Raw genomic sequence first — 243527 nt, forward strand, 5'->3', positions numbered from 1 at the left:
TGGCACTTTTCACTTTTTGTTAACTTCTGACCATGATTTTTCCCTAATGAAGTGGCCTGTGATTAGGTACACCTGAAAATGGCGGTGTACCTAATGGAGTGTCCGTGTGACGTCACAGATCAACCAGCCAATCAGAAAGTGGGGGGTTGTTTGGGTGTGGCACTTTTCACTTTTTGTTAACTTTTGACCATGATTTTTCCCTAATGAAGTGGCCTGTGATTAGGTACACCTGAAAATGGCGGTGTACCTAATGGAGTGTCCGTGTGACGTCACAGATCAACCAGCCAATCAGAAAGTGGGGGGTTGTTTGGGTGTGGCACTTTTCACTTTTTGTTAACTTCTGACCATGATTTTTCCCTAATGAAGTGGCCTGTGATTAGGTACACCTGAAAATGGCGGTGTACCTAATGGAGTGTCCGTGTGACGTCACAGATCAACCAGCCAATCAGAAAGTGGGGGGTTGTTTGGGTGTGGCACTTTTCACTTTTTGTTAACTTCTGACCATGATTTTTCCCTAATGAAGTGGCCTGTGATTAGGTACACCTGAAAATGGCGGTGTACCTAATGGAGTGTCCGTGTGACGTCACAGATCAACCAGCCAATCAGAAAGTGGGGGGTTGTTTGGGTGTGGCACTTTTCACTTTTTGTTAACTTCTGACCATGATTTTTCCCTAATGAAGTGGCCTGTGATTAGGTACACCTGAAAATGGCGGTGTACCTAATGGAGTGTCCGTGTGACGTCACAGATCAACCAGCCAATCAGAAAGTGGGGGGTTGTTTGGGTGTGGCACTTTTCACTTTTTGTTAACTTCTGACCATGATTTTTCCCTAATGAAGTGGCCTGTGATTAGGTACACCTGAAAATGGCGGTGTACCTAATGGAGTGTCCGTGTGACGTCACAGATCAACCAGCCAATCAGAAAGTGGGGGGTTGTTTGGGTGTGGCACTTTTCACTTTTTGTTAACTTCTGACCATGATTTTTCCCTAATGAAGTGGCCTGTGATTAGGTACACCTGAAAATGGCGGTGTACCTAATGGAGTGTCCGTGTGACGTCACAGATCAACCAGCCAATCAGAAAGTGGGGGGTTGTTTGGGTGTGGCACTTTTCACTTTTTGTTAACTTCTGACCATGATTTTTCCCTAATGAAGTGGCCTGTGATTAGGTACACCTGAAAATGGCGGTGTACCTAATGGAGTGTCCGTGTGACGTCACAGATCAACCAGCCAATCAGAAAGTGGGGGGTTGTTTGGGTGTGGCACTTTTCACTTTTTGTTAACTTCTGACCATGATTTTTCCCTAATGAAGTGGCCTGTGATTAGGTACACCTGAAAATGGCGGTGTACCTAATGGAGTGTCCGTGTGACGTCACAGATCAACCAGCCAATCAGAAAGTGGGGGGTTGTTTGGGTGTGGCACTTTTCACTTTTTGTTAACTTCTGACCATGATTTTTCCCTAATGAAGTGGCCTGTGATTAGGTACACCTGAAAATGGCGGTGTACCTAATGGAGTGTCCGTGTGACGTCACAGATCAACCAGCCAATCAGAAAGTGGGGGGTTGTTTGGGTGTGGCACTTTTCACTTTTTGTTAACTTCTGACCATGATTTTTCCCTAATGAAGTGGCCTGTGATTAGGTACACCTGAAAATGGCGGTGTACCTAATGGAGTGTCCGTGTGACGTCACAGATCAACCAGCCAATCAGAAAGTGGGGGGTTGTTTGGGTGTGGCACTTTTCACTTTTTGTTAACTTCTGACCATGATTTTTCCCTAATGAAGTGGCCTGTGATTAGGTACACCTGAAAATGGCGGTGTACCTAATGGAGTGTCCGTGTGACGTCACAGATCAACCAGCCAATCAGAAAGTGGGGGGTTGTTTGGGTGTGGCACTTTTCACTTTTTGTTAACTTCTGACCATGATTTTTCCCTAATGAAGTGGCCTGTGATTAGGTACACCTGAAAATGGCGGTGTACCTAATGGAGTGTCCGTGTGACGTCACAGATCAACCAGCCAATCAGAAAGTGGGGGGTTGTTTGGGTGTGGCACTTTTCACTTTCATTTAAATTTTGACCATGATTTTTCCCTAATGAAGTGGCCTGTGATTAGGTACACATGAAAATGGCGGTGTACCTAATGGAGTGTCTGAGTGACGTCACAGATCCAACTGCCAATCAGAAAGTGGGGGTGAGGATGGGTGTGGCTACGATTTTGGATTTTATTAAAAAAATTAAAAAAAGGATCAGTGTGGGGGGGGTTGGACGATTCGTTGAACGATTCGTTTGAACGACTTTTGAGTGAACTGATTCTAAAGATTCAGTTCACTTAAACGAACTGGAATGCACATCACTACCGCTAATCCTCAAATTGGAGGATTTTGGTTCAGTGCTTACGTGGATGTGTATTTTTGCCCCGCAGCATGGCTATATGATATGATATATTAGAGCGAGAGAGAGATACTTGGATGGAACCACTCTCCCACTCTTTTGTAACAGACCCTCAGACAAGGTGACACAATGTTTCAGACTTTATTGTGATCATTTGAAAAAAGGTTTTACAAAAAAAGGTAACATTCAATTTTTACACCAACTCTTAATAGAAAGAAAATCATTTTAAAATAAGGTTTCGATATATTGAAACAAATTGTGTCGACTAAGTGATGGCTTCTATAAACAAGATAATACACTTAAATGAGTGCTACAAACATGCGGACAAACATGAGAATTATACATGGAGGAAACAATAATACAACAAAATTCGCATGATTGTTTTGTTTTTGTTTTGTTAACTTTCAAGCTCACGTGGCCACACATGTTTTATTGCAAGAATTGAATCTCACCTCATATCTGGACTGGAATGTTTGCCGCTAAGATTTGTTGCATTTGTTTGCCCCAATTTTCACCAAACAAATGTGAATTTACCACAAGTGTTACTGTACGCACAAATAAAAACCCCTCATCCAACTCCACATCCTCATGATTTTTTTCCTTTCATCTAAAAAGTTTGGCTGTTTTCCATATTAAAATGAAGGTTTGGAGATGCATGTTTTTCATTGGACTGATGAAACACAAAAAAAAGCTCGAAAACACAAAAGCCAAAAACAAAAAAACAAAACAGTGATGACAAATCTTCAGAGAAACAAAGCAAAAGCATTGTGAGAAACATTCGGTTCTGGGCGCTCAAAGAAGCTGCATATTTTTCAGCCATTTTTGGAAGCTCACTTAGTGTTAGCCCAGCATTCACAAAACCACGCCCTCGCCGAAACGATCTTGTCCAGGAAACAGCATAACGTGGTGTCATGACATTACCCTCTCTGAAAAACCTTTTTAATTTAGTGCATAACTGAAAGGTGAGAAAAACAAGTGAGCTGTTGTGTCTTTACAACCTAAACCGTTCCGAGATGAGCGCAAGTGCCGATTTTGTTCAGGGACCGACCTTTGGTCTTGTGACGTTGTGATTATCGAAAAACTAAAACGGTGATGGAAAAGAAACGAGTGAACTTCTGCATCGGACGTTTTGTCTGGAAATATGGCTGCTGACCACTGTTACTGTAAGCGCACTTCCCAAACTTGTCGGGGAATCTTTCCACGGCGAATCTTTGTATTCAATAAACCCAAAAATAAAAAACACACACATGCACCTCCAGCATTTTATACACGACTATGATACAAAATAAGGCATTTCATTGTGTAGAACGTGTTTGCGCGCGCGCGCGCGTGTGTGTGTACATAGCAACCATTTTGAATGCTTCCGCTGGCCTATAAAAAGACTGCAAAAACAAAGTCTGAATAACTCTTACTTAAAATATATATATTTGTCATATATATTTATATTCATATGTAAAAAAACAATAAAACAAAAGAACCCAAATCAGATAGGAGATTGGAGAGGCTGTCCTTGCGATAGAGCAGTTCTCTCTCTCTCTTTCTCTCTCTCTCTCACCTCACCTGTCTGTCTCGACCTCATTCCATCACCTCGCCGGGCGCCACCGTGACCAACTGCAGCGGGATCTCCTGATTGGCCACCAGGTTGTGGGCGCCGGTCGACTGCAGGATGAGCGTGGTGCCGTCGGCCGTGATGAGGGTGTCCGCGGGCAAGGGCGATGACGACGAGGCGGGCGCGCCGCCTTTCTTATTCTGGTGAGTCTTTATGTGCTTGGCCAGGTGGTCGCTGCGCATGAACCGCTTGGAGCACTCGCCGCACACAAACTTCTTCTCGCCTGGGACGGACGGACACGCAGTTGGCAATGTTAGCTTAGTTGGATTTAAATGTACAGTTGTGGGTGGTACAATGAATAGCTACAAGTTTCAATCTAGAAAATAAATAAATAAAAGCTCAGTCACCCGTGTGCGTCCTTCTGTGTCTCTGCAGCTCGTCACTCCTGGTGAACCTCTTGCCGCAGTACATCCAGTTGCACACGAAGGGCCGCTCGCCGCTGTGCCAACGCAGGTGGGCGCGCAGGTGCGACGTCTTGCCGTACACTTTGCTGCAGCCCACGATGTGGCAGATGTGCAGCTTCTTCTTGCCCAGCCCGGAGCCTCTGCGTGAGCGAGAGACACCTTTAAGTGACATTCCATCTCAAATCGTCGTCCTCAAGTCGTTCCAGACGACGGCGGCCGTTGCTCACCTTCCTCCCGACTCTTTACAGTTGGGGCAGGTGCAGGCCACCCGCCGCAGACGCTTGCCCTCGCCGCTGGCGGCATCGGCGTCGTCGTCGATGGTCATCTGCACGCGCAGGTTGTTCAGGTCGCTGGGGTTGAGCGTGGAGTCGCCGCTCAGGTGCCAATCCTCGGAGTCGGGCTCCTCCTTGATTTGGATGCCTGCCTCGACACAAAGGGAGGAGACACGCACTGAGCTCTGGAGAAGGCAAGCCAGAAGCACGTGCAAACTCAAACGCCCGACTTCTGACCTCCGAGCCTTCAAACAAACATTCAGACTTAGTAATTGATCATGCAAAAGTAACGAGGCGCGCGTCGTACCAGCCGGGCTGTTGGTGTCGTCGCCCTGCTGCGGGAACTGAACGCCGCTTTGCGTCAGCGAGTTGACGGTCACCGTCTGGAGATTGGGCAAGCTGACCTGGCCCGCCTGGCCCAGCGGGAAGGTCTGCACGGGGGCCAAGGTCAGCTGCTGCGCCTGACCCTGCCCCTGCGGCAGCTGGAGCCCCTGAAGCGACTGAACACCCTGTACCTAAAAAAAAAACAGCACACGCCTCCATATCTTCTCCCGACAACTTTGTCTTGACGTCCCCGTCACAGCGCCCCACCCCACCTGGAAGGTCTGCCACTGGATCTGCCCGGTGGGGCTGACCGTCTGGGCCTGGATGAGGAAGGTCCCCGGGTTGACCAGCTGGACGCTCTGAAGGGTCTGATTGGCCGCTGCGTTCAGGTCCTGGCCCGCTGTCACCTGGGCCTGACCGTCGCCCGACAGTTGGAGGATGGGCTGCGAGAGAGTGGCGGCGCTGGACGACGACACCTGAGCAACATCGGTCAGAGGGAGGAAGATGAAGAAGCTTTAGGCTGCTTTCGGGAGGAAGGTGGAATGATTGCTCTGTCAAAATTAGATTGTTCAAACAAAAATATCTGCACGCTGACCTGGATCTGCTGCAGGTGGGAATTAAAGTTCTCCGAAGTGGACGTATGGTCCGACACGCCGGCGGACACGGCCGTGGCTTGGGTCAGCACGCCCGTCCCGTCGATGGTGGCGGGGAGCTGCGAGGGGGCGTCCGAGGCGGGCGCGTAGAGCTGCTGGTGTCCGTCGCCCGCCAGTTTGCCGTCCTGCCCGGCGCTCTCCAGGGTCTGTCCGCTCATGATCAGCTGGCCCTCCGGCGTCACGCCCGTGGCAATGGGCACCGTCTGCGCTGCCGTCAGGCCCAGCGATTCCAGGTCCACGCTGTTGATGGGCACGAAGGTGATGTTGCCGGGCAGCCCCACTGGGTACGCCGAGCCCCCGGCCAGCGGAAGACCCTGGATGGACTGCGCTTGCCCCGCCTGCGTCAGGAGGTCCGTGGTGGCCGATGTCGCGCAGCTGATTCCGATGCCGCCTTGGCTGCCGTCTTGGAGGAGCTGGATTTGCCCCGTGCCGTCATCCAAGCCTTGCGTCTGGAAGCTCGTCAGCGTCCCGTCCGCATTTTGGATCTGGGGGATGACCTGAAAAGTACATTTTCCATTCAGCAGACTTGGCCACACTTTGACAATCACTGACTGATAACACCCAAATTGCTTTCAATCGGAAAAGCAAAAACATACAATCGAAATATGAAAGCGACAACTCGGGTGACAACTTCATCTTACTTGATATTGAATGCCCGACACGCCATTGGCCGCCGCCTCGCCCCCTGGCGCAGTGACATAGATAGGCTGGCTCGGGAGACCCCCGAGGGGAAGCACGTACTGCCCGTTGGATGTAGGGATCCCGCCGTTGGGATCATCCTTGGCGGACGAGACGGGCGTTAACACCTCCCAGCGATCTGATCCCGACAACTGAATGGCAGACATGTCTGTCGTCGTCTGTGGAGGTGGAAAATGCGCCCATTAAGCTTTAGCAGATTAGCAAGAGGTAAGCAGATCATCACATTTCGAATCACACACACGTTGGTGTATTAAGGCCCGTCCATCTCAATATATTTTGCCACTGCACGCTGGTCTTCTTTTACAAAGTCATTGAATCAACATGCATATTCTGGGAATGAGCCAAGAAGCCAGAGGGGCAGGAGAAAACACATTGTGTTGCACTAGGGGCCTAACGAATAAGTCACATAACATGCTTCACTTCCAACTAATAGCACATCACTGTTTGGTTTCCTTTTGCGATTGTGCAATGTCACTGGCCTAAATGCTTGAAGAATGTTTAGGGGTCTACAGAAACCCTGAACAAAGGATCACACTTCAAAACTCAAACACTATTCTCTTTGCATTAAGACATTGTCCAGAAAATGATGCAATTTAAAGGAATCATTACATAGTATTTACTTTAACGTTTGTGTTTTTATTAGTATTTGGGGAAATAATAATCACTGGAATTGTTTTCGAAAGATCTGTCTGATAATGCTGTTCTCATGCATATCAGTTCATCTTTCTTTGACATTGTACACATACCTATGAAGGCCTACTGGTAGCTAGCTGGGCCAGCGTAGATTCGAACCCACTGAGCTGCGAGGCACGGGTGCAAACCACTAGTGCACCATGCTGTCATAAAGACATGGGTCAAACTGACCACTAATAGGAGTGGATGACAGCATTGCAAGAGTTTTCAAGGAGGAAAAATATGCAATAGCGCCGCTAGCTCACATCATGGAAGCTAGCAGGCGAGTGGGGGATGGGCGAGAAATGAACGCTACTGTTTTTGATTATGGACGCCGAAGCGGAGCGACATTACGCCGTCGGTGGCGCGCTTCCACCCGCCCTTTGCGTCGCCGAGAGCGCACCGAGCGACTGTCCCCGTACGGAGCGACGGTCTCGCAACGTCCTCCCCACTATGGGCGGGTTTTAACGGGCTTAAGAAGTGGGTGGCCGCTGTAGAGAGTGGGGGGAACACAGGAAGTGTACTACGGCGTTTCACCCTCCTCCACCCTTCCCCACCCCCCAATGGCATCAAAATTTCAAAACGTGTGAACTTCCACGCTCGCTAAACACAACGCAGAAAACCACTCGAGAGGAAGGAAAACAAGGGGGACCAAATGTGGCGAGTTTACCTGCGGTTCCTGAAGAAAGTCGCTTTGACTGCTGTCCACGTCCGCGGACGCCATTTCTCCCTTGTTTCACTCGGTAATCTTCAACTCCCGTCGGGCCTTGAAAGCCCCGCAAAGCATCCCCCCCTCGCTACTCTTCCTCGGTCCTACCCCCGCAAAAAACAACAACTTTCCCCTCTCCCCCACCAAGCCGAAATTCCCGTCAACTTTGCAGGGACGCGACAGGCCACCGGGACAAGGAGAGCGGCTGTTTACAACTCCGTCGCTAGCCTGCTAGCTTGGCTGCTAGCTCACCATAGCCGAGCTAGTTAGCCGCCGAGCAAAAAAAAAAAAAAAAAGGGTTAAAAGAGACGTAGCTTCCGTCAATAAAACTCACCACCCGGGTAGCACGTCGATGCGCTAACTGTTTTTATAGTTTACATCCCGAGTGGGGACGTAATTAAAAGCTGCTAAACTCCAAACATGATCATTTTATCATAGACGAGCTAGTTGGGTTGATCGGTGAATAAGGGGCGATTTTTTTTTTTTTTTTCTATTTTGATTGACGGTGCGGGAAACACAAAGGGGCGGGACTTAGCGAGGTCGCCTATGCAATTTGCATCGCATTACAGGACGTCCCACCTTTCTTCTTTGTAGCCATTGGCTGAAGATGCCAGTAGTTCGTAGCCTGATTGGCTGACCCTGGATGTCAATCGTTTTTAAAGTACGTGTGTTTCCTGTTTGGAGATAGACGGGAACTTTTGCCGAGTTTTTAACTTTTAACTATATTTTAAAAACTTGTATTATATACGTGTATATTATTATGGTCACCTTTCAAAAATCAACTTGCAGAATTAGATTACATTTTCAATTAATCATTTTTTGCACCTTAAATATGATAGCTGAACTGAAAATCACATGCCAAGAGCCAAAGAAATAGGGATAAGTATGTGCACGGCACAAAAATTACCTGGACACACTCAGCTGCTCAAAGTTCTTGGATATATTAAGAAAATTCTGTAATTTGTCATATTTGTATTGTTAAATAAAACCCTTACTGTAGTTCCCTCAGATTGACCTGCAAAAGAATCTTCAGAAAGTTAAAAACTATATAATAAATAATAATAAAAGTATACTTTTACTAATTATAAGATAATAAACTTCCGAGTGGGTTTTGTCACATTTTATTGATGACCAGGCTGACATTTTTGTGGGCAACATATGATTGCGTAGCGGATTGAAGGCATTCTTTGTGTGGTCAAATAAAAAGTGTGGATGGCATTCTCTTCTTTAAAATTATTATTGACATTCCTATTTCTTCTTGGGTGCGTTGGGTGTGTTGAACTTAAAGAAGATGATGTCACCATCCTCCACCACGTAGTTTCGACCCTGTTGTCTGTATTTGCCTGCAGCCTACATTGGGCAAATGAAAATGCAATATACAAGATCAAAATGACTTATTTGATCAAATAACTTATTGTGGACATTTCCTGACATGCCGTACCTTGACTGCATTTTCGCTGCCCTCCTCTTTGAAGTCGGTATATTTCATCACCTCAGCCATGATGAAACCCTTCTCGAAGTCCGTGTGGATCTTTCCGGCCGCCTGTGGAGCTTTGCTGCCTTTCTGTTGGGTTGCAATGATAAAAACAATAAGCTTGATTTTCATAATAACCTGCCCGACTGCACTTAACTGTTTTTCCAGATAAATTGTCTCCATGGTTTTACCAGGACCAGAATGACTGACTTTGTGGTGACAACGCTGAAGAACACACTTACCCGGACGGTCCAAGCTCGCACCTCGTCCGGTCCCGCGGTGAAGAAGTACTCCAGCTGTAACGCTGCGTAGCCTGTCTTAATTATTTTGGTCAGGACACTAGAAGAAGACCAAGACAACGACATTATGTGTCAAGACCAAGGTTAAAATAGTTTGGGGATTTTTCATGATAGCACAAATGTTTTTAGAAAGCTTATGTATAAAATTGACAGACAAAACGAAGGACATTTTTACTACAGTTTGGACCACCTCTGCGTCTTTTGCTCTTCGCAGTATTTTGTCTGGTCCTCTGGTTCCATATCAAACAGTTTGGACTCCAACGCTCCGCTGAGGGGGATCACCATGGAGCCCGGGTCGTGAGCATCCACCCATTCCTTGATTTTAGCCAACCTCAGAGAAGAGAATACTTTCAACATGACAACACACACCTGAACCAAAACAACCCAAAACATTTGACAAAAACAAACAAACAGACAAATACACCGAGACACATACCACTTGTTCTTTTTGCGGATGTAATCCTTCTCGGAGAGGTTGACCAGGTAGATCATGGGTTTGGATGTGAGGAACAAGTACTTGTTCAAAACCTCAATCTGCAACACGAGCACATTTCCACTCAGGAGAGCTCCACAAGAATGCAGAGCCACTAAATGAGCTGAAGGGGGACCTCTTTGTCATTCCAGTCTCGGCAGAATCGCACGTGTTTCTTCTCGTCCACCACCCAGTTCTTCACCTTCACCATGATGTCCTGAATAAAGAGGAAGCGCTCGTTCGTTACCTCGCTTCCATCCGTAAGGCCGATGACGACACAAGTCATACGTATTCGGGTTTAAGCTTCTTATCGTTGCCTCGGACAGCCGTCTTCTCCAGCTTGTCCAGAATGGGCTCGATCATCTCCTCATCTTTGAGCCGCAGCTCCTCGTGGATGATCTCCATGTCTCGCACTGGGTCCACGTTGCCCTCTACGTGGACGATGTCCTCATCGTCAAAGGCACCTGGCGAGACGGTGAAGTTAACCCAAGAGTGAATGCTTTTAAATCCGGCTTAAAAACTAATTTTTGTGATAATTTAGTTCAGTCAGTCATTTCTCTTCCTGGTTTCTAATACTCAGAACATTATGGCTCTCGGACTTGTTTGGGTTCAGCACTCTGGGCTGCACCTGTGCGCCTCACTCAAGTTCTTGGCTCAGGCACTGACACACAGAGTAGACAAGTAACTCACGTGTCATGTGGAAGATGCCATCACATGCGCTAATGTGGGAGAGGAAAGCGTTCCCCAACCCTTGTCCCGAGTGTGCGCCCTTCACCAGGCCGGCGATGTCCACCACATTAAGAAAAGCAGGAACTTTACTGGGGAGGAGACGGCAGAAGCGTGGTCAAACTTCACTTACTCACTAGAACATAACTAAAACTATAGCTCAGTCACTATCCTTGCTGTATACAATCACATAAACACACCTGGCCGGTTTATGATATTGGCAGAGAAAATCGAAGCGTTCATCGGGTACTGGCACTCTGCTCTCATTGGGGTCAATAGTGCAGAAGGGGAAGTTCTCCGCTGCTGCTTGGCTCTTGGTCAACACGTTGAAAAACGTGGATTTCCTGCAAACACTTCATCTCAAAATGTGTCTTGACAAAAAATACGCATCATGTGTATTCAATTGTACCAACCCGACGTTTGGCAGTCCCACGATTCCGATTTTAAGCGACGTCCCGAAGCGTCCAATCAACGGGGGCGGCTTAGGTGCGTCTCCCTTCTTTGGAGGCATCTGCAAGAGCGGCGTCAAGTTACCATTCGGCCACGATACATTCCCCTGAGGAATATCACTACTTTTAGAGCTCCTACAACACTTTGGAGGCTCTGTAGCTTTAGGCTAGCTGGAGGTGAAAACGTGGAGTTTCATTCAAACCCGATTTATGCTAGCGTTAGCAGGCGGCTAATATGAACCACACCTGAATATGTCCAAGCAAGTCGCTAACCGACTCTCCACGGAGACACTTAACTTAGACTTTAGGTTTTGAGTTTAAGTGTAAAAACGATTTTCATGTGTACCTTTATTTCGCTTTCTACGTGCCGTACACTTCAGCGATTGCCGAACACACGGACCACTGGGCTGGGAAAGACAGCACGGTCTGCAGCGAGAGCTGAGCGGAAGTGTTTTGGCAAGCAAGTCTTCCAATAGGTCAGTGCGAGAGCATACGTCACAGCGACGTGTAACATTTTCATCCCGGAGTAAATATAAAATACCAAAGTAAAAAAATACTGTAAAAGCACTTTCACTGTCCCCCTTTTTTTCTGGATTGTATAAACACGAAATTTAGATTTACATTATTCAAAAATGAATTGTCTTAACAGGCGAACGCCTCGATTGGTTGGTGCCAGAGTTGTGTGCCTACGTCAGAGCTGCGCGACCATCCCACTCCATTTTAATAACAATCCTATGTAAACGTCACAAATAATTCACAGGGATGGGATTTTTGCATTTAAATTTCTTTAACTGGCCTCATCCATGTCCTTAGGGAATTTAATTTGCATTACTGTACTGTCAAGGCACCATTTTGAAGAAACATGCAAATAAAAACTGCTGACAATGGTTTCAGCTTTTATTTGAAAATCCACATGACAAATTCAACCTCCTGTATACCGTGTAATATAACAAACTGCAGAAGGGACACAAGCCATTTATACACTGTGGTGCGTATTTCTATTTTTGAACATTGAGAAAACCTAATGAAAGCTTACCATGTCTAACATTCTCATTAAGAACTTGCTCTACAAATTGTGTCTTTAAAATGAAAAAAAAAAAAAAAAAAAGACTACAATGGATGTCATACTAAGAGTAACATGGACAGGTATTATGACAGAAAATGAACTGAACATTAGCAGATGCATTCAAAGTGGACAAAGTTGCTTTGTGTATTGTTAAAAAAAATAAAATCCACACTCCAAACATACGTTTCCACTACAAAACAAAAAAGCCATTCTTTTAAACGTCACCTTTTTGGTTCTGTGTCCAAAATCAAACAAAACAGTGTCCAGATTTCAGCAAACAAAACAACTTTCAACATCAGGAACGTTGTGCACGTTATCCTCAAAATTTGTCGGGTAAACCTTTATCCCCCGTGCATTTCTGTGAACAAGCTGTGGTCTGGTCAAAACATCAAAAAACAAAAAATGGACGACTTCACTGCTCAGTAGTGACCTGTAGAAAAGAAAGGGAGAAATACATTTATTTTGTTAAATAGTCCATACATTGATATCACTTTCCCTCAAATAGTGGCTTCATTTATAAATTATTTGCGTCAATAAATACCATAACCCTTATTTAGTAAGCATCTAAGAAAAGACAGTAATCCTGTGTGCCAGTGTCAAACATACGTGGGGAGTAGGATCGTGATCTGGATCGAGAGCGGTACCCTCTGCTGTAGTACGGCGATGGTGATCTTCGTCTATCGGACAAATAATAACAATTCAATGTCAACCACCAATCCCACAAGATAACCAGACGCAAAGCGCCTTACCTGTATGATCGGTACTCCCGGTCGTCATAGCGATCGTAATCCCGATCGTAACCACGATCATAACCTCGATCGTAGCCTCGGTCGTAGTCCCTTGACATGCGCCTTGAGCCGCCTCCCCCTCCTCCGCCGCCGCCGCCGCCACCACCACCACCTCCGCCTCCACCGCTGGACACGGAACATAGAAGCTCGAGGAAACATTTTCGAACCTATGGCGCGGCCGGGACGCCACTCACTACGTGGGCCGTCCCATGTAGATGCCAGGGGTGGGGGTGTGCGCTCGTTTGGTAATGGAGAAATCCACGCGGATTCGTCGGCCGTCCAGTTCCATTCCGTTAGCGTGCTCCTTGGCCTGAAGGAACATGTGGGCGTTAGTCAACCAAATCGCCATGTTGGTGGGAAACCTGTACCGCAGAAGCTTCACAAGTCAATTAATTCCTGGGTAACTGATACTCGCCTCCTTGGAGTCCTCGTAGTTCTCAAAGTAGACAAAAGCGAAGCCCCTGGAGCGCCGCGACTGCTGGTCGTACACGATGTTGACGTCCGCCAGGGGGCCATACTTCGAGAAAACCTCCCGCAGGTCCCGCTCGGTGGTGTACAGGCTCAGGCCAAACACACCCAGGCAGGTGTTTGGATCAGGGTTGGCCTTTGGGAGGCAGAAGGAGTTTGGCAATAAGCACAACATGATCTTTTTTGCCTATTGAAAAAAAATAAACAGCTGGTTTGCAGCCATTTTGAGCAATGTAATCGTTACCCTATTGCCAATGTGCCTGCGGCGGTTGGACATGGGCGAGCGGCTGTGGCTCCTTCGCCGGCTGCCGGAGCGGCTTCGGGATCGGCGACGGCGAGAGCGGGAACGAGAGCGGGAATAGTTCCTACGTGAGCTCCGGTGGGAACGGGACCTAAGAAGATGATGCAGCGCTCATATGAAGAGGCAGTTAACTCAAGATGCTCCCGATTGTTACCAAAATAGGGTCTTACCTAGATTTGGATTTGGATCTGGAGCGTGAGCGAGACCTGGACCTGGAATGCTGGGAACCATCCTTGGAGCGTGCCGGCGAGCGGCTGGCAGATTTTGCCGATCGCTGAGGGGAGGAACTCCCCGAGCCAGGCTGTGGCTCCTGGACAAACCAGACAGCGACGTTAAGACAAAACAAGTCGCGCTGGTGTTAAGAAAGAATGATACAAAATGTGTGACTCCACTCGCCCTTAAAACCTTTAGAAGGACTTTTTTTCTTTTTTAGGTTAGCGTATTTTTATGGATGAAATACACATGAAATACATTAATGTACTTATTTAGCTGAAAAGCAGATTTGAGATAAATAATAATGAAGGTGGGGCGCTAGCGAGTGAGTTAGAGAGGGACATTTAACATGCATGATTTAGAGAAAGAAAAGAGAATAGCAACATAATAGTCTGTTAAGAAATTACTCCTACCCGGCCAAACCTCTGATCATAACTTCATAACTTCTTTTACTTCATTACTTCAAAACAACCCGTCATTTCTTCTTTCTTCTCTTTGACATTACGACGTCTTTTTTCCTCCTCTTCCCCAATTTTACCATCTGCCATTACAACACTAGTCGAGGGATAGGATCTTGTGCGCTTCTTTTTTTCTGCTCCCAATACATTAGCATGCATCAACGGCATTGGCTTCAAACATTAACAACTTCGCATCAGAAACGTCTTCCGCCTTTTTTTCTTTCTTCCAACCTCAACCTTGACAAAGAACAAACAAGGGGGTGATAAGGCAAGTTGGTTGGTTTGGTTGCATTTAAACACCAAAAGGCACAAAGAAATAATACCAGTATAACCAGATAACAGTAAGAGTGCACAAAGGAGTATATTGAAAGCCACACTGAAAGTTTTACATATGGTGAAGAGCCAACGACTCAAATTCATTGTGATAAAAAATAAATACATAATAATAGTATGACGTTAAGCAGAATTGGGAAAAAAAAAATCCGCACGATAATGAACGCAACACTACGACCGCCATTTTCCCCAAATGGTTTTATTTTACTCAATTTTATTCAGTGTCGCCCCAACTACTCCTTTGTCACAAAAAATTCAATACTCAACACAGCATTGATTAAAATTCACATTTACAAAATACAATTTAGACGCTAGTTTTACAACCGTAGGCAACATATGTCGGATGAATAAAAGCATGGCCATGGCGGCGCGGCCTAGTCGAAGAATGACGGCTGGTAATGGGCCGCATGCTTTCATTGATTAAAAACACAACTAAAAAATCAAGGGAAAGAACTAACACAATACATAAAAAAACATATCCAATAAAAAAAAATTGGTTCACGGTTCAGAAGACACGTTGCCATAACCACGTCGGTTCAACAAAGCAAGAAACATTGGAGCTAACAAGCTAACGTTAGCTTGGCGTCGTTTTCCCCGCTCGATATTTTCCGTTAAAAGTCAAACAAAACTCACCTTATCCCTGAACTCTTTCTCGGTGTCGCTCATGTTCGCGTCACTAGTCACTTTTAGAGCAAATACTGCTCTGATGATTGATTTTGTTATATATAGATTATAAGCCCCAAATAGCTTTAATGCTGTCGTAAACTGGATCAAGACGATTTAGGCTATCAGAGGGGACTGTAAAGATCGTTCTTTTCGCTTCCGGATTTTCGAAATAAAATACACAACTTCCGCCTGAGCCCCGAGAAAATAAAAAAAACTTCAAACACAATCCAAGTGCCGGTGTTTTGTTTTCGTAGAGCGTTAATTATTATACTACTAAACAATATAAAGTACAGCAAGCCCTAAAATTAAAAAACAAAATTTTAAATAGTCAAAAAGTAATATGAATATCTTTAACTACGGTCTCTTGCTTCACAAAAAATAATGACGTGAAGATACATAAGTTATATTATAAATGTTTATTACATGAAGGGAAACAAACAAAAACACTTGAAAGCATGAACTTAAACATGCATTTGTATACAGTAGTTTGCTATGCATTCAATACTGTACGCAATGTGCCTCACATCTCTTAGCAGTTTATTAAACTGGGGGGGGAACAAAAATATATACTCTCATTCAGTCATTTCAAAAATAATGATTTCACCACGTTTGTCAACGTCTCCGGAGTAGTGCTTGAATAAATTAGCGTCCTGCGAAAAACATGGAAGTGACCTGCACATACTGTGATAAGTGAATACGACAACATAGCTCAGTATGATGTCAACCTCTCCGGTTTCAGTGTGAGAAACCTGAAAGGCACTTGCGGCAGTACTTCCAAAACAAAAGTCTTCTTTCCCCCCCCAAAAAAGAAAAAATTAACACCAATGGTTGTTGCTTGCGTCTAAATGTCTCCAATTACAACTCGGAGGGGGGGGGGGGGCATGTGTGTGTTAGTCCTTTGCAGGTATCGGATGCTGACACGCTGAGATAGCTAAAGGAGTTTCTGATGCACAATTTCCCAAATCATCAGCTTCCGGAAAAGAGGCATGTGCCACTGCAGAGAAAGTACATGTTGCTTTTAAAGTTGATGACCAAAATAAGTTGTCCCGGCTCACTCACTCAGTCATTCATAAATACACATACCTGTCTAAAGGTGAGCGGCTTTCCTTTAGCGATATATTGAGCGTATTTACACGCAAACACGCCGCAATCGCTGCCATTCTTCTGCTGGGGAATCTCCTGCAAGGAAAAGCGACAGCATTTTCATTGCATGTCTGCATGAGCAGAGGAGCATTATTTGAGCAAATGCTACCAGCGGGCTCCTTACAGTGGGCCGCATGCAACTGACGCTCCATTTGGTGGTTTCCAGATCTCTGCCTTTTTTTGCTCTGTGCTCCTCCTTCAAGTAGAGGCTGGGAGGGGGGGGGGAGCCAAGTGTGTGTCAGTTTGGAGACCATCGCACAAAAAGATGGCGAGAGAGGGAGATGACAAAAAGGACTCACAGCAGTAGACCGCAAACAGCATCGTGTCTTTGGCCCATCGAGTCGTACGACTTCACCGTCTTTGCTTTCAAGTCTATCACCTGACAAGCAAGGAAAATTGTTTTTTTTTTTTTTTTTTTTCATTTTTCACACAGTTCCGGTGTGATGTTGTCGAGACTCACAGCTAAGGCCCAGTGGACGCCCATGTGTAGCGGGACCAGTAACAGGTCATAAAGGAAGATGTCCACGGCTTTGGTCCAGCGCTTCACGGCGGCGTGACCACCGGCCAGCCCGCCCGGACTGCCGCGGAGCTTGGGGTAGAAGAAGGTGCTGAACGAGTACACCCGTGGTCCCGGGGCCGAGTCGGAACTCTCCTCCATGACCAAGGAAAGGTAGAAGTTGATCACCTGCACACGGGAACAAGAATGTTATCGTTGGCAAAAACGACCAAAACAATTCTGAAGGAAGACCTCGTCGTTGAGCCAGCCGCCTTCCTGAAGAGTGGCCAAGTCTCTCTGTGTGATGCGCAGCTTGAAAGCCGCACTCAAAACCAAGTTGGGGTCGCTCTGGGCCAGAGCGCCGCACACCTCGGCCGCCATCTCCTACGAATCCGCAAAGACAGCAAACGGGATGATAAATCTGATCTGATAATGGCGTGAACGTCTGTAAGAGACCTTGGTGAGTCGAGGTATATCGTCGTCGGTGTGTCGGACATGCGTGGAGAGTGTGTGCGAGTCCGGTGGGCTGGCGGCGGGCGCCACTCGGTCCACAAGGTTGAGGCGAGTGGCAACTTCTGTGGAGAGGTCCCAATCGGCAAATGGTTTCTAAAAAAAAAAAAAAGACGGGGGAATATCAATGACAATGTGTGGACTTTTGCTTAGCAGAATCAGTTGAGCCGTGTAATCTTTTTACATGCAGCTTGGATCAAATGCTAGCAAAAAGGTTAGCATCTCATACGTCCTACGATAATAAGGCAAATTAACCTTTGAACATTTCATATGCTGTCTGTCGTCCGAGTTGCTGAGAGGCAGGGCACCCCATCTGGCAAAAAAATTAAATGGAATTAAGGGCCACAATTAAGACTATTGACAGGAAATTCCATAAACAAAAGCCTACAACAGACCTAAAAAAAATTATAAAAACAATTCAGCTCATCTATCTATGTTCAACCTCTAAGAAATAATGGCACCAACTTGCTCTTATTCACTGGAGTAATTCTCCGAGTTAGCGCGCTGGGGCAAGCTGTTCCAACAACAAAAAAAACAATATTCATTAACGTACAACATTGCTTAATGTTTGTATGAACAATTAGCATCATAAAATCTTTACGGGAATATGGCATCTTTTTCGTAGCTGACTCGAAAGGCTTTCTTGTCACTGCGTGTTCACCGTGGGAGAGCAACACGCTGCAAAAACAATCGGAAAATAATGAGCTGTCTGACAGAAACACTCTAGTCGTTATGTACCAGACCACTGCAAAGTCAATACTTGACCAGCCTGACAACGATAATCCGTCTTGTACTCACGCTTTTGGTTTTGTTTGATTGAAAGGTAGTGGCTGGCGTTTGCTGTATTTTTCTGTCACCATCTCCAGCAGGCGTCTATAGTGCTCTTTGTCATTTTGCTTGATGGTCTATAGAGAAATCAAACAAGAACAAAAAAACATTTGGTAAAACGTCTTCTGAGAAAGGATCGATTCAGAACGAAACGATCGGGATGAACAAGCATATCGACAGGCGTGATGGACCTCTTCCACGGTAAGACTGGGTTTGTAGCAGCGATTGTGTCCAAAGCCATTGCAACTAGTCTGGTTGGCGTTGGGCATTCCCACACTCACAGAGGGCCGTGAAGGCAGCAGCTGAAGGGAGCCCCTCATCTCAGAAGACACAGTGGTTCCACTGAACAGATGAGACAGAGAACTTTAATGCCTGAGTAAATATAATTTCTGTTCCTTTTGTCCCCATCTCAAAATTGACAACACAACTTGCCTGAATTTCCTTCTTAATGGTGGCAAGGAGCTCTGGAAGGGCCTGGTTCCAGCCCTATCATTCAATCCAATCCCTGGTTTATCTGCGGCGAAGAAACCAATTAAAATAAACTATATGGAGAGAGTATACGACATTTTTGTTGATTTATCATCTTTACACACCCATTCTCCAGTCAGGGCTCGTCACCCACGGAGTGCCCAGCTCATCGATTCCCAGAGCGACAGACTAGGAAAACAAGAAATGACACTTTTGAAAGCAATGTATTTTTCTTGATAAAAAAAAAAAAAAAACGTGTTATGTTAATGGTGATCAAAAAGATATATTGACAATTGGCTGAGTAATATGACCTTTAAATAAGTGTCCGGATACTGTACATGATTATTGGGGCATGGTTTCCGCAACCGAAGCAGGCTTGCAACCCCGGCCACAGTGTTCTTCACAAAACTTATCACCACATCTGTTTGCGGGGAAAAAAAGTGATGAATCATCAATTAGCTCATTTTTAAGTGAGTGCAAGAAAATAGCGATTTATTTTTAAGCCCAGACCTCGTCTACACCTTTTTGCTGAAACCGGCTCGCTCTGGCCCACACTGTCTTCTGCATCAACACTGGAAGGAGAAGAAAGGCTTCTAAATAAAATGCATGCAAAGACAAGGAATGAATCTGCCTATCATGCACTCGCCTATATCAAGTTGTGCTATTACTCGCTAGCTTGTTAGGATAACGTAATGTGACGACAGCCAGAAAGTTAGTCCAGTCAAATCACACTGCAGCAAGATCGACTTAATTTCGCGTTTACTAACCTCTGGTAGCTCCTCTTGATCGGTCTACCGTGGCTCTCTCGACGCCGTGCTAGCGTGCTTGTCAGCAGCTCCCCGTTATTAGCTTGGTGTTTTTGACCCGTGGTGGGCTCAAACAACGACGAGATTCCGTCAAATATCCATTCATACATCCCAGATACATATGTAAAATGGCAACCAGGTCTCTACACGGGCCAGGATGGTCTCTCTTCGTCTCGTGGTTGTATCCAAAAAGAAACGAAACGACGTACGACACTGTGGTATCAGTAGCGAAGCTAGCTTAGCTTGTAGTTTGGTTTCGCAATGCGTCTCAAGCGTATTTAGTGTTGTTTCACCGGATAGGCGGTATTCGATGTTTCTACAGAAGACCGCTTTGTGAAACTACCGGGGTTGTTCGGAGTCGTAAAACGAGCGCACCTAAACATGCTGTCACTGGATGACGTCGGGAGAAGAGGATTGGCTGAAACCGAAACAAGTGTTTAATTACGTAATTGTCAATAATAGCAGAAAAATAACCAAAAGCACGAATCAACTAATAGTTTGGATTTTTTTTTTGTAAAAGACTAGAACTGATCATTCTAAAAGTTTAAATGCAGTATTCGGGTAGGATGACAATATGCAAATATGATGTGATATCTAATAAAACAAACACCAGTCCAAAAGCACATTTAAAATATTTATTATCAGAACAATACAAACAATATAAAATGGCCAATGTACAATCATTTGTACAGCTTAAGGACTTTTCAACACACACGCACACAAAAACACGCATGACATAGCACATTTGGTGATGTACAATTCGAGTAGAAAAAAAAAAACATTCTTGAAACAAGAGCGGAAAACTCATTTGACCATCAAAATTGCAATACATAGAAAACAGATATCGTAGAAAAGCTACAAAAAATACTTTGTGCACAAAATGACATGTTATGTACATGTACAAAAACGGTACGGCTTTGACATAAGGCATAGACAGCTGCAAACTGGGGACTCGGACGGCATCCATCAATGGTCACATTTCTGGGGCTCGTGCTGGACAACTGAAGGACCTGAACGGACAAAAATACACATTTACCTTAGAGGGGAAAAAAAATAACACACATTATTGCCTTGACTATCCCAACTTTCGAAGCGTTTTCAAGTTACAACTCGTGACTTTTGCTTTGAGTTGCGAGCAAAAATTTGGGGCCACCCACAACTGAGGACAATTTAGAGTCTTCAATTAACCTACCATGCATATTTTCGCTAAGTGGAAGCAAACTGTAGTACTCGGAGTAAACCCACGCAGGCAATGGGAGGCCATGCAAACTCCAGCTCAGATTGGAGCTCATGACCTCTAAACCGCAAGGCGGGTATGCTAAGCGCTCATCCACCGCGTCGCCATCAAAGATCCACACACTGAAATAACAGGAGACAAGGAGAAAGGGTGTGCGTGTGTGTGTGTGTGGGGGGGGGTATGCTGAAGGTGACCCGAGGAGCTCCCGACAGCCATCGACCACTCGTACTCACCTGGGCTGTGCGGGAAAAGGGGTGACAAGCAGCTCAGGTTCTCTCGTAGCCAGCGCTGCCGATAGCCAATCATATTGAGGGACTGGATCACTTGTGATGTCCATCAAATGTTTCTGGGCTGGACTAAATGAGCCTGCTGCGCTAGGTTGGGGAGGGGGCACATTTGGCAACACAGCCCCAGGATCACATTGGGGTTGGGTGGTTTTTTAACTTTTAAAGTGAGTGGAGGCGTGCTTTAAGTGCTGCTAGCAGATCACAAAGCATTTGGGGTGAGGGAAATTAATTTGAAAACACGTTTTTGTTTTTTTAAGATGACAACCCCACTTCAGTGCTTCACCGGAAGAACACCAGATGTACAATACTGAGCTCCCCCTATATTCATAAAATTAGCATTTATGGAAAAAAGAAAAACCAAGCCTCGAGCTTCAAGGAACGCTCACCTGGCTTGGAACCGACCAGCCGATGCTGGACCTTCTCCAAGTGGTGGATGTAATCAGTCAGGGATTTTTCTGGGTCTTGAGACGTAGAGGCTTGAGTTGAGTTGGAGCAGGACCTACAAAAAAACCTTTTGTTTAAAAAATACTAGCTACATGTCACAGGTGGTGCAGTTTCTACGTGAGGGCAGCAGACCTGTTGTGCAACCTGAAGGACGTTTTGCTGGGCGAGACGAAAGCAGACGCCGCATCTCTGTTCGGTGGGGACTCGGGATTCAAGCGAGGCTGCTGTTGCTCTCGTAAAACTTCGGCTTTCAACCCTAAAACGGACGCACAGAGTGAAACCCTGCCGACAAACAAAATCCCAGAGTGGCTTCGAAGGTGTGCGTCAAAAAAGCCGACCTGGAGCGTGAACATGTGCGGTCGCGCACACAGGGAAGCGTCGAATGGCTTTGTGCCACTTCCTGGTCAGGAACTTCATTCTGGCGAGAGAAATGTTTAGATTCAATGCTACGAGTATTAGCGCAATCTAAATGCTTCCCCAGTTCCATCCCCACCTCGAGATGGCGATGACCACTCGCACCGCCGTCCGAAACCTTCCAAGGGGCTTCCGGCACGTGGTCGGCGGTGAGGGTTGTACCCCCATGGTGGTGATCAAACACAGGGTGGCCCGCTCACACTCCTTGAATCCTCCGAGCAGCAGCAGAAGATAACGTTTCTGGTACACCAGCGCTTTCCGGAAGCTCTCGGCGCGCAGGTAGCGCTCGTATAAACGCTGCACCTGGAAAAGGAACATTTGACAAGTTGTTTCATCTATCAAGCCTTGTTGGATATTGAGCCTCATAGTTTTGGGTGCTTTGCTGCCATCTTGCGGCGTCTACACGCAATTACAAAACCTTTTATATTTGCTCCATTGGAGATCAGCTATCCATTCAAATATGATTTTCATGAGTTTCAATTGAATGTCAACAACAGTCCTCCCACTCTTGGAGCGTTTTACCCACTGACCTTGCTGGGAGCCATTTCATTGACCGGTATGTTTTCACTCTCTGCGGCCATTTTAGCGAGCTCTTTCTCGGCACGGTGCAGTTGGCGCTCCAGGTAGGAGACTTTATGTTTGAGGGTGCTCTTGTCTTGGCCCAGAGACGTCAAGCTGCGCGTCAACTGGGCATTCTCGTTCAGGATCTTCTCCAACTGGCTGGGCGAGGTAGCGGGCGCTCTCTATAGCGAGTAAGGGAAACGGCATCGTGAGTACTTTATAAAACTTGTGCTCGTTCAAGACCAAAGCGATGCTCGGCTGTCTCGATCGTACCCGCTGACTGTGTTGTGAGGTCTGTCCGCCGACGTCGCCGTGATCCAACCGGCAGCGTTCGCCGCTCGGTCCCGACATCCTCTGAGCTGCCATGTCCCGCTCCTCTTTTTGGAGCTCGGCCAAAGTGCGTTGTAGCTCCTCCGTGTGTTTCCTGTCCTGCTGCCTGAGTAACTCCAGGTCGCGCTTCCATGAGAGCAAAACAGAAAGAAGGTCAACCTTTCGTGTACCGGTTGTGTCATAATCCATGGACGAGCCGTGGCGCACTTACCAGTTTGTTATTGGTCCTCTCCTGGCGTCTCTCCCTCTCCATCTCCTCCTGCCAGGTCTTTTGGCGCTCCTGTTCCCATTGCTCCTCACGTTCCCTCTGCTTGTCCTTCAGCAGTTGCATCCTCTCCTTCAGTTCGGCGAGCTCCGCAACCTGCGCCTCCAGAGAAAGGTCGACTTTTCTCTTCTGCTCCCTCAAGGTTTCCTCCCGGCTCTTTTCCTTGTCGAGTCTCCTCCTGCTTTCCAAGACCTCCGCTCTCAGTTTGTCCGCCGAGGACGCGAGTTCCTCCCCTCGCCTTCGCTCCTCCTCGAGCTGTGAGCGCAAGTCGGAGATGAATTTCCTGTCTCGGGCAGCGTCTGCTTCATATCTGCGGTTCACGTTGTCGATTTGTTTGGAGCAGCGGTCAAGCTCTTCGTCCAGCGTCCTTTGGGAGTCAGCCAGTTTGGAGCGGATTTCGACGAGGCGGGATTCCGATTGGCTCAGGAGGCGTTCCAGGCGGGCGTTCTCCTCGCGTTGGTCTGCCGAGTGCCGGCGTTGGTCTTCGAGCTTCTTTTGCAAGTCGTCCAAACGCTTCTCCAGCAGACCGCTGCGGGACTGCTCGATCTGGAGCTCGCGTCTCAGGTTGCTGCTTGCCACCTTCTCCTGTTCCACGAGACCCTCGAGGGCCAGCATCTCGGACCGCCGCTCCTCAGCGGATGCTTGCATAACCTGGGAGAGAACACGGGTTCTTTCGGTGAGTTTTGGAACTATGCTGTTTTTTTTCCCCCCGCAGGTTCAGTCCCTACCTCTAATTTTTGCTCCACCTCATTCTCTTGCCGCACGTTGAGAGCTCGTTCTTGTTCCAGCTGCTGCTTAAGCTCCAGGACGAGCGCCCGTTCCTTCGTCAAAGTCTGCTCGCACTCTTCTACAGTCAACCTGCGGTTACACGATGAACAACGATGAACCTCAGCAGAATGTTTTGCATTTGTCATTAGGAATGCAAGAACATTTTTTTTTTTTTTTTACCTGAGCGTCTGTATTTTGTTCTTTTGCTCCTGCTGTGTCTCGTGTGCATATTTCAGCTGCTTCTGGCTCTCGTCCAGATCTGCTCTCGTTTGGGATTCCGACTGGAGCTGCTCCTTGTCAGCATCGGCTCTGGTGTCATTCTGGAGACGGAGGGGAATAAATTTGTCAAAAACGCCGATCGTGCGACACAAACACACGCATTCCCAAACTCACATTTGTACGCCTCTGTGCCATTCGACAGAGCAGCTCACGCAGAGCGATCACCGTCTCCTGCAGGGCCCTTTTCTCCTCCTGCCAGCCCATCGGGGCGTCGGACGACGGCTGGTCCCCTTGCCCCAGTAAAGCGGGACGCTCTTGATCCTGGAGCTGCGAGAGCGAGTTGAATTCCGCCATGTATGACGGATGGAACGAGGACGAGGCCCGGCGCTGGGACAAGGTCAGTATTCTACAGCTTTCTTGGTACACTTTCCTTAACAGGGCCTGTTAAAAACAAACATATTTATATTAGAGTAGTCATCCCCAAGAAATGTAAAAAAAAGGGTAAAACTAAATAAAATTTAAAACTAACAGAATTAAATTCAAGCTGCTGCATCATAATTGTTAATAAGTGATTAAATAAGCTTTACCTGAAGTTCCGGAGACAAGAGGTCGTCGCTGTAGCTCATGCTGCCCGCAGCGCTATCGGTGTTAGCCGTAGGGTTCATGCCCCGGCAGCGGAGATACTCGACAAACTGTGCGTCCAGCCTCTCGGTCTGGTCCAGCTCCACTCGCAGCCTGGCGCCCATTTCCGAGCTCAAATCTGAATCGAGGCAGATGAAGGAAAGTCTCCGTTAATGCCGCTCTCGGCATTGCAGATATTGGGGGGGGGAGATCACAACTACTCACTGCTGCCGTAGCCGTCGCTGGCCCATTCCGGTGCCGATATGGAAGAGGCGGAGCCGAGCGGCGATGGGGGTGCTGTTACGTCAAGTCCTTCCAAATCACACACCTAAAACGGATCGATGCACAAAGAAACCGTTTAAAACAAAAGCCTTCAAAATTGAACACGATCTCGTTGCGAGCGCATACTTTGTCTTCGCCGACCGAGTCCACCATGGAGAAGTTATCCGAGACGGAGAGCGATCGAGGGGAGTGGCTGCTCTGTGTGGTCGGGTCCGGGGTGATGGTCCTGGAGAGCGGCGGCTCCATCGCCACCGCGGGGGACTTATTAACCCGAGCGTAGTCCTGATCCAGACCGCTCAGCTCAGACAGACGAGAGCCCAGAGCGGACACGTGAAAGTGTTCTTGGAAGAACTCTTCGGAGCGCTCCAGGTGCCGCAACACCTCCGGGGAACTCAGGGAGGTGTTGTCGCGATAGAGTCTCACCACGTCTTCTAAGGCCCTCTGAGAAAGATCTGAAAGGTGAATTTGAGAAGGTCAGATTGGCTAAAATCGTAATGACCACGGAGGTTCATCGAGGACTCACCCCTGTACGAGTCTCTCTTGTATTGAACAAACGTGTCCGGTTGGCTGTGCTGCCTGGTTTGCTGCAGCTCGCTTTGCTGGGGGACCAGCGTCTCCTCCTGTGCGTTCAGGTCTTCCCGTATGCGTTCGAGCTCCTCTTTCAGCAGCCGGTTGTTATTTTCCAGGTCCGCTACGGCGCGGTCTTTGCTCTAACAATGGAATTTGGAAAAAAAAAAAAAAAAAAGGGAAATTTCAGGTTGAACATTTTCAAAATTTGTGAGTCAGGTTGTTACCTGTCCTTCTTGGTGTAGTTTTTCAGCCCTTTGAGTGGTGTTGCTTAAGTCTTGTTTCACAGTGGTCAACTCTTCCCTCAGGGCCTGATGCTCTCCCACCAGTCTCGCCAGCTCCGCCTCACTCAGCCTTAAGGCGGCATCGGCTTTAGCCAGAGTCTCCTCTGCATGGGTCTAGTGGAGAGGCAACCAATGACACACATGGGATTTGTTTTTGTCTATAGCGCGGACATGGACTCAGCTGGATCCCCGGCACAAAAGTAGTCCAACGTAATCCAAATGCGCTTTTTCGGCTAACGAAAACCGCACGCAGGAGAACAGCTTGATAAACAAAAGCTACCCCCCAAATCTTTTATCTGTTTCCTCATTTCAATGTCACTTCCTCCGCGACGCTGCCGTGACGTGCCTTCCGCTATAACTAACTGCAACCAGATGTGCTCCCGCTGCAGAACATTTTTTTCCTTTTTTTTTTTTTTTAAGTAGCGGCGAGGCATCCGTTGACCCCAACCCCCCATAAAGGACTCCGTACTGGCCAATAGGAAACATGAACAATATTCTTAAACAGCTAATCTCATCAACTTTCGCTCATATTTATATTATAATTGCCTGTAGTCACCATTTTAGTCATAAAGTACAAACTATATATTGTTTTTTTTGGGTTTTTTTTTTTGGTGATGTATATGGACTCACCAGCACTTCCTTTTGGGCATCCTCTTGACGAGTCTGCTTTTCCAGAAGCTGAGCGGTGAGCTCGTCAACGCGGGCCCTCAGCGCAGCGGCTTCTTGTCCAAGCATTTCAAGTTCCTCCTGGAGCTGCTCCTCCTTCCTCCTGAGCGTCTCCCTTTCATCCAAAAGATCCGCCTCGACAGTCTCGAGCGCGTCCGCCCTCGCCCGCTCCTCGGCGACGGCCTCGTCTCGCTCCGCCACTTCGCCTCTCAGCCTCTGGACTTGTGCTTCCAGAGTCAGGGTGTCGTTCTTCATTTCCCGGTCTTTGTTTTTTAAAGCCTCGATTTCTCTCACGAGGTCTTGAGACTTCTGTTGAATTTGCGTAACCAGAGCGCTGAGGTGGTCTCTCTCTTTTTGCACGGCGTCCACTTGCTGTGCCTGTTTTCTGAAAGCGTTCCTCTCCTCCTCGATGCCTACCAGCTCGGCCTCCTTGAGAGCGAGCAGCCCTCGGATCTCGTCTGCTTTCTCCCTCTCCGCCGTCAGCCGTCTGCCAAACTCTTCGCCGTGCCCTCTGTACTCTTCCTCCTGGGTTAGCAGCAAACGTTCCAGGGCCTCCTTCTCAGCCACCGCCGTCTCCAGCTGACTCTGAAGCGCTTTCAGGCGGGTGCGGAGGGGCCGAGTTGACGCCGAGTGACTCAAGCTGAGTTCCTGCTTCAGGCTACTGGGCCCGACTCGAGGTTCGGGGCTCGGGGCCGGCGATGGGTTGATGCTGTCGCCGTCCTGCGAGTCGCTCACCTCGCACACGTTGGGCCCGAGACTGGAGAGCTCGGCCTGCAGCGTGCTGATGACCTCGTGGAGGCGCTCCTTTTCTTCACCCCTGTCCTGGCGCAACCTGGCAATTTCTGACTGGAGATGCTCCACTTGCGATCTTAGGTCGTGGAGCTCCACCTCCAGATCCTTTTGAGAAAGCAAATATATATTTTTTCTGTCATTATGTCCTGTACCAAACCTTTTGGTAGAAACCAGGCTTTATCGAGTGTCGTTCGAACCTTATTGTTGGTATTCTCCAGCTCCTGTTCCAGCTTTTGAATCTCATTATTGAGGTGGTCAATCTCCTGGTTCTTCTCATGTAGTAGAGCAGAGGAGAGGGTCTCCGCTTTCGGATCGTCCGGCGGTCTTTGTAGCTCTTTTTCCTCTGCCAGAATACTAAGGGAAGACACTTTTTCCTGGTAATAAAAAAAAAAACAAGGCACCTGTTAGATGAGCAGAATGTAAAAATACATGACGATTGAGACGAGGCTACCTTGAGGGCATCTATCTGCTTCTGCAGCTCATGAACGTGTGCTGCGTTGTCGCTAGTGATTCGCTCCAGTTGGAGCGTGAGATGTTTCAGCTCTGTTTCCTTGATGCTTAGGTCGCCCTGCACGCTGTCCAGTTGGCCCAGTAGAACGTTCACCTTCCGAAAAAGAAAAAAAAGACGTGAAAAGACTCGAAATTCTTACACGATCCACATAAGCGTGAACCCAAGACAAAATGCGCCGTACCTCTTGTTCCTTGCTCTGTAGGCTTTGCTGTGCCACGTCCAGAGCATCCCTGAGCTCCTGCGTGGGTTCTCGCGTGTTGTCATGGTAACAGTGTCTCGTCTCATCCAGTTTGGACTGCAGCGCTGATATCTGAAGCCTGTTGGACAACTGTTGCTGTTCCAGGGCCTGCTTGTCCTTACGAGGAAGAGTGGAAATTTACGGTGCAGGTCCAAGAGCGTTGAGAGCCAAAAGTTGAAGGAGCCAGCTTCTCTTACTTGCGTAAGCTCCTCTTCCCTCAACTTAGCCCGGTGGAGTTCTTGCTCCAGTTGCCCGACAGCTCTGTTACACTCGGTGCTACTGAGCAGGGCTTGCTCCAGCTCGCGGATCCTCGCGGCCAGCTTGTCGAGTTCCTCGTTGCGCTCGGCGAGCTCTCTCTGCGCCTGCTGGTTGATTGCCGCCAAGGAGGCGTGGTCCTCCAGCTTGTCCTTGATGATGGCTTGCAGACTCTCCACCTTGGAATATGTCAAAGGGGGAATGACGCGGCGTGATAAGGAAGCTTCGAGAGCGATGGAATTTGTGAGCTGTGGTGGAAACTCCAAAGTCAGAAACTCCATCCTGTTCTGCGATGCTTGATGATTTTAAAATCACAAAATTTAATCGCCTTTTTTCAGACATTGCATCTTTTATCCACAGTACGTCTTTTGACTTTGGAGATTCCACTGTATATGATTTGGAACTAAAGAAAATGAGGCATATGAGGATGAGCAACATCTGGGAGAAAATGACAAAGACATTCATTGGGGGGAGCGACATGGACGTGAAGGAGCGTTTCGGCAAGGAGCAAGGCAAATGCATGCAACATGACCGACGAAAGGAGGCCACTACACACAAACACAAAATAAAAACAAAACTCGACAAAAGCGGAATGACAACGATGCAACAACGCACACCATGCATGAGATTGAGAGAAATACGCTCCGGTTGAAGTCCATACCTGCAGAATCAAGTCCTCAAACTACAGCAGTCCATTCAGCACAGGAATAAACACATGGCAAAAGTCAAGCTTTGTTTCAACACACTTGCAAACACCAACAGGCTCGAGGTTAAGAGCTCCTGAACTAACTCCATCACTACGCACACCTTCATGCACATTCTATTTTGGAGCTATCGGGGTTTTTTTATTCTTCTTCCGTTCTTTAGTAAATTTGTTAAGACGGGCGAGTGAACTCACCTTGTGTCCTTTGATGTCGCCGCCGGCCGTCTGCCTGAGCTGACTCTCCAGCCGTCGGATCTCCTGCTGGAACTCGTCTCTCTCGTGCTCACGCTCCATGGCTTGTTCCTGTTTGACCAAAAATTAAATCCTGGTCTACTTCCATGAAAACACGCAAGCATGGAAACAGAAATTACGAGAGAAATATTTCTCCCTTTACCTCAATGAACTGCCGATTGTGCTTGAGTTGTTTCTCCAGCGCTTGCACCTGCTGGTCGAGGTCTTCGGCGCGGTTCTTGTGGTGCAATTCCTTCTCCTGGCCCTTGGTCTCCTGTTCCTCCAGCTCCCTCTCCAGAGTTCGCAGGCGCTGTGACAGAGAGCTGTGGTTCTTCTCGGCCTGCCGCTGTAGGTCCAGACGCTCCCGGGTCAAGCGCTCCGTCTCTGCCAGCAGACCTTTGGGAGTGGAAGAAGGTGAACCAGTCGAGTAGGTTTCCCAAAATATCCAAATTTCCCCAGCTTAATCTTTCCATGGATTTTTTTTCCCATAAATTAAAACGGGGGGGAAAAAAAGAACACTACACTTCAAGAGCCTCTGCCACAAACAGGCGTACTGGCAATGATGGAGTTATGAAAGCAGACAAAAAAAAACAACACAGCACACATCCTCCCCACCTCCTCATCGCAAACATACTCTGACCCACAAACCGGCAGCGGGATCTAAATTGAACCAACGGCCTGGAGGAGAGAAGACACATCTGAGCGCGCCCGTTACGTAAGCTTGCTCACTAAGCAGGACATTTGAAGATTTTTCCGGTTTGTCGCTCGAGCTACCTTTTTCCCTCTCCCCGAGGTCGGCAGAGAGATGCTCCTTCTGCCGCAAGATTGCGGCGTGCTCCTCGCTCAGCTCCTGGTGTTTGGCTCGCAGGTTTTCCAGCTCGGCGCAGAAGCCCTCCGTCTGGTGAGTTTTCCTTCGGAGGTCCTCCAGCTCCTCCGCTAAGCGCTCCTCCTGCGCTTCCTTCTGCAGCAAGGCTTCCTCCAGAGCCGCCTTGTCGGCCACATAACCCTCCAGGAGCCCTGCGTGTATCATGGGTGAGTGTATTATTTTAAAAGCTAGGCAGGCCAGTGCTTCTAAAGCTCACCCTCAGCCTTGTGGAGTTCCAGCTCCAGTTGACTCTTCAACTTCACTTCCTGCTCAACCTGCATCAACAAGAGATTGTGCTGCTCGAGGAGTTGGGCCGAATCCTCCTGGCTTTGGGCGAACCTCTCCTCCAGAGACAAGTGGACGTTATGTGTCTGCTCCAGCTGCAGATAGGGGAAGGATTGAATCTGGGTTAGTAGTATTTGTCAACCGTGGGAGCTCATCAGTGCAGCACTAATATTAGTCGTTATTCACAGAGGCTAAAGAATAAACCATTACGATTGTTAATATATATCTTATAGTAAAAGGCTTACAGCATGGATGCTATCTGGCATTAGCATTAAGCTAGCAGACTATAGTTGTAATTTTGTCAGTAGAAATCTTAAAAATACTTTTGCCACTACACAGCACAAGTAAAAAAAAAAATCCATCACTTTACACGGTACACACAATCTGTTAGCAGGTTCTAAATTAAATTTCTATCTGGAATCTTAGAAAATCAAACAAAGTGTACAGTACCTGTGTATTGGCCTGGTTGAGCAGCTCCAGGAGCATATCGACTGTATGGCGTAGTCGGTTGGAGGCATTCATGGCCGCTTCCTCTCCTCCAGGATTAATGTGCGTGTCCGAAACCAGCAGACTCTCGCAGAGTTGGTGTGTCAACTCCAACTCCTCGGCTTGAGACTCATCCGCAACCAGAATGCCTTTTCAAAGAAACGAGAGTGTTAACTGATTAGTCAAATCCGCTGAACTGCTTGCTGTCAAGTCCACATGCTGGGGCGAAAAAAAAAAAAAAAAGACTGACCTGATTCTTGTGCTTCACTATTCCCTAATGGGCTCCTCTGGTGGGCGACTTCCCCCGGCATGTTGCTTCGGGTGTTAATCTTTTTGCCAATCAGCTCTTCAGTAGCAACGGTACTACGAAGCATTTCAATCAGCGCCTTCTTCAGCTTGTCGTTGGCAAGGTGCAGTTCACGTCTACATGAGAAAAATGAAGGGAGGAAAAAATGACTGCCACACAAAAGCGGAATTTTTTTCCCCCAACATTTAAAAAAAATAAAATAAAATAAAATCAGAGAACTCAGAAGGGAAATCAGAGAAGACAATACAAACCTCTCCTCTTTGGCAGTCTGCAAGTCATGGGTGAGCATTTTGAGAAGGTTGCCTCCCTCTTGACTCTCACGTTCCCGTCTTTGGAGGAGAGTGTCCAGCGTCTCCATCTCGGCGCGCTTGCCTTCCAACTCTCCCCGCAGGCAGCCGATCTCCGCTTGCAACTGGGAAGAAAGAATGAGCTTACTTGTCAATGCTATACGATTACTCAACTTTTAAAAATCCACATCGAGTGCATTCTGCCTTTAAAAAAAAAAAAAAGTTTGTCCAACTTCAGGATTCGCTCATTAGATTTCTCTTACCTTGTTTACTTCCCTATCCGCCAGCACCACAACCAACAGAACTTCCCTCCCCCTCCTACTTCCCATTAAAAACGCTTCACGCAGCCACCTGCATCAGCCAAACAATGGAGTCACCCGGGCAACAGAACACTCGCGGCCCCGCTCTCAAGCTGCTCTTTGCTGACCTCGTGATCGAGACGCTTGAGTGCACATGTTAATATCTTACCATCAAACAACCAAGTACCAGGTGCTATGACAACAACAGAAGGGTATGCAAACACTCACTTGCCATTTGCAGCACAAATACAGAGCTCAAGCTAAATATTTGTTTCACGCTGTATTTTCTTTTTTATAGTTTGACAGGCACTGTGACTTATACTCAGGTGTGTTCCCTAATCGTGTTAACTTTGTGAATTAGCGACACCTTCTTTCCACCGATAATAATGAGTATCCGTCGACCGCCCCAAAAAAATAATAATAATAAAAAGGTAAAAGAATGAAAATAAAAAAAAAAAAACGTTCTTTCTGCTCTGAAAATATTTGCCCCCGATAATTAAAGCTGACTTCCATGAGTGTGCGTGTGAAGAGTACCTGGGCCACCACAGCGTCAAGCTGCTGCAGTTTTGCGGTGAGCTGACTCATTTTGCCGGTGTAGTTGCGCTCCTTCTCTTCCTGTTCCGCCAATGCCCGACGAAGGTCCTCAAGCTCCGCCTCCTTCTCAGCCTTGAAAGAAATAGTAATGCATGAAGTAGGGGGTAAGAAAAGAATGCCGATGGCCTTTGCTTGTTGTCGTTCGTTGGCTGCGAGCGAAATGAGCGGAAAAAAAATATTGCATTCGTCCTACAAACCTTGCGCATCAGCGGATAAAAAGCTTACATCCATCCCCCTTAGCAACTGTTCAGATGACAGCGATGCAAAAAAACACACATGTATCGAAGCACATGCAGACTGACGGACAAGTGTGCCGCCTCTCGTATAGGATGACGGGATTAAACGGAAACCGGGTTTGAATAAAGCTCAACTAGGAAAGAGTCTAATAGCGGGGAGGAAAAAAAAAACACTAAACCTTCAGATGAACTAGTGCATCTGGAGATTAGAGGAGCAATGTAGCAAACACACGAGAGCATGAAATAATCCAGAGATTACATAATGTTGGCCCAAACGAACACGGTTGGTTAGATAGAGAGACTATTAGACGTACACAATGTCTCCCTCATTTTTTCCCTTTTGGCAATTGTGGATTCTTTTTTAGCCAATCCTCATTTAAAGAAAAAAAAAAAAAAAGAGATTTGCTGTTTTTCTGATCAAACTATTGGAGTGAGTTGAGGACCTTCATGACGCCCTCTATTGTCTAGAATCACAGCCATTGCAAGCAACAAGTCACCCAAACCAGGTTTTACCTTCATGTGCTGAATCTCGTTTTGCAACCTCTCCCTGGATTGGATTTTGTGGATCTCCGCCTCCTCCAGGATGTGCTGCCGTTGCCTCGACGACGACTCTTCGAGCTCCCGACGACATGCCTCCAGTTCCCGTGCCGATGCCCCTTTAAGCTCCTGTGACGGGGCAACAATGGTTTCACAGAAATGTCAAAGCCTCTTCTCTAATGGGCTAGTGTGAGTAGAACTCACCTGAAGCTGGAGTTGGTGCTGTTGAAGAAGTTGTTCTTTCTCGGCGGCGTATGCCTGCGTGACCTCCTCAAGGGCAATGCTGTGTTGCTCCTCAAGTTCCAGAACCTGACAAAATAATTTGCTGTTCAGTATAAAGTCTAGAGAACATCCAGAAGCACTTTTAGGATAAGACAATGATATTTCTGCATGTTGATAACTATGTGATTGATATATTAATATTTGCTAGGATGACTGGATGATCATACCTGCGTCTTCAGACTGGTCAGAGCTTTGCAGTGTTCAGTGTCCAAGGACTCTTTTTGAGCCGACAGTTCAGTCTGTAAAAGGGGCGAGCAAACTTCTATTAAATCTATTATAAGAAAAATAGAAAGACTGATTCTGATTGAATATTACATGAAAAATTGTCAACAGGATAAAGCTACAAAACATTTATTTTATATTTATTTATTGAGCTGAAAAGTCATTGCTTATTTTAAAAAAGTCGGGGAAAAAATGAAATTCACAGTAAGTAATATTTCTGAAAAATAGCGATTGCATTATTGCAAATAGCGATTGCATTATTGTAATATTTCACGATTCTCATCAAATTCATTACGTTTAGGCTGCTTGTTCACCTGGTGAGCGTGGCTAAGCTCGGCCGCCATAGCCCTGAACTTGTCCACGTGCATCTGAGCCAGCTCCTTTCGCAACTGCTCTCTGAGAGCCTCCTGCTCGGCGACGTGACGCTCCATCTCGCGGTGGTGCTCCGACTTTTGACCGGTGAGCTCCTGAAGATGCCTCTGCTCCAGTTGCACCATTTCATCACGCAGTGCCTGATGTTCCCATAAAAGGATTAGAACGCATTTGGGATTTTTTTTCCCCCCATCTGAGGTCCTACAACTGTGTGTGCTCTTACGTGTACTTCCTTAAGGTACGTTGCTTCCAGGGTATCCATGTTACTGAGCATCCTCTTCTCCATTTCATCCGTCTCTTCCTGGTGTTTCCGAGCCAGCTCGGCTTCTCGAGCCTCCAACTGAGCCCGACCGGTTTCTTGAAACATGACCTCGAGGGCTTCCAGGTCCTCCTTGCGCTTGGAATTGAGCGCTGCTTCCAAAGCAACAAGCTGGGCTTTGTGGTCTGACTGCAGTTGGGAAATGACGGCGGCGAGCTGCTCCCCGTGCCTGGCGCTGAGCGAGTCCACTTGCTCTTTGTGTTTGGCGTGGAGAGTCTCTGTCTCTTTGGAGTGTTTGTCTGCGAGGGTCGCTCGCTCCTGTCCCAACTTGGCGTGATGTTTGTCGCGCAGCTCCGCCATAGAGATTTCATTTTTCTGGGCCAAACATCGCTCCAACGCCACTTTTTCTTCCTCAAATCTGAATTTAATTCAATCAAATTTCATTTTAGGGCCTGGGCCAAATTGATCAAGCAATATTATCGTAATAAATGCTAAAATGTTTCTCACCGGTCCTGGGCTTGCTTCAGTCGCTCCTCCGCCTGCTGCTGGAGAAGAAGCGTCAGCTCTTTCATTTCCTTTGCCGCGCTGTTCTTCTCATGTTGGAGCTCCACAAGAATCTGAGGGCCTACGGGTACAAGCGGCGAAATTACGAACCCAACATCACGTCACTGTAAGCAGCGCCGAGTAATCTTACACTCGCTCTTCGTGGACCTTTCCTTCTCTGAGAGCGCTTTTTCCAAGCGGATCTTCTTCTCTCCCATCTCAGTCTGGATGGCAGCCAGTTCTTCTTGGTGCAGGTGTCTCATCCTCTTCATTTCCTCCTGGCCTTGTTGCGCCAGAGCTTCTTTGAGGCTGACACGCTCCTTATCGAGATCCCTTTTCAGCTGCGGCAGACACTTCAATTTAGCTTCCGTATGATCGGTGAATGTTCAGAGTTGTCCTCGTACCTTTTCATTCATCTGATGCAACTCGTCGTTGCGTTTGTTCACGTCGGCCAGCGTGTTCTCCAAAGTGTGGATGAAGGTCAAATTGGTGTGCAGCTCCTCAAAGCAGCACCATAAACGAAGTTCAACCTCCACCTGATTGAAATGAGCCCGTCGTGTCAAACGGCGGCCGTTTGATACATGTTGAGTTTTGATCCTCTCACCTCGACTTGTCTCGCCAGCTCCATGTGGACACGAGTGATCTCTGCAAGAGACGAGTTATGGGTGAATTTTGGCCTCCCAACTGCTACATGAATATTTGGAGATAAAAAAGAAAAAGCACCTTGTAAGTGACGGTCAGAAAGTTTGGCTCGGAGCTGCTCCAGCTCCAGCGAATGGCGAGTCTTCATCTCCTGCAGCTCGCTGTAGTAGCGTTCGGCGAGATCTGAACGCACCTAAACGAGTACGCAGAAAAGTCAGATTTTCCTGTGGGGCGGGTTAAGCGTGAAAGATGGAAAAGACGTGACTTACCTGGTGCAGTTCTTCCTTAAAGGATGATTGTAGGTCACTGAGGTCCATTTTATGTTTGTCGTCCAGTTGAGTGTCAAACGTTTTCTGGATATGACAACATTGAGACAATTTCTATGCATTCAAAGACTTTTTACAGCACCATGGCAGATGCTCAATTTATTTATTTTTTTAACTTGAAAAAACACCAAATTGAGTACAATACAATAATAAATGTGCATGTGAGGTGCAGGTATTTATTTCTCCACTTGGAGGCATCATACTCACATTCTACATTGCATTCTGAGTTCCACTGCAATTTGAGTTGCCTCACCTTTTGTTTGTCCACTTCAAAGCCGGTGTCACATTGCACGTGGTCTGTTTCATCTTGAGATATGAAGCTGAAGGTAATGAGACAAATATTTGAATGTGAGTATTTTAGGAGATTCATTCAAGGTGGCTTTGCTGGTTTACCTGGAGCTCGTGGTTTTGAGCACAGACTCTTCCAAAGCACTTTCCACCAGTTTCAGCTGGAGCAGAGCAATTTCCTCGCGGTAGCCCTCCTCAGACACTCGCAACCGCTGCTCAAAATACCTGAACGTAGGGGTGAGGAGCACAGTTGTGATAACCTACCACTGCCATGAAATATTCGTTTTTGTGGATACCTCCTCAGGCTTTCCAGCTCGGTCTCATTCTGCTCTTTGATTTCACGCTTTTGTTGGTTGAATTCGGCTTTGAGGCGCTCGATGTCGTCCACGCGGGACGAGCGAGCCAGCAGCTGCTCCTTCAGCTCTGAGATGAGAAAAAACCAAAAAAGGTCGATGCTTGGAGCAAAAACCATTTTCAGGTTTGTGATGTCGCATTTCATCGGCGCATTTGTAAATCTCACCTCCGAGCTCTAGACGGCTGGCTCTCATGCTCTCCAGCTGAGTCCACAATTGACTGGCTTCCTGCTGTGAGCTCTTCTTCAGCAGATCTTTCTCCTCCTGCAGCTGCGTCACCTGCTCGACAGAGCCCAAAACATGAGTGGCCCAGCCGACTAGCACGAGAAAATCCGACACCAGAGGAATAATAGCTAAGGATAATCTGACTGATTAGAATTAAAAGGAAGGTAAAAAATCAAATGCTCAGATTTGGTCTGATGGTCACACCTCTTGCTGCAGCTGCTGCATCTCCTCTAGGTAGCGCACTTGCTGCTCTCTTTCCTGAAGCAACACATTGTGGCTGGACATCAACTCCTCCAGAGAACCTGAGAGCCATTTAGAAAAAAAAATACGTTGAAATATTCAGAAATGCATTCAGAATAGGACATGATGTGACATGACTTATTCATATGTTTTTCAGAGAAATTTAAAACAATTGCATCTACCCTTGGCTTCGATTAGAGCTTGGCTGGTGTGGGCGAGGGAGGCCTGCGTTTCAAAAAGTTCTGACTTGAGAACCTGCGAGAAGAACAGAAAATTGAATTTTCTAAATGGATAAATATGGAAAAACACATACACTGAAGTCTTTTGGACTTACATTTATCTCTTTGGTCTGCTTCTCCTCCATGGAACCTTTCTCGTCAGCAAACTGCTGCTTTAAATCCGCTGAGAAAAAAACAAAACACTTATGAAAGAATTGATTTAAAGTAAAAATAAATGAAACTGTCTGCACACAGCCACTCACCCAGGTCACGCTGATGCAACTCACTCAGTCGTCGCCGCTGTGCTTCATTCTGCTCTCTGATGCGGTCCAGTTCCAACTGGTGCTGGTCCCGGAGGGACGCTTGAAGCTTTGCGAGAGCCGTCTCCTCGGAGACCACGAGCTGGGACGACTGGTGGTGCGTCAAACTCAGGCGCAAGGCTTCCAGCTCACGGCTTTTCTTGGCCTTGGCAAAGGAAAAAAAAGACAACAATGAGGTGATGACAAACACGTCGTGCAAAAAAAAAAGTTTCACTTCTTTACCCGTTCCTGTTCTATTTCAACTTGGTGTGCAGCCTCCAGACTCTCCGTCACCTCCAATGAAACTTGCGTCTTCAACCGACTGAGCTCCTCATCGTATTTCTCCTTCAGCTCCGACACTGTCCGCTCGTGCTCGCGTTCCGTCACCTGCATCGAGAAGTGTTGAAGATGGTCGTGCAAAAGAGCTTTTAAATGTTTTTAATTTGATTAGTTTTATTTAATTTGATTATTTCTAATAAATAAAGTTCTAAAATAAATGCAGAGTAGGCAGAATGAAAGTATGAGCATTCTTTGCCTAGCGCAGCATTCAACTCAATTTGACTACCTGCTTAATGAGGGTGATCTGTCGCTTCTGCTCATGCTCCATGGCCGCTTTCTGCGCCAGTAGCTCACTTTCCATGCGGCTGTTCAACTCTGACATCTAGCAGTTAAGCAGGAGGAGGGGAAAAATATATCTATATATAGGTTTTTGAACATTACAAAGTCGAAAACAAAATCTCCTTAACAACATTGGTCGTACCTCTTGTTGATGTTGTTCCAGCAGGTTTGCCATCTCTTGCTGGTGGGACACCCGAAGCCTCTCCGTGGCCTCCTCCACAGCCAAGACTTGCCGCTCTATCAAATCCTTCACCTCGTCCTCCCGCTCCTTTCTGAGCTCCTCAAGGATTTCCCTCACATCCTGAACTTCTTTGTCCTTCTCCCGTCTCTCGTCCTCCCATTTCTCTCTCTCTTCAGAAAACTGTAGAAAGGAGGTGGGGGGATAAATTTGGCGTTTTTTTTTTTTTTTTTGATTGGTGTATGACTCACCTCTGCATCCTTGACTTGCAGCAAGTTCTCAAAGTGTTCGAGTTCTTCCATGAGAACCTGTTCCATCTTTTTCATCTGTTCAACCATCTCCTCTTCTTTGCTGTGGTCTGTGCCTTTCTCCTGCTTTGCCAGAGCTTGGACCTCCTCCAGGTTGACAATCTCAGCTTCCAGTTCACTCCTGCGCTTCTCAGCACTTTGCAAATTGCTACACTTCTTCTCCAGTTCTACCTGCAGGTTTTTGACCTCCATTTGGACATCTAGTAGGTGGGCACGTGTGCTTTGGAGCTCCTCCGCTGTTAAGTCCATCGCTGAGGTTCTTTCATCCAGCAGAGCAGATGTGGCTTGATACATTCTTTTTGTCTCTTCCAGCTCCGATATAACTTTGTTATAATTTTCCTTGGAGGTGGAAAAAGGGAACAGTTATTTGCATCATTTCAGCAGCAATCATGTTATCTTCATCTAAATCTTTTTTTCAGAGGTACCTGCAGTGTTTGCAGACGGTTGTCAGCATGTAAAGTACCATCAGCAGTCTGCTTAATCTTCTGTAGAGAAGCTTCCAGCATCTCCTGCTGGTTTTGCTGCAACAGGAACAGCGTCTCGTCCTCCTCATTTAGCTTCTGAGACGGTTCATCCTCCTCTACCGAAGAGACCAGCGGGGACGTTTCCTCCGATAAGGCAGCTGGGTTGTTCTTAAGGCCATCTTGTTTGAGACTTCTCAGGTTCAATTCCTCCTCGGCGCAAATCCTTCGCTCCTTCTCTTCCTCGAGCTCTCGGAGGGCTTCCATGAGCTCCTCCGTAGCTTGAGCCCACCTGGACAAAGATGGCGTTAGCTGTGCGCTTGCTCCAAATGGCAGAAAAGAAAAAAAGAAAAATTAATAGTTGATAACTTGAGTCTGTACCTGTTCCTAACCTCCTCCACCTCCTCTGCAGTCTTGCACACTTCATCTCGCATCACGTTTAGTTCACGGTCCTTCGTGGACAGCTCCTGACGCAGCTCCCTGCACTGCTGATTCAGCAGTTCTTTAGTGAGGTCCGTCTCGCCGCTCGTCTCCGCTGGCTCAAAAACTGAGTCGTTGAGCCATAAGGCGTTTGAACTTTCAGACGCACGAACGAAGGGGGAGTCGTCGTGAACGTCAGAGTCCTCTTTGGGAGCGCAGTTGGAGATGGACAGCAGAGGCCGCTCGCAGAAAATGTCACTGTTCAGCTCAAAGCTGTAAAGGGGAGGTGCAATTTTATAGAAAACAAAAATGGTGAGGTTGACACAGCAAAAGCACAAGAAAACAAAAGTGATCAAACCTTTGGTCTGAAGAGATGTCCAGCTGACTGCAAGGCCCGACATGAACCTGTGAAGACGATGCAAAGTAGCGTTCCATCAGAATGTCCCCAGAAGACGACACATTCAAGCTGCCCTCAACCGGTCCAATTTCGCCGTTGCTTTTGCCGGCGACTTCGGCATAACTAAAACCAGCTTTGGCCTGATTCTGGAGGTTCTTGGAAGCTTTCAGTCCCGTGACTTCTTTGGCGCTTTCCTCCAACAGCCGGTTGATCCTCTCCAGTTCTTCTCTGTGCTCCTCTTTCAACTTCCTCACAGCTTCCTCCTGTTTCAGTCGTTCGTCCTCAACGTTTTGGAGGCGGCGGGTGAACACCTCCTTCTCCTCGAGGTAGTGAGTCTGGACTTCGCTCAGCTGGCTGAGCACGTGTTGGTGATTCTCCTTCTCTTTTTCCAGCTCGGAACACAGGCGTAGGCAGTTGTCCTTCTCCTCTTGTAGCTTAGCCCTCAGCTCGGACAGGACGTTGTCTGTCTCCGTCTCGCTGTCGGTGCCGAAGCCCTCGACGCCGGTTCGGGCGCCGCTTCCCGACCGCTCACTCGACGCATCTTCCGCGCTGTGGTCCTCGTTTTGTGAGGTGAGCATCCATTGCTGCTTAGCCGCATCACAGACGTCTGCTCCGGGCTGATTTTTAAGGCGTTGAAAGCCCACGCTGGTCTGCGTCACAGAATAATTACCGATTTAAGTTTAGTTTCCAGTTCTAAACCGTCTTCCCCATCCAGACCTGTTGGAGCTGTTTCTGTAGGTCCTGGATCTGGCCGGCGAGGGACTGCACCTCCAGCTGGACCTCGTCTCGACTGGCCAGCGCCTCCTGCAGTTTAGAGCTGAGCTTGTCGATGATTTCATTGCGCTCTTCCACGGCCTGCTTTAACTGCTGCAAAGGCGAACAAAATAATGTTGAATTTGGAACCCGGTGTGACCAACGCAGAGCAGAGCCTTCATGGTGCGTACCTGCAACTGTTCTTGACTGGTGAGCGCAAGCAGCTCGTCGTCTCTCAGTTCACCGACGGGTGAAATGTTCGCCTCCGTGCTGAGAAGCTCGTCCTTCTGTCGGTGGACCTCGTGAAGCTTCGGTGTATCCTACGGACATGGACGTTGTAGATCAAAGTTCAAACATTGCTTTGCACATCTACATTTAAACTCATACAAAACACATTTGCTTGTTGTGTTGAAAAGGAAGGGGGGGGAAAGGGTCTGTAAATGTCAGTTAATCCGGGCCAGGTTGCTATGACAACACGGCTCGCAGGCAACATGATGGTTAGTGACCCATTTCTGTAATATATGTTCGCAGAGCTAGGCGGAGAGGAGGGTTACCGGGTTACTCGTTAAAGCGAGCGACGAGAATACAAATCACGCCGAAACACACTGCGCACGTTTGAGCCATCAAGTCGTCATCCACCACAAAGGCAAATTGGGATAATGGAGTGTTTCGAAAAATAGCACTGCTTCATACATAGTAATGACGACGATTTATGGAAAATGTGGTTGAAAAGTGAAATAAAAAAAATTATTATAAAATAAGACACAAGCTCAACCTTTAGATTTAAACCTCAACTTTGGTGCAACCTGAGCGAGGCTGTGGGCTGGCTCGTAATAGGGTCAAAGTTCACCATGTGCTTTAAAAGTACCCAAGTTTACGATTTTTCCCACGTGGTGTCTACCCAGTCAGTTCGACTCGGACGATGCTGCAGTTGGAAGCGTACCTCGTGTACGGAGTTTCCATCCGGCTCGTTGTGATTTGCTGGCGGCGCCGGCAGCACTATGTGGGAGTCTTGCGTCGCACCGTCATCCTGCGCGACAGGCGGGCCCGTCCTCTTCGACGCCTTTTTCGCCGCCCCCTCACCGTTGCTCTTCGCCCGCTTTTGTCGGAAGCTAGCAAGCTACGCAGGAAAGACAGCGAGAGGTAGACGGACACGTAGGTCAGCACCGCTGAGCACCACCACATCAGTAGCATGTGGACTTAAAAAAAAAAAAAAAGAGTCAAGAAAAAGACTAAGAGTCACAAAAAGTGTGCACCGTTGATCATCCCCATTCTGGTGAATCAATTTGGTACAATAAAAAGTAGAAGAAATTCCAAAGTTGAGCTTCGAGGAGGCCACCCGTGCAAAATCAGACCCTGTTCATTTGTAAACATGTACCATCCACTTGATGATGCTTCTCTCTGTCCCGTCTTTTTAAGCAGCTTAAATCAGACTAGAGTCGTTCAGATTGTGAAGCCCCTCGTGACCACCGTTTTCATAGATGCCCGGCGGCAGATTCTCCTGCCACTCCTTCATCATAATGTGAGCAGCGCACTGAGCCGAGGGACGCGCAAACTCTGAATAAGGGATGGTATGAGTCTAGACGGAGGAAAACAGGGCGGCGCATCGGGACTATTCATACGGAGAGGAGGAGACAAAGCAGAGCGTGTGTGTGTGTGTGTGTGTGTGTGTGTGTGTGTGTGTGTGTGTGTGTGTGTGTGTGTGTGTGTGTGTGTGTGTGTGTCCAACAGAGCGTTCGATTCGATTCAAGACGACATGGCCTTGGGAGAGCTACTTGTTGCTCTATGCGAGGAGTCACACGCATGCGCATGTTGGGTTCAGCGCCTTGTTACTACTGCCGTCATGTCACATACAGTAACTCAGGCTCAGCAAATGTAATTGTGGTTTAGTGCCACGAATCAAAGCAAAAGAAAAGTCCATTTATAAGCCAAGCCTCTCAATGATTTTAATTCTGCACTTTTGTTTGTGTTGTTGTTGACAGCTACAGGGTGAAGATGTAAATTGAGAGTGTTAGATTTTTTTTAAAATCTGAAAATAGCATTTTCAAGAATCTTATTAACCGCCTCTGCTTGAACGTAGCACAAATAATTACAGTGACTGTCATAGAAATGCTGAAATATAGCCCAAAGCCACTTGCATGTGACTAAACAGCAGTTGAGGAAAAGTGTCAAGCTGCAACTTTGTCATCAACAAAACCAAAGCCCGAGAAGCCTGTTGAGATTACACTGAAAACAGTGTGTGCAAATGGAATTGAAATTTTGAAAATTGCAAATCAATTGAAACGACACCAATGACTAGAAACACCATTCATGAGATTGACATGTTTCAGCGGGGAAAGGCAGAGCACCCACAAGAGTCTTGAATCCAAAAGAACAATACAAAGTTATGTCATCTAATTTCCGTCCTTACTTACCGACTGCTTTCGTGGCATGTTTGAGGAGTTCTGCATGGATAGAGAATATCCAAGATGAAATATGTATTGTACTTAAAAAGCAGCATGGAGCTGTTATAAAGGGTCAAACCTACTGTGGTCACCATACAAAAATTCTGAGTTATCCTTCAGTCATCCTATATTCATTTAAAGATCACATTTTTGCGACCCAAAACCATAAAGGCAAAAGTGCGACAGTGGTTTGATGTTGTGGCCCCAACATGTTGACCCCCAGTAACTGTTGGTATATTCTATTCCACAAGAGCAGTTATTAATGTTTTATTATTATTTGGCTACCTGCTTCTACGTAATGCAGTAGAAAGAACTGTTTATCTACATTCCTTCTTGATATGTGTAACAAAAAGTGATGATTCCGATGCCTGCAACCTTTATTTGCTAAATGCAAAAGAACTGCGCCGATTTGAAAAGTTGGGTGTTATTGTTATCACGATTGCACTAACCCGCGTTTTAAGCGCGCCAAATGAGTTTACGTCGAAATTGTATCATTGCCTCTCACACGTTGCCAGGAAAAGGTGAGACATTTAATGGTGGATAGTTGGCAAAATGGTGTGAATTCAGAGTAGCCAAGCAGTGAGCAATATAAATCTGTGACAAAAGAGTTGGCTAACGTGCTAGCATCCAAACACTAGCGTGCGCGCACTATTAGCCCAGCCACCAACCTTAGCTCTTCCCGCTTCTAGTTTCCTCTGGCGTTCATCTTCGTCCATTTCCTGGCTATGGCGAAAGTCTTAAAATGTAGGACAAACGTCCCGAGTTGACTGAAAAGCACAACTTTTATTTTTTCTGAGCATAAGTTAACATTAAGAAATCTTCAAGCTTCCTTGAGACGCAAAACTGTCAAACGCCATTCAATATGGCCGCGAAGTAAATTTGTGTTTTCTAAGCAAAAGAGCCAATCAAAATCGTCGCGTCCCGCGTCTTCGTCCAATGAGATTGTCGGTAAATATATCACAACCGAGAAAAGAAACCGCCTACTGGTGGGGACGCCAAGGCAATGTGGAAACTTGATGACCAATCAAATCGCGGCCTGATGTTCCCTTTTTGACTATTTTGCCCCGAGAGCCAATCAGGACAGAACAATGTAATGTTATTACAACATGCTCAAAAGAGAACGTATAAGGTCAACAAAATTGTGCTACAGTCGAGTGAATTCGAAAGAGGAGTTGACCATGTTACGTATATATTTTACTGCATTTATCGAAGAAATGGAAAAAAAAAATATCCGCCCGAACAGGGACTTGAACCCTGGACCCTCAGATTAAAAGTCTGATGCTCTACCGACTGAGCTATCCGGGCTCTTGCTGCAACAGAAGAACATGCGTTTATAACGAAAGAAAAACAACAACAACGAGATTCAATTACGTCCGTTTGTTTTTCCGGTTGCTTTCAGAAACCAAGGACATAAATAGATTAGATTACGTCAGTTTAATGGCTGAATTTAAATCTGTACAAATCTTTATTTTACAATAACTATGAACAACATAAAACTAATGTCTATAATACACCCATCACATTCAGTATCTCATTGGATTGACAATCATTTCTATGGCACATCCCTTTTGTGAGTCACATAATTTAAAAACAAAAATCGTAAACGTTCAGGCGACACATGCAAACACCAAGTCATTCAAGTGTATCAAGAATGGTGAATTGATGACATTTCGAGTCGTGCTGCTGCTGCTATGATGAATAACTGTTCTTCTCTTGGTTAGCATTAACGACATAAGCTGAGAATTGTTCATTATGACCTTAGTTCAAGATAGTTGCAGCGAAAACCACCTGAATCTGTTATTTTTTTCACAGCAAGTGTGCATAACTCCCCGTCTATTTTAAAATAGCGCAGACCTGGAACTATGTCATGCAAAATGTCAATTCAGGGTCCATTCTTACATTATTTTTAGTGTCAGAGTCAAAAAGAAGGTGGCGTGTTTAGGTGTCATTGAAGGGAATCCACTGGTTGATCTGATGTCGTAGCTAACAAACCTGAAATGAAACAAGCAGTTTATTTCCATGTTCATTTACAACAACAGAGTTGCTATGTGAGGTATTTTCATTCGAATGCTTTTATTTTTTTCCCAAGTATTTCAAAGAGATTTGCACCCAACCACGCCTCTTGGGCGTTTACACAAAAGTGAAACGCTAGGGTGTGTCAGAACTGGATAGAAGATTACAACTCGCTGACAACTGGTATGTAAAACAAAATGCGCAAAGAGAGAATGTAGCCTTTTGGATCCAAACATTAAGTGCAGCGTGTACCTTGTGGATGTGCGGCGGCAACTCATCCTCCGAGCTCTCCTCCGGTAGTGACTCGTGGCGGCGTGGTGCCAATTGGTGCGAGTCTTCTGCCCAGCCACCCATCGGAACACGAGCGGACCTCGTCACCTTCCCCCCTGTGCATAAAATATCTGCGTCGGAAGCAGAGTGTTAACTTTATCCACAATCAAACGTTGTCGTTCTTCTATGAGTCTGCCTGTCCTGCGACTTACCGGAGTATGGCCGCCGGTTGCCGCCGCCCTGTTGTGACGACGTGCCCTCAGGGCCCGCGGCGGCGCCGCCATCAGAAGCTGAAGTGGGGATGGCGGTGGGACTGGGTACCGTGGTAGGGAAGGTATGCGAGCGTGGTAGGTGTTTGTAGCGCGAGCCGGGCACGCTCTTCACCTCGTCCGGGATGCTGTCACTGCTCTCGTCGCTCTCCTGCCTGTGCCACGTGTGGCGGGAGAGCGCATTGCCACGGGACTGCTGTTTGTGCAACTGCGTCAAAAGAAATGTTAAAGGTTAAAAAAAAAAAAAAAAAAAAAAAGGCTCAAGAACAACTGTGGACAGTTGCACTTACCTCGTGAATGTAAAGTGCGTGAATGCTCATCTCCGTGGAGGCGTACTCGGACAAGACTAAACTGGTGAGTTGAGCTTCCCATGCACTGCTGCCTGAACTCATCGTGCGGGCGTCCGTCCTTTGGGAATTGAGTAAAAAGAGCAAAACAACAAATTCGACTGAATGCAAAAACGGAGAGTTTATCTGCTGTATTTTTTTCAGATATACTGCTCGTACCCAGAGCCTGCCATGGTCCTGCTCGTGGCGGAGGCGTTCCCGGCGGTCCTGTAGGCCCCACTGAAGCTGCCCCTCAGGTGAAGACTGCTGCTGATTGGGGAAAGCGAGCGCAAGGCCGCCACCGCGTCGCTGGCCGCCGCCACGTGACCGCTGAGTGAACCGTCCCGGCCAAAATGAACCGAGGGCGGAGCGGACGGCGCCGCCAAGAAATTAGCAATCAGGCTCCTCGGCTAAAAGGAGACGGGAACAAAAACGATAGAATCGGCGGGCGGTTTGTCAACGGAGGGATGCTCAAGTGCGTACTTGAGATTCAGAGAGCGAGGGCGGATGCATGTCTGAGGAAGTGCCGGTGGCCTCTCGCTGAACTCTTTCCTTCAGCTGGCTGATGAAGTGTGTGGTCTCCCGGGGAGGCTGCCACTGCGGGTTGGTGATGGCAAAGTGCATCAGGGACAACTCTGTCTTGCCGTCCTCGGCCTGCTGGTAGATGGATGCCTCGGTCTTGCCCTCGGACATCCACTGCGGAGGCAGAGACACATTTTTACGACGTAACAAAACAAAATTTGACATTAGATGGATTACCATGACCTCGTGAGGTTCTTACCGCAGGGTGGCCGTGTTGCCTGATGTCCATCTGAGCAAAGGAACAAGTGTCTCCCACACCCACCACCTCCACGGTGAAATTTCGGAAAAAGTCAATGATCTCCAACGACTTCCTCCTCAGGCAGAAGATGAGGATGATGGGAGTCACCACTGGACTCAGCAGCTCTTCGAGTATAAACACCTTCAAGGAAGAAAAAAATTACAAATTAGGAGTGGGTACAGCCTTCTCCATCCTTTAATCCGGTTCACCAAATTGTGTCATCAAGAATCCACATTTGCGGGTTTGCCTTTCATACTCACGGCTTTGTACTGGAAGACCTGTGAGAACTGATCCCTGGTTTCATATCGGTGGGCGTTGCCCTGCCAGTGGTCAGGCATGTAATGAATATGAGCCAGAATGACCCGCAACAACTGCTCGGGACAAAACACCATGTGTTTATCAGGGATAAACGACCTGCGGACAAAAACCATCCCCATACAGCTCCAGTCTTCACGCTGACATTTTATTGACGTGAACTCGTCCGGAACAATATCCTGACCTGCACACCGTGATGCACACACCCAGCAGCGTGATCGACGACAGGACGTGTTCAACTGCGAGCACGTCCTCGTCGTAGATGGTCAGCGCGATCAAAACGGCCAGCAGGGAGCCGGCGAAAAAAGCCACATTCTTGGCCACCACGGTCAGCAGAGGTGAGAGGAAGCAGTTCATGTACTTGGATGCGGCCTGCGTGTCAATGAGAAATGGAGGAGGTGGAGGTTAGAGAACGTTTATGATTATCGATAGATCTCAGTCAGTCACCTTGTAGCCTTTGCTAAGCCTGGACATGAGTTCATGGTCCAACTCGTTGAAGTGGCGCAGGTAGCATCGGCCGTACAGAGACCAGCATCGCGCCCCGAGAGAACCGGGCTCTCGCTTGATCACCTTGAAACACACGCCATCATCATCACGTTTGACTGAAAAGTTGAACGAGAAGCCGTACGTACTTCTGTGTAGCTAAAGAAAGCATAGAGGATCTGCCACACGAGGATGACGGGACACAAGAGGAGGTTGGCGACGCCGATCCACAGGATGCGCGACGCCAGTCTATTGGCCAGCTCCAGACGGTTTACTCCTCTCTTATACTCAGACTTCAGGCTCCACTCGTTCTCAAACAGAGAGCCTGGAGGAGAAAAACAAGGAAGAAATCAAGCCAAATAAAAAATGTGCTATCGAACACAAAGCTAGGTTTTTGTGAAAAATTGTAAACACGACAAGAAACATTTTTAAATGTGCACGCTCGACGAAGAAACCAACCTGGTCCCCAAAAGAAGATAAGCTCAAAGTTGTATTTGAGGCCGCGTGTGAAAAACACAACGTCTCCAAGTAGTGGAAGTCGAAAGCGCACAGGAAGTAGAGATTTATTCACCATGGCAACCTGCAAAAGTCAAAAGAAAAGTGGTCGACGATTACGTGATAGATGCAAAGGCGGCACGCAAACGAATACCAACCATATAATTTTTGAAGCGGAGGATGCGGTGGTAAATGTCCAGCTCCGTCAGCTCTTTCTTATGAATGCAGATCTGGTGCTCCTTCTGGATCTCCACTATCCTGGCCTGAACCTCCTGCCACGTTGCATACGGCAGCTCCGACTAGTCAAAACAAAGGAGTCAAATTGTATTTATCTTTTTAATAGTAATAATAATGGCACACCATCGTCTCACCATTGTCATCTTCAAGGCATGAATGTAGAAGGATCGGATCTCCCAGTAGCAGCACACGTTGTAGATGAATTTCACCAAGCGATGGAGCCAAAACACTCCGGATATCATCAGCACAAAGATGACAAACGCGTTGTCTCGGATGCTGCCGGGCGGAATGGAGAGCGTTATCACGTTTTTTTGCAAATCTGCTGTGAGATTGTCACATTCATAAACATTCCTGAAGGGAAGAAGCTGCCTTACCGTGCGTTGCAGACTTCCACAGGCACAAAAGCATCCGGCAGCGTGACCTTGGAGGAATCCGTGTGGTTGACAAACTTGTTGGCGAAGAGGATGTCATAGTCCACGCAGTTAGCGAGGAACACGGTGAAGCCCACCACGAACAGCAACTGACTGCGGAGGCAACGCAGCATCCGTTCAAACGCAATTGAACAGCATTGATTTAAAAACAAAAAAATGCTTTCAACAATTAAAGCGGTTATGACGTACATCAACTCAAAGATCTCTCCCAGGAGCATGCACGTGAAGCCATTTTTCTGATGCAAATTATAAACGTATAATATGTTAAGGACATTTTTAAATGGTCACAAGATAAATTCCTGCATCTCATAACTACTCGATAGAGAGATAAATCTATTTCATGTGATTCTTTTAGGAAAAATACTAAATTGGGATATGTATGTTTATCGGGATCTAAAATGATTCGTATCGGGATATTACAGTCATGAGGACCATAAGCTCAAAAGGATATTCTTTGGAAGAACAGGTCCAGGTTTTCAATGTGGTGCCATTGGGCTGCAAAACAAACAAATCCATAAATATCATTTTTAGAAGAGTCCAAGGTTTTTTCATTTTTATGCATCACTTACATTTAGCGCCCTCAGGGACGTGCATCAGCAGGTTCTCCTCGCCCGGCGGGGAGTCGCTGTACGACGCCTCCAGGCGCTGGTACTCCGTGTCAAAGTGCGCCATCGTGGGGGAGCGGCGTCAGTGATGAGTCGCCGCGGCCGCAGCTACTGACTACAGCCCAGAGAAAGACATAAATGAAATGATGGGAAGTAAATATGACAAAAGGAACATAAGCGAGAGTTTACGTTCCATCAAAGGATAACATCTTGACTAAAAAAAACTCTGGAAAAGCTGAACTTTATTCATAGTGAATCAGTCACTTAAAATGGTAGCAGGTGTATGTTGACACAAGTTTAAATGTGATTATTATTATTAGAGGGTATATTTAGTTTTATTGCCCCTCCAGAAAACCTACAAAGATGTTTTTATTCAATTAGCTTGGACAGAATGAGGGCCACGTTTGTGGTGAATCCAATTTTGATAACTATTTATGTCCACAGCACAGGCTCACCTCCATTCCAGCACAAGGCGTCCACTCCAGCTGTGGATATTCGTCATTCCTTACTAGGCAAAAAAAAGGCGAACGACATCAAAGACGACATGAACACACTGTTTACCGTAAATATCAATATGGCAAAATGGTAATATGTATATCAAATGTAGCTTACGTTTGACGACGTGCTCCTTTGATGAGGATGTAAACAAACGGCACATTGGCGAGGTGGCGCTGTGAAACTGGTTCAGATGTTGTTGCTGTGGTTGACAGCAAAAAGGCCCGCCTTGTCCACAAAAATACACCGAGTGAAGAGTCACACAGTCGGCGTTCCTCTCTCGCGGCGGATTCTCTTACGAAAGAGCGAATTAGCACATTGAGAATGATGAGTCCAATGTTTTGCTTTTGAATCAGCTCCCCCCCGTCTTCCGCGGTTAGCTTTCGGTTTTCAGACAGCGACTCGCCTGCTAGCGTCAAAGGTATGACGGACATGAAGCGTCAGCCAATTAGAAAGCGTGTTGTAGGAGGTCGTCACCCAGCGACTAATCATATTTGAGTAGAGGCGGGCTTTGTCAGGTGACGGGCTCCCTCTGTAAATATTGCGCAATGAGGAAATACTGCCACCGCCTGGTCAAATGATATTTGACAAATTATTAAATATAGAAATTGTAAAAAATAAAAACAGAATGGGCATGTTAAGTTAATTTATAAAAGACCATTGATACACAAGACAAATCTAAACAGAAATTAAATACTGTTTTACAGAGGTGAGGAAATAATGATTAAAAACAAGATTCAATGAAAAGATTAAACATTAAAGCAGAATAAATGAAAAACTCAAACAAAATAGAGATGATCAAGTTAAAATCTCATCATAACGGCATGGTTAACACGAGAAAATGCGATGGAGAATAAAAAATCTTGTCCATTTGGTTCACTGTTATGCACTCGTGAGTGTGTCATGGTTGTGCTCCCCCCCTCCTCAAAACAACAAGAGCTGACTGTGCATTACCCTGATTAAGGTTTGCGCGGTCGAGCCTACCTTCTGTCACCCTGCTTTCCGCGCTGAATATTTAAATAGTGTGCTGCTGCCTGTACGCATGTGGTGGGACAGCTGGGCCTTTTGTACACTGCTTTAGTTGCACCCTTCAACAGTCATCACACATGCACGAAAAACATCATTGTAGACACCCACAGTCAGCACATACTTGAAGATTTTAAAAGAACCTCTATTATCCGGTTAATGATACTGATCGGGGTCGTTTAAATTGGCCAGATTGGGATTAGGCCCCCTTCAGATAAGCATTGAAAGTCACTGAAGCACTAAACTAGCTTCAAACAGTACCGCCATTTTCATCCATTATGCATGAATCTGGAAAAAGGGGGAAAAAAAATACTCTTAGGAACACTGTTAACATTTTTTTTTTGTGCATTGAACAGTTTGTACAAAATTAGTGATATCTACATTGGCATGTTATTTTTCAGTGTGATATATGGAACGTGTGTGTGTGTGTGTGTGTGTGTGTGTGTGTGTGTGTGTGTGTGTGTGTGTGTGTGTGTGTGTGTGTGTGTGTGTGTGTGCATGTGTGTGTTGGAGTATACTATGTGCACTGCTCCAGGCTGTAACAAGGCCGATTAAATTACCCAATTGTCTCTCAGGAATTAGGGGTTGGGGGGTTGGGATGGGTCCTCATCGATTCATTTGAACCCAAAGAGGTGCTGTCATGCCAGCAATATACAAGCCACGGCTGGGTGGTATTGCATTAGCCAGGGGGTGTTTGCAAGTGGTGGTGGAGGGTGGAGTGGGTGTGGCCTCTCAGGATGAAGTCATCGTATCTCCAGACACAGCAATTAGTATACGCCCTTTCCTGAATTATCATATTTAGATGGATCACAGTCATCAGGTCTATTCATTGGATCCAGTTTGGATGAATTGTGCTCCAACTCTGTTGCTAACCAAAACAGCAGCATTGGTTGACTCGTATTAATAGTATGTATAGCTAATCATACATTATGCGGAGAAGTCTTCTTTTAACAAGTAGACTAATGTGTAGTCGCTTTGTGTCAATCTCTCCATAATGAGCCAAGTTGCTAACCAAAACATTAGCACCTACCAAAGCAGAAAACAACAGTCGTAAAAGTTATGTTTTCTGATGCACTTGTATTGACGCACAGTAGATTTTGCAGGTATGGTTTGGTTGGTAAGTCGACACACACACACTCACGCTACAAATTTGCAGTGTCAGGGAAAGAGGAGAAGGAGACACAAAGGAGAAAGTGAGCAAATAAAAAAAAAAGTTGACACGGTCAGATGAGTAAGCAGAGTTCTGCTCTCACAGAACAAACCTATCAATTCACCAAGGAGATGCTCACACTGTTGTCATGGTGATGCGATTTGAAGCGACGTGTGCGTGTTGTCATGCACAAGTGGCTTTCGGCCATGTAATTATCAACCGCCGCGACCCCCACCGTCTTTTTGCACTGCAGGGATTTTCCCGGGAAAATCTCCCGAGCTGTGGCATTTAAAGGAATCGACTTCCAAGTAGACCTCCAGCTGAATATGTTGATTGCGTTTGATTACATCCGGGAGTACCGGTTGGGAAAAATAGAATGAGAAAACAGTCTGGTTTGTATTGTTGTGCTTCTTTTTAGTCTATTTCGATCAATATTTGACCCGGGCTGTCTATCTTCCCCATTCCAAGCATGCCATGATGCATTTAAGGTTTCATTTTAAAGATGATCCCTTCATATCCTGAGTCTATCTTCTCTATGTGAGCAGTATGGTGAAGACATAATGAGCCTCGCAGGAGGGCCCCACTTTTACCCCCGGGGCTCCAGAGGGGAGGAGGCTGAGCTTTCACAAAGCCGCACCCCGACGAGGCCTCACGCCGCCGGGCCGACTTCGGCTCTTGCACCTGGACCCCGGCAGCCTCGGAGTTAGGGGGCTATTAAAAGTGCACATTAACCATCTGTCCGCCACTATATGAACAAAATGATGTCTTTGGGGAGATGTTAGTTTGTCCTTTTTCTGTGTTTGTACCCCCATGTCACTTTTCGTCATCATTCACCGTAATGTAAGGGGGTGTCACCATTTGGATTTGTTGTAAAAGGGGCGGGGCTGTTTCTCCTGAGCGACAATATGAAATGATTCACTTCGACAGCTCACTCCATTTGGCTAATTTCGACATATTTCATGGTTGAAGTCAGTCTGTTGCTGTCTCTTATGCTCGCTCCACAGTCTCCACTTGGCTGCAGTGTTATTGTCTGACTGCCCTCAATCTCCACTTTATTTTCTGCAGTACTGTGCTACTCTACTGTGGCTATATATCAAAAAAATACTCAAACTAATTCTTGGAAAATAAGAACTTTCACAACTTATGTTAAATATAGATTTTTTCCTTAGAAATAACCATCAGTCTTTAAAAATTCACCAAATAACTTCATGATGAAAAACTTGCAAATATATATTTTTTAAAGTTGCTTTCGTAATGTTTTTAATATTTTCAAAAACAGGTTTGAGATAAGTGCACCCCCATACAACACACACACACACGACTCGCTCTCCACCCCACGCACACACACACACACACACACACACACACACACACACACACACACACACACACACACACACACACACACACACACGCACACACGAGACCACAGAAAACAAGCAAACCCTCCAACGAATCCCAGTCAGTCGTGGACATTCTCCCATTCCCCCCCTTCCCAGCCCCTCTCCCTCCATCCGTGGATCTGTCACAAGAAGATGATGATGATGATGACGGTGAGGATGTGAATGGGACACGGAGGCATCCAGCATCCGCATTTTGGAGCGAGCACGCGGAGATTTGCGCACCGGCGAGCGGTGCCAGCGTGTGCGCTCTGCCGGGGCCCGGCGCGCGTCGTCTGGGCGAATTGACGGAGAAGGATGGAGGCGTTTTTCACGGAGGTAAGATAAATATCGCTTAACCACACGTCAGGCATCGTTGAGCCTTGATTCACTTTTGACGTGAGGATGCTGTTGCACGTTTTCCTCCATTTTTTTTCTCCCCCGGGATAATGGCAGGTGTTGCGATCCCAGAGACATGCTAAGAAAACGGGCCGCCTCCTTGCGTATCACGCAAGCCGAGCATGATGATCAATTTACGGCCACATTGCAGAACAGACCGCAGAGCTTGGATGAAAGACAAATTGGCCCATACGAGAGCTGACACTCTTTCGCCTCCATAAGGCTCTGGTCTGGATTAACAGGCAAATCTGTTAACGCGGGTTGGGCTTTGCAAAAAAAAAAAACAGCTTGGAACGCCCTCATCTCTGTGGATATTGAGGGTTTTTTTTTTTTTTTTTCTCAACGATTTTTTTGTTTGCACTTTGGGGTAGGTGCATGTATCGGGGTGGTGCACAGCTGGAAAAGGAAAGGGGGGAGGGTATGGTGTCTGCTGTGGGGAGTGGTGGAAGAATGGAATAGGAGAGATTGCATTGCAACTCAAATGGGACGTGAATGTATCTTTTTTTTTTTTTTTTGCAAAGTGTAGAGTCATTCCTGCAGTGAAGCCTGACTGAATAGCAACAATTTGCTAACAATGAATCTGCCCGCCTCCCAAAATGTTCATAGGTCACTTAAGAATTGGAGAAAATATTGTATTAATTGCACCAGTTATGTCACCTTTCAAGAAAACCAAAACAAAACAAGTAAAAGCTGTCATATAATTTGATTCATCCAGCCAAATGATCAAAGGTATAAAGTTTTTGCTCAACACTACATGCTTGCCGATATGCTATCGACTATACACAGAACAAATGAAGTTATCAAATAAATGGCACAACTTTGATATGAAGCTTTTGGAAAATATGAATAATAATTAGTTTAGGAACAGACTATTTCTTGCAGACGTAGAAGCTTTTAAACGGTGAGGTTGGTGTTTTATGCAAAGAACTTCATAACGGCATTAAAATATTCATCAGTTGGTTAAATCATGTGCAGGAAGCCAGAATAAAGAAGGACCAGCCACACTAAAAAGCATCTTGTTTGCACGCTGAACAGAACAGAACGTGCGTGTGATACATATTTCAGCGTGTTTTTTTTTTTCTGCCAGTCTCGATTGTGCTTGAAAATTATGCAGGATTTGAAGTAGCGCAGGCAAAGAGGGGAGGGAAGAGTCGCTGGAGATGTGTGACCTATATTCTGAAGCTCCCAACACATTTGTTCTGCTCAGGAAGCTGCATCATTTGACTTTTTTTTTTTTTCTCCTCGGCTCGTCTCCGTCCTCCCTTAAGCTACAGCTCAGTGCCATGAGTCCTTTGCTTTAGCCTACTTTCCTTCACCGGCGTGTAGGTGGGACACTACTACTCCTGTCGAAAGGCATCAAATCTGCGCGACTGTAAGCCAATTGCAACTAAAATAGCATCTCCCAAAATGCTTCCTTCCCTTGAACATGGCATATGGCCAAATCACATTCAATTGGTGCATTTAGTATTTTTTTTTTTCTATTTTAAAACGTTTTTTGTTTTTTTGGTTTTTTTTAGTCCAACACTCAGCAAAACTGGAACTCTATCTCCCAGCATCCATTCACGGCAACAGAAGGAGGCTGTTACCATGGCGCCCTGTTGCCGTAGAGTCCTGTTGCCATGGTGTGTGTGTGTGTGTGTGTGTGTGTGTGTGTGTGTGTGTGTGTGTGTGTGTGTGTGTGTGTGTGTGTGTGTGTGTGTGTGTGTGTGTGTGTGTGTGTGTAGACTGTAGTCTAATCCAAGATGAGGGAGAATGGAATAATTAGCAGGCTTTTTAAAACTAGCCTCTCAAAGAGGATTTAGGTTTACACAGATACACAAACGAAAATTCTGAAAATAAAATAAACATTTTTGTGCAGCTCATGAAAGGCCCCAAAACATATCGTATATTTTGTCTTCATACATGCAGTGTTCCGTTTCAACTGTAATCTTGTTTTGTGTGACTCCCACAGGACAGGTGACAAGCATACGTCCCACTCACACCGAAATACACTCGCACGGATCCAAACGCAAAAGTCAGATCTCATTTGCCGCCGCTATAATCTGCTGAAAGCTCGTCTGTCCCGATTGTGTTATCACCTTTAATGGAATATTACTGACACACTTTCATGGCCGTCATGTAGCTCAGGGAGGGATCAGAGTGCTTTATGACAGCTCTGGATGAGCCTTTTACACCAAATCAATAGAGATACAAATGTATTTCTTTTTTTGGCTTTGCAATATAGGACTGTGAGAAGTCAGAGTCCGTGGCGTTGTGGAACGCCACTCACTGTAAAAGCTTGAAAAAAAACAAAAAAAAATTACGCAAGATTATGAGGTACTACCTGAAATTATATGATTTATTAATTATGATTATTTATGATTATTTTTCTCATTGTTTGTGCATTAATTGACAAGTATCCTTCTTTGCTTTGGAATCAGAGGTTTGGCATGAGGTCACAGGGTTCATGATTTCACAATGAGGTTTAATGGAGCATTTCGACAAGATGGAGGGCTTGGTTAGGTTTGGGTTACCGGGATCATATTTCACACGAGTGTATGGATGGAGGACATTCAGTGTCTTTTCGCCCGCTAAAGGTTTGTTGTCATGCATGGCCATCTCTCCCTGTCTGGACTCGTCATTCCCAAGACACGAGAGGAGAATCGGGGGGGATGGGAGGGATATATATATCAGAGTGCTGTGCTTGGTCTTTCATAACCTACCAACTGGATCAATATGAGACTAAAGACCAATTACCGTAAAGCTACGCACACATTTGCTCATGTTGAACGTACCGATGGGATGGAGAGCCACTGAGGTCATGTGGTCATCAGGTCACGTGCCGAAATCCGATAGACGGGAAGACGAGCGGGTCGCTGACTGGGTTTGGTTGTCTGATTTCTCAGACCTGTCATTCAACAGAAGCAAACACAGGCAGATTTCAAGAGCTTGTTGCTTTCCAGAGGTGGAAGGTCCAGATGTTGCAACTTTATCTCTCATTAAACACATCTGTCTGTGCACTCGGGGGTGGGCCTGACCGGAATAATGCGTTGAAGCTGTTATTTGGTTTGATTTTTGACATTGCTTTTCCTCACAGCAAGACCAAGAGTGCCTTAACCCATATCTGCCATCTAGTGGTGAACACTGTTATTACAACTCCAAACTGATCAGCTCCAGGCCTCTATTGTTTCTTCTCACAATTCTCCTATGTGTTCCAGGGGGCCCGGGTTTGGGTCAGGGAGAAGGAGCAGTTGGTTCCGGCCACGGTCAACTCTTGCGGAGATGGAACTTTGGTGGTCACTACCGACTATGGAGAGGTAAGGACACACACAAGCATAGCAAACCTCAACCATGTCGAACGGGCAGATGTTAAGCTTGGCACTCAGCATGGAGTGTTAGCTCCTCTGGCAATATGCTCTGCATTTAAGCTTCACGTTGCCATGAAAGGCAGCTGAAGGCAGCTTCGCCACATTTGCATTCATTCTAAGAACAGCAATTAATCCCGAAAGCAGAGAGCCCGAGAGGTCTGAGACTGATTTTGAAGCACCAACGCTGAGTCATGTAGCGTTTGAAGGTGACTCGACGGTAAATTGGACTTTTGTGCTGTCCTTTCATGCTCCAGCCTAAGCATCAGCAATGTTCTGATGTTGTCAGATTGATGTTTCAACCTTTATCTATTGTAGCAGTTCTGTTAAAAAAAATACAAGAATGACCTGGATGGTTTTTAACTTTGTTAAGCCCACCAAGCATGACAAATATTCAGCACCTCCAGCAAGGGCTGATTTAAAAGCGAACTGGGGGAGGAAGGACGGCGGGGAGCTTCGTCGTGTGTGGAGCGAGCGAGGGGGTTGGGCAAATTAAGGACATTCATAATCCAGAAGAGTAATTTGTATTTGGTACGATAGGCAGATTTCAAGATTGGGAGATACAAGCAGGAAAGTACAAAGATATTGTTTGGACATATGAATGTATGAAAGAAGAAGATATATTTGAGTGTGTGTGCTGGGCTCAAAAACATTAAATCCAAATTACAATGTGTGCCCCTGCCAAAAAACGCAGATTAGATCAACATGCGCACCTTGTTAATGAGATCTCAAACCTTCAATTATATTATTTGGGCTGAGGCCCCAGCATTAAAAGGTTGCGGATACGGAGGCTTAACAAGGGGCTGAAGGCAATGTTTTGATTTTTTGGGCTTTCTGATTATTCCTTAAATGATTAAAATCCTCCCAGTAAGGGAAATAAACTAAAACTAATGAGTGGCATCCCACAAGGCTCACTATGTGAACCCCTATACTTTTAAGTAATTTGCACTCTTACTGTAGTACTTCACAAATGTAAGTAAAAAGAAGAATTCAAAATCTTGTGTCCTTAGAGATGATTGAAATGAAAAGGTGCTTCCTCGTTCTTTTGAAACAACTTCCTAACATCCCGATAGCAACTCTAAATTTAGTTCTCATATCTCATGTGGTGTTCTTCTCCTTTCCGTGCTGCCGCGGTCGCCATGGTTACCGTCACAGAATCGCTATCTTTTTTTTTTTCGTTTATTGTGACACAAGAAAGTCAACGCCAGACAAAACGCACAGACGCCACCAGCACCTGTGTGTCTAATTTCATTGCACACGCAAACATGCACGCGGATAACGTGCGCAAACGCGAACGCACACGCAGGTTACGTTAGCATCGATGCGTGTGTGACGTGACCTGGATTTCGAGCGCTACATCGTGAAAGTGATGGCGAGAGCTCACTCGAGCAGGAAACATGCTGCGGGGTTGCTTTACGAGCACACACACACACACACATGCTCGCAAATGAAACCGAAATGTGACTGTGCAAAAAAAAAAAAAAAAAGCGCTATTTTTGTGGTATAGTGCAAACTGGATGACCCACATTCCTCTTCCCCATCAGTTTAGTGTCATCGGGCGGCCACAGAGGACACTCATGCATGCGCTTACTCACTCCCCGCTTTTTTAATTAATTTGACACAAAAACACACTTATGCAAATGGAGCGCATTGCATGCTAGAAAAAAAGGGGGGGGGGCGTAAAAAAAACTACAATGCAGCAACAACTATGCAACAAATATGAAAATATAAATACAGTTTGGGCCGGATTGAAGAATGGAATATTTTCCAATGGTGAGAACGATTTAATAATCATAAAGCGGCTCCTGTGTAGCAGCCAGGATGAGATTAAACGATGAGCCATGAAGGTCATCTGATCCCAGGTCAGTGCAGCCAGCTTGCAAGTATCTGATAGTTCCTCCTGAGTTTGGTCGGAGGGGGGGGGAGTATGATTATATCGGTCACTGTGCCGAGGGGTCTTTCTCAATCGCTATTTCTATTGCTCTGTCTTCCGAATGAATATGTTAAATCACATGAGGCCTGTTATCATGCAAAGCACATTCACACATCAGAGAGCTTCAGAAGATAAATCTAGTACATATAAAAAGAGGCTTTCCTTTTACGTAACAGACACGAGAGACATGTTGGAAGCTATCGTGCAGTTTTTTGCTTCTTTGTAAAAAAAATGAAAATGTTGTAATCTGGCAGAATTTTTTTTTTAAAAATATATATAAACCAAAATTATATGATTCAATTCAGTAAATGACAAGGAATGTTTCAATAGGCCAATAGTGACCACAATAGAAAGGATCGAAAAATTTCCAAAATGTAGCCAAAAATCCCCAATTTTCATTGACACAGCTAAAATTGTCGTAAAAAGGAAGCGGACACACAAAAGGCCAGCAAATATAGCCCGGAAGGGTCACAAGCTGTGACATTAACAAAGCACTCTTTGAAAAGGCCATACTTCCAATTCTCGGACACGTTGGAAGCAATGAATGGATGACCTTAACGGCCATTATCTCTTATCGAGGTGTGTGCGTGTGCCCACATTTGACCTGACTGCACACCGGGTCACATTTACTGAAGGAGAAAGCCTTTTCATTTTGATCATATGAAGACTGCGTGTAAAAGTGAAGGTCCGTTCTGATTGACATGCGTCGCGTCACGTGTTAGGTGCTGTACCTGCAGCAGGCCGAGGTCACCAGGGAGCGAGTGTACGCTATGCACCAATCCAGCGTGGACGGCGTGGAAGACATGTCGGCGTTGGCTGAGTTGCACGAGGCGGCCATCATGCACAACCTACACCAACGCTACCAAAAGGACAACATCTATGTGAGAAATTATATTTCAGAATCAGTTTGAGGCATTTTGCTATTTTGGACTTACTCAAATAATTTGGAAGTACAAATGCTGTCACCGTGACATTCACGCTAAACGTAAAATGCTACCAGTTGCCATAGCGCTAATGAGTTAAGTCTAAGGTTAATTGGGGATGGCTGTTTTCAGACAAACATCGGAAGCATCCTGGCGGCCGTCAACCCTTACAAGCAGATCCCAGGTCTGTACGACTTGGAACGGGTGGATATCTATTCGAAGCATCAGCTGGGCGAATTGTCGCCGCACATCTTTGCCGTGGCCAACGAATGCTACCGCTGCATCTGGAAGAGACATGACAGCCAATGTGTCCTCATCAGGTGAAATTGGATTTTTATAGTCCAATTTCTCGTGTTCAATTTTTCAGTCAAAACTTTCAATACCGATTTGTGTGTGTCAGTGGCGAGTCGGGAGCAGGGAAGACGGAAAGCACTAAGCTGTTGCTCCAGTTCCTGTCGGTGATGAGCCAAAAGTCGGCTGCGACGCCACCGTCGGAGAAAAGCACGCACGTGGAGCAAGCCATTGTACAAAGCAGGTACGATTTCATATATTGTCGAGTGATCACATGACTTGCTGGAAAGAGGCAAATTGTTTTGAGGAGTTGAATTGCCTTAAAGATTTGTCCCAAGAGTTTTGAATTAACCCTCACCTCCATTTTCTTCACAGTCCCATCATGGAAGCCTTCGGGAACGCCAAGACCGTTTACAACAACAACTCCAGCCGCTTCGGGAAATTCATCCAGCTTCACTTCTCGGAGTGCGGCAACATCCAGGGAGGCTGCGTTATCGATTGTATCCTCTTCAGCCTAAAAAAAAAAAATGTTTTTGTTAATTGTTATAAAATTAAATGATCGGCATAGGACATATTAGCTCTCTCAAAATCGACAAAAAAATCTATTAATCGGTTGATTTTCCTTGATTCTTGTTGTGTCAGATTTACTGGAAAAGGTATTTGACTGTAAATAATTTGTGACAGGGTTATTTTGTTTGCGGGAATGTTGACGATTGGGTTGATTGGTCGCAGAACCGAGTGGTGCGACAGAACCCCGGCGAACGCAACTACCACATCTTCTACGCGCTGCTGGCGGGAGCCAACAAAGAGCATAAAAGCAAGTTTGCTTGCCAATCAAATTTATTGGATTTTTTTTTCCAAATTAATTTTCTTTTTTTTTTATTTGGTCAGGTCTCTACTTCCTGGAGGATCCAGCTGAATCTTTCCACTACCTCAGCCAGTCAGGTTGCTTGAAGGACAAAAGTCTGAATGATAAAGAGCTCTTCAACAGTGTTATGGTGAGTTCATCCAAAATGGAGAAAGTGTTTTAAGATAATATTTCAAAAAATAGTGTCATTTTTTTTCTTCTCCTTACATTATTGCGAGCAGGAGGCCCTGAAGGTGCTGGAGTTCTCAGAGGAGGAGATCAGGGACATGTTCAAACTCCTCTCGGGTGTCTTGCAGCTCGGCAACGTGGACTTCATGACGGCGGGAGGAGCTCAGATCACCACCAAGCAAGGTCGGCACCAAGCTCAAAAGAAGAAAAGAAATATTTTGGATTAAGTGTGTTTATGCTTTTTCCAGTGGTGACCAACGCGAGCGAGCTGCTCGGCCTCGACGCCTTCCAGCTGTCCGAAGTGCTGACTCAGCGTTCCATCATCTTGCGAGGGGAAGAAATATGCTCGCCGCTCACCATCGAGCAGGTCGTTAAACACTCGGCGATTGTTTTTTTTTTTTTAATTCCCTCACAATGCTAACCAACCTTCCATGCCGTCGTCACAGGCCGTGGATTCTCGGGACTCCGTTGCCATGGCGCTGTATTCCCAATGTTTCTCCTGGATCATCCTCAAGATCAATCAGAAGATAAAAGGGAAAGAAAATTTCAAGTCCATCGGCATCCTGGACATCTTTGGATTTGAGAACTTTGAGGTTTGTGACATAAATGCACATACGTACAGGATATGCAAATGACTTTGCGTGTCTTTAGGTGAACCGCTTTGAGCAATTCAATATCAACTACGCCAACGAGAAGCTCCAGGAGTATTTCAACAAGCACATCTTCTCACTGGAGCAGCTCGAGTACAACAGGTGCATTTTGGATTTTTTAATTTTTTTAATCTTCTCTTTAATCAAGGAGTACCTCATGTCTGATTGTTTACGTCGTCGTCTTCACAGGGAAGGTGTCCAATGGGACGCCATCGACTGGATGGACAACGCCGAGTGTCTTGATCTCATCGAGAAGGTATCGCACGTGATCCGCGGTTCTTCTCGGAGAGTTTCTCTCATCTAACGGGCTGACGATTGTGCTTGGGTCTTCAGAAACTGGGCTTGTTGGCTCTGGTGAACGAAGAGAGTCGTTTCCCCAAAGGCACGGACTTCACTCTCCTGGAGAAGCTTCACAGCAGACACTCTGTGAGTTACGTCTTTTTTTTTTTTTTCTTGGGGGTGACATAGAACCGATAATAACGTTGAGATTTTGCGCCAGACCAACCCTTACTACGTGAAGCCCAGATTGGCCGACCATCAATTCGGTATCAAACATTACGCCGGGGAGGTGAGTAGCGCTCATCATTTCTCCTTTACGCTGAACAGCCAACATGATCTCTTGCGTTTTGGGCGTCTTCAGGTCCTGTATGACGTCAAAGGAATCCTGGAGAAAAACAGAGATACCTTCAGAGACGACATCCTCAACATGCTTAAAGACAGCAGGTTGGTAGGACACGTAGGAAAAAAAAAAGTCCTTTGATTCCTCCATGAACCCAATTTTGCACTGTCTTTAGATTGGACTTCATCTACGACCTTTTCGAGAAGGTGGGCAGCAGGAACAATGAGGAGAAGATGGGAACGGCCAGACGCAAGCCCACCGTCAGCTCCCAATTCAGGGTGCGTGCACAAAACACCGGCAAATTGAAAAATGCATATTTGAACACAAACGCCGAGGCAACACATGTGGACAGACAATCACAAGGGCATATATTCTTTATCCTCTGCAAAAATAACAATCAACCAAAATCAAACTGGACACGGTTTTATTTTTCTCCCCTGCCAGGACTCCCTGCATGCTCTCATGGCCACTCTAAGTGCATCCAATCCTTTCTTCATCCGCTGCATTAAGCCCAACATGGAAAAGGTCAGGATGCTTCTACCTCATGTCTAGTAGATGAAATTATTCTTTTTCCTCAACATTGTTAGTAGTTGATGTTTTTTTTCCTGGCAGAATCCCAATGTGTTTGACCCTGAAGTGGTCCTAAACCAGCTGAGGTACTCGGGGATGCTGGAGACCGTGAAGATCCGTCGTGCCGGGTTCCCCGTCCGAAGAACTTTCAAAGACTTCTTTATGAGGTGAGTCATTCTAAAATCCGACCGTGTGTGTTGTCGACAATGGATGAGACGAAGGTGTCATTCCTTCTTCTCGCCAGATATAAGATCATTTACAAGGAGAAAGCGGCCACAGCGGGAGATGACAAGAAGAGGAGCACGGATCTTCTGACGAAATACGACAAGACCAAGAAGGAGTGGCAGTTGGGGAAGACCAAAGTACGATTTTTTTTTCAATTTCCACATTTGCAATGTAATCATTTTCTCAAGCTTTCTTCATGTGTATGTTTGAACAAAGATATAAAAAAAAATTGCTCTTTCCTGTCCAGGTGTTCATGAAAGAATCTCTGGAGCAACGCTTGGAGAAAGACCGCGACGAAGTGCGACGCCAGGCGGCCATGATCATAAGAGCCCACCTTCTCACTTTCTCGGCCAAGTAAGACCCCCGTCTCGTTTAGTTTCTGTAAATATGAGGATTGTAATAAGAAGGTGTGTCGATTAGGAAACACTTCAAACAAGTGCGCGCCAGCACCGTCGTCCTGCAGAAGCACCTGCGCAGGCACATCCAGCGAGGACGCTTCATCCGCCAGCGCAAAGCGACGCTGGTGCTCCAGAGGCACCGGCGAGGCCAGGTGGCCCGAACACGTGTCCGCAAACTTCGAGAGGAGAGGAGGAAGAAGGAGGAGGAAGAGAAGAAGCAAGGACAGGAGGACGTTGGGGAGACGGAAGGCCGTGTGGAGGAGGAAGGAGCCACTGAAGGAGCCAATAAATCCTCGGAGGCAAGTTTTTGTCATTTATCAGGATGAGCGGCAGTCAATGACCTGGAATCTTTTCAGGACGAAGTGCGTCAGATGGAGGAGATCCTTCAGCTGGAGCGTGAGATTGAGCGTCTGCAGAAGAAGCGCGAGGATGAGGTGTCGCAGCTGTGCGAGTCGTCCAAGCAGGAGCTTCAGCTGCGCCGTGACGCCGAGCTCAAGCGGATGAAGAAAGAAGCCTCGCGCAAAGCCACCAGCCTCATTGACCTGCTCAACTTCGGCGGCGTGGATCCCGCTCAGGGCGAGGCCGCGCAGGCCGAGGTCGACGGCAAGGCCGAGCCTCCCAAAGCCGCCCGGGTGAGTCTGGATGTCATAATTCATCAAAAAATGGAATGAATCATTTTTTGGGGGTCTATCTTTGAAAATCTGGCGGTTTAGGCCGCCAGCGCCACGCAGCCCGGCATGTCCAAGGACGAGGAGGTGGACGAGGGTTTCCACGCCGAGGAGGAGTTCATCCCGCTCCCTGACTTCCCCCCTCCTGCTGAGACGGACACCCCCATGGATCAGGCCATGTTCGCTCACCTCCCTCCGCCGCCGCCGGCGTTCGCTGAGGGGATGGTGCCCCCTGCCGCGCCCCCGCCGGAGGGGCAAAAAGCCGATCCAGAGAGGAAGGTCAGCATGGTCGACAGCCTGGTGGACGGCGAGGAGCCCATCTACAGCATGCCCGCGGACACCGAGTCCGACTACGATCAGGAGGAGGAAGAGGGCTCGGTGACGGCCGGCGACGACAGCTCCGTGTCGGGCAGTAACCGGGGCAGCGCCACCGTCGCTGACGAAGAGCACCCGCGCAAGTCCACTTGCACCAGCGTCAGCGCCGAGTCCTACCGGGGAAGCTCCGACTCTGTGAGGACACGCATATACATCATTTTAAATCATTAAGAAAAAAGGATTTTTTCAAAATTAAATATGATATATAAATAATAAAATAGATAAATTACATAAAAATAAAATTGATTCCTTCAAAAATGGATCCTCACCTTCATTAAGACTTTTTGGATTTCAGTATGCAGGCAGCGACGACGAGCACGACGGCATGATGGACACGGACGAGGAAGCCACAAACGGACGAGTGACCTTGTTCAATGGCAACGGGCCGCCGTATTTCCACGGATACCTCTACATGAAAGGTGAGACTTCATCTGGTCTCACCTTACGTCATTTTTTGACTCGGCCTTTTTCCACCATGCAGCCGGCCTGATGATCCCCTGGCGGAGGCGCTGGTGCGTGCTAAAGGACGAGACCTTCATGTGGTTCCGCTCCAAGCAAGAGTCCCTCAAGTCCGGCTGGCTCTACAAGAAAGGAGGAGGCCTCTCGACCCTCTCACGCAGGTTCTTGTATTTGTTCTTCTTTCGGCTGAGTACCAGAAAAAAAATGAACAGGTTTTAGTCAAGGACATGGACCTTCTGAAAACAAAACTGTTTGTCTTTGAGCAGAAACTGGAAAATGCGCTGGTTCGTTCTGAGGGACAGCAAGCTGATGTACTACGACAACGACAGCGAGGAGAAGTTGAAGGGAACCATCGACATCCGGGCTGCCAAGTAAATCATCTCGGGAGGAAGAAAAGAACCAAACCAGAATTTTTCCTCTTTTTTTTTTTAAACATGCCGCGTTTGTCCACTCAGAGAGATCGTCGACAACCACGAGAAGGAGAACGCTCTGAACATCGTGACAGACGAGAGAACCTACCAAGTTTTTGCAGAGTCGCCAGAAGACGCCAGGTCGGTTGGTCCTTGTTGACTACAAGCTTGATTATTTATTCATGACAAATATATTATTTTGTGACAAGTCATTCTCACTGCCGCTCTCTTTTTATTTTTTTACATGTAGCGGGTGGTTCAATGTGCTGAGTAAGGTGCGAGTTTGTACGCCAGAGCAGCTTCTGGAGATGTCCCACGAGCAAGCCAACCCTAAAAACGCTGTGGTCAGTCCCTAAATACAATTTTTGGTCAAATTAGTAAACACTAACTGGTCAAAAAATAATCTACAGGTGTGCATAAACCTTTCCGAATGTCATTTATGTTATGAATGTTTCGACCTCAGGGCACGCTCGATGTAGGCCTGATTGATTCGGTCTGCGCATCGGACAATCCTGATCGGTGGGTTGCATTTTTTTTTTTTTTTTTGTGACAATTGCAGTTGTGAAAACATGTTAAGTTTGAATTTTTTGTTTTTGCACTTTGGTGCTTTTTTCAGACCCAACTCCTTTGTGATCATCACAGCCAACCGCGTGATCCACTGCAACAGCGATACACCCGAGGAGATGCATCACTGGATAAGTCTGCTGCAGAAGCCTAAAGGCGACGCCAGGATCGAAGAATTCCTTGTTCGAGGTACACATAACCACGTAGCATCTACGGGTCATGTGGGGCTAGCCACCAGCTAGCTTGAGCTAGCTTGCGAGTTAGCTTGAAACAAAACAAACCTCAGAATTACTTTTCAAGGTCTCTCATTCATCTGTGCTTTTTCTTTCCCTCTTCCTTGCTCACTTTTCAAGGTTGGCTCCAGAAGGAGGTGAAGACCAACACCAAGAGCGCCTCGCTGAAGCTGAAAAAGCGCTGGTTTGTCCTCACGCACAACTCGTTGGACTACTACAAAAGCTCCGAGCGCAACTCTTCCAAAATGGGCACGCTGGTGCTTAATTCGCTATGTTCCGTCATCCAGCCGGACGACCGAGTGCACAGGGAAACGGGTGAGCAAAAAGAAACAAGAAGAACTGATTTCAAAACATCGACATAAAACTGTTCTGCTCTCAGGATACTGGAACATCATCGTGTATGGTAGGAAACATTCCTACCGCCTCTACACCAAAATGCTGAATGAGGCCATGAGATGGACAGCCGCCATACAAGGCGTCATTGACAGCAAGACCCCCATCGAGACCCCGACTCTGCAGCTCATCAGAGACATCAAGGTAAAACCCCGTTAGATAATCACGACTTCATGCTGAGGGCCGTTTCTAACCTGCTGTGATATTAGCAGGAGAACAGTGTGAATCCAGAAATAGTGGAGCAGATGTACAGGAGGAACCCCATCCTCAGATACACGCAGCATCCGCTACACTCGCCGCTACTGCCGCTGCCGTACGGCGAAGTCACCAGCGGTAAGTTTTGTTCTTCTTCACTCCACCTAGTTCTCCTCCCGTAACGATTGCCGTGTCTCCGTGTAGTGCAAAGGCAGCAGGGCTACGCTAGCCTCCAGGATGAGGCGGTACGGGTATTCAACTCGCTGCAGGAGATGGAGACGCTGGCAGATACGGTCCCCATCATCCAAGGCATCCTACAGACCTGCCAGGACTTACGTCCTCTCAGGGATGAGGTTGGTCCTTTGGCTTCCTCAACCCAGACCAAAGCAAGTCAACCAATGTAAACCGCGCATTGTTGTGTTCCTCAGGTTTATTGTCAGGTGATCAAGCAGACCAATCACGTGCCTCAGCCCAACAGCCCAGCCAATCGGGCGCACTGGCACCTCCTCACCTGCATGAGCTGCACCTTCCTCCCTAGTCGGGTTATCCTCCGATATCTCCGCTTCCACTTGAAGAGGTGCGGCGGTGGACAACCATCCACCAACTGGACTTCCTGGAAACTGCGTCTCTAACGTGTGCATCTGCATTAGGGTCCGCGAACGTTACCCCAACACGGAAATCGAGCGCTACGCCACTTTCATCGGGGAATCCTTGAAGAAGACCAAGACTCGTGAGTTTGTGCCCTCTCAGGAGGAGATCGCCGCCTTGCTGGTGAGGCAGGAGATGAGCACCACCGTTTACTGCCATGGAGGAGGATCCTGCAAGATCTCCATTAACTCGCACACCACGGCCGGAGAGGTGCGCATGCATTTGATAGTTGAGGGAGAAAAATTAAATTAATTCTAATCTTTCTGCTAAAGGTTGTAGAGAAGTTGATCCGAGGGTTGGCTATGGAGGACAGCAAGAACCTTTTCTCTCTTTTCGAGCACAATTCTGTGACGGATCGAGCTTTGGAGAGCAGAGTTATTGTGGCGGATGTTCTTGCCAAATTTGAAAGGTATGTCAGTAGAAGCCTAACAACCAAATGACTTTCCAACTCAAAGCAAACCACCTGACCAAATCTGTTTCCAGGCTTGCTGGCAGTGAAGAAGAAGAGGAAGAAGGAGAATGGAAATTGTACTTCAAGCTCTACTGCTTCTTGGATGTGGAAAGCATGCATAAAGAAGGGGTGGAGTTTGCCTTCATGTTTGAGCAGGTGAGCTTCTCGTCTTACAAAACCGACCGATCTCTACCCTAACCCTCTCTCTGCATTGCAGGCCCACGAGTCTCTCATCAGCGGACACTTCCCGGGATCTGAGGAGACTTTGCAGCATCTGGCCTCTTTACGTCTACAGTATCTCCACGGTGACGGGGCGGGTCGGGCCGGCTGGAGCTTAGGGACCGTCTATCCCATCGGACGTCTCCGCAGCCGCATCATCCACTCCACCAAGCCGGGGGTGGGCTCAGCGAGCGCGACGGCGGGAGGAGTGACGGCGGAGGGTAAAGCGGCAGCCGGAGGGACGGGTGGCGTTGGCGGTGCAGTTGAGAAACGCAAAACGCCAAGCTTCTTGGACGGCACGCTGAGGAGGAGCTTCAAGACAGGCTCACTCAAGAAACAGAAGGTTAGTGAGGAGCAGAAATTGGAATGTTCAGACCTTCACCAAGGTTTAGGTTTGTAATTTGATCAAATGGTTGCCCAACTCTGGATAAGCAGATATGGATGTGCATCCAGGTGGAGGAGGAGCAAATGTTGGAGATGTGGGTGAAGGAGGAGACGTCGGCCACACGGACCAGCGTGCTGGAGAAGTGGACCCGGCTGCAGGGAATGGCTCAACACCAGGCCATGCTCAAATACATGAGCATCATCAAGGAGTGGCCAGGATATGGATCTACTCTCTTTGACGTGGAGGTAAACATCAACAACGGGATAGGCCACATGAAGTTTTGTTTACGTTTTAGAGATCTTACTATGTGAACTTCTCTTCTGCAGTGTAAGGAAGGAGGTTTCCCTCACGACCTGTGGCTGGGCGTAAGCGCAGATAACGTATCGGTGTACAAGCGAGGAGAACCCAAACCGCTGGAGACGTTCCAGTACGAGCACATCACGTTCTTTGGTGCCTCGCAGCTCTGCACCTACAAGATCATCGTGGACGAGAGGGAAATGTTCTTTGAGACACCGCTGGTGAGTTGATTTCATTTTCTTCCTTTTAGTTGTCAATCGTCCAATATTGAAATGAGACTTTCTTCAGGTTGGCGAGATCACCAAGATCATGAGGGCTTACATTAATATGGTGGTGAAAAAACGCTGCAGCATCATGTCCGTCACCAGCGTCACCAGCTCGTGGGTCAGGTGATTGCCGTTGGCCAATCGGTTTTCCCCAGCGGCTAACGACGTCTCTCCTGGACGGAGGCAGTTGCCCCAACACCTACCAAGCGTGGAAAAATGGATACTGAACCCGCAGGGATCAATGGAACTGGGTTGAAGACATTTCACAATTTTCTTTTTTCATTCAAGCATGATATGAATCTGGATTTTGGAGGACCGTCGTCTCACATTACCCCAATGGTAGCCCTTGCATGTAGATGTTCAAGCACACTCCAAAAGCTCAGATATCCTTCTTGGTAGACCTCTAGCACAAAACATCCATCAGCTGTCCTGTCCTACTTTGACCAGGACTTCGGGGACTCCTCGGAGGACCTAGCTCTTCTCTATAAATGAGGTGTGAGCTACATTAAAATATTCGGGTATGGTCTCTAACACAGGACCTTAGAGTCCCTTCTTGGATCCAAGAGGCTACACCCCCAGAAGACTTCAAAGATCCTTCCCAAGAACCCGCCCCTGGACCATGTTTAGGCTACCTCTTAGAATGCCGGGGGTCTCTCATCCGGGTCCCCCTCCAGGAACCATTGGGCCTACCTTTGAGGCCGCAAAGTATGGCTCCCCGATAGGACTCCACCACCTTAGGACCAAGTTGAACTTGCAGGGCTCTTTCTTTCCTTCCATATTCACTCTCGTCACATATTATTAAGTTCATGTTAAAATCTTTGCTTGCTTTTGTCACTGTTTCTTTTCTATGTGACATCACTTATATCGCATCTATTGCTATTAAAGGGGGGGGGGGGTCTTCTTTTTGGACAAGGGGTTAAAAAAAAGAAGACATTCACTCACCAGTGCCACTGTGTGGCCATTAGAAGAAACTACAGCCAAAAGGAAAGCTGCTTGGAACAATATCAAGGAAGTCAACCAATGTGATGTAACGCGTTCCACTCACGAGTCAAACACAAACTGAACTGAGTTGTTCTGTTTTTGTATTGTTTACCACACATAATAAGTTATTGAGTTTTTGGCGCTCACAACGATAGAGAACCGATAGAGAATCTACGCTAAAGGTGATGAAACACCTCTTGTGTAAGATACGAGCAATTTAACGGGTGTCATTCACTGGCAGTGCCGTTCATGTGACTCACAGAGAAAATTATGAATTTATCTTTTGTTTTTTTACGCTATAAGTACTGTATATGCTTGTCGGATCATGCTGACTGTGGGTTTTTTTCTTCTTCTTTATAGCAACAATGACATAAGCGCACCAATCTGTCTGTATGCGTGTTTCCGTGTGACTTTACTTTCTGGTTCTACTATTATAACTGTACAACAACGCCTCCGCTAAAAGTACTGTGTGTGGAATGCTGCTGTGTGTATGTGTGTGTATCACGTTGTAATCCAAACCGCATTATATTGGAAAATGAAAGGAAGAGAAGTGTATTACTCGGAAATGAGATGTATTTATATGACTACGCAAATGATGTTGTGGTTGTGTGTTAAAGGCAAGGAACATTTAATGGGAGGGAGGCATGAGGTTATGTATTTATTAACATTGATGAGTATTGAGTGTGACTATTGATGAGTGTGTTAAAGGAGGAGGGCTGTGTCGTCTATTTAAAAAAAAAAAAAAACTTCTAAAGGTGCATCCCATATTTCCTCAAGTAGTGCCATCAGCAACACTTAAGTGCTGAGCCCAAGTCAACTCTGTTGCTAACCAAAACAGCAGCAAGCAAAAGTACAGAATCAGTAGATAGTCTTCCGATCTTTAGACTTCTTCCAGTCGACTGACATGTATCCACTCAGTAAAAGGTTGTTCTTTGGAGCTATGCACCCCGTCCCTTCTGCACTTGAGTAAATGAGTGGCTACTATTTGGGGAAATATGATATGCAGTCTATAAAACTGTGAAGAGACAAATATGGATTTTGCATAACATGAGAATGGTTCCATCCAGCTTGAACTGTTGGCAATAAATAAGGGCAAAACTGAAGAAGCCATACATAACATGGACCCTGGAACCAACCGCCTGTTCTTTGTGTTCGAGCTGTACGCTTCTGTCTGTCACGGCTATTTTACCCATCAGGAATTTAAGCAGTTTGCGATCTCGGGTAGGGCGACAGGAAAAAAAAAAAAAAAAAATCCTGCCATCAGCCGCAGGCGGCCAATGTGGGTCTTTTTATTTATTATAATTACATTTTCATGTTATGCTTACTATCATCTTTAAACATCGTGCTTGTTGAGAGAAAAAAAAAATAAGAGAAAGAGATGTGTGTTGTTATTTTTTATTTTCAACTGAATTTAAAAATCATGCTTTAATAAATTATAGGAATTGTCCATCGATGTAAGTGGATTTCTTATATTCAACTAACCTAACTTTGGATCCTAAAAGTCAGCTAGCATAATGTTACAAGACATAATGCTACTCTCCGGTGAATGCCACCCAGTTTCCCCCACTCTCTATGCGCCCCTGGATGACAATATAGTTTGTTTCCAAAAAGTTTTTTTAAAGGTGCAATTACCTCCTAAAAGACATTGCATTCTTTAATTCAATTGTAAATGCTACATAATTGACGTTTTAGATCAAATTTAGGATATTTTTTGTTTGATTATATAAGTAAAACAACTAAAAAAAACTAAAGAAGTGATTTTATGACGCAAAATATACAAGGAGCAATTATTAAAACAAAAATAGTCTTGTATATTTTGGATTGGATGACGCACTCAAAATGTCCCAGTATTTCCTCTCACTGGAACGTAATCGCACACGCCTTCTCTTGCGTGCGAGTTAGAATTTCGGCGTCTCGCGTTAAGAACCCGAAGCAGACCGTCGGGTTTCCTCTCACCCACTGGATGAAGTTTGCGAACTAATAAAAGAATTATCAACCAAACCGAGATGGATATTAGGAGTTTATCCGCAGTTGTCATTTTTCTTGCGATCTCTTCTGCTCAAGTTTTTGCCCAAAATGCCACACCTGGTGTAGGTAAGAAGAAACTGCTTCTTTCCTCCTTTTCCGAATATTTTACCTGCGTTAATATATGAAGTCGTTTGGCGTCAATGTCATGAGTGTTGAAGACGAAATGTTGATGTCTTGGTTGGTTTGTTAGTTTTGGCGTTTTGTCAAAAAAAAACAACCCCAAAGGTGAACCATTAAACTCACGCCATGTTTGTTCTAATCTATTTCCTCCAAACATATTTTTTCTTTTCAATTCCCATTCCCCTATTTTACAAAAGAATAACAAACAGTGTTACTTTATCTGCAATGCCATCTATATCTATTTATTTCTATTTGAAAGGGACTGGTGCAAAAGTGAATCAAATAAAAATTGTGGCGTGAAATGACACAACTAAGACTATCTGGGGGGGCCAAGCTTGTCTCCTTGAAGACAAGAAAAAAAAAAAAAAGTTACTCCACTCTTGGTCTCCATGACAAAATTCCCACTAGGATGAGGAGGACACAACAAACACCAAGGACTTCATTTAATCCTCATGGCACCAGTAGGAAATAAAGAAGGACAAATACTTGAGTACAATTGTCCTCATGTTGAATATTTTTTTTTCCTGACAACTTTTTACGCCCTCCATTTGAAACCAGATACTTGAATACAATGTGTCTTTTCACTCATTCAGCCTCAAGAGCTTTTAGCGTCATTGCTACTTTGTCTGGTAAATGGAGAAATGTCAACAGTGTATTTTCAATCCTCTCCTGACACAGCTTGCGAGTCCATGAACGGGACGAGCTGCGAGCGATGTCTGAGCAACGTGACGGTAAGCAACCTTCAAGGAAGTCTTTTATGTTTGCTTCGTATGAGGGAACTCAAAAGAGGCCAAAACTTCACCACGGCCGCACTTGTCTGACCGGTTTGAGCACTAACTGATCTCATTCTGTGCCTCCCTCCTCCCCCTCCCTTCTTTGTCAATCTTTGAAATTCCTCAGCAGATATGAATCATTTTTTAATCATTTGTTTTTTTTCTCTCCACAGTGTTTGTGGTGTATCAAAACCAAGGCGTGCGTTACATATCCAGTGAGGACCATCTTGCCACCTCATTCACTTTGTCCGCTCTATGACGCTCGCTGGGGCCTGTGTTGGAGTAAGATGATAACCTCGCACAATATGCACACACGCCGGTCACAACATTAGGCACACCAATGCAAAAAAAAAAAAAAAAGTAAATAAAATGTCTCCCCCCTTTTGGTGCTTTCTCTGCTACTCAGTGAACTTCCAGAACTTGATCATCACGCTTGCAGTGTTTGGTGGCGTTATCATCATTGCCCTACTGATCTGCATGTTCTGCTGCTGCAAGTGTGAAAACATTGGGTAAGTCTCTCGTTTCGTAACGCATCAGGAAAAGAATAACACGTTGTGACTTTTAAACAGCCACATAGCCTCCGTGGCTTGATGCTAACAGACAAGAAACATGAGTTCATCCCATTTGTGCTTTGATATCTTCAGAAACCGTTGCAAAGGATTTAATTATGTAAATTATATTTAATTGTTTTTTTATTGTCCCAGATCGTCAAGGTTTGGGTCCAAAATGGAGAGGCAGGTAAACAAGTCGAGGAACAAACAGGAGGAAAGGTAATGAAAATTATTTTTGGGGGGGGGTGGGGGGACAAAAAAACCCGCTGTATATACATTTTTTTGACACAATTTTAATTATTTTAGCGTAGTCACAATTTGTCATTGCTTTTGTCTCCGCAGGCGTGCCGAGATGAAACAGAGACACGATGACATCAGGAACAAATACGGTGAGGCCTTTTCCTGTGATTGATGGATTATTATAATTATTTTCTGCGATGCTAACGTTGAACGTTTTCTACCAGGCCTAAGTGGACCAAATCCATATTCCCGATTTGGATGAGAGGAATTAAACAGCGGGACTTTATTTAACAAAACACCTGTTTATTTTTTTGCAGTAATGAATTAATGTAAATTGCCATGTAATTATTATACAGTAGATGCCGATGATGTCATTCAGCCAACAAACAGGAATGTTGTGTGACGAGACGAGGCTATACAAGAACGATTTTGCCGTTTTTTTTTTCCCACTGCACGCGACCTAATTGCTAAAAGCGGCTACGACAAATACTATTTCTCGAGCTTGATGTTTTTTCAAATGTTTTCTGACCATACGTGATTTCTATAAATTGATATCAGTCTTAAGTTGTTTGTTTTTATATTTGATCATACTGTTTGGCTCTTGAATAAACATTTGGTGAAGGAAATCGGTTCAACCAACTTTTCAATGTATTAGAGCAGTTGTTCAATTTTGAATTGTAGCTTCTTTTTTTTTTGCACTTTTGTCCGGTTTTAAAATGTTAATTTAAAGTGAATGTGTGTCATTCACTGATAGACCTTGTAAAGATACACGTTCTGTAGAAAATAAAGTATAAAACTGACACCAAACATGTTTTGTTTGCATGGCAAAGGTGTGGCTGCTGAAAGAATGGAGACATTTTCCAATTTATAAATTTCGCAATCCCAGTGCGCGTGACCGAGGATTTTGAAAGAGGGTGGCAGCGCGCGCTCCCGCCTCCGCGCTCCCGCGACTTGGTGGTCACGTGTCCCCGGGCATCCAATTAATTTCACGATAGCGGTTCAACGCGCGCTCCCGTCACCGGAGGAAGCCAGCCGAGGACACAAGGCGGCAGGAAGACAAAATAAAATACAAACACGCAGTCAACCGGCTTTAATAAAAAATCATCTTTCTTCCTCTGCATTTTGAAAACCGGCAGCCATGTCAGAGGAAAAGCCAAAGGTGAGACTTGGCATTGTTTAAAAAGGTGATAGTTTATCTAAGCGTTTTTTTTTTTTGCCATGGGGAAATGGCCTGTATTTTGCACGTTTCTCTCAATTGGCGCAGTGTTTGTTTCGCAAAGGAACGAGTCTTCCTTTACTTGTGTTGAAATCATCCGACGTTCTTGAGCGTTAACTTCCGTCCTCTGTGATTTTTAAATATTAAAATAAAGTGGTTTGAGTATTTTTCTTTCTATTTTGGAGAGAGTGGGGGGGAGGTGTTCTCGAAACGGCAGCACGCAATGTGCGCAACTGCCGCAAAACCCTCGCCGTCACAATGGGTTAACCACTAGCACATAATACCAAATCAACGCAATGCTTCACGCTACAGAGCCCTAATTCTGTTAGTTTGATCCTCCCTGGACCTTCTTGTAGCACATTAGGATGAAACGAGCCTACTTGCGTGGCCCAAATTGCAACGTTTGTGAGCGACTGACGTCTCTGCCTGCTAGCATCGAAGCCAACGTTAGCGGAATTGGTGCTATGAGGCTGTCCGTTTGAGGCCTCGGCTATTGTGTTTTATTATTTTCTATTTTATGCTCATGTCATTTTGTGTTTCATGTTTGCCTGTTAACCCTTACATACTGTTTATTTTTATACACACGTAGCCATGAACGTTCTCCTAATGGCCATGATGAACTTACTGTTTTTCAAAATGTAATTATTACTTCTTAATAAATCTTAATTCTCTGACCTCTGAGGTCGCTTAAGTTTAGTTTGCATGATCATTGTTTTACTTTTTAATTGTTTCAAGATCCCCCCAATGACCCTTCCAGATTCAGCGACTGTTTCCACAATTCCATAAGTAATACATGCTTATGGTATCATTATTGTGTGTTTTGGGGTCATTTGCAAACAGCATGTGTGGGTTAAACTGAAATGAAATTATCAATAGCCTCGCTGCATCTCTCCTTTGCTAACTGAATAATGTTTTGACAAAATATCCACCTCACCTTGGCGCAGGAGGGCGTCAAGACCGAGAATGATCACATCAACCTCAAGGTCGCGGGGCAGGATGGCTCGGTGGTCCAGTTCAAAATCAAAAGGCACACGGCCCTCAGTAAACTCATGAAGGCGTACTGCGAACGACAGGTGAGATTTGCTCCTTTTTTTCCTTTTTTTTTTTGGTCAGGTTTTTAGATGAGGCCTTATTCTGATCTAAAGATACAACGCGGCCCACACAGTCTAATTTTATCGTATCGTTCATACAGGGACTCTCACTTAGGCAGATCAGGTTCAGGTTTGACGGGCAGCCCATCAACGAGAACGATACGCCTTCGCAGGTATGTGAGCCTGGCACTTTTTCGCTTACGGACAGGATGTCGGTTACAGTGGAATCTCAAGATTTAGCAAAAACATGCCTCTTACCTTTGGGTTTTTCCTTTTCCCCCTCCAGCTTGAGATGGAAGACGAAGACACCATAGATGTTTTCCAGCAGCAGACAGGCGGCCGCTGCTAAGCATCCTTCTACCCTTATTGACAGACCCAACTTGCTCAAGCCCACATTCATCAACTTTTTCCCCATCGCTTCTCTCAGCTATTTATATTGTTATTATTATTCACTTGAGCTACAGTACATCCGTTGTGATTTATTTTTTGTGTGTGTGTACGTGGGTGGGGTACTTAGGGGTTCTCTAACACTGGTTCGGACCAACAATGCAACAGCTTTGTCGCCAGTGAGCATTTTCGGAATCGTCTAGTTTTAAAGTGGGCACACGTTAGCCTGCCGCCATCAACATGTTATGATTTCTAGCCGCTTTCGGGAAATGACTGTTTATGTTTTTAAGCTCTGACTCTGTGCACACAGTTCAGAATGAGATGTAAGTATCATAACTTTAACATGACCAAACAAGGAACTCAAAGGAAGTCTGTATTTTTGCTTAGTTGCTACTTTTTTGGTTTCTGCATGTCCAAGAGAGAGAGAGAGAGAGAGAGAGAGACTACTTCCATACCACCAAGTATTTATTCACACAGCAAGAGGAGGACATGGATTTATGACAGTATATTATTAACACCTCCACCTCACTTCAGTTTGTGTGTGTGAGTGTTTGTTTGTGTGCGTGTGTGGCCTACGATGAAGAACATTTAGCGCAAACGCAACAATAGTTGACATGGGAAGGCATGGGGGACATCTCATTAGATCTTCAGATCTAAAGCTTCAGGTTAAGTTAGACATGCTGTAAAATAGTTAACCCTTTATTATTAGAAATAGATTGCATTGCCCCGACAGTGTTTATTGTGTGTTCAGTACATCAGCTGTTTGCATTTTTTGTTCAAATGAGAGCACACTTACCTAGCCAAGGTGGAGTAGCTCAAAAAGTTACAAGGTTGCCCAGGTCTTCTGACGTTTTGTTTCTCTACTGATTTGTATATTATTTGTGGTCTTTTACTACTGTATACAATAAATATAGTTTGGTACTCAGATTTGCTGGTGTTAACTTCCGTTTTGTGTATTATGTTTAATATCTTACATGGTAACTAGTCTCCATGGCTTATTGTGCCTATAATTGCAAAGACTATACACCGACGCGTTGTAGCTGCCTAGCTAACTTACGTGATTCGGTGTCGGTCATGTCAGAGAGGATAACGTTCACATTAAAGGCAATGTACTGAATCTTTGGGGAATTTTTACAACGTTGCGTGCAACTGTATACCGACCAATATCGTGGCCGCCTTTGTTTTTCGCTTTCTTGCTATCCACGTGTAACACGCTGAAGACTCTAGGGGGCGTTGTAACTATTTTATATACTATGGCAAGGGAGTAGTAACACAGCCGAAGAAGACCAGGACGAAGAAGACGAGGAGGCGGAAGTAGTAAGTGCTTGTTGTCATCGCACGTGTGTTCCCGAGTCACCTATCATCCTGTGTTGTTAGCAGCAACATGGCGAAAGTTTTGACGAAAAAGCGGACGATGAAGAAGAATCGCAAGAAGACCGCGAGCGTTATAGATGATAAGACAGAAGTAAGCTACGATTTTCAAGATGACTTAACAGAAGCTGATGAGACTATCGTTAGTGACTTGGAGCAAGACAGCGATGATGAACGCAAACGGCTAAAGCTAGTGGAGGCTATCAGCTCTCTCGGAGGTGGAAAACGGAAGAAAAAGCTCGGGGAGCGATCGGAGCCGGCTGTTCAAAAGTCCGAATTTAACGTCAATGCAGAGGGGGAGGGCGACAAAATAAATTTGTCGGATCTCCTGAATTCCATGAACAAAGTCTCAGCTGTCTCGAACCAGTCCAAGAAACAGCTGAAAAACCTGCAGCGAAGTAACCAAACGATTGAATGCCCTCTCAGTAGGCAGGAAAGTGAGAGGATCCAGAGAGACCTTGCCTTTCAGAAAGTAGCATCACAGGTGACCCATTGGGAAAGTGTGATTAAACAGAACCGGACTGCTGAGCAACTTATTTTCCCTTTGAATCAAGAGCCATCCGGCCCTAGGCCGATGGAGAAGGTTGTCACGGGCTGGAAAGCAGAAACTCCCCTTGAACAAGAAATATTTTCCATCCTGTCTGCCAACAACCCACCGACCACTGACTCCACTTTGACCCCTGCCGAGAAGGCTTCCATGAAGGCGATGAGCCTGATGGAGATGAAGATGCGCCGCGCTGAGCTTCAGAAGGCCAGGGCTCTGCAGACCTACTATGAAGCCAAAGCCAGGCGTACGCGGAAGATCAAGAGCAAGAAATACCACCGAGTGCTCAACAAAGAAAAACGCAAAGGATTTCTCAAGAACTTTGACGACATGTTGAAAAATGACCCGTCGGCTGCTTTAGAGGAGATCAACAAAATTGAGTTGGGCAGGATGCAAGAAAGAATGTCGTTAAAACATCAGAACAGCGGCAAGTGGGCCAAGTCCAAAGCCATCATGGCGAAATATGACCAAAATGCTCGCAAAGCCATGCAGCAGCAGCTGGAGGTCAACAAAGATTTGACGCAGAAACTCGCCGTCGCTTTGAATGATGATGATGAGGAGGAGGAAGACCAAACCCCAGAAAACGTGCCCGATTTTATAAACGAAGCGCTGCCTGGCATGGATTCAAATCCCTGGATGAAAGGAAAGCTCTCTGAAGATCCCGCCGAGAAAGGAAAAGAGAGGCGCGACGTCGACTTGACCGCAGTGTCCACCGGAACTGTTGTGAATGTCGAAGAGGAGGAGGAAAGCGAGGTGGAGGAAACTGAAGAAGAATCTCTCCTGCGCGAGTTTGAGAACCGTCGTAAAATGCGACGGGATCCTGACACCCTTGAAAAAGAGGACACCAAAAAGTCTGAGGACCTTGGAAATGTGAAGGAACCCGCAGATGCCTCCCTTCAGCTGGTGGGAGGCCAGACGGACCAAATGGAGACTTTGGAGTTCATGGACCTCCTCAATCAAGAGGAGTCAGTTCAACCCGAGAAACCTCCTGTCAAGCCGCAGCCGTCCTCCGAAGAAACGCAGAAAAATCCCAACAAAGAAATTACGTTGAAAGAAGTTCTCACTAAAGACGCCGCGACCATTCTCATGCCGCTCGCTCCGACCACCGTGGTCACGGAAGACTCGGACGAAACGCTTTCTCAGACAGACCTTATTCAAGAAGCCTTCGCTGGCGACGACGTCATCGCCGACTTCATCAAGGAGAAGAAGAAGCAGGAGAACGTGGAGAAGCCCAGCGCGGTGGACATGACTCTTCCCGGGTGGGGGGAGTGGGGCGGGGCGGGTCTCGTGCCCTCCAGCCGCAAGCGCAGGAAGTTCCTGGTGAAAACGGCCCCGCCGCCGCCAAGGAAAGACCGAAAACTGCCTGGCGTCATCCTCTCGGAGAAGAGGAACAGCTCGCTCAGCCTTCACCAGGTGAGCACGATGCCGTTTCCTTTCACCAGTTACATGCACTTTGAGAAGACCTTGAGCACTCCCGTGGGCCGCAACTGGAACACGGAACGCACCGTTAAGAAGATGACCAAGCCCGCCGTGGTCACCCAGCTGGGGACCATCATTGAGCCGATGACTCGGGAGGAACTGTTGACCAACAACCAAACACAAGCGCAAGGGAACAGAGCGGCTAGAAACTCAAGAAGAAGAAGGGAAAAAGTAGGGCGCTAAAGAGGTGGAACATTTTAGTGGGAATTTTGTCAATTAGGAGGAAAAAATATCTGAGGAAATGAATGATGTGGTTTAATGTTTTCCTTTCATTCGTCGCGTGTTCATGCAGAAACAACACATTTCATTGTGGCTTAAATTTGGAATAAATGAGAACTGATGTCAATTGGAGTGGTATTTGCTTTCCTGGTCCAGAAGAGGGCGCTCGTGTCCCTGTAATGACGTTAAAACTGTCAGGGCAGGGGAAAAATAAAGCAGCAGAACCTTTTTTTTTTTAATAATCATTTAAAATAGACTAATGATAAATTGTGCATAATTTGAAAGATGCTAAAACACACCACTGAATCTGAAATATTTTTGAGAAGTACACATATGAAGAAGTGAGTTGTACAATTACTGGCTAGTTTATTACTAAATGGTAAATATCATTAATAGTTGTTATATTGCATTCAGTTCAACAATGATTCCCTTGTTTGCAATTACTCCCAGAAAACCTCAAAATCACTTTTGAATTTGCCTTTAAAATAAATCTTTTATTCCATTGTTTCTCAAATGTTACATAGACATTAACATAAAATCTTCTGTAAGACTAAGAGTCCCCTGAAAACCTGGTAAATAAGTATGCATGTTTGTGCGTGTGTGTGTGTCTGAACAAGACAAGTTTAAAAAAAACACACAAAAAAAGCTGTAGGACGAGTGACAGCTCATTTGCATGGCGGGGGCCTCTTTAAAGGGGGCTGTGCAGGTGCACGGCTTCTCCACACTTCAGTGGATTCCTCACCAGACACACACTCACAGGTCCTCCAGAACCTCCTGTCTTCTCCCCCCCCCCCCTCCACTTTGGACTTTTTTTCTCTTCCAAGACCTTTTTGGGATGATGTCTAAGATGCTTTTACCAAAGGAACATCCCGCACGGAGACGCTTTGTCAAGGAGACCAAGTAAAGTGAAGAGCTTCATGGTGATGATGTCATCACTGCTACTCTCCCAGCTGCTTCTGCTCAGCCTCAGGGTCGCTTTCATGACGGCTGACCTCGGGGAACAATGTCCAGGTAAATAATATATTTCCTGCTCTCTCACAAATAGTCTCGTAATAACGATTATCCAAGTAAGAATATCCGGGAACCCCCCCTCCAGCCATAAATTCCTCCGGGTAGCCAAGTTTGGGATGCCAATTTTGCACTTTCAATTTAATTTCAATCCCTCCCCCGCCTCTAAACAAGTACAGACGTGGTCGGAGGTTGGGTTTCCGTTTTGCAAGCAATTCCCAGATACGGGAAAAGACTCAAAGCCACCGCTTCGCCACCCAGGGCTATTCCGCAGGCGGCAGGTATTCCGGCATGCCACGACGATTTTTGAAAATGATTTAATAGCAGGAGTTCCCACTTGGTTGGCACCTACATCGTAATCCTCAAAACTCAGTAACGCCCCTTAAAAAGTTGGAAATCATCATCTACCATGACTAATATTGGTCAATGGCCTCCAGATTTGGCTCCTGTGGATCTTCTATCTGCTGTCCTGGAGAAGGACACCTCTGCATTCACCACGGGGGTTGAAGTGAAGTCGTCCGGAGGGGTTCGCGGCGTCCATTTTACTGGGCCTCACGATCCCGTCAGCCTGCTCTTCAATTGTGAGCGATCCCCGAAAGATTTCTCCATCGTGGTTACGCTGAAAGTGGCTCACATGGCACAAAAGGTGAGCGACTTTACAATAAGGGGTCAATAACTTTTTGCTATTCCTGTGGTGGTTCTGTGCCTGGTCTCATCGGGTAGATTGTGTTGGATTTTTTTTTTTTTTTCACCTTCCAGAAAAGTGAGTATATCTTCACCATGATGGAGCCGAAAATCACGGCGCAAGGAGCGCTGGAGGAAAAGGAGGATGATGAGGGAAGTCGGCTGCAAATAGACACGAGTGGAAAAAAAGTGAGGAACAACGCAGAACACCGCCGTCTCCTCCTGGGACTGAGGCTCTCGGGGAAGCGGCTGCACTTGCTCTTCAGAGGGGAACGAGGCGTCACGGAGCAGCAGGTGTTCCGGGGCGCCCACCTCCTCGCAGACAACCGCTGGCACACCCTGGTTCTGTCCGTCGTCGGTCACCAAGGCAGGCTGACGGTGGATTGTGGCTCACTGCGTGAAATGTAAGTAACCCAGACCTGGATAAAGACCACGATAGTACTTTACTAGTTTTTATTCATTGGTATGATTGTAACCCCGTGGATGCTAACGTCGATAAAACAAAGGACCTAATTATCATGTTGAGCACTGAAACCGGGACAGGTTTTTTTTAAGTCCACATGAACCAGGATCAACAATCCCAGATTTTTCCGAACCCACCACCTGAGTCCTGTTCCGTCCCCTGGAACGCGCCCCTCGGGGATCATAGATCATTCAACACAATACATTAGCAGTTCTAGAAATATGCTCCCAGCCTCCGGCCATACAATGGCAGCAACCTGACATCATTTGATAGATGGCTCTGAGTGCCTGAAAGCCGGGAATATTGCTAGCCGTAAAGATAATATATAACGTTGACGTCAATTTATGAAACTGGTATCTTTTTCTGGTAAGCAGCCTTCCCTCCAGGCCCTTCCCGTCGGACCTCAGCTTTCACCTGTCCAGATTTCATATCGGCAGTCGAGGCAGATGGAAAGGATTGTTTACGGTAAGGCCCACATTCCTCTCTTGATGGTCCTTCTCATCTACTGACATTCTTCTAAGAGTCAGAGTAAGGTTTAGGGTTGAATCCACAGGGCCTGTTGCGACAGTTGGTTCTGGTTCCGGGTTCTGACGCCACCCATCAGATATGCCCATCTACCCAAGCTCAACTTGCAACTCTATCTGTTCCACCGTTACTGTTGTCAGATGTCGCCGAGAAGAATTCCGCAAGTCAGCTGATCCCATACGGTAAAGTCCATGCAGTATTTGTAGTGTAATACCCAAGTTTCTTCTAAATCTTTGGGAACCACCAGAATCCGAAACGAGAGTATCGGTGGGTCTTGAGCAGATGTGTTCCGAGCCACTCCGAGGCCAGTTGCGGTTTAACCCGCTCAGGAAAGCCCTTTACGTTTGCGATGGGACCTCGTGGATCACCGTTCTGGAGGGTGAGGAGCCAAAATCATCTTCAGTCTCGGTTTAGAAATGAACAAACGTCTGCATCTGCTCAGATCGTAAACGACTGGACTTTGTTGAGGAACGGCAGGTTCTCAGCACCAGCTCAGAGACGCACGACATAGAAGTAAATAAAAGCTCTTCTCAAGATCTACGTGTCAGTCCCATCACTTTAGACAAAGACCAAAACTCAAGACCATCTTTGTTTGGTGTCTTCTTCAGGTCTTCCAGGTTCAAGGCGTGGGTTTGATGGCTGCCATGGCTCACCGCTCCACAACTTCTGGTTCCGCAGTGTATCGGTGGAGCCAACAAAATGGCTTCCAGCTGTATCAGAATCTTAGCACACATGGAGCGCTGGCATTGAGACATTTCAACATGGGCAAGAAGGTATGACTGGAAGACAAATGAGATTGTTAGATATTCCACCGACAGCAAAGTTTTTCTGGACAAAATCTTCTTATTTTGTTCTAGACATTTCTGGTAGTGTCCAACTGCAATATCGGCGCCAGTGTGGGAAAGGAAGTCGATGTCTCCGTCATCTACAAGTGGAGCCGAAAAAGCAAACAATTTGTTCCCTTCCAGACTTTGGAGACACACTGCGCACGTGACTGGGAGGCCTTCAAAATCCATCGACACACATATCTCGTCGTCGCCAATCACAGGAAAGGTAACAAAAACAAAACGTGCTTGCGATCAAGATTTTGAAACTAACTTTTGTGTCTTTCCCCTAGGTCAAAACAACCACACCATTGACAGCGTAGTGTATAAATGGAACAAGCCAACCAAGTCCTTTGAGGTCCACCAGAGGTTGAGAACGTCAGGGGCTTACGACTGGGAGTCCTTTAAAGTGGGACCTTATCATTTTTTGGTCGTGGCGAACGCCTTTGACGGAGTAACCACGTCAGTAGACTCTGTTATCTACGTTTGGGTGGACGGGAGCTTTCGAGTCCTTCAAACCATTAAGGTACAATATTCTTAATTGCAAACTTAGTATGATTTCCGCAGAACAAATAAATTTACAAACCCAAATTATTTTTCAGAAAACTCACATAAAAATTAAGGATGTGTTCCTTATGGGGGACAGATGGAAATGTCAAAATAAATCCCTGGAAAAATCCCCAAAAGTCAATTATCTGGCCTTGCACCTGTGTGCATATTTCAGGGGGGGAGGCAGTGCCTCCACGCCCCCCCCCTCTAGCTGCGGCAGTGACTTTATCTGAGATTTTATTTCACGACTATATCACCCAAGCCAGACTGGTAATTTCCTTGCCGATTTATGCGATGGCGGGTTGAAACGTAGTACAAGTCTTGTTATTGCAGTCGGATGGAGGGAACAAACAAACACGGCCAAATAAAAACGAGCTAATGACAGGGACAGGGAGAGAAAAGCATCAGGCGTGTGCCCGCTTCCAAAAATAGACCATGTAGCCGACAGCGAGTGTCATATTTGCACTGTAACCGCACTTTCTGTGAAACATGTGTTGACACATTGATAGGGCCATAAGGACATGAGCGTGATTTAGGGGAATTCCACAGCTGAATTAGAAGATTAGTCAGAAAGCAGCCCCGGGGCCAGAAAAAAATTAATCACGTGAAGTCACCCAGAACACTCCGACATACACTCTTGACACTTCCATGACGGTTTCAGATTTTTTTGATTGTCTTTCTATAGATCTTTACGCCGTGATGTCGCACGTGCTTCTGGGTGGCAAAATAAAAAAAAAAGTTACAATCATTGAGTGACTGGAGGTTGCATGGAATTCAGCTCTAAAAGTTGCATTTTTTTTTTTTTTTATTAATATATAACGTGGGTGTTTGCTTGCTTCGTGCGTAAGCCGACCCAACCGCTAATTGCCTGCCTGATTTACAAGTCGTCTTAACACGATTTTGAAATAATAGTCTCCCATTAACTGGGCTGGAACTGATCCGGTTGAGTCAGCTCACTTACAGCTTTAATTAAATGTTATGCCACAGACGTCTTTAAAGTCTTTTTTTATTATTATTATTATTAATTATGTATATATTTTTTCCACAGACGTTTTGCGCCACTGACTGGGAGATGTTTCAGATAGGGACACGGGTCTTCCTGGTGGTCGCCAATGGACACCGGCTCCATGGCAACGGACCCGGTCAATATGCCATCAACTCTACTATATATGAGCTGGACATGATTGGACAGGTGTTTGTCCGTTTCCAGGACATCGTCACATACAGGTATCATTAAAACTGCCATTTGTACTTCTTTACCTCCCGCTACTGGATATGCACCATGTGGCAGGTGGTCCACAAATGACCCATTACAGTCTTTGAGATGGCCCCAAACCACTAAGAACTCAGAGCTAGTGTTATAAAAAAATATTTACAAAACCTTTGCTTTCTACCAACAGCGCAGTGGACTGGGAGTTCTTCAGTGTCGGGGAGGAATATTTTCTGGTCGTCGCCAATTCCTTCAACGGGGAGTCGTACTCTCTCAACAGTGTTCTTTACAGGTACTCGTCGTTTCCCGTTTGACATGCAGGGGTTTTGGAGGCCACCGTTTCAACTGAAGATGGATTGAAAAGTTCTCCTGTTCATTTACCCGACGCTAATGTGGGTTCTTGCATGACCCGTGTGAAGGTGGCAGGGCTACGAGGGCTTCGTTCCCGTCCACTGGCTTCCGACTATCGGCTGCAGCGATTGGGAGTTCTTCAGTGCTGGCGGAGACTCTTATCTGATCTACTCAAGTGCCAAAGCGCCTCTCGCCAAAGTGTTCAAGCTGAAAATGTACTGAGCTCATTCACTACCATATTTATGCGTGTGGATGCATGCCCTGTCCATGGGGGCCCCGCAGGAGTCAGCCCACCATGCAAAAACCTCAGAGGAACTCTTATGAAAGGAGGATTGCAAGTTGGCACACTAGTTTGTACGTTGTATATTATATGTGAATTCATTATTGCCCTCAGAGGACAATTCCGGATTTTTTTTCCTACCTTAATGTAAAAACATGCAGTGTGTGTGTATGTATGTGTGTAAAAGTGCCTGCCTGTAGCATGAGGATACATAAGAATGACAGTAAATTATTAAAAGAACAATAAGCTACTTATCAATTTCTATAAAGGTCACTTTTGTTGACTAGGATATTTTGCACACTATTAAATGTCAATTGTTCACTATCTTGGTCGTGTCAGTAAATGTTATTTAGTAAGGCTTCGACTGAAGAAACTGATTTTTTTTTTTTTTATTTGTTCCCTGACTGGGAAAAAACCCCAGGTCACAGCAGAGAGTGCTCCTAGACCACCTGGAAGATGTTATATGACTTTTAAAAAAATATATATATTATTTGTGTTCACGTTGTTATTTTAACTACAACTTCCTGCTTATTATAATTATTTTATTTATTTATAGAGACGCACAAGGCTTAAGAAGTTACAAATAAAGATTTCCCCTAATAATACGCTGTCATACTAAAAAAAAAAAATCTGAATATAGAAAATGATTGCACGCAACGGATATGACGTCACTGTGTTATGCCCCCCCCCCAAATGAAACTACAAGCCCCACAATGCTTTGCGGCGACGTTCGTGCCGAAAAACAAGATGGCTGCCCACTGTCCACCGGCGGCATTTGTAGTTACGTTCGCCACTTTAAGACCTAAAGTGGAAAAGCAGGACTGTCTAAACAGTGTCGAATAGATAAACAGTTACCTATTTTATTCCTATATCGAAACGCTTGGTCCGTTTTTTACTTGACGTCGCTCGTTAAGGACAGACGGACTTTTTCTGTTTCCTTTTACCTGTGCTGTCGAGCCAGGTGAGCCGAACTTGTTAGCTTTTCTGGACGCATTGGTCGCTATGTTCATCCCTGTCAAGTCGTCTTATTTTCGCGTCAGTCCGGCAATTGTCAACCGAGAACTGGGCAAGACCAAGATGAGATAGCGGGACGCAGCTGGCGCCTTTACCAAGCAACACAAAAGCCAACGAAACGTCATGTTTGGGAATCTTTTTGAGGAGGATGGCGATGAGGCTGAAGGGGCCTTTTCCTCTGGAGGGACGAGAGTTGCCAAGGCGGGAGACGAGCCCCCAGCTCCCCGAGGAAGAAGCAAACTGTGCGGCATTCGGAACCAGGGAGGGACGTGCTACCTCAACTCCCTGCTCCAGACCCTCCTCTTCACCCCTGAGTTCAGAGGTGAGTCTGCAGGTAGGATGACAAAGATCTTGTCATCTTAATTTCCTGTGTGCATGTGTGTGCAGAGGAGCTCTTCGCATTGGGGACTGATGAGTTAGGAAGCCTTGAGGATAAAGACAAACCTGGGGCCAAAGTAAGTGCTGAAACAGAGCTTTTAGGTACACTCAAAGCTCCAATCCAATGTCCAGTGTCAGTTGTCTAAGGTTGTACATTAAATCATTGTTTCTTGCCACAAGAGCAGCAGAATTATCTCTCCACACAGCCACTGTCCATGGTAGGTGTCACAAGGTCTCTTCCCGTAGGTCCGTGTCATCCCTCTGGAGCTTCAGAGACTTTTTGCCCGTCTTTTGCTCGTGGACCAACAGAGCGCCTCCACAGCAGACCTCACTGACAGCTTTGGCTGGAACAGCAATGAGGTGTGTGCGCATAGAGAAGACAAAAAGCAAATTGTTGAATCCTTAAATTGTGTTTTTTGTTACACTGTGAAAACTATAGAGAACAAACCAACACGACGTGCAGGAACTAAACCGGATTCTGTTCAGCGCTCTGGAGAAATCCCTCGTGGGCACCTCTGGCAGCACGCTCATCCATCGCCTGTACCACGGCATCATCGTCAACAGCATCGCTTGCGAGGAGTGCGGCAACGTTAGCCAACGACAGGTCCGCAAAACACACTGACGAGTTGTGTTTGCGACGATGATTCCTTTCTACGGGAGTCAATCAATATATTGGCGTCCTCTACACCTTAGGAGGACTTCCTGGATCTGACCACATGCGTCTGCGGCATGTCCAGTCTTGAGGAAGCTTTGTGGAGCATGTTTGTGGAGGAGGAGTTGTTCCAAGGCAATAATCTGTACAGATGTGCAATGTGTGACAAATTGGTCACTGCTGCTAAGGTAAAAACTACTTGAGTGTCAAAATAAAACAGATTTTTTTTAATTTTTTCAATTGAAATAATTGAAGTTTTTCCTCAGTCTGCCAAGTTGAAGAAGCTCCCTCCATTCATGACTATGTCCTTGCTGAGATTCAGCTTTGACTGTCATAAATGTGAGCGCTACAAAGAGACGGGCCGCTACAGCTTCCCCCTCACCATCAACCTGCGGCCATTTTGTCAACAGGTACAAATTGAAACTTTTTCGCGTGATTGACATCATTGTGTGTCAATTATGATTAAACGTCATGTCCCAGTGCTTTTGCGTCCTTGCAGACGGAGGGAGATGATGCCGACTACTCCTACGAGTTGTTCTCCGTCATTATCCACAAGGGCGGCTGCTATGGCGGCCATTACCACGTTTACATTAAGGACATCGAGTGCCTAGGTGTCTGGGAGCCGGCGGTGAGACAACAGAACTACAAAAGGCAGAACTGGATCCAAGAATGAAACTAATCTCTAACGAAAATGTTTGTCAGGAGGAGGACACCGACAAAAAAAAGGCTCCACCGAAGGCCAAGCAGCGAGTGAAGGACCTGCCTGAGAGCAAACTCAATGAAAATGACCCTCTGAGTGTCTTCATTGCTATTATTGAGCAGGTATGACCATAAAAAAAAAAAAATCCACTCTTGTGTGCAGCAGTGGTGGTGATTTCTTAATTCATTTTCTAGGAGCCATCAAAGAGCATCCGGTTAGACCAATTGGGTCAGAAACTCATGGAGAAGCTCGGTTTCTCCTGGGGCAAAGCCTTTAAGAAAGACTATGGCCCTATTGGCAAGGTGTGTGTGTGTGTGTGTTTTTATTATCTAATTAGAATGTGGAGGGTGTGAAGCAAAAGGTCTAGCATTAACTTGCATCAAATTCCATTCAGAACAATTTAAATGTTTAGCAATTTAACTAAATAAAATTAACTGCACGGCATTACGTATTTGGCAAGTCTCCTTTTTTGTCAAACAGTTGAACTGACTTGTTCCTGATTTCTTCACCCATCAAACAGTTCCTGCAGTCACACAGTGATGTTTTCATGTTGGTATCCAACGGTGCCCAAGTAGCACTGAAAACAGAAAGCCCCATGAGCGAGCCCCCTGGTCCTGCCGACCCCCCCGCCGCTGCAGGCCCACAAGGTGACACCGTTGCAGAACTGGAGCGCCAACAAGAGGTCCACTAGAACAATATTAGAATAAGTGAAGTGACCCTCCTGGTGGAGATTAAGTGATGAGGTTCCTCTTGTGGTTCTGCAGGCTAGCCACTGGTTTGACCTGAACGACTCCGCCGTGACTTCTATCCGGGAGTCGGACATTGAGAAGCAGTTCCAAGGCAAAGAGAGCGCCTACATGCTGTTCTACAGGAAGAGTCAGCTGCAGCGGCCCACAGAAGGTAGCAAACGTAAATAAAAGCTGACAAGACCACCAAAGAAACTGAAGACTCTCTTTCCTTTGCAGCTCTGAGCAGCCCTCGCTATAAAGTTCCTCATCATCTCATCCAGATGGCACAGGAAGAGAACGTCAAGCTACAGCAGATGCGGTACAGAGAATTTTACAAACCTACAAATGTTATAAAAAGACAGATTGAACAAAAAAAAAAAAAAACGATAGATGTGAAGACCTCAATGATGCGAGTGTGATGAAAGTTAATATTGTTCCCAATCACAGGGAGGAATATGAGGCCAGTAATAACAACGTGGAGCTGCGTGTCCACCTGGCCTCTTCTTATCGGCTGATCAACGGAGCCCTGCAGCCAATCAACAGCGAGCCCAATCCCGCCACTGCCCTTCTTTTCGATCGCAGAAAGACTGTGGGAGAGTTGCGATTGGCTATCTATGAGGTATTTATTCCCCCCAAAAAAACATTTGGCTCGATGTCCGGCATCTCAAATAAGCAGCGTCTTGTCATTAGCAACAAGAAGAATGGGAGGGTCACATGGTTGTGACCTTGGCCAAGATGCTTCCAGCGGGTCTTCACCTGTACAACACCCTCACAGGTGAGACACTTGAACAAAAGGCCTCGGGGTTACAATGGAGCGCATGTCTCTTTATTTTGGGAAATTTACCTGTTGCAGATGACAGCGTGTCGCTAAGCAGTGCGGGCATCAATACAAACCCTGACCTGTTTGTATGGAATGGACGCGAGGTGAGAAATTAATCCAAACTGTCCAATAAGTATTAATTTTTACATAGTGGTGCTTTGCTGCCCTCTGTTGGCGGATTGTGCTCATTACTCCTCAAAGACTCAACACCTCCCATACACAATTTTTGAGCCTAATGGAGTTATTCGTGGCATTTAATGAGTTAATAAACAAATAATCATAAATAACTGAAATTATAAACATCGTGAAAATATTAGTTCAGGAAATCTGAATAATTGAACGATTTACTTTGGACAAGCTAAAGCAACTGTGATCTTTTCAGGTATCTGGCGCAAGCGTCCTAACCGGAGTCGAATGGGAGCCGGTGCTGCTCACCGTCGTCCGACCCTCCATAGAGGCGCGAGATGAGCCGGAGGGGCCGGCGATGGACGAGACGGGCGACAATACGAACGGCGGCGAGTGTCTCAAAAAAGAGGCGAGGGCGTTCGCCGGCGGAGCCACCCTCAGCGAAGTGCGGGAAGCTCTGGGCGAGCCCGCCGACAGTCTGCTGTGTCAGGAGCAGACGGACGCCAAAGGAGGACAACGTAGGGGCGGAGGCTCCAGCGGATGGCGGATGTTTTCGCCCGACGACATGGTCCGGACCCTCAAGGAGCTATCGCTTAAAGATGGCGACGCCATGCTGGTGCTGGAGTCGCAGTCTTTTGATAACGGGTAAAAAAAAAGTAGTCATTAGTTGTATTTGCAACATGGCTCACCTTCGCTCCTGTTTTGTTCAGCATGTTCACCGTCAACGGAGACGTGATCACCGTGATGACGCCGTCCGACTGTCGCTGGCTCCAAGTGGACTTTCAACCCCAGGGTGGCGGCGATGCAGACGAGAGGCGCAGAGTTAAGGTTCCCGCCGCGGGCGATACGGTTAGCCATTATTTTTTTGGGGTACACTTTTTATTTTCACTGCATGAAATCAAACATTTGACATTGTTTGTGTGTCCGCAGCTGCTATGTGAGGTTAAACAGAGAGCCATAAAGGAGCTGCAACTCCCAGGCAAGTCGAACTTGATGTCAACAACTGATTTGGCTTTTCTGTGGAAATTCAAATATGCGGTGCAGTGACTATTCATTTGTAAGTTTCCATCTTCTCTTCACCAGGTGCAGACTACTGCTTGCGACAGATGGACATCAGTGGGAAAGTCCTTCCTCCAGGTAGTGTGTTTGATGCGTGTTGCTTCATGGCTGCACACGGGCTGGCTGGGAACTCCCCCCCCCCCCCCCCCCTGGTTTAGAAAACACCCCTCGCGCTAGCTCTGTCATTGTCGGCCCTCATTAAATTCTTAAAAGCTACGGCTGCCTTTTAATTTTCCAGCCTTTGAACTTGGCAGAGTTGTGACGCCTCCCCTTCTTCTCGAACAGTAAGTGAGGACCTGTGCGTGCGCGACGCCGGCGTGCGGCTCATGACCACCATGATGCTTTGCGTGGGACGTGCCCCCAAGGCTTCGCAGGTTCGTTTAGCTTCTTGATGGGTACCTTCGAAAAACAAGTATTGATGTTTCTTTTTGTGCGCGTTGCAGTTTTTCCTGCACTTCTCTGTGGGGTCAGCGCCACCTACTGGAATACTGGAGATGGACATAAACATTGAGAAGACCTGCACTGTTAAAGAGGTAAGAATCACCGACGGGGAAAATGAAGCTTCAGGTTTGCTTCGTGGACCACTTGTTGTATTAATTTTTGTTTTTTTAATTCGCAGTGTCTGCAGATAGCGCTTCACGCTTTTGGAATCGATGGTAAACTTCAGGTTTTTTTCTTTTACCATGTAAGTTTGACTTTCTGATTGTAAATGTTTCATGTTTGCAGGAACCTGTTGGCACTTGAGAAAGCTCGACTGGTGCGAGGAGTTGGGAGAGCCGCTAAACGACGAGGTGGGTGTCGAAAGAACCGCGTCGCTTATATATCCTCTCGAACTAATCGTCGCCTCTGTCACACTTTTGGATCCTCAGGATGCATCTCTGTCAGAGTTGAAGATAAACAACGGAGAAACACTCGTCATCTCCGAAGGACGACTTCCTCCTAAAGTAATTCCAACATCTGGTATTTATAATTAGTGCAAGTTTATCCTCCATGGTATCGTCATCTTTTTCGCCCTCCTCCAATCAGGGCTTTCTTGAGCTGTCCGTATGGCTGTATCGGGGACCCGTTTCCATAGCAACAGATACGAACCGCACTGACAACGGCCCAGCTGAGGAGGATCACGCCGCAGATCAAACCGATTCTCACCCATCCGATCTTCTGAGTGTCGGCCAGGTGGAGATATCAGTGGAAGGAAGTCTGGAGGATCTCAAGACTCAGGTTGCTCTGGAAGTCCCGGATGAAGTGGCTTTGTCAGAAACAATATGTCTCTTATTTGTTTACCAGGTGTTGACGCTTCCAGCTTTACAGAACGCGTGTGTGCCCGCCACCTTTTTGCGGGTGTGGGAGATGGAGGGACGCAGCCTGGCTCGCATCCTCAGAGGAAACCAGATCACACTCAGGCAAATTAAAAAAAAAAACAAAAAAAAACATCTGGAATGTAGTATTGTCACTTGATGCTTTGTCTCCTATCTTCTCAGGAAGCTCAAGATAACCACCGGCTCAAATATTTGTGTGCAACAGCTGTTCAAAGAGGAAGATCTCGGGTAAGAGAAATTTCCCCTTGCGTGTGATTGCTTCATTGAACTAATCTCGATTTCTCCTGCTTTGATGGAAGCCCCAAGGAAATTGTGCTGAATGTTAAGATGGGAGTACCAGGGAAGCGCTACTACCATCCGGCAGAGGAGCTGATCTGGGACGCTTCCAGGGACCCGTCGCCCGCCGGCTTGCGTAACTTGGTGGCCGAGAGCTACGGCTTGCCCGCTGCCTCTCTTCGGTTGGCCAAGCAGCGGTCGCACAAACACACTTGGGAAGAAATCTGCAGTTGGGTGAGTCATGGCTTATAATAGATTCCACCAGATGGCGACAAAGCATGACATATGAAGCTCAACTCCTTTCAACATAGTCTCTTACCATCATAAGTCCGCTAGATGGCGCCAAAGAAATCCTTTTTAAAAAGCCTTTTTATGGTTTGGCCTGTGCAATTCAGCACAGTCTATTACTGTCATCATTGTTTCTGTTAATTTGACTTTTTTTTTTTTTTTTTTTCCCCTTACAGAGCAGCCAGCTTTCCAAGAAGAAAAAGAAGAAAAAGACAGACTCACTATTAGGAGCACCGTTTCATCTCAAAGATGGCGACGTGATAGGTGTCAGGGTAAAACAAAACTCGAGAACATTTTAAAATGAATGAAAAGGATGTCTTTTTGAAATAGAATAAAACGTTTTTAATGGTTTATTTTGTGTCCTGTTTACAGAACCTTTTGATTGACAGCAAGGACTTTGACATTTGGGAGGATGAACAAGTGCAAGCAGAGCAACAACACAAAGGGTAAACATTTTTTTTAATGCAACATGGAAGTACTCCCCCCCCCCCCTCTCATTTTCTATTACAAAATACCCGTGAAGTCAGACATGTTGAATTGAATACTGATTTTGAGCTTCTTTTGTTTTAGAGATCGGGCTGGAGGCGCAAACTGCTCTGGATCCCAAACAAAGGTGCCCAAAAGGCCCGAGGTGGCGCTATCCATCAACGTCGGCGTCTTCAGCAGCAACTGCCACTAGTGCGCAACGGATGACGTCGACACGTGGCGACAATCTTCGAAAAAGAAGAACTGGAAAGCTTATTGAAAGTTGATTGAGCAGCCACTCAAGTACCAACAATACTGTAGATTGTACATAATGTGGTTGGAACCTTTTTGTTTGATTCAGGATGTAACGATGTAACGCTTCAAAAGGGAACGAGAGGGAGAAGAGGCCTTTACTTTACTGTACATTGACGAGCATCGGTGCCGTTGACCCTCCCTACCTCACTCTTGCAGTCTACCTCCGCTGACCTACCCCCCCGTGTTTTTTTTTAAGCACATCAAACTGCCAACCAATCCTGAAATATTAAAGGTCCCAGTTATTTTTTTTTTATTTAGGTTTTTAAATATCTTTTAAGATTCTTTTTTTTTTTCAGATTTGCAAGATAATTATAAATATGTGAATGAGCCTTTCTCTGATTGGGTCTCTGTTCCTGGGTCTCAACTTTTCTTTGATCGATTAATTACGAATATTTGGCCTCAGTCTCGGTCATGTCACAGACTTGCGTTGATCGAAGTTGGACATGAACTGATGCAAAAATTGGATTGTGATAGGATTTAATCATTATTTATTTTGGGGGTTTCAAGTATTGGAAAAAAAAATCTTCATTGGATAAACAGTTTAAAAAAACTTTTCAAAGCATTTTGCAGGGGCACCAATCTTATTTTTAATAACTTCTGATGATCTGCAAAAGTAAACATTTGTATATTTATCTTGGAAAATGAAATGTTCTTGCATGGGCTGTGTGAATTTGTAATTCATCAATATATCATTTTCGAATGAGAAAAGTATTATCTTTTAGTTTTGTTACTGTAAGCAGTGCCAAGAATTCTGTTGTCTTATGCCTGATGATAAATGATCACTACTTATTTTAGAGTATTTTCTTCAATAGGTTTTACTGTAAAATGTATTATCCAAATAAAAGTATCCAAAATAAACTTGTCCAATTTTAGTTGGATCTTATGAATTGGATTGACTTTTTATTTGATGATTCCGCAGCTTACGGCGGGCTGTCAAATGGGCTTCCTCGCTTCAGCTCATGCGCCCGCCTCCCAACTCAAGTCTATATAAAACGGACTTCACTGAAGAACGCTCACCCCATTGATTCGTGCGGCGTGGTCGGTTCATGTTCATCCATTTGGAGTGAAAACCTGCAAAAATGGTGGATGCTTTCTGCGCTACATGGAAACTGCTGGACAGCCAGAATTTTGATGAATACATGAAAGCGCTCGGTGAGTCATTTCATTTCAAGGATCTTCTGGTGGTTTTTTTTTTTCATCTCCAAAATCTATTCCCGTTAGGTGTGGGCTTTGCTACAAGACAAGTGGGCAACGTAACCAAACCTACAGTGATCATCAGTCAGGATGGAGACAAAGTGGTCGTGAAGACCCAGAGCACGTTCCGCAACACCGAGCTCAGCGCCAAACTGGGGGAGGAGTTTGACGAGATCACGCCCGATGATCGAAAAGTTAAAGTAATGTCACGACCAAAATGCAATTAGTAATCGATCATTTTGACTAACAATATATTGCATTATATTTTTTAACAGTCCACCTTCACCATGGAAGGGGACAAATTTGTGCAAGTGCAAAAGTGGGACGGCAAAGAAACCAAATTTGTCCGAGAGCTCAAGGATGGGAAGCTGGTGATGGTGAGATGACGTCATGCAAGTGAAACCTCACTTGCAACTTCATTTTTTTTACTTCATTTGTGTTTGTTTGTTTGTTTTCCAGACTTTGACGTTTGATGGCGTCCAGGCTGTGCGAACGTATGAGAAAGCCTAATTTTCTAACAGGACTACTTTGCTCTTTTTATTGTCTGTCTGTCCTTCTACTAATATTTTTAACCTGTTAGACAGGAGCGTGAAATATTTGCGCTTGTGTTTTTTTTAAGTTCAAGCAAATGTATAGCGTTTAACATGCAAATGTTTAATAAAGCAAAACTTTAATTGTTAAATATTTTGGGGTCATTTCATTCACATTGGTCTGAATAAAAGCCTCACTTGTGTTTGTCATTAAAAAAAAAAAAAGGGTGAGATAAAAATCAATTTGTGTGCGCGCGTGTGTGTGTGTGTGTGTGTGTGTGTGTGTGTGTGTGTGTGTGTGGCTGATTGAAAAACGCTGCACAGGGTATAGCCTGTGCCTTTTGCCAAGTGACAGCTGCAGGGTCCAACGCGACCGGGCAGCGTGAACGACCTGCAATGACCCCTGCACACACACACACACACACACACACACACACACACACACGCACACACACACACACACACACACACACACAGAAACTGGAACGGGGATAGAGGCGGTGACATCACTAATCTGATTTAGGCCATGGTGTCATGACGTGGAGGCAACATGCGATGGCGTGGACCAACCCTAGGTAAATCGCGTGACACACACACACACACACGCACACGCACACGCACGCGCACACACACACAAAAAGAAGACAACAGATTGATAGACAAGCTTAAGATGAATTCAATCCTATAATCAATCATCCTCAGCATTGGAGCTGTGTTCTTCTAGCTGCCAACTTTGCTCTAAATGCACAAACAAAGGTTGTGTGCTAACTGGAGTGGAAGTCCGCTTTCAATTGAAAACGCGTCTCTATGCAGTCTGCCAAAAGGTTGTCACAAAACCAGCCAAGAGAGCTAAGAAAGACTCAGTCTAGTCGTTCCCATAATGGAGAAAAAAAAAATTGAGAATTTCCCTTTTTGTTTGGAGTGAAGTGAACCCATGGACCTCGGTCCACATAAAATAGAAGCTTGTTTGTGATTTTTGTTCGACCGGACAGATGGGCTGAATACACGATACAAAATATATTTTGTCTTTTTTTTTCTTCTATTTTTGGCTCTGACATTACAACACAGTGATTAGAATTAGAATATAAATTGATCAAAACTAAATTCAAATCAATCAAATATCATTTTGACATCCATTTTTGTCTTATTATTGTCATATTTGGTTTGGTCAGTGTTGTTTTCTTATATTTTTCCATGTCTTGTTAGTTAAGTGTTCCCTCCCCTGTTCTTGTTAGCGTCGTCCAATCAGCTCGCTCAAGCACTTGTATCCTTGCTTCCTTGCTTCCTTCCTTCCTTCCGCTTGGCTCCTCAATCCCACGAAGCTGACCGAAAGCTTCAATCAAGACTTTGCTTCCACATGACGACACATTTGCGTGACTCTTTTATTGAATGTCAAATCCAAGCGCAATGAGCAGACACAATGGTGCTGTTGTTCTATTATTATCCTCCTCAATGGGGGATCAAACTTGTATTTACAAAAAGTCTACACACCCCGCTTCAAATGCCAGGTCTGTATCCATCCATTTTTGATTAAGTTGTACCTTTATTTAAAAAAATATATATATCAAAATATATTTTTTTTAACATAGCATTTGAAGAGGGGTGTGTAGACTTTTTATATTTACTCTTTCTTTCTCCCTGTTCTCTATTTGAAATCTCTGACATGCAGATTTCAGGTAGTATTGCACAAGTTGAACCTAACAAAAAAAATTTCATTACATTCTAAATATATTCATCTCAGCAGAAATATGGCAAAGCATTGGCAGTAGTGTTTGTTTGGAACAAAACAATACAACCCTGAGCACCATTCACTCACACAAGACGTGTCCCACTTATTATGATTACAAAAAAAAAAAGGATTTATATTTAGGATGATCCTCTCAGGCTTCGTCAATTGTCACAAAACGTGACAAACAACATCTGTTGCCGTCTGGCTGCTGACAAATGAGGCACCCCTCTGTCAAGACAGCATTGTTTTCAATTTCTTCCTGAAATATGTAAATCTCCCAATCCCCATTTTGTGCTTTTTACAATCAGTTGTTATTGTTCTGTCAACCAAAAAAAACGAGCACAAAATGGCGCACTGTGAGCCGACGTTAACATTGGCGTGCGTGCTGATTAAATAATCAGACTTTTAAAGGAGTCTTTTGTCCATCAGGATGTTTTGGGAGCTCTCATATATGTGGCATGCTCATAAGTGGCGTGCAAAGGGGGGGGGACCGACAGGGCGGTAACCCTCCTCAACCAATTGTCAAAAGAAAAGTAAATTAAAATGAAAGGGAATAATAAAAAGAATATAAAATAACTACTTAAATTACTGATCAAATAAAATAACAAAAAATAATGTAAAACAAAGAAAAAATAACTTTATAATAAATCAACAATTAAAAAAAAAAAGAAAAAAAATTCAAATAAAATGAAAAAAAATAAAAGTAAAGGAATGACATTGGCTGCACATATTTGGTAAGAGAGCTCAACCAAATGTGACCAAAATGGCTGCGTCCACAATCCCCCCGCTCCAGTCAGTCGAGTCGGGCTCTAAAATGGCGGCCGGCCGTCAGCTGCTCCGCCTCAAACCTGCAGCGGCGAGAACGCGTAGAACGGAAACTGGGCTTCGTCCTCGTCCACGAAGAAACACTGGAAGTAGGGCAGCTCGTCTGTGGGCGGAGTCAGGTGATGTCACAACACCTCATGATGTCACATCCTGTCACCTTTCCCAATTTATACTCACCTTCCGGGACAAAGTCATCAGAATCTGCTGAGGAAAATAACAATGTTAAAAACACTTTAAATGACTCCATTCAACTTTTTTTTTTTTTACCTTTCGGTTCCTCCTCCTTTGAGGATTTATCTGCAACAAAATCAACAAGTTAGTAAATAATACGAAATGATGACGTGCCCTAAAAGGACTCAACCTACTTTTCTCTTGTATCTCTTTAAGAACTCTGTCTTCTATGAATAGAAGTAGAGAATTATTAATAATAAAATCAAAATGATACACTGCATGTATTTAATCGCTTGGTACCTTTCGGCAGGTGGTCTTTCGCTGCCTTTTTCTCCACGACTTTTTCTAAACACGAGATGTTATTCATCAATAACAACTTTGGCACTGAAAATTACAGCCGCCCTCAAACGCAGCACGGTACCTTTTGTCACTGTTGTGGGCTTTTGATTTTCTTTGGCAGTCTTGTGCTCCGCTGTTCAAAAAAAAAAAAAAAGTTAATAAAACGACATAAACACTGTCAGAGAGGTCTAATAAAAAAAATACCTTTTGTCTTTAGAAGTGATGTTGTCTTTCTCTTTTTTGCTTCAGGCTTCTCGACCGAGGTAGACACTTAAAAATCAATCAATGACTTATTATTAGTTATTTATGAAAGATCCTAACGTTGGAATGCTATTACGTGAGTTAGCCTAGCATCACAAAATGATCCTGTACATCCTCCACACAATTTCAAGTGCACCTTTCTTTAGTGGAGCTGCTTTTATTTTCTCTCTGGCTAGAGTCGCATTTTTAGGAGCAATCCCCGCTTCTGCAAACAGCAAAAATAAAATTGCACACTTTTTAAAAGTTATTATTATTATAATTAGTGAAACACTTACCTTTGATGCCTACGCTGGGTTTTGTCTGAATTTGAATATCTTTAAATAAAAACAGAAAAAAATCATGAATTTTGTAGAATATCGAAACAACCACTGACCATCTTTAATAATATTAGTCTGTCAGTGCTAACTTTGTTAGCCTGTCTTAGGTGTTTTGCACTGCACGTTAGCATTAAGCTAAGAATGTTTTGTAAGTGGTGCCACCGCTTTGGATATGCGTACGTGGTTTTGCGGGTGTCTCCTGAATTTTCTTTACCGGCCTTGTGATAACTGAAAGAAATGAAATATTAATATCAATTCAGTCGATTTATAAATAGAAAGAAGGAAATGACCTTTCTTCATTGGCACGATTTTAACTCGCTCCTTCAACACCGAAGTGATGTTTTTTGCAGGACCTTCTTTTTCTGGCAACACATTAAAACAATATGAGTGCAGATGCTAATGTGGTTAGCTTCTGCTAACATGATAATAAAATGGAAATCACTTTCTACCTTTTTTGGTGGGTTCTGGTTTGGCTTTCACCTTGGGAACTTCTAGAATTGGAAAAAAAAAAAAATCATGAATTATTTGTAAACATTTTGTCGAGAGTTTTGACATACCTTTGTCTTTTGTCACGTTGATGTGTTCTTTTTTGAGGACTGGCGCTATTTGCTTTTTGGTGACTCTCAGGAACCTGAAAGGTTTCTTGGAAACATCTGCTGAAAAAAAAACAAAGACAAAAGTCAAAATCATATTGGCGCTTTTGGTTTGACCAAATTTACCTTTCGGGGCGGCTTTTTCTTTCGGAGTCTTCTTGACTTCTTTGTCCACTTTGGAAGTGTCAATTGTATCTTCTTTGGTGGTCACCTTGACAACTTTTGAGAGCTTCTCCGGTTGTTTTTCAGACGGTTTCAAAATGTCTTTGGAGGATTCCTTCGGTTTTTGCTTGGAGGGCTTCTCAGGTTCCCTGGAAATGACATCTTCAGGTTTTTCCTCCTTGGAAGGTTTCTTTTCCTTCAATGACTTCCTTCCTTCTGCTTCATCTGCCATCTTGATTTGTTTTTCTTTCCTGGCAGGTTTCTTCTCTTCAACTTCTACTTTGATGTGTGTCTTTAATTCTTCAAGAGGTTCTTTGGGTGGAAACTTTTCAGATGGTTTACGCTCCTCTGGGGCTTCCTGAGGTGTTGATTTGGGTTCCTTCTCCATTGGGGTTGGTTTCTGAGGCCTGGTCTGTCTTCTGATCAATTTTTTGACTTCCATCTGCTCTCCTAAAGATCTCCCGGTTTCTACTTTGTCCTCTTCTTTGGGAGGTTTCTTCTCCTCCTTCATCTCAGAAGGTTTACTTTCATCTTCTTGAGAAGGTTTCTGAGGCCTGGTCTGTCTTCTGATCACTTTTTTGACTTCCATCTGCTCTCCTAAGGATCTCCCGGTCACTATTTTGTCCTCTTCTTTGGGAGGTTTCTTCTCCTCTTTCATCTCAGAAGGTTTACTTTCTTCTTCTTGAGAAGGTTTCTGGATGTCTTTGTCTTCTCTTGGTTTCAGAATCTTTCTTTCCTTTCTGAGGGGTGTCGTGACGTCTTTGTCTTCTGCCACAGATTCCCTTTCTTTCTTCTGAGGGAGCTCCAACACTTCCTTGGGAGGTTTCTTTTTCTCTTTCTCCTCAGCGGGTTTAGGCTCCTCATGGACCTTCTGGGATGGTTTCATGAGGTCTTTCTGGAGTCTGGTTGGTTTCAGGTGCGCTGTCTTTTTCCTTAGAGATCTTTTGACGTCTTTCTCCTCTTCAAGTTCTTCATGTGGTTTCTTCTCCTCTGTCTTGGAATCTTGTGCTTCTTGTTTCTGGAGATCCTCTTTAAGATGTTTCCTGGCTTCCTTTTCCTCTTCAGGAGGCTTTTTGACCTCAGTTTCATTTTTTAGTTCTCTGTGTGTCTTTTTGAGAACTTCTTTGGAAGTTCTCCTGAAGAACAGCACTTTTTCAGGAGGTGTTTTGACTTCTTTCTCATCTTTGGTAGCTTTCTTTTCTTCTGTGACTTCTTTGTGGATTTTGAAAAATCTTTTTAAAGACGTCCTCTTGTCTTTGACTTCGGAACCACCTTCAAGTGGTTTCTTGGAGTCTTGAAGGATCACAGAAGACACATTTGCTTCTTTGATGGGTTTCTCAACATCTTTAGGATGTTCCTTTTTGAGAGCTTTGTCGACTTCTTCCCGAGGACGTTTTTTGTCTTCTTTGCCTTCCTTTGGTGGTTTCTCTTGCACTTCTTTGAGTAATGCACTGATGGTTCTTAGTTTTCTGGGAAGCTTCTCGCTGGTTGGTTTTTTAGCTTCTTCAAGCTTTTGTTCTTTGGGAGGTTTGCTAACGACGACCTTGTCCTCTTTGACTTTCAACTCATCCTTAGTCACTTCTTTGACCGACTTCTCTTCTTTCTTTGGTTTCCTGACTTCCTTCTTGTGGCTTGGAAGGTCTTTGAGTTCCTTTGGAGGTTTCTTGTCTTCCTTGGAAGGTTCTTTGACTTCTTTCAGAGGTTTCTTGGCTTCCTTGGAAGGTTGTTTGACCTCCTTGTCTTGTTTCTGCGGCTTCCTGACTTCCTTAGAAGTTACTTTGACCTCTGTGTCTTCTTTCTTGACTTCTTTCTCTTTTCTAGAAGGTTCTTTGTCATCTTTTTCATCTTTAAGATGTGTCTTGACTTCTTCAGAAGGTTCTTTGGCCTCCTTCTTTTCTTTGAGAGGCTTCTTGACTGCCTTCTCCTTTCTTGAAGGTTCTTTGACTTCCTTTAGAGGTTTCTTGGCTTCTTTCTCAACTTCTTTTGGAGATTTCTTGAGTTCCTCCAAAATTTCTTTGCCTTCTTTGTCTTCTTTAAGATGTTTCTTGTCTTCTTCAGCTTTTTCTTTGACCTCTTTCTCTTCTTTGAGAGGCTTCTTGACTCCCTTCTTTTTTCTCGAATGTTCTTTGACATCCTTTAGAGGTTTCTTGGCTTCTTTGGAAGGTTCCTCAACTTCTTTTGGAGGTTTCATGAGTTCCTTCAAAGTTTCTTTGCCATGCTTCTCTTCTTTCTGGAGTTTCTTGACTTCTTTTTCTTTTCTAGGGAATATTTTGGCTCCCGCCTCCTCCTTTGGAGCTTTCTTGGCTTCCTTCGATGGTTCTTTGATGTCTTTCTCTTCTTTCTGTGGTTTCTTGGCTAGCTCCATAGTTTTTTTGATCGCCTCTTCTTTTTGAGGTTTTTTATCTTCCTTCGACGTTTCCTCAACTTTCTCGACTTTGTGAGGTTTCTTTACCTCCTTCTCTTTGGCTTCTTTGAGAGGTTCCTTGACTTCTTCAGAAAGTTTCTTTACTTCTTTCAGAGTTTTTTTCACTTCCGTTTCTTTTCCAAAAGGTTCTTTAACTTCTTTTGGAGGTTTTGTGGCTTTCTTAGAAGGTTCTTTGTCTTCTTTTGGATGCTTTTTGACTTCCTTCTCTTTTCTAGAAGGCCTTTTGACTTCTTTGAGAGTTTTGGGCATCACCCTCTTGTGTAACGCCTCATCTTTTATTTCTTCTTTTATCTTCTCAGTCAGAGTCTCCTCCTTTTTCTCCTCTTTAGCAGGTTTCCTCACATCTTCTTTCTCTTTCACGGCTCTTTTTGGCATTGTGATTTTGGAGAACCTGACTATAAAGGGCTTCTTTGCATCTGTTGTGTTTTCTGGAGTCTTTGCTTCTACTCGCAGCTCCTTCAGTGGTTCTTCTAAAAGCGAGAGAAATAAATTATTAAGTACGGGGAATTGAAAAATAAAAAAATGAAATATTACAAATATGTTAATATTATAAAATATTATAAATGTAATAGTTAAATATTATAAAATATATGTAATTTCCAGATTGGTTAAGAACGTTTAACTTACCTTTTTTTGTCTTTTTCTTAAGGAGTTTTGTGATGGTTTTGAGCTTCTCTGCTGGTTTTTCCTCGCTGGTTTTGTTGGTGAGCGATTCCTCATGTTTGACGTGTGTCTTCTTCTCTTTCTTTTCTTTTAAAAGATCTGCATATAGTAATAAATATTGGAATAAAAAATAGAACATTTGTGTTGGGATGGGATAGAAAACTGGGAGATTGACAAAGGCCATCACAATATTACCTTTAACTTGAACTGCTGGTGTCTGCTGTTTTTTGGTTTCATGTTTGACAACTGAAATATAGAAAATAATCACTAAGCCACACGCACACACAGATTAAATTTTGATGATGTGAGCAGTATTTATTTATTTATTTATTTATTTATTTAATTTTTCGCTGCCGGTCCCAAAACCTGGATTTTCAACAAAAATAAATAAATAAATTGGGTGGGTGGGTTGCATCCAATGTAAAAGTGTGCCAAAGCAGTCATGCAATAACTCGCTAACGGGAGAAACCAAAAGTCACAATAACGACAAAATATGTGATTGACAGTCACCATTTTTGACCACACAGGAAAGTTTTCATGAGTGAACATGAAAAGAATGTGCAAGATGGAATGAAAAATGACTTTTTTTTTTTTTATTCGAGTACCTGTGATGGGATATTTCATGTGTGCAGGAACAGGAACTTGGTCGTCCTCGCCATGATGAAGGTCGTGCTCTTCATCATCCTCACTCTCAAAAGGTTTGTCCTCCTCCAAAGTTGCTGTCTCCTTCTCTTCATCCTCCTCATCCTCATCTGTGATGGTTGTCTCCTCCTCCTGATCCACAACTGTTGTCATCTCACCCTCATCCCCATCTAATGTGGTTTCTTCCTCCTCCTCATCTTCTGGCGTGGCCTTCTCTTTAGTCACGTCTTCCTCCTCATTATCATCAAATGTCCTCGTCTCATCTTCGCCAGCATCTTCTTCCTCCTCCTCCTCCTCATCTACTGTTATTTCGTCATCATGAACTATATCTATTACTGTTGTCTCCTCATCTAACAATAAAGTTTCCTCCTCCTGGTCATCGTGTTCATCTTGGGTTAGAATCTCCTCCTCTTCCTCTGTTAATGTTTTGTCTTCTTCGTCATCTTTTTCCTCCTCATAATCATCTTCAGTTAATTTGTTATCTTCATCTACTGTTGATATCTCCTCCTCTTTGGTCTCCTCCTGCATCTCCTCCTCTTCCTCCTCCCCCAATGTTGTGGTTTTCTCCTTTTCCTCGTCATGATCATCTACGGCTGTGTTCTCTTCTTCATCAGCTAAGGTTGTTTTCTTAACGTCTTCATCTTCCTCCTTGTCAACTTCAACAGTTTCCTCCTCATCATCAGCTACTGTTGTCTCATCTAATGTTGATGTTTCCTCCTGCTCCTCGTGATCATCTTTGGTTAGAATCTCCTCCTCTTCATCAGCTGTTGTTTTCTCTTCATCATCGTCCTCCTCCTCGTCTGAATCGTCTTTGTTGTCATCTTCTTCAACTTTATCGATTGTTGATATCTCCTCCTCCTCTTTGGTCTCCACATCTTCATCATCATCAGCACTGAGAAGAGCTTCCTCCTCTTTGTCAAATATTTTCTCATCATCTTTGCTCACATCATCATCAGTTGTTTTCTCCTCCTCATCATCCAAAATTGCTGCCATCTCCTCTTTTGTTTCCTCCTGTTCCTCATCATCTTCATCCTCATCGTCAACTGAAGTTGTTAATTCCTCCTCTTCATCATCCATGTTTGGTGTCTCCTTCTCCTGATCTCTTGTTATGTCATCGCTCTTTTCTTTCTCATCATCTCCAGTTTTTGCTTCCTCCTCATCTTCAACTGCGGCAGTCAACTCTTCATCTTCTCCAATCTGCTCTCCAGTTTGAGTCTCTTCATCCTCTTTTGCATCATCCTTAGCATCCTCATTATCTTCCTCCTCATCATCTAAAGGAACCTCCTCCTCACTGAACGCAACTCCTGCAGCTTCAATCTTCTCCACTTTCAACCCACCTTCCTCGTCATTCACCTCCTCTCCTTGTCCGTCCTCTTCATTTGCTGCTTCCTCCTCCCCCTCCCCTCGGGATGCTTTTTTGTCTTCTCGCAGGTCTTCATCCGAGCGCATCATCACCGTCACCTCTGCAACTGCACCACCAGCTCGTCACGTCACAAACACAGTCCACAAATTGACGGACGGGATGAGGTGGAATGACACAGGCGGCCATGTTTTATTCCACACATCAACGTGCTTACATTAGTGTCACATGGTTGAGACAATATGACCCAATCCCGTTTGTACAAAAGAACAACATCAAGTCAAGAGGCAAGCTGTCGTACAAAATAGATGCAGTAAAAGTACACAAGATATCGTAAAAACAAACATGACATTGTAAGAAACATAAAATCACACGTCTGGTCCACATTTCACAGAGGGGTGTGTTCACTTTTGAAACATCACCCAAAACTACTTTTGTTATGTTTGGTGTACACACATAAGCACAAACATATAACAGGACACTTTTATATGTGTTAAAGGCGAGTCAATCAATAATTTTTTTTTTTTTGCATGCTTAAAATTTAGTGAAACCTTCAAAGTTTATTTTTTTTGGTGTTCTACTTTCATGGTTTCACAGCATAAACAATGCTTTTTGTATTTGTCTGAAAAATATGGTCTTACCTTTTGCAAACGGTGGCAAAAATTCACCTGCATTTTTTAAAGATATGTTATGAAATCATAATTTCATAACACACGTAATTACACGACAAGCGAGAGTCTCACCTTTGCGTCTCACCATCGGCAGCTCGGCGTGAGGTGCTACGCTTTCATCTAAATCGAGAAAATTCCTTCATTGATTATGATTTGACATTTTATATTTAGAGAAGGGTTGTAATAAACAAAAAACCTTTTTCAGGGATGATGTCCTTAGGCGGAATAGAGACTGGTTGAGCTAAAAATCAAAATAAATGTCAATTTCCGTACAGGTAGTGGTCATTATATTAGGTACACCTGCACAGTAAATATGAATATTTAAAAACACACCTTGCTCGCCCACAATCATGGCCGACATGTAGGCCACAAATAAATCCTTCTTGCTGGTCAGCTGCAACATGGCATCTTCAACTGTTTTCGCAGGGTCAAAGGTCACGTCGGGGAGGACCCCGGTGATGGCGTCGGCAAGCATTTGGTACTGCTCCACCACGATTTCGGCGGTCCTGTTCAGGGCGGCCGAGGGGCTGAAGTAGACGGCTTCCTGGATATCTACAAATCAGAGGTAATTAGTGACGGGGGGGGGGTCAAATTCTGATTTTTAGATTATTATGTTGTAGTTTGTATAAAGTGGTGCTTCCTGGCATTTGCGCCCCCTTGTGGACACTCCTTCTGCCTGATCATAAAATTATGCACCAAACATTTTATGTCAGGATTGATGATTCTACACGGAACCTGATGATCCAGAACAGTCTCAAGTCGTGACATTTCTATCCCTTAACCTTAAACAAACAATCTTACCGTTGACGATATCAACCACGCCGTCCTTGGTGACGGACATCACTTCCTGCAGGCCGTCTGCCATTTTATGGACAGTGTCGTTTGTAACCCTGACGAGGTTCCTGCCAAACGCTACGGGGTCCAAAAAGCTGAGGTCCACGCTTCCTGAAAGTGGAAAAATAACAACAATAACAAACTTCCATGAATTCCAGAGCCATATAAATACCCTTGACTAGATCCAGAACAGAGTCCAGGATGCCACAGAAGAACTGCTGAATGGAGCCCAGCAGCCCGCAAACAAAGTCATTGGTGGAGGAGAACATTCCTCGACACCACGGAACCGGATCCATGAAGCTCAAGTCCATTGTACCCGAACACAACGCTGCGGAGTCACCAAATGTCGAGAGTTGAACGAGACATCCCAAATTCAGAATCAGCAAACAGTTGTCTAACCTTGACTGATATGTGTTATAGAAGATAACACCACATCCACAGCAGCACACAACGTGTCCCTGAGGGACGCCGCTAACCCGCTCACAAAGTCATTGGTGGAATGGAAAAGTCTTCTGCTAATCACCACCGGATCCACGTAACTCAGGTAGAAGACATCTGCATTTGGGAGGACAATCGCACACGTCAAGTGTTGCACATTCAGGAAGACGGTGTCCGGTTCCACACCTTCCTCGTCGGAGAAATATTGCACAAATTTGTCTTTGGCTTGGGCTATTTCGTCCATTGCGTACGTGGCCGCAGACATGGGGTCACTTAAGTCGGGTGTACATTCTGGGAAGGAGATGAAATGTCACAAGCCAGCCTAGCAGGTGATGGATGCTGTTAATGCTAACGCTAAGCTATGAGGTCACCTTGGAACTTGTTGACGAGATGGGATACTTCATCCGCGGCCTCATACGCAGCTTGGAGCGGGTCGGAAATGATGTGCTGGATGTCTGCACATTGCAACCGAGCATAATTTTGAAAAACATGCAAAAATGATGATTAATATTCCGTTAGCTCTGACAGATGATTGACAAGCTACCTGGTACTGCTTTGTACTCCACAAAGTCAAACATGACCACGCCCACCGTCAACCAGCATAAGAGAGCGGCCAGAGCAATGAGCAGCTCCACAGACACACGAAGCTTGTTCAGCACCATCATAGCTTTGGACTTGATCGAGCCACATGCTTCTGCTGCTGGGGGCCCACTGGCGCCATTGACCCCTTCATGTGGGGGGGAAAAAAAAAACAGTAATAGTTTGTTCCACAAAATATACTGTAGCTTCATAGATATAAAATAAAACAGCAAAATAATTAGATTATACAATAATTTGATGTGTTTAAAATTGGAAAGTTTGGGAGAAAAACGTTGCAATACTCATACAAACCACTAGACGTCGCTGTTTCCATTAATGTAACGTACAGCAGTTATAAACTCACAGTTCCCTGAGGCAAGAAAGTTCATGATCCACTGATTTATTCAACGCTTACCTGTCCTATATTAAAAATGATTAAAGAATTATAAATAATACAGATTCGAGCCCATGCGTCATAGGGCTGCTTAGCCTTTTGCTAATGTTCACGATATGTGATAGCTTGTATTTATAGCAACAACATTTGAAACTTTCTGTCACTGTTGTGTGCATGACAAGACACTTTTTAAAAACATTTCATGTGCTTGTAATACTATTTTACTACATAATGTTCCTGCCATTAATATAATATTATTACTTTCCACCCATTTAAAAAGTGAGTCAATTTAAGAGCCCATTTAATATATTTTAAATCGCAGTTTTGTAAGAGTTCTGCAGACTGGACCTCACATACAAGTCATGTCAATCAATCCTACCGTCAGCCATATTGATCACTTTCTCTTGTTACAATCCTTTTGAAATCAAGTCCGGTCCAGTCAATTATTCCATAACTGATCACTTCTTTGTAGGCAAGAAAAAGGAAAAAGATGACTAAAAAGCATGAACAAGTGCACTTTATGGGTGCATGTGGAGCTGCCAGTGCGGAGGCATTGACCGAGGGGAAGGGACGGGGTGGGCCCGGTTGATTTTGAACACAGAACACAACACTAAGATGTAACTTTACCCCCTGATGGGTTATTCTTAGCCCGGCAGCTCTCACACACCTTTTTTGGAGGTCAACAGTGGGGGTGTAGGAGAGAGGTGTGAAGTGACTTGTCAGGAAAGTGCGCCCTCTAGCGGGACAAAACTATAGTCAAACAAACTGAGATGACAAAGCAAATCAAATGTTTTATTCCTGATTTTTCTTAAAAGTATAACAAGATTATAAATCATTTTGCAAAATTATTATCTGCCTAAATTGTCCTCCATGTAGAAATACAAGACGTCGTAGGATTTAAGGTGTGGCAGCCACAGGTGTGACGATGAGTGTGAGCTCCCCATGCACCGGAGGAGGAACAAATCTTTCCTCCCTCAGCAGTCCCAATAACAGGTCGTCCGTGTCCCGCGGCCAGCGGTAGACGCGAGTGTTCTGAAGCCAGCCCGGAACGTCTTTCTGCACCGTGACACGGCATGGACAAATATTAAGCAAGCTATGTCGTCATTCAAAATAATGTGGAAGAGAACCTGGCTAACCTGGGAGGCGTTGAGGAACAGCACAGGTATGAAGCGGAAGTTCAAGCTGCCCTGTTGGATAAATTCATGCTGCATCTTGAAAGAAAGAAAAAAAGTAAATAAATAAATACACGCCCCCGATCCTGAGTATGACCAAAAAAATAGCATTTGAACAGGGGTGTGTGGACTTTTTCTATCTCATGTCATACCATGGAGTAAATGTATTTAGTGTGCAGACCGTGGGTGTGCACTACACATCCTTCAATGTCGGCCTTGTAGCGCGGACTGATGGCCACAATGATGGGCGTGGATAGCTGCAGGAAACGTAAAAAATAAAAATAAAAAATGGCAATCATGTTTAATTTTTCAATAATTGATGATTGCAAAAGGTGACGAGATCGATTGTTAAAGAGTCAGCTGGGTGCGAGCAGATAGTCTGTCTCCCTCTGGTGGACAGTTGGGGAACTTTCAACTTACATCTTTCCTAATCGTGTCCTCCCAGGTTGTGACGTCCATGTTTGTAAGGGGCCCGTCAACGGCAGCTTGGAAGCCATGTTTGGACAGAAAGTCAACAAAGGCCATCATCTCACAAGATGAGTCCGAGGAGCAGGTAATGAAGATTTTTCCTGACCGCAAAATCAATCAAAATCAAAAAGTCTTTCATTCAATGCATCGATTATTTCTGTCTCAATCAGTCCCCCCTGGTTTAAGATAAACTAACGTAACATGGAGAGAGACATTCTATAGTTCTGGGAAGCGTATGCTGTTAGTGACACAATGAAAGATGTCGCGTGCCAAACCACAACACGACTCACTCGACTCATTTGGCGAGCTTCCTCGTCTCTGCGGCGCGTGCGAGGCCGCTGACGAAGTGGCGGAGGAGGACGCCGCCGTCGGTAAGGTCACGCCGCTGACCCTTGATATGAGCTCATCGGGCGGCACAGAGAAATGCGGCACGTTCACCGAGACGCTTGGCGACACCTGACGTTGTATCCTGACACAAAACGCAAATGTTGCAGAATGTGTGGAAAGAAACTACATTCAAATCTTGCTCAAACTTCTAAGCCCCCCTATCTACTCCAGATTTGTACTTCATGACAAGTCAGAACTGCAAAATGTACAGGCTAGTATCAAATTTGTCGCCATCTCGTTACCAGTTTTGGGAGGGTAGCGCTAGGCTTTGACATCGCTGACAAAAATGTTGGGTCACATCACCCTCATCTTCAGATTTGAGCGGCAAAGGAGGTTCAAGTTGCTCCTCTAACTCCTCCTGATAGTTTCCATCCTCCAATCTGACAATGAGAACATTTATCAGCACTAATAATCAGTTAATGACTCCCAAAAGTTGCTTACCTGTCTGAAGACATCCATGAAATACGCTCGACTTTGTTCGCCTCGTACATCACCGCAAACAGACTCCAGCGGAGCTCGCTCGCCATCCGCTGCATTCCTAACGCGCATGCGCGTGTCTGTGTTGCTGCTTTATGCAAATTCTCCACGCCCAAATCCACGTCCCAGGTTTCGAAACCGCTGTCGCTAATCCAGATCGTCTAGAAAGGCTACAATGCGGACAAAACTTAAAAGTCAGATATTGTCTGAAGATGGATTACTGAAGCAAAACATAAAATCAGAATAGAACCGGTTTGCAAAAAAAAAAAAAAAAAAAATTGTAAGTCTTTTTTTAATTAAATTAAAAATGTTAAAATATATAATCTTAATACTATACATTTATTCAATACATACAAATTGAAAAACAATAACATTCATGAAAATATGTCTTGTTTTTATATCCGACATTTACGCCATATTTATTTTAGTATGGGACCATTTGACAAGGAAATACACAATAATTAAGCAAAAGTATTTTTCTTTTTTCCCATAATGCACATATGCTTTTCCAAAATCTCAGCATTTTTTTAAGCCATACAAACAACTCAAATCATTGATCATTTATGACAGTCAATTAAAAGTCATCCGTCATTATTCTCGTGGCTGGTAGACACTTTCTCGCTAATTTGCATACAGGCTGCGGTCGCTTCAGTCACGTAGGCTTTGAGTGATTGACGTTGAGCCCAGAGGGGGAAGAAAACAAAATGACATTTCGGTATCCGTTTTGCAATAATGAGACTCACCAAGGAGAGCACTATTTTCTTGTTGTTTTTAATTTCAAACCATTTACAGGTAATTGGACAGACAATAAATTATAACGACACATAAAGCAACATAAAAGACACACACAAGGAAGGGCTGGCATGGAACGCTCCCAAGCGCCGCAGGCACCCGCTCTTAAAAGGATCTGAAAAGATGTAAACATGTTTGGTCTCGAACACGTTTGGCATTTTTTTTTTTTTTTTTTTTTTGGAGTGGCAGTTTTTTTTCCTCCCTCTCTTTTGTTTTTGCTTGCATTTGCACTTTGTGACGGTGCGGGGTGGAAGAGTTTGCGAGGCAATTAATAGAAGGCATTTCCCTTACAGCGAACTTTCCCAAACTGGCGGCAGGGACCTAAAATATCATTCTGGGATTTCAGTTATTGATCATTGAGCAGGCACATCGTGTTGTTAATTCCTATTAAATTGTGAAGTTTAGGTATGGATCCAGTTTGGGAAATCCTTACAGAGTCTTACTAAAGAGGAAAAAGGCAAGAATGGGTTTTTATAGTACAGAGTTCCTTGAGAAAATGAGGAAGAGCAGTAGTTGCAGTACTACATGGAGTAGTCATGTTAATAGTCTATTAACCTGGTAGAAAACAACACAAAAAAAAGTAAAAAAACAACAACATTTTTGCAACAATTTATCCAAGCGTGTGCATTGAAAATGTTGAGCGTCAATTACGCTGGGGATTCGACAAAAACAAAATTTCATTTGACATTTTTATCAACATTAATTTATCTTTGAAGTCTTCCTTCATTGGGACTTGAATGAACCGTTTTCCAAAAATATAAAAAGAAAAACAATTAGAATGTTGAATGGAACCAACAGAAAGAAGTAACCAAGCAATTTTTGTATTTACACTTTGTACAAGTCACACAGCTCCCCTGTCGTTATTTTATTTGTATTTTTTTTTTTTGCATCCAAGGCAGGCCCATCTCCTTCATGATAGTCATCTTACCTCTGTGTGTATGTGTGTATGTCTTGGAAGAGGTGAGGAGACAGCTTTTAAACAGTGACCTGGGTGCGAGCAAGATCTCTGGCTCTCTCTGCTGGACAGTTGTGGAAGATCCACTCAAAGATTATCCCCCGGCTGGTATTGAGGCTCGGTTGCAGTGAAGTAGTCCTCCAAAAAGGCCTGCAAGTACTCGAAGGTGGGCCTCTCCTCTGGGTCTTTCTTCCAGCACTGCACCATGAGCTCGTGCAGCGACGTGGGGCAGTCTTGCGGACACGGCATGCGGTAGCCTCGTTCCACCTGCTCCAGCACCTCGCGATTGTTCATGCCTGGAGAAGTGAAGTGAGGCTTTTAGCAGTCTGATTAAAAAAAAAAAAAATGGTGTTGGTGGAAAAAGAGCACTTTGGAGCATGGCGTCATTTTCGGAAAGAAAAAACGTATTCAGGCCGGAGTGGATCGTTGTGGCTCCATATTGTTTTATGTTCACTGTGTAATGTAGGTCAGCTTAATGGAACACACAAATATTGCATTATAGATGGTTCTATGTTCTCATCCTGGAATGGAACTCAAAGTAGATCTGACACAATCAAGAGTTTGGAGCTGATCAAGTTTAAAAATGAATAAAAACGGGATCTCGTCACTGGAGTGAAGTACACACAGTTCCACATTTAATAATTCATGAAAAACTCACTCGCGGGCAACACGGAAAATTGGTCCACAGTCTATTTTTAGAGGGTTGAACCCATTTTTTGGTTTCGCTTCCAGCTATCTTTGGCGAGTAGAGTACAAGAGGGACTAAAAGAGCATTTGGTGAGGATTACAAGGACTGGAATACTAGAGGGGGATTCGGGTCTTACTAGTGGACTACTGCATGTTTTCTTTTATTTTTTATGGATGACGCTAGTGTGCATTATGCAACACGCTGTACTGTTTTTAGAGTCTGACGCTAAGGCAGATTTTTAGTGCTCATGCGTGACTCATGAATATATAAAAAAAAAAAAAAATCCCATCAGACGTACCTGGATAGGGCACCCGGCCTTTGGTCACAAGCTCCGTGAGCAGGATACCGAAAGACCACACGTCGGATTTGATGGTGAATTTCCCGTAGAGAGCCGCCTCGGGCGCGGTCCACTTAATTGGAAACTTTGCTCCTGTGAATAATGGAAAAGTCAATTTGTGAAATTTAGGTGGTAGTTCTTTTAAACTACTGTTTTGTTTACCTTGTCTGGCCGTGTACTCGTTGTCCTCAATGAGTCGGGCCAGACCGAAGTCGGCAATTTTACACACCAGACTGTCTCCGACCAGAATGTTGGCCGAGCGCAGGTCTCGGTGGATGTAGTTCATCCTCTCGATGTACGCCATGCCAGCTGCCACCTGGGAAGTCGACTCTGTGTTAATTATTCATCACGGAAACTGTTTTGTAGGCATTTGAGTTGTAAGCTTGCAAAATTGGGTTTTTACAAATTCTTATTCAATATTTCGCATTGATGCCAGACCTGAGCCGCCATGTCCACCAGATTCGGAAGTTTCAGGCATCGGCCTTCTCCGTCTTTGAGGAAGTCGAGCAAACTCCCTGAAACATAAAAAAAAAAAAACGCACAATATTGTTTATATTGATCTCCTTTGAAAAAATGATTTGATTGGCCGAGTCGTGTCCTGTGGGAGGAGTCGCAAATCATGTGACTGGTATTTACGTTTCTCAGTATTTGGCAGCTCTGAAATGAAATTTTTTTTGTGTGCAATTATTATGGCAGCCTTCCCCTCACATGACCCCCATTTTTTATTAAATGTCATTCTCCTTTTTTAATAAGCCGGCGATTCGGATAAAAGCTGCCGTAAAATCAAGTTTGACTTGCGTGCCTTTTGACCCAAAACAACAGAACAGAAAGCCAGAAAGAAAACAAGCGATGTGAGATCAGTGCTGGGATCGGCGCCACTAAAGTTCCACTTTATTGGCCCAGATTTTTTATTTGCTGTGGCGACAGAATGCTCTGCAAGACCGCCTGCTGTCATCGCTCTAACCCGAGCGCCGCTTCGCATGCGTTTATGTATTATGTACACGTCACATGGGGGGGGGGATTACGAGTATGTCACATCCACGCCGTACCTTTATTCATGTATTCGGTGACGATGTAGATGGGCTCCTCGGAAACCACGGCGTAGAGCTGCACCAGCTTATCGTGACGCAGCTTCTTCATGATCTGAGCCTCTTCTAAAAAGGACTCCGGTGACATGGTGCCAGGCTTCAGGGTCTTCACCGCCACTTTGGTGGTGCCGTTCCACGTTCCTGCAAAAAAAATCTCAGATTATTTATCTATATTGATCACCAATTCTTTTTTTTTTTTTTATAATGCTTACCCATCCAGACCTCGCCGAACTGCCCGTTGCCGAGGCGTTTGATGAGCTGCAGCGACTCCCTGGGGATCTCCCACACGTCTTTGGTTTTGATGGACAGGTCGGTCAGACGGGGCATGCCTTTGTGGCAGGGCACGATCAGCCGGCAGCACAATCCTGCCGCCCTGGCTGCCCGAAACACGAAGGAGACGGCGGCGCTATGAAGGTGTTCCAAATGTCAACGCTCGGCGGAAGCTCACCGGAATAGTGGTGCACGAGTTGTTGGAGTGTCTCGAACTGGGCTCTGGTGGTGATGTAGTAACCGCCGCTGTCCAGTTTGCGGATTTTGTAGTGTTTGACGTGGTCGCCCTTGATGTCGTCCCAGTCCTGGATGGAGAGGGAGTAAGCGCCTGGAATCGAGACCACACATTGAGAAGATCGCTTTAAAAGCCACCTGTCGTTAAATTGCACTGACGGTGCTAGAGGGGGGGGCCCACAGGGGCACCGGCCTCCCCTTTCGAAATATGCTTGGCATCAGGCCAGATAATTGATTTTCTGTATTTCCAGCAATACTGGAAATGTTCAATTAATTTTCTTGATAGGCAAAAAAAAAATGGCGGCACGTGTACCTTTGGTTGTTTCGCTCTCCCGGATGAGAAACGTGCCTCTGGCATTACTGTTGGACAACAGCTGCCGCTCGGCATCCTTCCGGCCCAGTTTACCAAAATACCAGCTGCAGAAATAAAATAAGCGTAAAGCGTTTGAACGTTTCTTTCATTTCTCGCTGCACGTGTTGTGAGACCCAGCCTGAAATATTAATGACTGTCAACGCCATGCTTAAAAGGGCGGAGGAGAAAAAAAAAAAAAATTCTACGCACTCCTCGGCTTGGATGGAGTCCACCGGGGCGACGTAATTACTTGGAATGTAACCAGTTCCACCTGTGGTAAGGGAACGGGCCTCCCACCAGTCGCCTTCTCTGTAGGAAAGGACAGACAGGAAGTCTTAGGAACCGGTCGACACATTCTTCAAAGTGGAGTTTCATTTTGTCCTCCGATTCTGATCCATTTTGTGAACTAGAATTTATTTTTTTTTTTTGCCAATGGTCCCTTTGGACGCGATGAGGGGCTCCGCCCTCCAGCGCTATTCCCGCAGATGTTTTCAAGCTTACGTGCTGTTGAGGATCTGGAACCTCTCCCCTTTTCTGAAACTGAGGTCATCGTCCGTCCGGGCTTCGTAGTCGTACAGCGCCACGAACAGCGTCACCCCTGCGAGACAAACCCATTAGGAATCGATATGCAGATGGACTTTTGTGGCAGGTTCTCCTCAACGTTGGCTTGTGGATGTCCTGCTAATGATAGTCTTGGAGGAGGATCAGAGACGTGGTCAAGGTTCAGACTGGTGCCAGATCCGCAGGCCTGGTGATAAGTCTGGCCTTAGCATGTTTGGCTTTTTCTTGTGGTTTTTTTGTTATTAGGTGGCTCCATATGCTGAACATATGTTGTTTGATATGTCAAAGCCTCCCACTTTTTTTTTTTTTTTTTAAACTTTTGATCTTATTTGCTGCTTTATTTCACAAAACTACACGCAGCTTCTGATCTTTATGATTAGTGTTTCCTTTTATCCCGCGTTATAGATCTATAATAGTTTTGTAATTGAATCAGCAGGTCTTGAAGGAACCACCGACAGAAGGTCATCTGGTTGCAATTGTTTGTTTTAAGGGCAGTGACCCACCAGATGCAGTAGATGACGCTACTGGGACTTTTGAAATCGATTTTTGTGAGTTTCTGCAAGGCGGCAAGCAAAAGGTTAAAGTTCTTTGCAATGTGCCGCTATAAGTAGAACTTGCTGACATATGGCATTTTGAGTTCCATTTAGTAAAGTCAACATTTTGTTCTTGACACTCCGCGGACTTCTTCTGGCCTTCAGGAAGTGGTGGAAGCTGGTATAAATAGTCAAAGCCAGGCCACCATTTTGGTTTACGCAGACGACACTCCGACTTGGGTTTGACTTCTGGACTTTAGTTTATGGTTTGGCTTTATGGTTTCATGCAAAAAAAACAAAAAACGCTTTTAGACAAATTTTTCCAGCACATTTCCGGTGCATGACTTAGCGAGCCGATGCTAATTTTAGGACAGAAAAAGTCTTTGGTGGAGGTTTTCCCATCATTCTTTGTTGTCGTTAGAAGCAACACTAAGTTATGCGAGCCTTTGAGGGAATACCTCGAAAATAAAATTTCACAAGCATTTTAATTGGGGAGCACAGACGCTCATTTAAGATGAAGTTAAATTAAAACAGCTGTCAAAACCCTGCTGGCTGTCGTTTTTTTTTTTTTTTTTTTGCAGATGAAATCTCACCCGTCCCTCCTCGGGAACGCAGCGTGCCCGACTGCGAGGACGTGTGCACGCCTCCGAAGACGGTGACCCCCTGCGTCGCGCCTCCTCCGCCGAAGTTGTTGTAATTGGGGATGGTGGTGACCCCGAAGTTGGGCGGGTAGTGCTGCGGCGTCGGGTCGGCGCCATAACGATAACCCGGATGGTGCGAGAGACCGGCGTCTCGTCCCTCGGTGAGTTTTGCTGCGTCTTTATCCTTACATTGGACGCAGCCCATTCTCTGGCTTCTGAGGAGGAGACACACGCAAAATTAGGAATGAGCAAAAGGACGGGGGGGGGGGCAAAGTGAAAGAATGGCTGCCAACACCAGTGGGGAAATTATGATTCAATGTTCCATTATTTCAGCGGCTTCCTCGGAACCTCCGAGCCGGTCGTCGGAACAATCTTTCAATTAGGCTGAAATTAAACACCAGACTTTACACGGCACAACTAATTACACAGTAGAACAAAATGTGGTGACACTGAATTCCCGACTCTCGCTCTCATCGTTCTGCTTTTTCGATTGCGCAAGGTGGCGATTATCAATAGTCATCCCCCTTCAGATTTAGGAATTCACCCATTTGCATTTTTGTAGGGTGAAACTAGTATTTTTGTTGGTTTTTTTTGCCCAAGGACGCTAGAAAAGTAATAAAATGTGCTGCGATTTTCAATGCAAAGCCGTTTACCATTCTAAAGTGGAAATTAATTCACTGAAACAAAAAGCAGTCATTTAGGTATGTGCCCGGGAGCCGTAATGAGATACAAGTCCATTTATGGTAAAGCGGCGAGGTCAATATCGTAAATTAAACGGCGAGTCATGTCAGGGTCACATAGTGTTGAATCGTGTGTAAAAAAAAAAGGCAGAGAAAAGTTGCTAATAGCGTGGAATTGTGCAGATTGCCACTGCGAATCTCATTACTGTGACACTTTTTGCATGGCCGCCATTGTCGTAATTCATAAATCCTCCGTTTTATGGCGTCGTTGATGTGTAACTGTCCGCAGGCTCAGCTCGGCGGAGGAGGCCACTGAGACTAATCTCTTTAACATTGCCGCAACATCAAAAAAAAAGTTTTTCTTCCATTGGTCCCTGGCAGCAGTTTCAAGAAAAGTGTTTCATGTTTAAAAGTATTGCCATGTCTTACATCTTGTCTTTCTGTTGTACTGTAGTAAATTGAAACTTTTTTTTTTTTTTTTTCAAGTGATGCAGCAGTTATGGAAATTGCAGATGAAAAGAATAACGCACACAAAGCTGCATTTTTCCAAATATGCGTTGCTCAAATAAGCAGATAATGGACTTTTTACTTGAAGTATCGGTAGCTGGTATCGGCATACTTCACGGGTACGCCATACCTTGAATTGAGAAACAAAAACACACTTAACCAGTGTTATTGTGGTCTTAGTAAACTGCGTCATCATAAGTCATTTTGCAAACGTCAGTTTGGAGCGTAGGGGTCCCTTTGCACTCACATGACTGAGGTCAACCCCCCCCCCCCCCCCGCCCCCATCCACTGACGTCACTTGTGACCTTATTCGATTCCGCAATGCAAAATCAAAATGCAACCGTCACTTCTCAGGCCGCGTGTTGACCGGACTCCACAATCTCCTCCATTATGGCGACACCGCCCCACCGAATAGTTACAATATTTGCTTGTGTCAGACAAGCGACTTCATTCAGTGTATTAACAAGAAGACAATGGCTGCAGTTCACCGGGCTACAAGATTAGCCGGACAATGCCGGCCAGTGTTGCTCTTGCAAAGTGATGACCATGAAAAGAGCTTGTTATAAAAAAAGATATTCACAGCTGAGCTTCGCACAAAGTGGATGTGTAGGATCGAGCCCAACGGGCCTTCTTAACAAAGTCAGTCCAGAATCTGTGAATGGCGAGCCAGCCCATAATACCACCATAACGACCAACACCAAAATATAGCGTTGAGTCAGTGTATTTTAATGAGAAAAAAATTAATTGTAGTATATAAAGATCATACAATAAAATTGAATTATTTTAATACATGAATGAATGCATGGAATGGCCTATAGATGCCACTAGGTGGCAGCAAATCACCAGTTTTCCATTAGACAGGGCTTTGGCTTGAACACAAAAATAGTGAATAGGTGAGTGAAAAACGGAGGATAGCGTTTTGTAAATATGAGAAAAGAACACTGGAATTGATCAAATTCTGCGATGGATGGATGGAGTCTGTACCTTTTTTTTTTTTTTTACTTATATAAAGTATTGAAATCAGTACACACCCTTTTAAAAGCTGGACTTCTACTTAAGTATACAGTGAGTACTTTTTCCACTCCTGCTACTCTGCTATGTTTGCATGCACGTCGCTCTGTCTATCCGGTCATCCTCCTCCTCCTCCTCATCACTGTTTTGATTCCAGTTAAAGATGGACGGACCGCCCTTGCACACACTTGACATGCATAACCCGATTAGGAGTCCGATTTGATTGGCCATCGGGGGCAATTATTTGCAGCTAAATCAACAGGAGGCTGTCTGCGGGGGCCTTGTGTGCTGTTTGTGCGGTCAACGCGGCTCTGACTGCAGTGCATCCCCATCCCAGCTGCTGCAACATAAGAACCCCCCCATCCACTGAATCCCACTGCAAAAACATCATCACTATTTTCTGCGCTATGCGCCTCACATCTGAAAAACTAAAAAACTGACGGCGGTGCAAGCAATTGAAATGCAACTCGTGAGGAGAAAAATAAACCAAACGTGCTTACCGGAGAGGAGGTGGTGGGGTGGTGAGGGTGGTGGTGGTGGTGGTGGTGGTGGTGTGGAGAGGGGGGATTTAAAACTAATCCATCGGAGTTTCCAGCCGGTGACTATTCGGCTTCGTCCCTGGGATTTTCCTCCTTTATCCCAGAGGCAGTGTAACAGGCGGAAACGAGATACAGAAAAAGAGGGAGAGAGAATAGCGGTTCCCGTCACAGCAGACTCGGGAGCCCCAGGATCTGCCGTGCGTACATACGCCCGTGACGAAGGCGGGGGGGGAGAGAGTGTCAAGACAGCATTAATAACAAATACTATTTCCGGTTTGGACCTTCGGAGTAAAGACTAAGGAATAAATAAAAGCTATATAGCGTGGTTAAAAGTTGCCAATTTTGACACATAAAATATGACCTGTACTTTTAGAAGATTTTACAACATATTCAACGAGAATTAATACAAGTAGGATAATTTTAAACGCTGAGAAAACGTTGCGTTGGTAAAATTGATTTTATTTTAAAAACAACCGCTCTGTCTCTGGTTGCTTCACACAATCAAACTTTGCGGATGGAAAATTTGATTGACAGTTGATGTGGCCTATCAAGGGCTACAATAGGGAGCATATTCCACCTTCCGTTTTTTCCTCTTCCCCTCCTCTACCCTGGTTTGAGGTGACAGAATCCAGGGCAAAGTTGGCAAATGGGCTGCTCTGGTTTCTTTCTTTCTTTATTTATTTATTTAGCCAAAAATGGAAAAGCATTTTCTGTGTCTGCACAATGAACCATATTTGTTTTCACTGAGCATAGTTGCTCAACACTTTTCAAGATGCAATGTGGGATACACTTATGGGTAACTTCCACTCACGACACTGTTTTTTTTTTTTATTTAAGGAGGTTGCCTGCCTTACTCACCCTTGCATGCACGCACACAGAATTCATGATGATGTGAATCAGCAATCGAGGTGTCTAACATCCCCATTTCGACTAGCTTGCTCACCCCCTCTCTCTCTCTCTCTCTCTCTCTCTCTCTCTCTCTCTCTCTCTCTCAGAGTTTACATATTCATATGGCAGCGTGGCGTGAAAATGGCAGCTTTGCATGTCATCATGATAGGACAACAATAAAGTGTGGCCTAGTTCGCCTGCAGAGTGGTGCGGGAGGGCGGGTGCAGAAAAGTCAGCCTAATCCGTGCCGTTTGTCTGCGTGTACTCACTCTCACTCCTCTGTGAGCTGGGTGCCATTTTGGACTTGTTACCATGGAGATGTGGGTCACGTAGTGATGGTAGCTGCTGCCGGCGGAGTCCGAGTGCTGCGGGCTGGCTGGGTCAGGCAGCAGGGTGAACTCATTAGATGTGGGTCACTGGGAAGCTCCAGCTGCAACAAGCAGATAAGATGCTATTATGCAAGTGGTGGGCATATGTTATACTTTTATCATTAGTGTAGGACTTTAGAAGAACTGAAATGGCCCTTGGTAAGAAATTGCATTCCTAACCACAAATACCTCTCTGTGAATATATGATCTAATAGTCAATTCCATTTAGATGAGTCATTCCTAATTTGCATGAGAATTTAGGCAGAAGTATTTTGTAAGAATTGACTATGTTTTTATGTTTTCAAAAAAAAAAAAAAAAGGGAATAAACAACATGTAATTTGATTAGTCCAGTTCAGTGACCAAAAAAGACAAGAGTCAATTCCAGGGCATATTTACTTCTATTTCAAATATATGTCTAATGGAAGATGCTTAAACAATTTTAAGGACACAACAAAATCACAAAAAAAGCCTGATAAAAAAAAAAACTGTTATCTGTTGTATTATAATAATGTAAGTTGGACATTAAGAGCAAAAGACAATAGAAATCAAACAATTTTAGGCACATTTTTAAAATCATATTTAGGAATCACGTTTACGTAACATTTTGTTTTAGGAGAACTATCATTTATACAAGTGTACGGTTCTGTATTTTGTGTAATAATTATTTGACATTTCATGTGTGGACAGTAAATGCCGAATTCTGGAATGTATACTGAAGCTCTTGAGCTTTTCATTCAAATAAATCAATGAGGAGTAATATTAGTAGACAGTAGTAGTATAGCACATTAGACCTGGACTGCATTGTGTGCCTGACAATACGAATGCAAACAAAGAAACTGTGCAAAATGCAAACTCTCAAAAAAAGCTTCCAGACAAGAACTGAAGTCACTATGAAGTTTGTGTAGCCATGTTGTTGTCCCTCCTATTGTCCTCGCTGGCCCGCTCCAAGATGGCCCCCCCAAGCGCGCAGTCGGCTGCCCGCTTTGTGATTGGTCCAGTGTGACGTCATGTTCCGGACGCCCATTCAGCTGTCGACTTGGGCGTTGTACTCTGGTGCATCTCATTCGCGGCGGGGCCAATTTCTCCTCTTCCCAAACTCCACTCGACCTACAAAAAAAAGAGAGAGAGGGGGGGAAAAAAAACCAAGATTTGCGATTGTTCTCCCGTATTTCAAACACGTTTTACCGGCTAAAAACCTCCACGCGGCTATTTGGGTGCGCTTTATTGCCTTGCTCGAAGTAGGAAGCTGCCGCGTTTTGATTGTTTGGTGAGGGAGAATAAGAGCGCTCGCGGTCTTTGTTCATTCATTTCATCGCTCGGGTTCCCTTTGTTGAACGAGCATGGGAGCACAAATCTCCAAAAACGCCGGAAAGGAAGAAGCCGCGGTGGAGAAACCCGGCGAGGCTGCGGCTTCTACGGCAGCGGCCAAGACTAATGGCCAGGTAATATTCAATGTAAATTATTTAAAGTAATAATTGCGGCGTGGGCAATGTGTTGCGTTAATGGGGTGCTTCTACGCCAGCATCCAAGAGAAAGTGGCGACCACGTTGCCTATTTTTTTCCACGTTTTCCTCAAGAATTTGAACGCCACTCGTGTTTAAAATACTACATCCGCCGACAATCAATTATTGGGACAATACGCTTTTTTTTTTTGCAAATGAAACCATGAAACATCTTAATTGATTTTAATTGATCATATCCCACGATCGCCTCGTGTTTTATGAACCAGGAGGATTTTCTACGTGTTTCATTGTGCTAAAATTCTTAACGTGGGGTCTTCTCTGGTCGTTTAGCCATTTTTACATCCACGCCACGCCTTTGTTGCCAGATTCAAGGAGGAGAGCCATGTTTTGTCCCCCACACCCTACCAAAATACCTTAAATAGTATTTCATACCATCGCACAACGCACCAGAAGGTAGATTTTATCATCATTTAAAAAAAAAATAATTTTCATGATGATTAAAATGATGAGGCGAAAGCTTAAAAAAGACATTTCGACGGGCCCCCACCACGTTAAACGCTCGCCATCTCCTCCTTGTGGCGCTGAGAAGGTACTGCGAGTGAAAATGGTCTAGACTCGGCGATCTGTCGTCACTCTCCTAGCAACAGATGTGCTGCGCCTTTACTCGCTTTTTTCCTATTGGTCGAAATCAATAGCGTTTGAATAAAATTTGCAAGCGGTATGCGATACGACGAGATGTGCTGACGATAGCAATACTTGGCATTATGTTCAATTTGAATGAAAGTTTCTCTCCCCCTCTTTTGTATAAATGATTAGTTGCAGCACAGTACTGAATTTGTTTTGTAAGACTAAATGATCACAAATTAAAATACGTTTTTAAATATTTTATTTTTTAGCATTGTATCAATCTGTTCTGGCATTAGCATTGATATCAATATTAGACATTGATATCATACCAAAGTCATTATAATGCCAATATTGGTTCATTTTCGATCCATACCAACATCGACACCGATCAGCACTAACGCCACATTGATATCAATGTTGCTGCCTGTCTATAACGCTAGTACTAGTTCTTTGGTCAGCCATTTGAACTCTCACGCTTTCCTGTCTCAGGAGAACGGCCACGCCAAAACCAACGGTGATGCCTCTCCGGCAACAGAGGAGGCCAACAAGGCCGAGGTCCAAGCCAACGGCGGCACCCCCACCGAGGAGGCGCCAAAGGAGGATGGTGACAAGGCGGAGGAGGCTGAGAAGGAGCCAGAGGCCGCCGCCGCCGCCACAAACGGCGAGGCCGCTGCCAAGCCTGAGGAAACGACCGAGGACGGCAAGCAGAAGAAGAAGCGCTTCTCCTTCAAGAAGCCCTCCTTCAAGCTGAGCGGGTTCTCCTTCAAGAAGACCAAGAAGGAGTCTGAAGAGGAGGAGAAGGCGGAAGGAGAGAAGGCGGAAGAGGAGAAGGCACCAGCCCAGGAAGAAGGAGCAGCAGCGGCGGTGGAGGAGGAGAAGGCCGAAGGGGAGAAGGCGCCGGCCAAGGAAGAGGTCAAGGAAGTGGCCGTGCCCGAGGAGCCCAAAGCTGATGAAGCGGCAAAGGAGGAGAAACCAGCTGAGGCTTCTTCACCAGCCGAACCCGAGGTCGCCGCAGCTGCCAGTCCAGAGGCTCCCGTCACCCCAGCCCCTGCTGAATAATTCTACTGAAGAACACGCCGGAATGAAGGAGGCCCATGAAGCCCATCTGAAAGAATGCGAGGATTTGTCTGAAACCAGGGATTTAGTTTTTCTTTATTTTTTGTCTGTTTACTTCATTTTTACACATCTCATCCACAATGACTGCAATGTAGGTTCTGGGACGAGCTTCCCCGGCCCTGTGCTTTGCATTCGTGGGTGAACGTGCAACTGTGAGCTCGAATGTTTTTTCTTTTTTTTCTTTTTCGACATCATGCTGACATATTTAATTCAAGTATTTGGTGCTGGGCTAATTGGATGTAGCAGCTAAAGTTGTGCGTGTACTGTGCAGCGAATCAAACAAATAAAGGGAAAGAAAAAAAAGCCCTCACACAAGTCTTAAAACAAAATGTCGTCGTTTACAACTCTCGTGGACCACAAGCGTTCCCCTCTCGGCGGAACTAGATTTAGCAACCAAACAGATCTAACAATAACATAGGTGCTCATCACTTCCTCTGCCGTTTTAGAGTCCGTCATTTCCAAACTGTAGTAATGCACGTTGTATAGACTTTGATATTGCTGGTTTTATGACTGAAATGTACCTAAATGACATTTTTAACCCATTGTAAATGACTGTTTTCTTGTTATTTTTTTTCTCCACCATTTGTAAGACGAAATAAAACTGGGAGATGTTTTAAGCAAAAGCGAAACAGAAAAACCAACAAAAAAATGATCAAGCTGTGATGATTCTATAACACTTCATCTATAGACTAGTACATTTTAGATAGGACATCTTTTTTCTTCTTTTGTACATAAAGATTGAATGTAACATTGGCTACAACATGGTATTTGGGTGGTGACTTTCTGTGAGCACTGAAGAATAAAGGAAAGTGTGAATTGGCACTCTGGTTCATTTTATTTTGTGAAAGTCTCTTAAATCCAATCATTTCTGATTCAAACGTGCGAACCACGAGTTTAAATAACTAACTTAAAATGGGTTCTTTGCCCTGCAGTGCCCCCTTTTGGTAAAATGGAGAAAATTACTTTTTCCTTTGGCAAAAAAAAAAGCTTATGTTTAAACGTTTCCGTATATTTATTATTAATTGCAGATGTTCGCTGAAGTCATTTCAACATTCACATCTCGCTTACTAAAATTTTTAAGAAAAGATTCAGGAAGAGAAAACGCGCGCAACGTGATGACGTCACCAAGCTAATTGCTCGGACTGACCGCAGCTTGACCTACCGTAAGCCCGCTTTTCTGTTTTTCATACTTAAACAAAAATAAGCCGTAATTGAATATCTCTCAGAACAAAACAACCAACTTTCTTTCTCATATTATCAGAAAAAACATTGTTGTTGAAGTTTTGCTTTCTTTTTAGAAGTTTGTACTTGAGCAGTTAGCCTAGCAGCTATTGCGTGACATGCTAGCTTGTATTGTTGAGCAAAATCTCTTAATACTGATTTGAGCAATTATGAGAATTACATATTTATACTTTAAAAGAATAATTTTGTTCCCCAACTGCCAAGTACTCATATTAGCTGCTCTTAGTCAGGGCTATCAAATATATATAAGTGGAAAGTATCATTGAAACTGAGTATAATGATAGTCAGTTAAATGATAGTCATGACTTTTAATACACCTTTGAAAGTGTAAATTTTACGTTTGTATAACCTCAGGGGCATTGAACCACGGTTCCTTTGATGGTTTGTATGTTTATTGCACCAAGTATGATTATACGTGTTGACATTTTCCCTGCAGTGAGAGTAACACAAATATGCAGACGCATTCCGCAATATTTGACGCACTTAGAGACACAACCTATAGTTTTGGGGTGTCAGCAATTACAGCGTTTGTGCGCAAACATTTTTATAGTGTCTGTGGTTGCAGATGCTCTCACCACTGCCATGTCAGGATCGTATTTGCATGAAATGAATAAATACAAATAAACACGGCCACCAAAAAATGTGTTTTCGAAAATTGCAGGAAACCTACCCGACGTGTTTATATCCACCCACAGCTACACCCATGTTTCTGTGATTAAGGGCTATGTATGTAAATAAACTTGACTCGACATTTCAGACCCCCACCACAAGAAGGCGGCAGCAAACTTCACAACATCAGGTCATTAAGAAATGAAATGGTTTTCTTGCAATAAGAAGCAAACTTAGCTGGAGTAAAAAACAGAAGAACAAAACATTAGGTACATTTTTTTTTTTTTTTGCTTGCATTATAAATGATATTTCTGTGTTTCCCCGACCAAGAATTTAGATATCGTTTGGTCCTGTCAATCACCATTAAAGAGGAAGTGACCTGCAGCTAACGCTTTTGGTAAGTGACCAACCTTGCTACACTGCCAATCATGTTCCAAACAAGTGTAAAATGTTGATAAACTATCAAAAGCAGACATGATGCATTCCAGGGAGTTACAGTCGTTGATATTTTAGGCATGCGGCTTGTGGAATCAACCAAAAGGCAAAAGCCTGTCTGGTTCTGTCTTGTCTGTCTGCCTGCCTGCACCGACCACAATGTCCTTCCAGTTTATACCAGATACTATTCTCATTTTTAGGTTGGGAGGGGGACATTGTACATGAAACACTATCTGTACCACATGCTCACTATTTTTAAGAATCCCACAGGCTAGATTTGATAAATTTTCATGGTCCCCTCAACATTCTACATAAGACACAGGACTTAAGATTTTAGGAAATTTATGGCCAAGTAGGGTAAATTACTTGCAATGTAAATATTCACTTTCCATCACATTTTCACAGAATTTTACTAAGTGCAACAGCTTCCACCAAAATTGGGACTGTGATTTTTTTTGCTATTCTCAAAGCATCCTTCAACCTAATAATTGTATTTATTTTTTTCAATTGTTTAAAATGTTTTGGGTTTTAGTTGTCATTGATAATGAAATATATTTATTCCTGCAATGCATGTTCTAATATAAATGTATATTGATGATCACGCATTTTCTTTGTGTTTATGATGTTTTATATGCTTCTCAAAATCTACCGTATTTAAGTACTATATTGAAGTTTTATCTACAATATGGTGTATTTTCTCAACTGAAATCCATGTGGCGCATTTAAAAAGTGATCCCAGGAGAGAATGTTCTTGTGAAGACCTTTTTATTTGAGTCAAATAATGCTTTTCATGACATAATGCATTTCCAGGGATAAAAAATGGCATTTGCTGCTCAGAGAGTGCTGCTTATTTGACAATATTCCGATTATCTTTCTTTATTCATCATGGTCAATTTGACCATTTTGCCATCTCACAATATTCAAGTCATATACAAAGACAACAGTTACAATGTGTTGCACAGAAAGTATTGATGTACTTTTTTTCTTTTAATAAGATTACTGGGCACCAGGACAAGGAATTAAAAAAACAAAAGACAAGGTTGTACAAAAAAAAACAAAGGAAAAAAACAGACAAACGGTAAAGTCAGAATCACCAGTTGAAATCTTTAGAAAAGAGTGGAAAAGAAAAGAGAAAGAAAAAAAAAGGGCGCAACACAGATTTAACACCTCGGGTTCACATGCTGTCTTCATTCTGGAAAGCATCTTGCAGGTCTTGTTGTGAATTGCTCTCCCCATCCCTGATCTCCTGTTTACATAAATTAGATTTTTCCTTCTTTGAAGCACCTATTTGTTGTTGTAGTTTTCAAGTCGACATGCTCCTATTCCTCAAAGGCAAGAGTCAGCAGTAGGGTTAACTCTTGATTGGAGCAATAGAGAGCACATTTAGTTGGGTGGCTGTTGGGTTTCCCGTCTCAGAGACCGACTCATCACGTCGAGGCGACCAGGAAACCAGAGAAGGAGCAGTGCACGTTCTCGGCGGCGAAGACTCCGTTGGCCTCCTCGTCGGGGATCTGCACGTACACGGTATCCTGCTCGTTCAGCAGGAGCACGGCGCTACCGGACATCTGGTCCAGGAAGCCCTTGTTGTACTCGTCATAGGAGAACATGACAGGCTCCTCGTTCTTGTAGAGGGCGACCAGGGCGTGAGCACCGTTCACGTGGATGCTGTAGGAGAAGTAGTAAACTCCGGGGATCTGGCATGTGAAGATGCCGGACTCTGGGTCATAGTGGTTCTCGGCATTGTACACAATGTGGTCGAACTTGATGGGGCTGCCGGAGGCAGGGTAGGGAGTGGTCAGAGCTGCTGTGAAAGCGGACATGGGAGCCTTGACCATAACCTCGGTCATTCCCATTCCCATTCCTTTCTCAAAGACCACCTCACCGGGAGGGCCGGGAAGACCGGGAGGGCCGGCGGGACCGGGTGCTCCATCAGAACCACTCTCGCCAGGCAGACCGGGGGGACCTTGAGGTCCGGAGACACCTTTAGCGGTCATGCCAGCAGGGCCGGGAGCTCCAGGGAGACCTGGATGACCCTTGTGGCCAGGAGCACCAGCGGGACCTTGAGGTCCAGAAGGTCCACGAGAACCAGGAGCACCATCAGAGCCAGAGGCACCGGCCTCACCAGCGCGGCCGGGGAGACCTTTGGGTCCAGCAGGGCCGGGAATACCTGGGGCTCCTGGGATACCGGGGGCACCAAGGTGACCCTTCTCACCGGTGGCTCCAGTGGCTCCTCTGGCTCCAGCGGGACCAGCTGGGCCGGGGTAACCCTGCTTGCCTTGGAAACCTTGGGGTCCCACATCTCCCTTGTTGCCCTTGGGTCCTGGAGCTCCAGCAGCACCGGTGTCACCCTTGGGGCCGGTAGCGCCAGTCTCACCTGAGAAACCTCTTACGCCAGCTGGGCCCATAGGACCAGTAGCTCCAGTGGCGCCAGTGGCACCAGTGTATCCAGTAGGACCTTGCTCACCCTTGGAACCAGTGGCACCTGGGCTGCCAGTAAATCCTCTCTCTCCTTTCTCACCATTAGCACCGGGCTTTCCGTAACCTGGGGTTCCTGGGGCTCCGGGGGCTCCAGCAGCTCCCTGGTGTCCCTTGGGGCCCATTGGGCCAGGCAGACCTGGGGCACCGTTATCACCGGGTTTGCCAGAAATGCCAACACCGGGGGCACCGGTGTGTCCCTTGGGTCCCTGTGGTCCCATGGGACCAGAGGAACCATCTCTACCTGGGCTACCTGACTTTCCTGGTTCACCGGGCATACCTGTCTTTCCTGGCTTGCCAACTCCGGGCTGACCTGGAGCTCCAGCTGGTCCCATTGGTCCAGTGTGGCCTGTGGCACCCTGGGGTCCTTGAATTCCGATACCTCTATCTCCCTTGGAACCTGGCAGGCCAGGAACACCGGGATGTCCTTTCAGGCCAGGCTCTCCTCTTGGTCCCATTGCTCCAGGCAGACCAGAAGGTCCGGGCTTGCCAGTAGCAGAGAGGCCGGCGGGTCCGGGGCTTCCGTTAGAACCGGGAGCACCTCTGGGTCCTTGAGGTCCGGGGGCACCAGTGTGTCCCTTCTCACCGGAGGCTCCAGGGATACCGGGTTTGCCGGGGCCGCCGGGAGTTCCAGATTTGCCAGTGATGGAACGACCAGGAGATCCAGAAGGTCCAGGAGGTCCGTGGGGTCCGGGGTGACCAACACCGCTCTTACCTGCGGGACCAGGGGGCCCAGGGGGGCCCATGGGGCCAGGCTCACCTGGAATACCAGGCTCACCTGCCACCACTGTAAAAAGTTACCCAAAAAAAAACATTGTCAGTGGAGAAAAAAACGAGAAGGCGAAATGCAATCAAACTGAAGTTCACAATGTGAGTTTGGTTTTTTAAAAATCTGGACTACAAACATGGCTACGGGAATACAAAATAATACAAGTCACTGGCAATATTTTACTGGCATATCTTATTTTTGTTTGACAAGTTCTCATTTCACAGGGTTTGCCTCTGTCGCACAAAAATAAATGGCATCCTTTGTATGGTTAAATATTTGCTAGGATTTATTTGACTGTAAATTGTAAAACAAAAAAGCTGACAAAAATAAATGAAAGTTAAATATATTTAAACTGTACAGTTGGATGTCTGTTTTTGTACTTGCTATTGGTTGTCGCTGCCTCGGTTTTTGTTTCGGTCTACTGCCAGGTTGTCATAGTAAAATAATTACTATAAATACATATTTATAATAGACATAGAAAGGTGGGAAAATATTGAACATTCAAATAAAAAGCTTAAAAAGTGTTTTCCTTGCTTTTTGTTTGGATTATTTGTGTGTATTTTTTGGGCCTTCTTTTACTTGCAATATCCACACCATTTTCATTTAAAAGAAAATCTCAAAGGAGTCTGACTCAAAAGGAGGACGGCTTTTTTTTTTGCTCTATTTGTACTTGTAAATTTCTGCTCTTTTTATGTGGTTCCGGGAAATAAAGCCTGGCACATATGCCCGCCTCCCTCTGTGGCACACCCAAACAAACAAACCACATTGCCGCTGCAGGCTCACTGGGCTCTAATTTGCCAGTGCCAAAATAGTAGCTGGAGTGCTGCTGTCTGCAAGGCAAGGCAAAACATCATCTTGCCTTCTGTGAAACTTATATGTGTGCAATTATGCAAGTATTCCGCACAAAGCCATCATGCCCGGCAAATGCAAAATGGCAAAAATCAAGATTTTCCTCAGTATGCCTCTCTGGGTTTAAAATGAAGAAACCCAAACCAATCTGTAGATTTGTGCGGAATAGCAGTCACAAAATAATAAAAAATAATCAATATGATTTCCATCAAGATTTCTTTGAATGTCCCTCCTCGAGTTAAATTATGCATTTTAATCTCACCTTCTTGGGGGGAAAAAAAAAGTTATATTTTGGAAAAATATATATTTTTTGCCTTTAACTTCTCGCCACATCTGCTAAAACCGACTTCATCCTTAGTTAAATAAGTCATTCAATTCTACCCCTAAAATGAGATTATTATAACATAATCGGTATTTTGATAAATTTTTCTAGTTTTTCTGACTATAAAAAACAGAGTTAAAGTAAGTATTATATCTATTTGTATATATTTTTGCAAAGATTAGCAGTTGCAAAATAAGGAAACATTTTTCTAAAGGCTCAAAACAAGTGTCCTACTTCAAGATGTTTCTTAACGTGACTTCCTTAATGCGCCGTTTAAAAAATGTGCCATAACCTATTTTGTATTCCTCTCTATCAGAAAAATCAAAACTAGGATTGCTTTTTTTTTTGTTTTTTTTGCGCCCCTAAACAGACTACAAAAATTCATTCAACGATTGGCCATTTTGATCTTATTTTCTCACCCTGGCTCTTGACCTGGTAAGGCTCATACTGGGGAGCGGCCTTCACCACCTTCTTGACAACATAGCTCTTGCCGTGGCCGGCGACCAGGGTGGCCATAAAGACGACGATACAGGCGACGCGGATGTCCATCTTTCTCGATCAAATCCTGTAAGAGAACAATTTGCTTTTAGAAGAGAGAAACATAAATCCTGCATACAAAGTTCTATCATGGCTGCTAAAACTTCAACAAATGAGTTCCACCTTGCATGATGCTGCAAGTTAAGCAATCTTCCTTGGAAGTGAGAAACAGCCCACGGATGCTGAGTGCATCCATCAAACAAATAGACAAATAAATAAAGACACTTACCGACACCAAATTTTGAGAGGGAATCACAAAACAATCTCCTCAGCACCAGCAAGCTCCCGGTGCTTCTCTGTATATCCTTTGGCTTGGAGCACAACTGAGGATATGCTGCCTTTCCCCTGTCAAGGTTCCGAGTATTTATACCATAGCTGCCCATAAGCATCATTACAAAAAAAAAAAGTCCCCACCATGCAAGTACCTCCCTTTCTCCCCCAAAAAAAAGCAGAGCTGTAATTAGCAGGCAGATCGACCCAAAACAGGCATGTCACATCAGGGTGCCTCAGAGTCTTGAAAAAGACACACACATGATGATTATCACTTTTTTTTTTTTTTAATAGAAGGTCTTCTTTTGAACAAGACAACAATGCACAAAAAGAGCAGAGAGCCACAGAAGAAAAGTTATGGGAGTTTTCTTGTAGTTGTCGTTCTTGGTAATACTTTAATTAAATTTTACGTATTTATAGTCATGACAAAAGGCTGGTTATTTTATGTTTTTGTTTCTTTGAACAATAATAGAACTTATTCAAACTTGATATAATTTTATTTTGTGTTTTATGTTATTACATTTACCGAGCCATTACTTTGTTTTCTTTACTGGAAATATTACACAGATCTGCAGTGGAAATCACAATAATAATGTTTTTTGGAGGGTTCCTTTGCTTTTACACCCTTTAAATTTGTTTTTTTAAATTTCATTTTATTCATTACAAAGAGAGTGGTGGTTGTGGCGAAGGAACAAAGTATTTTTTTATTGCAAAATTTCTGAGATGGGGGAATAAGTCGTGACACTTTTTATTTGTATTTAATATAATCCGATATTTATTGATGACATTTTTATTTTTCAATCTGTTTTAACACTACATTTCTTACCTTCTAAGACCTTCAATTGTTACTTTATTGTTAATTAATTTAATTGAAGCTTATTTAGATTTTTACTGATACATTTTCTTTTCCATTTGTTTTTACACTTTGTTACCTTAAATCTATTCCATATCCTGTAGTTCATGTTTACAGCAACCCCACTATATAAATATGCCAACGTCTCAAAATACTTGCCCCTGATCTATTTTTAAAAAAGACAGGTCCAAATTGGTATTGGCTCGTTTATTTGTCCACAAAGCCCACATCGAGTGTGTGCACACTGTCTGCAACATTTACATGATGAATCTCTCCGACTGTCTGGACTCACCGGAGCTTGTCGAACAAACAGGAGGAGATGCTTTTTATCATGATATGATAGTAAACATTGATTTTTCATATACTCCACTCATTCACACGTCTACAGCTTTATTGTTGTTAAAATGTGGGTTTATCCCCCTGTAAAGGGACAGTTAAATAAATCTTGAATGCTACTGTTTGGTGGCTCCTTGGTGTGGTAACCCAGTTCAACGCCAGGTGGCAGCAAAAATAGCAGAGGGAGAGGAAATTATGATTTCCAGCATGAGTTGAGAGTGCAGATCATATGAAATTAGCAAAATAAGTCATCGCACTAATGAAGAAACTTCTATGACCTATATACAGAGACCCCACAAAATAGGCTGAGATCTGGCAAACAAAATCTCTTGTAGACACAGACCCTATAAAATAATGATCTCCCACAGATATCCTGAAAAATAAGCTACTAGAAAAAAACCCCAATGGAAATAGTATTTACAATAAGCATTTTTTAACATAGAAAATCACAAAATATGCATCTTTACACAATGATTTTCAATCTGACAGGAAAAGGACCCCTAACGCAGAGTTTATTCATTTTGGGTCTTCTCCAGTTAGGTTGCTGGTCGACAGTTCACAAAGAAGGTAAGTCGAATTATTATTTTTTGACTATTTTCGGGGTTCACGGCGGCATTGAAAGCTGAACACTAGAGGGAGGGGAAACGCCTACAATTACAGCCGCATTTCTGGTGGTTTGCAGTGTTGTGTTTCGTCCCTCCCGTCGTATTATCTTCCTTCGTCCTCCACCTTGGCCTCGCTGTGCTTTGACACAGTCCAGCTGTAATTTCTCCATTTTGGAGCTCCGCCGCATAGGAAATGCCCACACCCAAATAATCACATGTTCTAAAACACACAAGCGACCATAAATGATGCGTGTAGACTTTTCCTCGAGATGGCTAATCTATTTAGAGTGCATATGACCCCCCCACTCCCCCACCCGACTTCCTCACTAGATCTCATGAATTCTGACATGGTGTGTATTTACATGACAGCCATCTTTCTTCAGTGGCTTAATTAAAGATTCAGCAGCAGTTTTGTTTACGTAAATGAGGGCACATTATCTTTAATTTTGTCAAAGTGCTACCTTGCTGACGTATGTCACGTGGCGTCGGCGAGATCTGGAACAACCAGTCTGTGAATGTGTGCGAGTCATTTTCTGGCTAACTTGCTAGCTTAGCTAACAATTGATAAGATAATTATTAAGCAACTAATAGAACGGAATGCGACCGGTTGGACCCCAAAGCACAGAAGGAGCAACTTAAATGTTTATTCCAAATAAAGTCTCATTAAAAAAGTTGATTTCGAAGTCACACAAAGTATACGATAAAATAAAGTGTTCCTAGAAAGTGCTACGAATAAGTAGGAATAATGATATTAAATAAAATAGAAAAATAAAAGATTAAAAAAAACACACATTCAAAATCAATTAAGTTCTTTTATTAACTTACTGAAAGAATCGCCCATGTTGAGTTCTTGGCAAAATAAAGTTTTTGAGCCAACAAGCTGAACTTTTGTTTGACTCAAACAGCAATTAACCACGTTTCCCTTGTGCCACCAAATTTGATATGTACTATTTTAGAATAGTTGAAATGACAGAGCAGCAAAGGGTGGAGCGAGGATTCGGAAAATGTTATAAAATCCTCCCCGCGTGTTTATTTATGCATTCAAACACGGCGATGGAACTCGTCCGCATTTAGGCCTCCAAACAGTTTTTTAAGCTGGAAAAACAACAACAATCCGCATCTGCCTGCGCCGTCTGTAAAGAGACTTTTATACTAAGATGTGGAACCGGAGTCAACTTTGGATGACTAGAATTAAATATCCAACCTTGTTTTTACCGTCTGCCGCATTTATTTTTCCGAGCAAACAAGGTGGGTCCTTAAAAAAAAAAAAAAAAAAAGAGAGCGAGTGTAGTGAGTGTTCAGGGCAAGGCTCAGTGCGCAGGTCATTACCGCAACGCGACTGATGTGGTCTGTTGGCTCTATTGTAAAGAACCACAAGGGACCAGGTTCAAAGCGAAGACCAGGGCCGGTGCCACACGCTCCGTTACAGCGTCCAGCTACATGCTATGTGACATCAGCTAATAAGGAGACACGTCAGAACCTACATGACATCATGTGGTACGCTTTGTGGCGAAACCTACAGTAGCACTTATTTTACAACTTTCACTTTAGAGTCGAACGAACTAAATATCGAACTACCGAACCAACAGTTGAATGAACGAACGAACAAATTAATGAACGAACCAACGATTCGTCTGATTCGCCTGACGTGTCACTTGACGCTGTGCTTTCTCAATAAAAATTGCATTTAATTTGGCAGTATGAACGCGTGCATAAAAAGATTCTCCCAAAAATATAAATAGTGCTTTGTGAACGTCGCCAAAACGTGTTAAGTAACACTTTGAAGTGAACATTTAATGTTTCATGGCCGATCGGCGACGACTGACGCACCTGACACCAAACGCAATAAGCAAGCGAATGGAACTTATATATCTTCCATTTATTTCTCGTAATCATATGACAATACACAAAAGAAAGCGGGGAGTCCAAAAAGCAACTTGGGCGGTAGCAAGCAGTTGGCACCGTGTGCGGCGGCGACGATATCAAGCACTTTGGAAAGATAACAGCTTCAAAGGAGGAAAGGCTCTCTCGCCTTTCGTGCCTGTTTTGGTGCGCTCCAGTGCACAGGAATGGATGTTTCTGGTTTCGTGTCGCCGTGCTGACCGAGGCTCAACCCACACCCAGGAGGCGCACATAATTGTCGGTTGATGTAAGCGAGCCGACCAAACCTAATCACGTGAGCCGGGATACGGCTAAAGATACACGCGTCGTCACAAATTTAATGTTTCAATAAACTCCGCGGACCGCTAAAAGCTACTTTAGACTTTATGAATGGCACACTTGACGGGGGCCCTGGGGAAATTACAGGCTCCCGGACACAAACGCGGACTCGAATGGAGCCGGAAGTGTTATAAGGGACTTAAAAATGGCGGTGGTGGAGCTAGGTGGTGATGTGTGGGAGGTCACACTCTGAGGGATGGATGAAAAGGAAGCTCGGAAAACTCTCGGCTTTTGATCCTGCGCTTGTGTTTTTCTCTCTTTAAGAATAGAAAAAGTCAAAATCTGATTCAAATAGAGGTGATTTGTTGAAAGACATTTTTACTGTTCAAATCTCACGTGCGCTTCTTTCACTAGCAAGCCGAGCTAGTTTACAAGTCTTCCAAGCTCAAGTTTTGTAGAATTAGAATAAATTGTCTTTTTTTTTTTTTTTTTTTCTCGAAACGAATTTACTGCCTTTGTAACTAGTATGATTTAAATGTTTAGCCAAATTTCTAATGGAATTTGTTTACTGACTCACAAATTCCTAGTTTTTTGGAAACCATATTGTGGAAAGTTTCATGGAACTCAGTTTTTTAATGCACCCCCTTGAAGTCCAAATGAAAAACTCCAAAAGTGTTGAAAATAGAGCTGAGTGACGCCAGACGACGCTTTCCAGTTAAGCGAGTCGAGCGCGAGCTTATCGCCACCGTGATGATAAGTCTTGCTGCCACGTTCGCGCTGAGCCAAGTTTATTTCGGAAACCGTCTGACTCAGCTACTTAGGCAAGACAATATCAGATTTGCTGCAGCCAAAGACTCATTTAACTAAAAATACAGACCACTTGCGCGCATAATATCCCGAAAAACAACTCTGTGTAAGTGTGCAACAAATAGGAACGCTCTTCCAAGCTGACTCAGGAGGGATTTGATGAAAATGATGGGATGCTTATGCTGCGGCCTATCTCGCTCCACTCGAACACCTCCGCCAGATTTATCGCTGACATATCCGCATTGGTGGAATCCTACTGCATCCTGCCAATGCAACCGCTACCGATTAGTCAACTAGAAAAATCGTCTTTTTTTTTTTTTTGATGACACATGGAAAATTCATCAAACTTGTCATTTGCTTTTAATCCATCACAGTAGTAAACAAGTGACTGACTTGTTAATCGTGAAAACCTCAATTGGTGTTAATTGCACAAAAGGAAAACCCCCGTGCAGGAGTCTCTTCCAAAAAATAAAAATATCGTGAGGTGGATTACGGCTATTTCTAGCAGGGTGTGGCGGGACTTATAAAGACACTTATTTAAAATGACACACATCAGAAAATTCTGAAAATTCCTCATCAAAATAGACGCCAGACGGTATCTGCTTCTTGTGGGATGGTTTCAAAGTCAAATTAAAACCGCCTCAATGAGAGTTTGGTGCCTTAAGTGCGGCTCACAGTGGCGTCTTGTATTTAGGGATAATGACAAATCCACAACACCAAATTTCACGTTTTGACTGCCAGTCAGTGTCGACTAGTTCCCTACAAAAGCCAAGAAAAATGGAAAAAAAAATTGCGTCGACATCTTCTGAGCCATTCCATTCCATTGGAGAATATAAAATACCAAAACATACACTTCTAGAAATGAAATAGTTGATATGAGATCGGTAAAATAGTTTTGTCCAAAACAAAATGATAACCCCCTCTCAAAAATAGTTCAGCCATTTCGCAAGAAAGTCCCAAGAAACGGCAACGACGGAGTCATACGCCCACTGGATTTCTACAACAATAGCGGCTTTTTATATAACAATAATGTTGATTCATTATGCGTGGGAAATGCGGTCGCTCCTCTCACCTCTCAAGGCAGGTAGTTAACACTGCACCGCACAACTTTTGCGGAGAGACAATATAAGCGTTTGTTGTCTTCATGTTCTAAAACTGGCGACCGCGACCGTGTCTGCCCCCAAATAAATGTCAGGCGTAGTGTACGTCGGGCGCCACAAAATGTCAACCATCAATCACACATGCCATCTTTTTATTGTACAGTACGTCTGTCCCCTTGACGATGGTGAGTTCAGGGCCCGACTTTTATGGCTTCCAAAGGGGGGGCTGATGTGGGCTGTGTGCTATAGTTAAAAAAGAACACAGCTTAAATATAGCAAAGGCAGCTGAAGCATTACATAATATAGCGAGCGGTACCTTACAAGATGAATTGGTTCTGTCACTGATTAACTAACTCAAAGGACTCTATATTTGTGCCACGCAGCCCAAGTCTGGCGTGCGGCGTGGCGTGAATCTGCACATAGGCGGGCTGGATGAGGTTTTTTTTTTTTTTCGCAAATGCACAGAGCATAGAACACAGCCGACTTGTTTCAGAACCAATCGAATTGGCTCCTCCCATTTCCCTTTCAAATGGGTGCGTAGCTATAAATTGTCATCCATCGCTAGCTAGCTTACTGCACATGTAAGAGGTACTAACTAACTAACCAGCCACAGTTGTGATCCAGTATGTCTAATGCTTGAGTTAAAGTGTATCGTTAGCCACCGTTTTAGCCACGCACGCCCCATATAAGGATTTTATTACTACATTTTACTACTTTAGCATATAGCATAGTTTAAGAAAAAAAACGCGAACATGGAAGGGTGGAATCGCACAAGGCCCTTCAGTTAATTTGGGTTTAAAGTCAAACACATTCCCCAAATGGTGCGAGGTATTCTGTGAGCGAAGTGGCGCAACACAGAGGTGTGCTAAATTATTTACTGACTTCTGCGGTTCGAGGTGCAGTAGACTTTGGCGGCGCGTCAACAAAAAAAAAAGCAAACGGAGCCACCTTGACCCAAAACATCCTGTGCCTTCTCTTAATTCTGTTTTTCCCTTTTAATTAAATATCTGCCAAAATTCCTTCGGCCACTTGACCAAATTGCACTTGTAAAAAATGAGGAAAAGAGGCTGTTCCTTTATTTTCATTTTTTTGTTGCTCATCCAAGAAACATCCCAGAATAAACCGGGATGAGGACACAGGAAGAGGAGGTTCATTTCTTTTGGTTTGGGTTTTTGGTAGCTGTCTACCGAACCAGACTTGATATTTACAGCCGAAAAGGTTCCAGTTTGGATGCAAAAACCATGCAGGCTACTGTCAGCTGTGTGACACAGCATGTCTCCGCCGATGTTTTTAATCCTTACTTGGGAGACCGCTTTGTTTTGACCACCATTTTTTTTTGGACAAAATAAACGTCGACAAAATGAACTCACAGGCTAAAATCGGATGTTTGGCAAAGAGACAAGACAAACTGCCAAGTGTAAATTATAACTGTAAATTCAAGAAACAGTTGACGGCAACCAACGTGTGGAAAAATTAAACATCAGTTCGGGTGGGGTGGGGGCACTTAAAAACGAGCCGACAGCAAATTTAGAAAGACAACAAAAAATAGGGAGGTGCAGGAAAAATACAATTACAACTTCCAGACCCCCAAGCCGGAATTTGGATACTAATAATGAGCACATATTCTTATTTAATTTTCTAATCTTCCAGAGAAAAAAAAAAATCCTTGTGCATTTTCACAAACTTAGCCAATCAAGGCTCTGCTACGTGATTGTTTTTTATTTTATTTTAAAGAACACGATGCGGACCTATCAACCAAATCTGCATGTTCACATCGCTCATGGTGGTCAACTGTGATAATAAACACTTGCTGGTGGTCTGCAGTCATGTTGCAAAAACAAAACAAAAAAATAATAAAGTCCCCAAAGAGGAGCTTAAGAGCTCGCCGCGTGTTTCTCATGGCCCGTCGAACGTCACCGAGTCATTGTGCTCTGTAATTTGGGTGCAGTGACCACGACGTCGGACCTGTACAAGCGAGGTCGGATGGATCCACATGTAAGACTCTCCTTCCTCGAAACAATAATAACAGTAACGCAGCGGGTCAGGCAATGAATAAAGCACAATGACTGCTTATTGGAGGGTTGCTGACCTTCTTTGCCTCTAATCTCTCCTTTTGTAATTTCCGTAATTGGCCGTTTTACCGTCTTTGGACATTTGACCTTTGATATCTTTGATGACATTTCCGAAAGTGACCCAAATTACGGAAAAGGTGAAAATCTGCCTTAAGTAGCCCCTGTGAACTATTTGGGTCCGCACCACGTTTGCACTGGTTACCACGGAAACGATCTATGTCAAACGGATTACGAGGATCTTCTTGGAAGATATCCTGCGACGTGCGCATAAAAAAATGAACAGTATGTAAAGTTTCCCGGATTTGAGACTTTGAAGACGTTTCCGCGGGTTTTATCCGACGCCGCTCTCTCCGTCGTCTTTTCCTGCGGCTACTATTTGTGGATTTCCAAACGGGCTCTCCAAATGTGGAAGACTGAGGTGCTGTGGTCAAGGAAGATTCTAATACAAGTTTGCTTTGCGGTCCATGTCCAGACAGGTTGAGTCAGACTCTGGAGCGTCACTTTAAATACAAAGTCCACCACGACCCGTTCCGTGACGCAGGGTGATTTTGTTATTGCAATGTTTTAAGTAATGTAACTTCAATAATACCATTACTCATTTTAATTTGTATTAAAGGCGGCATACTATGGAAACGTGATTTTTTTTTTTTAAATATTACTTTCCATTTAAGTGGTTATATCCTCCTGCTGTGAATAGTGACGCAACACTCGAACGGCACTACGATAAACAAGCGCGGTTACTTCAAAGTCCATGGGAAAATTCGGCCTGCTTTTTTTTTTAATTTAATGGTTGCAAATCTATATTTAACAAATGTTTTATTTTCTTAAAAAGATGAAGGGTTTGCGACGTATCGTGCGTCGATATCATTTCAAGCGGGCTGCAAATAAGCGGAATGGCAAAGTCTTCTGAAATGCCCAAATTTGAGGTTTCACACCTCCGCAAAGCATTGGGTTGCTCTTTTTACAAGGCATCTTTGGTTTGATTAAAAGAGTGAAAAAGAGGGAGTTAGGTGGCGCTATAACGCGGAGGTGATATTTAACTTCCATGCGCAGCTCATTAAAAGTTGCCAGATGGAAAACGGAATTCATCTCCAGCCAACGTCAGCTTTTTATGACCACTTGGGGGATAGCAACTTTTCCAAGCCAAATTCAGGGGACATATTTTGTAAAATTGAATCTTCAATGTTTGAATACGAACTGATGGGTTGAGGAGGCCGACACAACATGGCTGTTTTTTATATTAAGAGGATATTTATATATTTTTTTGAATCAGTTGGCCTTTGTCGGCAGGTATTCAAATGATCATAAAAAGTTACATAAAGGCGTAATCTGTTTCCATAGCAACTAAGGTGACATTCAATTTCACTTGCCATTCCACCCGAAGCCCCTCACTCGCTTAATTGTGCACCGCAATCTCATATTTGACCTCCGCAGGGTGCAGTGCTTTGCTCCATTGAAATCAAGCTAATTATATCCCGGCTAGCAAAGGCTATATTTTCCCTCTTTATTATCCCTCTCAAATTTGGCAACTGCGAAACACCCTTTTCCAAATTAAAGGTCGTAAAAATGCCAGAACCAAATATTACCAACAACAACCTAACATTTTTTTGCAGTATTTTGCAGTAAAAAGAAGAAAAAAAAAAAGCGGCCTGGTTTTTCTGGCCTCACCCAAAATAAGACCCGCTATGTCTGCTTTAAAACACACTTTGTAACAATATGGCGTTCAAATAAGGGCTTTTAAATCATTTGATGTCGCACTAGCTTGTAATTTAGAGAGAAAATTCTGTGTTGTTGCTACGGTGATTCCTAACGACTTGCTCTTAGCGGTTTGTTCATGGCGGACCAGCCTGGACCACCAATGGTTTGTGTTAAGTTGCTTGAAGACAAAAGTAGTCCTTTACAAATTTTAGTCATACGCCCGTCTATCATAAGTTGACCCACCAAAAAGTCTCAAGAAGCCATGCAGATAAAATATGCCATTTTGCTTTTATTGTCGTTTTTGCAAGTGTCTATCAAAGACACACTTCTTGTGGAATTTCACAAAGATTTATCTAGCGAAGAGAGTTTCGATTACCAACACGGAATTTGGTAGCCAAGTCTATAATGAGTAGGCTCACCAAAAGTCTTACGAACACGCAAAGTTGTCCATTTTGGTTCTAGCCACCGACCATTTATGACCCACAGACCTTATGCTCTCTCATGCTGAATATGACTTTTAGTTTAAAGGCATTTCAAATCCTAAGTGGTCGATATCAAGCCCTTTTTTTTTTTTTTTTTATTTAAACTTTCATGGGCCGGTGTTAAAATGTCTAATTATGCCCGACATGTTTTAGTGTTCTTCCACTTTCCCATGCCTTACTCGGCACTCTGTAATCAAGTCGCACGAGACGAAGCGTCACCGATAGAAGGCTGGCAAGAACACAAGTCGCTGTCAGACCTTTCATTACGCCCCTGTTCACACGGGATATAACAAGGAGACGTTTTTATGGAACTTATTTTCATCACCTGCACATTAAGAACGCATCCCTTAGAATTACCAGACGGCTTACTTTTTGATTTATGCCCAGACTTCCATTTGATTCATAATTATTTACTTGTATATTGCGCAGTAAATGACAGTAGGGCTTTTCTGTCATTATAGGGTTTGCAACAATGCAGCAATCATAGCCGCCCCAGTCGTTTTTTTTTTTACATTCCAGGAAAAATACAGTACTCCTGCTTCTGCGTCTTTATTTAAAAGAAAACCCGCATTTCTTTTTCCAAAAACAATGTTCTAAATCACACAGATGGCAAAAGAAAAATATTTGTGTGTGTCCAACCACTTGTTGCTAGGCAGAATTCAAATGTACAGTTTGAAACAAGTGTGCAATACTAAAATAATGTTTGTGTCTTCTTAATTTATTAACAAATATACTTCATATAAAAATCTGGGGCTGTTTAGTCATACAGTTATTTTGCTGTAGAAATGGCAACAGGTGGATCCACAGGTGAATTGTACTTTACGCCACCTAGTGGAAAAGCATTGAATTGTTTTCCCCTCAACAATCCACCAAACAATGTTTGCCTTACTCAGCAGTTGTTCTTGGTTCCATTCCCAGTACTTTTGCATTGGTTGCAGACACCAGGTGGAAAAAACACACACCAAAACAGGTGAATTAGAAGAAAGTAGCATAAACGTGCTGCTGGCCCAGAAAAGAATAACAAGTGGGAAAAATAAAACTTTATAAAAATGTGCGCATTACCTTCAGGCGACACAGATCATTTCACTAATGGCACTTAATTTGTTTAGGAAAGTATTCATGCCGTCATAAGCACCTAAAAATATAATATATGCCATATGAAAACACCAGAGCGTACAAATTAAGAGGCAAATCAAATTACGACTACGTTAGCATTTCGTACCTGTCGCCAAATGGGCCGCTGCCACTCGTTTATAGCTTTTTTTTAATCGAATTTTCTTTAAGCTATGGAATCAGCATTCCAAAAGTCTTTAAAATTCAGCATAAAAAAATCATTAATTTAGAAATAAAATAAACTTCATGACTACTTTGTTAGCTAGTGTCTGGATTTCTACATTAGCTTCTTGCCGTAGCCGCCAACTGGCTTGCTGCCATGCTGGTCACTTATACATAGACTGCCATTTTAGCATGTCACGCAAGCCGCTAATGTATTTTTACATGCGTGTGACCTCTCAGAGATCTGATTTTTTTTGCACAGCGAAAATGTTTGAAGATGGCTATATCTCCACCACGAGTACATGTGTGCTCAGGGGCAACAGAGTGGGTGTTTTGTGGTTTTGGCCCTTTGGCGCCTACTGCTGGGCTGCCCGACACATATTTCCCGAAACCCCACTGGGAGTTGCAGTGAAAGCTACCATCAAAAACGAGTCAAAAAAAGACTTTTGATCATCCTTTCATGGGTTTTTTTCCCGCCATACTGTCTGCACTGTATCTATAGAATTTGTCATTGCGGCCCATCGGATGGGTTAGTGCTACCTTACCATTATTGCTAATTGACATCCTCCTTGTTTCCAGGAGACCGCCGAGCGACTGAAAAATGCGTCATGAAGGACATAGCGGGGTAATTTGTGGCTTGAACTAGTAGAGTTGTGGTCCACAGAGAGGTATCGTATGGTCATTCTTTTTTCCACTAACCGCCCCCCCCCAGCAGGTTTCTTTCATGGAAGCTACCTGTGTGTGCGTACCACATGAATGCCTAAAAGAAAAAGGTTAATTCCTGGTAACACAAATTCTATGTACAACTGACAAGAAATACATCAGCTTGGGGGCTACTAGACCGCCGCTAGTGCAACAGCAGTCTACGGACAAGTGCGTCTAGCTAGCTGTCATTCTAGCCAATGAATGGCTAGCTATTTGCCATCTCAAAAGCTACATACAAGTGTGTCTGGCTAGCTGTCATTCTAGCCAATGAATGGCTAGCTATTTGCCATCTCAAAAGCTACATACAAGTGTGTCTAGCTAGCTGTCATTCTAGCCAATGAATGGCTAGCTATTTGCCATCTCAAAAGCTACATACAAGTGTCGAGCATATGCCAGTTAGCTAGTAGATAGTTAGCAGACTAAAGCGTGATAAGCTAATGTAGCAGTCTACCTACAAGGGTAGCTAAAATTGGCATGTTTTGCATATTTCAACTAGCCAGTCGTCGGCTCTATAGCTATTAGCTAGGCCTAGATGTTAAAGTGAAGCGAGAGTGACAAGAAAACGGAAGCAGACCAAATGGCAGCTCGCGTGAGAAGCCAGTGTAGAAATCTACGTACTAGCGACGAGACTTCGTCAGCTAGCTGGCGAGCGTGAGAAGCGGATGAAGCAGTTACCATACTATAGTGACATGCATGTGGCAGCTAGCCATTCAGCGGTTCGCGAACTAGGCGAGCATGAGATGCTAACGCAGCACTCTTCGTACAGTATGTTTTTTCTATTTTAGTAAACATTGGCAGAAAAAAAAAATCTGCCGACTTGTTTCCGTGTAAATGAACTCCAGTACCAACATGGTTTCTCAAGTATACTGTACATAAGCATCAAAGATGATTTTTTTTTTTTTTTTTAAACTCTATTTACATCATAGACATTTATTTTTGAGTTTATTTCAAGTATACAAATACAACATGCAAACAGTTGTAAGCCACAGTCCAGACCTTTTAAATTGAGAAAAGCACACAACAGGATATTTATAACCCGACACCAAAGCGTACTCAAACTGTGTGATGTGTGAGTCCTCTGCACTCGAGTGACCATCTGGACGACACCCTGCATCCCGCAAGTACACGTGAGGACATAGGGCTAAATACGACAACAAAGCAGAGCTTTTCTCCAATATTTTGACATGCTACATCCATGTTCACAAAAAATATATATAAATATATATTCTATTTTTATATATATATTTGCAGCGCCATTTCTTCTATTGCAGTAGTCTTCGTATGTTCTAAACCCTTGCAAGAGGTCATTTACCAAGCTTGGACAATGCATTGCGTAAATAACCGGTTTCAAAATACGACCCAAAAAAAAAAAAGCTAGCATTGCACAAAACACAATAACTAAAGCTAACCTTGCATTTTTTATTTATTTCTTGGAAGGGTGGCACATCCCCATTTCCCAGCCATAAAGTGCAACATAAAGGACGCCGGAGACCGCGTAGTCGTCAATTAGACAACCGCCGTCGGTCAACCTAAAGACCAAAGGCAATTTTCAAAAGTATGCGGCCATCGCTGTCACACATGGATCACTCTGGTGCAGTGTATATTAAGAGCAGGGGGTCCGCGTGGTGTTTATGCACGGCATGCATTAATGTGCGTTTACGGCCTAAAAAGGGACACGACAATTACAGGTTTGAAGAAGGAGTAATGTAAACAGGCTGTTGGCTAATTTTAAGATTGTACATCTTGAGCTCAGAAGATGAAGTCTGAGGTGCAGATTTAGGTAGAAGACATATCATTAAGTTAGAGGACACTGGGGATATATTTGTCTATCCCTTTCATGGTAGAAGAAAATCATGATGCCTTATTGGTGGAGGGGGGGGGGGGGGGGGGGGTAAGCAGTGTCTCACAAAAGTCCGTTACCATGAGGTACCATATTGAACTTCCGGGACCAGTAAAAGAAAGTGTGAGGTTGGGAACACTACGTTTGACAACTTGTTCATCAACTACATTGCAGTAGTGGCGCCTGGTGGTCACAGTAGGCACAGTACATTACGGCCCCACTTTTCTAGCAAACGTGCGCTCCTTAACACGAAAATCCACAAGGGGGCAGTGTTGTTCAATAAATATATACTATATTCACTATGCTACACTCCTCCCCCTTTAAACTTTAACCTTCCCAAACTCCAAATACTGCAATAAGTATAATTGTATAAACAACATATTTTAATCTATAACTGAAAGTGTGGTATGATAATCAAAACGGTGTTTTTCTTTTTTATTCTAGCTTCCTCAAAATCAGGAAAAAAAATAATACATTCATCCAAATATTTAGTTTTAAAACTGATTAGATAACTAAAAAGACAAAATAAAACCCATATTAAACTAAATGTTAAATTATGTTATACTCTTGCAGCAATTGCAACGTTATAGCTGGTTAACTCCCCCCCCCTCTGCCGCTTGATGCTAATCTGATTACAAGGCATGAAGATAAACTCCATTTCCTGGTTCATTCCAAGGGTCGTGCTATCAACCAAGACAATGTGCGTACACCATAAAACATATCATATCATCACCATCTCCAAAACTCTGCTGGAGTTTCACCATTTGACTGAATTGCCTGTCATGGACACATTTATTATGCAAGCTCTTAAAATATGCTGAAGAGGAATCTCAAGTTGTAGTTTAACACAAAAGTTAAACATCAACCTATTAAATAGATTTTGAGCTTTGGGACCTGTTTGTTGTGCTTTGTTGAAGCTAGACAAAATCCTTTTTGTTCGTTTGTTGACTGAGGTCATCATACTTTTACACCCAAATGATTTTTATTATTCGCCAGGAAATTATTTTCATTATTTCACACACTATGACAATCAGTTTTATTAATCCATTTAGCCATAATATTGACATCCATGTGATGTCAACTGCATCCCTCAAGAAGCCATAAACGAGACTTAATTATGTCAATGAACTATGCTTTGTTATATTGTACGACTTCTCCGTCACGCAAGGTGGGGGCCGAGCTAATAAAGAGCAAGACAGACGTAGTTAACAGCCTCACTCATAGTGCAAGGTGATTGTTTAGTCTACTATCATGTCCGGATCTATGCTCCTCGCTTGGTTTCTTCTCATTAGTTCTGCTCTTTTACTCACAGGTAAGATGCTACAAGTCAATTTATAGTGCGTAGATTTGTGTAGGCTCCTAAATCTTTTACTCAGGGGTCACCGTGCTCTCTTGCTCTCTCTCTTTCTCTTGCTCTCACTCTCGCTTTCTGTCGAAATTGAGTTGTAACAATCATGCAAGATTTTTTTTTTTTTTTTTAATGAAATATTTTGTACTCTTCTCCCACACAGACACTCTCACCATTGACATTAGAGACACCGGCGTGCTGCAGTCAATACCACTCATCCTGGAGGACACTTCCGATCTGGTAAGCACATCGTGAAGCCCGTCCCAAATGCATACAAAGGCTTAAAAATACTCCGTTTGCAGGAGGACATGTCAAGCAAAACGGCCGTGCAGCTATGGACAAATAACGTAACGGTACAGTGAGGACACGCTTGTGGTTGTGACATACTCGTTTTGAACATGAACATTAAAAAAAAATAAAAAAATATGAAGTGAATAAATTGATTGATGCCTTTGTACTAAATGTTTGTAGGTTTTGGGCACTGAGATCCCCTGCAAGGACCGCCGTCCGTCTCCAACAACACCAAACTCGGGTAACAAATCCGATTTTTTACAGAAATGACCCCAGTCATTGAGATACGAATGTCATGTTTAGTTCATCGGCTGAGACCAGCCGACGTGAAAGTGGTGGCTGCAGTCGGCGACTCTCTGACAGTAAGTTAAGTGGCCAAGAATTTAGGATTTTGATTCAAACATCAACTTTTTAGAGATCTTTTCAAACTTGATTTGAATACTAATTTGATTCCATTTTTTGTCAAATGTCCACCAATGATTGATTGATTTGCGGATCCGCAGGCAGGCAATGGTGTAGGCGCCGAGTCCAACGACCTTCTGCTGCTCATGAACGAGTACAGAGGACTTTCCTGGAGGTAACACAAGAGCGGCCACTAACTGTCAATGTTTTTTTATTTGAAGCATAACCGACTCATTTGTTACATTCTCAGCATTGGCGGCGATGAGAACATCACCACGGTCACCACTTTGCCAAGTATGTACGTGTTTATCGGGTTACCATAACTAGTGACATTATGTCATTTGGGTGTGTGTGTTGCGCAGATATCCTGCGGGAATTCAACCCCTCCCTGACTGGCTTCTCTCAGGGAATCGGAAAACAGGACTCACCCGCAGCCTTCCTCAACCAAGCCGTGGCCGGAGCCAAGAGTGGGTCAGTAAGCCTCACTCAAATATTAATAACAAAATATATGTATTATTTCCTATTTAAAAAAAAAAAAAAAAACACCTTTGCTGGAGTCCCATTCTACTGTATTTGACCATGAAGGTCTTTTTTTGTGTGTTTTCAGTGATGTCGCGGAACAAGTGCGAGCCTTAGTGGATATCATGAAAAACGACACGGTAATAATTGACTATGATGAACACCAACAACATTTGCGACTACTGCTTTGTAATTGAATAAAACACACACACACACAATGGGAGTTTGTAGTTGCAAGTCGATGCCACAAGATGGTTGCAAAGTACTTCAAGAAGATGGTGAAACATCAACCCCATACCCTGTACTCAATCGTAAACCCACGTGACATAGAATTGCAAATTTATATACATGACACAAACCACAACATGCTTTCAGTTTCGTTTTATATTTCAAGAAATTCTTCTTCACTTGAGCGCAGAGGATCGATTTCCACAACGACTGGAAAGTGATCACCATGTTCATCGGCGGCAATGACATATGCGACTTCTGCTCAGACAGCGTGAGTACCCAGAATGACGCACACACACTGCTAAAATTGAAATATTCTTAAAATGACCAAAACATATAGGTGATCTTCTCACCCAGGAATGTGGCTGAACGCATTCGTCGAGCTTTGGACATTCTCCACAATGAGGTACACACGCAGAGGTTATTATCATCCAGCCGCTGGTCAATTGAAAGCACCTTTATGACTTTTTAGGTGCCACGTGCGATTGTCAACCTGGTGGAGCTGTTGAACATTATACCGCTGCGAGATCTTCATAAAGATAAAACGCTGAGATGCCCCACCCGGTTCGTCAGGTCAGTGACGACGGCACGATAAACGACACCCAAAAAAAAAAAGATAAACGTTAGAGTCACTGAGCCAAAGTGAGAGATTAGCGGACACGATGTATGTTTTTCTCAGGATGGTTTGCCCGTGTGTATTGTCGCCAAAAGATGGCTCAGTCGAACTACGAAAGACGGAAGAATTCCTCCGAGCTTATCAGGTCAGAATTGGCATACTTGTCAATGGCAGTGAATGAGTTTGAAGCACCACTTTTTTATTAGTTTTTAATTTTATTGCCCGTCTGTTCCTTTTCCTAGCATGCAATGCGACAGCTGGTGGACTCCGGGCGCTACGACACCCATGACAACTTCACCGTCGTCCTGCAGCCTTTTTTTAGGGAGGTTTTCCTTCCGACCTCGCCGGTAACACCTGCCGCTATTATAACATGCTGTAATAATCATAATGATGATTTAAATATTTTTGGTATCAGGATGGAAGGCCCGATCGCTCCTATTTTTCACCTGACTGCTTTCACCTGAGCCAGAAAGCTCACACGCTGATGGCCCGAGCCCTCTGGAACAATATGGTAGGATTTGCGTTGATTTGATTTGATTTGATTTGATTTGATTTGAAATCTCACTTGTTTCATGCAGCTTGAGCCAGTGGGAAATAAGACATTCACACAAGACTTCATGGTTGAGTTTGATCTCAAGTGCCCCTCTGAGGTAATTGCTTTTTTTTTTGTGTGTTTGCAATTTGACAGAATTTCTTCCGCTCAATTAATATTGGAATATGTATTGAAATTTATTTTGGATATTTGGCCAGGCTCTGAATTATTTGAATGTGTTTTCTTTTATCGTTTTTAGGCAGCACCTTTCTTTAGAACGGCTGTTAACAGCAACTACACGTTTCCAGGACCTCCACCCACTCCTGCACCGGTTACTGTGTGTTTCTCTTTTATTTATTTATTTACACTCAGTCAGTCCGCTCGCTTAATTTGGTTTTTAGCTGCGTTAATGCATTTCTGCTCTTTAAAGTCCCTGTGAAGGGAAAATAAACGTCATGTATATTTGACACACCATTTTCAAGAGTGTTGTTAACAACTCTGCCAAATTAGAACTGCAATATAAAAAATGCAAACAAGCTAGAATTGGGACTCAAATTTGAGAATAAAATATTCTGTTCTTTTGTAGAACTGGGGCAGTGACTTCTCGTGTCGCAACACGGGACCGTCCGACTCGGCGCCCGCTTCAGGTACCAACCCGACACCGCTAGTTGGTCAACGGCATGTCATATTGTGCTGGTTGTGTTAGCTCACAAGGTCCGGCCGGCTGACATCAAGGTGGTGGCTGCTTTGGGCGACTCCATAACAGTACGTCTTCTAACCACTACCACCCAAACAAACCATTGAAACCGTCAAAACAAATTTCATATTTGTTGTGTTATAGGCCGGCTTTGGTGCAAAGGCAAAAACTCTACTCCAGCTCACAACGGAATATAGAGGAGTGTCGTGGAGGTAAAACGTCATGTTGCAGTTTCACCGAACCACTTTTACCCAAAAAAAAAAAAAGACAGGAAGCTAGCTAGCCATTTGACTTTGAAACCAATATTTTCAAGTCATTGGGAAGTACTCCTGGAGATTTAGAAAAGCGTCCCCTACTGTCAGACATATATTGATGCAACACAAGTTTAATTTACTTGCTGTCCTCTCACCCCATAGCATTGGAGGCGATAAAAGCCTGGAGACTGTTACCACGTTAGCAAGTAAGACATCCTACCCCTACGTAAAGATGCGATGACACTGCTAGGAAGCAGCGTCGAGCCTATGTTGCCCCCCCCCCTCCCCAGACATCCTCAGGAAATTCAATCCAGACCTTAAAGGAGCATCAAAAGGTCAAGGGAAGAAGAAGAGCGGCTTCAACATGTCTGTATCGGGAGCCAAAGTCTCGTGAGTTAAGCTATTTTTTTTTTATTTGTTTATTTATGTATTCCGCGTTGATAATAAAATAAATACAGGGCAATTCCAGGACAAGTCAGACGCCTGATTGACGTGATGAAAAACGACACTGTGAGTTTTACATTGCATCGTAAAATATATAAAAGGTGAAATACAGAATTATTCCTCTAATTAGGATGCATGCTTTAAAAACAAAATTCTATGAATATTAAAAATATGTATTGCAAAATATTTTCAACATACATGGAAGCAGACGGTGGATTTTGACAACGATTGGAAGCTGGTGACTCTCTTCATTGGCGGCAACGACCTGTGTCAATTCTGCAACGACCGGGCGAGTCAGCCATCACATCAACCTCAGGTCATCAACTTAATCTGATCCCATTAGAGTAAACAAAAGTCTCGTCTACAGGCGTCTTTGTCACCTCAGAACTTCAGCCATCACTTGACCACCAGCTTGGACCTGCTGTACAAAGAGGTGAAGTAAGATGCTATGCTAAAAAAAACGAGATATCACTCTAACAATAGTCTGCACACCCCTTTAGGTTCCCAGGACCATAGTCAACATTTTGGAAATCCTGCAGATCGAAGGCCTGCGTAGGATCAGGAGGGACAGTATCGGGTGCAACGTGTTACAACCGTATGCTCATCACATCAACTACTCTGTATTATTTATAAAAAACAATAGTTAGCCAAGCATGTGTGGTCTTTGTTTTTGATTATTCGTCTTCAGATTGGCATGCCCGTGCTTCTTACTACCGGGAGACGACTCTCTGGAGCTGGCTGAAGCCAAAAGGATCAATCGAGAAATACAGGTGAGAACTGTAGTTTGTATGTATGTGTTCCCAGTGTGTCATATGCCAGTTTTCAAAAACCCTGAAGAATCCAAAGTAAAACTGGGATGGATTCCAGCTCACTGCAACTGCGGAACAGCATCTAAAATTGATGTAGGAAGTTTGGCAAAGCAAAGTGCTTCGTTTGTCTTTTTCTCCTCCAGATTGAGACCGAGAGAGTGGCATACAGCGGTCGCTATGACGACCGGGAAGACTTTGCCGTGGTGGTGCAGCCCTTCTTCAGAAACTCCATTATCCCTTTGAATGCTGTAAGTCGCCTCCACACATACCGAGGACTGTTCGATCCCAGTGAAAGGTAATAGAGTACAAAAAAAAAACACTTCAAACTTTCAACTCATTAGGACGGCCGACCCGATGTCACCTACTTCGCCTTGGACTGTTTCCACTTCAGCGAACGGGGACATGCCAACATGGCCGTGGCCATGTGGAATAACATGGTGAGTGAGACGACATCAGATACAAGTGGAAAAGGAAGCTAACCCTCAGCAGAAGTGCCAAAAGTATTCCCACTCGTCTGTAGCTAAGTAGAAATGCAAACTATCGTGTTGTTGTTTTTCTCTACAGTTGGAGCCTGTGGGCAAAAAGCAGACGTACAACAATTTCACAAGTGCTAGAGATGTCATCAAGTGTCCCACAGAGGTGAAGAAACTCATGCTTACGTGGTGGATTTAAAAAGTCTACACACCCCTGTTCAAGTGTCATATACAAGAGACCAAGATAAATCATTTGAAACTTTTCCACTCGATCTAAAAAAAAAAAAAAAGTTATTTTTTGTAATATCACAAATTAAATGGCATTTGAACAAGGGATGTAGACCTTTTATATCCACTACACATCTCCCATACTACAATATCAGTGTCTGTGTACATTGCAGGAGCATCCGTTCATCTTTACAAAGGTGAACAGTGCAGCCAGTCTGCCCTTAAGTCACTGCCCTGAGGGGGTCCCGCTATGGCTGACCGCAGTGCTCGCCGTTTTCGCCCTCCTGCTGGGCTGGTCCCTCACCTGGCTAATACTCACATGCAGAGCCAAGATGAATGAGAGGAGCATGAACTCAGTCGTACCAACACAAGTGCAAATGAAGACCTCTTTCTTTTAAACTAGGGCAAGTCTAACTGAATCCAGAAATATTCAATATGCAATAATTTATGTGTTAAATAATAGTTCTGCACTTGTCTTTTAATTGAACATTTTGTTATATATTTTATTCTATTGAGAAACGTAATTATAATAAAGATTTTATACAGTTTCTTATTTTCTATTCCATTTTCTTTACTAATTAACGATTAAAAAAAAAAAGAAATATGACTTGTATTTATTATGTATCAATAAAGTTGTAAACGCATCGCTGGGTGACACTAGCGCCTACTAGTGTACGCTAGACGCACTACTACTTTCTCTTGTCCAGTACGAGTCGACTCCCATCAGAGCGTGAAGATGGCGGAGGGCGAATTGAACGTGGACAGCCTCATCTCTCGCCTTCTAGAAGGTGAGTCCAAACACACAGATCACTGACGAATTCTTTTCGCCTTTGCGCCACTCTGCTCACGGCTTATTTCCCTAAACCTCCGGAGGAGCCGCCTTGTTTTTACGTCACTGAAATAGCAACAAAGCTAACTGAGTAGCTCGTTAGCTTAGTGCTATCTCTCTCTCTGTGTTTATAAACAGTCGGGCGGTGAACGCCTACGTTAGCATCGCTTAGCTTCGTCGTGTACTTTATGAAGATCAAGGCCACTTTCTCTCTGAAGTCCCACGTTGTTAATATGACTAAAATGACCAAGTTTGGACATAACGTTTGATCGAGTAGGAGTGGCAGTTTCGCGTATTAGGAAATTTCCCCAAACTCACGAACTTGCCTTTAATGGGTGTTGCCTTTCTCGTCGTTTGCGTTACGAACGTCGGAATCTCAAACAGTTGTTCTCTAACTTTTTATATAGTTCACACCACTTTAAAAAAAAAAAACACTAAAGTGTCCAAGTACCACCGTTACGGCGAACATTAAAACGCAAGAGGCTTGATTGTCCATCAGAAATTTTAATTCCTAAAAAAAGTATCGTGACATTTTAAAGATTGAGTCATAGCACAGCTATTTTTTTTCCTTTGGGCATTATAAAGTTGCAAGCAGAAATTATAAATTGTGCCAGAATATTCAAACAAGTTAAAACCTTCACTTAACCAGACAAGACCCACAGAGCGATAATGACATTAAAATATTCACCATCCCCCTAAAAAATTAGCAATAACCTGTCTTAAAAAAAAAAAAAAAATCATATGTGGGTGAACAAGTGGAGATTTTGGCAAACTGCTGCTGCACAAATTGCGAAACATTTTTATGGTGGGAGGACCAGATTGCAAGCTAGAAGGGGTGTAAAAGGGAAAAAAAAAGAGCGAGAGATGAGCAGTATCATCATTTAATGTTCTTAATTAAGAGCCTTGCTGTTCCCAAGAGAGATATTTTTTGCCGTGAGTGCAGCGAGCTGCTTTGGCATCGTTAAAAATGTCCTTGGCACAAGTTGATGTGATTTATTTATCGCCTTCACTGCCTTGTTGAATGAACATAGAGGGCAAAAACACTCAGTGTGGTTTATGTTCTGTTTTAAAAAAAAAATTGGATAGAATGACTCCTCTTGTCTGTGTGCTCCAGTGAGGGGATGTCGCCCGGGCAAGATCGTGCAGATGACGGAGGCGGAGGTGCGGGGCCTGTGCATCAAATCCCGCGAGATTTTCCTCAGCCAGCCCATCTTGCTGGAGCTCGAGGCTCCCCTCAAGATCTGTGGTCAGTAATTCGCCTGGCACTTCCTCCATTTTGTCTGTTTTCAAGTCTCGGATAGAGAGCACCACCCATCATCACTTAAGGGTTTGAAAAAGAGATCGATGGGCCAGGTCATTTAAATTGATAACATTGTCTGTAAAATATATATTTTTTTATTGTATTATTTGAAAGTGACACAATAGTTCCCAAAAGCATTTATTTGCACAAATGTTTTTTTTTTCTAATATTGTTTTATTTTGTTTACACTGAATACTGTTACTGTTATAAATAAGTACTTTGGGCAACCCGGGACATTATTGAACACTGTGAAATAAATTTAAAAATGTTTAAATCTTAAATCTTCAGATTCCTAAACACGTACCCACTAGAAGAAGCTTGCAAAAGACAAGCAGTCCCCGTTGCAAATTTTGGGAATCACAAGGCGAGCTTTCTGCGGATCTCCCCACAAATAGCCAGAGACTTGGATGTTAGTGTGCTGCTCATGCAGAAAGCAGCTTTGAGAGTCTTGAGGGCTGCGCCACTGGGGAACTCCCACTCTGCACGCACACACACACACACACACACACACACACACACACACACACACACACACACACACAAATGTACAAACGCGCAGTCTATTTCTTGCGCTGCAGCTCTGAGTTGTTTTATATAACCACTCCGCATCACAGAACACTCGCCTGGGTCACTCTTTGCTTGCTCGGGGAAGGCAAACAATGTCTTGTCATTCCAATACCCCCAACTCAAGCGTGCTCTGCATTCCAAACAGCTCTTGACTTTTCCTCCATGTTCAATTTGGACCGCTTATTAGTTCCAAGGAAGGAAGAAAGCCAACTTATGAAACCACCGGACAGATCTCGATCTGCCCCATTTGATTCAATTTGACGGCCCAAAAAAAAAATCCTGGTTTGCCGCCAAAATATTCTTAACACTTGTGCAATCATTCATTTGCACTCGTTTTTTTATTTTTTTTTAATCTTCGATACAAAGAAGGCCCAAATAAGACATTGTGTCGCAGTCATGTCTCGGTTTGGTGCCAGAGGCGGTTTTCTCTTTATCCGCAAAATACAAGAAGTACCGTAAATTGCAATTTTGATCATTCAGGGTCTGTGTGCGGTCGGGTTGTGTCCCGGTCCTGTTATTATTTTTGGGGGTAGACAGTTTTTTTGGTGGCACGGTTTGCCGGAAAGGCCCTGGCACACGTGCCGGCCACAACTGGGCCTGTTATTACTCTGCTGACCTTCAGCGAGGAGACTGAATTAGAGCAGCTCTTACTTGGAATCTAAAAGGAATCAAGGCTTGGCCTGTTGATGGATGAAACGTCAGAATCAATACGTTGGTTCAAACATGTCCTCTCTCATGGTCAGGTGACATCCACGGCCAGTACACGGATCTGCTGCGTCTTTTCGAGTACGGCGGCTTCCCTCCGGAGGCCAACTACCTGTTCCTCGGCGACTACGTGGACCGCGGCAAGCAGTCGCTGGAGACCATCTGCCTGCTGTTGGCCTACAAGATCAAGTACCCGGAGAACTTCTTCCTGCTCAGGGGCAACCACGAGTGCGCCTCCATCAACCGCATCTACGGCTTCTACGACGAGTGTACGCTTGGACGAACGCGCACAAACGGGCCTCACCCGCCGAACCGAAATAACATTTGTTCTGTGTCCGCGCTCGCCAGGTAAGCGCCGCTTCAACATCAAGCTGTGGAAGACCTTCACAGACTGCTTCAACTGCCTTCCCATCGCTGCCATCATTGACGAAAAGATCTTCTGTTGCCACGGAGGTCAGAAGATCAGAGTTCAAGTCAACAAATACAATGACACAACTAAAGCCAAACTGTTTATCCTTGGAAAATAACCGGGTGGTGTTTTTTACCTTTCAGGACTTTCGCCAGATTTGCAGTCCATGGAGCAGATTCGCAGGATTATGAGGCCAACAGATGTGCCTGATACAGGTAGCGTGTTGGAAACAATTTCTAGTTCCAGGCTTCCTTATCTCATCAAAAAAAAAAAATCTCAGCATTTAAATGCGTGTTTTCGTGATCCACAGGTCTCCTCTGCGACCTGCTTTGGTCGGACCCGGACAAGGACGTGCAAGGCTGGGGCGAGAACGACCGCGGGGTCTCTTTCACCTTCGGCGCCGACGTGGTCAGCAAGTTCCTCAACCGCCACGACTTGGATCTCATCTGCAGGGCCCACCAGGTAAGCGGTGCAAGCGTAGACGACGACGGGCGGGCGGGTGGTAATGACGACGCGCCTTCTCCTCTGGCAGGTTGTGGAGGACGGATACGAGTTCTTTGCCAAACGCCAACTGGTCACACTGTTTTCGGCGCCCAACTACTGCGGGGAGTTTGATAACGCCGGCGGCATGATGAGCGTGGATGAATCGCTCATGTGCTCCTTTCAGGTACAATCTCTCTCTCACACACACACACACACACACACACACACACACACACACACACACACACACACACACACACACACACACACACACGCTGGAGTGTCCTGTTCATATCTGATTGTCGATTTCTTTCGTTTCAAGATTTTGAAGCCCTCAGAGAAGAAGGCCAAATATCAGTATGGGGGGGTCAATTCCGGTCGGCCTGTCACTCCTTCCCGCACCACTCAGGCCCCTAAGAAGAGGTGAATGCGCAGCCTTGTAAACCCCCACACACAGACACACACGGACACACACAGAAATACCGCACACTCTCTGACCCAGCAACACCCGCCCTCTCAATCCGCTGCATAGCACAGCTACAGTGGAACCTCCAAAGTTGATGTTCAAATTTCTTCGTAAAGTTCATGCAATAAGAGCTCAAACGTATCGATTAAAACAACTCTGATCAAGTGTTTATTTACGTTAGCCCGGTTGTATCGGTCGTAAGTCATTGACGTTTGATTACTCGGTGCTCATTTTGTGCTAAGCAGACGGACGCTTTACCTTGCGTGACAAAGTTTCATTTCTGGTACCGACACACAAAAGTTCAATCTTATATGTTTCCCTTAGGAGGTTCCACTGTGCTAAACTGAATTATTCCCACTGACAACTCCTCGCCCCCCCCCCCCCTTCCAGCCCAGCCATCCATTGACCGCTCTTTTCTTAACGTGTAAGCGTACATACGTTTGCTGTGACCAATCTGTTACTTTACATTTGTAATCGTTTGCCTGTTTGTTAATATTTCGATAGTATTAACACGCTCTGTGAGGGGAATAAAAAAATCTGTATTTTTTATTTTTTTATTTTCTCTCGACACACAAAAATTCAAATCGGTGTCGTTTTGCTGAGTGAGCGCCTCCCGATATTCCAGCTGAACACGCTTACGTATATGTATTTCCATCGCTATCGACACGTGACTTCTCCCTGATGAGTTGCAAAGAATGTGAAGGGACCGGTATTTATGAAAGATCGAACTTCCCGCTCTCCTGATATGAATTCCACCGTGCCTCCGTTTTCAAATATTCCACAGACAACGGTGGAACCTCTGACGTCAACAACGTAAACTCTCGTTAAAGTAACTACAACCTACAAACCATCCAAATTGAACTTGTTGATTCACAAAATATTGCTCCAAATCACCATTCAACTTTGGAGGTTCCACTGTATTTTTTTTTGTCATTTATCATATCAAGATTGTTTCCTTAGTCATATCATCTTTTTTTAAACGGTGAAACATAAATTCATAGAATTTTTTTCGATGATGGTCAGTATTTTTACCGGATTATTTTGAATCGAGATGTGCAGCGTGTATGTGCGGCATGTCCTTGCTTTTTCTATGATAAGTGCTTAAACCAGCTTGTGGATTCCTGTTCAATGTGTCAAAAGAAAACTACGAAATACTCCAAACGAATTGTACGCGATGACACAGAAGCGCATCTTTTTGGAGCTTTGCCAAGTGTTGTCCTTCCATCCTACTCCTCTTCCTTCCATCTTTTTGGAGTCTGATGACTGGCAGTGGAAGTGGCCATCGGCTTGCATCTGACCTGGCATTGCTATTGTGATCGTGGCGCCACCTGGTGTTTAGATGCGATGTACTACAGTAACGCTCTCTGCCTGCTCTTTGGGGCATACTTCTTCTATATGTGGTTGTTTTTGTTTGTTTTTTTCCTCTATTCACACGCTTTTAATTTATTTCCTAATAATAACAACATATGAAATGAGTGCAGTGTTAACCTAGTTTTGCAATTTGTACGAGTTTGAAAGTCAATAAATGGGTGGAAACTCAAGTTGTTTGCTTGCTTTTTGACAGTAAAATACTACTTATAGAAATACAGACACAAACAACAAATATAGGTCAAAAAGGTGAAGTGCAGTAATTACATGTGTCCTGCAGGTGTCGTACAACACTTGGACGAAGAGCAAAGTGTAACGCAGCTGTACCGGAAGTAGCGTCATCAGCGCTGATGTACATATAAAACGGATGCCTCGCGAGAAGTGCAAAGTTTAGATTTGGTAATGTAGCGGAAGTGGCTTCATCGCGCGGATGTACATACACAATGGATGCCTCGCTTTGCACACCTCAAATTGATCCACTCTGTTTTTACATCTTGGATGCTGTCCACCCGGAATCGTTTGCTATATCATGTCCAGCTGATATAGCATAAAAAAATGTCTGGTAAAAGCAATTAAATGTGCCTGTTAATGTATTATTTGTAAAGTTTATCTCGTCAAGACGTGGTGAGGTCGTTTGGCGAGATACATAGATCATGCTTTGCGGCGTAATCCGTTATTATCGGCTCTGGTGACTCGTCCGAAGTTCATCGATGCAGGTAAGAGTTGAAGCCTGGTTAGCAATAATTAGCCATTAGCTCGCTGTTTTTATATTTGCAGACCTATTTAGAAGTTGGGAGGCTTCCGCTATTATCATATACGAGAGCTACGAATTTTGCGGTCATACATTTTTTTTTTTTTTGCAGTTTAAAACAACTTGCATTTATTGTCATGAAAGATATGTAACTTATTGTCATTCATGGTTGTAAAAATGTGTGAAATTTGTTATTTCTTCTTCTCCAGATTTGGCGACTCCACAATGAACTACAGTGTTTTGAGTGAAAAATGGCCCGGTTCCGACGTAAGCAGTGTGCGGCTTTGCTGGCTGTGGTCCTGCTCGTGTTCATCGTGACCGTAGCGCTCAAGTTGCTCGCCCCGGACGACAATGCCTTTCCAGATGGCAAGGAGACTCCCCTGGACCATAAAAACGAGGCGAAGGACGTCCGACCCGAGCGACCCGGGTTGAGCAAATCCTCCCGATTGGAAGAGGACGACAAACTGGCGGCCATGCTAAGCAAGTTCCCCCCGCCAAACTACTTCCTTCACGCCTTCTACTACATCTGGTACGGCAACCCCAGCTTTGACAGCGAGTACATCCACTGGGACCACCCACGGATGCGGCACTGGGACCCCAAAGTGGCTGAGAGGTATCCACAAGACAGGCACAGCCCGCCTGATGACATTGGGGCCAACTTCTACCCAGAACTGGGGCCTTATAGCTCCCGGGACCCGGCTGTCATGGAGGCCCACATGCAGCAGCTGCGTACAGCTGCCATTGGTACGAGGAAAAATGTCATGAGGCATGAAAAAAAAAAAAAAAACCTCACATAAGTAGACAGCTCGTGTTAACTGAAAGGATTTGTGGCGTCCTCAGGGGTCATCGCCGTTTCCTGGTACCCGCCTCATACCAAGGATGACAACGGGCAGCCGATAGATGACATTGTGCCGCAGCTGCTGGACGTGGCGCAGCGCTACCGCATTAAGGTGACAACGTGAATGTTGTCTTCTCGACTGTCACTCAAAATCTGCTCACAAATTTGTCCACAGGTGGCTTTCCACATCGAGCCCTACAAAGGGAGAGATGAAGTCAACATGCATGGCAACGTCAAATACATTATTGACAAGTGAGTCCAACCTGGCAACATTCCGACTCAGGAATATTTTTTTAAAACCTCAAATCTCGAACTCCCTCCAGATACGGCGAACACCCTGCCTTCTTCCGCTACCGCACCGACTTGGGTAAATTCCTCCCCCTATTCTACGTGTATGACTCGTACCTGCTGAACACGGAGCAGTGGGCCCGGCTGCTGCGGCGCACGGAGAACGGCGGCATCCGCGACACCCCGCACGACGCCGTCTTCCTGGCCCTCCTGGTGGAGGAGAAGCACCAGCGCGAGGTGCTGAGCGCCGGCTTTGACGGCATCTACACCTACTTCGCCACCAACGGCTTCACCTACGGCGCGACGCAGCGCAACTGGCAGGCGCTACGGGCCTTCTGCCGCGACAACGACCTCCTCTTCGTCCCCAGCGTGGGGCCGGGCTACGTGGATACGGGCGTGCGCCCCTGGAACTTCCAAAACACCAGGAACCGCATCAACGGCAAGTACTACGAGACCTCGCTGAGCGCCGCCCTGGAGGCCAAGCCCGACTTACTTTCCGTCACGTCCTTCAACGAGTGGCACGAGGGCACGCAGATCGAGACGGCCGTCCCCAAAAGCGGCTCGGTGCTCTATCTGGACTACTTGCCTAACAAGCCGACCATCTACTTGGAGATTACGCGTAAGTGGGCCGCCATATTTGGCGACGAACGAGGAAGACGGCGGGAGTGATCCGCCCGGGACATGTAGAAGAGGAGGAGCTTTCCAATGGCGGCATAGGTGTGGCACGGGCGGATCCCTGCTGTGAAGAGCAAAAATCTCTCGAGTCATTGACGCCCCACCCAAAAGATGTTCTGATGACTTGCATATGCCACAAGATGGAGGCTAAGCTCTTAAACCGAGAGGAGCATAAAGCATCAACACATTAGCATGTATACTGTCATGAACTCAAGGGAGATATTGATCGTCATTTCAATGTGAATAAAAATAAATAGTGATTATCATTGAATCCATCATCGCCCAGCTCTTTTTATAACCTGAACCAATGAAGGAAGGCTTTGTCTGTTCATGTCCCAACACAGATGCTGTGACTCAGCCAAGTCTGCTCACTGTACAGTAAATTGAGTCTGAAGTTGCTTGACAGCATTTAATTGTGAATAGAAAAAAAAAAAAAATCTACACACCCCCTCACTGTCGAGAGCCAGATTCGGTGTTTGAAAATAAGACTCTTTCACAACTTTGCCTTTTATTTGACACATTCATTTGACAACCTTTACAATTTGAACTGCTTTTAAAATAATCCATTGTCTTTGTATGCCACATAACCTGCTTAACTTGAACTGCTTAAAAATCATCCATTGTCTTTGTAGGAGTGTATTAATAACCACCCTATGTCCCTAAAGCAAAATTAATCAAAGCGCGCAAACTGGAGCGCGCCGCAGTGGCGATCAAAACAAGGTAGCGAGCCTACACACACACACAAACACACACACACACACACATATATAAGCGCGCGCACAGTGGAGCCCCGCAGTGGTGATAAACAGAACAAGTCAGCGAGCTTGCACATCACTACTCAGCAGCACACATCCACGATCCATCCACATTTCTTGATTGTTTTTTCTTAACATGTAAATTGTGTCCTCCTTGCCGCAGCATCCTGTGCGCATTGCACGCGTTACAAGGTGCAACGCGAGCGCGCGCGCGCACACACACGGAAGAAAAAAAAGTATGGATGCGGGCTGGTCTGGATGTGGTAACGCTCACACGACGGTGGAGAATTCCAAACACATCGTCGTCATGCGAATGCAATGACTGGGAAGGGTCTCTCGAAATGGTGAGTCGAATTCCTTTATTTGCAATCCCCCCCCTTCACACACACACACACGCCCCCAGCTCCGCCATCCCTGCATCAATCCACGCCTTGCATCAAAACTCGTTTAACGTCTAATAATATGTGACGGATGGCGGCTTTCGCGCACGTCCAGGGGGCCGAATTGCGCCGAACGTTACTCGCGTGACGGCGGCATCGTATCGGCCGCAAATGACCTTCAGCGCCGCATCTAAGGTGTTCTCGTGACGGGCATCGAAGTCTTCCTCCATAATGTCCGATTGGAACAGAGTCAGATAGATTTCACCCAATACTTGGTCAGTCTTCCTTTATGTCGTCGATTTTTTTCCCCCCCATCATTTTCAATGACGAGTTTCTGTTCATGGGAATTGGATTCGTGCACAAAAGCGCTAAGTTACATAAAAACATAAGTTACTCTTTGTGCTATATGATGTGAGTGTTGTGTAATTGTGTCTCGTCACCGTGGGACGGTGGGAAACGTCATTTTGATCTCTTTTTGTGCCTGGCATGTAAAGAAATTGACAATAAAGCGAACTTTGACTTTGACTTTGAAATAGCATGACATTAAACCAGTGATTCAACATATACTGTAATTCTACCACAGAACGCAAGTAGACACACTTTCACACTCATTTTCTGTTTCATTTTTATTTGCATGTAGCCCTTTGGCACTTTTAGCCTTTGTACTCGCTAAACAACATATTTTTGTACATTCTTTTAAACTGGTGGATATTTGGACTTTGCTTGAGTTCCTCACTTAGATTGTTCCATAGTTTGACCCCGGTTATAGTGATACAGAAACGTTTTAAGGTTGTTCTTATGTTTAAGATTTTGAAATTGTGGAATCAGTGTTGAATGAGGAAATGAAAAAAATCAAAATGTGGTTCGATTGGAACAAATTATCATTAAATGTAAGTAAGACCAAGTTTATGGTATTTGGTAAAAAGATACGAATAGAAATACATGGGACTGAAATTGAAAGAGTGCAGGAAAACAAATTTCTTGGGGTTATAATAGATGACAGGCTGAGTTGGAAGCCACACATCGAACACGTAAAGTCTAAAATTTCAAGAAGCATGGCAGTTCTATACAAAGCAAAAGAATTACTGGATTATCATTCACTTTATTGTTCTCTTGTCTTGCCCTATTTGCATTACTGTGTTGAGGTTTGGGGGAATACTTATAAAACTTCACTACAGCCACTTATCATTCTGCAGAAAAGAGCAATAAGGACTATTCATAAAGTCAACTACTTGGAACACACAAATCCACTTTTCATACAATCCAAACTATTAAAATTCACCGACATAGTATCTTATCAAACAGCGATCATCATGTATAGGGCGAAAGCAAAACAACTACCAGAAAATATCCAAAACTTATTTTGGAATCGGGAGGGAGGTTATAAGTTATAAGGGGGCATCACAATTTCAAAATCTTAAACATAAGAACAACCTTAAAACGTTTCTGTATCACTATAACCGGGGTCAAACTATGGAACAATCTAAGTGAGGAACTCAAGCAAAGTCCAAATATCCACCAGTTTAAAAGAATGTACAAAAATATGTTGTTTAGCGAGTACAAAGGCTAAAAGTGCCAAAGGGCTACATGCAAGTAAAAATGAAACAGAAAATAAGTGTGTCTACTTGCGTTCTGTGGTAGAATTACAGTATATGTTGAATCACTGGTTTAATGGATAAAGTGAAAAAGGGGTAGGAATCTAAAAAGCTATGCTTCCTCCTACTCCTTTTCCAGCATTCTTTATTGATCTATTTATTTATGTATTATTATTATTATTTATTTTATTTAAAATAATTATTCTTTCTGTTTGTTGGTTTATTTTTTGTTTGTCTGTTGTATGGACTTATATATGGCACTTCAAGTGCTATCTGTTTTGCTTCATTTTCTTTTTGTTTTGGATTTTTTGAAATAAAGATATTAATCAATCAATCAATATATAGGGGGCAGGTGTTGATGATGTGGTCGGCCGTCTTGCTCGGGGTGTCCGCACTCGCTGGCCGCACTGGCCGCCAGTCCCCGCTGCCGTATCGATGTGTTGAAGCGCCCAACACCGGATTCTTAAACGCTGCTGGCGAGGTAGTTGGAATCTGGTGCTGCTCACCACCACAGCACCGTCGATGATCAGCGGAAGGTGTTGGGTGTGACCCTTCCGGAAAATCAACAACAATCTCCTTGGTCTTGCTGACGTTCAGCAGAAGGTTGTTGTCCCTGCACCACGTAGCCAGAAGGTTGACCTCCGACTTGTATTGAATCTCGTCGCCCCCGGTGATGAGATCCGCCAGAGTCGTGTCGTCTGCATATTTAATTACCGTAATTTTCGGACTATAAGTCGCGGTTTTTGTCATAGTTTGGGTGGGGGGGGGCGACTTATATGTGATTTTTTTTTTTCCCAAATTTTCAAAATTCAAAAATCCGCGATGTAGTGAAACCGCAAAAAACGAACTGAAGGTTACTGAAACATCACTTGATGTTTAATTTTTGTCCCCCCCAAAAAACCTAAAGGCATTAAGAGGACCTGTTAAAGACACATCCCAGCCCGTCGGATCGTCGCTGTAGCCACCTCTAGTTGATGACCTCATGTAGGAACGTCTGCTTTTCTTGGATTCCAGCTTCAAGTCAAATCCACAAGGTTGGTATGGAGATAACCACAACGATCCCCAACCACGCGCCGAGATATAATTTCCCGTTCTATTCTTCTTGCACTACAGAGTAATGTCCTCGGCAGCCGTGCACAGAATCCTACGACCACTTTTTTGGGGCACCTTCATCCTCGGGTGCTTCGTGACTCTCTTTTTGATGTATTTTAAGCCGTCTACTAGCTGGCTGTCTGGTCCCGTGGAGTCCAACGTGTCCAGCGAGCATGTCAAGGGCACCTTCTACTCCAAAGTTGACCGCAACATAACCACGGTGCTCATCTGGTTCTGGCCCTTCGGACAGACGTACGACCTGAACGTGTGCCCGTCGCTCTTCAATATCGACGGCTGTTTAGTCACGGCCGACCGCAACCTCTACAACAAGTCAGACGGCGTTCTCATCCACCACCGCGACATCAGCTCCGATTTGTCCAACCTGCCGCCGCTTCAGCGTCCGTCTTTCCAGAAGTGGGTCTGGATGAACTTGGAGTCACCGTCACACTCTTCCCAACTGGCCGGCATCGAGAACATCTTCAACCTGACGCTCAACTACCGTCGCGACGCCGACATCGAAGTGCCTTACGGCTCTTTGTTGGTCACCGAGAGCGAGGGCGATTTTATTCCGCCCAGCAAGAACAAGCTGATCTGTTGGATCGTGAGCAACTGGAACCAGGAGCATGTCCGGGTCAAGTACTACAACGAGCTGTATAAGCACATCGAGGTGCACGCGTACGGCCAAGCCTTCGGCGAGTACATCACGGACCAGGACTACTTTCCCACCATCGCCAGTTGTAAGTTTTACCTGGCTTTTGAAAATTCCATCCACAAGGACTACATCACCGAGAAGTTCTACAACCCTCTGGCCGTGGGCACCGTACCCGTGGTGCTGGGCCCGTCGCGACAGAACTACGAGAACTTCGTCCAGGGGGACGCCTTCATTCACGTGGATGACTTCGGTTCGCCCAAAGAGCTGGCCGATTATCTTCTGCTCCTGGACAAGAACGAGGAGATGTATGTCAGATACTTTGAGTGGCGGCGGCACTTTAAGGTGAAGATGCTGCAGTTCTGGGCAGAGCACACGTGCCTGGCCTGCGACTACCTGCGCAGGCACAGGGAGTACAAGACGGTCAAGAACCTGGACAAGTGGTTCTGGGGCTGAGCCGGTTTGTGACTTGGATTCATTGCCCCATCGCTGCTTACACTTTTTTTTTTTTTTTGTATTGATTCAGTGATTTGATTCAACATGAGCCAATTTTATGGGAAGCCTTATTTAGATTTTTGTTTTTTTTCTCTCGTCCCTGCAAAGTGATGCCTGTTAACACATTGAACAACGGAATATGTGTCGCTGACAAGAGGAACCAAAGAAAGTGAGAAAAAAAAATGTCACCTTTTCTTGCTGAAGTCTCACCGGTGGCTCAGGTTTCGACATTTTTGTCTGACGAGGTGATCCCTTGACGGGGACTGGATGTTGTCATCTGCAGTAGAATTTGTTTTTCTTCTCCAATCATTCCAAATGCACATTTATTTGCAGATATTTATGCAATGTTTATGGTTTATTTGAAAGTTATGTGCTTTATCTTGGGGGTTTTTCATGCTGTAATTATGACTTAACTCTTGAGTGATGACTCAGTGCAAAGTCAGCCTTTTATACTTCATTTTTATCTTCTGCCATACACTGGAAAGTAGTGGTGTATATAAACTGATCATTTAGGATACTTAAGATGGATGTCAAATGGAAAATTACAATTATCTTACCACCCCCTTTTTTTTTTTTAATTAGTTAGCGGACAGTTAGTCAATTTTGGGTCAAGTAAGAAAACATATTATTCACTTGTTTTTCTGTCTGTATTCAAACATAAATAATATTTAACAATAAATCAAAACTGTTAATATATTTAAAAAATAATTTCTCCCTTCATTGCACTATTTTTCTGGATTTAATCAAAGTGTTCAAAATGATCACTCTGCCACAAATGCTACTAAACATAACAAACTTTTTTTTTTTTTTTTTTTTTTTTTCCCATGGCAGAATATTTGCAGTGCAGTTATTTTCTGACTTTGAAAAAAATAAAACGACAATAAATTGTGAGTTATCCATGAAATCCTTAAATTGATGGAAAAACATAGTCTGCTGTATATTTGGAAAAAAAAAATCCATCTCATTAACACTGATAACAATATCAATATCGATATTATCTGTATTTGGATGGATGTGTCCAGTGCTCACCACTACTGGAAAGAACTTTTTTTTCATATGGAGTGCCATAGTGAAAGCTGTATTCATGTAAAAAGAAAAAAACAAATGTCAGGTGACATAAGAAGGAATGTGCTGTGTATATTTTTCAATGTTTGTCACACCCTGACAACAAAGTATCGTGATCAATTTTACCGAGCTTTGACGATTTCACGCTCTGGGTGTGTGTTTGTTGCGTTGGCCCGGCTTGTCTCTCTTTTGTTTTGCCAAACTTGTGCGGCCTTCGCATGTGCGAAGGTGTCGCTCTCGCACGCCGTGTCTCTAATGTCCGAAAAAGAACAAACTCGCATTATACGTGGGGATCAACTCGTGTCGAGTGTATTTCCATTTCAAATGGATCGATTGAGTTTTTTTTTTTTTCATTTTTGCCAAATCACTGTATTTTGCCAAATGTTGTATTTGAACTCTAGATGTCAGCTAGTGTCAAAGAAAAAAAAATAAAGAGTGAAACATTGGATGGCACCTACTATCTCAAAAAACACACACACACACACACACAAAAGTGCAACATAATGCGTGTGGGCTGGTATAAATAGCTTCGGAGAAGCTCAACTAAGTGATTGATGATGTCGAGGAGAATATGTTATGCTGGTTATGCCTCAATCCTCGGCCTGTTGTTAGTTACGACCTGGCCCTCGCAACCACGTCGCTATTTGCATCCCTATCCTCTGCGTACTAGTGGGAAGCGACCAAGTACATATTTAAGTCCGACTTGAGTACAGAGGAGTTTAACTCGTCTCGTGTATCTCAGATCAGCTTTACCCATTGAAATGAATGGTGATGTTATTACTCCGTTCCAACCAACTGATGATACAGTGAAGAAAAGATAAAGGAGCATGTTTTTTTTTTTTAGCGTAGGTATTTTTCATGCCAAATTTGCAAATGGTTATTGTGTATAATTGACGGGGAATTTGTTTTTTTCAGCATCTGCACCCTTTTTTTATTTTTCTTAAGCACAAAATGGTACTTCTTTTTGCAGTACCGCCTTTTCTACTCAAGTCCTCTGTCTCTGTTTGTTACTGAGTTCAGTGGTGTCAGTAATCCACTGATGTTATTCGAGGATTAATAGGAAGGCTCAGTTATCATTGGGATTGGGTCCAACCAATCTGCAAGAGTCAAGGAATTTTTTGACAGTATTAATTTCAGTTTGAATGTGATTGTATATGATGATGTGGAAAAAAAGAGGGATAACAATATATTTGTGTTATATAATTGTTAATTGAAATGTGGTAATCACATCCGAGGTGAGAGGTCACAAAAAGGGGTGGAGCCAGAAAAAAAAGATGGACGACATCGGACGAGAGACAAATATTCGAGTAGATTCAGATAAGTGGTACTTTTATCACTTTTGTCCAACATGTTCAAAAAGAACAATTTTGGAAACGTTAACTAGGATAGAGTTAGTTGGTTAAGTGAAGTATTTAGCAGAAATCGTCAGTGAGTGAAATTAGCCGCTAATGCTAGCGCTCAGACTTTGCTAAGCAATTAGCGACAAGCTAACGCAACAAGTAAGACCTGTGTGGAGAAACGAAGTTCCCAAGGTAGACAAGGAGCGTTTGGCGACTGGGAGGACTTTGCTGACATCGTCTGGTGGACTTTGGACTCGCCCTAGTTGCTTTCTCCATCCTTGCTGTCTGGATGACCCATGTGAACTTGCATCATTAAAAGTAAGGCACCTTTGTTTATTTTTGTCCTTTGGTGATGGAGACATTCATTTTAGGCTACTGCGAATACAAGCAATGATCTAGATGCATCAATAATAAATGGAGCGACTTTATATGCTTGAAATTTTAATTCATCTTCGTAGAAGAATTCAGGTGAGCCACCTCTCAGTACTGTACATTGCACAATCTCCATACCCATCTGTCTAACCTCCTGCCATGACTAATTTTGGTGAAAATTGAGGAAAATGGGTCAGGTAAAATTCCCCGACCGGTCCTACGTGAAGAGGTGCAAGGTTTTTTTTTGCTCCACCCACCCATAACCGTCGCTTGCCCTATTTGTTGGCGCTCCAGCTGTACCCAGAGGGAGGTGAGAGAGGTTTTGGTGGCGCGTTTGTGTCTTTAACCTCCACAGCGGGACTTCGTCTAATGGATGCCACTTAGGATGTCATCGCCATGCCAACCAGCTGTCGGCAAGGCTTTTGTGCCATGTCAATGTGTCCGACAGTCACTCTCTCCCACAAGTCGTCGCCTTGAAAGGAGCCGGCGGTGTAAATACTTCAAACAAAATCCGATGGCGGATTTACAAAGCCTGAGTACATTCAGATAAGAGTGCTATCGAGGTCGGGGTCAAATAAAGGCCTTTTTCATCAGACAATCTGATGTCAGTGACCTCACCTATCAAAATGAGAGGATTAAAAATACGCCAAATCATCAGATTTTTATTTCTATTTCAGTGTCATGTATAATTGAGAAGCACCTGTTATCTGTCACTGATGCTAAAAAAAAATCTAAGATTCATAACACGGATTATAAAATGGCACGCGATTTGTTGAACTTTTCAGAGGTGCTGACGCTAAGGTCTTTAGATTTTTTTTTTGGATTGTCATCCGCTGGGCTTGAGCACTGTTGCGCTTTAATTCAACTCTTTGTGTAATCTTCTTAGAAAATGGAAAATAGAGTCAAATCTGGGTCAGCGTGCGCTATTCCTTGGAGATGTCTTGTTTAATACACACAAATGTTAAGTGTCGACAGGAGAAACTTCATCTTGGCAGCGTAGCGTTGGAGGATTAGCCCGGTGGTCTTCCTGGGGCTATTTTTATGAAGATGTCTGCCTGGCTTGATCCGTTGGGAAAAACGATAGCACCACATTAGTTCAAGACTGAAAAGTAATTTGGCGACTGTCAATCACTTGTTGATGCTGCACAAAAAAAAAAAAAGAGAGAGGATTTGTGTTGTATCGGAAGGGAAGTTCATTCCAGTGGTCCCTTGATGTCCCTAATTCTGCTTTTTCTGCAAAAAAAAACCAAAAAGCTAATATTACAGCAGCTTTTATTATCAGGTGCAAATCCGGAGTAAATCCGCCCAGAGTCGTGTTTGACTGTCACTAATTTCACAGCCGAGCCGGCTTAAAAAGGGCGGTCTGTGGCGTTGTGGGTGTGAACACAGCCAAGCCCATCCGGCTCGTCCCGCCCGATCAAATCCACCCAAATTCCGCACCGCAAGAGACGTTTTCATATCGTGTACTCTATTTTCTGTCACTAATTTGCAAAGTGAAACGAGGGCACGTAATAGAAAACTGCCAGCGAGGGGCGGCGTGCTCTGCCAAATTCCCAAACACGGTAAGCAAGACATGCCCCAGAACCAAAAAGAACACACGCTAGTGTTTAATGGGCCGCTCTACGAAAATAGGGTCCATGAGGCCATCTACTAATATGCCCTTTGTCCTCACAAAGACAATCCAGTCTTACGAGTAAGAGCGTACTAGTAGTGCACACTAAGAAGGATAGAGTATTATCGCCCTAATGGTTTTCCAAACCGCCGGGCCTTTTTTTTCTGGCCCACAGTTGAAAAGGCTTAGTGATGTGCTGGACATGGTCTCCCTTAAAAGGTGCAGAATGATGCACGTCGGACCTCCCCCGGAGATTACAGCTAATAAGAGAGGCAGTATTTATAGAAGACACCCCTGGCCCGGTGGATACCCCTTAATCCGCGCCTCGCCCCCTTTTTTTTTTTTTTCCATACGGCTTTTTTGTCGGAGCATCTCGCGGCTCATCCTCATTCCGAGCATCAGCGACAATGTCCACCCACGAGCGCTTCGACTGCCATTACTGCAAAGACTCCCTGCTGGGGAAGAAGTACATCATTAAAGAAGGCACACAGTACTGCACAAAGTGCTACGAGAGCCTGTTTGCCAACTGCTGCCAGAGCTGCACCAAGCCCATCGGCGCCAACTGCAAGGTAAGGCGTGCAAAGGGCTTGAGCTTGAAGAAGAATTTCACTTGCAAAGGAACTTTTCAGAACTGGGATCCGAAGCGCTAGCTTAATAATTACACATATAGCGAAGTACAGTTTAAAAAAAAAAAAAGCTTTGTTCTAATCGTTTAAACTGCTGATCAAATATGAAAAACACTTGTCAAACTGTGAGGAAACTACCCTACTACCTACTAGATAGTGAAACCATGAAGCTTTTCCACATCAAATTTATTTCACTGATGTAAAACCATAAAAAAAAAGTGTTGTCATCAGATAGTGAGAATGAACTATGACCTACTCGATTGTGACGCTCGGTTCCTGCACTGGAACAGTTAAAAGTAAACTACTGCTTGCCAAATTTTTGATCCCCCTTTGGACTTGACCAACTATTGCAGTCATCCAGCTTGAAATGTATTAATAGAAAACAATAAAATCAAATCTGACGTGTCCATCGATGTGACTAGGACCTGTCCTACAAGGACCGTCACTGGCACGAGGAATGCTTCAAGTGCGCCAAGTGCAGCCGCTCCCTGGTGGAGAAGGCCTTCGCCGCCAAGGACGACCTGATGCTCTGCACCGAGTGCCACGCCAACGACTACTCATCCAAGTGCACCACCTGCAAGAAGACAATCATGCCAGGTTACTATTTTACCGTCCATCAACGACCTCCCTCCCGCGCAGCAACGTAAAACCACAGAGCTATGCGCTGAATCCCTTCCAAGACAAACACTAGCGTTAGCTCGTCGCAGCCGTGACTATTTTGAGTGTCTGACTTGATCTCGTTGACACCCCCCCGCCGCCTCGTGTCAGGTTCCCGCAAAATGGAGTACAAAGGCAATAGCTGGCACGAGACGTGCTTCCTGTGCCACCGCTGCCAGCAGCCCATCGGAACGAAGTCCTTCATCCCCAAAGATAACGGCTACTTCTGCGTGGCCTGCTTCGAGAAGCAGTTCGCTTACCAGTGCTGCGCTTGTAAAAAGGTAAGAAGCTGAGCGTGGCGCTGCGTCGGAGTCACGGTCATAAAACGGCCGCACGTATTTGGCAGTCCATCACTACGGGCGGCGTGACGTACCAGGAAAAGCCGTGGCACCGCGAATGCTTCCTGTGCATCAGCTGTAAGAAGCAGCTGTCGGGTCAGCGTTTCACCTCCAGGGAAAACTACCCGTACTGCCTGGAATGCTTCAGCGAGCTCTACTCTAAGAAATGCGTGGGCTGCATCAAGCCCATCACAAGTGAGACACTTTCGTCTTTTTCTCCGCCACGTGGACGGGGTTGACCCGTGGATTGACCTTTCTTTTTTTTTCCCACGCAGGTATTGCCGGCGCTAAGTACATCTCCTTCGAGGAGCGTCAATGGCACAGCGAATGCTTCAATTGCGGGCAGTGCGCCGTTTCCCTGGTGGGCCGAGGCTTCCTCACCCAACGTGACAACATCCTGTGCACCGACTGCGGACGCGAGAAGTGATCGGCCACGCTTCGATGTAGCATCGAGCTAATGTTTACAAACGGGAGGTAGCGCAAATTGAATCAAGTCTTTAAATGGAATGTCACATAACACTTGAAGGCTTTGTCTTTTCCTTTACCGTTGTATTTACTCTTCCCGATCTCCTACATTTATTTTTGCCTGCTTTGTGGCTGATTGCAGAAGAAAAAAAAAAAATCAAGAATATTCTTTTGTGGCATGCAACGCAATTTCAAAGGCCCAAATTGTTGAATAAAGGAAAGACATATGGATACCGTTTGATGTGTCTCATCTTATTTGATTTTTTAAAAATAATTATCTATAGTCCTCGTATCCGGAACTCTGCTGCGGAAGCGGGTCCGGTGGACGCTGGTAACTTGACAGCGGCCCGAGTAGCCGAAGAGCTGCCAACTGTGTGACTCAGCACGAGGCGAAAGGCAGTTCATAAAAGAGCACTATCGGGAGGAACCGTTTTATTCATTGTACAGTGCGGTCAGCGTGGGAACAAAGGCACCCACTCATAGGCTCCTTTATCACAGGATGAAATGAGAGAAAAGGACATGTCTTATTCATGACTCACAGTTTAACCGGCGTTTAAGCCGCTTTGGCTTTTATGCGCTCGCATGCGAAATGGAGCCATGCATTGTTTCTGTCATTTCAATGGCAATTTTGAGCTCAGTGAATTGCTGCTTTAAAATGCAAAACTGACTTTTATAGGCTATCTGTGTAAAACTATTCATCCATATGCAGAAACAGTATTTAATTACAAATCTTAAAAGGATGCAATTTATCCAACTTATAGTTCATGCTTTTTCCAGAAATTTCAAGTGTTGTAAAAAAAAAATGTAATTTTAATATAAATATAAACATGAGTGGACCAATGGTATAGATTTGCAAAAAAAATAAATTGACCCAATTGATGCTATAGATTTGCTTCTCATAAACAGTTGTACCTAAACAAATGGCCTCTATCTTTGTGGAGCAGCTTGAGCGTCAGGTGGGTACGCCTCGCTGCCACCTCCAAGTTGGCAAGTAAGAAGAGCAGATGGCGAGCTGCATCATGCCATGGATGAATGTCAAGCTAACACGGCCGCGTTTGTTGTTCCATCCAGCAAATTTTCTGTAACCACTCTTAGCGTATGGTTTTTGGGTACCTTGCTTAACAAACATCACAGGATAATCGTTAACAATAATCCCAATAACCAGGTCTTTACTTGACATTGCGTGGAAAAGAGAAGATTTTTTTTTCGGTTGGTATGTGTTTATTGCACTCAATGCAGTTTACAATCGCTTGCATCTCACAGGATGTGTTGTGCTGGACCCGAGCAAGGTCATCCACGTGTGTCGAGACCTGGTGATCAACGTTTGGTTTATGTTTTACACGCGTTTTAAATTTTATTGCCGAAATCGCTTTTTCTCGCCGAGATAAGCACGTTTTCTGAAATGCCGCTCTCCCGTCACTCTCGTTAAAGTGTTATGAAAAAAAAAGGCTGTTGGGGGCTAGGGAGTATCGAGTTGATCATTATACATGAAGAAATAACCAATTCATCGTTTGGTTTATGTTTTACACGCGTTTTAAATTTTATTGCCGAAATCGCTTTTTCTCGCCGAGATAAGCACGTTTTCTGAAATGCCGCTCTCCCGTCACTCTGGTTAAAGTGTTATGAAAAAAAAGGCCGTTGGGGGCTAGGGAGTATCGAGTTGATCATTATACATGAAGAAATAACCAATTTCATCGTTTGGTTTTACCAAGCACTTCATTGAAGGCTTGCTGATTGCAGTCAAGAGACAGGGAAAGGAGGTGGATGGCGCCCTCTGGCGGCTCTATGTCAACAGCGGGACTGCGCACAAGTCATAACCAGGAGGTTATTTATAATTTATCATTCTGCCCAAGCTACAATTACAACATCGTGCAAAAGTGAGTAAACCCATCACATTTTTTTTGTAAATATTATTCTGTGATGGCACTACACTTAATAAATGAAATCTGCAACTTGTATAATGGTCTATAGTTACTGTCGCTTCAAAATGATCCAACATAAAAGCATATTTAAATGACTGGCAACCAAATTGAGTACACTAAGTGAAAATTTACAAATTGTCAAATAATGTTTGCTCACTGCCGCCCTCTGCTGCAGCATCGTCAAATTGCAGCAGCATTTTTGGTGCTGTGTGACGTCACGACCGGATGTTGACAATGTGTGCTCTTGGACACGCTATTAGGAACAGCTGAAGAGCAACAACAAAACCGAGACTCCGACGAATGTCCGTGTAAAACGCAACTTAATCCACTTTGACATCGCTTCGAAGAGGAATTCCGAACCTTGCCTCGGTAAGGATTAAACAATGAGCTAAAAAAAAAAAAAGATGTGAAAGCTGTTTCCCCACCAAAACGCCGCTGATGTCGTTTTTGTTGTCTGTTAGCGCAAGCGGCTAGTGCGGCGTTAGCTTCCTAAAGTCGCTCAAACTCCTGCGAGGATATAAATAGTAAATTATAATAAGGTAATCCTCCGTTTTGTGTGCTTTGACATGAAGTATTTGACGCTTCATAACATGTTACGTATTTTGTGATTGTAGTCAGAATGGGCCGCATCTTCTTGGACCACATCGGCGGAACGCGCCTGTTCTCTTGCGCCAACTGCGACACCATCTTGACCAATCGCTCTGAACTCATCTCCACAAGATTCACAGGCGCCACCGGCAGAGCTTTCCTCTTCAACAAGGTACCACAACACACACGCACTTTAGTTTGGTTTTTTTTCAAAATCCCTTAGCCCAATTTGATATTGCATACATACACATTTCCAGGTGGTGAACCTTCAGTACAGCGAAGTCCAGGATCGCGTGATGCTGACGGGCCGACACATGGTGCGAGACGTCAGCTGCAAGAACTGCAACAGCAAGCTGGGATGGATCTACGAATTCGCCACCGAGGACAGCCAACGTTACAAAGAGGGCCGAGTCATCCTCGAAAGGGCTCTGGTACGGGAAAGCGAGGGCTTCGAGGAGCACGTGCCCTCCGACAACTCCTGAACGTGCCGCCGCGCTTCTTTGCTGCTGCGCCCATTGACTTCACAGAAAAAAAGATTCGGGGTATTGTTTTGACCCCGTTTTCTTGATTGGCAGTGCGGAAAAAAGAACGCTTACTTTAAACGACGCCTCCAGTTTCTGCGGCCGTGCGCTTTATTCGTACTCAATCGAGACAAGAACAAGCGACCGATTTATCGATTACTCGCCAATTTTCCTACTATTATTCTTTTTGTTTGCCATCGAGAAGGGGAGATTTTTTTTCCCTGAACTCCGGATTTACAATTTCACACAAAATTCGGAACGATCAGTTCACCGATCTCCTTGTTCAATGATTATTATTTTTTTCTACCAGGAATGAAGAAACACAATCTGATTGTAGCATCGAAAGTGCATTTCGAGTTTCCCAATCTAATCAACTCTAAACAATCCGCTACTATCTCAGAGATCAATTCATTGATTATTAACAACTAGCATGACATCACCAGCCTTGATTCCCGGTGGCGGCTTTTCTTTTATTAGCGTCATTCAATAGCCACCACGGAAAGAATGCCTTTGACGTCAACATAGCTAAAGGTGATTGTTAGCCTCACGCTGGGTTTAATTACGCTGCATTCTTCTCGCTGTTACGTTGCTAACTTTTCACCATGGAGCGGGCTTTGTGCGCTTTCTATAACGTACGACATTCTCCGCCCGTTCCCTTGGTTCATAAAAGCAGCTTTGTTGCTTTAGTTGAGCTTATAATAAACATTCACATGCCAGCAAAGAGCTAGGAGAACTTGGCGGCTTCTCGGCCTGCGTGCGGCTCATCGCTTTTGTAGATAATGCCCATCATTTCGTCTCTCCTTTATAATAAAAAAAAAAAAGAAATACAGTGGTGCTTTTAAATACGAGTTTGTTACGTGACTGTGATCGTAACTGTTTTCCAAGGCAAAATAGAACTGCAACATATTTATTACAAAACGTAAAATAATTTAATTTGATAGAATGTAAAGCATTAAAACTGTTTTTGCTTTATAATTCAATGCTTGTACTGCTGCTTCTGGTGTACCCAAATTGGCCAGCAGGAGGCAGACACAAGGGGAAAATTTTCTTTACTACGCAGATTTTTGTAACTGTCAACATGTATTCAAATGTTTTTTTTTCAAGGTGTTTTGCATTATATGTTTGCATTAAGCTGGGTCTCGTATCTCAAGGCACCACTGTATCTGAGGATCATTTTATATATATATAAAAAAGTTGTTGACAGTTGATTGGTTTAGCATTTACGAATGGTACCATTGTTTCCAATTTACTCTGATTGAGTTATATTATTTTGGTGTATTTTCACGATTTGAAAAACGTTGACTTGTGCTTTAAATACAGTTCTGTATTATATTTTGCTCCATGTGTGATTTTATATCTTGAATTATTCACTCAAATGTTAGCTGAAAAAGAAAATACAGTACAGTGGTACGTTTTTTTTTTCACTCACAAACACATCGTCAGTAATAGGCCAATCATTTCTTGAGTAATTTCACACTTAGTGGGCAGGCACATTTGTACATAATCATTAAAAAGTCAATTTTCCAGCATGTCAGGGGGATTTTTCCTCGCCGTTCACTCTTTGTCCACTAGGTAGCAGTAGAGTACCACGTTCGCTTTCAGACCTGATCCTGGGCAGGCCTGATGTGTGACGCACTCCACAGGGTAGAATTCGAGTATCATTGGGGTGGGGGAGTAGGGGATGTTTTATGAGGCTTGAAGGTCACGCATGCAACGCATCATAATCAGCATGATCATCATATAAGCGTCTTATTGTTGTGTTTTTAAAGGTGGAAGAAATAAGTGCCGTTTGCATGCTCCAAATGATGTCATGCCTTTGAAAAAGAAAACATTTATGAATGGCAATACAAAACAGGCTGATCATCAAGTGGCTTCTCATCATTCCTTTCCATCCAGCACGCCTCCACCACCACTGGAAAGGACATATCGATAGCATCCTGCCGCAGCTTCTTCTCCACCATTCCAACGCTACACAGACACAAAAAATGAGATATGACGGGCATCGTGACGTCTCCTCATAGCCGGCGCTCCGATTGGCTCCCGTATGGAAGGGGGGCGGGGCGTTCGCCATTCAGGAATTTGACGGCGACGTACGTACACACGCCTCCCGGATAAAAAGTGCACACGAGAGTGGCGGTGTCGAGCAGACGAGGTAAGACGTGACAAGACTAGACGAGTCAACTGGCAGTTTTGTGTCTTTTTTTTCTTTTTTCTTTAAGGTCTCTTGCTTAATTTGTAGTGTTTTAAATGTGATGTTTCAACGTGAAGTTTAGACATTCAAAGAGCCGTGGCAGTGGCAGCAGGTGTGCTTCGAATGCATGTCTGTATTTCTTCGGACTAATTCAGGTGAGTCTATAAACCTCCCTTTAAAAAATAAAATAAAAATTGTTTTAAATAAGCATTTATCCGCATTAGTAGGCGTTATTTGCACGAGTAGGTTCACCCAATGCTTAATTTACTCCAATGAAACTCAATCAGGTAATTCTAATCGACCGACCCCAACGTGAGCATCAAATGGGGAAGAAAAAAAGTCTGTTTCTGTTTGCAGCGGACAACTCGGAGAGAGGTTTTACAATTTTTTTCTTTAATGTCTTTAGAGTTGAAAATATCTTTTTTTTTTTTTTTTTTTGTGCCTTTACAGGACTTATCCCTCCACTCCCTCCTCTTCTCTTCTCTTCTCTTCCCTTCCCTTCCCTTCCCTTCTCTCCCTCAAACCTCGGGTTGTATAATGGCTGCAGGTGCACTGCAGTCACAAAAGAGGATGCTCCCATTTTTCCATGTCCTTGATGTACTAGTACACCCTTTATCTTCACTAGTATTACAAATCAGCTCACTAGCAGAAGAAACATTTTGATGCCCCTTTTGCCTGCATATATGATATTTATTTCATATCACTGATGTCTACAGGCAAACCTTAACTCAGCTCGGATGTTGTTGAGGTTTTTTTCAAGACTTTACATTACTTACATGTCAAACCTCCTTCCTGTCTCCGGGGGAAGATACGCGAGCTGTTTTTTTGCTCTTTTGTTGCCGAGCATTGTTCTGCAGGTTGTCGTCTCGGCAGGAAGTTGACGCTCGACAGCTATCTGCGCTGTAACGCCACTTTGCTTCTGCACTTCCTAAATTCACAATTCAAGTCAGATGCTTATGAAAGTTGTGCAGATATTTTCAGATCAACCAGTATTTTCATTGCAGGGTTATGTTTGGTAAGCCTAAAATCTTTGATTGGCACCTTTTGGTTTTTAAAATACACGAGACAGCACTCTGGTTTCTATTCTTGACCTGTGTGACCTATTTGTCTCCTGTCTGCTGGGTCAAGATGTTAAGGATTTTTACCTGTACTTGTTAAGTCACTGTGTTGTACGCACGTGATCGTTCTCGAAAGCTCCGGTGTGTTCTATATACAGTAGCTTTTTTTTTATGTAATCCATTTACAGCTGGATTACTTGTGTCTGAATTTTTTTTTTTTTACAACGAGGCGGACCGTTCACTCTTGCGTGACACTTGGCGACGATCGCAGATGGCGTTCTTGTCTGAGGATTCCGTTTGTTTGATTTCCAACTTGAGGTGCGCTCAATTTTGGCACACTTTTCCATAGTGACTGGCGTTTATGTGTGTGTGTGGACATATTTGTGAGTGCGCACACTTCCTCCTCATTGTGCCCCCGTTATGTTTTATTAGCCAAATGTTCTGTTATTCTTAGCCAAGCAGGATGTTTATACAATCCCCGCGTAGAAATATGACTGGCAAGGCCTGAGTGTTTATCTTTGTTGCCACTTCTCAGGTCGTCACTGTCGCACTTGCTTGTTTGAGAGGTAATTGATGTTTTGTTTAACTTTTTGCATTTTCTTTTTCGCACAACTGCAAAGGATTTGAAATGTCAATTGAGTAATTGAAGTGGAGGCATTCAGCTTTTTTTTTTTTTTTCCCCAAAAAAACAATTCTAAATTCCACCAGTTGTAATTCCTGATCATGATGTTCCTCTCCTTCCCCATCATTGTGATCCAAATGTCAAGAGATGTGTGTTGCAGATGCCCCACCAGGCTCCGCCTCTTAAAGGGCCAGACACTAAAATACACTATATTTTCACCATATTTCATGTTTTGGTTCAAATCCATTTTATTTATATATATTTTTTGAAAAGTCTTCATCAGTTGAAAGCAAGTTGGACAAACGATTTAATTAGTTGGGTTGACCTCTTGCTGCTGAGGACTGTCGGTTCACAGTGTGCTCGACACAAGCCAGACCTGTGCTCACGCATTCCTTTAGGAAGATGTTTCAGGATGGCTGTAATTTTTTTAAAGATAAGAACAAACATTTCATAGCCATTTAAATTGATCTTGTGTAACAAGCCTTTAGTACTTATTTGGAATGAATGTGTTAATCACCATCCTCGCTTATATCCTCAAAACACGTCTGAGATTTAAAGTGGGTCAAGCCAAATCTCCCTTGAGTCGGCTCACGTCGAGCGTCTCGTCACAGTTTTTCCTGTGCGGCCAGGAGCCATCCCAAAGTCCGAACCGGCGATGGCCGTCTCACCACGGCACGCTCGAAATAGACGGCCGCCGAGCGTGGCGTCCCGAGACGGCGCGTGGGCCTCACCGTCGCCGTCGTAAAACGCTAACGACATAAAAACGCTAAAAAAAGGGCTTAGCTCTCATGCAATCTCGTGCTACTTGGAAACTTTGAAGCTTTGATGGAACGAGAGTACATCGAGTTCCCTCCCCCCCAGCACACTCTCAGTGGAGCTCTGCAGTTCATGAACTTGCTGTGTTGTGTTTGGACCTTCTGACTATGTTTAAAAAAGTCTTTTTATACTTTATTTGTAAAGCATTGCAATAATTTACACATTATTCAGATTCAGCGATTGAGCATTTGATTCTGTCATGTGGGTGAACATAATTTTTTTTTGTCCCCCCCCCCCCCCCCCCCCCCACAGTTGAGTATTTGTGCCCGTCTGAGATATGACCGAGGTGATGATCAACAGCACCCCAATGGACGACATGAGGCTCAGTCCCACCAAGGACAGACTTTCTTTCCAGGTATGTTTTATACACATAATAATAAATAAATAAATAAGTCATATTATTTTTTTTAAATAATCGGTGGGCAATTTGTTGAATTTTCTCTGACTCTGCAAAATAGCAAAAGAAAATAAATAAGCCTTGTGTAGTCTAGCAAGCCAAAAAGAATATGCTGCGTCTGAATGAAAAGCCAAAAATAATCATAAAAATATGTTTCTGAAAATATCAGCGCACCAGTGGAAATTGGCATCAGTGGCGTTTGCGCATTCCTGCAAACAAAGCATCATCAAAACAATAAGTCTTTATTTTATGCGTGGGAGGAAAACAAATACGGCGAGAACATCCGACGCACTGGGACGTGTCGTAAAAACGAAGAATAAGAAAAGGAGGTGTCGGTGACGCCCGATTTGCTCGGACGCAAACGGCCATCAGGTGCTCTTGACAAGCACCTTCCAGCGGCTTTGTTTCACTGTCACCTCAACAAGGTCATCCAAAACACACAGCTGCTGTAGCGGCCGACAAATTTCGCAACCGGCGTAGTAAGCCACGTCGCTCGATGCCCGTCTCAGAGGATGTAGCTTGACCCGGAGGAAGAGGCCGACTTCCTTGCGCCGTTTCGCACAGCAGCTGTCGCAGATGCCGGGTGCAACGGGTTCAAACCTGACTCAAGGTTCCAGAGTGGAACTTCTGCCCTCGGACATTTTGCTTTCATTTCTTTTAGATGCATTTAAGACTCCGTCGAAAATTGCTTTCATTCGATGAATCGATTTTCTTCATTAGTGTTTCGCGAAATCATTTTGAGTATTTATTGACCAATTATTGTTATCTAATGTTAAGTGATTTAAAAAAACCCAACAACAGCCAAGAGAGATTGTTGGACTCGACAAACCTTTTGAAACTGTGCCATTTAATTTTCCAAACGGACGTGACACGATGACTCGATTTTATTACAGTCGTTTTGTTTCTGACCTACATAAAATGTTCCTCCAGCTTTTTACTGTAATTCTGCTACTGTTGTGTTGGCGTAAATCAGTGATAGCTAAAAGTGTGTTTTCCGTTCTCGGGTTATGTCCGGAACTCGGTCGTAAACCAAGTATCCCTTTTGAATATATCTATCGTAACAATGAGTTTTTCCCCGATATGCTTGCGTATCAAAAGGTGCGCCGGTTTGGTCCTGTTCGTACACAACAGTCCCAAAATAGCGCAACCGACGCTTCCTGCCGCCGTAAGCAAAACGAGTTGTGACGCGTGTCCAAAGGCAAAGTCGTCGCTTGTCCGTACCCCCCCCCCCCTCGCCCCCTCCCTCACTCGTTTTAGTGAGACTAAATCTCCCAGTGGATGGACTCTTGTGTTTTCCTAACCTGATCAAATTCTCACAGTCTGCACAGAGGAAGACATATTTGCTGTCTTCTCATGCGTTTGATGGAATTCCTGGAGGCTCGGCCACAGCTGCATCCCCTCTTTTTTTCTCTCTAATGCTTACTTTCCACTCGGCACTTTGCCCAGACGCTGACCCACCGCCCGCAAACGTCTCCGAGTGAAATATGCTGGGCTAAAAATATTCATCCACTTTGTCCAAACAAAAAATGCTGTTCTTGGACCTGGAAGATTTTTTTTTTTCTTCTTGCCCCTCGGGTTTATACACCGGTTCCTGGGAACGGTTGTCAAATCTCAAATAATCTCCGCTGTCTGGGGTTTTGGCCAAACATTTGACGACTCATTCCATGTTCATTCCTCAGGCTTTTCTTTCACCTCCCCAACTTAAATGAAATCTTCAATACTTAATCCTATCGATTCCGCCTTTCGATAATCTTCCGTGCTGTATCGGATGAGTTTAGAACGAGATGTGAGCGGCTCGGCATGTAAGTTAAGGCCAAGAATGCATTATGAATTTTGACATTGGCATCTGTCCTCGACAGATCTTCCCCGACCCGTCGGATTTTGAGCGCTGCTGTAAGCTCAAGGACCGCCTGCCCTCCATCGTGGTGGAACCAACCGACGGCGAGGTGGAAAGCGGCGAGCTGCGCTGGCCTCCCGAGGAGTTCCTGGTAAGCCAAGGGGAGGACGACCATGACGAAGCGCAGCCCAATCACAGCGGTATCCAAAACGGACAGGCCACGGTGAACTCCCAGCACTAGGAAACCGCCAGCCCTTTTGCTTCCGATGTCCAACCGTTCACGCACTGGTCACGCTGCACCTTAAAACCTTTCCGGCTGACACCACACGAAAGAAGCAATAGTTTTATGGCACTGCCACTCCATGGGACGTCGTTCGCACACTTGAGAAAAAGACTTGGGACTGCGCTAACACAGAGGGGCCGTGACATGGCTCCACTGACCCCACCCCAAAAAAAAAAAAATTGCGCTTAACCCTCCAGCTGTGTGTTCACTCTCTGGATTGTTGTGAAGTATTTGCCTCTACGCAAGGTTTAGCCGTTTTGTTTGATGTCGTGGGTGTCGCATGAGCTGAGGATTGTATTTTTTTTTTGTTTTCAGTCTAAAGTTAACATCTTTGTACTCGTAGTTCAGCGCTAGATGGTAATTTTTTTTTTTTTTTTTTTTAGGAGGTAGTCGCATGTAGTTGTTTAGTGCAGTTTTGCTTCAAGAATAATACATGGTTGTACTATTTCGTCGATACTCGGTGTTCTTCACTGAAGTCACAATTCGGCGCACGGTTGTAGGCAAAAAAATGCAACGAGGAGAAAAACTTTCTAGCCTTTCTACCTGTGCGCTGAATGGATTTACTAGTGACAATAACTTTGTATTATTCATGAGGAAAACTGCTTTAGCTGATACTAGCATGCTAGCTTGTTCTACTTGTACGCTTCACTGTGGCGGTTTTAAGCAAGAGCAAAGGAAAGGGAGGCTAGTGTGCTAACCGGATGCTAATTGCTCGCCCTGGGAGGTCTTACGACTTGACCATTTGCAAATTACAATGTTTTTTTTTTTTTTTTAATGAATATTTTTTTTCTCTTTGGTGGACGTATAATGGATCCCGTCACAAGTGAACACTCTGCTCCTCTCTCTATTCTTCCAACTTGTTTCTGTGGAAGCAGCTGTACTTTTTTGTCACCACGTAGCTTCAATATGTACCTTCAATGTCAGAAAGTAGCATTGATTTTGTCCGTCACGTGTTCTTCTTCTGACTTGTTATATGTGTGATATTAGGGCTGTGTACAATATCTCTTTTTTTTTTTTTTTTTCCATTTTTCTCTGTCTATAACCGAGCTGGTTGTTTTTGTAAAGCTCAGGGAGAATAGCTGCCATCTTTGTTTTGTTTTTGTCATTGTATTTAGATAACTGTTTTTTTTCTCTTGCTCTGTTAACAGAGGCTGTAAATAAACTTTGAATTTGCTAATCCATCTGTGTGGTTTTTGGCCTACCTCTTTCAAAGAAAACATTTGGCTTTGACATATAAAATAAAAACCCCAATATTTCCTTTTTTTTTTTTTCCTTTGCTGGTATTCTATCCGGACTTGATGCAAAACTCTAAATTTTGCATTTATACTCAAACATTTTTCACATGAACTGAGGTCACAGATCATGTGACAAATGGTTCTAAAAATGAGTTCACATGAAAGCACAATGTAATCAATAATCAAGACTGGCTAGTAAAACTCCTTGCTGACAACGTGACTTTAATGTTCAACAATGTTATCCTGAAGCTAACATGTAGCATTCTTCTGTAAGTGTTTCACTGATAAAGCTTCTCACTCATTCTTGGAATTCTTTCCGATGGAAACAATGTTAAGGCTGATCCCAGAGTGTCGGCCGAGTCTGACCTGACGACCAGTAGACAATACTGGCGACTGCTTGTCTCTATTAAAATGTCTTCCTTGAACATATACGCACGCTTACAACTCTTTCCAGTCCACGCATCACATTAATCCGCATGTTTCCTTGCATTAAGTCATAAAGAGAAGAGGAACTCTTATCTGATGTACTCTTTTTACACTCCAGGCTTTGGCAAACTTTTTAAGCTTAATCCAAAATGCCAGTGACAAACAAAAAAAAGAAATTACAGTGGCTTTACTTTGCCTTTCCACATAATACAAGTATGTCGTAATGTCTTAAAAATACCTTAAACTTGATAAAGCCTCTGATGAACAACACGCCTTTTAAAGTAGAGTGTGTATGGTCTCTTCGAGCCACCGCAACATGGCTCTCCTGTTACACATGATGTCAGCAGGTCGTGATGCGTGTGTGTGTGGTGAGGTAGTCAGGCTGATGGACAGCAAAGAGAGAGAGCACTTAGTCAAACTCAAGACTTTTCCATGATCCTTCTCCCTGTGGCATGCACTCTATTTGATAGACAGGAGAGAACTATGCAAGTTTATCACCGGATAGATCATTCTAGAATTGGGGACACCTACATTTATGAGAAATGAACCATCTATGTGACAATATTTTGTTCGGTTGAATTTTTTTTTTCCATAAATATTTAATTTATTGATTATTAATGTAATTTAATAAAGCTCAACCATCAAGAATATACTTTATTTGTAATATCATTTTGTTGTGTTTTGGTGCAATCTTGTTTCAGATGCTCCGGGATCTCAAAAAGAAAATTAAAAAATATTACAAAATCAATTATTCTAGCTTGATGATGTCGTTTCTACCACGGTGTCCCGTGGCTCACTTTTTTGTTCTCCTCCAGTATTACTTCAGAACAGATGTTTTCACTTTTCAAAAACACTTGATCATAGGCCTGAAAATAAATAAAGGTTTATGTCATTCCCCACCCTATGTTTAATCAAATTTCCTGAATAAATGCAAAAGAGCCACATGAGTTCAAGTTGAACCGCACAAGCCTCTTATGTAAGCCAACGTGGGAAAGACAAGAGTGACTTTTTTTGGGCATTGCTTCTCGTCTCTTTTGAGTCTAATGATAGCACTTTGAAGTTGTTTTTTTATATTGAGAGGACAAAAACGTTTGTTATGTCGAACATTCTTTTCTTCCTCGACCTCTTTAAATCTTCTCGTCTTACGTCCCCCAGGCCTTGCACCTGCGATAGCACCACATTTTCTAGAGTTTTTCTTTGTAGTTTTGCCATCTGCTATATCGGTGCAGTGTCCCTCTGTGCACCCCTCCATCGTCTTAAGGTAAAACGGATTAGAGTGGTGAGAACATAAGCTGCCTGTTTAAATCGACATGTATGGCTTTTCAATCCGAGGGCCATGAAATACGTACTTGTATAGAATAAGGAGTCATGAAAAGGTGCTTTCATGACACCATTCCATTTGAAAAGTAAAAGAAAAGAAGACTGAGGGTATTATTGAAACAAGTTTGGAGGTTGTGAAGTATAATGATAAGCTGAGTTAAATCATGGTAGCAGAGAAACAAATGGCCTTGAGAATATTTTATCCAAGTGGAGACTGAGGGGATCACAAAATGTGTTCAATTGAATTTTGAAACATTTTCACAATTTCTCCGTTTGTGTTGTAGTAGGTAATCCTCTCGAATAAAGACGAAACAGCACCCCCTGTCGGAGGTCGGCTGTAATAACAGTTAGCAGGGAGCAAGTTGAGAGGTCGCGTTAGCAACGAGGCGACACTGTTACGATGTTTATTTCACCTTCGCTTTAACGCAAAGTTGTCAAGAAATCCATTGCGAAAACCGGGTTCATCTATTTTTTAATTGCCATAAATCAGGTTGACTTGTATTCAAAGAGACACCTCGCCCGTTACCTTCCGCTAGCCAGGTTGCTATGTTGCAGCGAAGCGGTTGGACGGACTCTTCAGAGTTACAACTCTTTTATTGAAAAGCACTTCAAAAGGTGAGTTTGTTCACGACTGACAGCTTTACGTGCGTGTTGGAAAGCTAGTTAGATGTTAGATAAATGGCATAGTCTAATAAACAATTTCTTTTGAGTTTAATTCATCGAGTTAGCTTAGCATTTGGGTGAGGCCAGAGAACGAAGCAACACTTGGTGGTGGGCTGGACACGTTACAAACTGCAGATCCGAGTTGGATGACGCCCAAAATGATTATTATTATTATTTAAATAATGTCTTTTTACTATTTTAGTAACTACCGTATGTGCTAGTATTTCTTTCAACACTAGAATCAGCCATTCTCGTCGTCTAGTCTCTTTGAAATTGGTTTGAAATGACACCCAAGACACCTGTTCTTAAAAAAAATATCTCAACAGGTTGTTGCTGCCTTTGTAACTGATGCTTGTGCACCTAAAGATAATACAAATATGTATCAATAGCATAAATAATAAATTAAAGTGCACATAAAAGGTAAATACAGCTGTGCTGTGATGACGTGCAGGAAATTTTATTTTCAATCATTTCATGACCGTCCAACTTCACCATTATAAATATTTATCTATAAAATTTAGCATTATATCCATTTTACCCTTATTAAAATGGGGGGCAATATAGATGAAAGAATAAGTTGAATGTTTTTTTTTTAGGATGTTACAGAAAATATTTGAAATGCATCAATTTGCCTGAAATTAAAAACTGTTACGGTAATGCACAAGATAAACAATAAAGAAAAAAATTAATCCAAAGCAGTTTAAAATTATGGACTTTTCCAAAAATGGTCATAAAAATCTAAAGAGTGAATAAAATCAAACAAATCTACCCTCCTGCTGTTTAAACCTGAGTTGACGTTGGCATCGGCTGACGCATCTCGGTTTGACATACGGCGCACGTCAGCGCTGACACGTTCAGCCTTTTGGAAAAGTAAAACCTTTTGAGAAAGAAAAATATACTTCTGATTAAAGACCCACCAGTGGTCATTTTGCTTCTTTGTTAGGTACGCAGTCAATCAGCGTAATTGATACTTTGAGACTGATTAGTCATTTCTTCATCTCTGCCGTCCGTTTTTTTTTTTTCCAACCTCCTCATCACCTTTTTATTTTGACCCATGTAGCACAATCAAATGTTTTCTTCCATCCGTGATCAAAAATGTCGTCAAAATGTGTTGCCCAGTGTTATTATTCATACATCACATTTTCCGTTCTTAATATCAGCACTGCCTGTATGGTGTTTATTTTTTTTCCACCTTTAATTAATAAACCCTCTGAGTTTTCGCCTGCTGTGTCATGTTGCTTTGGTTGTGTTTGTGTATTTCAGACCTAGTGTGTGTGTGTGTGCGCGCCCACGCCGATAATTGAGGTGGAAAGGTGCGAGCTGCATTGCGCACCTGCTGGATGAAATAAGTCCCTGTAGCGTCAGCTCTAGACTCAGCACGTCAGCGCGGCCTTATCAATTCAACACTCCGCAGGCCCTTTTCACCTCCGCTCGGCAATAATTGACTGGCAGCGCCGTTGCGTTTATGACTGGCCAAGGTTATTTCAAACCTTTATTGGATGGCACACTTGTTCGTTGTGCATTTGTAGTTCTGCCTGACGCTTCTTAGCCGTGGTTCACCTTTTCAGCACCATTCTTTCATTCTAACTCGGGACTTCATTAAGTTCACGAGCTCCTTGAACGATTGTCTCGCGAGAGAGCCCCAAAGTACCGAATGTGATGTGCAGAATCAATTTGGTGTTTGGCCAAGTATGAGAAACTCCATTTTAAGTTTGGAAGCTAATGGCGGTATTTCTCCTATTTTCTTTTTTGGTCCTGACAGATGGCTGTGTCCGTGCGGGGTTTGTACTTTGTCCTGACCTTGTTCTTGGCCAGTTTCTTCGGGAGCATCTTCATGCTGGGTCCTGTCTTACCCCTCATGCTGCTGTCCCCCGCCTGGTACCGCTGGATTACCGACCGCATCGTCGCTACCTGGCTCACCCTGCCCGTGGTGCGTACGTCGGCTCGGCTCTCACTCGACCCACTTTGCCTGGTTTTTATTGAAGTGGTACATTTTGTCCCTCTTCCACAAACAGTCCCTCCTGGAGCTGGTGTTTGGCGTCAAAGTGGTGATCACGGGCGACGCCTTCGTCCCCGGGGAACGTAGCGTCATTATCATGAACCACCGCACGCGTCTGGACTGGATGTTCCTCTGGTGCTGCCTGCTGCGCTACAGTTACCTCCGCCTGGAGAAGATCTGCCTCAAGGCGGTGCTCAAGGCCGTGCCCGGCTTCGGTAAGTCAAAACGCGGGCGTTTTCCAAGGTCTTCTGATGACAGCTTCGATGCTCTGCAGGTTGGGCCATGCAGGTGGCATGCTTTGTCTTCATCCATCGGCGCTGGGAGAAGGACAAGGAGCACATGGGGAACATGCTTGACTACTTTTGCGACATCCGAGAACCTCTGCAGCTGCTGCTCTTTCCCGAGGGCACCGACCTCACAGGTGAGCCACTTTGGTGACATTTGTGGATTTGAGTTCTTATCGACACGGAGCAAAATGTGTCAACGGAGTCACACTTCTCATTTGAACATACCGAACGACACGGCTATGCAAACGCAGTTTAGCGGCGCTAGCGCATAACCAAATGCCTGTCATCGCACTCCCAGAATGCTCTGATGACAAATGACAAAGCTCTCCCTTAAGCCGAGCAAAGCTCCCCTCGCTCAGTTTCTTTTATGGGGGCGGAACTAGATTTCTCCTTTCGTGTCATGATGTCATCTCGGGTGATCCAGTCAAGTGACATCATAATTAAACAGAGTTGATTAACACACAGACCTTTTTTGTACGGGAGCGAGTTCCTTTGTCCTGCCCGAAGGAGCTGCAGTTGTTACATAAAGTGACTAATGAGTTAGTTAGTGAGTTCCCCGGGAAATGTTTGATTAATAAACAATCATCTGTCTTCATGTTTATGTCCCCTTGTCTCTCTGCTTCCTCGTCTCCGCTTTACACAAATGTGTGTTTGTGCTCGCCAGCGCCGCTGGCATTGTCCTCGCGAGTGTTTTGTTCGTCTCAATAGGGTCGTGTAATTGTCGAGTATACAGTAGCTTAAGTGTTCGCTGGGGTTATTTTTATTTTTTTATGCCAATCTTTCTCTGTTCCCTCGCACAGAGAACACGAAAGTGCGCAGCGACGAGTTTGCCACCCAGCACGACCTGCCCAAATACCAACACGTGCTGCATCCGCGCACCACCGGCTTCACTTTCATCGTGGAGCGACTACGGAAAGGTGAGCGACGCCCGGAAAGATACGCTTGGGATACCAGATACCAGTTCCAGAGAAGGAGATAGTTTCCCGTGGACATTAACAATGAAGAAATAAATAGAAACCCGAAAAAATCTTGCCTGTGTTCCCCAGGAGCGAACCTGGATGCAGTGCACGACATCACGGTGGCTTACCCCAAAAACATCCCCCAGACCGAGCGCCACCTCATGCTGGGTCACTTCCCCCGCGAGATCCACTTCCACGTGCGGCGCTACCCCGTCGCCACGCTGCCCGCCCCGGCCGACGAGCTGGAGTCGTGGTGCCGCCAGCGTTGGGCTGAAAAGGAATCCCGCCTGCAGGATTTCTATTCGGGCCAACCGCGGGCCTTCGACCGGGAGGGCGTGGCGCGGGTGCCGCCGTGCAAGTCGGAACTGCGCGTGGCTCTGATCAAAGCGGCTTCGCTGCTCTACTGGACCAGCTTCATCGGGCTGTGCTTCGCCGCCTTGTGGCTGTGGGCTCCCGTTAGGTTGTACTTCCTCGTGGTGGTGGGCGTGTACGTGGCCCAGCAGAAGTTGGTGGGTGGGCTGGAGCTGTTGGAGTTGGCCTGCCATCGCTATTGGACCTCCGTGGCGGCTAACGGGGATGACAAGATGTTGGATGGAAAAACGCGGTGAGGGACAATGGCGAGCTGGCACGCTGACCATGCCTTTGGTGGCTGGCGTCCGCCTACAGGCAGCTCACTTGACCTCAGCAGGAGGTGATCAGCCCTCATTTGGTCTCCTATTATTATTACCTCCGCCAACTATGGATTGCAGCAGACAAAATTTCTCGCAGAATGACGCATAGAGTGACTCATACGATGCGACAACCTGTCTTTTAAGATCTCCACATCTTCTCCGTACGCATTTCAAAATGGATATTTGTTTTAGCGTTTCCACGATGCACGATGGAGCGAAGCCATACAACTTGCACATCCTCTGCTCGACCTCATCTAAATGTATTTTCAAATACCTCCTCCTTGGGTAGCATTTCGCTTTTATATAAAATATAGGAATGGGTTTTTTCCCAGGGGGGTGGGGCTGCTTGTTTGTACAAGTACAAAAGCCAAAGGTGAGCCAGAAAGTAAATACTCACTGATGAGGGTCGGCCAAAGTAGTTCCTTGAGATTAGACGCTTATTTTTTTTTTTTTTTATGCTTTAGGCTCAAAGCAAATGTCCTTATCGGGAATGTTTTGGAGGTGGGGGGGCGGCGGTGTTGGGATGTTGGGACAACATGACCCTCCCGCCACAGTGGTGGCACAGAAGGACCACCAGACTTGGAGTGGAAAACTTAATTTGTCTTAATGTCGAACCCCGTGACGAATCAGGGCACAGCGTCAATTTGAGTCAAGGCCACGATGTGAGGAAAAACGCTGATTGTCTGTTGAGAAGGTGAAATTTAGAGCCTCTGCTTTCCAAACTCACTGTGATCCAATCGTTATGAAAATCAGATTAAACGTACAATCTGTTTTTATTTTTAGTATTAGTTCTTATTTGTTATCTCCTAATTGTTGATGCTGGACCTCTTATATGGACTACCCTCAGGTAATTGTGGTGAGTTGATGGGGAGAAAAAACAACTCTATAGCAGATTAAATGAACTCCATTCAAAAATTGTGTACATTTAATGTGTTTTGCTTTTTCTTTGGCTTGAATTATTGGTGGTGCAACGCTCATTGCAAGACAATGGAGCAGCCTCCACTCCAGATGTTGAGAAGAAGACTGAAGAATGTCGTGCGTCAACTAAGGGTGAGTCGTACTGCATTTTAGTCGTGGGAACCGTTACATTTATTTGTACTGAATCCCATTGTAGTTCTTGAAGTCAAGTGGGATTCATAATGGCTCATAAAAGTCTGTTGGGCTTATACTGCCCCCATGTGGCCAAGATGGAAGCACCGGAAGCTGTATTTAAGTGAGTGCGTGACAAATAGTTTTACCATTTTTTTTGTTTATGTCATTGTATTTGATTAATGAACTGCAATTTTGTGGCGTGCACGAAAATATACATTGTTTTTTTTTTTGCAGGTGGCTAGAACAGATTACTGACATTGCCATTCATTTCATAGGGAAAAGACAACTTGAGATGCGTTTTCACTTATGAGCATGGCCACTGGATGAATTGAACTTGTATCTAAAGCCACCACTATTTATCTGATGTTTTTTTACGTGTGTTTTTATTCTATTCATATTCAAAAGATTGAATCTACTGAGTATTTTGGTGTTACACAACAGCGCAGGTCTCATTCCCCCTCCGTCGCCGACAGCAGGCGAGAAAAAAAAAAAAGGTCAGGAGCTTTGAAGGTGAAGTGCGGTCACCATAGTAACAAATGTTGTCTCCGTTGTCGTCTAGCAACGGGATGTGGAGTGATGTCAATGGAAAGCGTGCTATTTTCTCCCTGCTGACACAATGTCACTGCTTTGCGTGTGTGTGTGCGTGCGTGCGTGCACACACGCATGGCCTGCTAAGGGAATGGAAAAGAAGCTACGATGTTGACATCCCCACGAGTCAATGATAAGCGAAAATATCCCCCTTGGGACAATGAATGGTGCCAATTAAAGGTCCCATTGATGCTGCTGGATCTTTTTGGGCCGCCGATACACAGCAGGATCATCCTTTTGCGTTTAGATACAAGCTCAGATTTGACTTAAGGCAAGATGTGTCATCACACTGCAGTGTTCAGTTTTCAAATCACGTCTTTTACTATAAATACACTTCAACCAGTGGCGTCACTAGGCTTATTTTAGAGGGGGGGGGGGGGGGCCTTTAACCCCACCCAAAAAAAAAAAATTCACCCCTCCAAACGCCTAACATGCTTAACTAGGCATTATGCTCATCACACTAGACGCTTTTAAGCAGGTTACGTGGGGACAAAGTGAAAAAGACTGCAATGAATTATAAAGCAGGAGCTCTCTCCCTTTTCTGGGACGAAAGGTGGAGTCTTCTTACATACTGTTTATTTTCCACACTCCCGGAGCATGTTCGGGTCGATTTTGAAACATAATAGCTGATTAATCTGTTCGAAATACAAAAATTGCATTTTTGTATTTTTAATAGTCAAGAGAAACCTTTGGGTTGCTGTCAACTAAAAAAACAAAACAAAAAAAACAAATTCGACCCGAATAGCTTGTAAAGGTTAAAGAGCACATTTTCTCATTAGATGCCGTCGTTTCTTCCCCAACGATGTCGGCTATTTATAACTGCTTTGCGACAATAAGCAGGAGAATCATCTTAAAACCCTATTTATAACCCAATCAAATCTCTTCCCTAGGATGACGATTTGAGGGGAAGAATAAAATAAAAAAATGCCATTCATTTTTGGTTTTTTTTTTGGCTCCAGGGAGCAACATGACTGGGATGCATTCCACATCCCCCCCCCCCTTGAATCGCTGTAGTAAACGACAGCAGTTCTCTACTGCCACCCTGTGGCTGTTTTAAGTCACTACACCAATGCATGTACAGTGTTTTGATGCACAAACACTTATAACCCTTTTGTCTTGCAATGACAAGACAAATCCACACGACGTCGCTGTTGTCTATTAATTAACTCGTTTGAAAAACGCTTGGGAGTCTTTTCTCTTACAGCAGCACCCCCTGTCGTTACATTGTAAGAGTGCAGGCCAGCTGCTCCACATAAACAGCTGGCTCTGAAAGGAGAGAACAAGCACCAGCAGGCCTCTTTTTTTTCCCTGTTTTTTGTTTGTTTTTAATCACAAACGTGTGTTTTTATCGACTTTACCGGGAATGATAACTTTTGAAGTTAGGGCATCATAACTATTACGGAGGCACATATGTTTGTGTGCGCAGACAATGATCTAAGTTGCATTTTTAAATTTAGAGTTGCGGTCCCAGTGTCAAAACAACTTTTAGTCACATGCTAATTAATTTAGCATAGGCTTGGTGAAATGAACACTTGTGAGAGTAGCAGTTGTAGCGGTTGTGGTAGTCATTGTGGTGAGAAGTGGCGGTACTGGTGGTGGTACTGGCATCCAAAATGATAATAGTAATAATAATAGTGTCGGTTGGCGTGCCGGGGCATGGTATCTCTCTCCGGGCTCACTCTTTCTCCCTTTCTGTCCCTCTCGCAGGTGGTCCGTCCGCAGAGCCGGATTGAATATTTCATAGGAGACGAGCGCGCCTCTGGACGCTATCATTGAGGCCACATGTCGGCCCCTGTGAAATACGTGGCCTGCCAGACCTCCTCCAACGCCACCCCACAGCCGCCATCTTGGCTCCACCGTGGGCCTCCTAATTGAAAGCCAACCGCGGCGAGTGCAGATGTTGGCGGCTGTCTTTAACCCCTTCCATGCCGGCCAGTCTCGTAGAGGAGCTAACAACGATACAGTGAAAAACCTTGGTGAGTTACGTTTTTTTCTTCTTCACTGATAACCTAACCTGAAAAGCATCCACCCGAATGGTGGCTGTGTTACCATCTTGCCTGTTAAAATTAAATTGTCCGGATACAAATTCTTGATATTCCTCGTATTGTACCGCCCTGTGAAAAAAAAAAAAATCAAAACAAATCCCTCTTAGCAACACTAAATCCAATTCCTTGCTTTATTTATTGTACAGCCCCGCAGATTTTATGTCACAGAAGTAGATCTGGTACGACATTTGCCCTTTTTTTTTTTTTTTCTTTTATCCCAGTGTTTATTTTGAAAGTGGAAAAAGTCCATTTCACCCCAAAAAGACAGCATCTTGAAACGGTTAGGAAAAAATATTCCAGATCCTAAACAGAGCACTTGCGAGTGCGTACATCTCCCTAATTGCACATTTACGTCCCACTTCCCTCCATTCTCTCTCTATTCCTGCTTGCAGCAGGTGAAAATACGCAGACGAGGCTCAAACACTCCACGCACGTCACCCCGACTGCTCGTTCGCCTTGTCGAACAAACGAAGCAATAACTCTCTCTCCGAGCGTGAGCAGGTGAAAGGAGAATTGTCGCTCGCCCAGGCTCCGTATAATGTTTTAACGCAGGAGCCCAATAGGGACCCTGCGTCAATAATACTGTCAGCACCTGGTGCGAACGCCGGCTCCGTGCCGTGACGTCAACATCTAGCATCCATGGGAGAGAGAGCAAAGAAAACACACAAAGGAAGCCCTAATCCCATACATCACACATGCTATTCCAATCCAGGGCTTCCCTTATTTAGCGACATGGGAAGGGGCAATGGAATAAAAACAGCTTTGTAGTCGTGCCGGATCGAGACTTTGTGGTTGAAATGGTGCTAGCAGACTTGCTCGTTAACGTCGAGTGACGGACAGCTTTTAGTTCTAATTTAGTCGTTTATTTGTCCAATGTGGATTTGGATCCGCCAAGCCGGTCAAATCCACTTTTCCATTTGGTTAAGTTCTCAGTCCGTCCTGTGATGAGAGGAAGCAGCGGCGCAGGGGGTTTCGCTACTAGTTAGCGGACTTGTCTGTCTCCCGTCCGTCCGTCCGTCCGCCGTCACGCACGCACTCGCCCGCTCCCTCCGAGCCTTTCTTCCGACGCACATGTTTGGATTGCTGGCGGCCTTGTCAGGAGTCAAGTAGAGCCTCTTAAAATGTGGCCCCGGGCCAAGGGTCATCCGCTAATGAGTAAAAGCTTTCTCCATTGTCGGCGAGGAGGGAGCGAGGGAAATGTTCTCGCTCGGCGGGCGGTCCGGGTGAGGTGTGAAGGGATGGACGCTGGCAGGGGAGAAGGAAGGCCAAGTGGCGAGGGCTCAGGTGAGCGAGGCTGACAATGATAAACTCTCTTTTATGCTTTCAAACACAAACGGTAGACTGGTTAAAAGTCGGGGAGTGGGCTGGAAGCTGAAAAGTATAGAGTTGGGGGGGGGGTGACTGGCAGGTGGATGACATCAAATGATAGCTTGAGAAGAAAAAGATGAGAGACACTCACCGTCTTTCTCCCACTGCAGTCCTCGGCCGAGAACATGTAATATATCAAGTCTCGCTTGTTCCGACAACTGAACTCTGTGAATACTGTCCGGACTTGTCGGCAGGACCACACAGCCTGATGACCCCCCCCCCCCCCAAATTAAAAGCCCCCTTTGGCTGTCCAGGTGGTCCTCTTGACACTCCATTAGGTACATCTACATAAACCCGAGGAAGTGCTTGGAAGTGAGGAGCAAAACCTTAAGTATACAAATTTGAACTTCATCATTTTCATTTTTTACTTTAACGAAACAATTAATTACCCAAAATCTATTTTCTGGAAGACTTTAATTCCTCGCCCCCAAAATCCCACTTGGGTGTGCGTCTTTGCGTTACCAGTGGTGGGCTTTTTTTAAGGCGCCCCCCCCCCCCCCCTTGCCCGTACATTGAATGAGCTCATCCAGATGTCACCGCAATTCCCTAGCGCATGTCTTCTTCTGTGTTTAGACAAGAAGAAGTAGAAGAAGAGAAGCGGGACCATGTTCCAATTAGAGACGGCTAAACAGTTGATGTAAAAGAAACTAAAACTAACATTTACAAGCTGGGGGAAACACTGCTTTTGAGGGATTGCCTTTAAATTCCGCATCCCAGAATGCAATGCGACAACCTTTACAAGCACCGAACCTGGCCTGACTGTAAATGAGCGAACAGATGATCAATATGTTTTTTCCTCCCCCTATACCTTCACACAAAACGTTTCCTTCAGAATTCCCGACCTCGCGAAGAACCGCACTTGAGCCGTGACCTCATTTGGGGCGGCAGAGTGCAAACAATTATCCCATTAGTGCTGCCGCTCACCTTTTTCTTGTGGCCGGGATTCCCACATGTGAAGAGGATCACAAAAAGACAGACAGGAGGGGGTTCAAGGGGGGGGGGGTCGGCCCACACACACCTGGACAGGCCCGTGAGAGGGCTTCAAAGCTACTCCGCCACCTGTGGAACACAGCCAAAGAAGCTTAAATGTTAAGTGTAGTGGTCTGGAGGCCTACTTATCTGCATAGACCAAACAAACACTTAAACATGCACGGAGCTCCATGGTGAGGCTTGGGAACGTGTGGGTGCGGGGCTGCTGTGTAGGAGCCGTTTGAAGCCAGCTGTCTCAACCTGACAGCCTGTTGTTTTAGAGGCCTTCGCTATGGCCGAAGGGGGCCGAGGGGAGAAAAACAACACCAGGAATGTGTACAAGTCAAGACCCAACAGTAAATCCTTCGTCCGCTTCCTTTCTCCCGACGCCCAGCGACGGGAGAGCTGGGCGAAGGGGTCCGAGGGAGGAGGGAGGCGGACGGGCGTGGGGATGGCTTAGGTTCTTTACTGCTCTCTCTGGTGGTGGTGGGCATCGAAGTGGACTTGAGATTCAATGATGAAGTTGTCAGGGGTGGAGAAAACTTTATTTCAGTTCTTGCATCACAATTCACATACAAGTTTGTTTCTATTGGACCAGAGCAGGGGAATTTTCCAAAGCTTGTCATCTTTGCTTTGCTTTCAATACCACGATTAGCGCACAGCGTGGCTACGACGTTAGCCGCCATGGCGGATCGCATACGTGCGTACACGCACGCGTGTCTTCCCGGGAAAGACCGCGGCGGTCATTAGGAAGTCAGGCCAGAAGTTATTTTGCGATGTTGACGACGTTGTCGGATGCAATCATCTGTCAATCACGTCAAAAGGTACACATGGGGAGTCTGGGTGGGCTTGGCAGCGAGTGCTTTGCAGCAGCAGCAGTAGAAGTATGCAGAAGAAGGCAAACAAACAAGGTCCACCAGAGACCTCATCTGCGATTTGTATCTTTCAGCTGCGCAAAAACAGATTTTCCCAGGTTTTGTTTGGCACATCCAGGAGGCACAAGTTGAATGGCGAGAACCCAAAAGTAACCTGGATAAATGCTGCCTGTGCATAGGAAAGGGTTGAGTGATGTAGCCTTGAAATAAAATGTCTGATTTTTTTCCACCAAAAAATGGCCCAAAAAAATATTTAAAAAAAAAGACGGAGAACCCCCCCCCCAAAAAAAAATTAAATAAAAATGAAAAAAAAAAACATAAAATAAAAATTTTATAAAAATGAAAACTGAGCTAACCTAAATGTCATTTTTTATTTAAAACACAAACATAAAAAGAGCCTAACTAAAATAAAGAAAATCCCACGATGACCTTGGAACATGACATCATCACAAGTGCACCGGAATTGGTAGATGATGACGAGTCCACCACAGCCGGGCGCCACGCGTCAACTCAGTGTGGGCTGCACCTCTTGAGCTCGAAGAACTCTTATCACATTAAGCGAAGGGACGCTCCGCCGCACTGCGGTCGGTCCGAGTCTGCAGCTGGGACAACAAAGCCACTCCTCCCAGTTCCTCACCCTCCGTTTAATCACAATTTTTTTTTGCAAGCCTCCGTGGAGTTTGGCCACTCTCCTGGTGGCCGTAAAAACTTTTGAAGCCGCACCACCCCAACAAAAGCCTCCTCATAGACGCTCGAAAAAACTCTCCAAGGCCGTTCATGGCCAATAGTCGTACAAACACGATCAAAGCGCCAGACAAAATGATTCCGAAATTCAATAAATGATCATATTCAGCAATCCGTCCACCTCCACCCTTTGTTTAATCCCAATTTTTTTTTTTTTTTTTTTTCCAAGCCTCAGCCGAGGTTGGGCTGCTCTCCCGGAGGCCATAAAACCCAAAAAGCACTTGCGGCATGAAAGAAGAATTCCCGCCATTAAGTAAAGGAAGCGCGACACCTGAGAGGCGATGTTTGAATGACAAAACTTTACATCCAATACCAAATTTAGCTCCGTAAAACACCCACCTGGGGAACATTCCTGCCCTGAAAGGTTTATTTGGTTATCTCTCCACATCTCCCGCGGGGAAATATACTGTTAGGTAAACTGAGCTGATACAAACCACTTGTCGGCGTACAATAGCGAACACATTTCCACCCGGCTGCCAAAACTGGATGGCGAGAGCTTCTGGTTTATGGTCTGTTATTTAAATGACTTCATCGACTTAAATTGGAATCATGAATGGGGAAGTATGAGGTAAAAGGGTCAATTTCTCATGGAGTAACCCAGTAAATCTCATTGTTTGGTTCGAGGATCAGCATCTTTATTGATGGTATAAAATGCAGTTTTTTCGTTTGTATTTTTGACTGATAGATTCCGGACTCTGGAATAGATTAATTGTAGTTGCATGATTTCCTATGTGAGATATTGCTTTGGTTTTAGTACAATTGTGTTTTTGGCAGACTTTCTTGAATGGATTATAAGTGCAATTTGAATTTTATTTTTTAAATACATTTTAAGTGAATCATTATTTAAAGAAAGTTTTTTTTTAATTTTTCAACTGGGAGCTAAGAATTGTTTTCTGTGAAATTTGGTGTAAAAGGTTTGAGTTAAGAACAGTATACATACTCCGTGTCTTTTTACAGAATATGCTCCGCGGCATTCATGTGGATAATTATAACTTTATAGAGATTTTTTTTTTCTCCCCTCCCTTCTTTACGACCACATCTGCAGCTGAGGCAAATGGTCCAGGGCCAAACTAGTTTTTCTTTCTCTTTTGCCATTTCCATCCCGTTTTTATCTTCCTCTCGGACCCAGACCACCAACGTGAGGCGGGACCAGAAGGAGTGGCGACTCCACAAAGGTCAGCGGAGCCACTTTATATAGTTCCTGTCCTAATAGGAGATTTTTTTTTTTTAATTGGCAGTGAAAAAGTGCCTCACAGTTCAAAGTTTATCTTCAACTGGTCAATCGAAAGTAATGTAAGTTGTAGTTCAGTTCTGTTGTTGTTACTGGTCAAGTAGGGCTACTGCATTTAGAGGTGTGTTCTCCTTGATAGGGTGAAAGGTCAAAAGCAAGATGGCTGCCATAAGTCAGTTGGGTGGACCATGAACTTGCCATAAAAGCTGGCGTCTCGATTAGATATGGTTTTTTTTTTATTTTTTTTTTCAAATTTTCAAATCAGCGATGAGTGTCCATAGATCATTTGAGGAGACAACAATCCACTTTTTAAGTTGACAAAAATCTCTCGTGTGACAGCCCGGAGAGCTTTTGACACTGCGTCTTATCACAGCAGGCTGTTGACTCTTTTTGAAAATTTTTGCCAGTAGACTGGAAAGATTGTTACGTGACAACATCAGATTGCGATCCTACTCTTCCTTTTATGGCCAAAGGTACCCGATGGATCTTTTGGGAAAGACTCGAGACCTAGTCGGACAAATCAAAGGTCTTCTTCCATTCGTCTTCAACGCGTCCAGTCTCGCAATCACTGTGTTTTTATCTTTTTTTATACTAATCTTATCTCCCCCGAGGCCTGCATCTTTGCCAAGCGTGGGTTTTCACAGCTCGCCCGCCGCTATCTGGACAACTAGCTCGGCAGATACGTTGGCATGCGGGTCCGACGCCGGCTCGAGCTCAAACGGCGTGGCGTGTTACCTTGCTTGCAAGATTGGAGATAGCGGAGCTCAGATATGAAGGTGAAATATTCATTCGGTTTTGCAACACTTCTCTAAGTGACTCAAAGTGGCCACTGGGGTGCCACACGCCGTCAAATAAAATCGCCCAACACTCGGGCCCAAAAAAGTGACGCTCATTAACAGAGTGTTTCTTCGCCTTCATCTTCTCATCGCGGCCACGTATCCGCTTGCATCCAATAAATGTCACGACCGCTCGTATTTGTTTTCTGGGCCGACTGTCTTCACTTAAAGACACCTATGCTAGCTACTTTAGCGATAGCTTCCCGGTAGAGGACCATTGAAAGCGGATTAGCGCACGTGAGTCACTTTTTTGAGTCAGCCGGATGAGATTTCCCGTATTTTCCCGCAGCTCAAAGGTTCTCGTTAAGTGTCCGCTTCCTTAATTGACCTGCCTTTGATGGTCCCCTCTTAAAGGTTCAGTCTGTGTACTGTCACTTGGCGGGGAGCCTGAACTCACCGCAACCCCATAGGCCCCATTTTTTCCACCCTCCTCGTCATTATGACTAAGGCCTCTAATTCACGACATTAATAATAATAATACGAAGAGCGCTCCTTATTGGAGATAGTAAAAGCGCAGCGAGGTCACATGCAGGTGAATGACTTTCAACTAAGGCGGAGTCAAGGCCAAAACAAGACATTAAAATTCCTTCAATATACACTCACGGGTACACCTGCACGATTTAATGACGACTTCTGAAACGCCGTAAACGCTTAAAACATACTTAGTGCAGCGTCATAAGCGTTTTGAATTGCAAGCTAGGTCACGGAATGATTTAAACTCGTATCTCGAGAGGGACGAGGGCGTGTTCTTGCATTTTTCTTTTTTTTTTTTTTATCCGAGTCAATCTCAATGACAGAGTGGCGTAAAGTTCAGAAAGGTTCAAGTCGGACGCACGCAAGGCCGACGTGAAAAAAAAAAAAAGAAATCAGTCCGCGCGACAGTAAACAGACGCCAAAAATCACGACCACCTGTGCAACGCGGCCACAATGGCCTCCTTTGTCAAGGCCGACGTTGTTCATACAATCTCCACGGCAACGTCGGAGCTGAGCCGCACTGTAATTTAGTCCATACAGTGACTTGAACTGTTGGTGTAACCTTTAGGTATCACAGTATACCGTGCGCTCTCACATATATTTTGGAATCAAAACACACACGCACACACACACACACACACACACACACACACACACACACACACACACACACACACACACACACACACACACACACACACACACACACACACACACACACACACACACACACACACACACACACACACACACACACACACACACACACACACACACACACACACACACACACACATGAGCGTGATCAAAGCGAGGAGAAATTATAGCCTGCGTCCTAACTGAGGCCTGGCATAGCCTCTCTGGCTCTGAAATAAATGCAGCCACAAATGCAAAACAGACAAATAGGAAAAAGCGACGAAACACGTGTTGCCCATGCAGAGTTATTGTCTTTCATTTTTATTTAAGTTTTCACTCAGGTGAACAAAAAAATTGTCAACTCTCCCGCGCTAGCATCAAACGGTGCACGTCATGAAAAATAATTTGTTTTGGTTTTGGTTGATGTGATAGAATTTTTTTTGTGTATTATTGAATTTTTTTTTTCAATGAATAATTTAAAAAATCTAAATTTCTACAGTAAAGCAGCAGTAAAGATGGCTGCCTGCGTGCGCGGATGTTCCGTGCGACTTGTTTTCGTCGTACAGGAGATAACGTCTCCTCCGCAGACGTGTCGCTCTATCTGCTTTTGCCTCTTCAACTTTTTGATGGCGTGATATTTTCACCTCTCAAATAAGAGGCATCAAATTTCCACGGATTGCCACAATTGTTTTTTTTTTACTTCTTCCCGCTCCCGGAGGGAACGTGAAACAAAACCATTCCGGGGATTCCTGGAGTATTATCTGATGTCGGGACCACCGTGCATGACTGCTAACCTGCAGATTTGTCAAAGTATTCCATTGGTGTTTCATCGTTTTTCGGTCTGTGCACGGGAAATAGCGTGTTTGTTTGCACAAATGATTAAATTCCCCTCGTTGACGACATAATTGTGGCCGGTCTAATCGCATTACGCCAAGTTTGTCCTCCCATACAACAGCCCGACCGACCTTTAAGCTTTAGAAAAGCTTGTTTTTTTTTGCAACGCTCATAAATTACTGAAGGATCCGACGATAACAATGTGTCCTCAACATAAAAACACAATTTTTTTATCAGATTTGGTGTAATACGTTCCCGCCAGCGTACAATCGTAGGCCTCTGATGAAAGCGTCAAGCAATGTGGGCCATCAGCTCATATTGTTTAATTACATCACACTCGTGGAAGGGATTGTTATGAATTCAATGAATCGGATTTATACGTATGATGAAAACATAGTCACGGGAACCCGCAGCGGATAAAGTCGAAGGAAAATACTCATCCCCCATGTTGACATACCTGTAGCTTTTGACGACGTAATGATTGCATACTGGATGCATGAAACTGCAGTCAAGGTTTTCGTACCGTGTATGAGAGCCTCTCATAAAATCATGTTTTTAAAAATATCAATGATCTATTAATTGAATTAAATATACAATCTAATTTATTATTCAATTTAATATTTAATTCATTTTATTTATATTATTTAATTAATATTTATCAGATTTTTTTGTGCAGTTCTTGGTTCTATCAGATCAGAGAAAGGATTGAAAAATTGATTTAAATTTTTTAGCCTTTCCTGGATCTGACCAGGCACCTTGTGGATTTTTTTTTTTAGAGACCTCTATGTGACCCAGCCACTGTCTGAATATTTTTGTATTTTGCACATTTGAACTTTCGGTCAATCATCGCTGACGTATTAGGTGACGGTTGCCTTTGGTTTTCGGGGGACGGGTGAAGAGTCAAAGATTGAACCTTGTAGTACAAGAACATATGACACGAGGTGGCTGACTGCAACATTCTTTGGCCTCGACCTCACTCCAGTTTGGACTTAAACTAAGTGATCTTGACTGCGGCCCATCTGCAGAATCGCTAATCATCCATCATTTTTGGAGTGGAACCACAAACCTGGACCAATATTTGCGTGGCGTGTTTTTGCAGCCCAGACGTTTGTGCATCTGACCGCCCTGTCGGCTTGTTTACAATATTTACATCGGATCTATTTATAGACTCTTGTTCTGGTTGCCAACAAACACTAGCTTGTCTTTAAGATGTCACGGTGGTAACATGAATGCCACATGCGACATCCATGTGTAACACGCTAAGTGTCGGAACTGGATTTGATCGAAATTAAACCGGGCGCACATGCATGCAGGTTGCAGTGGAACAAAGCAATTTGAGAAATGGTTGTAGTAGTGTGAGCGGACTTTGGGGGGGGGGGGGGGGGGCAAGGGAGGGGGAGTGTAGGGCGCGTCGGAGCTCACAGCTGGGAGAGTGGTGTGCGAAGCCTGCCAAAGCCTCAGCACATGACTCCCACCACTTGTCAAAAAATCACCATGTGTGCAATAATGTGATTACAGTCTGGTTACTATTATGATTTGAAACAACACACTTGTGTGGAATGGTGAGAGGGGCTTGAGGGTGTGTGTGTTAGGGGGGGGGGCAGTGTTGTGAGGGTGAGTTTGAGGTTGAGACTGCAGAGCAAATGGAGGCGGGGCACGTTGGATTCATTCCGCCCCGGGCCCCTCCGTGCCCTGCCGGAGGACATCAAGTGCAGGGGTGACTTTGTGTGTCTTGTTGTGGATTTACAAGTTGAGGGAAGCTTTACATCATCTAACCCCCCACCCCCCCACCCCACCCCCCACCCTTTAACCTTCATTCCAGCTTACACAATCAATGGAGTGCACACAAGGGGTTGTCATCACAGGTGCAGTCAGAGATTGGCTGGGAAGACTTTTTTTTTTTTTTTTTTTTTTTCCCCACCAGCCCATGTTTTTATGTACCTCTCGATGATTCTCGATCCAAAAATTTTGCACCAATTTTTTTTTGCAGGACAAATTGACCAAAACTGATCACAGGATTTTTTTTCCCCCTATTCCTGGATCTTATGAAAAGTCTTTCACGTCACCCTTCCTCTGCATTGTGTTACAAGTGGAGGCCTCGTACGTCCCAACAAAATGTGGCCTCCAGACGACCGCAATGCTTTCTTTCCCGGCATGCGTTGTGAATCCCTTTCAGACGGCGCAGAATGTGGCATCTGGATCTGGATCAGTCCCGAAAAGCCGGGAGAGGGGGGGGGAGTGGATAGTGGCACTGGCAAATTGAATTAGGGCTTCCCACAGATGAACTTCTGTAACTGTTTAGCATGTTTCTTGTTGTTCGCCGTGTTCCTGCAAGGAATGTCGTCCGGCCTTCCCCGCAATCAAGGCGATCCGATTTCCCGAGTGATCATAGATGTGGTTGATTTATCCGTCCGTCTGTCACTCCGTCTGTCTTCTGGGCCTTGTCGAGGGTTGCGAGAGTCTTTTCCAGATGACTGTGTGTAAAGAAAGTTGAACTACACCCTGGACTGGTTTCAGGTTTTTGTCTAGTCCAGTTCCAGTCCAAAAGTGTAGTCAAGTCACTCAAGTCAAGTCATGTGACTCAAGTCCCCCGCTTCTGGTTTCAGTTCTCGGTACTTTCTCCCATGGATGCACTCAGCCGTGTGTCACCTCGAATGCCAACTAACCAGATGGGGTAGACTGGATTTGTTCAGTCAACCAAGTAGCGAGGCCTCTTGACCAGATCCCGGCTTTAATTCTTTCACCAAGTCCTTCCGCACAAGCCAGGACAAAACCCAGACTCCTCATAGAAATACTTTGGAAAAGTCCCTGATGGCTTTTTAGGGAGAGAGCGCTTTCCAAGGCGTATGTAAGGTCGTGTGTGCAATGTTTTTTTTTTTTTTTGGCAAGAGTGGGTTTATGGCCTCTTTTGTGTCCTGTGATGAAACATCTGCGCGCAAGACTGCAGTTTGAGAGCAGCGGGTGCACGCTCAGCTCATGTGGACGAGGTGCGGCCCCAGCTGTTTACGTCTTGAGCTGAGCCCGCGCTGGCGTTTTTTTTTTCTTCTGCTTTTGCCGTTCTCACCGATACAAAAGTAACTGTAGTGTCAACATTTTTGGCAATTATGTCATTTCGCTTTTGCAAGTTTTTTTTTTTCTCAGGCTTCCGATGATTGAATGTCTTTTATTTTTAATTTTTTTAATTTCAATTTTTATATATATTATTATTTATTTTTGTATATTATTATATTATTTTTAAATAGAGACATTTTTATGTATTCCCAAATATTCAAATCATCGACTAGAAAGACAAAGGACGAGACTGCTGTTTTGGTTAGCGAGCGCCTCGGCCTGTTGGGAGTTGCGTGATGAATCGCAAGCACCTGCACATCTCACGGAAAGATAAAAAAAGATGGCGGGAAGGACGAGAGGAGCCGGGTGGCTTGCGTTTTTGTGGAATTGGCAAGAACTGGACTCACCTGCTACAAGGCAAGGAGCCATAAAAAATAAAAAAAAATCCTCTCATCCTTCCCGGCGGCCGTCCCGCACTCACTATCGGTCGCTATCGGGTTTGCGCTCGCGCACGCACGACTCGGCCAGCTGTGCCTTTAATCAACATGTTTGTCTCAATAACGTGGAAGATCTCAGAGTGGGAAATGATGCACGCTCGAACATGTCAATGATTAGAGCAGCTTCACCGATTGGCTGTTCTGACTTTCAGGAAAAAAAAAAAAATCATAATCTTGTAAGATTCAAGTTACATAAAAGTGTGATTCGATTCGATTCAATATGGTCTGGATGCTGACGAGACTCTGAACCATACTGGATAAATTGTCCGACGGGAGCGGGAACAAAGTGTGAAGGGGATGAGGACGATGAAGGTAGAGCGTGAGATGGTGGAGAAAGCGCGAGAGGTCACGGATTGTTTTACAAACAGAATTCCTTTAATTAATCACCTTGTTTGAACAGCTGGCCCGCTCAAGACAGGTCGTAACGGGATCCCGGTGTGGAAGTGCCGATTACCGACGCGCATTGGCCGGAAAAATATTAGCTGTCAAACGTTGCGGTCCGAGACGCACGGGAGAAGGCCCCCGCTTCCTGGTGGTGAGAGAGCCGCAGTCAAAAAGGGGGTGCGGTACGAGGGGGGGGGGATAACATGGCTCCCAAGGGCGTTCCTCAGGGCGCAGCCTGATGTTGCAGTCTGGGAAAGGGGGTTCACACTCGAGGTCAGGCTCGGGATTGAAAAGCTAAGGAGACCCCCGTGTTAGCGTCGGTGTACGGGGAGCAGATAAACAACCTCCTGTCAGCGGGACTTGTAGAACATGTTTATTACTGATGAGGATTGACATCATACTTAAGAATGTCTCTGGAATACTCTTTTTTTTTTTAAACATATGTTCTCCTGTAGCAAAGACCGCAGATTATTTCCCATAACTTGTATTTTTATCCAAGAGGAGACTATGGGCAACAAAGTAATGCAGCAAAGGGGAGACTCTGGAGTCTCATTCTGTTACATGAAGGGGTAACAGCGGTAGCGTGTGTGATTATTATTATTTTTCATTTATTTAAATATTATCATAGAGGAGACTGAGAGCAGCAGGAAAAAAAAATCTATTTTTTATTTTCTGTGCCTTGACTTCATGGCTCAGCTAGCAAAGGGAGTAATGTAGCATCAGGTGCTGGATTGTCAAAGTGTATTTACATGTACCTAAAGGGAGGAAACTAATGTTCTCTGACCAAACATACACACACCACTAATATCTAATTGTATAAACACCGACGCTGACCTTCCCACTTCACTCCCCCTCGACCATGATGTCATTATCGAGGCACTTAATTAGTCACCGAGCGGAGACCGGGCAACAACGACAGCGGTCTTCTCCACATCTGCCGTTCCTTTCTGTGACCACGAGAGAGATTCCGATGCCGACCGGTTTTGTCTCTCCGTCTGTCTCCGAACAGCAGCGGGATAGCGAGCGTTCGCTCTCTGAACCGTGATTCACTTCAAAGTGAATTCGAGTGAGTCGAAGGAGTGTTTTAGAAGCGTGATGGATAGCGGGGCCGGACCACCGGGGTCACGACTTAGTGTGCCCACTGAGGCCTTTTAAAGGACCCATCTCTTCCTTACACGCAAACACACAATGCTGTGGTGTGACCTCACGCAAACATTTAGCGGACTAAATCTTAAGCGGCAAGTCCGATTCCGCCCCCAATGCGTTTTGTTTGTCGACGTGTATCTCCGCCGCACGCACTTAGCAAGCATGTTTCTTGCACATGTTGTTGCCGTGCACTAAAAGTATATGATCGGTGTAGACTTACACAGCCGGGCGGTCCCCGCGGGCTCGTGACTGCGGGTCTTAACTACCCCGGACCACATGTTTCATGAGCTCACTCCGCAATGCCCGAAGCGTTCTTTGGCTAAATTGGCTAAATGTATGCAGTTGTGTATGGCCATGCCAAAAGCAACACACAGCCTCTTGACAATCACTCAAGTGGAAGAGGTTGATTCAAGCTTATAGGATACAAAATCTGGACCAAATGAGCTGGAATAGTTCAACTCTCTCTCTCTGCTTGCTGGTTTAAACTGGGAAAATACACAGAGAGGCACCAGTGGCTGGAATATTGCCCACCGGAGTGGCTATTTGGCATCAGGGGCGAACCCAAAGCCCTACAAATAGGAAAGTAGTACATTGGTTGTTAGCGGAACTAAATGACTGTTTTGAGGAAATTTGTTACACAACTGGATATAATATCAACAAATTCTGAATTCTTATTATGCCATTTCTGACAAGCAAGGAAAAGTGTGATGATAACCATAGAACAGGAAATGTAACTTGGAGTATGAGAGGTTCTGGCTACTCAGAAGTAATACGACTTAATTAACTTAAAATAGAGTGTCACGTGATTCCCTACAATGTCCAGCGAAGTGGTGACAAGAGTGCTCTGCAAACCAGTGGTCACATGACTTTGTTGCAAACACCTGTAAGTGGCGGTCATTGTCGCCGACGCTGCTTTTGTCCATCACTCACTGCATCTCACTTAAAAAAACATGCTTTGATTGTCTCCCCTCGCAGATCCACACACGCAAACGCTGTGCTGTTGCATCCGGCCACCAGAGGGGGGCAGACAATGTGCCCCCATCACCGCCTGGGCTTAGGTCCAAAGGCTTCCGGATGTTGCACGGACACAAAAAGGCAAGTAGACAAAATGATGTGATGATAGCATACACAAACACATTTTTCATGACAACTGGGATCATTTGCTAAGAAACAAAAAGTCTCCACAAGGGGGCGTAATTTCCCAATTCAAATACCAGTCGTTTACATTCCATTATCCCAATGGAAAACCAATTCACACGCCATTTTAGGGAAGTGATAGCTAATGCTGCTATCGTCCCATAAGGCCGCGCATATCTCTCCAACCAGAAACCGCCACGAATGTTTATTTGCCTTCCGAAATGCAAATATGGCACAATTAGCCATTCCGGTGCCACTTCCTTGCATCTGAATATCCTTCGGGCCTGAAATTATTTCTGAGCAGAACCAGTCTTGAAAAGCCACACAGACACATGCACAGAGTTCCCACCCCCAGCGGAGCAGGCCCCGGTTCCCTGACACATCAAAGCAGCTCATCCAGGAGGGAAGTCCGTCCCGTCCGGGGGAATCGCACGAGACAAAGGAAGCGATTAAGAGATAAGGATCACTCTGAGATATGACATTTCATCCTGGCCAGATCCGGTAGACGCGCTGTATTCAGGGACCGGCAGGAGGGGGGAGGAAAGGGAGGGGGGGGGGGCGGTCTGCCATCGCTTCCTCCTCCTTCCATCCACACGTTATGAGCACCCCACCCTGCTTGTAGACAAATAACACAAACCGGGGAGGCCTCAAAGAAACACCCTTCATCCTTTGACTTGCTACTTTTCAACTTTTTCCCCTTAACTACTATTTAGCCACAGACAAAAGGGGTGAATTTGAGTTAAAAACAAAAAGTACAAAAAAGCCACGTTCTTCTTTGTGGTCCTAATTGCCTCGGCGTCGCCTTACATCTCCAGTTTCACGCTGTCGCTTTCAGCCAGGGGCGCAACCCACCTGAGATGGGCGCACAAAAGAGTCGGGGTTGGAACACAGAGGGAGTTTGTTTGCAAATAAACAACGGCCGCGCCTCTTTTGTTAGATGAAACGCTTGCGGGTCGTGTCAATCATGATTTGAATGTAACCGTACTGTAGCAGATCCAGTTTGTACGGCACGACTTTGAGGTCAACTTGTTTTTACACTTGTATGGCAGGTACGATTAATTTTAATGTCATATGCTCATCAGATAAATCAAAGTTATGAAGTGTGCAGTGAGTTCGGTCCGCACCTGTCGAGCAAGCGAGCGCTTTTAACGCAGCATAGCGGCAGCCATCTTTTCATAAGCCGTATCTAATGAAACCACGCGGTGTCCGTGGAGGAAAGAAAAGAAAGACCCACCGCGGGGACACCCTGCCCTGCCCAAAATTACCCCTCGCGCTCAAACGCACAAAAGAAGCAAATTCCGTCGGCGCAGCGACAGAAACACTTGACACCAAATTATAAAACTGCTGCCGCGGTGGAAATTTCCACTACGGATTCTTCCTCATTTGAGGATTTTCCAAGGAGTCTGGATTTGGATGTTGCGATTTATTTAGCAACAGTTATTAAGATGAAAATATCTAATAGTAATCACTCAGGTATAAATTGTAGTTTGTACCCAGGGGCGGCGCTAATGGTGGCCACCCCACTGGCCACCCAAAGAGATTTTGATCCTTAGATCAAGAATAACTTTCACATCTTCATTTTTCATTTAAAAATATAAACAGTCAGGGTTTTATGATACAAAATTGAATTTGGTCTCGTGTCACTACATCAAGATGACGATCACATGACTCGTGACTCAATTTTTTCAAGTGAGGCCAGTCCGAATCATCTCTCTTTGTTCCTGCGAAGAGGTTTACTATCTGTAAACACTCGGCTTTTTACGGTGGGACTTCCGAGTAAAAAAAGCTTTTTGAAGACCTCACCCGGTCAATTAGGTGAGCAGTGTCAATAGACATAATGACTCACCTGTTATGGCGTGCGAACGAGCACTTACAGGAGACCGAGGGCCACGTCACAAAGGAATGTCAAAACCCTCGATCTGTTTTTAGGACACCATCCCGAAGGGAGCGAACCTCTTGTCGTATCTTTGGCAGGATTTTCACTCGGATGCCGATGAATCGATTTTACCGATCACCTTGTGCTGATTGCTAAAACCAGTCCTAATTACCGAACCATGATTTTTATTTTATCGGCGAATGGAAAACCAGAACACATTCGAAACATAGCTGAGTTTTGGTAAACTCACCAATCTTACTTAAATGTCGTCTTTGTGTGGAGTTGCGGGATAATGAACAGGCAGACAATTACCATAACTAGCTGATGTTATCTCCACTTTTGGGGCTGGAGGGCTGAGGGGTTTATGAGGTGGGTGGGGGGGGGCGCAGTTGAGATGTTGTAACCCCCCCCCCCCCCCCCCCCCCCCCCCCCCCCCCCATCCACCCCACCAGCTTGTTCCCAGATACATCACCATGTATGTACCTCCGCCCACCATTTTTCCCCTTCGGCCTTTAACCACTTCAAAATGAAATTCTTCTTCTTCTCCCTGCTCCTTTATCTCTCATTTTGACACTGATATGCAATGCATCAAAGGGATGCCCAGTGGCCATTTTTCTTTTTTTTTTTTAAATCACAAATTGCAAAAATTCATGCTTTTCTGGGGCGTATGCTCATAAATATATTGTTGTTCTCTAATGTAGAATCATTTCTTTATTTATTTGGGCTAAAAAAGCCAAAACAAAAATACACACAGGTTGGAACTATACGCTTTTCACTGGATGGTCATTGCTCTGATTTAATGCGCAACGTTGTTTTAAAATATTTAGAATGGCTCATTAAATATATCTTTTTAAATAAAATAATTAATTCATTATCTAATTAATAACATTAATCTTTAAAAAAATAATCATAATTCCGGTGTCTGTTAAATGATCCTTACGTATGTGTTTAAAAATATCCTTGTGAGCCTAATCAATTGAAATAATGCATCTTTGGTTCAAGTACTGTAACAAATTGATAAACGTTAACGCATTTCAATTAGTGTTGAAACGATTCAGAGCGTGATCAAACCAAAGCGCCGCAGCGGCCTATATATCACAATGTACACGACCCTCTTCCAAACAATGCAGAGCTGCCGGCAGTGTCCCCCTCTACCCCATCTCCGCCCCCCACCCTTCCCCAACCCTATTAGCCCCCCCTTTCCAGCAGCAGTTCAAAGGAACGTCTCTCTGCAAACATTATCATATAATTTGGGCCAGCCGTCGGCTTGTAAATAAGTGATGTCGAGGCCCATTGTGTGGCGGGGGCACAGGTTGGAGACAGGCGTCTTTGCTCTTGCCGGCACGAGACAAAGGCAGGAGACACAGCGTCTAACCTTTTGATTCTTCAGAGGATCACGTCAGCCCGGGACACTTTGTCCGCAATCATGCCCCTAACGCGGGCTAGGAGGTGGGGGAGACAATAGGCTCACCCTCACCCTCGGCCTGCTTGCAATTGTCCCAGCACATGTTAGCCTAATTGACATTAAAGTGAAATGGGAGAACAATAGGTGGCCCGCTACTGTCTTTGAAATGGAATGAAATGTCTGTAACGGCAATTGACAGGCAAAAGGGGGAGGAAAAAATATATATCGTAAGGACACACAATATTTTCGAGTCACGCAGAGCAATGGAGGATAAAATGATTCTTTTTTTTTTTTCTATTTCGTGGGCAGCTCGAACTTTTTGATGGCAAGCCTGGAAAAGGGACAATGAGGAAGTCCGCATATCTGGTGAGTTTATTTCTGTTGTTTACAAGATGTTGGGTTTCTCTAATTCATAAAATGTTGGGAAAATAGGTATATGATGGTGAAAGCAATAATATTAGTAATAAATAAACTCCTTAGATTCTTTTTTCCATCTTTACTATTTTATCAATAAAAAACATATACAATCTAATGTACATGATGAAAAGTTGTACAGCTTTTTTTTCCCATGTTTAAAATAAGGACTCAATTTATTTTTTTTATATGTCGATATAAATATATATATATTTTGTCAAAATATATGATCATGTTATCAAAGGAACAAAACAAAAAAAAAAGAGTGAGACAAACGTACACCTCAACGTAAAAGTTATAAATAAGGGTCCAAGTGATTTTTTTTTTCTTTTTTAAGAGACTTTGTAGCGACTTGTTTCGTCCGAATCCGGGTTAGCTCGCACTTTAGCGGCAGCCGCAGCCCTCCACCACCATTTCCTGGTAGTTTTTCAGCACCACTTTATCGTTTTCGTCCAAGTAGAGCATAGAGATGGCGCTGAGCTCCGTGGGCACGCAGCAGGCCTTGGGAATGTTGTTGTTCACAGAGTTCACCAGTGTCTGAACAATGGCGTGGTTGGTAGAATTGAGGTGATCTGCCAGCGGGAAAGGGCATTCCCCGTTGCAGTAGTAGGCCTGGTAGCCAGGGGGCGCCACTATCCAGTCATTCCAGCCCACGTCGCTGAAGTCGACGTAGAGCGCGTGGCGTCGGCAGTTACGGTTGCGTTTGCGACCCCGCTGCTTAGGGCTGCGCTTGGTCCGCTTGGTCAACGGGTGACCTTTGCCGTCATGGCCGAACGTCACCAAGAGGGGGCGCAGCTGCTCCCAGTCCTCGCCGGGCTCCTGGTGGAGCGAGCGGCTGACCCGGACGTGCTCGCCCCGACGGCGTGGCGTCCGGTCCAGGTGCAGGACCTCCACGGCCAAGCCGTGATTGGGGCGGCGTTCGCGAGTCCAACGCAGCACGGCGGGGCTGACGTCGAAGCTCTCCCAGCGCGACGCGTTGTGTCGTACCAGCCGCGTGTCCAGAAGCTGCGTGATGAGCTGGCCGGGCCGCGGGGCCTTCAGCACCTCGTACACGTTGATCCGATGGAGGCCCGTTTTGTTGTCGTCGTCGCCGCCCGCCTCGGCTATCTGTTGTCGGTAGAGGCGCAGTTCGGCCGAGGAGAGCAGCTCGTCCTCTGGAATGCTGCTGAGGTTGAAGAGGAAACGGAAGGGCGTGGCCTCATTCTCGCCCAACTCGTGCACTCTCTCCATGTGCTCTGAAACATGCAAATCAATTGAGTTACCAGCTTGCAGACAGAAATGAATTCAACTCGCAAGATAAGAGTGGAGGCAAAGTATCCCGTGGAATCGGTTGCCTTTCTCGGAGCACTTTGCTGAAACACGCATCCCGAGGAGGGTGGTGATTAACGTACCACAGCTACAGTATAAACACAGTGGCGCGCACTCACGCTGCAGATTTCTGGCGAGATCGCCATTGTTGAGGTGGGGCTTTACCAAGGGGGTGGGGAAGGAATGTTGTGTCTACTATTTTCCTGCACAATCCACCCCTATTATTTCACACCCAGAACCTAATCTTGCCCAGGTGGTTCTCATGATTAAAAGCCGCTGGAGTTCTGATCAGCCGAGTCGCGGCTCGTTTGCTCTGCCGCTATATTACTTTTCGTTTGGTGAATTCACACAAGCGGTTCTGAGTTGAACGATCACAGATCGGCGGATGAATGAAAAAGTAAAATGTCAAGCGAGACCTTCCTACTCGAGAGAACTCCAAGCATATGATTAACATAGTTTAGAGTATAAAAAAAGAAGAGACGGGTACATTTTTAGGTAGCGCAGTAGAAACCTTCTAGCACTCTTTTCCATGTGACTCTTAAGATGTGGTCTAGAAAGGGCATCCCAATTAATATTTTGTTTGTGGAAAAAGAAGAAAGCAACAAAATCCACCTGTTAATTTTTGTCATCTTAGGGGGGCGGCCATTTTGCTTTGCGATTGAAAATGACATCACAGTTGCACAGGGCTAAGATAAAGACTCGTAGATGTTGATGCTAGTTCCCTCAGACCTAAAACCAAGTTTTCAAGTTCAACACACTCATTTCCCCTTCGGTTCATTAGTTCCTTGACCCGACTTGTTGAAGGCTTTACCTCCAGCAGCTCAGTCGACCACAAGTTCCTTCAACATGAATCAAAAGCCGCTAGCCTTGCTCGCCGCAACGCCGTTCCGTTTGTCCGTCCCTTACGTCGCACGGGGCTCTGAGGCACTTCTTTCCATCCCTTTGCTCTCGGGCACCCACATTGTTAGCAATGTGCGTCTTTATTTAGAACGCGGCAGAGTAGCATTAAAGATAATTGCACGTTGAGGAAGGTCCTTTTTTTTTTTTTTTCCCTTTCAAAAAAAAATAAAAAATAGCCCATCTCCACATAAACTACAGCGTGTCAGTCCAGTTTTCCGAGTTGCTCCCTGCAGGATGTGGTTTGACGTAGACGTCGGTAATATGAAGGTATGCTTTTTGCTTGAGCTGTTAACCAAAGCCTTTAAACCGAAGAGGCCATTGGGAGTTTTTCAAGCTTCGCAGGTCGTCAAGCAGCAGTTGGTGACTTTTTAAATTCAAATCTGGATGAATACTCAGTGGGGGGGCTCATCTTTGATGGATATTTTAGGCTTTTGAGCTAGCAAACTAGCTCGTTACTCCCATCGCGCCTCATCCTTACCTTCATGGTGGAATCCCCTCACAGTGTTGGCTCGGCTCGCCGACCTTTCCGGGTACTCGAAGGAGATTTCGCCCCCCGACTCGTCTACCTCGCCTGATTGCAGTCGATGGAGGTCCAGCATGTAGCGCGGCACGGCGGCGGGCGAGCGACTGGGCCGGGGTCGCTTCTTGAGGCCGAACATATGCAGCAGGGTGGCCTCAAAGTCCCGCAGCAGTTCATGGCTCTGAGCGTCCCAACGACCCTGCAGGCCCGGCACTTTCTTTTTTCCTTCTTCTGGTATCAGACTGGCATGGTTGCTCTCTCCCAGCAGGACTTGGCATATGAAAATGACCATCAGCATTCGATTACCAGGAATCATGATGTCTCTGATGGGACACGGGTTACACGATTAGAAATTGAACTTTGACCCGATGGGAGACTGGACTTCATGACTGGCCGCTAATTGCTTTGAATGATCCAATCTGGCTTGTTTAATCTAATTGTAATCGGCGCCAGGGGCGCGGCGGCCATTGGGAATTTCGGGAGATTCACAAAATGGCCGCTCCATTTCTGGTGAATGTTTTGCAAATATTTACAACCTTGAACGAACTCTGACGTGAACTAAAAAAAAAAAACAGCAACAATTTTTTTACTGCTCCCCGCCGACCGAACTAAAAATAAATGTATGCATGCTTTAATGGAGGATTTTAAAAAAGTAACTTTCCGCCTACTTACCGACACAAAATAAAGCATGGGAAAACAGTCCATGTTTGTTGGGAGCAGGCGGTGGGCACGTTCTTCCAGGAAATGTTAGGTTGCGTTGGGCGGATGCAGGAGAACGTAGGAGTGAGCCTGTTCCTGGAAGAGACACACACAAAGAACTTGTAAACTTAATTACCGTACATAATTGCAAACATAAAAACAAACGTGTCTCAAAGTTGTTTTTTGAATGACCACCTGATAAATAGAAGAAATGTCTTCCGGGTTTTCACCTGTGAGTCATACTGCAGTTTTACCAGGTTGTTGTCATTGTTCCTGCTCAGCCCAAACCGCTAATGAGCAGAAATATCTCAAAGCGACTTGTCTAGATCTAAAGCTTAAAAGCACACGAGTTGTTGGCTGTCTTTGTACTCTATTTTTGTTTTCTGTCAGTTATCGCACAACTTATAATAAAATCCATAAAAACCGAGACATGGGCCTGTTCCTGTTCCAATCAAAAGTTTGCCAAGTCGAGACAGCTGCCGGTAAAATAGAGAGATAAAACCATCCTGCTTTTACGAGGTTCTTGGAAATTCCGGCACCAAGTCAACAGCTGACAATACAAAATTTGGGTGAAAATTGGATCCAATTGAATTAGTTAAAACTTAGCATAGCTTGGGCATTAGCATTCTAAATCAAACACTAATCCCCAGTGTAAGAAATTAATCAAAAGCATGACACTTCTTGGCCACGCCGAGAGAAACGTTCAAAACAAATCTGCTGTGATATTAATAGACTTGTCAAGTGAGGCAATACGCGTGAAACTATGTCGTAAGGTGGAATACTGGTTTTGATTTACCATCTGGCACGGAGGGGAAAAGCAGTGTTGGCTGTGTTTCTTGGTTTTTTTTTTTCTTTTTTTGGGGGGGGGTCATTAAATGCACCACAGTGTTGAATCACAATCATAAAAGTGTTTATTAAGGTCAAACTCGAGAGTGACGTTGGTGTTTGGTCACTGTTTTAGATGCTGAAGCCACATGCATTCATAAAAAAATGTAAATTAATATAAAGTGGTGAACCATACATGTGCGCTTTTTTTTTTTTTTTTATTTGCTCACATTTAGTATTATGTTTTTGGTCCATTTCTGTAAAAAAACAAAAAAAAAAGCTAACGGACAAGAATGAATGAATGAATGGAATTTCAATTCATTTCAACTGAAAATCTTGATGATTTAAATACATACGTTTTTCATTTGCCTTTGACCCACGATTGACCTTCGGCGTGCTCGGTCGTGCGCACGCACGCACGCACGCACGCACACACACTGGCGGGAAATCGGCAGCCATTGCATGTTTGTGAGAGCAGAGCGAGCGAGGACGGTTCGGAACATGATCAGCTCTATTACCCATGGGGTGGGAGGTGTGTGTGTGTTTGTGAGGGAGGAACGTGTGTGTGTGTGTATCAGTGACAACAAGCGTTCATTGTACAGAGAGAGAGAGAGAAAGACACGGAGGCCTCTCCCATCATTACAGGAATTGAAAACATAGCGACCATAACTGAACATCTTGTAACCGTAGCAAAATGAGGCGCTTGGGCTTCAATACTTCAATTTTACAACTACGTATATTGTTCTTATCATGACGTCAGCACAAAAGGCCCAGCTGCGGCGTCAAACCCAAGAGCAGGCCGCAATTAGGACTCTAAAGGAAAGGTAATTCCACCAGTGAGCGACCAATCGCAAGCCCCTGATATTGATCGTCTCTGTTGTCCCTAATTGGGTTACAGTCACAGGGGCAGGTTCTAATGAGCCACAAATATTATTAACGACCATTTTGACGTCAAAGAGAAAATTGGAAGCCGTTATAGAAAGTCAAGCAATTTTTGGGTTGGATAGTTTTTCTTTTTTTTTTTTTTTCTTTTCTGATATTGGCAAGGGAGATATTTATAAATTACATTTTTGTTACTATAAAATTATGTTGTATTAATTTATTGGCTTAAGGTGCTAGTAAAACCCAAGAAAAAAAAACCCAAATGGACTTGGTTTGCCTCTTTAGGGCCATTTTAGTTTTCATAAAGTCCTCCAAGGGCTGTACTAAATTTGTGGAAAAAAAATGTGATCAAAGTTGCCCAACCCCGCTCGAAAACCGCACTACAAGATGAATTGCATAAGAAGACCGCAGAGCCCCCTCAAAATAAACAGGCAACCTAAAACAAAAGCGACCAACAATAGCAAGCAATAATTCTACAGTAGAAAAAAAAAAACTTGGTGGGTGCTCCTTTTAAATGATATATGTTTGAATAAATCAAAGTGTGTACAATGCAAACTCCTCAAACTAGACAATAAGTTTCATACAAAATTAAAAAATAATAATAACTATTGATTTAGAAAACAAGAAACAAACTTCTAGTAATGGGAATAATTATTGTCATTTAGAAAAAAAAATACTACCAGATTCAAGAAAAAAAAACCTTTACACTTTACAACTCTTAATAAAAATAAAAAAAACTAAATCATAGACTCTTAGATTCAAACAAATACTCTTATAAACAGAAATAAGTCGTTATTTCACTATTATATCAGGAAATGCACAGGTTTAACCCAAGCTGGTGTTATTGTAACTCCCTTACACGTCATCGCGTGTTTGAGTGAGAGTGTGTGTGCGTGCGTGCGTGTGTGTTCGTTCGTTTTTGTGTGTGTGTCCTTTGTCCTCACGCCACTCAATTGAGACATTTTACACAAACACACACACACACTGCACGATTCTTAAATGCATCCACACTTTGTGACGTAATAGTTGAAATTTAACAACCCTCATGTGTTACTCACAAAGCACAGATGTTGCACAACAACTTAGCAATGTGCACGACTCATGTGAACAATTAACGACGCTGTCAATCGGGCATAAATCCGTGCGTAAAAATGCCACCAATTAGTTGATTCGTCATTTCAAATGGCAGAGTAACGTCATGGAATATTCACTTTGCAGCTCTAACTTCGAATTCAATTAAGAGTTTTTCACTAATTGCCCCAAAAAATAGTGATTTAAGTAAATAATAATCATAAAAAAAAAAAAACATTCTCAGCAACAGGTTGGTTTGGTCCGTGAACGCCTCATAGCGCAGGACGCGTCATCGAATTAGCGAGACTCACCATCAGTAAGAGGTCCAGGTCCAAACAAGCAAGTATCAAGATTGACGTGATACAGTCATAAAGTCCAAGAGTGAGGTTATAAAAACCGAGCCTTAAAGGGAAATCGGGCGTCTTCGGGGCTCATTAAATCCCTTTCAAGGTGTCCCCAGGGGCGCAACGGCGTGAGCGAGAGGCTCCGAGCGGGTCAGTCGGCGCCGATGGATGCGGGGTGGGAAGCACAATGAGAAATAGAGAGAGAGAGAAAAAAAATGAGGCGGTGCGCAGGAGGGACGTGTTCGAAATGAGCCAGCATCCCGAATCCCGTGCACTTTTTATGTATCCGCCCAATTTCAACCTTCCTGCCCACCTCTCCTCCTCCTCGTCATCCTCCCTCTTCTTCCATGCGCCCTCCCTCCGCAGGCTCCGGTGTTCGCAACCCCCCCCCCCCCCATCTGTCTCAAACACCTTGAATGTACCCCCCACCCCTACCATACCCCCCCCCCCCCCCCATTACTCCATAGGAGAACATTTTGGGGGGTTGATCATGTTTTGTCCACCCAACCTTCTGTCCATCCCATCCCATTTGGCAATTTCTGCCAATCCATCCTTCCATCCAATCATCCCTTGATCCACCTTTCTGTCTTCCTCTCCAACCAAGAACCCGCTGTCCATCCATCGGAGTGATCTTTTATCTAACAATGTCATCCGACAATACATTTAGCAATATATACACTCAACTCATCCTGTCTGTCTGTCTGTCCATCCATTGTCCATTCATTCGTCCATCAAGCATTTGTCCCATAATTCTTTTCAACTGGTTTGTTCTTTCTTCCGTCCACCAATCATCCAAGAGTTCATCCATCCAACAATTTATATCCGTCCAAGCATTCATCTGTCCAACCAACCTGCCAGGTCATCCATTTTTCCGACCACCAAAAATAGTTTCATCATTCTACTCAAATGAAAGCACCACCTTCACTTTTTTATATAAGTCGTACATTCGACAACTCATCAATTTTTTTTTTTTTACGAGTACGTTCTCGCAACCCTCGGTTCCCCGAATGTCCGCGTAAAGTCTCAACGCTCTGTTATTTACAAGACATGGTTGGCCAGAGAAGGATACTTTCCCCGTTCCCAATGCGAGGCGTGCATGTGCCAAACTATCACAACAGAAGGATGATGTGTGAAAGTTTCAGATTATTTACAGCTGTTGGCTCCACTTGTCGAGTTTGAATAAGCACTCCTGAGCAGGACCATGTTGACGGACGAGCCATTAAGGCTTGGAAGCGCTCTGGATGAAAACGCTATGAACAGTACCCTCTGGCCTACTTTCATGTCGTTATTCATTTTCGTTGAGTCATTTCATATCGCCGTCAAATTGACAGGTGGGATTTTTTTTCCCCTGAAGCCTCTTACCTGAACCCTCCTGCCAGGCAGTAGTGTGAAATGCAAATACTTCATTCCTGTACTTACTAACTGAAAACACCCAAATCTCAAATCATATTTCCCCATTCAAATGAATGGGAATGACATTAATCCGTCCAAGTACCCCCCCCAAAGAATTTCTGATATGCAATTGAATGAGGAAAACTAATGTGCTGTAATCTTGCACTTCATAAAAATATAGTCAGATCATAATTAAATAGATTTTTTGTTTTTTGTTTTTGTCAAGTGCATCAATTCTAGTGTCCCTGCTTTGACCACCTGGGGGCAGTATAACACAGATGTCACACAAGTCCCTAACTCGGGAGCCAATCATAATGCAGCAGGACAAGTCCCTCCTACAACCTAATGGGATTCATAATAACATCTCTCCTCTGAGCTTATCAGTGCGCAACTAATATCAGCTGTCTACGCAGAGGATAAAGAATTTATGACCGACAATTGTTATCTGGCCTATCTAAATGTTGAGGAACCATTTCAGTTTGTTGCTTAGAGAAGGAAAAGCAATGTAACATGCTAGGAGGGGCAGTTGTACAGCACTTAGTGCTGCTGAATTTATTTATTTTTACCAAAGCGTTTCTTTAAACAAGTATCTGTACTTCTACCTCGGTAAATAGTGTGAGTACCTTTGCCATAATTGGCGTGCTCTCCACTTTGGGGATGTTCTTTGTGACTCAGGGCGCTTCACCTTAGGGCGCATGCCTTCTGCATGACGACACCACATGGCAGAGATTCTCCCAAATGTCTTCCAAGACTTTTATTTTTTTTAAAGCGATCCACACCTTGTTTTCGTTTTTCCAGTTTCAAGTCATAACTTGGGGCGATTGTAGCACCCCAACACACCTCAGAGTCCATTTCCCTCATATTCAGCTTCCCCCGCCCAGCCTCAGTTTTATCTTTCGTCACGCTCCCTGCGTGATTTCATATTGCAAGCGGAATTAAAAGCAGATGAAACTTGTGAAATAATCCAACACTAGCTCTGGCCGATGTCAGAAATGAGAGACGTTATAAATGTTTGGGCCCAAATGTTTTGACGGAAGGGAAGGCAATTTAACACGTTGCTGACACGTACGAGCAAACAATGAGACGTAATCAAGCCTTGTTATTGTAACACAAAGCAGAGGGCGCCGCCGATGCTTCTTGGGATGAATCAGATGTGACGTCACCGCATCGGGACAACTTTCAGAGCAACCCTGATAACATGTCGCATAAAAGCCACGGAGCTATTTGTTCGGGCCTGATAAGTAAATGCTGGCGTGTCGGAATTGTTGTAGCTTGCCCTCATCAAACTGGATACTGGTGATAAATGAATATTTTTCATACTGATAAAGACGAGAGTTATACAATAAAATGCAAGCTTAATATCGATTGTATATTTTAATGACAGATAAATGAAAAACACCTGAGGGGTTCAAAAAGTAATTCCGACCTGAACGATTTTGAAAATACATTTTTACATTCTGGTTCAGGCGGGTTCTATGTTTTGTTTTGAATCAGGTGACTTCACCTCCCACGCGACCATTACTAATCCACTCACCTGAATTGCACCTCTTAAAGTCAAAGGTGCCCTGGAGAGATGTAAAACCCGCCCCTGTAGCGTTCTCATTTCTACGAATTGTCCCGTAATCCATCCTCTGCGACATCTAAATTATGCTCAGGGCAAAAAGGACAAGAAAAGTTTACGGACGGATCGGACAAACTATTTTAATCCCTGTAATGGAATTGGCATGTAAACTCGAGAGACTGGAAGTAAACAGAGGGAAAATGGAGAGGGATGGATGTGCTTTCCAGGGGAAAAGCTGTGTTGAAACTCACGGTTCGTGCCCCCTCCTTCGCCTCTCCCTCCCAGAGAGAGCAGGACCACAAGATACTTTAAAACCTTTTCCGGACCATCTCTTGTAAGCGCGTTTCCCAGTTTGGATAAACACGGCAACCTTCTGGCCACAAAGAATATTTATACTCAAACTTGGGGTTTGTTTTTAAAGCAACAGTAAGGAATGGGTTTTTTTTTTTGCTCATGGGCTCCCCCTGCTGTCATTAAATGTAATACACTTATCTGGAGCGAAGAGTGATGCTCCTTTAATGTCTTTCCATGTGCTTCTTATGCTCCCTGCCAGATATTATCAGCAGGCGTTGGTCAAGTGAGTGTGCCGTGAGGTGCTGCTAGTAGTGTGGGGGTCCTTTTTTTAGGTCTTCCTCTCGTTTCAACATTATCCAGATGCAGCCCAAGTGGGCCCAAGGGTGGGACTTTGGCGCTGGACGATACGTTGTTAATGGATTAAAAAGCTTTTTTATCGCCATGTGCATTGGCACTTGTAGATAATGTCTGAGGAAGGGGGTTGGGAGTTAGTCGACCACCACACCGATGTAGGTCACCGTATTATATCGTTTCCCATGCTAATTAATATGGTTACTAACAAGCTACACCCTCTTAGCTAACATGGCAACGTGATTGCATGATTTAACATTTTGACCCCGTATTTCTGCCTAGAAAAAAAATTGTCAAAAATCTCAGCAAATGAGATGAGTTCATTCACATGTTTTGATAATTCCACTTCTTCCATTTACCAATCGTGCTTTTGCTTCGGAATAAAGACAGTGTACACAAAAAAATACACAAACTAGATGTCTGACTCGCGGGACCGCTTGACAACCTTAAATAACCCTGTGAAGGAAAGACGTTCAAAAGCTCTGACTCTGTAAATCATCAAGTGCAAAGTGAGACATCAACACATTTTGACACGACAGAACATCGAATGTAATTCTCAACACACTAACCGCGTATAACATTTCTATCGCCCTCCCGGAGCTGTTGCGGCATTTCAGTGGATTATCAACGCCACTCTTAAACGCACTCCGAGTGTCGACAGTACTGTCTTTTTTTTTTTTTTTCCCAAACGTGACATTTAATACGGTGAGTAAATCACTCTAGAGACCTGTTATTCCGCCAAGAATGCAATTACATACTTTCAAATAAAAACTTGAAAGGGCCCAACAAGTTTTAAAACGCAGTGTGCGCTCGCGGGACGGCAGGCCAGGAATTCCAAGCAGTCAGAATATGCTAACATCCCTTGTGTGGGCAAAAGGGGGAGTGAGGAGGGGGAATGCGTTTGAAAGGAGACTAAACTCAAATGCTTAGTGATGGCCTATAACTTTTGAAGTTAGCAGGGAAGGCTCTCCGTATTAGCTGAAGGCAAGTAAAGGTAACACGGAGGTGGGCGAATATAGCACAGAAGTTAATGTTAGCAAACAGGTTAATTACAATCAACAGTTAGCAAGTTAGCATGCAGGCATGCCATTTTAGCGCAGAGTTAGCATATACGGTAAATTCACCATGTTAGCTAGTAAAGTCAACGCGCAGCATAGAACCTTGCGTAATTGACATTTTAGTGAGCGACGCGAGCAGGCAGTCTCACCACGTTAGCACAAAGACTATCAATGGTAGTGAGATCATTAATAGATTCTACATATTATATATTTGACATTTTAGAAAATTTACTAAATATACTAAACAACTGTATGTGATCTAGAGGAGCTTGACAATTAGCTTTGTCAGACCAGTTTACTATATTCTGTGCGTCTCTTCTTAATGAACTATAAAGACAGCAAGGTGTAAAAGCAATGATTCACTCCTGACGTAATACTTCAAGGCACATTCTGGGATTTAACTCCCCGCGGGCCGTTTCCCGGGAATTTGGCAGCAGACGCCTGATTAACCCACCCCTCAGAGATCCAGGAATGCTGTCACCCAAGTTTTAAAGATCGGTCTCTGCTCTGACGTGTAGTCCTGCTTTCTGCATGGAAAAATGCTTAAGCGGTTGCTGCCTCCAGGTTCCACCCTGCATTGGATCATTAAAGACGGACCATGACGGGAAGAACCTGAACGTCTTAGCTTAACGGTTGGCATCAAAGCCATGGTCAGAGTAACCTGGCAAAGATGAAAAATTCACAATCCACCTTTGACAGATTCAGACTCTTAGCTCATCAGCTAGCAGCAACAACAAGAAATCCATTTTAGCGGATTTCGGCCAACTGCCCGTAAGCTTGTATAAGTGCCGAGTCATGTTATCAGTGCTACCAAATCCATCCGCTATGCAAAAATCTATGGCAGCTGGACTTTTCTGGTCCAAAGGGGACTGGAAACAGATCTGCCTAACTGGAGCCACATTTCCCTCTGCTCACCGGTGCAGCCCCCCTGGGGGATTCATTTGTGACATGACACAAATTTTCCGCTGACAGCGAAACGAATAAATAAGCAAACAATTCAGAAAAGGGCTTTAAGGCTGATTGTGTGTATTCATGCTCATAAGCTAAAACCCCGGAGGCTTCTGGCTGGGGTTAAGCCAAGTAAATGGTACCACTAACAATGGGTATTTTGGATTTCCGACAAAAGAAAGTCAAAGTGATCGTTAGCGTGTTTTATTCGGGATATCATTCTGAGGGAAAATTAGATCCCGTGAACAAAAAATGGGCATTATGACTTCACCCCCCCCCCCCTAACATCTTCCATTATGAGGACCTCTGAGGCCGTTCTATGTCGCCATGGCGACCTCTCAAACATGCCGCCGGTTGGCGTAAGGTCGGCTGCCAAAATGTGTTTCCTCGCTCTGCCTGTTTGCCCTCAAGTGCCTTGTGCCCCACCCTCAGGGAGCCTCGTGATCCGCAGGGAAGTCAGAGTGGGGAATAACAGCGAGGGCAACCCAGTGGTTTACGAAAACTGTAAAATAGGGAATGGAATGGAGTTTATGTGCAAAGACTGTGTCATCATTACCTCCACCAACAAAAACGATGGAAGCTTCTCCCAATTCTCTTAGGAACATCATTCGAATAGAATGTTTTTATTTTCTAGTATGGGATGAGTGAGGTCCGAATTTTAAAGTCCCACTAACAAGCTCTTAAATTGAATTGCTGGACTTCAACCCTGTTTTAGGAAATTTGCTTCACTTCAACGCTTTACCTTCTTAGGTAATCCAACTGAATTGCCAGCTGCTAGTTCAGCTGGAGATGGCGGAGCAAAATGACAACAAACACGTACAGAAGCTGCTTCACCTCCTCCGCAGAACAAGCATGACATCAGCCGGCAGCCATTTCGCTGTTTACGCGCTTTATTTTCGAGGCTCCATTATGCTTGACTCGTCAGTGCTTTTAGCCGCTCGGGAGGAAGAGCGCAGCGCGAGCAGCCGTTGTTAATATTGGCTGCATCTGCTGAAAACCAAATAACGGCGGGTGGTCACCTTTCATCAGAGAATGACGGGAATCAGGGGTAGTGGGCTTGAAAGGGGAGGGGGGGGGGGGGGTTGTAAGGTGAACCTGTACAATGTGTGCACCTCCATGAAAATGATATCCGAATAGTGAATTTAATACAATAGAATAGAATTTAGTAAACAAATAATAGATACATGGAAAAATAAATGAATAAATGAATAAATGAATAAACGCTGTGTAATTGGGGGAGATATTTCCCCCTGGGATAACTTAATGTATTAAAAAATGTAAATGATGACAATTCATCAATGATGAAATGATGGTATTCCAATCTATTTCTACAATTATTTTTTTTAATCAAGCGAACCGTAGTCGGGGGGTGGTCAGTGGTGCTATGTTTGTGTGTATGTGGGGTTTTTTTTGGGTGGGGGGGGGGGGGGGCGTTTTGTAGTGCTATCTCGCAGCTGTTCCACTCAGGACGGCGAGGTCTCCCGGCATAAATTTCACTGATATCACCTCCATCAGAGGCCCATAAAGCTGATTTATTATAAATAGAACTCTGGTGTGTTTACGGCACACATTCTTGAGCCCGCAACATCTTTCAAAGTGAGCATTTGCAGGTGCTCTGGCTCGGCCTCCGTGGGGCAGGAAGAACATGGAAGGAGAGAGAGGAGGTGAAGGGGGGGCGGGTGATGGAAGAAAAGGGCAAGATAAAGCATGAAGGTGATGAGCTTGGGAAAACATGGCAGCTATTACCACAAGGGTTTTACTGAGCATCAAAGTATTTACTGGTTTATAAATGTAGTAATTCTCAAGGCACTCCCTAATCAAAAATAAGCAGGTGGTTCTTCTGCGAGGCTGGAGATGCAATGTTCTATGTGGGTTAGTTATATATTATATAAGAATATAAGTATACTATACGTCTTATACATAACGATCCAAAAATAAATATCAGGGAAAGCCTACTTGAACATCTGAACTTTATTTGGAGTTTGTCTGAGACTAGCTTGCTAGCTTGACGCACAATGAATTATGCTCAAGTCGGAAACAAGATTTGAGTTGAATTACAAATTCTGCAATTTGGCAGAACAATCAAATTGAGTTTATTGTGGCTTTTCACTGATTCACACATCAAATGGCATGAAAAGCCACACATTTCAAGTAATAGATGTCCAAAGCAGCCCTAAACACTTGATAGTGAAAGTGGCTAGCAGCTTTGCGTAACATTAACGCTTGCTAAATTGCCTTCTCAAACAGCTGTCCCCCGAATGCGGTTAGTGGTTAGTCAGCATATTGATCCGCAGTGACCTTTTTAATTTTTTGCCACCATGTAGAAAAATAAATCTTGAACCGTAGTCTTGCGCAACTGTTCCAGAAGCACCTGCTATGACATGCAACGTGGCTAGGATTGGTATTTATTTACAAGGGACAACGTGCACACACACAAAGACCGTCATGTAAACAAATACCCACAATCGTCCACAATCTGGCTTGTGTTTTCTTTCTGGCTTTTTTTTCTTCCACAGGGTGGAAATATTTAGCCCTGATGAAACCTGCATCTGGACGACCACAACCCCTCAAATCAAATAAACCAGGGAGCTCTATTCTTTTCTCCTTTTTTTCTCCCCCATTCCCTCTTCCATAAAACCCATCAAGAGGAATGTTGGTAATCCATGTCAACTCCTCCATCATGTCTCTCATTACCAGCCACATTGTTCCCATTAGGCCTCAATATCCTCAGCTCCTATCAAGGGAATGGAACAAAAAGTTCAGCCTTTACGGGTACAATGCCTTGTCACTGGAGCTAAGATGTATTCTTTAGCTACTTACTGTAGCTAACCTTTTGAAAAAAAAAAAAAGCGCTCTTTAAAAATTGTCCCTATAAGGCGCTTGGTTGGAGACGTTAGCTACAGACTGGACTCTTGTTTATGGTAGTGTTGGGTTGTGCAACCTGAGAAACTGAAAATATTACTAAAATTGTCCCTCATGGGTATGTTGCAGTAGGTAGCAGATAAGCTATTAGCTTTAGCCGTCAATAGCAGTGAACGGGTTATGGTTGACGTCTAACATTACAATTCCAAAACAATAGCTTTCTGGCCATTATCCCTCAAGGCTATCCTCAATACTTGGCATTGACAGAAAGACATTTTGAAAGTTTTCCACAACAGAAGTTCACAAGCCACCCATGCACAAAATCCACCATTAATCTGTAAAAAAAAATATGTCTTCAATAGTCGCAGTCTATGGAGTCACTCACACACACGCAGATATGGGCTTGGCCACCAAAGTTCTCGGTCAAGGTTAAGGAAATATCGAGATAATTGCAGGGCTGGACGGGACGTGAACTTTGCCGCCACATGAACGCGAGTCGGCTAACCCGTAACCCTAACCCTGACCTACTCACCACTTCACTCCATCGACTTCAAGCCGCCGCCTGCCTTTCGCATCGGAACTTTGAACAACAGGGAGTTTCGTGGTGTGGTTTTGGGAAAAACCCCAGATAGTCCTCTGATGTGGAAGCTGTCATATCTTATTTTAAGCTTCCGCAGCACATTGGCCACGCTCGTCGTTATGGCAATCTGTCACGTATCGTGATGCCATTCTATGGTGAACCTCGGTCGGATCCAAGTTTCCATCTTTGTAAACGAGCCCGGACGCTCAATGGAAAGCGCCATTCAGAAAATCGCTTCAGTGCAGTTGGCGCCCACCTTACACCGCCGGGTTTGATTGAATATCTCACTCCCAAAAAATACAATTTCTAAATCTGTATTTACATTCCCAAGGTTCAAGAATACAACTATAAAGTGGGCCAATCCTGACAACATGCATAAGAGGGACCAACGTACGACAGAATCAGCAACGAGAAGCCCTCGCACGTGCCAGCACGACTCGTCCCACATCTGGATTGACATGGCAAAGCTCTTAAGATCGTGAGTAACTGTGGCTTGCCATTTTATTTTGAAACTTACCACATGTGTCTCCTCTAATGGAACCGCATCACTTGATCTGGGTTTAGAGTGGCCGGGCTACAGTTTTAGGCATGCAAGTACATGGAAACATTAGAGATGAAAGAGAAGCGCATGTTGACAAAATTGTCATTTTGACTCAAGACTTGACCAAAAAAATGGATAAAAAGTGACATATTGTGTGATATTTTTTGGGTGAGTCCTAGACTCCTAGAATGGGGCGTGGAAGATTTGCAGGACCTCGAGGGCCAAAAAAAAAAGGCAGTGGCACTCCCTTAAACAATTTCGCAAAACGTCTGACCTACCAAAAACATCTATAAAGACCTATACAACCAATTTACCAAAAACCAACTCTAAAATCCAAATTGACTTCAACAAGACATTTTGTTAAATGCACTTTTTTATCCCCTTTCTAGGTCACAGCAACCTGAAAAGCTACAATGTTGCAAAAGTTATCAACAAATTGAACAGATTTTTTTCTTAAGAGCCTGTTTTAAAAAGCCGAACCTCTCACAGGAGGAGAAATTAGCTTGAGTGTGTGAACAAGCACTTGTTTATTGACCTGTGTGTGTGGTGGCGGTGGCGGGGCGCTGGGGCTAAACTTTATTAACCTGGCCTGCCTTGAATGGAAGACACCTGCTGTTGGCACTTAGGCCGTCATTACTTCTGTAGAGAACTGCAGGGAGGAACCCCAACCACGCCCAATCCCGCCCGCTGCTCCATTGTCCCGCCGTCCTTCATCCAAACAATCCAGTGCCACCGTGTTGACGATGAGAATCGCTTCTCGTTGGCTATCGTTGCTAAGATGACAAAACTTTGCCTGTCAGCGATCAAAATTGCAAAGCGGAAACCAACTAACCCCCCTTTGTCTACCCCCAATTTTTTTTTATTTGTTTTTTTGACGTTGCTACCGGTGCATCAGGCGTCGTCGAAAGAATGAAACAGACCATACAATGCGAACAAAAAAGCTGCAGCGCTCTCAACGGATAAGGAGCACAGATGGAGGGGGGGGGGGCGTATTGTCAGCTTGAAGTGAGTCCGGTTGGACGCAGCAGATAAGCGTTGCCCTCCTGATTTCACTCACATCCCTGTCAGACAGGAATTCAAGCTCGCTACTTCCTGTCACTTGCAGACGCTCGCTCGGCTGTGGGAAGCTTCGGGATTATCCCGATGAAATGTAATTTCCATCCTATTCTACGAGAAGAGTTCTGATGCTGGATTTCAGAGAAATCAAAGCAGCCACATCCAGCGCCGCTGTCAAAGATGAAGGGTCGCCCATCCTGAGTGACACATCCTCTAAAGTGCATGGTGTCAATGGTTGACTTTCAGCAGAGCAGATAAAGGCCAAGCTATCCCCGGCCCTTTATCGTCCTTTCTGCCATTACGCCGACACCAGAGAGGCGAGCCCGGATGCTTGAACGCGTCCGTGGCTAAAAGGAGGATCGGCGGGCTCGAGCCGGATAAGAAAGGGTGGGAGAGTTTCGCCAAGCGACAGCGTGTATTTATTTATTTGCTCCATTTCAGGAAATTGGGGAAGGAGAATCCCAGTGAGTAGTTTACAACCAAACATGTCCAAATATACAAGACTCAGCAACAACTGGGTTGCAAACTTGGGTCTTGCGTCACAAAAAAATGATTCAAACCTGAGAAAAATCCTGACAGTGAAGCTTATAAACTTTGCAAAGAGCCGTCATGGAGAATAGCCTGAGTGTGTGTTCAATTTGCCGATATGGTGTGATGTCATCGCTGGGCCCCGCCCCCCTTTCAAGATGGTCTGAGACGGGAGCAAATTAGAAGGCAACTTTTACATAAAAGGCCGAGAAGAAGGCTTGGCCGCTTTCAAAGCGAGTCAGGTTAATGCAAAGGAAAACAGATAGCGATGTTTCGACTCTTGACAGTGACGAATGCGGTTTTCATGGGGAAGGGGGGGATGTATCTCTGTGGATTAAAAAACAGGCTTTTAGGGAAAGCCACCCACTGGGTCTTACGAATGACGCGTCATTACTCAAGCAGACTTGAAGCAAATTTCAAGCAAACTTTTCTTTCTCTGTCTGCCGTGCATCTGCCAAGCTAGCCTCCTTTTCCTATCCCACGTCTAATGATAGCTGTCCTCCACCATGATTACATGTTTACTCTGGAAGGGCGGCTCGAGCGCTGCTGCCTAACCCATCGGGAGCTACAGCTCCAACATGTGAGAGAGAAGACGGATGGACACATTCCGGCTTGAGTAGTCTAAATGCAGCCAATTTTTAACGATGAAATGATTTGAATTGTTCAATGAAACAAGAAGGAGGTGCAAAGGCTGAAGCTGGGGCGAGGAGAAGGCACGTTAATCATCACCATCCTGTCGACAACAGAGCGCGCCTCGGTACTTGTAATGATAACGCAACTATCTCCCTGAGTCATGACAGAGTGGACAGGAAGCGAAGGCACGGTGAAATGATGGAAGACGTAAAACGGACCAAAAACATCATTAAGGGTATTTTGGGGGATTTGATTTGGCTAAAAACCTTTATTTGCATGGAGATGGATCAGTTCGGTTCAAATTACGGGGGTTAGATGTTTGAAAACCTCAACCCCAACAGGGATGTGAGATCTCCCTCGCGTCCTGTCCGTGGACCTCACCGGTAACAGCCCCCGTACCCCGGGCCAAGGCCGCCACCTTTGGACCCGACCTTCCACCTCTCGGCTAACTTGAATTTCACAAAAAGCACTTTCCCTTCACCCCTCCAACCTTCCGTCTGGAGTCTGTCGATGCGGGCGAGTCGACTGATCTGACACCCGTCTTGATAAATCGCGGCAAAGTAAAAGCAGAGCGGATGGTGTTTTTTCTCGCGGCTATCGTTCAGTTTTGCCATCTCCCTTCTCTTTGGATGTGTTGCCAAGAAGTGAAATGCTCCAGTGGATACAACGTTACATGACGCAGCTGCACTTGTGTTACTTAATTGCAGATTGGGCGAGGTCTTTATCTTTACATTTTGGGGGGGATAACCTTAAACAACATTTCCTTTATGTCCAGTCAAACTAGATTTAAAAATAAAGACCAAGGATTGTAGCGTTTATAGTCGTCAATGGCACTGAACGAGTTAAATCATTCTACTATAATTACTATATTATTAAAACCTGAACTCAATTCTCAACAATGTGATATAAAACAATATCTTGACAAGGCCTAAAGTTCTCCTTCGCGAACAGTAGCGTCTAATCGAGACACAATGTGTGATACGGTATGATATCTTGATAGCGCCCAGATCCTCTGGAATGACTTTTGGGCAGGAAGTGACATCCGCCCAGTGACGTTAGTTAGCATTTGTTTTGAATCGGCTGAATGAGGAGACAGCGAGAGAAGCGGGAACAAAAGTAATTAGATTAAAGTCCCACTTGCCTCCGGCGGTATTTCCACCGGTAAACATGTCTGTCCCAAAGCCGCCCATGTAAACACGGCACGCTCTTTGACCTCAACGGTAAACACGTGCTCCGGGGATAATCTTTCTCGACCCCACCACGCTGACGAATATGCTTTTAATCAGCAAAAGTAACACTTTACATGAATCTTCATTACCCGCTTAAAAGTCGAGATAAAATATGAGGATCCCGTCTAAATAATCGTATCGTCATCGTAGAGAGTAAAACAACACTTTGTTGTGTTTCTGAATTGTTTGTTGGCCACCTTTACTGACAGTACGGCCTTGTGAGCCTTATCACGTCTTCCATCTGCTGCTACACATCCTGCATGCTTGGGAGACAGAAAGAGAAATGATTGGGAAGAGATTGAAGCAAAAAGGGCCGAGCGGCAGCCGGTGGGTCCGGGGCCCGGCCCTCGTAAAACGTCTGCAGCCGGCTGGGCTGAAGGAGGGGGGGAGCAAGGAAGGAGGCAATTAAATACCCGTGAGGGCCTGACAGTGGCCGCAAGAGCTTCCCTTTATCCTTCACTGATGTACAGTATGCATATATGCCGTATACTAATACACTCGGGAAAGACCATGAAAAGTGAGCCGGTGTATAGAAGCGTGAGCGATGCATTCAGGACCACCGACGAGACAGGGGGTAAGTTATCAAGACAGACGACTTCCTACTGTAGTCTGATTATTCCCTGGAGGCCCTCTGTAAAAGACTCCTCATTAAGACCAGACCTTTTATGGAGGGCGTAATGAGTCTAGGCTACGACAAGGAAAGACTGATAAAGACAACGTCCACTTATTTCCTACTCTGGGTTATGGTTTCAGAACCTTCCTGTCCTCGGAGGTCCCACCAAGGGCACCCTAAAGAGCTAAAGCGGACTTTCAAATCTAAACTCAGAAGAACTGAGACTAACAGTTTCAGGACCAAGAGTTGAAAACAAACCAAGATCAGGTTTTCAGTTGTTGTGACCAAGACAAGATCAAGACTTTAAGGAATCAAGACCAAGACCGACCAGTTGAGATCCTGTCAAGACCAGGAAATTGAGGGGTTGAGGAGATGAGACCAAGTTAGGACCAATGATCTACAACAAAAAGAAAACAAGGGGGATTATTTACAAGTGGTTGCAACCGTAACAATTGCCACTCGGAAGTCTGGAAGTCCGCGTGACGTCAAGCCAGAAAGATCTCCTGTTCCTGTGCACGCATCTTTTGCCCGTGAAAAGACGAGTTCCTGGCAAGAGGAGGAGGAGAAGGCTGTGGGGAGAAATGGGAGGGGATGCTGTGTTGGGAATGCCAGGAATGTCCACCCATGTTTACAACCCGGGCTGGTTCACACCTGCAGGTCAGGCTGCTATCACCGGCCCCACGGCCCTCTTCCTCTTCTTCTCTGTTTTTTTCTTCTTCTCACTCCCCGCGTTCATTACATGAGGGTCAAACTCAGAGGTGACCTAATTAGAAGCTCATTACATCACCGACAATCTTCATTAGCATGCCAAGCCGGCCCGTGAATCCATTAGCTTTCCCGAGACCCCCCACCTTCCTGGTGCAGCCTTTACATTCCTGCCCCTGTGGCCCTACACTGGGGCCCCACATATAGAAATAACCTTTTAAAATATTACGGCTGGAGACATAAATTGTACTTCCTCCCATATCCTAAAAACAGGCAAGTTATGACTCAAAATAATGTGAATGTTTTTTTGTGCCCTGCAACAACTCCGGAGTCCACCCCACCTGTCCCCCAAAAGGATCCCGCGACCCTAATGAGGATGGATGTATATTTCACCGAGCTGCAAACAATTTTTTATCTTCCTGACATCATCAATCAGTCTTTCTAAAAAAAAAAGCAAAACGTTATGTTTAGAGAGGAGACATCGACTGTTTTCCACTAGGTCTTTGTTGGACGCCCCCGGGTGTAGATGAACGGGGGGGTTTTGGTGCCCATGCGGGGTATCCATCTCCTCGCTGGGGACTCGAACCTCCGCCGCTTTGCCTTTGAAACCTCTCCCGTCTGGTGACTGGTGAGCCATACGAGCGCTTAGAGCTTTGTAAGTGACTCCATTGTCGGGGGCAGATTGAGAGGAAAAAGGAAAAAGAGGGTCGGGTGGGACGGGGAGGGGGTGCGGCAAGCCCTCGGGACAGAGGAGCAAGGTGAAACAAAAAAGTCTGCTTCTGTGGTCTGAAGAGGCCAGGAACCCATCAAAGGCCCATGTGCTGACCTGCGGCCTTTGTCCGGCGGACAGCCCTGGCTTCATTTAACCTCTCTCCGGAGGTGAGCTATACACAATCCACCCTCGTGCCCTATGGGAACATCTCACCCCTCAACTCCCCCTCACCTGGGACACTGCAGGTGAAAGTGGATGGGCGGGGTTCCAATTGCTCATCGTCCCGACCTGTCAGGTATATGCCGCAAAGGTAGCTGAACCCTCTGTGTGTCCAATCCCGGATGCCGGAGTCTTACCCTGTGACAACGGCCCCCACCTTCCGGATACCTGGCGGCCGAGTCTTACCCCGCGGCCTTCGTAGCCTCTACTCCGGCGGTGAAGCGCTTACCTGGAGCATGGTAAACCTCAGCTATGTGGCAAACAAAGGTGAACTTAGTGGAGATCGCCACCATTGTTGAGTTCTGGGAAGGTGAATCGTTTGAATTGTCTGTAATGAGTTGCTGAATAGAGTGGATTTTGCTGCTGTGTGGGAGCTTGTAAAACGACCACCAATCTGCCTTTTGTACCACACGAATAAAAGGATGTTTCTTGTAAATCTTGAACTTTTACGTCCGTCTAAACTGTACCATGGTATATGTCTTGTGATTGGCTGGTGACCGATCCTGATCACCTTTGACCCAAAGTCAGTCTGTGGTATCCATCTCAATCACGACCTTGATGAGCTCAAGCGCTAAAGAAAATGGATGGAACAAAAAAGCTATTCTGATGTCGGGGAGGGAGGGAAGGTGGGGGTCAGGTGAAAATGACGGAGTACCTGGTACTGGCACTGTGGAAAGGAATCGTTGACCAAATTGTCCCGCTTTCATTAGAGCGCTGAGTGAAGCCTCTGCCTAGCCGTCGATTCCCAAGACTCTCGGATAACAAGTGGCTTCCCACACTGAGGCTTTCTGTTTTCTCTCTCCTCACCAATAAAACCAGGCCGGGACGGACTTTAGAGGGAAACGAGCAAGGGCTGGGGAAAGGGGACCCCTGCTGTGGTCTGCTGTTATCTGTCATTTTGAGGGTAGAGGGGGGGGGGACAATGAATGGCTGCCGACAAGGCATTTTAGGATGGCTGCGATAAGATATCCCACCCCTGGTGTCTGACCCCTCTAGCACCTTTCAAGTAAGCAGGTTAACTGTCCCTCTAAGAGCTGGTACTGAAAGACAAAGTTCTTGGGCTAGTCTGTCAAAAACTCAAGTGAAAGCGGATGATGCAGGACAAAAATATTCGGCGGCCATTTTAGTCCACTGAGGATTTGAGCCTTCGTCATGGTGGTGAATTTTGATGAGTCGCCATAACAAATGAAACTCCAAGAAGTCAACTCCAAGAAGGGAAGAGCTTGAAAGAATGTAAGGCAATAGATGCAAATTCTGTTCAGCTTGAGGTTGTTGTTTTTTTTTCCCGGTCGGTGCAGCTGTGTTGGGAATGTCGGGTTTGCGTGAGGAGGCCCAGTCGCGGCGGTCACGATGCAAACATGCGCGCACTGAGGTTGGCCCATTTATTTAGTTGCACTTGTTTAACCAGCTGCCCTCTGTGCTTCACGAGAAATGTCGACTCTCGACCGCCATGGCAACTATAAAAACAATAAAAAAAACACAGTGGGGCTTTATTTTAAAACAAAAATGGTGGAAATGCTCATAATAGAATTTAGATCTCTTGGCTCCAGATCGACATTGAGCACCCGAGTCGTCGTGCGTGTGCGCGCTGATAAACCGTGACCTCCGGCTCATGCCGCAAGTGCGCTAATGGTCACTGTGAGCGAGCCGGAGGTGTTTGCACCTCTAAATGGACGAGGTATTTTTATCCTCGCGCACACAGACGAGCAGTGTGTGTCACATCTGGGCGCACCGCAGGGTGAGCGGGGCGGCTGCGGGTTGGCACGTAGCGCTGGCACTGCTCAAGTTCCTGATAGCTTTCTTTGAAGTTCTTTTTTGCACCCCCAACCCCCTTAAAAGCGCCGTGCACCCCCTCTACTCCCTCCCGCCTTCGTTCACACACTCACAGCAGGAAATTGCATTCTGTCCTCCCGCCATGGCAGATAAATGAGGCAGGGGAGTGGCTGTACACCGTCACCAACCGAGCTGGCCTGTCTCTGTGCTGTGTTAGCCGCGTGCGCTGTTAGCCGCGTGGACACGCTGTCAGCGAAGCCTGTTTTGCACAAATTGACCGCCAGATTCTTTTACGCAGCCAAGCAAGATTTTGCCACAAATTTGTACGCTTTTACACAGCAACATGGCATCTCACCATTAGTTCTTTTGATGATGTCAATGCTAGTGTCTGCTATGAGCTAAAATGCTAATGAATAGCTTGTCCCCACCTTATAAATTAACCGGTTCTAAATGCCTCCACATTGTCAGCTGTAGTACGACACCTCCTAAATTAGCGTTAGCATCAGACAAAGATTTCAACACACACGTCGCGTGTCGACTAGCGTGTCACATCAGATGACATCATGGTCCAAAGACATTGTCTGGGAATGTCGTTGAGAAAATTAGCGAGGCACGCAACGGGCACGGGGGCCACCGCAAATGTGCAGGATGTGTCCTAGCGAGCGTGTGTACGTGGCTCCCCTAAGTGTGAGATCATGTTTTGTATGGACCATAGGTACGTCTTGACGTCATTCGCTTATGTGTAAGGTGCTGGCCGTGAGCCAGAACCTTGCCAAAATGTTTGATTAGTCCACCCGCCGCTGGAAAATGAGTTACAGCTCGTAAGGTGATGTCACTCATAGCAAAAACCCAACGGTACCACCCCACCCACTATGACGACCTCAGTACCGGAGGGGACCCGCTGCTGGTGCTCGACTGTTGACTGCAGAAAGCGTCTAAGTCATTTTCCATGTCTGAGTAAATGCTCTTAAGTGCTTTAAAATTGTTGAGATACTTAAATTGCCTCATTCTTCAGGGGTCCCTTGGTTAATGTTGAGGTGGCGTACGTCTACCTGCCAGTTTTGGGGTGCTGAAGTAATGCAGTCTGCAAGGTGTTGCAGGTTCTGGTCAATCATTTGTGCTCTGTTTTATGTTTTCTAACATCTCTTGAGCCCCAAAAAGTAAGGTTCAGTTCTTGAGGTCTTTTTTTCCCCCCCGTAATGGAGGTCAAAGTACTTTGGGTGTTGACTTTTGAAAATGTGAAAGCAAAAAACGAATTCATCAAGTGTGTAGACATCTCAAGTGGACTTAAAATAGGCATAGTATGAATCTGAAATTTGTATTTCTCCCAGTGGAGTAATTATGGGATGTAAGCTTTTGGAAGAGGGTCCCCCCCATGCCCTCTTGTAGAAAAGTCTATCAAATTGGCTTTTAGATGCGTTTCAACCAACCCCCCCCCCCCCCCCCCCCTTCCCCTTAATCCGCTGCTACAACCGGCAGCGCGCCTTACACACCATCACACTCTCCAGTCATCCTTCATGTGCTGAGTGAAGAGAACAAGGACACCATGTGGCCCCCCCTAACTGCGTAACACACAACACATGCCCCTGGCCCCCCATTACCCAGCGTTGCCACCGCCCCCTCATGACCCTTCATCCTCCGCTGAGCTGTAGCAGAGACCCCATACACATCAGCGGACTCCTGATTGACAGGCCATGAAGATACACCAACATGGTCTCCATTTAGCTCAAGTACCGCGTCGCCATCACCTCGGACACACACACACCTCCTGCAGCCCCCCCCCCCCCCCCCTGCTCCTCCCAGGGTCCCGGGAGAAAACACACTTGAGCCGAAGTGTTTCGGAGCAGGATGTTTCCTGGGGAGAAAAGGTTTCGTCTCGGGTCAGCGTGCAATGCGGCGATGGAGGGTGGATTTTCACAAGGATGTAAGGCGAGGGGGGGGGCGGATTGGAGTGGTTGTTTGATGAAGCAGGTAGGGTGCAACTGGATGGAGGGGGCGAGTGGGCGGTGGGTGGAAGTGGGTCGTTATGGACTTTGGAGAGGAGCGGCAGCCCGAACGGATGGGGGGTGCGGGGGGGTGTTTAGCCCTAAGAGGAAACATTAGCAAAGCGAGGAGGAAAAGCTGCCAAATTAACTTCTCACCCTTTCAATCACACCCCTGAGAGTAGCCGCTCCGCTTTTTCTTCTGGGCTGCTTTGAAGGGAGTGGATACAGTCTCATCCTTGGCACACACTGTTCACAAACCGGCCAAAACACTTTCAGGACCTCCTGTATCAATATTTGATCCAGTTAGATTGAGAATGGACTCGAATGGAAGAACCCAGGAATTGCTGACCTGACTGAGTATTAAGTACAGCACGGCTCAGTTCAGTATGCATCGGAATTTTTTTTAGAGGACTTCATTTTTTTACATCCCCGTAAACTGACGCCAACGTGACGCCCATCCTGGAACTACACGATGCCACAAAGACAAACAATCCTTCTTTGCACTCCATTATTGCCCCTCCACTCCCGCCAGCCCATTACTATGTTCATCTTCTCAACGTTTGACAGGTGGAAGTACAACGTCGGGCTTTATGTTTTAATTATAAAGAATTCCAGATGTGAAGGATGGGGAGGGGCAAGGGGATTCATAAATTAAAAGCAGAGCTACTCAAATGTCTTTTTTTTTTTTTTTTTCAAAGGGACCAAGCAGGTCAGCATCTGCTTCTCATTGCAGCCAATGTTATTAGGACTACAGAAAAAGGCCGAGTCCTGCGTCTGGCCCCTCAATAATTGACACTATTAAATGTGCCTAAACAGATTTAGAGCATCCAGAAAAGTTGCATTTGTCTTCCGCGATGACTCTAATCATCTATTTTCAGATGGGAACAGAGTTGAAGCGATCTGGTGCATGATAGCGAGAACCTAGCAGGAAGCCAAAAATGTGCGCAGGAAAAAAATACAAAAGGGGAAAAAAAAAGGGGGTGGGGTGAGCCATGTGCAGGAATTTAGCATGGGGCTAAAGCTGGAGCGATGTGAGCAGACAACAAATGGATGGCATTAGAAAAGCAGCATGAGAAACCTTCTGATCCACTCGGGTGATTTTTTTTTTCTTTCTTCATGCTGGATTCCTGATCGAAACAATGTGCTTGCACCATAATTTAGTAGGAAATGATACCAAAAAACTGTGCCTGTAGCAACAAGGTCCCCAAAAATGGTGGAATAACAGTCAACATGCTGAAAAAACATCTTCATTCATCTACATTTTGTATACAGTAGATAGAAAAAGTCTTCACACCCCTTTACATTTTTTGTTGGAAAGAAAATCATTCCTAGATAAATAATTTAAAACCATCTATAACCTTTCCACTAAAAATAAACAACTGCTATAATATGATTGCCAAAGTGTGCACACCCTCCTATGTGGCTGTGTTCAGAATTACCCAATCACAGTCAAACTCATGTTAAACACGGCAGGTGTCACCATTTAAAGGAGATGTCAAGTCAAAAATATTCTTCGCAATGATATGTACTATGACCTCACAGTTGCGCAGGGTTCACACAACGACCAATCTTGGCTCACCTGTTTTCTGAGTTTGGTCATATGACCTTGCCTGAACCTTGAGAAACTCACCCAACTACATAATATCAAGGCTTTTCTGTACAAGATGTTTACCGCCGCCTTGGATGGTAAAACCCAAGATGAACTTCACCAAACGTAGCTCAAACACATTGTTTTAATTCCCACGTTGCATGTTTTGTAGTGCTTCTGAAGGTGTCTTCACAAATCTCCCTCAGTCGTCCCCTGAAGACCGCTAAGGCATCCTGTCATGTGATGATGAAGAGCGGCAACAGCGTGCGCAGGTGTTGGGTTGTTAAAAGCAGACCCAAGTAGTTCCCAACGTCGACATAAAACGCACATGGAGGCAGACAGCGGAAATGAGAGGATGTCTATGAGATACAAAAGAAAAAGAGAGGGAAAGTGATGGTGAAATGAGGTGGAGAAGGGGGGGGGGGGTGTCCAACCAAAAGGAGAGGTGAGGGTAAGCGCTTTTGTGGATCATTGGCAGATAATGGGCTCATTAGGTCAAACATAGCTTAGGAAGGCTCCGGCGCTCCAAACAAACAGAAACGGTCGCTGGAGGTGGGACAGAGATATAATGAGGCCCCTCTTTAGCCACCATTTGGATAATGGAATGGACTCAACACACGCAACAATACGCCACACTTTTGTAAACAATTCATCAAAAAGAGCTGACATTTATTGACCAAATAAACACTGAGAATAAGAGAGAATGCTAGCTTAACCTTTCTGTCTGCTAGCTTAATGCTAATTGTATCTGGAGTTTTGGGTAGGTGTTTGTGGCGATGGTAGACTTATTAATTAGGGTCATTGTTGGGTTAACGTGAGTGGTTATCGTTGGTTTGGGGGAAAAAAAAAACACAAATTATGTACAGTATAAAACTTAGCAAGCGTACACAGAAGATAACCACTGCTAATGATTCTAAATCTCTGCATTTGGCTTGGTTGTTCTCGTTATATATATATTTTTTTGGCGTTAACATCTGACAACCATTGGAATAATAGCGACGGATATTTGCGGCGGCATCCTTCAGTGGCTGTCCTATAAAAGAAAAGAAGCAACAAAGGACGAGATCAAAGAAATGAAGTTGTTCACACTCCCGAGCGTTTCCACCACATCTTACGACGTGACTACGTGAGTATGAATCTTCACCAATTAGACTCAGGGTTTTTTTTTCTCACAGATTTACATGTGGCAAACTTGAGGAACATGTGGGCCTCAACAATACATCAGCCGCCTCTCTGGTGTGAAGTATGCCCGTTCGTACGATTCCCCCCCTCCGTTCCCCTCTGGGCCATTCTGTACAAACATTCCAACACTGTGTCTGTATTCCCAGGGAACCTCGCTCAGATAAGTCAAGCCTGACAGTGTGAAACATCATCCGAGATGGGCGAGAACACATGTAGGTCTCCGTGTAGAGGTCCTCAGGGCGGAGTGCTCTCCTTAGAAATGATGCAGGAGAGTAAAGAGCGCCTGTGTAGTTTTAATTTGTAGCAAAACAGTACATGGAGCAATATTACGAGATTCAAAAATAGAATATTAAATCATTGATGAAAGTATTGATCTCTTTCAACTGATCCATCAAGATCCCCCCACAATAGTCAAACCCAGACAGGACTGAACATGTTGAGCAATTCCATCCATGCATTTTTTTTAGTAAATATTAACTTCCACATTGTGCCTTTTAATGAGCATCACTCACTTTCGCCCTAAAAATAAACAAAGCTCTGAAGCGGACAGCCGTCGAGTGCTAAGTGCCACGTAGATTAATGAGGTGTGTGTCACACTGCCCCTCTCTTCGTCCCTCTGTTTGTCTGTGTGTGTATGGGGGGGGGGGATGGTGTCGAGGAAAACTAACATGCTCAAGTAAACAAAAAGCAGTGAAGACAGCAGGGAGACTCTCACTTTTGCTTCTACTTAGTGTCAACACTCCTTTTTAGAGCCTCGATGGTAGTGTCTCATTTAAATGACTGCGAAAAAAAAAGAACAGCCCTGCAATGTAAGAGATGCAGTTAAGACAATAGAGTCCATTATTCAACCTTTAGTTAACATCAGGAAGGTGCGTGACCAGTCGGCAGGCAGGCAGACCTGGGGCTCCGGTGGATATCAGACATTGCATGACAATGGGTCTGCTCGCCCCGGAGGAGGTCGTTACAATGGGGTGAAGCGGGACCGACAACCGGCTGGCACCTGGGAACCAGACATTCAGGAAGGGGAAGGGGGGTGCAAGCTTCATCCATTACCTCCCTACCTTGATATTAGTGGAAGCGAATGAGGGGTGGGGGGGGGGTGAAAAACACACATTACATCATGGAGAGTGCAGCAAAGGAGGGGTGAAAGGTGAAGGATTCAGGAGTAAATGAGTCATGACCAACACTAAAGGGCTTGGACAAGGTTGCTTGAACACACACACACACACACACACACACACTAGCAAAATCATGTTTGCCGTTGGGAAAATGCTTTCACTTGATTCTTAGATTTCCCAGCTAATCTGCTGAGATTTTACGCCCCTAAAGGTTGCCAGAGTAGAACATGTTTATCCTCGAGGAGACTGGGGGCATTGCAGCAAGGTGGAGATGATGGAGTATAATTCTGCCGTGTCCAAAGATAAGCAATGTTGTGTGTGTGTTTATATGATTTGGGTCATTTGTACAAATTTTATCCAAGAGGAGACTGAGGGCATCTTGAATATGGGGCACTGCAGCAAAGTGGAGATAGTGGAGTGTCCACAGCTAGGTTACCGTGTGTGGGATTTATTTTTTTTCGAATTTCTGCCCGAGAAAAAAATGAAACGGTAGAGAAAAGTGAGGACTGTGGAGTGTTAAGGCACTTTGGTTTTGAGCCAGGACAAAACACCCACACAGAATCCCGTTTGTGGTTGCGCAAGTCCTCCAACATTGCATTTGATTGTTACAAATTTCCTTGCTAATCTGTCGAGATTTCCCGCACGCCTCGAACACGACACGCCCCTAATGCTTGCCAGAGGTAAAGATTTGGTTGCTAAAAATTGGAAAAAAATAGTAGCCTTTTATGTTGCTGTTGCTTTTTGGTAGGCTGCCAACTCTCGTTTGAAAATACAGTAATTTGCGAGTGGAATTTAAACAGGCCAAATTGCTTCCCCTTCGCTAACAATGTGGCAAAAGGAGAGTTAGCCATGTGCGCTTGGTCAGCGTCGCCCGGCTTAACTACGAGTGACACATTTGGCCTTCAAACGTGCTCTACAAATTTCCATCCAAAAGCGGATTTAGGAACGCGAGAAAATGGGCCACTGCATCAAAGTGGAGACTGTGGGTTATAATACCTGCGGAACAGGATAAGCTAATATTAACACGTGCTTATTTTGATCATTTCGAACTGTGTCATTCCATTTTGAGGCTGCACCAGGTAGCTCATCACGAGGAGGTCAAGCTGCTCAGTCACCAAATTGGGTCAACTTGTCAACTTTTTGTCTTGAGCCTTTATTTTTTTAAACTCTCCGAACACAATGAAGAAAACCGAAGGATATATGTCGAGACGCTTGGTTGCATTTTCAACTCCTGTCTATTGGAGCGGAGACATCAAGCGCATTCCAAGAGACCCAGGGCCCAATTACGGGCAGATGAAGGGCAAGTTGTCTTTGTCTGAGAACAAAGGCAACAAGTGACAAGGGTGCTCTTTAACGGGAGAGCTCTATAAGGACAGCAGAGGAGGGGGAGAGAGGTGAGCAGCTGGTTATAAATATCTATTGGCTCACTTACTGGAAGGAAAATGGGCACTTTGTTGCTCATACACTCATGCAGGTGCTTGCAAAACATGACTAACCATTAATGTTTTACAACAACCTTCCAATCTCTTAATTCAAAACCATTCCAATGTAAAAATGGGAAGC

The 243527-nt window shown here is 44.6% G+C and overlaps 27 protein-coding genes and 1 non-coding gene across 57 annotated transcripts; 16 read left to right on the forward strand and 12 right to left on the reverse strand.

The window, feature by feature from the left end:
• Positions 1-2512: 2512 nt before the first annotated feature.
• LOC147045125 (transcription factor Sp3-like) lies at positions 2513-7836 on the reverse strand. Its single transcript, XM_085932511.1, has 8 exons — positions 7689-7836; positions 6289-6504; positions 5590-6144; positions 5267-5470; positions 4978-5185; positions 4626-4818; positions 4342-4538; positions 2513-4217 (listed from the first exon to the last, which is right to left on the reverse strand). Exons 1-8 carry the CDS (start codon positions 7740-7742, stop codon positions 3961-3963), a joined length of 1884 nt encoding a protein of 627 aa, XP_085788637.1. The 5' UTR covers positions 7743-7836; the 3' UTR covers positions 2513-3960.
• Positions 7837-8832: 996 nt separating this feature from the next.
• Positions 8833-11622, reverse strand: ola1 (Obg-like ATPase 1). Its single transcript, XM_085931840.1, has 11 exons — positions 11494-11622; positions 11112-11209; positions 10899-11042; positions 10663-10790; positions 10261-10436; positions 10109-10189; positions 9937-10034; positions 9691-9831; positions 9444-9540; positions 9169-9291; positions 8833-9077 (listed from the first exon to the last, which is right to left on the reverse strand). The coding sequence occupies exons 2-11, from the start codon at positions 11207-11209 to the stop codon at positions 8976-8978; spliced, it is 1188 nt and encodes a 395-aa protein (XP_085787966.1). The 5' UTR covers positions 11494-11622; the 3' UTR covers positions 8833-8975.
• A 408-nt stretch (positions 11623-12030) lies between these two features.
• LOC147045127 (transformer-2 protein homolog alpha-like) lies at positions 12031-15594 on the reverse strand. Of its 2 annotated transcripts, none has more exons than XM_085932561.1 (8): positions 15408-15594; positions 13941-14080; positions 13714-13861; positions 13417-13605; positions 13199-13311; positions 12963-13127; positions 12820-12890; positions 12031-12643 (listed from the first exon to the last, which is right to left on the reverse strand). In XM_085932561.1, exons 1-8 carry the CDS (start codon positions 15438-15440, stop codon positions 12633-12635), a joined length of 870 nt encoding a protein of 289 aa, XP_085788687.1. In that variant the 5' UTR covers positions 15441-15594; the 3' UTR covers positions 12031-12632. The 2 variants fall into 2 exon arrangements, with proteins under 2 accessions (XP_085788687.1, XP_085788686.1); XM_085932560.1 differs by having other exon boundaries at positions 13196-13311.
• Positions 15595-15841: 247 nt separating this feature from the next.
• senp2 (SUMO specific peptidase 2) lies at positions 15842-20061 on the reverse strand. Of its 3 annotated transcripts, none has more exons than XM_085932748.1 (17): positions 19653-20061; positions 19396-19478; positions 19197-19306; positions 19011-19074; positions 18850-18931; positions 18609-18759; positions 18388-18494; positions 18191-18267; positions 18055-18103; positions 17845-17902; positions 17536-17685; positions 17332-17463; positions 17044-17268; positions 16883-16962; positions 16708-16779; positions 16524-16619; positions 15842-16434 (listed from the first exon to the last, which is right to left on the reverse strand). In XM_085932748.1, exons 1-17 carry the CDS (start codon positions 19799-19801, stop codon positions 16407-16409), a joined length of 1713 nt encoding a protein of 570 aa, XP_085788874.1. In that variant the 5' UTR covers positions 19802-20061; the 3' UTR covers positions 15842-16406. The 3 variants fall into 3 exon arrangements, with proteins under 3 accessions (XP_085788874.1, XP_085788872.1, XP_085788873.1); XM_085932746.1 differs by having other exon boundaries at positions 16708-16792; positions 19653-20060; XM_085932747.1 differs by having other exon boundaries at positions 16708-16792; positions 19396-19457; positions 19653-20059.
• A 251-nt stretch (positions 20062-20312) lies between these two features.
• pcnt (pericentrin) lies at positions 20313-43993 on the reverse strand. 6 transcript variants are annotated; one of them, XM_085931584.1, is made up of 63 exons: positions 43779-43993; positions 43081-43110; positions 41610-41786; positions 40858-40986; positions 40631-40780; positions 39875-40563; positions 39478-39789; positions 39061-39388; positions 38579-38974; positions 38292-38510; positions 38097-38192; positions 37775-37918; positions 37520-37697; positions 37349-37416; positions 37197-37269; positions 36979-37076; positions 36717-36828; positions 36493-36619; positions 36302-36421; positions 36162-36228; positions 35852-35935; positions 35664-35775; positions 35545-35585; positions 35345-35476; positions 35092-35281; positions 34905-35022; positions 34362-34815; positions 34081-34278; positions 33712-33783; positions 33467-33571; positions 33239-33391; positions 32430-32561; positions 31561-31721; positions 31253-31425; positions 30967-31151; positions 30449-30611; positions 30141-30383; positions 29530-29762; positions 29331-29438; positions 29094-29114; positions 28375-28611; positions 28121-28294; positions 27880-28032; positions 27626-27802; positions 26601-27533; positions 25914-26084; positions 25643-25829; positions 25246-25571; positions 25063-25165; positions 24804-24976; positions 24391-24657; positions 24178-24317; positions 23958-24087; positions 23176-23880; positions 22908-23090; positions 22604-22816; positions 22153-22376; positions 21998-22077; positions 21792-21915; positions 21602-21714; positions 21162-21297; positions 20884-21050; positions 20313-20701 (listed from the first exon to the last, which is right to left on the reverse strand). In XM_085931584.1, the coding sequence occupies exons 1-63, from the start codon at positions 43824-43826 to the stop codon at positions 20658-20660; spliced, it is 11799 nt and encodes a 3932-aa protein (XP_085787710.1). In that variant the 5' UTR covers positions 43827-43993; the 3' UTR covers positions 20313-20657. The 6 variants fall into 6 exon arrangements, with proteins under 6 accessions (XP_085787710.1, XP_085787708.1, XP_085787712.1 ...); XM_085931582.1 differs by having other exon boundaries at positions 37496-37697; XM_085931586.1 differs by lacking the exon at positions 43081-43110 and having other exon boundaries at positions 37496-37697.
• A 349-nt stretch (positions 43994-44342) lies between these two features.
• Positions 44343-44415, reverse strand: trnak-uuu (transfer RNA lysine (anticodon UUU)). The gene has a single exon. It is a non-coding gene; the product is annotated as a tRNA-Lys (tRNA).
• Positions 44416-44525: 110 nt separating this feature from the next.
• Positions 44526-50288, reverse strand: atg9a (ATG9 autophagy related 9 homolog A (S. cerevisiae)). The gene is made up of 20 exons (XM_085932627.1): positions 49987-50288; positions 49830-49882; positions 49339-49489; positions 49221-49264; positions 48959-49023; positions 48713-48862; positions 48473-48614; positions 48260-48400; positions 48066-48186; positions 47756-47931; positions 47571-47693; positions 47308-47495; positions 47069-47222; positions 46770-46949; positions 46472-46684; positions 46169-46398; positions 45953-46070; positions 45606-45870; positions 45376-45524; positions 44526-45102 (listed from the first exon to the last, which is right to left on the reverse strand). Exons 3-20 carry the CDS (start codon positions 49439-49441, stop codon positions 45094-45096), a joined length of 2571 nt encoding a protein of 856 aa, XP_085788753.1. The 5' UTR covers positions 49442-49489; positions 49830-49882; positions 49987-50288; the 3' UTR covers positions 44526-45093.
• A 6020-nt stretch (positions 50289-56308) lies between these two features.
• On the forward strand, positions 56309-71818 carry myo10l1 (myosin X, like 1). The gene is made up of 44 exons (XM_085932542.1): positions 56309-56320; positions 57021-57119; positions 59823-59981; positions 60156-60343; positions 60424-60558; positions 60690-60814; positions 60957-60970; positions 61047-61131; positions 61206-61312; positions 61404-61533; positions 61599-61717; positions 61797-61943; positions 62002-62102; positions 62190-62256; positions 62334-62426; positions 62500-62568; positions 62641-62723; positions 62795-62897; positions 63064-63144; positions 63232-63356; positions 63434-63551; positions 63662-63768; positions 63835-64111; positions 64169-64444; positions 64526-64990; positions 65151-65274; positions 65337-65475; positions 65581-65685; positions 65770-65865; positions 65975-66068; positions 66188-66243; positions 66341-66477; positions 66642-66836; positions 66901-67058; positions 67124-67247; positions 67314-67462; positions 67538-67686; positions 67760-67967; positions 68030-68166; positions 68241-68364; positions 68426-68770; positions 68881-69057; positions 69139-69330; positions 69398-71818. The coding sequence occupies exons 1-44, from the start codon at positions 56309-56311 to the stop codon at positions 69500-69502; spliced, it is 6099 nt and encodes a 2032-aa protein (XP_085788668.1). The 3' UTR covers positions 69503-71818.
• Positions 71819-72203: 385 nt separating this feature from the next.
• On the forward strand, positions 72204-74875 carry pttg1ipa (PTTG1 interacting protein a). Its single transcript, XM_085932754.1, has 7 exons — positions 72204-72450; positions 73183-73235; positions 73451-73559; positions 73684-73786; positions 73982-74047; positions 74171-74217; positions 74293-74875. The coding sequence occupies exons 1-7, from the start codon at positions 72363-72365 to the stop codon at positions 74328-74330; spliced, it is 504 nt and encodes a 167-aa protein (XP_085788880.1). The 5' UTR covers positions 72204-72362; the 3' UTR covers positions 74331-74875.
• A 185-nt stretch (positions 74876-75060) lies between these two features.
• Positions 75061-77689, forward strand: sumo3a (small ubiquitin like modifier 3a). Its single transcript, XM_085932293.1, has 4 exons — positions 75061-75227; positions 76229-76357; positions 76477-76548; positions 76662-77689. The coding sequence occupies exons 1-4, from the start codon at positions 75207-75209 to the stop codon at positions 76722-76724; spliced, it is 285 nt and encodes a 94-aa protein (XP_085788419.1). The 5' UTR covers positions 75061-75206; the 3' UTR covers positions 76725-77689.
• A 353-nt stretch (positions 77690-78042) lies between these two features.
• On the forward strand, positions 78043-86576 carry tspeara (thrombospondin-type laminin G domain and EAR repeats a). The gene is made up of 14 exons (XM_085932463.1): positions 78043-78079; positions 81238-81386; positions 81821-82029; positions 82143-82471; positions 82905-82995; positions 83084-83237; positions 83303-83434; positions 83498-83568; positions 83664-83828; positions 83913-84108; positions 84173-84405; positions 85477-85655; positions 85829-85930; positions 86058-86576. The coding sequence occupies exons 2-14, from the start codon at positions 81293-81295 to the stop codon at positions 86209-86211; spliced, it is 2109 nt and encodes a 702-aa protein (XP_085788589.1). The 5' UTR covers positions 78043-78079; positions 81238-81292; the 3' UTR covers positions 86212-86576.
• On the forward strand, positions 78075-80502 carry LOC147045136 (U3 small nucleolar RNA-associated protein 14 homolog A). Its single transcript, XM_085932462.1, has one exon. The coding sequence runs from the start codon at positions 78147-78149 to the stop codon at positions 80337-80339; it is 2193 nt and encodes a 730-aa protein (XP_085788588.1). The 5' UTR covers positions 78075-78146; the 3' UTR covers positions 80340-80502.
• A 438-nt stretch (positions 86577-87014) lies between the features above and the next one.
• On the forward strand, positions 87015-95293 carry usp40 (ubiquitin specific peptidase 40). 2 transcript variants are annotated; one of them, XM_085932629.1, is made up of 31 exons: positions 87015-87605; positions 87671-87738; positions 87908-88021; positions 88101-88265; positions 88355-88501; positions 88580-88723; positions 88813-88941; positions 89016-89135; positions 89208-89315; positions 89534-89695; positions 89778-89913; positions 89979-90060; positions 90189-90360; positions 90432-90516; positions 90595-90665; positions 90944-91332; positions 91398-91536; positions 91618-91666; positions 91771-91824; positions 92032-92120; positions 92190-92279; positions 92366-92402; positions 92473-92537; positions 92616-92690; positions 92773-92964; positions 93031-93146; positions 93225-93290; positions 93362-93572; positions 93803-93898; positions 93999-94072; positions 94197-95293. In XM_085932629.1, the coding sequence occupies exons 1-31, from the start codon at positions 87407-87409 to the stop codon at positions 94303-94305; spliced, it is 3753 nt and encodes a 1250-aa protein (XP_085788755.1). In that variant the 5' UTR covers positions 87015-87406; the 3' UTR covers positions 94306-95293. The 2 variants fall into 2 exon arrangements, with proteins under 2 accessions (XP_085788755.1, XP_085788754.1); XM_085932628.1 differs by having other exon boundaries at positions 92773-93146.
• A 97-nt stretch (positions 95294-95390) lies between these two features.
• LOC147045138 (fatty acid-binding protein, brain-like) lies at positions 95391-96282 on the forward strand. Of its 2 annotated transcripts, XM_085931345.1 has the most exons (4): positions 95391-95558; positions 95628-95800; positions 95876-95977; positions 96060-96282. In XM_085931345.1, exons 1-4 carry the CDS (start codon positions 95486-95488, stop codon positions 96108-96110), a joined length of 399 nt encoding a protein of 132 aa, XP_085787471.1. In that variant the 5' UTR covers positions 95391-95485; the 3' UTR covers positions 96111-96282. The 2 variants fall into 2 exon arrangements, with proteins under 2 accessions (XP_085787471.1, XP_085787470.1); XM_085931344.1 differs by having other exon boundaries at positions 95486-95800.
• A 1203-nt stretch (positions 96283-97485) lies between these two features.
• LOC147045139 (uncharacterized) lies at positions 97486-109077 on the reverse strand. 2 transcript variants are annotated; one of them, XM_085932305.1, is made up of 28 exons: positions 108913-109077; positions 108105-108287; positions 107932-108015; positions 107747-107851; positions 107522-107677; positions 107295-107450; positions 107090-107233; positions 106622-106840; positions 106485-106529; positions 106361-106408; positions 106259-106285; positions 104221-105726; positions 103811-103861; positions 103580-103714; positions 100492-103422; positions 100330-100425; positions 100222-100263; positions 100063-100134; positions 99953-100000; positions 99731-99769; positions 99592-99660; positions 99399-99464; positions 99277-99327; positions 99156-99200; positions 99050-99082; positions 98952-98981; positions 98862-98885; positions 97486-98787 (listed from the first exon to the last, which is right to left on the reverse strand). In XM_085932305.1, exons 1-28 carry the CDS (start codon positions 108920-108922, stop codon positions 98702-98704), a joined length of 6501 nt encoding a protein of 2166 aa, XP_085788431.1. In that variant the 5' UTR covers positions 108923-109077; the 3' UTR covers positions 97486-98701. The 2 variants fall into 2 exon arrangements, with proteins under 2 accessions (XP_085788431.1, XP_085788430.1); XM_085932304.1 differs by having other exon boundaries at positions 100330-100428.
• Positions 109078-109404: 327 nt separating this feature from the next.
• LOC147045140 (E3 ubiquitin ligase TRAF3IP2-like) lies at positions 109405-111087 on the reverse strand. Its single transcript, XM_085932543.1, has 7 exons — positions 111002-111087; positions 110803-110940; positions 110464-110642; positions 110126-110274; positions 109858-109962; positions 109670-109744; positions 109405-109589 (listed from the first exon to the last, which is right to left on the reverse strand). Exons 1-7 carry the CDS (start codon positions 111085-111087, stop codon positions 109431-109433), a joined length of 891 nt encoding a protein of 296 aa, XP_085788669.1. The 3' UTR covers positions 109405-109430.
• Positions 111088-111735: 648 nt separating this feature from the next.
• On the reverse strand, positions 111736-120435 carry LOC147045141 (tyrosine-protein kinase fyna-like). The gene is made up of 12 exons (XM_085931634.1): positions 120187-120435; positions 117441-117703; positions 116255-116351; positions 115964-116062; positions 115715-115818; positions 115346-115495; positions 115110-115274; positions 114859-115038; positions 114248-114324; positions 113972-114125; positions 113771-113902; positions 111736-113080 (listed from the first exon to the last, which is right to left on the reverse strand). The coding sequence occupies exons 2-12, from the start codon at positions 117691-117693 to the stop codon at positions 112872-112874; spliced, it is 1620 nt and encodes a 539-aa protein (XP_085787760.1). The 5' UTR covers positions 117694-117703; positions 120187-120435; the 3' UTR covers positions 111736-112871.
• Positions 120436-122497: 2062 nt separating this feature from the next.
• On the forward strand, positions 122498-125504 carry LOC147045142 (uncharacterized). The gene is made up of 2 exons (XM_085932644.1): positions 122498-122924; positions 124062-125504. The coding sequence occupies exons 1-2, from the start codon at positions 122823-122825 to the stop codon at positions 124629-124631; spliced, it is 672 nt and encodes a 223-aa protein (XP_085788770.1). The 5' UTR covers positions 122498-122822; the 3' UTR covers positions 124632-125504.
• Positions 125505-125807: 303 nt separating this feature from the next.
• On the forward strand, positions 125808-153518 carry plb1 (phospholipase B1). 13 transcript variants are annotated; one of them, XM_085931185.1, is made up of 35 exons: positions 125826-125851; positions 126688-126729; positions 126870-126936; positions 133875-133952; positions 144164-145844; positions 147641-147717; positions 147780-147830; positions 147949-148009; positions 148072-148130; positions 148272-148345; positions 148421-148464; positions 148533-148641; positions 148778-148829; positions 149108-149188; positions 149258-149323; positions 149390-149490; positions 149597-149678; positions 149776-149880; positions 149949-150044; positions 150112-150183; positions 150325-150402; positions 150652-150712; positions 150772-150830; positions 150907-150974; positions 151179-151222; positions 151307-151406; positions 151475-151526; positions 151669-151749; positions 151828-151893; positions 151961-152055; positions 152149-152230; positions 152413-152517; positions 152611-152706; positions 152834-152908; positions 153144-153518. In XM_085931185.1, exons 7-35 carry the CDS (start codon positions 147786-147788, stop codon positions 153366-153368), a joined length of 2334 nt encoding a protein of 777 aa, XP_085787311.1. In that variant the 5' UTR covers positions 125826-125851; positions 126688-126729; positions 126870-126936; positions 133875-133952; positions 144164-145844; positions 147641-147717; positions 147780-147785; the 3' UTR covers positions 153369-153518. The 13 variants fall into 13 exon arrangements, with proteins under 13 accessions (XP_085787312.1, XP_085787320.1, XP_085787311.1 ...); XM_085931186.1 differs by lacking the exon at positions 126688-126729 and having other exon boundaries at positions 125808-125851; XM_085931194.1 differs by lacking the exons at positions 126688-126729; positions 133875-133952 and having other exon boundaries at positions 125818-125851; positions 144164-144209; positions 145727-145844.
• On the reverse strand, positions 127723-132255 carry col10a1a (collagen, type X, alpha 1a). The gene is made up of 3 exons (XM_085931199.1): positions 132156-132255; positions 131809-131954; positions 127723-130236 (listed from the first exon to the last, which is right to left on the reverse strand). The coding sequence occupies exons 2-3, from the start codon at positions 131936-131938 to the stop codon at positions 128402-128404; spliced, it is 1965 nt and encodes a 654-aa protein (XP_085787325.1). The 5' UTR covers positions 131939-131954; positions 132156-132255; the 3' UTR covers positions 127723-128401.
• A 93-nt stretch (positions 153519-153611) lies between the features above and the next one.
• On the forward strand, positions 153612-159270 carry LOC147045145 (serine/threonine-protein phosphatase PP1-beta catalytic subunit-like). Its single transcript, XM_085931198.1, has 8 exons — positions 153612-153758; positions 154914-155045; positions 156410-156640; positions 156720-156824; positions 156924-156995; positions 157091-157242; positions 157313-157447; positions 157586-159270. Exons 1-8 carry the CDS (start codon positions 153707-153709, stop codon positions 157688-157690), a joined length of 984 nt encoding a protein of 327 aa, XP_085787324.1. The 5' UTR covers positions 153612-153706; the 3' UTR covers positions 157691-159270.
• Positions 159271-159470: 200 nt separating this feature from the next.
• On the forward strand, positions 159471-161931 carry manea (mannosidase, endo-alpha). Its single transcript, XM_085932783.1, has 5 exons — positions 159471-159813; positions 160058-160592; positions 160689-160798; positions 160862-160938; positions 161010-161931. The coding sequence occupies exons 2-5, from the start codon at positions 160100-160102 to the stop codon at positions 161641-161643; spliced, it is 1314 nt and encodes a 437-aa protein (XP_085788909.1). The 5' UTR covers positions 159471-159813; positions 160058-160099; the 3' UTR covers positions 161644-161931.
• Positions 161932-162379: 448 nt separating this feature from the next.
• On the forward strand, positions 162380-168112 carry fut9a (fucosyltransferase 9a). Of its 4 annotated transcripts, XM_085932589.1 has the most exons (4): positions 162405-162463; positions 162568-162748; positions 165287-165413; positions 165593-168112. In XM_085932589.1, exons 3-4 carry the CDS (start codon positions 165354-165356, stop codon positions 166574-166576), a joined length of 1044 nt encoding a protein of 347 aa, XP_085788715.1. In that variant the 5' UTR covers positions 162405-162463; positions 162568-162748; positions 165287-165353; the 3' UTR covers positions 166577-168112. The 4 variants fall into 4 exon arrangements, with proteins under 4 accessions (XP_085788713.1, XP_085788715.1, XP_085788712.1 ...); XM_085932587.1 differs by having other exon boundaries at positions 162380-162748; XM_085932586.1 differs by lacking the exons at positions 162405-162463; positions 162568-162748 and adding an exon at positions 162805-163059 and having other exon boundaries at positions 165493-168112.
• Positions 168113-168948: 836 nt separating this feature from the next.
• On the forward strand, positions 168949-173328 carry LOC147045148 (four and a half LIM domains protein 2-like). 3 transcript variants are annotated; one of them, XM_085932314.1, is made up of 7 exons: positions 168949-169338; positions 169392-169488; positions 169687-171573; positions 172053-172227; positions 172399-172568; positions 172634-172820; positions 172901-173328. In XM_085932314.1, exons 3-7 carry the CDS (start codon positions 171412-171414, stop codon positions 173050-173052), a joined length of 846 nt encoding a protein of 281 aa, XP_085788440.1. In that variant the 5' UTR covers positions 168949-169338; positions 169392-169488; positions 169687-171411; the 3' UTR covers positions 173053-173328. The 3 variants fall into 3 exon arrangements, with proteins under 3 accessions (XP_085788440.1, XP_085788441.1, XP_085788439.1); XM_085932315.1 differs by lacking the exon at positions 169392-169488; XM_085932313.1 differs by lacking the exon at positions 168949-169338 and having other exon boundaries at positions 169349-171573.
• Positions 173329-175239: 1911 nt separating this feature from the next.
• On the forward strand, positions 175240-177453 carry LOC147045149 (protein yippee-like 5). Of its 2 annotated transcripts, XM_085932775.1 has the most exons (4): positions 175256-175381; positions 175474-175551; positions 175627-175772; positions 175858-177453. In XM_085932775.1, exons 3-4 carry the CDS (start codon positions 175632-175634, stop codon positions 176080-176082), a joined length of 366 nt encoding a protein of 121 aa, XP_085788901.1. In that variant the 5' UTR covers positions 175256-175381; positions 175474-175551; positions 175627-175631; the 3' UTR covers positions 176083-177453. The 2 variants fall into 2 exon arrangements, with proteins under 2 accessions (XP_085788899.1, XP_085788901.1); XM_085932773.1 differs by lacking the exon at positions 175474-175551 and having other exon boundaries at positions 175240-175381.
• Positions 177454-178238: 785 nt separating this feature from the next.
• lbh (LBH regulator of WNT signaling pathway) lies at positions 178239-184504 on the forward strand. Its single transcript, XM_085932555.1, has 3 exons — positions 178239-178467; positions 181061-181163; positions 183065-184504. The coding sequence occupies exons 2-3, from the start codon at positions 181086-181088 to the stop codon at positions 183281-183283; spliced, it is 297 nt and encodes a 98-aa protein (XP_085788681.1). The 5' UTR covers positions 178239-178467; positions 181061-181085; the 3' UTR covers positions 183284-184504.
• Positions 184505-186637: 2133 nt separating this feature from the next.
• lclat1 (lysocardiolipin acyltransferase 1) lies at positions 186638-192098 on the forward strand. Its single transcript, XM_085932801.1, has 7 exons — positions 186638-186921; positions 188732-188899; positions 188985-189183; positions 189243-189389; positions 190056-190172; positions 190302-191935; positions 192000-192098. The coding sequence occupies exons 2-6, from the start codon at positions 188732-188734 to the stop codon at positions 190820-190822; spliced, it is 1152 nt and encodes a 383-aa protein (XP_085788927.1). The 5' UTR covers positions 186638-186921; the 3' UTR covers positions 190823-191935; positions 192000-192098.
• A 20133-nt stretch (positions 192099-212231) lies between these two features.
• bmp4 (bone morphogenetic protein 4) lies at positions 212232-219266 on the reverse strand. Its single transcript, XM_085932251.1, has 4 exons — positions 219004-219266; positions 215888-216010; positions 215174-215538; positions 212232-213722 (listed from the first exon to the last, which is right to left on the reverse strand). Exons 3-4 carry the CDS (start codon positions 215529-215531, stop codon positions 212872-212874), a joined length of 1209 nt encoding a protein of 402 aa, XP_085788377.1. The 5' UTR covers positions 215532-215538; positions 215888-216010; positions 219004-219266; the 3' UTR covers positions 212232-212871.
• Positions 219267-243527: the final 24261 nt, after the last annotated feature.

The sequence above is a fragment of the Syngnathus leptorhynchus genome, chromosome 15 (genome assembly GCF_054491065.1).
Source record: "Syngnathus leptorhynchus isolate UIUO chromosome 15, UIUO_Slep, whole genome shotgun sequence".
Taxonomy (NCBI): Eukaryota; Metazoa; Chordata; class Actinopteri; order Syngnathiformes; family Syngnathidae; genus Syngnathus; species Syngnathus leptorhynchus.

Coding starts and splice junctions, on each gene's coding strand:
- LOC147045140 (XM_085932543.1), bottom strand. CDS start 111,087: ATGGCGAGCGAGCTCCGCTGGAGTCTGTTTGCGGTGATGTACGAGGCG. Junction 110,941..111,001: donor TCATGGATGTCTTCAGACAG/GTAAGCAACTTT, acceptor TCTCATTGTCAG/ATTGGAGGATGGAAACTATC. Junction 109,745..109,857: donor CTAAATACATTTACTCCATG/GTATGACATGAG, acceptor CTTTCTTTCAAG/ATGCAGCATGAATTTATCCA.
- sumo3a (XM_085932293.1), top strand. CDS start 75,207: ATGTCAGAGGAAAAGCCAAAG. Junction 76,358..76,476: donor AGGCGTACTGCGAACGACAG/GTGAGATTTGCT, acceptor TCGTTCATACAG/GGACTCTCACTTAGGCAGAT. Junction 76,549..76,661: donor AGAACGATACGCCTTCGCAG/GTATGTGAGCCT, acceptor TTCCCCCTCCAG/CTTGAGATGGAAGACGAAGA.
- pttg1ipa (XM_085932754.1), top strand. CDS start 72,363: ATGGATATTAGGAGTTTATCCGCAGTTGTCATTTTTCTTGCGATCTCT. Junction 72,451..73,182: donor AAATGCCACACCTGGTGTAG/GTAAGAAGAAAC, acceptor CTCCTGACACAG/CTTGCGAGTCCATGAACGGG. Junction 74,218..74,292: donor TGACATCAGGAACAAATACG/GTGAGGCCTTTT, acceptor GTTTTCTACCAG/GCCTAAGTGGACCAAATCCA.
- lclat1 (XM_085932801.1), top strand. CDS start 188,732: ATGGCTGTGTCCGTGCGGGGTTTGTACTTTGTCCTGACCTTGTTCTTG. Junction 188,900..188,984: donor CCTGGCTCACCCTGCCCGTG/GTGCGTACGTCG, acceptor TTCCACAAACAG/TCCCTCCTGGAGCTGGTGTT. Junction 189,390..190,055: donor CGAGGGCACCGACCTCACAG/GTGAGCCACTTT, acceptor TCCCTCGCACAG/AGAACACGAAAGTGCGCAGC.
- LOC147045139 (XM_085932304.1), bottom strand. Junction 106,286..106,360: donor GCCGATGGTGAGACGCAAAG/GTGAGACTCTCG, acceptor TAAAAAATGCAG/GTGAATTTTTGCCACCGTTT. Junction 100,264..100,329: donor CAACGTGACAAAAGACAAAG/GTATGTCAAAAC, acceptor TTCCAATTCTAG/AAGTTCCCAAGGTGAAAGCC.
- LOC147045145 (XM_085931198.1), top strand. CDS start 153,707: ATGGCGGAGGGCGAATTGAACGTGGACAGCCTCATCTCTCGCCTTCTA. Junction 155,046..156,409: donor GGCTCCCCTCAAGATCTGTG/GTCAGTAATTCG, acceptor TCTCATGGTCAG/GTGACATCCACGGCCAGTAC. Junction 156,996..157,090: donor AACAGATGTGCCTGATACAG/GTAGCGTGTTGG, acceptor CGTGATCCACAG/GTCTCCTCTGCGACCTGCTT.
- usp40 (XM_085932628.1), top strand. CDS start 87,407: ATGTTTGGGAATCTTTTTGAGGAGGATGGCGATGAGGCTGAAGGGGCC. Junction 89,136..89,207: donor TCATTGCTATTATTGAGCAG/GTATGACCATAA, acceptor TTCATTTTCTAG/GAGCCATCAAAGAGCATCCG. Junction 90,666..90,943: donor TTGTATGGAATGGACGCGAG/GTGAGAAATTAA, acceptor TGATCTTTTCAG/GTATCTGGCGCAAGCGTCCT.
- LOC147045127 (XM_085932560.1), bottom strand. CDS start 15,440: ATGAGCGACACCGAGAAAGAGTTCAGGGATAAG. Junction 13,128..13,195: donor TACATGGGACGGCCCACGTA/GTGAGTGGCGTC, acceptor TTCCGTGTCCAG/CGGTGGAGGCGGAGGTGGTG. Junction 12,891..12,962: donor CGGGAGTACCGATCATACAG/GTAAGGCGCTTT, acceptor TTTGTCCGATAG/ACGAAGATCACCATCGCCGT.
- atg9a (XM_085932627.1), bottom strand. CDS start 49,441: ATGGCGCACTTTGACACGGAGTACCAGCGCCTGGAGGCGTCGTACAGC. Junction 47,932..48,065: donor TATCTTCTTTTGGGGACCAG/GTTGGTTTCTTC, acceptor TTTCTCCTCCAG/GCTCTCTGTTTGAGAACGAG. Junction 46,950..47,068: donor AGGTCTTCCAGTACAAAGCC/GTGAGTATGAAA, acceptor TCTTCCTTGAAG/GTGTTTATACTCGAAGAGCT.
- pcnt (XM_085931582.1), bottom strand. CDS start 43,826: ATGGACGAAGATGAACGCCAGAGGAAACTAGAAGCGGGAAGAGCTAAG. Junction 25,166..25,245: donor ACTCGGTCGGCGAAGACAAA/GTATGCGCTCGC, acceptor GATCCGTTTTAG/GTGTGTGATTTGGAAGGACT. Junction 24,658..24,803: donor TCTTGTCTCCGGAACTTCAG/GTAAAGCTTATT, acceptor TGTTTTTAACAG/GCCCTGTTAAGGAAAGTGTA.
- LOC147045125 (XM_085932511.1), bottom strand. CDS start 7,742: ATGGCGTCCGCGGACGTGGACAGCAGTCAAAGCGACTTTCTTCAGGAA. Junction 6,505..7,688: donor ACTTTCTTCAGGAACCGCAG/GTAAACTCGCCA, acceptor CCACCTCCACAG/ACGACGACAGACATGTCTGC. Junction 4,819..4,977: donor CGACACCAACAGCCCGGCTG/GTACGACGCGCG, acceptor GTGTCGAGGCAG/GCATCCAAATCAAGGAGGAG.
- senp2 (XM_085932746.1), bottom strand. CDS start 19,801: ATGTATGAATGGATATTTGACGGAATCTCGTCGTTGTTTGAGCCCACC. Junction 17,903..18,054: donor ACTCCAGTGAATAAGAGCAA/GTTGGTGCCATT, acceptor TTTTTTTGCCAG/ATGGGGTGCCCTGCCTCTCA. Junction 17,269..17,331: donor GCGGCTGGCTCAACGACGAG/GTCTTCCTTCAG, acceptor TCCCGTGTGCAG/GTGATCAACTTCTACCTTTC.
- LOC147045142 (XM_085932644.1), top strand. CDS start 122,823: ATGGGAGCACAAATCTCCAAAAACGCCGGAAAGGAAGAAGCCGCGGTG. Junction 122,925..124,061: donor CGGCCAAGACTAATGGCCAG/GTAATATTCAAT, acceptor TTCCTGTCTCAG/GAGAACGGCCACGCCAAAAC.
- ola1 (XM_085931840.1), bottom strand. CDS start 11,209: ATGCCTCCAAAGAAGGGAGACGCACCTAAGCCGCCCCCGTTGATTGGA. Junction 9,832..9,936: donor ATCCGCAAAAAGAACAAGTG/GTATGTGTCTCG, acceptor CTCTTCTCTGAG/GTTGGCTAAAATCAAGGAAT. Junction 9,292..9,443: donor TGCGAGCTTGGACCGTCCGG/GTAAGTGTGTTC, acceptor GCAACCCAACAG/AAAGGCAGCAAAGCTCCACA.
- tspeara (XM_085932463.1), top strand. CDS start 81,293: ATGGTGATGATGTCATCACTGCTACTCTCCCAGCTGCTTCTGCTCAGC. Junction 83,569..83,663: donor CAGAGACGCACGACATAGAA/GTAAATAAAAGC, acceptor TGTCTTCTTCAG/GTCTTCCAGGTTCAAGGCGT. Junction 85,656..85,828: donor CAGGACATCGTCACATACAG/GTATCATTAAAA, acceptor TTCTACCAACAG/CGCAGTGGACTGGGAGTTCT.
- LOC147045141 (XM_085931634.1), bottom strand. CDS start 117,693: ATGGGCTGCGTCCAATGTAAGGATAAAGACGCAGCAAAACTCACCGAG. Junction 115,039..115,109: donor GTTCGGCGAGGTCTGGATGG/GTAAGCATTATA, acceptor TTTTTTTTGCAG/GAACGTGGAACGGCACCACC. Junction 113,081..113,770: donor AGGCCGGGTGCCCTATCCAG/GTACGTCTGATG, acceptor TCACTTCTCCAG/GCATGAACAATCGCGAGGTG.
- LOC147045138 (XM_085931344.1), top strand. CDS start 95,486: ATGGTGGATGCTTTCTGCGCTACATGGAAACTGCTGGACAGCCAGAAT. Junction 95,801..95,875: donor CCGATGATCGAAAAGTTAAA/GTAATGTCACGA, acceptor ATTTTTTAACAG/TCCACCTTCACCATGGAAGG. Junction 95,978..96,059: donor AGGATGGGAAGCTGGTGATG/GTGAGATGACGT, acceptor TTTGTTTTCCAG/ACTTTGACGTTTGATGGCGT.
- LOC147045136 (XM_085932462.1), top strand. CDS start 78,147: ATGGCGAAAGTTTTGACGAAAAAGCGGACGATGAAGAAGAATCGCAAG.
- LOC147045149 (XM_085932773.1), top strand. CDS start 175,632: ATGGGCCGCATCTTCTTGGACCACATCGGCGGAACGCGCCTGTTCTCT. Junction 175,773..175,857: donor GAGCTTTCCTCTTCAACAAG/GTACCACAACAC, acceptor ACACATTTCCAG/GTGGTGAACCTTCAGTACAG.
- manea (XM_085932783.1), top strand. CDS start 160,100: ATGGCCCGGTTCCGACGTAAGCAGTGTGCGGCTTTGCTGGCTGTGGTC. Junction 160,593..160,688: donor GCTGCGTACAGCTGCCATTG/GTACGAGGAAAA, acceptor TGGCGTCCTCAG/GGGTCATCGCCGTTTCCTGG. Junction 160,799..160,861: donor CGCAGCGCTACCGCATTAAG/GTGACAACGTGA, acceptor ATTTGTCCACAG/GTGGCTTTCCACATCGAGCC.
- plb1 (XM_085931197.1), top strand. CDS start 147,381: ATGTCCGGATCTATGCTCCTCGCTTGGTTTCTTCTCATTAGTTCTGCT. Junction 149,881..149,948: donor TTTTCCTTCCGACCTCGCCG/GTAACACCTGCC, acceptor TTTTGGTATCAG/GATGGAAGGCCCGATCGCTC. Junction 152,518..152,610: donor CCATTATCCCTTTGAATGCT/GTAAGTCGCCTC, acceptor TCAACTCATTAG/GACGGCCGACCCGATGTCAC.
- lbh (XM_085932555.1), top strand. CDS start 181,086: ATGACCGAGGTGATGATCAACAGCACCCCAATGGACGACATGAGGCTC. Junction 181,164..183,064: donor AGGACAGACTTTCTTTCCAG/GTATGTTTTATA, acceptor TGTCCTCGACAG/ATCTTCCCCGACCCGTCGGA.
- bmp4 (XM_085932251.1), bottom strand. CDS start 215,531: ATGATTCCTGGTAATCGAATGCTGATGGTCATTTTCATATGCCAAGTC. Junction 213,723..215,173: donor GAGGGGATTCCACCATGAAG/GTAAGGATGAGG, acceptor TGCATGTTTCAG/AGCACATGGAGAGAGTGCAC.
- LOC147045148 (XM_085932314.1), top strand. CDS start 171,412: ATGTCCACCCACGAGCGCTTCGACTGCCATTACTGCAAAGACTCCCTG. Junction 172,228..172,398: donor CAAGAAGACAATCATGCCAG/GTTACTATTTTA, acceptor GCCTCGTGTCAG/GTTCCCGCAAAATGGAGTAC. Junction 172,821..172,900: donor CTGCATCAAGCCCATCACAA/GTGAGACACTTT, acceptor TTTCCCACGCAG/GTATTGCCGGCGCTAAGTAC.
- col10a1a (XM_085931199.1), bottom strand. CDS start 131,938: ATGGACATCCGCGTCGCCTGTATCGTCGTCTTTATGGCCACCCTGGTC. Junction 130,237..131,808: donor TTACCAGGTCAAGAGCCAGG/GTGAGAAAATAA, acceptor AACTTTTTACAG/TGGTGGCAGGTGAGCCTGGT.
- myo10l1 (XM_085932542.1), top strand. Junction 63,769..63,834: donor CTTCTCACTTTCTCGGCCAA/GTAAGACCCCCG, acceptor TGTGTCGATTAG/GAAACACTTCAAACAAGTGC. Junction 66,244..66,340: donor GCATCGGACAATCCTGATCG/GTGGGTTGCATT, acceptor TGCTTTTTTCAG/ACCCAACTCCTTTGTGATCA.
- fut9a (XM_085932586.1), top strand. CDS start 165,497: ATGTCCTCGGCAGCCGTGCACAGAATCCTACGACCACTTTTTTGGGGC.